Source organism: Carcharodon carcharias, assembly GCF_017639515.1.
Source record: "Carcharodon carcharias isolate sCarCar2 chromosome 37 unlocalized genomic scaffold, sCarCar2.pri SUPER_37_unloc_2, whole genome shotgun sequence".
Taxonomy (NCBI): domain Eukaryota; kingdom Metazoa; phylum Chordata; class Chondrichthyes; order Lamniformes; family Lamnidae; genus Carcharodon; species Carcharodon carcharias.
The window spans coordinates 340,559-615,769 of NW_024470767.1; the positions used below are offsets into that span (position 1 = coordinate 340,559).

Consider the following 275,211-nt stretch of genomic DNA (forward strand, 5'->3'; position numbering starts at 1 on the left):
ACACACAGTGTACAACACACACTCACACACTGTACATCACACACACACACACAGTGTACTTCACACACACACAGTGTACATCACACACACGCACACAGTGTACATCACACACACAGAGTACATCACACACACACACAGTGTACATCACACACACACAGTGTACATCACACACACACACACACAGTGTACGTCACACACACACAGTGTACATCACACACACACACAGACAGTGTACATCACACACACACACAGTGTACATCACACACACACACACACACATTGTACATCACACACACACACAGTGTACATCAAACACACACACACACACAGTGTACATCACACATATACACAGTTTACATCACACACACACAGTGTACATCACACACACACACACACACAGTGTACATCACACACACACACACAGTGTACATCACACACACACTGTACATCACACACACACACAGTGTACATCACACACACACAGTGTACATGACACACACACACACAGTGTACATCACACACACACACACACAGTACATCACACACACACACACACATTGTACATCGCACACACACACACAATGTACATCACACACACACAGTGTACATCACACACACACACAGTGTACATCACACACACACAGTGTACATCACACACACACAGTGTACATCACACACACACACACACACTTTGTACATCACACACACACAGTGTACATCACACACACACACACAGTGTACATCACACACACACACAGTGTACATCACTCTCACACACAGTGTACATCACACACACACACACACACAGTGTACATCACACACACAGTGTACATCACACACACACACACCATGTACATCACACACAAACACAGTGTACATCACACACACACACGGTGTACATCACACACACACACACCATGTACATCACACTCACACAAAGTGTACTCACACACACACGGTGTACATCACACATACACACAGTGTACATCACACACACGCACACAGTGTACATCACACACACAGTGTACATCACACACACACACAGTGTACATCACACACACACACACACAGTGTACGTCACACACACACAGTGTACATCACACACAAACACAGACAGTGTACCTCACACACACACACAGTGTACATCACACACACACACAGTGTACATCACACACACACACAGTGTACAACACACACTCACACACTGTACATCACACACACACACACAGTGTACTTCACACACACACAGTGTACATCACACACACGCACACAGTGTACATCACACACACAGAGTACATCACACACACACACAGTGTACATCACACACACACAGTGTACATCACACACACACACACACAGTGTACGTCACACACACACAGTGTACATCACACACACACACAGACAGTGTACATCACACACACACACACAGTGTACATCACACACACACACACACACATTGTACATCACACACACACACAGTGTACATCAAACACACACACACACACAGTGTACATCACACATATACACAGTTTACATCACACACACACAGTGTACATCACACACACACACACACACAGTGTACATCACACACACACACACAGTGTACATCACACACACACTGTACATCACACACACACACAGTGTACATCACACACACACAGGTGTACATGACACAACCACACAGTGTACATCACACACACACACACACAGTACATCACACACACACACACACATTGTACATCGCACACACACACACAATGTACATCACACACACACAGTGTACATCACACACACACACAGTGTACATCACACACACACAGTGTACATCACACACACACAGTGTACATCACACACACACACACACACACTTTGTACATCACACACACACAGTGTACATCACACACACACAGTGTACATCACACACACACACAGTGTACATCACTCTCACACACAGTGTACATCACACACACACACACACACAGTGTACATCACACACACAGTGTACATCACACACACACACACCATGTACATCACACACAAACACAGTGTACATCACACACACACACGGTGTACATCACAGACACACACACCATGTACATCACACTCACACAAAGTGTACTCACACACACACGGTGTACATCACACATACACACAGTGTACATCACACACACGCACACAGTGTACATCACACACACAGTGTACATCACACACACACACAGTGTACATCACACACACACACACACACAGTGTACGTCACACACACACAGTGTACATCACACACAAACACAGACAGTGTACATCACACACACACACAGTGTACATCACACACACACACACACACACAGTGTACATCACACACACACACACACAGTGTACATCACACACACACACAGTGTACATCAAACACACACACACACACAGTGTACATCACACATATACACAGTTTACATCGCACACACACAGTGTACATCACACACACACACACACACAGTGTACATCACACACACACACACACAGTGTACATCACACACACACAGTGTACATCACACACACAAACACACACAGTGTACATCACACACACAGACAGTGTACATCACACACACACACAAAGTGTACATCACACACACACACAGACAGTGTACATCACACACACACACACAGTGTACATCACACACACACACACAGTGTACATCACACAAACACAGTGTACATCACACACACACACACAGTGTACATCACACACACACACAGTGTACATCACACACTCACACTGTACATCACACACACACACACAGACAGTGTACATCACACACACACACACAGTGTACATCACACACACACACACACAGTGTACATCACACACACACACTACATCACACACACACAGTGTACATCACACACACACACACAATGTGTACATCACACACACACAGTTTATATCACACACATACACACAGTGTACATCACACACACACACAGTGTACATCACACACACAGACAGTGTACATCACACACACACACTGTACATCACACACACACACAGTGTACATCACACACACACAGTGTACTTCACAAACACACACAGTGTACATCACACACACACAGTGTACATCACACACACACACACACACAGTGTACATCACACACACACACAGTGTACATCACACACACACACACACACAGTGTACGTCACACACACACAGTGTACATCACACACACACACACACACAGTGTACATCACACACACACACAGTGTACATCACACACACACACACACACAGTGTACATCACACACACACACACACACAGTGTACATCACACACACACAGTGTACATCACACACACACACACAGTGTACATCACACACACACACAGTGTACATCACACACACACACACACACACACACAGTGTACATCACACACACACACAGACAATGTACATCACACACACAAACACAGTGTACATCACACACACACACACACAGTGTACATCACACACACACACACACAGTGTACATCACACACACACAGTGTACATCAAACACACACACACACACACAGTGTACATCACACATATACACAGTTTACATTTCACACACACAGTGTACATCACACACACAGTGTACATCACACACACACACACACAGTGTACATCACACACACACACAGTGTACATCACACACACACACACACACAGTGTACATCACACACACAGTGTACATCACACGCACACACAGAGTGTACATCACACACACACACACACAGACAGTGTACATAACACACACACACACACAGTGTACATCACACACACACAGTGTACATCACACACACACACACAGTGTACATCACACACACACAGTGTACATCACACACACACACACAGTGTACATCACACACACACAGTGTACATCACACACACACACAGTGTACATCACACACACACACAGTGTACATCACACACACACACACACAGTGTACATCACACACACACACACAGTGTACATCACACACACACACACACAGTGTACATCACACACACACACACACACACACACAGTACATCACACACACACAGTGTACATCACACACACACACACAGTGTACATCACACACACACAGTTTATATCACACACATACACACAGTGTACATCACACACACAAACACAGTTTACATCACACACCCACACACACTGTACATCACACACACACACAGTGTACATCACACACACACAGTGTAATTCACACACACACACACAGTGTACATCACACACACAGAGTGTACATCACACACACGCACAGTGTACTTCACACACACACACACAGTGTACATCACACACCCACACACACACAGTGTACATCACACACTCAGTACATCACACACACACACACAGTGTACATCACACACACACAGTGTACATCACACACACACACATAGTGTGTACATCTCACACACACACAATGTACATCACACACGCAGACACAGTGTACATCACACACACACACAGTGTACATCACACACACACAGTGTACATCACACACACACAGTGTACATCACACACACACACACACAGTGTACCTCACACACACACACAGTGTACATCACACACACACAAAGTGTACATCACACACACACACACACAGTGTACATCACACACTCACACTGTACATCACACACACACACACAGTGTACATCACACACACAGAGTGTACAACACACACTCACACACTGTACATCACACACACACACACAGTGTACTTCACACACACACAGTGTACATCACACACACGCACACAGTGTACATCACACACACACACAGTGTACATCACACACACACAGTGTACATCACACACACACACACACACAGTGTACGTCACACACACACAGTGTACATCACACACACACACAGACAGTGTACATCACACACACACACACAGTGTACATCACACACACCACACACATTGTACATCACACACACACACAGTGTACATCAAACACACACACACACAGTGTACATCACACATATACACAGTTTACATCACACACACACAGTGTACATCACACACACACACACAGTGTACATCACACACACACACACAGTGTACATCACACACACACACAGTGTACATCACACACACACACACACAGTGTACATCACACACACAGACAGTGTACATCACACGCACACACAGAGTGTACATCACACACACACACAGACAGTGTACATCACACACACACACACACAGTGTACATCACACACACACACACACACAGTGTACATCACACACACAAAGTGTACATCACACACACACACAGTGTACATCACACACACAGTGTACATCACACACACACAGTGTACATCACACACACACACACACACAGTGTACATCACACACACACACACAGTGTACATCACACACACACAGTTTATATCACACACACACACACAGTGTACATCACACACACACACACACAGTGTACATCACACACACCCACACACAATGTACATCACACACACAGACAGTGTACATCACACACACACCACACTGTACATCACACACACACAGTGTACATCACACACACACAGTGTACTTCACACACACACAGTGTACATCACACATACACAGTGTACATCACACACGCACACACACACACACAGTGTACATCACACACACACACACACAGTGTACATCACACACACACAGTGTACATCACACACCCACACACACACATTGTACATCACACACATACACAGTGTACATCACACAATCAGTACATCACACACACACACACAGTGTACATCACACACACACACACACAGTGTACATCACACACACACACACAGTGTGTAAATCACACACACCAACACAATGTACATCAAACACACAGACACAGTGTACATCACACACACACACAGTGTACATCACACACACACAGTGTACATCACACACACACACAGTGTACATCACACACACACACACAGTGTACATCACACACACACACAGTGTAAATCACACACACACACAGTGTACATCACACACACACACACAGTGTACATCACACACACACACACACACTGTACATCACACACACACACACACAGTGTACATCACACACACACAGTGTACAACACACACTCACACGCTGTACATCACACACACAGACAGTGTACATCAAACACACACGCAGTGTACTTCACACACACAGTGTACATCACACACACACACACACACACACACAGTGTACATCACACACTCAAGCACACACACACACACAGTGTACATCGCACACACTCACACACAGTGTACATCACACACACAGTGTACATCACACACACACACACACAGTGTACATCACACACACACAGTGTACATCACACGCACACACACAGTTTGTACATCACACACACACACACAGAGTACATCACACACACACACAGTGTACATCACACACACACACAGTGTACATCACACACCCACACAGTGTACATCACACACACACACACAGTGTACATCACACACACACACACTGTACATCACACACACACACAGTGTACATCACACACACAAACAGTGTACATCACACACACACACAGTGTACATCACACAAACACACACAGTGTACATCACGCACACACACAGTGTACATCACACACAAACACCATGTACATCACACACAAACAGTGTACATCACACACACACCATGTATATCACACACAAACACAGTGTACATCACACACACAACACAGTGTACATCACACACACACACACCATGTACATCACACACACAGTGTACATCACACTCACACACGGTGTGCATCACACACACACACACGGTGTACATCCCACACACACACAGTGTACATCACACACACACACACACACACAGTGTACATCACACACACACACAGTGTACATCACACACACACAGTGTACATCACACACACACACACCATGGACATCACACACACACACAGTGTACATCACACACACACAGTGTACATCACACACACACACAGTGTACATCACACACACAAACACACAGTGTACATCACACAAACACACACACAGTGTACATCACACACACACAGTGTACATCACACACACACAGTGTACATCACACACACACAGTGTACATCACACACACACACACACACACACACACACAGTGTACGTCACACACACACAGTGTACATCACACACACACACAGACAGTGTACATCACACACACACTCACAGTGTAAATCACACACACACACACACACACACACACACAAAGTGTACATCACACATACACACACAGTGTACATCACACACACACACACAGTGTACATCACACACACACACATTGTACATCACACACACACACACACAGTGTACATCACACACACAGACAGTGTACATCACACGCACACACAGAGTGTACATCACACACACACACAGACAGTGTACATCACACACACACACAGTGTACATCACACACACACACAGTGTACATCACACACACAGTGTACATCACACACACACACAGTGTACATCACACACACACACACACAGTGTACATCACAAACACACACACACACTGTACATCACACACACAGTGTACTTCACACACACACACACAGTGTACATGACACACACACAGTTTATATCACACACACACTCAGTGTACATCACACACACACACACAGTGTACATCACCCACACACACACACAATGTACATCACACACACAGAGAGTGTACATCACACACACACCACACTGTACATCACACACACACACAGTGTACATCACACACACACAGTGTACTTCACACACACACACAGTGTACATCACACATACACAGTGTACATCACACACACACACACACACACACAGTGTACATCACACACACACACACACACACAGTGTACATCACACACACACACAATGTACATCACACACCCACACACACACATTGTACATCACACACACACACAGTGTACATCACACACACACACAGTGTACATCACACACACACACACAGTGTACATCACGCACACACACAGTGTACATCACACACAAACACCATGTACATCACACACAAACAGTGTACATCACACACACACCATGTATATCACACACACACACAGTGTACATCACACACACAACACAGTGTACATCACACACACACACACCATGTACATCACACACACAGTGTACATCACACTCACACACGGTGTACATCACATACACACACACGGTGTACATCCCACACACACACAGTGTACATCACACACACACACACACACAGTGTACATCACACACACACACAGTGTACATCACACACAGACAGTGTACATCACACACACACACACCATCGACATCACACACACACTCAGTGTACATCACACACACACAGTGTACATCACACACACACACGGTGTACATCACACACACACACAGTGTACATCACACACACAAACACACAGTGTACATCACACGAACACACACACAGTGTACATCACACACACACAGTGTACATCACACACACACAGTGTACATCACACACACACAGTGTACATCACACACACACACACACACACACACAGTGTACGTCACACACACACAGTGTACATCACACACACACACAGACAGTGTACATCACACACACACTCACAGTGTAAATCACACACACACACACACACACACACACACAGTGTACATCACACATACGCACACAGTGTACATCACACACACACACACACAGTGTACATCACACACACACACATTGTACATCACACACACACACACACAGTGTACATCACACACACAGACAGTGTACATCACACGCACACACAGAGTGTACATCACACACACACACAGACATTGTACATCACACACACACACACAGTGTACATCACACACACACACACACAGTGTACATCACACACACAAAGTGTACATCACACACACACACACAGTGTACATCACACACACACACAGTGTACATCACACACACAGTGTACATCACACACACACACAGTGTACATCACACACACACACACACACAGTGTACATCACAAACACACACACACACTGTACATCACACACACAGTGTACTTCACCCACACACACACAGTGTACATGACACACACACAGTTTATATCACACACACACACTCAGTGTACATCACACACACACACACAGTGTACATCACCCACACACACACACAATGTACATCACACACACAGAGAGTGTACATCACACACACACCACACTGTACATCACACACACACACAGTGTACATCACACACACACAGTGTACTTCACACACACACACAGTGTACATCACACATACACAGTGTACATCACACACACACACACACACACACACAGTGTACATCACACACACACACACACAGTGTACATCACACACACACACAATGTACATCACACACCCACACACACACATTGTACATCACACACACACACAGTGTACATCACACACTCAGTACATCACACACACACACACAGTGTACATCACACACACACACACAGTGTGTACATCACACACACACACACAGTGTGTACATCACACACACACACAATGTACATCACACACACAGACACAGTGTACATCACACACACACACAGTGTACATCACACACACACAGTGTACATCACACACACACACAGTGTACATCACACACACACACACAGTGTACATCACACACATACAGTGTACAGCACACACACACACAATGTACATCACACACACACACACACAGTGTACATCACACACACAGTGTACATCACACACACACACAGAGAGTGTACATCACACACACAGACAGTGTTCATCACACACACACACACAGTGTACGTCACACACACACACAGTTTACATCACACACACACACAGTGTACATCACACACACACACACACAGTGTACATCACACACACAGTGTACATTGCACACTCACACAGTGTACATCACACACACACACACTGTGTACATCACACACACACACACACACACACACTGTACATCACACACACTCAGTGTACATCACACACACACACACAGTGTACATCACACACACACAGTGTACATCACACACACACACACACAGTGTACATCACACACACACACACAGTGTACATCACACACACACACACAGTGTACTTCACACACACACACACACAGTGTACATCACACACCCACACACACACAGTGTACATCACACACTCAGTACATCACACACACACACACAGTGTACATCACACACACACAGTGTACATCACACACACACACACAGTGTGTACATCACACACACACAATGTACATCACACACACAGACACAGTGTACATCAAACACACACACAGTGTACATCGCACACACACAGTGTACATCACACACACACACTGTGTACATCACACACACACAGACACAGTGTACATCACACACACACACACACACAGTGTACCTCACACACACACACAGTGTACATCACACACACACACAGTGTACATCACACACACACACACAGTGTACAACACGCACTCACACACTGTACATCACACACACACACACAGTGTACTTTACACACACACAGTGTACATCACACACACGCACACAGTGTACATCACACACACAGTGTACATCACACACACACACAGTGTACATCACACACACACACACACAGTGTACGTCACACACACACAGTGTTCATCACACACACACACAGACAGTGTACATCACACACACACACACAGTGTACATCACACACACACACACACATTGTACATCACACACACACACAGTGTACATCAAACACGCACACAGACACAGTGTACATCACACATATACACAGTTTACATCACACCTACACACTCTACATCACACACACACACACACAGTGTACATCACACACACACACAGTGTACATCACACACACAAACACAGTGTACATCACACACACAGACAGTGTACATCACACGCACACACAGAGTGTACATCACACACACACACAGACAGTGTACATCACACACACACACACAGTGTACATCACACACACACACACACAGTGTACATCACACACACAAAGTGTACATCACACAAACACACACAGTGTACATCACACACACACACAGTGTACATCACACACAGTGTACATCACACACACACACAGTGTACATCACACACACACACACACACACAGTGTACATCACAAACACACACACACACTGTACATCACACACACACAGTGTACTTCACACACACACACAGTGTACATCACACACACACAGTTTATATCACACACACACACACAGTGTACATCACACACACACACACAGTGTACATCACACACACACACACACACAATGTACATCACACACACAGAGAGTGTACATCACACACACACCACACTGTACATCACACACACACACAGTGTACATCACACACACACAGTGTACTTCACACACACACAGTGTACATCACACATACACAGTGTACATCACACACACACACACACACAGTGTACATCACACACACACACACACAGTGTACATCACACACACACACACGGTGTACATCACACACACACACACAGTGTGTACATCACACACACACACAATGTACATCACACACACAGACACAGTGTACATCACACACACACACAGTGTACATCGCACACACACAGTGTACATCACACACACAGTGTACATCACACACACACACACACACACAGTGTACCTCACACACACACACAGTGTACATCACACACACACACAGTGTACATCACACACACACACACAGTGTACATCACACACTCACACTGTACATCACACACACACACACAGTGTACATCACACACCCACAGTGTACAACACGCACACACACACTGTACATCACACACACACACACACACAGTGTACTTCACACACACACAGTGTACATCACACACACAGTTTACATCACACACACACACAGTGTACATCACACACACACACACACACAGTGTACGTCACACACACACAGTGTACATCAGACACACACACAGACAGTGTACATCACACACACACACACAGTGTACATCACACACACACACACATTGTACATCACACACACACACAGTGTACATCAAACACACACACACACACAGTGTTCATCACACATATACACAGTTTACATCACACACACACAGTGTACATCACACACACACACACACACACAGTGTACATCACACACACACACACAGTGTACATCACACACACACACAGTGTACATCACACACACAGACAGTGTACATCACACGCACATACAGAGTGTACATCACACACACACACAGACAGTGTACATCACACACACACACACAGTGTTCATCACACACACACACACACAGTGTACATCACACACACAAAGTGTACATCACACACACACACACAGTGTACATCACACACACACACAGTGTACATCACACACACAGTGTACATCACACACACACACACACAGTGTACATCACACACACACACACACAGTGTACATCACAAACACACACACACACTGTACATCACACACACACAGTGTACTTCACACACACACACACACAGTGTAATCACACACACACAGTTTATATCACACACACACACACAGTGTACATCACACACACTCACACAGTGTACATCACACACACACACACACAATGTACATCACACACACAGACAGTGTACATCACACACACACCACACTGTACATCACACACACACACAGTGTACATCACACACACACAGTGTACTTCACACACACACAGTGTACATCACACATACACAGTGTACATCACACACACACACACACACACAGTGTACATCACACACACACACACAGTGTACATCACACACACACACAGTGTACATCACACACACACACAGTGTACATCACACACCCACACACACACATTGTACATCACACACACACACAGTGTACATCACACACTCAGTACATCACACACACACACACAGTGTACATCACACACACACACACAGTGTGTACATCACACACACACACACACAGTGTGTACATCACACACACACACACACAGTGTGTACATCACACACACACACACAGTGTGTACATCACACACACACACAATGTACATCACACACACACACAGTGTACATCACACACACACAGTGTACATCACACACACACAGTGTACATCACACACACACACACAGTGTACATCACACACACACAGTGTACATCACACACACACACAGTGTACATCACACACACACACACACTGTACATCACACACACACACACACTGTACATCACACACACACACACACAGTGTACATCACACACACACAGTGTACAACACACACTCACACGCTGTACATCACACACACAGACAGTGTACATCAAACACACACGCAGTGTACTTCACACACAAAGTGTACATCACACACACACACACACACACACACACAGTGTACATCACACACTCAAGCACATACACACACAGTGTACATCGCACACACACACACACAGTGTACATCACACACACAGTGTACATCACACCCACACACACACACAGTGTACATCACACACACACAGTGTACATCACACACACACACACAGTGTGTACATCACACACACACACACAGAGTACATCACACACACACACAGTGTACATCACACACCCACACAGTGTACATCACACACACACACACTGTACATCACTCACACACACAGTGTACATCACACACACACCATGTATATCACACAGACACACAGTGTACATCACACACACAACACAGTGCACATCACACACACACACACCATGTACATCACACACACAGTGTACATCACACTCACACACGGTGTACATCACACACACACACGGTGTACTTCCCACACACACACCATGTACATCACACACACACAGTGTACATCACACACACACACAGTGTACATCACACACACACACAGTGTACATCACACACACACAGTGTACATCACACACACACACACCATGGACATCACACACACACACAGTGTACATCACACACACACAGTGTACATCACACACACACACGGTGTACATCACACACACATACAGTGTACATCACACACACAAACACACAGTGTACATCACACAAACACACACACAGTGTACATCACACACACACAGTGTACATCACACACACACACACACACACACACACACACACACAGTGTACGTCACACACACACAGTGTACATCACACCCACACACAGACAGTGTACATCACACACACACTCACAGTGTAAATCACACACACACACACACACACAGTGTACATCACACATACACACACAGTGTACATCACACACACACACACACACACAGTGTACATCACACACACACACAGTGTACATCACACACACACAGTGTACATCACACACACACACAGTGTCCATCACACACACACACACACAGTGTACATGACACACACACACAGTGTACATCACACACACACACAGTGTACATCACACACACAGACAGTGTACATCACGCGCACACACAGTGTACATCACACACACACACAGAGAGTGTACATCACACACACAGACAGTGTACATCACACACACACACAGAGTGTACGTCACACACAAACACAGTTTACATCACACACACACACAGTGTACATCACACACACACACACACACACACACACAGTGTACATCACACACACAGTGTACATTGCACACTCACACAGTGTACATCACACACACACACACAGTGTACATCACACACACACAGTGTACATCACACATACACACACACAGTGTACATCACACACACACACACACACAGTGTACATCACACACACACACACAGTGTACATCACACACACACACACAGTTTACATCACACACACACAGTGTACATCACACATACGCACACACAGTGTACATCACACACACACACACACACAGTGTACATCACACACACACACACAGTGTACATCACACACACACACACAGTTTACATCACACACACACACACACACACTGTACATCACACACACACACAGTGTACATCACACACACACAGTGTACTTCACACACACACACACAGTGTACATCACACACACACAGTTTACATCACACACACACAAACACACACACACTGTACATCACACACACACACAGTGTACATCACACACACACAGTGTACTTCACACACACACACACACAGTGTACATCACACACACACAGTGTACATCACACACACACAAACACACACACACACAGTGTACATCACACACACACAGTGTACATCACACACACACACACACACACACACAGTGTACTTTACACACACGCACAGACATTGTACATCACACACACAGTGTACATCACACACAAACACAGTGTACATCACACACACATACAGTGTACATCACACACACACAGTGTACATCACACACACACACACACAGTGTACATCACACGCACACACACTGTGTTCATCACACACACACAGTGTACATCACACACACACACAGACAGTGTACATCACACACACACAGTGTACATCACACACACACACAAACACAGTGTACATCACACACACACACAAACAGTGTATATCACACACACACACATCGTACATCACACCCACACACACAGAGTATACATCTCACACACACACACAGTGTACATCACACAGACACACACACAGTGTACATCACACACACACAGTGTACATCACACACACACAGTGTACATCACACACACACACACGCACACACACCATGTACATCACACACACACACAGTGTACATCACACACACACACCATGTACATCACACACACACACAGTGTACATCACACACACAGTGTACATCACACACACACAGTGTACATCACACACACTCAGTGTACATCACACACACACACACCATGTACATCACACACACACAGAGTGTACATCACACGCACACACAGTGTACATCACACACACACACAGTGTACATCACACACACACACCATGTACATCACACACACACACAGTGTACATCACACACACACACAGTGTACATCACACACACACACACGGTGTACATCACACACACAGTGTACATCACACACACACACAGTGTACATCACACACACACACACAGTGTACTTCACACACACACAGTGTACATCACACACACACACAGACAGTGTACATCACACACACACACAGTATACATCACACACACACACACACACAGTGTACGTCACACACACAAACAGTGTACATCACACACACACACAGACAGTGTACATCACACACACACACAGTGTACATCACACACAGACACACACACAGTGTACATCACACACACACACAGACAGTGTACATCACACACACACACAGTGTACATCGCACACACACAGTGTACATCACACACACAGTGTACATCACACACACACACACACACACAGTGTACCTCACACACACACACAGTGTACATCACACACACACACAGTGTACATCACACACACACACAGTGTACATCACACACTCACACTGTACATCACACACACACACACAGTGTACATCACACACCCACAGTGTACAACACGCACTCACACACTGTACATCACACACACACACACACAGTGTACTTCACACACACACAGTGTACATCACACACACAGTTTACATCACACACACACACAGTGTACATCACACACACACACACACACAGTGTACGTCACACACACACAGTGTACATCACACACACACACAGACAGTGTACATCACACACACACACACAGTGTACATCACACACACACACACATTGTACATCACACACACACACAGTGTACATCAAACACACACACACACACAGTGTACATCACACATATACACAGTTTACATCACACACACACAGTGTACATCACACACACACACACACACAGTGTACATCACACACACACACACAGTGTACATCACACACACACACAGTGTACATCACACACACAGACAGTGTACATCACACGCACACACAGAGTGTACATCACACACACACACAGACAGTGTACATCACACACACACACACAGTGTTCATCACACACACACACACACAGTGTACATCACACACACAAAGTGTACATCACACACACACACACAGTGTACATCACACACACACACAGTGTACATCACACACACAGTGTACATCACACACACACACACACAGTGTACATCACACACACACACACAGTGTACATCACAAACACACACACACACTGTACATCACACACACACAGTGTACTTCACACACACACACACAGTGTAATCACACACACACAGTTTATATCACGCACACACACAGTGTACATCACACACACTCACACAGTGTACATCACACACACACACACACAATGTACATCACACACACAGACAGTGTACATCACACACACACCACACTGTACATCACACACACACACAGTGTACATCACACACACACAGTGTACTTCACACACACACAGTGTACATCACACATACACAGTGTACATCACACACACACACACACACAGTGTACATCACACACATACACACAGTGTACATCACACACACACACAGTGTACATCACACACACACACAGTGTACATCACACACCCACACACACACATTGTACATCACACACACACACAGTGTACATCACACACTCAGTACATCACACACACACACACTGTGTACATCACACACACACACACAGTGTGTACATCACACACACACACACAGTGTGTACATCACACACACACACACAGTGTGTACATCACACACACACACACAGTGTGTACATCACACACACACACAATGTACATCACACACACACACAGTGTACATCACACACACACAGTGTACATCACACACACACAGTGTACATCACACACACACACACAGTGTACATCACACACACACAGTGTACATCACACACACACACACACAGTGTACATCACACACACACACACACTGTACATCACACACACACACACACTGTACATCACACACACACACACACACAGTGTACATCACACACACACAGTGTACAACACACACTCACACGCTGTACATCACACACACAGACAGTGTACATCAAACACACACGCAGTGTACTTCACACACACAGTGTACATCACACACACACACACACACACACAGTGTACATCACACACTCAAGCACACACACACACAGTGTACATCGCACACACACACACACAGTGTACATCACACACACAGTGTACATCACACACACACACACACACAGTGTACATCACACACACACAGTGTACATCACACACACACACACAGTGTGTACATCACACACACACACACAGAGTACATCACACACACACACAGTGTACATCACACACCCACACAGTGTACATCACACACACACACACTGTACATCACTCACACACACAGTGTACATCACACACACACACAGTGTACATCACACACACACACAGTGTACATCACACACACACAGACAGTGTACATCACACACACACACAGTGTACATCACACACAAACACCATGTACATCACACACAAACAGTGTACATCACACACACACCATGTATATCACACAGAAACACAGTGTACATCACACACACAACACAGTGCACATCACACACACACACACCATGTACATCACACACACAGTGTACATCCCACTCACACACGGTGTACATCACACACACACACACGGTGTACTTCCCACACACACACACAGTGTACATCACACATACACACACAGTGTACATCACACACACACACACACACACACAGTGTACATCACACACACACACAGTGTACATCACACACACACAGTGTACATCACACACACACACACAGTGTCCATCACACACACACACACACACAGTGTACATCACACACACACAGTGTACATCACACACACACACACCATGGACATCACACACACACACAGTGTACATCACACACACACAGTGTACATCACACACACACACGGTGTACATCACACACACATACAGTGTACATCACACACACAAACACACAGTGTACATCACACAAACACACACACAGTGTACATCACACACACACAGTGTACATCACACACACACACACACACACACACACAGTGTACGTCACACACACACAGTGTACATCACACACACACACAGACAGTGTACATCACACACACACTCACAGTGTAAATCACACACACACACACACACACACACACAGTGTACATCACACATACACACACAGTGTACATCACACACACACACACACACAGTGTACATCACACACACACACAGTGTACATCACACACACACAGTGTACATCACACACACACACAGTGTCCATCACACACACACACACACACAGTGTACATGACACACACACACAGTGTACATCACACACACACACAGTGTACATCACACACACAGACAGTGTACATCACGCGCACACACAGTGTACATCACACACACACACACAGAGAGTGTACATCACACACACAGACAGTGTACATCACACACACACACAGAGTGTACGTCACACACAAACACAGTTTACATCACACACACACACAGTGTACATCACACACACACACACACACACACAGTGTACATCACACACACAGTGTACATTGCACACTCACACAGTGTACATCACACACACACACACACAGTGTACATCACACACACACACACACACACACTGTACATCACACACACTCAGTGTACATCACACACACACACACAGTGTACATCACACACACACAGTGTACATCACACATACACACACACAGTGTACATCACACACACACACACACACAGTGTACATCACACACACACACACACACAGTGTACATCACACACACACACACAGTGTACATCACACACACACACACAGTTTACATCACACACACACACACACACACACTGTACATCACACACACACACAGTGTACATCACACACACACAGTGTACTTCACACACACACACACAGTGTACATCACACACACACAGTGTACATCACACACACACAAACACACACACACTGTACATCACACACACACACAGTGTACATCACACACACACAGTGTACTTCACACACACACACACACAGTGTACATCACACACACACAGTGTACATCACACACACACAAACACACACACACACAGTGTACATCACACACACACAGTGTACATCACACACACACACACACACACACACACAGTGTACTTTACACACACGCACAGACATTGTACATCACACACACAGTGTACATCACACACAAACACAGTGTACATCACACACACATACGGTGTACATCACACACACACACAGTGTACATCACACACACACACACACAGTGTACATCACACGCACACACACTGTGTTCATCACACACACACAGTGTACATCACACACACACACACACACAGTGTACATCACACACACACACAGACAGTGTACATCACACACACACAGTGTACATCACACACACACACAAACACAGTGTACATCACACACACACACAAACAGTGTATATCACACACACACACATCGTACATCACACCCACACACACAGAGTATACATCTCACACACACACACAGTGTACATCACACAGACACACACACAGTGTACATCACACACACACAGTGTACATCACACACACACAGTGTACATCACACACACACACACACGCACACACACCATGTACATCACACACACACACAGTGTACATCACACACACACACCATGTACATCACACACACACACAGTGTACATCACACACACAGTGTACATCACACACACACAGTGTACATCACACACACTCAGTGTACATCACACACACACACACAGTGTACTTCACACACACACAGTGTACATCACACACACACACAGACAGTGTACATCACACACACACACAGTATACATCACACACACACACACACACACACACACAGTGTACGTCACACACACAAACAGTGTACATCACACACACACACAGACAGTGTACATCACACACACACAGTGTACATCACATACAGACACACACACAGTGTACATCACACACACACAGACAGTGTACATCACACACACACACACAGTGTACATCACACACACACACACACAGTGTTCATCACACACACACAGTGTACTTCACACACACACAGTGTACATCACACACACACACAGACAGTGTACATCACACACACACACAGTATACATCACACACACACACACACACACACACACACAGTGTACGTCACACACACAAACAGTGTACATCACACACACACACAGACAGTGTACATCACACACACACACAGTGTACATCACACACAGACACACACACAGTGTACATCACACACACACACAGACAGTGTACATCACACACACACACAGTGTACATCACACACACACACACACACAGTGTTCATCACACACACACAGTGTACATCACACACACACACACAGTGTACATCACACACACACACAGTGGACATCACACACACACACACACACACAGTGTACATCACACACACACACACAGTGTACATCACACACACACCTTGACAGTGTACATCACACACACACACAGACAGTGTACATCACACACACACAGTGTACATCACACACACACACAGTGTACATCACACACACACACACACAGTGTACATCACACACACACACACGGTGTACATCACACACACACACAGTGTACATCACACACTCAAGCACACACACACACAGTGTACATCGCACACACACACACACAGTGTACATCACACACACAGTGTACATCACACACACACACACACACAGTGTACATCACACACACACAGTGTACATCACACACACACACACAGTGTGTACATCACACACACACACACACACAGAGTACATCACACACACACACAGTGTACATCACACACCCACACAGTGTACATCACAGACACACACACAGTGTACATCACACACACACACACTGTACATCACTCACACACACAGTGTACATCACACACACACACAGTGTACATCACACACACACACAGTGTACATCACACACACACAGACAGTGTACATCACACACAAACACCATGTACATCACACACAAACAGTGTACATCACACACACACCATGTATATCACACACACACACAGTGTACATCACACACACAACACAGTGTACATCACACACACACACACCATGTACATCACACACACAGTGTACATCACACTCACACACGGTGTACATCACACACACACACACGGTGTACATCCCACACACACACAGTGTACATCACACACACACACCATGTACATCACACACACACAGTGTACATCACACACACACACAGTGTACATCACACACACACAGTGTACATCACACACACACACACCATGGACATCACACACACACACAGTGTACATCACACACACACACGGTGTACATCACACACACACACAGTGTACATCACACACACAAACACACAGTGTACATCACACAAACACACACACAGTGTACATCACACACACACAGTGTACATCACACACACACACACACACACACAGCGTACGTCACACACACACAGTGTACATCACACACACACACAGACAGTGTACATCACACACACACTCACAGTGTAAATCACACACACACACACACACACACACACAGTGTACATCACACATACACACACAATGTACATCACACACACACAAAGTGTACAACACACACACACACACAGTGTACATCACTCACACACACACACACACACAGTGTACATCACACACACACACACACACACGCACAGTGTACATCACACACACACATGGTGTACATCACACACACACAGTGTACATCACACAAACACACACACAGTGTACATCACACACACACACAGTGTACATCACACACACACACACAGTGTACATCACACACACACACACACACACAGTGTACATCACACACACAGTGTACATCACACTCACAGTGTACATCACACACACACACACACACACACACAGTGTACATCACACACACACACACACAGTGTACATCACACACTCATAGTGTACATCACACACATACACACTTAGTGTACATCACACACAGTGTACATCACACACCCACAGTGTACACACACACACACAGTGTACATCACACACACACACACACACACACACGGTGTACATCACACACACACATACAATGTAAATCACACACACACACAGTCTAAATCACACACACACAGTGTACATCACACACACACACACAAAGTGTACGTCACACTCACACAGTGTACATCACACACACACAGTTTACATCACACACACACACACACACACAGTGTACATCACACACACACACAGTGTACATCACACAAACACACACAGTGTACATCACACACACACGCACACAGTGTACATCACACACACACACACACACACAGTGTACATCAGACACACACAAACACACACACACACAGTGTACATCACACACACACCCACACACACGGTGTACATCACACACACACACAAACACATGGTGTACATCACACAAACACAGAGTGTACATCACACACACACACACTGTACATCACACACACAGACACACAGTGTACATCACACACACAGTGTACATCAAACACACACAGTGTACATCACACACACACACACACACTGTACATCACACACACACACACACAAACTGTACATCACACACACACACAGTGTACATCACACACACACACACAGTGGACATCACACACACACACACACACACACACACACACACACTTTGCACATCACACACACACACATAAACACACGGTGTACATCACACACACACACACACACAGTGTACATCACACACACACAGTGTATATCACACACACAGAGTACATCACACAAACACAAACAGTGTACATCACACACAGTGTACATCACACACACAGTGTGCATCACACACAGTGCACACACACACACAGTGTAGATCACACACACACACACACAGTGTACATCACACACAATGTACATCACACACACACACAGTTTACATCACACACACACAGTATACATCACACACAGTGTACATCACACACACAGTGTACAGCACACACACACACACACACACACACACACACACAGTGTACATCACACATACAGTGTACATCACACACACACAGTGTACATCACACACACACACAGTGTACATCTCACACACACTCACACACAGTGTACATCACAGACACACAGTGTACGTCACTCCCACACACACAGAGTGTACATCTCACACACACACAGAGTGTACATTACACAGACACACACACAGTGTACATCACACTCACACACACAGTGTACATCACACACACACAGTGCACATCACATACACACACACACCATGTACATCACACACACACACAGTGTACATCACACACACAGTGTACATCACACACACACAGTGTACATCACACACACTCAGTGTACATCACACACGCACACACCATGTACATCACACACACACACAGTGTACATCCCAAACACACACACCATGTACATCACACACACACACAGTGTACATCCCACACACACACGGTGTACATCACACACACACACAGTGTACATCACACACACAGTGTACATCACACACACACAGTGTACATCACACACACTCAGTGTACATCACACACACACACACCATGTACATCACACGCACACACAGTGTACATCACACACACACACAGTGTACATCACACACACACACCATGTACATCACACACACACAGTGTATATCACACACACACACAGTGTACATCACACACACACACAGTGTACATCACACACACTGTGTACATCACACACACACACCATGTACATCACACACACACAGTGTACATCACACACACACACGGTGTACATCACACACACAGTGTACATCACACACACACATACACACAGTGTACATCACACACACACACACAGTGTACTTCACACACACACAGTATACATCACACACACACACAGACAGTGTACATCACACACACACACAGTATACATCACACACACACACACACACACACAGTGTACGTCACACACACAAACAGTGTACATCACACACACACACAGACAGTGTACATCACACACACACACAGTGTACATCACACACAGACACACACACAGTGTACATCACACACACACACAGACAGTGTACATCACACACACACACAGTGTACATCACACACACACACACACAGTGTTCATCACACACACACAGTGTACATCACACACACACACACAGTGTACATCACACACACACACAGACAGTGTACATCACACACACACACAGTATACATCACACACACACACACACACACACACACAGTGTACGTCACACACACAAACAGTGTACATCACACACACACACAGACAGTGTACATCACACACACACACAGTGTACATCACACACACACACACAGTGGACGTCACACACACACACACACACACACACACACACTTTGCACATCACACACACACACATAAACACACGGTGTACATCACACACACACACACACACAGTGTACATCACACACACACAGTGTATATCACACACACAGAGTACATCACACAAACACAAACAGTGTACATCACACACAGTGTACATCACACACACAGTGTGCATCACACACAGTGCACACACACACAGTGTAGATCACACACACACACACACAGTGTACATCACACACAATGTACATCACACACACACACAGTTTACATCACACACACACAGTATACATCACACACAGTGTACATCACACACACAGTGTACAGCACACACACACACACACACACACACACACACAGTGTACATCACACATACAGTGTACATCACACACACACAGTGTACATCACACACACACACAGTGTACATCTCACACACACTCACACACAGTGTACATCACAGACACACAGTGTACGTCACTCCCACACACACAGAGTGTACATCTCACACACACACAGAGTGTACATTACACAGACACACACACAGTGTACATCACACTCACACACACAGTGTACATCACACACACACAGTGCACATCACATACACACACACACCATGTACATCACACACACACACAGTGTACATCACACACACAGTGTACATCACACACACACAGTGTACATCACACACACTCAGTGTACATCACACACGCACACACCATGTACATCACACACACACACAGTGTACATCCCACACACACACGGTGTACATCACACACACACACAGTGTACATCACACACACAGTGTACATCACACACACACAGTGTACATCACACACACTCAGTGTACATCACACACACACACACCATGTACATCACACGCACACACAGTGTACATCACACACACACACAGTGTACATCACACACACACACCATGTACATCACACACACACAGTGTATATCACACACACACACAGTGTACATCACACACACACACAGTGTACATCACACACACTGTGTACATCACACACACACACCATGTACATCACACACACACAGTGTACATCACACACACACACGGTGTACATCACACACACAGTGTACATCACACACACACATACACACAGTGTACATCACACACACACACACAGTGTACTTCACACACACACAGTATACATCACACACACACACAGACAGTGTACATCACACACACACACAGTATACATCACACACACACACACACACACAGTGTACGTCACACACACAAACAGTGTACATCACACACACACACAGACAGTGTACATCACACACACACACAGTGTACATCACACACAGACACACACACAGTGTACATCACACACACACACAGACAGTGTACATCACACACACACACACAGTGTACATCACACACACACACACACAGTGTTCATCACACACACACAGTGTACATCACACACACACACACAGTGTACATCACACACACACACAGACAGTGTACATCACACACACACACAGTATACATCACACACACACACACACACACACACACAGTGTACGTCACACACACAAACAGTGTACATCACACACACACACAGACAGTGTACATCACACACACACACAGTGTACATCACACACAGACACACACACAGTGTACATCACACACACACACAGACAGTGTACATCACACACACACACAGTGTACATCACACACACACACACACACAGTGTTCATCACACACACACAGTGTACATCACACACACACACACAGTGTACATCACACACACACACAGTGGACATCACACACACACACACACACACAGTGTACATCACACACACACACACAGTGTACATCACACACACACCTTGACAGTGTACATCACACACACACACAGACAGTGTACATCACACACACACAGTGTACATCACACACACACACAGTGTACATCACACACACACACACACAGTGTACATCACACACACACACACGGTGTACATCACACACACACACAGTGTACATCACACACTCAAGCACACACACACACAGTGTACATCGCACACACACACACACAGTGTACATCACACACACAGTGTACATCACACACACACACACACACAGTGTACATCACACACACACAGTGTACATCACACACACACACACAGTGTGTACATCACACACACACACACACACAGAGTACATCACACACACACACAGTGTACATCACACACCCACACAGTGTACATCACAGACACACACACAGTGTACATCACACACACACACACTGTACATCACTCACACACACAGTGTACATCACACACACACACAGTGTACATCACACACACACACAGTGTACATCACACACACACAGACAGTGTACATCACACACAAACACCATGTACATCACACACAAACAGTGTACATCACACACACACCATGTATATCACACACACACACAGTGTACATCACACACACAACACAGTGTACATCACACACACACACACCATGTACATCACACACACAGTGTACATCACACTCACACACGGTGTACATCACACACACACACACGGTGTACATCCCACACACACACAGTGTACATCACACACACACACCATGTACATCACACACACACAGTGTACATCACACACACACACAGTGTACATCACACACACACAGTGTACATCACACACACACACACCATGGACATCACACACACACACAGTGTACATCACACACACACACGGTGTACATCACACACACACACAGTGTACATCACACACACAAACACACAGTGTACATCACACAAACACACACACAGTGTACATCACACACACACAGTGTACATCACACACACACACACACACACACACAGCGTACGTCACACACACACAGTGTACATCACACACACACACAGACAGTGTACATCACACACACACTCACAGTGTAAATCACACACACACACACACACACACACACAGTGTACATCACACATACACACACAATGTACATCACACACACACAAAGTGTACATCACACTCACACACACAGTGTACATCACTCACACACACACACACACACAGTGTACATCACACACACACACACACACACGCACAGTGTACATCACACACACACATGGTGTACATCACACACACACAGTGTACATCACACAAACACACACACAGTGTACATCACACACACACACAGTGTACATCACACACACACACACAGTGTACATCACACACACACACACACACACAGTGTACATCACACACACAGTGTACATCACACTCACAGTGTACATCACACACACACACACACACACACACAGTGTACATCACACACACACACACACAGTGTACATCACACACTCATAGTGTACATCACACACATACACACTCAGTGTACATCACACACAGTGTACATCACACACCCACAGTGTACACACACACACACAGTGTACATCACACACACACACACACACACACACGGTGTACATCACACACACACATACAATGTAAATCACACACACACACAGTCTAAATCACACACACACAGTGTACATCACACACACACACACAAAGTGTACGTCACACTCACACAGTGTACATCACACACACACAGTTTACATCACACACACACACACACACACAGTGTACATCACACACACACACAGTGTACATCACACAAACACACACAGTGTACATCACACACACACGCACACAGTGTACATCACACACACACACACACACACACAGTGTACATCAGACACACACAAACACACACACACACAGTGTACATCACACACACACCCACACACACGGTGTACATCACACACACAAACACACAGTGTACATCACACAAACACACACACAGTGTACATCACACACACAGTGTACATCACACACACACACACACACACAGCGTACGTCACACACACACAGTGTACATCACACACACACACAGACAGTGTACATCACACACACACTCTCAGTGTAAATCACACACACACACACACACACACACAGTGTACATCACACATACACACACAGTGTACATCACACACACACACACAGTGTACATCACACACACACACAGTGTACATCACACACACACATTATACATCACACACACACACAGTGTACATCACACACACACACACACACACACACACAGTGTACATCACACACACACACGGTGTACATCACACACACACACACGGTGTACATCCCACACACACACAGTGTACATCACACACACACACCATGTACATCACACACACACAGTGTACATCACACACACACACAGTGTACATCACACACACACAGTGTACATCACACACACACACACCATGGACATCACACACACACACAGTGTACATCACACACACACACGGTGTACATCACACACACACACAGTGTACATCACACACACAAACACACAGTGTACATCACACAAACACACACACAGTGTACATCACACACACAGTGTACATCACACACACACACACACACACAGCGTACGTCACACACACACAGTGTACATCACACACACACACAGACAGTGTACATCACACACACACTCTCAGTGTAAATCACACACACACACACACACACACACAGTGTACATCACACATACACACACAGTGTACATCACACACACACACACAGTGTACATCACACACACACACAGTGTACATCACACACACACATTATACATCACACACACACACAGTGTACATCACACACACACACACACACAGTGTACATCACACACACACACAGTGTACATCACACACACACACAGTGTACATCACACACACAGACAGTGTACATCACACGCACACACAGTGTACATCACACACACACACAGAGAGTGTACATCACACACACACACACAGTGTACATCACACACACACACAGTGTACATCACACACTCAAGCACACACACACACAGTGTACATCGCACACACACACACACAGTGTACATCACACACACAGTGTACATCACACACACACACACACACAGTGTACATCACACACACACAGTGTACATCACACACACACACACAGTGTGTACATCACACACACACACACACACAGAGTACATCACACACACACACAGTGTACATCACACACCCACACAGTGTACATCACAGACACACACACAGTGTACATCACACACACACACACTGTACATCACTCACACACACAGTGTACATCACACACACACACAGTGTACATCACACACACACACAGTGTACATCACACACACACAGACAGTGTACATCACACACAAACACCATGTACATCACACACAAACAGTGTACATCACACACACACCATGTATATCACACACACACACAGTGTACATCACACACACAACACAGTGTACATCACACACACACACACCATGTACATCACACACACAGTGTACATCACACTCACACACGGTGTACATCACACACACACACACGGTGTACATCCCACACACACACAGTGTACATCACACACACACACCATGTACATCACACACACACAGTGTACATCACACACACACACAGTGTACATCACACACACACAGTGTACATCACACACACACACACCATGGACATCACACACACACACAGTGTACATCACACACACACACGGTGTACATCACACACACACACAGTGTACATCACACACACAAACACACAGTGTACATCACACAAACACACACACAGTGTACATCACACACACACAGTGTACATCACACACACACACACACACACACAGCGTACGTCACACACACACAGTGTACATCACACACACACACAGACAGTGTACATCACACACACACTCACAGTGTAAATCACACACACACACACACACACACACACAGTGTACATCACACATACACACACAATGTACATCACACACACACAAAGTGTACATCACACTCACACACACAGTGTACATCACTCACACACACACACACACACAGTGTACATCACACACACACACACACACGCACAGTGTACATCACACACACACATGGTGTACATCACACACACACAGTGTACATCACACAAACACACACACAGTGTACATCACACACACACACAGTGTACATCACACACACACACACAGTGTACATCACACACACACACACACACACAGTGTACATCACACACACAGTGTACATCACACTCACAGTGTACATCACACACACACACACACACACACACAGTGTACATCACACACACACACACACAGTGTACATCACACACTCATAGTGTACATCACACACATACACACTCAGTGTACATCACACACAGTGTACATCACACACCCACAGTGTACACACACACACACAGTGTACATCACACACACACACACACACACACACGGTGTACATCACACACACACATACAATGTAAATCACACACACACACAGTCTAAATCACACACACACAGTGTACATCACACACACACACACAAAGTGTACGTCACACTCACACAGTGTACATCACACACACACAGTTTACATCACACACACACACACACACACAGTGTACATCACACACACACACAGTGTACATCACACAAACACACACAGTGTACATCACACACACACGCACACAGTGTACATCACACACACACACACACACACACAGTGTACATCAGACACACACAAACACACACACACACAGTGTACATCACACACACACCCACACACACGGTGTACATCACACACACACACAAACACATGGTGTACATCACACAAACACAGAGTGTACATCACACACACACACACTGTACATCACACACACAGACACACAGTGTACATCACACACACAGTGTACATCAAACACACACAGTGTACATCACACACACACACACACACTGTACATCACACACACACACACACAAACTGTACATCACACACACACACAGTGTACATCGCACACACACACACAGTGGACATCACACACACACACACACACACACACACACACACACACTTTGCACATCACACACACACACATAAACACACGGTGTACATCACACACACACACACACACAGTGTACATCACACACACACAGTGTATATCACACACACAGAGTACATCACACAAACACAAACAGTGTACATCACACACAGTGTACATCACACACACAGTGTGCATCACACACAGTGCACACACACACACAGTGTAGATCACACACACACACACACAGTGTACATCACACACAATGTACATCACACACACACACAGTTTACATCACACACACACAGTATACATCACACACAGTGTACATCACACACACAGTGTACAGCACACACACACACACACACACACACACACACACACAGTGTACATCACACATACAGTGTACATCACACACACACAGTGTACATCACACACACACACAGTGTACATCTCACACACACTCACACACAGTGTACATCACAGACACACAGTGTACGTCACTCCCACACACACAGAGTGTACATCTCACACACACACAGAGTGTACATTACACAGACACACACACAGTGTACATCACACTCACACACACAGTGTACATCACACACACACAGTGCACATCACATACACACACACACCATGTACATCACACACACACACAGTGTACATCACACACACAGTGTACATCACACACACACAGTGTACATCACACACACTCAGTGTACATCACACACGCACACACCATGTACATCACACACACACACAGTGTACATCCCACACACACACGGTGTACATCACACACACACACAGTGTACATCACACACACAGTGTACATCACACACACACAGTGTACATCACACACACTCAGTGTACATCACACACACACACACCATGTACATCACACGCACACACAGTGTACATCACACACACACACAGTGTACATCACACACACACACCATGTACATCACACACACACAGTGTATATCACACACACACACAGTGTACATCACACACACACACAGTGTACATCACACACACTGTGTACATCACACACAAACACCATGTACATCACACACACACAGTGTACATCACACACACACACGGTGTACATCACACACACAGTGTACATCACACACACACATACACACAGTGTACATCACACACACACACACAGTGTACTTCACACACACACAGTATACATCACACACACACACAGACAGTGTACATCACACACACACACAGTATACATCACACACACACACACACAGTGTACGTCACACACACAAACAGTGTACATCACACACACACACAGACAGTGTACATCACACACACACACAGTGTACATCACACACAGACACACACACAGTGTACATCACACACACACACAGACAGTGTACATCACACACACACACACAGTGTACATCACACACACACACACACAGTGTTCATCACACACACACAGTGTACATCACACACACACACACAGTGTACATCACACACACACAGTGTACATCACACACACACACAGTGGACATCACACACACACACACACACACAGTGTACATCACACACACACACACAGTGTACATCACACACACACCTTGACAGTGTACATCACACACACACACAGACAGTGTACATCAAACACACACACAGTGTACATCACACACACACAGTGTACATCACACACACACACACAGTGTACATCACACACACACACACAGTGTACATCACACACACACACACACACAGTGTACATCACACAGACACACAGTGTACATCACACACTCAAGCACACACACACACAGTGTACATCGCACACACACACACACAGTGTACATCACACACACAGTGTACATGACACACACACACACACACAGTGTACATCACACACACACAGTGTACATCACACACACACACACACAGTGTGTACATCACACACACACACACAGAGTACATCACACACACACACAGTGTACATCACACACCCACACAGTGTACATCACAGACACACACACAGTGTACATCACACACACACACACTGTACATCACTCACACACACAGTGTACATCACACACACACACAGTGTACATCACACACATACACAGTGTACATCACACACACACAGACAATGTACATCACACACAAACACCATGTACATCACACACAAACAGTTTACATCACACACACACCATGTATATCACACACACACACAGTGTACATTACACACACAACACAGTGTACATCACACACACACACACCATGTACATCACACACACAGTGTACATCACACTCACACACGGTGTACATCACACACACACACACGGTGTACATCCCACACACACACAGTGTACATCACACACACACACCATGTACATCACACACACACAGTGTACATCACACACACACACAGTGTACATCACACACACACAGTGTACATCACACACACACACACCATGGACATCACACACACACACAGTGTACATCACACACACACACGGTGTACATCACACACACACACAGTGTACATCACACACACAAACACACAGTGTACATCACACAAACACACACACAGTGTACATCACACACACAGTGTACATCACACACACACACACACACACAGCGTACGTCACACACACACAGTGTACATCACACACACACACAGACAGTGTACATCACACACACACTCTCAGTGTAAATCACACACACACACACACACACACACAGTGTACATCACACATACACACACAGTGTACATCACACACACACACACAGTGTACATCACACACACACACAGTGTACATCACACACACACATTATACATCACACACACACACAGTGTACATCACACACACACACACACACAGTGTACATCACACACACACACAGTGTACATCACACACACACACAGTGTACATCACACACACAGACAGTGTACATCACACGCACACACAGTGTACATCACACACACACACAGAGAGTGTACATCACACACACACACACAGTGTACATCACACACACACACAGAGTGTACGTCACACACACACACAGTTTACATCACACACACACAGTGTACATCACACACACACACACACACACAGTGTACATCACACACACAGTGTACATTGCACACTCACACAGTGTACATCACACACACACACACAGAGTGTACATCACACACACACACACACACACACTGTACATCACACACACTCAGTGTACATCACACACACACACACAGTGTACATCACACACACACAGTGTACATCACACACACACACACACAGTGTACATCACACACACACACACACACACACACAGTGTACATCTCACACACACACACACAGTGTACATCACACACACACACACAGTGTACATCACACACACACACACACACTGTACATCACACACACACACAGTGTATATCACACACACACAGTGTACTTCACACACACACACAGTGTACATCACACACACACAGTGTACATCACACACACACAAACACACACACACTGTACATCACACACACACACAGTGTACATCACACACACACAGTGTACTTCACACACACACACACACAGTGTACATCACACACACAGTGTACATCACACACACACAAACACACACACACACAGTGTACATCACACACACACACAGTGTACATCACACACACACACACACACAGTGTACATTACACACACACACAGACATTGTACATCACACACACAGTGTACATCACACACACACACAGTGTACATCACACACACACACGGTGTACATCACACACACACACAGTGTACATCACACACACACACAGTGTACATCACACACACACACACAGTGTACATCACACGCACACACACTGTGTTCATCACACACACACAGTGTACATCACACACACACACACACACAGTGTAGATCACACACACACACAGACAGTGTACATCACACACACACAGTGTACATCACATACACACAAAAACACAGTGTACATCACACACACACACAAACAGTGTATATCACACACACACACATCGTACATCACACCCACACACACAGAGTATACATCTCACACACACACAGTGTACATCACGCAGACACACACACAGTGTACATCACACACACACAGTGTACATCACACACACACAGTGTACATCACACACACACACACACACACCATGTACATCACACACACACACAGTGTACATCACACACACACACCATGTACATCACACACACACACAGTGTACATCACACACACAGTGTACATCACACACACACAGTGTACATCACACACACTCAGTGTACATCACACACACACACACCATGTACATCACACACACACAGTGTACATCACACGTACACACAGTGTACATCACACACACACACCATGTACATCACACAAACACACAGTGTACATCACACACACACACAGTGTACATCACACACACACACAGTGTACATCACACACACTGTGTACATCACACACACACACCATGTACATCACACACACACAGTGTACATCACACACACACACGGTGTACATCACACACACAGTGTACATCACACACACACACACACACAGTGTACATCACACAGACACACACAGTGTACTTCACACACACACAGTGTACATCACACACACACACAGACAGTGTACATCACACACACACAGTATACATCACACACACACACACACAGTGTACGTCACACACACAAACAGTGTACATCACACACACACACAGACAGTGTACATCACACACACACACAGTGTACATCACACACAGACACACACACAGTGTACATCACACACACACACAGACAGTGTACATCACACACACACACAGTGTACATCACACACACACAGTGTTCATCACACACACACACAGTGTACATCACACACACACACACAGTGTACATCACACACACACACACAGTGTACATCACACACACACAGTGTAAATCACACACACACACAGTGGACATCACACACACACACACACACACAGTGTACATCACACACACACACACAGTGTACATCACACACACACCTTGACAGTGTACATCACACACACACACAGACAGTGTACATCACACACACACAGTGTACATCACACACACACACAGTGTACATCACACACACACACACACAGTGTACATCACACACACACACACAGTGTACATCACACACACACACACACAGTGTACATCACACACACACACAGTGTACATCAAACACACACACAGTGTACATCACACATATACTCAGTTTACATCACACACACACAGTGTACATCACACACACACACACACACAGTGTACATCACACACACACACACAGTGTACATCACACACACACACAGTGTACATCACACACACACACACACAGTGTACATCACACACACAGACAGTGTACATCACACGCACGCACAGAGTGTACATCACACACACACACAGACAGTGTACATCACACACACACACACAGTGTACATCACACACACACACACACAGTGTACATCACACACACAAATTGTACATCACACACACACACACAGTGTACATCACACACACACACAGTGTACATCACACACACAGTGTACATCACACACACACAGTGTACATCACACACACACACACACACAGTGTACATCACACACACACACAGTGTACATCACACACCCACACACAGTGTACATCACGCACACACACAGTGTACATCACACACACATACACAGTGTACATCACACACACAGTGTACATCACACACACAGTGTACATCACACACACACACACACACACAGTGTACATCACACACACACACACACTGTATATCACACACACACAGTACATCACACACACACACACAGTGTACATCACAGTCACACACAGTGTACATCACACACACACACACACACACACACACAGTGTACATCACACACACACACAATGTACATCACACACACGCACACACACAGTGTACATCACAGACACACACAGTGTACATCACACACACACACACAGTGTACATCACACACACACAGTGTACATCACACACACACACAATGTACATCACACACACGCACACACACAGTGTACATCACAGACACACACAGTGTACATCACACACACACAAAGTGTACATCACACTCACACACACAGTGTACATCACTCACACACACACACACAGGGTACATCACACACACACACACACACACGCACAGTGTACATCACACACACACACACACAGTGTACATCACACACACACACACACACAGTGTACATCACACACACACACAGTGTACATCACACACACACACACACACACAGTGTACATCACACACACAGTGTACATCACACACACAGTGTACATCACACACACACACACACAGTGTACATCACACACTCACAGTGTACATCACACACATACACACTCAGTGTACATCACACACAGTGTACATCACACACACACAGTGTACACACACACACACACAGTGTACATCACACACACACACACACACACACACGGTGTACATCACACACACACATACAATGTAAATCACACACACACACAGTCTAAATCACACACACACAGTGTACATCACACACACACACACACAAAGTGTACGTCATACTCACACAGTGTACATCACACACACACAGTTTACATCACACACACACACACACACACACAGTGTACATCACACACACACACAGTGTACATCACACACACACACACAGTGTACATCACACACACACGCACACAGTGTACATCACACACACACACACACAGTGTACATCAGACACACACAAACACACACACACACAGTGTACATCACACACACACCCACACACACGGTGTACATCACACACACACACAAACACATGGTGTACATCACACAAACACAGAGTGTACATCACACACACACACACTGTACATCACACACACAGACACACAGTGTACATCACACACACAGTGTACATCAAACACACACAGTGTACATCACACACACACACACACACTGTACATCACACACACACACACACAAACTGTACATCACACACACACACAGTGTACATCGCACACACACACACAGTGGACATCACACACACACACACACACACACACACACACACACACACACACACACACTTTGCACATCACACACACACACATAAACACACGGTGTACATCACACACACACACACACACAGTGTACATCACACACACACAGTGTATATCACACACACAGAGTACATCACACAAACACAAACAGTGTACATCACACACAGTGTACATCACACACACAGTGTGCATCACACACAGTGCACACACACACACAGTGTAGATCACACACACACACACACAGTGTACATCACACACAATGTACATCACACACACACACAGTTTACATCACACACACACAGTATACATCACACACAGTGTACATCACACACACAGTGTACAGCACACACACACACACACACACACACACACAGTGTACATCACACACACACACACACACACACAGTGTACATCACACATACAGTGTACATCACACACACACAGTGTACATCACACACACACACACACGCAGTGTACATCTCACACACACACACACACACAGTGTACATCACAGACACACAGTGTACGTCACTCCCACACACACAGAGTGTACATCTCACACACACACAGAGTGTACATTACACAGACACACACACAGTGTACATCACACTCACACACACAGTGTACATCACACACACACAGTGCACATCACACACACACACACACCATGTACATCACACACACACACAGTGTACATCACACACACAGTGTACATCACACACACACAGAGTACATCACACACACTCAGTGTACATCACACACGCACACACCATGTACATCACACACACACACAGTGTACATCCCACACACACACGGTGTACATCACACACACACACACACAGTGTACATCACACACACACACCATGTACATCACACACACAGTGTACATCACACACACACAGTGTACATCACACACAGAGTGTACATCACACACACACACGGTGTACATCACACACACACACAGTGCACATCACACACACACACACAGTGTACATCACACACACACACACAGTGTACATCACACACACACAATGTACATCACACACACACACACATACAGTGTACATCACACACACACACACACACACACACAGTGTACATCACACACACACACAGTGTACATCACACACACACAGTGTACATCACACACACACACACAGTGTACATCACACACACACACACAGTGTACATCACACACACACACAGTGTACATCACACACACACACACACAGTGTACATCACACACACACACAGTGTACATCACACACACACACAGTGTACATCACACACACACACACACACAGTGTACATCACACACACACACACACTGTACATCACACACACACAGTGTACATCACACACACACGCAGACAGTGTACATCACACACACACACAGTGTACATCACACACACACACACACACACACACAGTGTACGTCACACACACACACAGTGTACATCACACACACACACAGACAGTGTACATCATACACACACACAGTGTACATCACACACACACACAGTGTACATCACACACACAGACAGACAGTTTACATCACACACACACACAGTGTACATCACACACACACAGTGTACATCACACACACACACACACAGTGTACATCACACACACACAAACAGCGTACATTCACACACACACAGTGTACATCACACACACACACACATACAGTGTACATCACACACACTCAGTGTAGATCACACACACACACACTATGTACATCACACACACACACACAGTGTACATCCCACACACACACACAATGTACATCACACACACACACACACACACAGTGTACATCACACACACACACCATGTACATCACACACACTGTGTACATCACACACACAGTGTACATCACACACTCACACACCATGTACATCACACACACACTCACAGTGTACATCACACACACACACGGTGTACATCACACACACACACAGTGTACATCACACACACACACACAGTGTACATCACACACACACACACAGTGTACATCACACACACACAGTGTACATCACACACACACACAGACAGTGTTCATCACACACACACACAGTGTACATCACGCACACACACAGTGTACATCACGCACACACACACACACACACACAGTGTACGTCACACACACACAGTGTACATCACACACACACACAGTGTACATCACACACACACACAGACAGTGTACATCATACACACACACACAGTATACATCACACACACACACAGTGTACATCACACACACACATAGACAGTTTACATCACACACACACACATTGTACATCACACACACACACACAGTGTACATCACACACATACACACAGTGTACATCACACACACACACACAGCGTACATCACACACACACAGTGTACATCACACACACACTCACACACACACACAGTGTACATCACACACACACACAGTGTACATCACACACTGACAGTGTACATTGCACACACACAGTGTACATCGCACACACACTCAGTGTACATCACACACGCACACACAGTGTACATCACACACACACAGTGTACCTCAAACACACACAGTGTACATCACACACACAAACAGACACTGTACATCACACACACACACACACACAGTGTACATCACCCACACACACATAGTGTACATCACACACACACAGTGTACATCACACACACACAGTGTACATCGCACACACACTCAGTGTACATCACACACGCACACACAGTGTACATCACACACACACACAGTGTACATCACACACACACACACACACACAGTGTACATCACAGACACACAGTGTACGTCACTCCCACACACACAGAGTGTACATCTCACACACACACACACTGTACATCACACACACACACAGTGTACATCACACACACACACACAGTGTACATCACACACACACACACAGTGTACATCACACACACACACACAGTGTACATCACACACACACAGTGTACATCACACACACACACAGACAGTGTACATCACACACACACACAGTGTACATCACACACACACACACAGTGTACATCACACACACACGCACACAGTGTACATCACACACACACACACACAGTGTACATCAGACACACACAAACACACACACACACAGTGTACATCACACACACACCCACACACACGGTGTACATCACACACACACACAAACACATGGTGTACATCACACAAACACAGAGTGTACATCACACACACACACACTGTACATCACACACACAGACACACAGTGTACATCACACACACAGTGTACATCAAACACACACAGTGTACATCACACACACACACACACACTGTACATCACACACACACACACACAAACTGTACATCACACACACACACAGTGTACATCGCACACACACACACAGTGGACATCACACACACACACACACACACACACACACACACACACACACTTTGCACATCACACACACACACATAAACACACGGTGTACATCACACACACACACACACACAGTGTACATCACACACACACAGTGTATATCACACACACAGAGTACATCACACAAACACAAACAGTGTACATCACACACAGTGTACATCACACACACAGTGTGCATCACACACAGTGCACACACACACACAGTGTAGATCACACACACACACACACAGTGTACATCACACACAATGTACATCACACACACACACAGTTTACATCACACACACACAGTATACATCACACACAGAGTACATCACACACACAGTGTACAGCACACACACACACACACACACACACACACAGTGTACATCACACACACACACACACACACACAGTGTACATCACACATACAGTGTACATCACACACACACAGTGTACATCACACACACACACACACGCAGTGTACATCTCACACACACACACACACACAGTGTACATCACAGACACACAGTGTACGTCACTCCCACACACACAGAGTGTACATCTCACACACACACAGAGTGTACATTACACAGACACACACACAGTGTACATCACACTCACACACACAGTGTACATCACACACACACAGTGCACATCACACACACACACACACCATGTACATCACACACACACACAGTGTACATCACACACACAGTGTACATCACACACACACAGTGTACATCACACACACTCAGTGTACATCACACACGCACACACCATGTACATCACACACACACACAGTGTACATCCCACACACACACGGTGTACATCACACACACACACACACAGTGTACATCACACACACACACCATGTACATCACACACACAGTGTACATCACACACACACAGTGTAAAACACACACAGAGTGTACATCACACACACACACGGTGTACATCACACACACACACAGTGCACATCACACACACACACACAGTGTACATCACACACACAGTGTACATCACACACACACAATGTACATCACACACACACACACATACAGTGTACATCACACACACACACACACACACACACAGTGTACATCACACACACACACAGTGTACATCACACACACACAGTGTACATCACACACACACACACAGTGTACATCACACACACACACACAGTGTACATCACACACACACACAGTGTACATCACACACACACACACACAGTGTACATCACACACACACACAGTGTACATCACACACACACACAGTGTACATCACACACACACACACACAGTGTACATCACACACACACACACACTGTACATCACACACACACAGTGTACATCACACACACACGCAGACAGTGTACATCACACACACACACAGTGTACATCACACACACACACACACACACACAGTGTACGTCACACACACACACAGTGTACATCACACACACACACAGACAGTGTACATCATACACACACACAGTGTACATCACACACACACACAGTGTACATCACACACACAGACAGACAGTTTACATCACACACACACACAGTGTACATCACACACACACAGTGTACATCACACACACACACACACAGTGTACATCACACACACACAAACAGCGTACATTCACACACACACAGTGTACATCACACACACACACACATACAGTGTACATCACACACACTCAGTGTAGATCACACACACACACACTATGTACATCACACACACACACACAGTGTACATCCCACACACACACACACTGTACATCACACACACACACACACACACAGTGTACATCACACACACACACCATGTACATCACACACACTGTGTACATCACACACACAGTGTACATCACACACTCACACACCATGTACATCACACACACACTCACAGTGTACATCACACACACACACGGTGTACATCACACACACACACAGTGTACATCACACACACACACACAGTGTACATCACACACACACACACAGTGTACATCACACACACACAGTGTACATCACACACACACACAGACAGTGTTCATCACACACACACACAGTGTACATCACGCACACACACAGTGTACATCACGCACACACACACACACACACACAGTGTACGTCACACACACACAGTGTACATCACACACACACACAGTGTACATCACACACACACACAGACAGTGTACATCATACACACACACAGTATACATCACACACACACACAGTGTACATCACACACACACATAGACAGTTTACATCACACACACACACATTGTACATCACACACACACACACAGTGTACATCACACACATACACACAGTGTACATCACACACACACACACAGCGTACATCACACACACACAGTGTACATCACACACACACAGTGTACATCACACACACACTCACACACACACACAGTGTACATCACACACACACACAGTGTACATCACACACTGACAGTGTACATTGCACACACACAGTGTACATCGCACACACACTCAGTGTACATCACACACGCACACACAGTGTACATCACACACACACAGTGTACCTCAAACACACACAGTGTACATCACACACACAAACAGACACTGTACATCACACACACACACACACACAGTGTACATCACCCACACACACATAGTGTACATCACACACACACAGTGTACATCACACACACACAGTGTACATCGCACACACACTCAGTGTACATCACACACGCACACACAGTGTACATCACACACACACACAGTGTACATCACACACACACACACACACACAGTGTACATCACAGACACACAGTGTACGTCACTCCCACACACACAGAGTGTACATCTCACACACACACACGGTGTACATCACACACACACACAGTGTACATCACACACACACACACAGTGTACATCACACACACACACACAGTGTACATCACACACACACACAGTGTACATCACACACACACACACACACACAGTTAACGTCACACACACACACAGTGTACATCACACACACACACAGACAGTGTACATCATATACACACACAGTGTACATCACACACACACACAGTGTACATCACACACACAGACAGACAGTTTACATCACACACACAAACAGTGTACATCAGACACACACACAGTGTACATCACACACACACACAGTGTACATCACACACACACACACACAGTGTACATGACACACACACAAACAGCGTACATTCACACACACACAGTGTACATCACACACACACACACACACACACAGTGTACATCACACACACTCAGTGTAGATCACACACACACACGCTATGTGCATCACACACACACACAGTGTACATCCCGCACACACACGGTGTACATCACACACACACACAATGTACATCACACACACACACACACACACAGTGTACATCACACACACACACCATGTACATCACACACACAGTGTCCATCACACACACACAGTGTCCATCACACACACAGTGTACATCACACACTCACACACCATGTACATCACACACACACACAGTGTACATCACACACACACACGGTGTACATCACACACACACACAGTGTACATCACACACACACACACAGTGTACATCACACACACACACACAGTGTACATCACACACACACACACAGTGTACTTCACACACACACAGTGTACATCACACACACACACAGACAGTGTACATCACACACACACACAGTGTACATCACACACACACACACACAGTGTACGTCACACACACACAGTGTACATCACACACACACACAGTGTACATCACACACTCACACAGACAGTGTACATCATACACACACACAAAGTATACATCACACACACACACAGTGTACATCACACACACACACAGACAGTTTACATCACACACACACACATTGTACATCACACACACGCACACAGTGTACATCGCACACATACACACAGTGTACATCACACACACACACAGCGTACATCACACACACACAGTGTACATCACACACACACTCACACACACACACAGTGTACATCACACACACACACACAGTGTACATCACACACACACAGTGTTCATTGCACACACACAGTGTACATCGCACACACACTCAGTGTACATCACACACGCATACACAGTGTACATCACACACACACAGTGTACATCAAACACACACAGTGTACATCACACACACACACACACTGTACATCACACACGCACCCACACACAGTGTACATCACAGACACACAGTGTACGTCACTCCCACACACACAGAGTGTACATCTCACACACACACAGAGTGTACATTACACAGACACACACACAGTGTACATCACACTCACACACACAGTGTACATCACACACACACACACAGTGCACATCACACACACACACACACCATGTACATCACACACACACACAGTGTACATCACACACACAGTGTACATCACACACACACAGTGTACATCACACACACTCAGTGTACATCACACACACACACGCTATGTACATCACACACACACACAGTGTACATCCCACACACACACGGTGTACATCACACACACACACAATGTACATCACACACACACACACACACAGTGTACATCACACACACACACCATGTACATCATACACACAGTGTACATCACACACACACAATGTACATCACACACACAGTGTACATCACGCACACACACACCATGTACATCACACACACATAGTGTACATCACACACACACACGGTTTACATCACACACACACACAGTGTACATCACACACACACACACAGTGTACATCACACACACACACACAGTGTACATCACACACACACAGTGTACATCACACACACACACAGACAGTGTACATCACACACACACAGTGTACATCACACACACACACACACACAGTGTACGTCACACACACACACAGTGTACATCACACACACACACAGTGTACATCACACACACACACAGACAGTGTACATCATACACACACACACAGTATACATCACACACACACACAGTGTACATCACACACACACACAGACAGTTTACATCACACACACACACATTGTACATCACACACACACACACAGTGTACATCACACACATACACACAGTGTACATCACACACAGACACACAGCGTACATCACACACACACAGTGTACATCACACACACACACACAGTGTACATCACACACACACACAGTGTACATCACACACACACAGTGTACATTGCACACACACAGTGTACATCGCACACACACTCTGTGTACATCACACACGCACACACAGTGTACATCACACACACACACAGTGTACATCACACACACACACACACAGTGTACATCACACTCACACACACACAGTGTACATCACACACACACACAGACAGTGTACATCACACACACACACAGTGTAAATCACAAACACAGTGTACATCACACACACACACAGTGTACATCACACACACAGTGTACATCACACACACACACACAGTGTACATAACACACACACACAGTGTACATCACACACACACACACAGTGTGTACATCACACACACACACAGTGTACATCACACACACACACAGTGTACATCACACACACGCACGGTGTACATCACACACACACACAGTGTACATCACACACACACAGTGTACATCACACGCACACACACAGTGTACATCACACACACACAGTCTACATCACACCCACACACAGACAGTGTACATCACACAAACACTCAGTGTAAATCACACACACACACAGTGTACATCACACACACACACAGTGTACATCACACACACACAGTGTACATCACACAGACACACACACACACAGTGTACATCACACACACAGTGTACATCACACACACACACACACAGTGTACATAACACACACACAGTGTACATCACACACACACACAGTGTACATCAAACACACACACACAGTGTGTACATCACACACACACACAGTGTACATCACACACACACACAGTGTACATCACACACACACACAGACAGTGTACATCACACACACAGTGTACATCACACACACAGTGTACATCACACACACACAGTGTACATCACACACACACACACAGTGTACTTCACACACACACAGTCTACATCACACACACACACACAGACAGTGTACATCACACACACACAGTGTAAATCACACACACACACAGTGTACATCACACACACACACAGTGTACATCACACACACACACACAGTGTACATCACACACACAGACAGTGTACATCACACACGCAGTGTACATCACACACACACAGTGTAAATCACACACACTCAGTGTACATCACACACACACACACCATGTACATCACACACACACACAGTGTACATCCCACACACACACGGTGTACATCACACACACACACAGTGTACATCACACACACACACACAGTGTACATCTCACACACACACCATGTACATCACACACACAGTGTACATCACACACACAGTGTACATCACACACACACACACCATGTACATCACACACACACACAGTGTACATCACACACACACATGGTGTACATCACACACACACAGTGTACATCACACAAACACACACACAGTGTACATCACACACACACAGTGTACATCACACACACACACAGTGTACATCACACACACACACACACACACAGTGTACATCACACACACAGTGTACATCACACACACAGTGTACATCACACACACAGTGTACATCACACACACACACACACACACACACAGTGTACATCACACACACACACACACAGTGGACATCACACACACACACACACACACACACACACACACACGGTGCACATCACACACACACACACACACACAGTGTACATCACACACACACAGTGTATATCACACACACACAGAGTACATCACACAAACACAAACAGTGTACATCACACACAGTGTACATCACACACACAGTGTGCATCACACACAGTGCACACACACACAGTGTAGATCACACACACACACACAGTGTACATCACACACAATGTACATCACACACACACACAGTTTACATCACACACACACAGTATACATCACACACAGTGTACATCACACACACAGTGTACATCACACACACACACACACACAGTGTACATCACACACACACACACACACACAGTGTACATCACACATACAGTGTACATCACACACACACGCAGTGTACATCACACACACACACACAGTGTACATCACACACACACACAGTGTATATCACACACACACACACAACATGTACATCGCACACACACACAGTGTACATCACACACACACACCATGTACATCACACACACACACACAGTGTACATCACACACACACACACAGTGTACATCACACCAGTGTACATCACCCACACACACACACAGTGTACATCACACAGAGTGTACACCACACACACACACACACCATGTACATCACACACAGAGTGTACAACACACACACACACACACCATGTACATCACACACACACACACATGCACATCACACGCACACCATGTACATCACACACATACACACACACCATGTACATCACACACATACACACACACCAAGTACATCACACACACACCGTGTACATCACACACCCACACACACACCATGTACATCACACACCCACAGACACACCAGGTATATCACACACACAATGTACATCACACACACACACCATTTACATCACACACACACACCACGTACATCACACACACACACACCATGTACATCACACACACACGCCATGTACATCACACACACACACACCATGTACATCACACACACACACCCCGTGTACATCACACAAACCGTGTACATCACACACACACACACACACACACACACCATGTACATCACACACACCATGTTCATCACACACACACACTGTGTACATCACACGCACACACACACCACGTACATTATACACACACACCATGTACATTACACACACACACACCATGTACAACACACATACACACCATGTACATCACACACACATCGTGTACATCACACACACCGTGTACATCACACACACACCGTGTACATCACACACACACCATGTACATCGCACACACACACACTCCATGTACAAACACTTTCACACCGTGTACATCACACACACACACACCATGTACATCACACACACACACCATGTGCATCACACACACACACACACACCATGTACATCACACACACACACACCATGCACATCACACACACACACCATGTACATCTCACACACACACCGTGTCCATCACTCACACACACAGTGTACATCACACACACAGACAGTGTACATCACACACACAGACAGTGTACATCACACTCAGTGTACATCACACACACACACAGTGTACATCACACACACACACACCCACACACACAGTGTACATCACACACAGTGTACATGACACACACACACACAGTGTACATTACATACAGTGTACATCACACACACTGTACATCACACACGCACACAGTGTACATCACACACAGTGTACATCACACACACATACACAGTGTACATCACACACAGTGTACATCACACACACACACACACACACAGTGTAGATCACACACACACAATGTACATTAGACACACACAGAGTGTACATCACACACACACAGTGTAGATCACACACACACATAGAGTGTACATCACACACACACACCACGTACATCACACACACACACACACCATGTACATCACACACACACACCATGTGCATCACACACACACACACACCATGTACATCACACACACACACACCATGCACATCACACACACACACCATGTACATCTCACACACACACCGTGTCCATCACTCACACACACAGTGTACATCACACACACAGACAGTGTACATCACACACACAGACAGTGTACATCACACTCAGTGTACATCACACACACACACAGTGTACATCACACACACACACACCCACACACACAGTGTACATCACACACAGTGTACATGACACACACACACACAGTGTACATTACATACAGTGTACATCACACACACTGTACATCACACACGCACACAGTGTACATCACACACAGTGTACATCACACACACATACACAGTGTACATCACACACAGTGTACATCACACACACACACACACACACAGTGTAGATCACACACACACAATGTACATTAGACACACACAGAGTGTACATCACACACACACAGTGTAGATCACACACACACATAGAGTGTACATCACACACACACACAGTGTACATCACATACACACACACACACACACAGTGTACATCACACACACACACACACACAGTGTACATCACACACACACACACACACACCATGTACATCACACACACACACACCATGCACATCACACACACACACCATGTACATCACACACACACACCATGTACATCACACACACACACCACGTACATCTCACACACACACCATGTCCATCACTCACACACACAGTGTACATCACACACGCAGACAGTGTACATCACACTCAGTGTACATCACACACACACAGTGTACATCACACACACACACAACCACACACACAGTGTACATCACACAGTGTACATGACACATACACACACAGTGTACATTACATACAGTGTACATCACACACACTGTACATCACACTCGCACACAGTGTACATCACACACAGTGTACATCACACACACATACACAGTGTACATCACACACAGTGTACATCACACACACACACACACACACACACACAGTGTAGATCACACACACACAGTGTACATTAGACACACACAGAGTGTACATCACACACACACAGTGTAGATCACACACACACAGAGTGTACATCACACACACACACACACAGTGTACATCACACACACAGTGTACATCACACACACACACACACACAGTGTACATCACACACACACAGTGTACACCACACACACACAGTGTACACTACACACACACACACACACAGAATGTACGTCATGCACAGTGTACATCACACACACACATACACACATACAGTGTACATCACACACAGTTTACATCACACACACAGTGTACATCACACACACACACACTGTACATCACACACAGTGTACACCACACACACACACACACACACACACCATGTACATCACACACAAAGTGTACAGCACACACACACACACACCATGTACATCACACACACACAGCATGTACATCACACACACCATGTACATCACACACATACACACACACAATGTACATCACACACACACCATGTACATCACACACACACACACCATTTACATCACACACACAGACACCATTTACATCACGCACACACACACCATGTACATCACACACATACACACCATGTACATCACACACACACACACACCATGTACATCAAACACACATACCATGTACATCACACACACATGCCATGTACATCACACACACATGCCATGTACATCACACACACACACACACCATGTACATCACACACACACACCATGTACATCACACACACCATGTTCATCACACACACACACCGTGTACATCACACACACCACGTACATTATACACACACACCATGTACATCACACACACACACACCTTGTACATCACACACACACCATGTCCATCACACACACACACACACCATGTACAACACACATACACACCATGTACATCACACACACACCATGTACATCACACACACACCGTGTACATCACACACACACACCATGTACATCGCACGCACACACACACCATGTACAAACACTCTCACACCGTGTACATCACACACACACACACCATGTACATCACACACACACGCCATGTACATCACACACACACACACCATGTACATCACACACACACACCCCGTGTACATCACACAAACCGTGTACATCACACACATACACACACACACACACACCATGTACATCACACACACCATGTTCATCACACACACACACTGTGTACATCACACGCACACACACACCACGTACATTATACACACACACCATGTACATTACACACACACACACCATGTACAACACACATACACACCATGTACATCACACACACATCGTGTACATCACACACACCGTGTACATCACACACACACCGTGTACATCACACACACACCATGTACATCGCACACACACACACTCCATGTACAAACACTTTCACACCGTGTACATCACACACACACACACCATGTACATCACACACACACACCATGTGCATCACACACACACACACACCATGTACATCACACACACACACACCATGCACATCACACACACACACCATGTACATCTCACACACACACCGTGTCCATCACTCACACACACAGTGTACATCACACACACAGACAGTGTACATCACACACACAGACAGTGTACATCACACTCAGTGTACATCACACACACACACAGTGTACATCACACACACACACACCCACACACACAGTGTACATCACACACAGTGTACATGACACACACACACACAGTGTACATTACATACAGTGTACATCACACACACTGTACATCACACACGCACACAGTGTACATCACACACAGTGTACATCACACACACATACACAGTGTACATCACACACAGTGTACATCACACACACACACACACACACAGTGTAGATCACACACACACAGTGTACATTAGACACACACAGAGTGTACATCACACACACACAGTGTAGATCACACACACACATAGAGTGTACATCACACACACACACAGTGTACATCACATACACACACACACACACAGTGTACATCACACACACACACACACAGTGTACATCACACACACACACACACACACCATGTACATCACACACACACACACCATGCACATCACACACACACACCATGTACATCACACACACACACCATGTACATCACACACACACACCACGTACATCTCACACACACACCATGTCCATCACTCACACACACAGTGTACATCACACACGCAGACAGTGTACATCACACTCAGTGTACATCACACACACACAGTGTACATCACACACACACACACACAACCACACACACAGTGTACATCACACAGTGTACATGACACATACACACACAGTGTACATTACATACAGTGTACATCACACACACTGTACATCACACACGCACACAGTGTACATCACACACAGTGTACATCACACACACATACACAGTGTACATCACACACAGTGTACATCACACACACACACACACACACACACACACACACAGTGTAGATCACACACACACAGTGTACATTAGACACACACAGAGTGTACATCACACACACACAGTGTAGATCACACACACACATAGAGTGTACATCACACACACACACACAGTGTACATCACACACACACACAGTGTACATCACACACACAGCGTACATCACACACACACACACACACAGTGTACATCACACACACACAGTGTACACCACACACACACAGTGTACACTACACACACACACACACACAGAATGTACGTCATGCACAGTGTACATCACACACACACATACACACATACAGTGTACATCACACACAGTTTACATCACACACACAGTGTACATCACACACACACACAGTGTACATCACACACACACACACACTGTACATCACACACAGTGTACACCACACACACACACCATGTACATCACACACAAAGTGTACAGCACACACACACACACACCATGTACATCACACACACACAGCATGTACATCACACACACCATGTACATCACACACATACACACACACAATGTACATCACACACACACCATGTACATCACACACACACACACCATTTACATCACACACACAGACACCATTTACATCACGCACACACACACCATGTACATCACACACATACACACCATGTACATCACACACACACACACACCATGTACATCAAACACACATACCATGTACATCACACACACATGCCATGTACATCACACACACATGCCATGTACATCACACACACACACACACCATGTACATCACACACACACACCATGTACATCACACACACCATGTTCATCACACACACACACCGTGTACATCACACGCACCATGTACATTATACACACACACCATGTACATCACACACACACACACCTTGTACATCACACACACACCATGTCCATCACACACACACACACACCATGTACAACACACATACACACCATGTACATCACACACACACCATGTACATCACACACACACCGTGTACATCACACACACACACCATGTACATCGCACGCACACACACACCATGTACAAACACTCTCACACCGTGTACATCACACACACACACACCATGTACATCACACACACACACCATATACATAACACACATACACACCATGTATCTAACACACACACATCATGCGTATAACATACACACACCAGGTATATAACATACACACTGTGTACATCACACACACACACACCATGTACATCACACACACACACACACCATGTACATCACACACACACCATGTACATCACACACACACACACCATGTACATCACACACACACACCATGTACATCACACACACACACACCATGTACATCACACACACACACCATGTACATCACACACACACACACCATGTACATCACACACACACACACCATGTACATCACACACACACACACCATGTACATCACACACACACACACCATGTACATCACACACACACACACACCATGTACATCACACACACACACACCATGTACATCACACACACACACACCATGTACATCACACACACCATGTTCATCACACACACACACATACCATGTACATCACACACACCATGTTCATCACACACACACACACACTGTGTACATCACACGCACACACACACTGTGTACATCACACGCACACACACACCACGTACATTACACACACACACAACTTGTACATCACACACACACCGTATACATCACAAACACAACACAGTGTACATCACACACACACACCGTGTACATCATACACACACCGTGTACGTCACACACACACCATGTACATCGCACACACACACCATGTACAAACACTCTCACACCGTGTACATCACACACACACCATGTACGTCACACACACACACACACCATGTACATCACACACACACACCATGTACATCACACCCACACACCATGTACATCACACACACACACCATGTACCTCACACACACACACACCATGTACATCACACACACACACCACGTACATCACACACACACACCACGTACATCACACAAACACACCATGTACATCACGCACACACACACCATGTACATCACACACACACACCATGTACATCACACACACACACCGTGTGCATCATGCACACACACACCATGTACATCACACACACACTATGTACATCACACACACACTATGTACATCACACACACACACCATGTAGCTCACACACACACACCATGCACCTCACACACACATATACCATGTACATCACACACACACACCATGTACGTCACACACACACACCACGTACATCACACGCACACCATGTACATCACACACATACACACACACCATGTACATCACACACATACACACACACCATGTACATCACACACACACCGTGTACATCACACACCCACACACACACCATGTACATCACACACCCACAGACACACCATATATATCACACATACAATGTACATCACACACACACACCATTTACATCACACACACACGCCATGTACATCACACACACACACCATGTACATCACACACACACACCCCGTGTACATCACACACACAGTGTACATCACACACATACAGTGTACATCACACACACACAGTGTACATCACACACACTCACACCCACACACAGTGTACATCACACACACACGCATTGTACATCACACACACACACACTGTACATCACACACACACACACAGTGTACATCACACACACACACACAGTGTACATCACACACACACACACAATCACCATGTACATCACACACACACACACACAGAGTGTACATTACACACACACACAGTGTACATCACACACACACACACAGTATACATCACACACACACACACAGTGTACATCACACACACACACACACACAGTGTACATCACACAGACACACACACACAGTGTACATCACACACACACACACACAGTGTACATCACACACACACACACACAGTGTACATCACACACACACAAACACACAGTGTACATCACACAGACACACACACACAGTGTACATCACACACACACAGTGTACATCACACACACACACACAGTGTACATCACACACACACACACACAGTGTACATCACACACACACAGTGTACATCACACACACACACACAGTGTACATCACACACACACACACACACACACAGTGCACATCACACATACACACACAGTGTACATCACACACACACAGTGTACATCACACACACACACACACAGTGTACATCACACACACACACAGTGTACATCACATACACACAGTGTACATCACACACACACACACAGTGTACAGCACAAACACACACACACAGTGTACATCACACACACACACAGTGTACATCACACACACACACACAGTGTACATCACACACACACAGTGTACATCGCACACACACAGTGTACATCGCACACACACACAGTGTACATCACACACGCACACACACAGTGTACATCACACACACACACACAGTGTACATCACACACACACACAGTGTACATCACACACATACAGTGTACATCACACACACACACAGTGTACATCACACACACAGTGTACATCACACACACACACACACACACACAGTGTACATCACACACACACACACACAGTGTACATCACACACACAGTGTACATCACACACACACACACAGTGTACATCACACACACACAGTGTACATCACACACACACACACACTCACACAGTGTACATCACACACACACAGTCTACATCACACACACACAGTGTACATCACGCACACACAGTGTACATCACGCACACACACACAGTGTACATCACACACACACACTCACAGTGTACATCACACACAGTGTACATCACACACACACAGTATACATCACACACACACACAGTGTACATCACACACACACACACACACACACACACACACACACACACACACACAGTGTACATCACACACACACACACAGTGTACATCACACACACACACAGTGTACATCACACACACACACACAGTGTACATCACACACACACACACAGTGTACATCACACACACACAGTGTACATCACACACACACACAGTGTACATCACACACACACACAGTGTACATCACACACATTCACACACAGTGTACATCACACACACACACACAGTTTACATCACACACACACACACAGTGTACATCACACACACACAGTGTACATCACACACACACACACACCCACAGTGTACATCACACACACACACACACACACACCCACAGTGTACATCACACATGCACTGTGTACATCACACACACACAGTGTACATCACACACACACAGTGTACATCACACACACACAGTGTACATCACGCACACACACCATGTACATCACACGCATACACCGTGTACATCACACACATACACCGTGTACATCACACACACACACCATGTACATCACACACACACACCATGTACATCACACACACACACACCATGTACATTACACACACACACCATGTGCATCACACACGCTCACCATGTACACCACACACACACCATGTACATCACACACACACACCATGTACATCACACACACACACCATGTACATAACACCCATACACACCATGTATCTAACACATACACATCTTGTATATAAGATACACACACCAGGTATATAACATACACACTGTGTACATCACACACAGACACCATGTACGTCACGCACACACACCATGTACATCACACACACACACCATGTACATCACACACACACACCATGTACATCACACACACACAGTGTACATCATACACAGTGTACATCACACACAGTGTACATCACAAACACACACTGTACATCACACACACCATGTACATCACACACACACCGTGTACATCACACACACCATGTACATCACACACACACCGTGTACATCACACACACACCATGTACATCGCACACACGCACACTCCATGTACAAACACTTTCACACCGTGTACATCACACACACACACACACCATGTACATCACACACGCACACCATGTGCATCACACACACACACACACCATGTACATCACACACACACACACCATGCACATCACACACACACACCATGTACATCTCACACACACACCATGTCCATCACTCACACACACAGTGTACATCACACACGCAGACAGTGTACATCACACTCAGTGTACATCACACACACACAGTGTACATCACACACACACACACAACCACACACACAGTGTACATCACACAGTGTACATGACACATACACACACAGTGTACATTACATACAGTGTACATCACACACACTGTACATCACACACGCACACATTGTACATCACACACAGTGTACATCACACACACATACACAGTGTACATCACACACACACACACACACACACACACACACACACAGTGTAGATCACACACACACAGTGTACATTAGACACACACAGAGTGTACATCACACACACACAGTGTAGATCACACACACACATAGAGTGTACATCACACACACACAGTGTACATCACACACACAGTGTACATCACACACACACACACACAGTGTACATCACACACACAGTGTACACCACACACACACAGTGTACACTACACACACACACACACACAGAATGTACGTCATGCACAGTGTACATCACACACACATATACACACATACAGTGTACATCACACACAGTTTACATCACACACACAGTGTACATCACACACACACACACAGTGTACATCACACACACACACACACACTGTACATCACACACAGTGTACACCACACACACACACACACACACCATGTACATCACACACAAAGTGTACAGCACACACACACACACACCATGTACATCACACACACACAGCATGTACATCACACACACCATGTACATCACACACATACACACACACAATGTACATCACACACACACACCATGTACATCACACACACACACACCATTTACATCACACACACAGACACCATTTACATCACACACACACACACCATGTACATCACACACATACACACCATGTACATCACACACACACACACCATGTACATCACACACACATACAATGTACATCACACACACATGCCATGTACATCACACTCACACACACACCATGTACATCACACACACACACCATGTACATCACACACACCATGTTCATCACACACACACACCGTGTACATCACACGCACCACGTACATTATACACACACACCATGTACATTACACACACACACACCTTGTACATCACACACACACCATGTCCATCACACACACACACACACCATGTACAACGCACATACACACCATGTACATCACACACACACCATGTACATCACACACACACCGTGTACATCACACACACACCATGTACATCGCACGCACACACACACCATGTACAAACACTCTCACACCGTGTACATCACACACACACACACCATGTACATCACACACACACACCATATACATAACACACATACACACCATGTATCTAACACACACACATCATGCGTATAACATACACACACCAGGTATATAACATACACACTGTGTACATCACACACACACACACCATGTACATCACACACACACACACACCATGTACATCACACACACACCATGTACATCACACACACACACACACCATGTACATCACACGCACACACACACCATGTACATCACACACACACACCATGTACATCACACACACACCATGTACATCACACACACACACACCATGTACATCACACACACACACACCATGTACATTACACACACACACCATGTGCATCACACACGCTCACCATGTACACCACACACACACCATGTACGTCACACACACACACCATGTACATCACACGCACACCATGTACATCACACACATACACACACACCATGTACATCACACACATACACAGACACCATGTACATCACACACACACCGTGTACATCACACACCCACACACACACCATGTACATCACACACCCACAGACACACCATGTATATCACACATACAATGTACATCACACACACACACCATTTACATCACACACACACGCCATGTACATCACACACACACACCATGTACATCACACACACACACCCCGTGTACATCACACACACACAGTGTACATCACACACACACACACAGTGTACATCACACACACACACACAATCACCATGTACATCACACACACACACACACACACACAGAGTGTACATTACACACACACAGTGTACATCACACACACACACACCATGTACATTACACACACACACCATGTGCATCACACACGCTCACCATGTACACCACACACACACCATGTACGTCACACACACACACCATGTACATCACACGCACACCATGTACATCACACACATACACACACACCATGTACATCACACACATACACAGACACCATGTACATCACACACACACCGTGTACATCACACACCCACACACACACCATGTACATCACACACCCACAGACACACCATGTATATCACACATACAATGTACATCACACACACACACCATTTACATCACACACACACGCCATGTACATCACACACACACACCATGTACATCACACACACACACCCCGTGTACATCACACACACACAGTGTACATCACACACACACACACAGTGTACATCACACACACACACACAATCACCATGTACATCACACACACACACACACACACAGAGTGTACATTACACACACACAGTGTACATCACACACACACACACAGTGTACATCACACACACACACACACACAGTGTACATCACACACACACACACACACAGTGTACATCACACACACACACACACACAGTGTACATCACACAGACACACACACACAGTGTACATCACACACACACAGTGTACATCACACACACACACACACAGTGTACATCACACACACACAGTGTACATCACACACACACACACAGTGTACATCACACACACACATACACACACACACACCGTGCACATCACACATACACACACAGTGTACATCACACACACACAGTGTACATCACACACACACACACACAGTGTACATCACACACACACAGTGTACATCACATACACAGTGTACATCACACACACACACAGTGTACAGCACAAACACACACACACACAGTGTACATCACACACACACACACAGTGTACATCACACACACACACACCGTGTACATCACACACACACAGTGTACATCGCACACACACAGTGTACATCGCACACACACACAGTGTACATCACACACGCACACACACAGTGTACATCACACACACACAGTGTACATCACACACACACAGTGTACATCACACACATACAGTGTACATCACACACACACAGTGTACATCACACACACACAGTGTACATCACACACACACACACACACACACAGTGTACATCACACACACACAGTGTACATCACACACACACACACAGTGTACATCACACACACACAGTGTACATCACACACACACACACACTCACACAGTGTACATCACACACACACAGTGTACATCACACACACACAGTGTACATCACGCACACACAGTGTACATCACGCACACACAGTGTACATCACGCACACACACACAGTGTACATCACACACACACAGTATACATCACACACACACAGTGTACATCACACACACACACACACACACACACACACACAGTGTACATCACACACACACACACAGTGTACATCACACACACACAGTGTACATCACACACACACACACAGTGTACATCACACACACACACAGTGTACATCACACTCACACACAGTGTACATCACACACATTCACACACAGTGTACATCACACACACACACACAGTTTACATCACACACACACACACAGTGTACATCACACACACACAGTGTACATCACACACACACACACCCACAGTGTACATCACACACACACACACACACACCCACAGTGTACATCACACATGCACTGTGTACATCACACACACACAGTGTACATCACACACACACAGTGTACATCACACACACACACCATGTACATCACACACATACACCGTGTACATCACACACATACACCGTGTACATCACACACACACACCATGTACATCACACACACACACACCATGTACATTACACACACACACCATGTGCATCACACACGCTCACCATGTACACCACACACACACCATGTACATCACACACACACACCATGTACATCACACACACACACCATGTACATAACACCCATACACACCATGTATCTAACACATACATATCATGTATATAAGATACACACACCAGGTATATAACATACACACTGTGTACATCACACACAGACACCATGTACGTCACGCACACACACCATGTACATCACACACACACACCATGTACATCACACACACACACCATGTACATCACACACACACAGTGTACATCATACACAGTGTACATCACACACAGTGTACATCACAAACACACACTGTACATCACACACACCATGTACATCACACACACACACAGTGTACATCACACACAGTGTACATCACACACACACACAGTGTACATCACACACAGTGTACATCACAAACACACACAGTGTACATCACACACACACAGTGTACATTGCACACACACAGTGTACATCGCACACACACACAGTGTACATCACACACACACACACACAGTGTACATCACACACACACACAGTGTACATCACACACACACACAGTGTACATCACACACATACAGTGTACATCACACACACACACAGTGTACATCACACACACACAGTGTACATCACACACACATACACACACAGTGTACATCACACACACACAGTGTACATCACACACACACAGTGTACATCACACACACACACACACTCACACAGTGTACATCAAACACACACAGTGTACATCACACACACACAGTGTACATCACGCACACACAGTGTACATCACGCACACACACACACAGTGTACATCACACACACACAGTGTACATCACACACAGTGTACATCACACACACACAGTATACATCACACACACACAGTGTACATCACACACACACACACACACACAGTGTACATCACACACACACACAGTGTACATCACACACACACACACACAGTGTACATCACACACATACAGTGTACATCACACACACACACAGTGTACATCACACACACACACAGTGTACATCACACACATTCACACACAGTGTACATCACACACACACACACAGTTTACATCACACACACACACACAGTGTACATCACACACACACAGTGTACATCACACACACACACACCCACAGTGTACATCACACACACACACACACACACCCACAGTGTACATCACACATGCACTGTGTACATCACACACACACAGTGTACATCACACACACACAGTGTACATCACACACACACACCATGTACATCACACGCATACACCATGTACATCACACACATACACCGTGTACATCACACACATACACCGTGTACATCACACACACACACCATGTACATCACACACACACACCATGTACATTACACACACACACCATGTGCATCACACACGCTCACCATGTACACCACACACACACCATGTACATCACACACACACACCATGTACATCACACACACACACCATGTACATAACACCCATACACACCATGTATCTAACACATACACATCATGTATATAAGATACACACACCAGGTATATAACATACACACTGTGTACATCACACACAGACACCATGTACGTCACGCACACACACCATGTACATCACACACACACACCATGTACATCACACACACACAGTGTACATCACACACAGTGTACATCACAAACACACACTGTACATCACACACACCATGTACATCACACACACACACAGTGTACATCACACACAGTGTACATCACACACACACACAGTGTACATCACACACAAACACAGTGTACATCACACACAGTGTACATCACACACACACACAGTGTACATCACACACAGTGTACATGACACACACACACAGTGTACATCACACACAGTGTACATCACACATGCATACACAGTGTACATCACACACACAGTGTACATCACACACACAGTGTACATCAGACACAGTGTACATGACACACACACACAGTGTACATCACACACACACACACACAGTGTACATCACACACACACAGTGTACATCACACACATTGTACATCACACACACTGTACATCACACACACACAGTGTACATCACACACACACACTGTACATCACACACACACACACACACAGTGTACATCACACACACACACAGTGTACATCATACACACACACATACAGAGTGTGTTCATCACACACACAGTGTACATCACACACAGTGTACATCACACACACACAGTGTACATCACACACAGTGTACATCACACACGCACAGTGTACATCAGACACACACAGATGTACATCACACACACACACACACACAAAATGTACATCATAAACACATCGCACACTGTACATCACACACTGTACATCACACACAGTGTACATCACACACACACAGTGTACAACACACACAGTGTACATCACACACAGTGTACATCTCACACACACACAGTGTAGATCACACACAGTGTGCATGACACACAGTGTACATGACACACTCACACAGTGTACATCACACACAGTGTACATCACATACACATACACACACACACACACACAAACAGTGTATATCACACACAGTGTACATCACACACGCATACACAGTGTACATCACACACAGTGTACATCACACACACACACACACACAGTGTACATCACACACACAGTGTACATCACACACAGTGTATATGACACACACACACAGTGTACATCACCAACAGTGTACATGACACACACACACAGTGTACATCACCAACAGTGTACATCACACACGCACACACAGTGTACATCACACACATTGTACATCACACACACACACACACAGTGTACATCATACACACACACACACACACAGAGTGTGTTCATCACACACACACAGTATACATCACACGCACACACACAGTGTACATCACACACAGTGTACATCACACACCCACACACAGTGTACATCACACACACACAGTGTACATCACACACAGTGTACATCACACACACACAGTGTACATCAGACATACACAGATGTACATCACACACACACACAAAATGTACATAATAACACATCGCACACTGTACATCACACACTGTACATCACACACAATGTGCATCACACACAGTGTACATCACACACAGTGTACATCTCACACACACACAGTGTAGATCACACACAGAGTACATCACACGCACACACACACACACACAGTGTACATCACACAGTGTACATCACACACAGTGTACATCACACACACACAGTGTACATCACACACAGTGTACATCACACACATATGCACAGTGTACATCACACACAGTGTACATCACACACACACAGAGTGTACATCACACACAGTGTACATGACACACACACACAGTGTACATCACACACAATGTACATTACACACAGTGTACATCACACACAGAGTACATCACACGCACACACACACACAGTGTACATCACACACAGTGTGCATGACACACACACACAGTGTACATCACACACAGTTTACATCACATACACATGCACACACACACACACACACAGTGTACATCACACACAGTGTACATCACACACATATACACATTGTACATCACACACAGTGTACATCACACACACACATGCACTGTGTACATCACCCACACACAGAGTGTACATCACACACAGTGTACATGACACACACGCACAGTGTACATCACACGCAGTGTACATCACATACACACACACAGTGTACATCACACACACACACACAGTGTACATCACATACACACACTCAGTGTACATCACACACACAGTGTACATCACACAGTGTACATCACACACACACACACACAGTGCACATCACCCACACACAATGTACATCACCCACACACACACAGTGCACATCACACAGTGTACATCACACACACACACACACACACAGTGTACACCACACACACACACAGTGTACATCTCCCACACACACACACACACACACACATACACAGTGTACATCACACACAGTTTACATCACACACACACACAGTGTACATCACACACACACACACACACAGTGTACATCACACAAGTGTACATCACCCCCACACACACACAGTGTACATCACACACAGCGTACACCACACACAGTGTACACCACACACACACAATGTACATCACACACAGAGTGTACAGCACACACACACACACACACACACACACACCATGTACATCACACACACACATACCATGTACATCACACACACACACCATGTACATCACACACATACACACACACCATGTACATCACACACACTATGTACATCACACACACACCATGTACATCATGCACACACACACAATGTACATCATGCACACACACACCATGTACATCATGCACATGCAAACCATGTACCTAACACACACACATCATGTACATAACATACACACACCAGGTATATAACATACACACTGTGTACATCACACACACACACCATGTACATCACACACACACACACTGTGTCCATCACTCTCACACACACACACAATGTACATCACACACAGTGTACATCACACACACACAGTGTACATCACACACAGTGTACATCACACACACACACACACACACAGTGTACATCACACACAGTGTACATGACACACACACACAGTGTACATCACACACACACACACACAGTGTACATCACACACAGTGTACATCACACACAGTGTACATCACACACGCACACAGTGTACAACACACACAGTGTACATCACACACACACACACACAGTGTACATCACACACACACACACAGTGTACATCACACACATTGTACATCACACACATTGTACATCACACACACACACAGTGTACATCATACACACACACATACAGAGTGTGTTCATCACACACACAGTGTACATCACATACAGTGTACATCACACACACAAACACAGTTTACATCACACACACACAGTGTACATCACACACAGTGTACATCACACACGCACAGTGTACATCAGACACACACAGATGTACATCACACACACACACACACACACAAAATGTACATCATAAACACATCGCACACTGTACATCACACACTGTACATTACACACAGTGTACATCACACACACACAGTGTACAACACACACAGTGTACATCACACACAGTGTACATCTCACACACACACAGTGTAGATCACACACAGTGTGCATGACACACAGTGTACATCACACACACACACAGTGTACATCACACACAGTGTACATCACATACACATACACACACACACACACACACACAAACAGTGTATATCACACACAGTGTACATCACACACGCATACACAGTGTACATCACACACAGTGTACATCACACACACACACACACACACACACACAGTGTACATCACACACACAGTGTACATCACACACAGTGTACATGACACACACACACAGTGTACATCACCAACAGTGTACATGACACACACACACAGTGTACATCACCAACAGTGTACATCACACACGCACACACAGTGTACATCACACACATTGTACATCACACACACACACACACACACAGTGTACATCATACACACACACACACACACAGAGTGTGTTCATCACACACACACAGTGTACATCACACGCACACACACAGTGTACATCACACACAGTTTACATCACACACCCACACACAGTGTACATCACACACACACAGTGTACATCACACACAGTGTACATCACACACACACAGTGTACATCAGACACACACAGATGTACATCACACACACACAAAATGTACATAATAACACATCGCACACTGTACATCACACACTGTACATCACACACATTGTACATCACACACACACAGTGTACAACACACACAGTGTACATCACACACAGTGTACATCTCACACACACACAGTGTAGATCACACACAGAGTACATCACACGCACACACACACACACAGTGTACTTCACACACTGTGTGCATGACACACACACACACAGTGTACATCACACACACACACAGTGTACATCACACACAGTGTACATCACACACATATGCACAGTGTACATCACACACAGTGTACATCACACACACACAGAGTGTACATCACACACAGTGTACATGACACACACACACACAGTGTACATCACACACAGTGTACATCACACACACACACACACACAGTGTACATTACACACAGTGTACATCACACACAGAGTACATCACACGCACACACACACACAGTGTACATCACACACAGTGTGCATGACACACAGTGTACATGACACACACACACAGTGTACATCACACACAGTGTACATCACATACACATACACACACACACACACACAGTGTACATCACACACAGTGTACATCACACACATATACACAGTGTACATCACACACAGTGTACATCACACACACACATGCACTGTGTACATCACCCACACACAGAGTGTACATCACACACAGTGTACATGACACACACACACAGTGTATGTCACACACAGTGTACATCACACACACACAGTGTACATCACACGCAGTGTACATCACATACACACACACAGTGTACATCACACACACACACACACAGTGTACATCACACACACACACTCAGTGTACATCACACACACAGTGTACATCACACAGTGTACATCACACACACACACAGTGTACATCACCCACACACAGTGTACATCACCCACACACAGTGCACATCACACAGTGTACATCACACACACACACACACACACACACACACACACAGTGTACACCACACACACACACAGTGTACATCACCCACACACACACACACACACACACATACACAGTGTACATCACACACAGTTTACATCACACACACACAGTGTACATCACACACAGTGTACATCACACACACACACACACACACACAGTGTACATCACACAAGTGTACATCACCCCCACACACACACAGTGTACATCACACACAGTGTACGTCAAACACAGTGTACACCACACACACACACACCATGTACATCACACACAGAGTGTACAGCACACACACACACACACACACACACCATGTACATCACACACACATACCATGTACATCACACACATACACACACACCATGTACATCACACACACCATGTACATCACACACACACCATGTACATCACGCACACACCATGTACATCATGCACACACAGACAATGTACATCATGCACACACACACACCATGTACATCATGCACATGCACACCATGTACCTAACACACACACATCATGTACATAACATAAACACACCAGGTATATAACATACACACTGTGTACATCACACACACACACCATGTACATCACACACACACACACTGTGTCCATCACTCACACACACACACAGTGTACATCACACACAGTGTACATCACACACACACAGTGTACATCACACACACACAGTGTACATCACACACAGTGTACATCACACACACACAGTGTACATCACACACAGTGTACATCTCACACACACACACACACACACACACACAGTGTACATCACACACAGTGTACGTGACACACACACACAGTGTACATCACACACACACACACACAGTGTACATCACACACAGTGTACATCACACACGCACACAGTGTACAACACACACAGTGTACATCACACACATACACAGTGTACATCACACACAGTGTACATCACACACACACACACACACACACACAGTGTACATCACACACACACACACACAGTGTACATCACACACACACAGTGTACATCACACACACACAGTGTAGATCACACACACACATAGAGTGTACAACACACACGCACACACAGTGTTCATTTCATACACACACACACACACACACACACACACACACTGTACATCACACACACAGTGTACATCACACACACACGCAGTGTACATCACACACACAGTGTACATCAGACACACACAGATGTACATCACACACACACAGTGTACATCACACACACACACACAGAATGTACATCATAAACACATACACAGTGTACATCACACACACAGTGTACACTACACACACACACACACACACACACACAGAATGTACGTCACACACAGTATACATCACACACACATATACACACACACAGTGTACATCACAAACAGTTTACATCACACACACACACACACACACACACACACACACACAGTGTACATCACACACACACACACACAGTGTACATCACACAAGTGTACATCACCCACACATACACACAGTGTACATCACACAGAGTGTACACCACACACACACACCATGTACATCACACACAGAGTGTACAGCACACACACACACACACCATGTACATCACACACACACATGTACATCACACGCACACCATGTACATCACACGCACACCATGTACATCACACACATACACACACACCATGTACATCACACACATACACACACACCAAGTACATCACACACACACCGTGTACATCACACACCCACACACACACCATGTACATCACACACCCACAGACACACCATGTATATCACACACACAATGTACATCACACACACACACCATTTACATCACACACACACACCACGTACATCACACACACACACACCATGTACATCACACACACACACACCATGTACATCACACACACACGCCATGTACATCACACACACACACACCATGTACATCACACACACACACCCCGTGTACATCACACAAACCTTGTACATCACACACACACACACACACACCATGTACATCACACACACCATGTTCATCACACACACACACTGTGTACATCACACGCACACACACACCACGTACATTATACACACACACCATGTACATTACACACACACACACCATGTACAACACACATACACACCATGTACATCACACACACACCGTGTACATCACACACACCATGTACAACACACACACACCGTGTACATCACACACACACCATGTACATCGCACACATACACACTCCATGTACAAACACTTTCACACCGTGTACATCACACACACACACACACCATGTACATCACACACGCACACCATGTGCATCACACACACACACACACCATGTACATCACACACACACACACCATGCACATCACACACACACACCATGTACATCTCACACACACACCATGTCCATCACTCACACACACAGTGTACATCACACACACAGACAGTGTACATCACACTCAGTGTACATCACACACACACACAGTGTACATCACACACACACACACCCACACACACAGTGTACATCACACACAGTGTACATGACACACACACACACAGTGTACATTACATACAGTGTACATCACACACACTGTACATCACACACGCACACAGTGTACATCACACACAGTGTACATCACACAGAGTGTACACCACACACACACACACACACCATGTACATCACACACAGAGTGTACAGCACACACACACACACACCATGTACATCACACACACACACATGTACATCACACACACACATGTACATCACACGCACACCATGTACATCACACACATACACACACACCATGTACATCACACACATACACACACACCAAGTACATCACACACACACCGTGTACATCACACACCCACACACACACCATGTACATCACACACCCACAGACACACCATGTATATCACACACACAATGTACATCACACACACACACCATTTACATCACACACACACACCACGTACATCACACACACACACACCATGTACATCACACACACACGCCATGTACATCACACACACACACACCATGTACATCACACGCACACACCCCGTGTACATCACACAAACCTTGTACTTCACACACACACACACACACACCATGTACATCACACACACCATGTTCATCACACACACACACCGTGTACATCACACGCACACACACACCACGTACATTATACACACACACACCATGTACAACACACATACACACCATGTACATCACACACACATCGTGTACATCACACACACCGTGTACATCACACAAACACCGTGTACATCACACACACACCATGTACATCACACACACACACACTCCATGTACAAACACTTTCACACCGTGTACATCACACACACACACACCATGTTCATCACACACACACACCATGTGCATCACACACACACACACACACCATGTACATCACACACACACACACCATGCACATCACACACACACACCATGTACATCTCACACACACACCGTGTCCATCACTCACACACACAGTGTACATCACACACACAGACAGTGTACATCACACTCAGTGTACATCACACACACACAGTGTACATCACACACACACACACCCACACACACAGTGTACATCACACACAGTGCACATGACACACACAGTGTACATTACATACAGTGTACATCACACACACTGTACATCACACACGCACACAGTGTACATCACACACAGTGTACATCACACACACATACACAGTGTACATCACACACAGTGTACATCACACACACACACACACACACACACACACACAGAGTGTACATCACACACACACAGTGTAGATCACACACACACAGAGTGTACATCACACACACACAGAGTGTACATCACACACACACACACAGTGTACATCACATACACACACACACACACAGTGTACATCACACACACAGTGTACATCACACACACACACACACCATGTACATCACACACACACACACCATGCACATCACACACACACACCATGTACATCACACACACACACCACGTACATCTCACACACACACCGTGTCCATCACTCACACACACAGTGTACATCACACACGCAGACAGTGTACATCACACTCAGTGTACATCACACACACACACAGTGTACATCACACACAGTGTACATGACACATACACACACAGTGTACATTACATACAGTGTACATCACACACACTGTACATCACACACACGCACACAGTGTACATCACACACAGTGTACATCACACACACATACACAGTGTACATCACACACAGTGTACATCACACACACACACACACAGTGTAGATCACACACACACAGTGTACATTAGACACACACAGAGTGTAGATCACACACACACATAGAGTGTACATCACACACACACACAGTGTACATCACACACACAGTGTACATCACACACACACACACACACACACACACACACAGTGTACATCACACACACACGGTGTACACCACACACACACAGTGTACACTACACACACACACACACAGAATGTACGTCATGCACAGTGTACATCACACACACACATACACACATACAGTGTACATCACACACAGTTTACATCACACACACACACACAGTGTACATCACACACACACACACAGTGTACATCACACACACACACACACACAGTGTACATCACACAAGTGTACATCACCCACACACACACACTGTACATCACACACAGTGTACACCACACACACACACACACACACACCATGTACATCACACACAAAGTGTACAGCACACACACACACCATGTACATCACACACACACAGCATGTACATCACACACACCATGTACATCACACACATACACACACACAATGTACATCACACACACACACCATGTACATCACACACACGCACACCATTTACATCATACACACAGACACCATTTACATCACACACACACACACACACCATGTACATCACACACATACACACCATGTACATCACACACACACACACCATGTACATCACACACACACACCATGTACATCACACACACACACCATGTACATCACACACACATGCCATGTACATCACACACACACACACCATGTACATCACACACACACACCATGTACATCACACACACCATGTTCATCACACACACCATGTTCATCACACACACACACTGTGTACATCACACGCACCACGTACATTATACACACACACCATGTACATTACACACACACACACCTTGTACATCACACACACACCATGTCCATCACACACACACACACACCATGTACAACACACATACACACCATGTACATCACACACACACCATGTACATCGCACACACACACACCATGTACATCGCACACACACACACACCATGTACAAACACTCTCACACAGTGTACATCACACACACACACACAATGTACATCACACACACACACCATGTACATCACACACACGCACACCATTTACATCATACACACAGACACCATTTACATCACACACACACACACACAATGTTCATCACACACATACACACCATGTACATCACACACACACACACCATGTACATCACACACACACACCATGTACATCACACACACATGCCATGTACATCACACACACACACACCATGTACATCACACACACACACCATGTACATCACACACACCATGTTCATCACACACACACACTGTGTACATCACACGCACCACGTACATTATACACACACACCATGTACATTACACACACACACACCTTGTACATCACACACACACCATGTCCATCACACACACACACACCATGTACAACACACATACACACCATGTACATCACACACACACCATGTACATCACACACACACACACCATGTACATCGCACACACACACACACCATGTACAAACACTCTCACACAGTGTACATCACACACACACACACCGTGTACATCACACACACACACACCATGTACATCACACACACACACCATATACATAACACACATACACACCATATACATAACACACATACACACCATGTATCTAACACACACACATCATGCGTATAACATACACACACCAGGTATATAACATACACACTGTGTACATCACACACACACACCATGTACATCACACACACACACCATGTACATCACACGCACACCATGTACATCACACGCACACCATGTACATCACACACATACACACACACCATGTACATCACACACATACACAGACACCATGTACATCACACACACACTGTGTACATCACACACCCACACACACACCATGTACATCACACACCCACAGACACACCATGTATATCACACACACAATGTACATCACACACACACACCATTTACATCACACACACACACACCATGTACATCACACACACACACCATGTACATCACACACACACACACACACACACCATGTACATCACACACACACACCCCGTGTACATCACACAAACCTTGTACAGCACACACACACACACACACCATGTTCATCACACACACACACTGTGTACATCACACGCACACACACACCACGTACATTATACACACACACCATGTACATTACACACACACACACACCATGTACAACACACATACACACCATGTACATCACACACACACCGTGTACATCACACACACCGTGTACATCACACACACCGTGTACATCACACACACACCGTGTACATCACGCACACACCATGTACATCGCACACACACACACTCCATGTACAAACACTTTCACATCGTGTACATCACACACACACACCATGTGCATCACACACACACACACACCATGTACATCACACACACACACACCATGCACATCACACACACACACACCATGCACATCACACACACACACACAGTGTAGATCACACACACACAGTGTACATTAGACACACACAGAGTGTACATCACACACACACAGTGTAGATCACACACACACATAGAGTGTACATCACACACACACAGTGTACATCACACACACACACACACCATGTACATCACACACACACACACACACAGTGTACATCACACACAGTGTACATGACACACACACACAATGTACATCACACACATACACACACACAGTGTACATCACACACAGTGTACATCACACACGCACACACAGTGTACAACACACACAGTGTATATCACACACACATACACAGTGTACATCACACACACACACAGTGTACATCACACACACACACACAGTGTACAACACACACAGTGTACATCACACACAAATACACAGTGTACATCACAGTGTACATCACACACGCACACACAGTGTACAACACACACAGTGTACATCAGACACACACAGAGTGTACATCACACACACACAGTGTACATCACACACACACATAGAGTGTACAACACACACACACAGTGTACATCACATACACACACACACACACTGTACATCACACACACAGTGTACATCACACACACACGCAGTGTACATCACACACACACAGTGTACATCAGACACACACAGATGTACATCACACACACACAGTGTACATCAGACACACACACAGAATGTACATCATAAACACATACACAGTGTACATCACACACACACAGTGTACACCACACACACACAGTGTACACTACACACACACACACACACACAGAATGTACGTCACACACAGTGTACATCACACACACATACACACACACAGTGTACATCACACACAGTTTACATCACACACACACACACAGTGTACATCACACACACACACACACACACACACACACACACAGTGTACATCACACAAGTGTACATCACCCACACACACACACAGTGTATATCACACACAGTGTACACCACACACACACACACACACACACACACACCATGTACATCACACACACACCATGTACATCACACACATACACACATACCATGTACATCACACACACACCGTGTACATCACACACCCACATACACACCATGTACATCACACACCCACAGACACACCATGTATATCACACACACATTGTACATCACACACACACACCATGTACATTACACACACACCATGTGCATCACACACACACACACCATGTACATCACACACACACACCGTGTACATCACACACACACACCATGTACATCACACACATACTATGTACATCACACACACACCATGTACATTTCACACGCACACCTTGTGCATGACACACACATGTACATAACACACACACCATGTACATAACACACACACATACCATGTACATAACACACACACACCATGTACATAACACACATGCACACCATGTATCTAACACACACACATCATGTATATAACATACACACACCAGGTATATAACACACACTGTGTACATCACACACACACACAGTGTACATCACACACACACACACAGTGTACATCACACACACACACACACAGTGTACATCACACACAGTGTACATCACACACGCACACACAGTGTACAACACACACAGTGTATATCACACACACATACACAGTGTACATCACACACACACACAGTGTACATCACACACACACACACAGTGTACAACACACACAGTGTACATCACACACAAATACACAGTGTACATCACAGTGTACATCACACACGCACACACAGTGTACAACACACACAGTGTACATCAGACACACACAGAGTGTACATCACACACACACAGTGTACATCACACACACACATAGAGTGTACAACACACACACACAGTGTACATCACATACACACACACACACACTGTACATCACACACACAGTGTACATCACACACACACGCAGTGTACATCACACACACACAGTGTACATCAGACACACACAGATGTACATCACACACACACAGTGTACATCAGACACACACACAGAATGTACATCATAAACACATACACAGTGTACATCACACACACACAGTGTACACCACACACACACAGTGTACACTACACACACACACACACACACACAGAATGTACGTCACACACAGTGTACATCACACACACATACACACACACAGTGTACATCACACACAGTTTACATCACACACACACACACAGTGTACATCACACACACACACACACACACACACACACACACAGTGTACATCACACAAGTGTACATCACCCACACACACACACAGTGTATATCACACACAGTGTACACCACACACACACACACACACACACACACACACACACACACACACACCATGTACATCACACACACACCATGTACATCACACACATACACACATACCATGTACATCACACACACACCGTGTACATCACACACCCACATACACACCATGTACATCACACACCCACAGACACACCATGTATATCACACACACATTGTACATCACACACACACACCATGTACATTACACACACACCATGTGCATCACACACACACACACCATGTACATCACACACACACACCGTGTACATCACACACACACACCATGTACATCACACACATACTATGTACATCACACACACACCATGTACATTTCACACGCACACCTTGTGCATGACACACACATGTACATAACACACACACCATGTACATAACACACACACATACCATGTACATAACACACACACACCATGTACATAACACACATGCACACCATGTATCTAACACACACACATCATGTATATAACATACACACACCAGGTATATAACACACACTGTGTACATCACACACACACACAGTGTACATCACACACACACACACAGTGTACATCACACACACACACACACAGTGTACATCACACAAGTGTACATCACCCACACACACACACTGTACATCACACACAGTGTACACCACACACACACACACACACACACCATGTACATCACACACAAAGTGTACAGCACACACACACACCATGTACATCACACACACACAGCATGTACATCACACACACCATGTACATCACACACATACACACACACAATGTACATCACACACACACACCATGTACATCACACACACGCACACCATTTACATCATACACACAGACACCATTTACATCACACACACACACACACACCATGTACATCACACACAGACACACCATGTACATCACACACACACACACCATGTACATCACACACACACACCATGTACATCACACACACATGCCATGTACATCACACACACACACACCATGTACATCACACACACACACCATGTACATCACACACACCATGTTCATCACACACACACACTGTGTACATCACACGCACCACGTACATTATACACACACACCATGTACATTACACACACACACACCTTGTACATCACACACACACCATGTCCATCACACACACACACACACCATGTACAACACACATACACACCATGTACATCACACACACACCATGTACATCACACACACACACACCATGTACATCGCACACACACACACACCATGTACAAACACTCTCACACAGTGTACATCACACACACACACACAATGTACATCACACACACACACCATGTACATCACACACACGCACACCATTTACATCATACACACAGACACCATTTACATCACACACACACACACACACAATGTACATCACACACATACACACCATGTACATCACACACACACACACCATGTACATCACACACACACACCATGTACATCACACACACATGCCATGTACATCACACACACACACACCATGTACATCACACACACACACCATGTACATCACACACACCATGTTCATCACACACACACACTGTGTACATCACACGCACCACGTACATTATACACACACACCATGTACATTACACACACACACACCTTGTACATCACACACACACCATGTCCATCACACACACACACACACCATGTACAACACACATACACACCATGTACATCACACACACACCATGTACATCACACACACACACACCATGTACATCGCACACACACACACACCATGTACAAACACTCTCACACAGTGTACATCACACACACACACACCGTGTACATCACACACACACACACCATGTACATCACACACACACACCATATACATAACACACATACACACCATGTATCTAACACACACACATCATGCGTATAACATACACACACCAGGTATATAACATACACACTGTGTACATCACACACACACACCATGTACATCACACACACACACCATGTACATCACACGCACACCATGTACATCACACGCACACCATGTACATCACACACATACACACACACCATGTACATCACACACATACACAGACACCATGTACATCACACACACACTGTGTACATCACACACCCACACACACACCATGTACATCACACACCCACAGACACACCATGTATATCACACACACAATGTACATCACACACACACACCATTTACATCACACACACACACACCATGTACATCACACACACACGCCATGTACATCACACACACACACACACACACACCATGTACATCACACACACACACCCCGTGTACATCACACAAACCTTGTACATCACACACACACACACACACCATGTTCATCACACACACACACTGTGTACATCACACGCACACACACACCACGTACATTATACACACACACCATGTACATTACACACACACACACACCATGTACAACACACATACACACCATGTACATCACACACACACCGTGTACATCACACACACACCGTGTACATCACACACACCGTGTACATCACACACACACCGTGTACATCACGCACACACCATGTACATCGCACACACACACACTCCATGTACAAACACTTTCACATCGTGTACATCACACACACACACCATGTGCATCACACACACACACACACCATGTACATCACACACACACACACACCATGCACATCACACACACACACACCATGCACATCACACACACACACCATGTACATCACACACACACACCATGTACATCTCACACACACACCGTGTCCATCACTCACACACACAGTGTACATCACACACACATACACAGTGTACATCACACACAGTGTACATGACACACACACACACAGTGTACATCACACACAGTGTACATGACACACACACACACAGTGTACATCACACACACTGTACATCACACACGCACACAGTGTACATCACACACAGTGTACATCACACACACATACACAGTGTACATCACACACAGTGTACATCACACACACACACACACACACACACACAGTGTAGATCACACACACACAGTGTACATTAGACACACACAGAGTGTACATCACACACACACAGTGTAGATCACACACACACATAGAGTGTACATCACACACACACAGTGTACATCACACACACACACACACCATGTACATCACACACACACACACACAGTGTACATCACACACAGTGTACATGACACGCACACACAATGTACATCACACACATACACACACACAGTGTACATCACACACAGTGTACATCACACACGCACACACAGTGTACAACACACACAGTGTATATCACACACACATACACAGTGTACATCACACACACACACAGTGTACATCACACACACACACACAGTGTACAACACACACAGTGTACATCACACACAAATACACAGTGTACATCACAGTGTACATCACACACGCACACACAGTGTACAACACACACAGTGTACATCAGACACACACAGAGTGTACATCACACACACACAGTGTACATCACACACACACATAGAGTGTACAACACACACACACAGTGTACATCACATACACACACACACACACTGTACATCACACACACAGTGTACATCACACACACACGCAGTGTACATCACACACACAGTGTACATCAGACACACACAGATGTACATCACACACACACAGTGTACATCAGACACACACACAGAATGTACATCATAAACACATACACAGTGTACATCACACACACACAGTGTACACCACACACACACAGTGTACACTACACACACACACACACACACAGAATGTACGTCACACACAGTGTACATCACACACACATACACACACACAGTGTACATCACACACAGTTTACATCACACACACACACAGTGTACATCACACACACACACACACACACACACAGTGTACATCACACAAGTGTACATCACCCACACACACACACAGTGTATATCACACACAGTGTACACCACACACACACACACACACACACACCATGTACATCACACACACACCATGTACATCACACACATACACACATACCATGTACATCACACACACACCGTGTACATCACACACCCACATACACACCATGTACATCACACACCCACAGACACACCATGTATATCACACACACATTGTACATCACACACACACACCATGTACATTACACACACACCATGTGCATCACACACACACACACCATGTACATCACACACACACACCGTGTACATCACACACACACACCATGTACATCACACACATACTATGTACATCACACACACACCATGTACATTTCACACGCACACCTTGTGCATGACACACACATGTACATAACACACACACCATGTACATAACACACACACACACCATGTACATCTCACACACACACCGTGTCCATCACTCACACACACAGTGTACATCACACACACATACACAGTGTACATCACACACAGTGTACATGACACACACACACACAGTGTACATCACACACAGTGTACATGACACACACACACACAGTGTACATCACACACACTGTACATCACACACGCACACAGTGTACATCACACACAGTGTACATCACACACACATACACAGTGTACATCACACACAGTGTACATCACACACACACACACACACACACACACAGTGTAGATCACACACACACAGTGTACATTAGACACACACAGAGTGTACATCACACACACACAGTGTAGATCACACACACACATAGAGTGTACATCACACACACACAGTGTACATCACACACACACACACACCATGTACATCACACACACACACACACAGTGTACATCACACACAGTGTACATGACACACACACACAATGTACATCACACACATACACACACACAGTGTACATCACACACAGTGTACATCACACACGCACACACAGTGTACAACACACACAGTGTATATCACACACACATACACAGTGTACATCACACACACACACAGTGTACATCACACACACACACAGTGTACAACACACACAGTGTACATCACACACAAATACACAGTGTACATCACAGTGTACATCACACACGCACACACAGTGTACAACACACACAGTGTACATCAGACACACACAGAGTGTACATCACACACACACAGTGTACATCACACACACACATAGAGTGTACAACACACACACACAGTGTACATCACATACACACACACACACACTGTACATCACACACACAGTGTACATCACACACACACGCAGTGTACATCACACACACACAGTGTACATCAGACACACACAGATGTACATCACACACACACAGTGTACATCAGACACACACACAGAATGTACATCATAAACACATACACAGTGTACATCACACACACACACACCATGTACATCACACACATACTATGTACATCACACACACACCATGTACATTTCACACGCACACCTTGTGCATGACACACACATGTACATAACACAAACACCATGTACATAACACACACACATACCATGTACATAACACACACACACCATGTACATAACACACATGCACACCATGTATCTAACACACACACATCATGTATATAACATACACACACCAGGTATATAACACACACTGTGTACATCACACACACACACCATGTACATCACACACATACACACACAGTGTACATCACACACATACACACACAGTGTACATCACACACAGTGTACATCACACACAGTGTACATCACACACACACACACACACACAGTGTACATCACACACAGTGTACATCACATACAGTGTACATCACACACACACACACACACACACAGTGTACATCACACACACACACACACACACACAGTGTACATCACACAAGTGTACATCACCCACACACACACACAGTGTATATCACACACAGTGTACACCACACACACACACACACACACCATGTACATCACACACACACCATGTACATCACACACATACACACATACCATGTACATCACACACACACCGTGTACATCACACACCCACATACACACCATGTACATCACACACCCACAGACACACCATGTATATCACACACACATTGTACATCACACACACACACCATGTACATCACACACACACAGTGTACACCACACACACACAGTGTACACTACACACACACACACACACACAGAATGTACGTCACACACAGTGTACATCACACACACATACACACACACAGTGTACATCACACACAGTTTACATCACACACACACACACAGTGTACATCACACACACACACACACACACACACACACACACACAGTGTACATCACACAAGTGTACATCACCCACACACACACACAGTGTATATCACACACAGTGTACACCACACACACACACACACACACACACACACCATGTACATCACACACACACCATGTACATCACACACATACACACATACCATGTACATCACACACACACCGTGTACATCACACACCCACATACACACCATGTACATCACACACCCACAGACACACCATGTATATCACACACACATTGTACATCACACACACACACCATGTACATTACACACACACCATGTGCATCACACACACACACACCATGTACATCACACACACACACCGTGTACATCACACACACACACACCATGTACATCACACACATACTATGTACATCACACACACACCATGTACATTTCACACGCACACCTTGTGCATGACACACACATGTACATAACACAAACACCATGTACATAACACACACACATACCATGTACATAACACACACACACCATGTACATAACACACATGCACACCATGTATCTAACACACACACATCATGTATATAACATACACACACCAGGTATATAACACACACTGTGTACATCACACACACACACCATGTACATCACACACATACACACACAGTGTACATCACACACATACACACACAGTGTACATCACACACAGTGTACATCACACACAGTGTACATCACACACACACACACACACACACAGTGTACATCACACACAGTGTACATCACATACAGTGTACATCACACACACACACACACACACAGTGTACATCACACACAGTGTACATGACACACACACACAATGTACATCACACACATACACACACACAGTGTACATCACACACAGTGTACATCACACACGCACACACAGTGTACAACACACACAGTGTATATCACACACACATACACAGTGTACATCACACACAGTGTACATCACACACACACACAGTGTACATCACACACACACACACACACAGTGTACAACACACACAGTGTACATCACACACAAATACAGTGTACATCACACAGTGTACATCACACACGCACACACAGTGTACAACACAGTGTACATCAGACACACACAGAGTGTACATCACACACACAGTGTACATCACACACACACACAGTGTACATCACATACACACACACACACACACTGTACATCACACACACAGTGTACATCACACACACACGCAGTGTACATCACACACACACAGTGTACATCAGACACACACAGATGTACATCACACACACACAGTGTACATCAGACACACACACAGAATGTACATCATAAACACATACACAGTGTACATCACACACACACAGTGTACACCACACACACACAGTGTACACTACACACACACACACACAGAATGTACGTCACACACAGTGTACATCACACACACACATACACACACACAGTGTACATCACACACAGTTTACATCACACACACACACACAGTGTACATCACACACACACACTGTACATCACACACACACAGTGTACATCTCACACACACACAGTGTACATCACACACACACACAGTGTACATCACACACACACACACACACACACAGTGTACGTCACACACAGTGTACATGACACACACACACAATGTACATCACACACATACACACACACAGTGTACATCACACACAGTGTACATCACACACGCACACACAGTGTACAACACACACAGTGTATATCACACACACATACACAGTGTACATCACACACACACACAGTGTACATCACACACACACACACAGTGTACAACACACACAGTGTACATCACACACAAATACACAGTGTACATCACAGTGTACATCACACACGCACACACAGTGTACAACACACACAGTGTACATCAGACACACACAGAGTGTACATCACACACACACAGTGTACATCACACACACACATAGAGTGTACAACACACACACACAGTGTACATCACATACACACACACACACACTGTACATCACACACACAGTGTACATCACACACACACGCAGTGTACATCACACACACACAGTGTACATCAGACACACACAGATGTACATCACACACACACAGTGTACATCAGACACACACACAGAATGTACATCATAAACACATACACAGTGTACATCACACACACACAGTGTACACCACACACATACAGTGTACACTACACACACACACACACACACAGAATGTACGTCACACACAGTGTACATCACACACACATACACACACACAGTGTACATCACACACAGTTTACATCACACACACACACACAGTGTACATCACACACACACACACACACACACACAGTGTACATCACACAAGTGTACATCACCCACACACACACACAGTGTATATCACACACAGTGTACACCACACACACACACACACACACACACACACACCATGTACATCACACACACACCATGTACATCACACACATACACACATACCATGTACATCACACACACACCGTGTACATCACACACCCACATACACACCATGTACATCACACACCCACAGACACACCATGTATATCACACACACATTGTACATCACACACACACACCATGTACATTACACACACACCATGTGCATCACACACACACACACCATGTACATCACACACACACACCGTGTACATCACACACACACACACCATGTACATCACACACATACTATGTACATCACACACACACCATGTACATTTCACACGCACACCTTGTGCATGACACACACATGTACATAACACACACACCATGTACATAACACACACACATACCATGTACATAACACACACACACCATGTACATAACACACATGCACACCATGTATCTAACACACACACATCATGTATATAACATACACACACCAGGTATATAACACACACTGTGTACATCACACACACACACCATGTACATCACACACATACACACACAGTGTACATCACACACATACACACACAGTGTACATCACACACAGTGTACATCACACACAGTGTACATCACACACACACACACACACACAGTGTACATCACACACAGTGTACATCACATACAGTGTACATCACACACACACACACACACACACAGTGTACATCACACACAGTGTACATGACACACACACACAATGTACATCACACACATACACACACACAGTGTACATCACACACAGTGTACATCACACACGCACACACAGTGTACAACACACACAGTGTATATCACACACACATACACAGTGTACATCACACACAGTGTACATCACACACACACACAGTGTACATCACACACACACACACACACACAGTGTACAACACACACAGTGTACATCACACACAAATACACAGTGTACATCACACAGTGTACATCACACACGCACACACAGTGTACAACACAGTGTACATCAGACACACACAGAGTGTACATCACACACACACAGTGTACATCACACACACACACAGTGTACATCACATACACACACACACACACACTGTACATCACACACACAGTGTACATCACACACACACGCAGTGTACATCACACACACACAGTGTACATCAGACACACACAGATGTACATCACACACACACAGTGTACATCAGACACACACACAGAATGTACATCATAAACACATACACAGTGTACATCACACACACACAGTGTACACCACACACACACAGTGTACACTACACACACACACAGTGTACACTACACACACACACACACACACAGAATGTACGTCACACACAGTGTACATCACACACACACATACACACACACAGTGTACATCACACACAGTTTACATCACACACACACACACAGTGTACATCACACACACACACACACACACACAGTGTACATCACACAAGTGTACATCACCCACACACACACACAGTGTATATCACACACAGTGTACACCACACACACACACACACACACCATGTACATCACACACACACCATGTACATCACACACATACACACATACCATGTACATCACACACACACCGTGTACATCACACACCCACATACACACCATGTACATCACACACCCACAGACACACCATGTATATCACACACACATTGTACATCACACACACACACCATGTACATCACACACACACAGTGTACACCACACACACACAGTGTACACTACACACACACACACACACACAGAATGTACGTCACACACAGTGTACATCACACACACATACACACACACAGTGTACATCACACACAGTTTACATCACACACACACACACAGTGTACATCACACACACACACACACACACACACACACACAGTGTACATCACACAAGTGTACATCACCCACACACACACACAGTGTATATCACACACAGTGTACACCACACACACACACACACACACACACACACCATGTACATCACACACACACCATGTACATCACACACATACACACATACCATGTACATCACACACACACCGTGTACATCACACACCCACATACACACCATGTACATCACACACCCACAGACACACCATGTATATCACACACACATTGTACATCACACACACACACCATGTACATTACACACACACCATGTGCATCACACACACACACACCATGTACATCACACACACACACCGTGTACATCACACACACACACACCATGTACATCACACACATACTATGTACATCACACACACACCATGTACATTTCACACGCACACCTTGTGCATGACACACACATGTACATAACACAAACACCATGTACATAACACACACACATACCATGTACATAACACACACACACCATGTACATAACACACATGCACACCATGTATCTAACACACACACATCATGTATATAACATACACACACCAGGTATATAACACACACTGTGTACATCACACACACACACCATGTACATCACACACATACACACACAGTGTACATCACACACATACACACACAGTGTACATCACACACAGTGTACATCACACACAGTGTACATCACACACACACACACACACACAGTGTACATCACACACAGTGTACATCACATACAGTGTACATCACACACACACACACACACACACAGTGTACATCACACACAGTGTACATGACACACACACACAATGTACATCACACACATACACACACACAGTGTACATCACACACAGTGTACATCACACACGCACACACAGTGTACAACACACACAGTGTATATCACACACACATACACAGTGTACATCACACACAGTGTACATCACACACACACACAGTGTACATCACACACACACACACACACACAGTGTACAACACACACAGTGTACATCACACACAAATACACAGTGTACATCACACAGTGTACATCACACACGCACACACAGTGTACAACACAGTGTACATCAGACACACACAGAGTGTACATCACACACACACAGTGTACATCACACACACACACAGTGTACATCACATACACACACACACACACACTGTACATCACACACACAGTGTACATCACACACACACGCAGTGTACATCACACACACACAGTGTACATCAGACACACACAGATGTACATCACACACACACAGTGTACATCAGACACACACACAGAATGTACATCATAAACACATACACAGTGTACATCACACACACACAGTGTACACCACACACATACAGTGTACACTACACACACACACACACACACACAGAATGTACGTCACACACAGTGTACATCACACACACATACACACACACAGTGTACATCACACACAGTTTACATCACACACACACACACAGTGTACATCACACACACACACACACACACACACAGTGTACATCACACAAGTGTACATCACCCACACACACACACAGTGTATATCACACACAGTGTACACCACACACACACACACACACACACACACCATGTACATCACACACACACCATGTACATCACACACATACACACATACCATGTACATCACACACACACCGTGTACATCACACACCCACATACACACCATGTACATCACACACCCACAGACACACCATGTATATCACACACACATTGTACATCACACACACACACCATGTACATTACACACACACCATGTGCATCACACACACACACACCATGTACATCACACACACACACCGTGTACATCACACACACACACACCATGTACATCACACACATACTATGTACATCACACACACACCATGTACATTTCACACGCACACCTTGTGCATGACACACACATGTACATAACACACACACCATGTACATAACACACACACATACCATGTACATAACACACACACACCATGTACATAACACACATGCACACCATGTATCTAACACACACACATCATGTATATAACATACACACACCAGGTATATAACACACACTGTGTACATCACACACACACACCATGTACATCACACACATACACACACAGTGTACATCACACACATACACACACAGTGTACATCACACACAGTGTACATCACACACAGTGTACATCACACACACACACACACACACAGTGTACATCACACACAGTGTACATCACATACAGTGTACATCACACACACACACACACACACACACACAGTGTACATCACACACAGTGTACATGACACACACACACAATGTACATCACACACATACACACACACAGTGTACATCACACACAGTGTACATCACACACGCACACACAGTGTACAACACACACAGTGTATATCACACACACATACACAGTGTACATCACACACAGTGTACATCACACACACACACAGTGTACATCACACACACACACACACACAGTGTACAACACACACAGTGTACATCACACACAAATACACAGTGTACATCACACAGTGTACATCACACACGCACACACAGTGTACAACACAGTGTACATCAGACACACACAGAGTGTACATCACACACACACAGTGTACATCACACACACACAGTGTACATCACATACACACACACACACACACTGTACATCACACACACAGTGTACATCACACACACACGCAGTGTACATCACACACACACAGTGTACATCAGACACACACAGATGTACATCACACACACACAGTGTACATCAGACACACACACAGAATGTACATCATAAACACATACACAGTGTACATCACACACACACAGTGTACACCACACACACACAGTGTACACTACACACACACACAGTGTACACTACACACACACACACACACACAGAATGTACGTCACACACAGTGTACATCACACACACACATACACACACACAGTGTACATCACACACAGTTTACATCACACACACACACACAGTGTACATCACACACACACACACACACACACAGTGTACATCACACAAGTGTACATCACCCACACACACACACAGTGTATATCACACACAGTGTACACCACACACACACACACACACACCATGTACATCACACACACACCATGTACATCACACACATACACACATACCATGTACATCACACACACACCGTGTACATCACACACCCACATACACACCATGTACATCACACACCCACAGACACACCATGTATATCACACACACATTGTACATCACACACACACACCATGTACATCACACACACACGCCATGTACATCACACACACACACACACCATGTACATCACACACACACCATGTACATCACACACATACACACAATGTACATCACACATACACACCATGTACATCACACACACACGCCATGTACATCACACACACACACACACACACACACCATGTACATCACACACACACACCCCATGTACATCACAGACAAACCTTGTACATCACACACACACACACACATCATGTACATCACACACACCATGTTCATCACACACACACACTGTGTACATCACACGTACACACACACCATGTACATTATACACACACTCCATGTACATTACACACACACACACCTTGTACATCACACACACACACCATGTACAACACACATACACACCATGTACAACACACATACACACCATGTACAACACACATACACACCATGTACATCACACACACACCGTGTACATCACACACACACACCATGTACATCACACACACACACCATGTACATCGCACACACACACACCATGTACAAACACTCTCACACTGTGTACATCACACACACACACACACACGTACATCACACACACACACACCATGTACATCACACACACACACCATGTGCATCACACACACACACACACCATGTACATCACTCGCACACACACACCATGTACATCACTCACACACACACCGTGTACATCACACACACACACATTGTACATCACACTCAGTGTACATCACACACACACACAGTGTACATCACACACACACACACACAGTGTACATCACACACAGTGTACATGACACACACACACAGTGTACATCACACAGTGTACATCACACATGCACACACAGTGTACATCACACACACACAGTATACAACACACACAGTGTACATCACACACACATACACAGTGTACATCACACACAGTGTACATCACACACACACACACACACAGTGTACATCACACACACACAGTGTAGATCACACACACACACACACACAGTGTACAAAGGACACACAGAGTGTACATCATACACACACAGCGTAGATCACACACACACATAGAGTGTACATCACACACACAGTGTACATCACATACACACACACACACACACACACACACACACAGTACATCACACACACAGTGTACATCACACACACACAGTGTACATCAGACACACACAGATGTACATCACACACACACAGTGTACATCATACACACACATACAGTGTACATCACACACAGTTTACACCACACACACACATACAGTGTACATCACACACACACACACACACACACACACACACACACACACACACACACACAGTGTACATCACACAAGTGTACATCACCCACACACACACAGTGTACATCACACACAGTGTACACCACACACACACACACACCATGTACATCACACACAAAGTGTACAGCACACACACACACACACCATGTACATCACACACACCATGTACATCACACACATACACACACACCATGTACATCACACACCCACAGACACACCATGTATATCACACACACAATGTACATCACACACACACACCATGTACATCACACACACACACCATTTACATCACATACACACAGACCATGTACATCACACACATACACACCATATACATCACACACACACGCCATGTACATCACACACACACGCCATGTACATCACACACACACGCCATGTACATCACACACACACACCATGTATATCACACACACACACCCCGTGTACATCACAGACAAACCTTGTACATCACACACACACACACCATGTACATCACACACATCATGTTCATCACACACACACACTGTGTACATCACACGCACACACACACCACGTACATTATTCACACACACCATGTACATTACACACACACACACACACCATGTACAACACACATGCACACCATGTACACCACACACACACACCGTGTACATCACACACACACCGTGTACATCACACACACACCATGTACAAACACTCTCACACCGTGTACATCACACACACACACACCATGTACAAACACTCTCACACCGTGTACATCACACACACACACCACGTACATCACACACACACACCATGTACATCACACACACACGCCATGTACATCATGCACACACACACATACCATGTACATCACACTCACACACACCATGTACATCACTCACACACACCATGTACATCACACACACACACCATGTACATCTCACACACACACCATGTACATCACGCACACACACCGTGTACATCACGCACACACACACCACGTACATCACGCACACACACTATGTACATCACACACACACTATATACATCACACACACACACTATGTACATCACACACACACACCATGTACATCACACACACACACACCATGTACATCACACACACACCATGTACATCATGCACACACACACCATGTACATCACACACACACTATGTACCTCACACACACACACACACAATGTACATCACACACACACACCATGTACATCAGGCACACACACACCATGTACATCACACACACACACCATGTACATCAGGCACACACACACCATGTACATCACACACACACTATGTACATCACACACACACGCACACCGTGTGCATCACACACACATGTACATAACACACACACACCATGTACACAGCACACACACACCATGTACATAACACACATACACACCATGTATCTAACACACACACATCATGTATATAACACACACACTGTGTACATCACACACACAGTGTACATGTCACACACGCTGTGTATGTTACACACGCACATCTCACACACAGACTGCATACATCAAATATACACACACCCATGTACATTACACGAAGACTAGGACCATGTACATTATACATACTGTGTACAATACACAGACACACACACTGTTCATTTTTTAAAAAATCATTCACGGGATGTGGGCTTCACTGACTGGGCCAGCATTTATTGCCCATCCTTAATTGCCCCTTGAGAAGGTGGTGGTGAGCTGTCTTCTTGAACTGCTGCAGTCCATGTGGTGTAGGTACACCCACAGTGCTGTTAGGGAGGGAGTTCCAGGATTTTGTTCCCATCTATCTGCTGCCCTTGTCCTTCTAGATGGTAGTGGTCGTGGGTTTGGAAGGTGCTGTCGAAGGAGCCTTGGTGAATTCCTGCAGTGCATCTTGTAGATGGGACACACACTGCTGCTACTGTGTGTCGGTGGTGGAGGGAGTGAATGTTTGTGGATGGGGTGCCAATCAAGCGGGGCTGCTTTGTCCTGGATGGTGTTGAGCTTCTTGAGTGTTGTGGGGGCTGCACTTATCCAGGAAAGTGGGGAGTATTCCATCCCACTCCTGACTTGTGCCTTGTAGATGGTGGACAGACTTTGGGGAGTCAGGAGGTGAGTTACTCACCACAGGATTCCCAGCCTCTGACCTGCTCTTGTAGCCACAGTATTTATATGGCTGGGTCCAGTTCAGTTTCTGGTAAATGGTAACTCCCCAGGATGTTGATAGTGGGGGATTCAGTGATGGTAATGCCATTGAATGTCTAGGGGCAATGGTCGGATTCTCTCTTGTTGGAGATGGTCATTGCCTGGCACTTGTGCGGTGTGAATGTTACTTGCCACTTGTCAGCCCAAGCCTGGATATTGTCCAGGTCTTGCTGCATTTGGACATGGACTGCTTCAGTATCTGAGGAGTTGCGAATGGTGCTGAACATTGTGCAATCATCAGCGAACATCCCCACTTCTGACCTTATGATGGAGGGAAGGTCATTGATGAAGCAGCTGACGGTGGTTGGGCCAAGGACACTACCCTGAGGAACTCCTGCAGTGATGTCCTGGAGCTGAGATGACTGACCTCCTACAACCACAACCATCTTCCTTTGTGCTGGGTATGACTCCAACCAGTGGAGAGTTTTCCCCCTGATTCCCATTGACTCCAGTTTTGCTGGGACTCCTTGATGCCACACTCGGTCAAATGCTGCCTCGATGTCAAAGGCAGTCACTCTCACCTCACCTCAGGAGTTCAGCTCTTCTGTCCATGTTTGAGCCAAGGCTGGAATGAGGTCAGGAGCTGAGTGGCCCTGGCGGAACCCAAACTATACCAAATATGAGCATACCCATGTACATTACACACAATGACACCCCATGTACATCTCTCACACACACTAGGATCATGTACACTACACACACGTGTACATCACACACACTGGGACCATATACATTAGACAAACACTTGGACCATGCACATTACACAAATTGTATATTATACACACACACACACCATGTATATTTCACACAGTCTATATTTCTACACACTCCAGGACTGTGTATATTACACACTTACTGAGACCATATACATTACACACACGCAGTGGGTCTGTGTACATTACACACACACACACACTGGGACCGTGTACATTACACACATGCTGAGACCGTGTATATTACACACACACACTGGGACTGTGTACATTACACACACACACACACACATTGGGACTGTGTACATTACACACACACACACATTGGGACTGTGTACAATATACACAGACTGGGACTGTGTACATTACACACACACACACACTGGGACCTTGGACATTACACACACGCTAGGACCATGGATATCACACACACAATGCGTACATCACACACAAACTGGGACTGTGTACATTACCCACACACTAGGACTGCATACATTAACCATACACTAGGACTGTGTACATTACACACAACGAACATATGTTACACACATATTGTAACCGTATACATTACACACAAACCATGCACATTACACATACTGGGACTGTGTACATTGCACACACACCATGTACTTTACAAGCACGCACATGGGACCACATACAAAACACACACCATGTATATCACATACTGGGGCCATATACATTACACACACCATGTACATCACATACTGGGGCCATATACATTACACACACCATGTACATCACATACCGGGGCCATATACATTACACATACTATCTATATAGCACACACACACACACACACACAGGTACTCTGTACATTACAAACACTGGGGCCATGCATATTACACACACACACTGGGGCTATGCAAATTATACACACAGTGTGTACAATACACACAGAAATGCCATGTACTTTACACACAGACCAGGACATCTACATTACACACACAGCTGAACTAACCAGGACTGTGTAAATTATACAAACATGATGACTGTGTAAATTACACATAAACACACATCAGCACTGTGTTAATTGCACACACACACACCGTGTACATAATGCATCCTTTATATGTGTGTAAAGTTCTTAAAGTGCTGCACAACCAATAAATATTGGCCCCAGGACACCGGGGAGAACTCCCCCCTGCTCTTCTTCTAATAGTGGCCGTGGGATCTTTAACACCCACCCGAGAGGGCAGACAGGGCCTTGGTTTAATGTCTCATACTGAAAGACGACACCTCTGACAGTGCAACGCTCCCTCAGTACTGACCCTCTGACAGTGCGGCACTCCCTCAGCACTGACCCTCCGACAGTGCGGCGCTCCCTCAGCACTGACCCTCCGACAGTGCGGCACTCCCTCAGCACTGACCCTCCGACAGTGCGGCGCTCCCTCAGCACTGACCCTCCGACAGTGCGGCGCTCCCTCAGTACTGACCCTCCGACAGTGCGGCACTCCCTCAGTACCGACCCTCCGACAGTGCGGCACTCCCTCAGCACTGACCCTCCGACAGTGCGGCGCTCCCTCAGCACTGACCCTCTGACAGTGCAGCACTCCCTCAGTACTGACCCTCTGACAGTGCAGCACACCCTCAGTACTGACCCTCCGACAGTGCAGCTCTCCCTCCGTACTGACCCTCTGACAGTGCGGCGCTCCCTCAGCACTGACCCTCCGACAGTGCGGCACTCCCTCAGTACTGACCCTCCGACAGTGTGTCTCTCCCTCAGCACTGACCTTCCGACAGTGCGGCGCTCCCTCAGTACTGACCCTCCGACAGTGCGGCGCTCCCTCAGCACTGACCCTCCGACAGTGCAGCGCTCCCTCAGTACTGACTCTCTGACAGTGCGGCGCTCCCTCAGTACTGACCCTCCGACAGTGCGGCACTCCCTCAGCACTGACCCTCCGACAGTGCGGCACTCCCTCAGTACTGACCCTCCGACAGTGTGTCTCTCCCTCAGCACTGACCCTCCGACAGTGCGGCACTCCCTCAGTACTGACCCTCTAACAGTGCGGCGCTCCCTCAGCACTGACCCTCCGACAGTGCGGCGCTCCCTCAGCACTGACCCTCCGACAGTGCGGCGCTCCCTCAGTACTGACCCTCCGACAGTGCGGCTCTCCCTCAGCACTGACCCTCCAACAGTGCGGTGCTCCCTCAGTACTGACCCTCTGACAGTGCGGCACTCCCTCAGCACTGACCCTCCGACAGTGCGGTGCTCCCTCAGTACTGACCCTCTGACAGTGCGGCGCTCCCTCAGCACCGACCATCCGACAGTGCAGCACTCCCTCAGCACCGACCATCCGACAGTGCAGCATGCTTCAGTATTATGTCGGGGTGTTATTGGATTTTGTGTACGTGTAAACCCACATTCTGACTTCAAGGGGAGATAGTTAGAACCGAAGCGTGGCTGAAAGCCAAACAAAGGAACAGGAGCTAACCATTCAGCCCCTCGTTTCTGTAAATGTCTTAAGATAGCTGAGGTAATTGTAAACCTGGGGCGATCTGACTGGGAGTTTTAACAGACCTCAATCCCTTGTGTTTCAAGCTGTCAGTTAAATTAATAAAGCTGCAACATCTTCATCCTGTGCTGGACAGTACTCCTTCCCAGAATCGTACTTACTCCCACAAGTTTCACGCCTGCCCTTAATTATCTTGAATGCTCCTGCAATCCAATGGGAATCAGAATTACAGAGGAATTTTGCCAGAAATTCCGTTTATGGAGAACTCTGGCTGAAATTATTTAAGACGATCCAGACAGTGAGCATGGTCCAGATATCTGACTTTTTAACGAGTCACAGTTCATTCCTATTCCCTCATGAATTTAACAACTTTTCCAGGCGGGACCAATAGAGATGATAAACCAGAATCCTGGATAAATTTCCTGTTCCTATCATTTCAGGGACATGAGGAAAATGACAACCCACCAAACCCTGTACAACTTGAGCAGAACAGAGGTTAGTTAAGGCCCAGTACCAGGTGATCTCTATTGACTGGGGGTCTATATGTCACGAGCCTTGTACCCCAGTGAGAGTCAGTGTGCGTGGGACCCGTACCCCAGTGAGAGTCAGTGTGTGTGGGACCCGTACCCCAGTGAGAGTCAGTGTGTGTGAGATCCGTACCCCAGTGAGAGTCAGTGTGTGTGAGATCCGTACCCCAGTGAGAGTCAGTGTGCGTGGGACCCGTACCCCAGTGAGAGTCAGTGTGTGAGGGACCCGTATCCCAGTGAGAGTCAGTGTGTGTGGGACCCGTACCCCAGTGAGAGTCAGTGTGTGTGGAACCCGTATCCCAGTGAGAGTCAGTGTGTGAGGGACCCGTACCCCAGTGAGAGTCAGTGTGTGTGGGACCCGTACCCCAGTGAGAGTCAGTGTGTGTGGGACCTGTACCCCAGTGAGAGTCAGTGTGTGTGGGACACGTACCCCAGTGAGAGTCAGTGTGTGTGGGACACGTACCCCAGTGAGAGTCAGTGTGTGTGGGACCCGTACCCCAGTGAGAGTCAGTGTGTGTGGGACCCGTACCCCAGTGAGAGTCAGTGTGTGTGGGACCCGTACCCCAGTGAGAGTTGGGGAGGGGAAGTGAATTTTTTAAGATTGAAATTCGTCCCTGGTTGAATCCAATTTGAAACCCACAGCAGCTAATTGCACTTGTGAGATTTCCAGAGCTTCAGGATGATGATGCAATCTCTGTCTGTCTGGAAAGCTGATCAAATTCTAATCAGGATCATCCTAACCCACCCTTCATGAATTAGACAGCAGGAAATGTCTGGGCTCTATCTGAGGGAAGATATGGAGACACAGAAATAGGGGGAGAGAGAGAGGCAGAGAGAGGGAGAAAAAGAGAGAGGCAGTGACGGGGAGAGAGGGAACCAGACATGGTTAAGAGCATAACAACTGGGTAGTATCTCACATCCCAGAGTAAGGTCTGAGCTGTTTGTGAAATGATCCCAAGTTGACATCATGGGACTGAAATACATTCTTTCAGGAACAATTAGGGATTCAGTGATTAAATTGTTCACTGTTTGCATTCTCCTGTCCCCTTCTCGCTGCCGAGTTCTTGCTGATGTGGGGGTTGTCCAGGCTCTGCTCGTTTCCAATCCTCGTGTCTCCATGTTCACACATGCAGGAGTCAGCAGAGTGATCGGGAGCAGAGGCCCAGACTGAGCAAAGCCCACTCTCACCCACATTGAACCTGAGCCTTTCCTGCTGTGTGTGTGTATGGGGAGGGGAGGAGTGGTGGGAGAGCTTTATACCAGATCAGGCAGGGATGGTATGATTCCATCAGCCGTACAGATAATATGAAGACAGCGCCACTCGAAACTCTCCCTGTTCAGGTACCAAATCCTAAAAGGGCAATGGACTTCCATGTGTTGGTCCATGGTTAGGTTTGGTGAGGTACTGCACTGGTTTGGCCATTCACACAACTTAACCAACAGTTAGTCTGAGGATTAGGTTCTATTAAAGAATGAATTCCCCTTTCTACAGCACCTTTGTCACTGTTGTAAAGTAGGAAACAGGGCAGTCAAAGTGCACACAGCAAGATCCCACTCACAGCAAATCAGTCTCTGCAATAGTACTTTGACAAAGCAACTCCTGACTCGGCGAGGTTGGGGTGAGGGAGAGAGAGAGAGAGACAGAGAAGGGAGGAGAGAGACAGAGAGAGACAGAGAAGGGTGGGGACAGAGAGAGAGAGAGAGAGAGAGAGAGGCACAGAGAGGGAGGGGGGGAGAAAGAGAGGGGGAAGAGAGAGAGAGAGGGGGGAGAGAGAGAGAGAGAGAGACAGAGAAGGGAGGAGAGAGAGGCACAGAGAGGGAGGGGGGGAGAGAGAGAGGCGGGGGGAGAGAGTGGGAGAGAGAGACAGAGAAGGGAGGAGAGAGAGGCACAGAGAGGGAAGGGGGGAGAGAGAGAGGGGAGAGAGAGAGAGAGAGGGGGGAGAGTGGGAGAGAGAGAGAGACAGACAGAGAAGGGAGGAGAGAGAGAAAGAGAGGCACAGAGAGGGAGAGGGGGGAGAGAGAGTGGGGGAGAGAGAGAGACGGGGGGAGAGTGGGGGTAGAGAGAGGGGGGGAGAGAGAGAGGGGGGGAGAGTGGGAGAGAGAGAGAGAGGGGAGAGAGAGAGAGAGGGGAGAGAGAGAGAGAGAGAGAGGGGGGAGAGTGGGAGAGAGAGGGGGGGGAGAGAGAGAGAGAGGGGGAGAGTGGGAGAGAGAGAGAGAGAGTGGGGGAGAGAGAGGGGGGGAGAGAGAGAGAGATGGGGGGGAGAGTGGGAGAGAGAGAGAGGGGGGGAGAGAGAGAGGGGGGGAGAGAGAGAGTTGGGGGAGAGTGGGAGAGAGAGAGAGCGACGTTTCTCCTCTGAGCCTTGACTGATATTTTACAGTTGTGGCACATGTTTCTACCAATTGCTCTTCTGGTTCATTTCCAAACTCTGTTGATCCTTTGCAGCTCCTGATCTGACATGGTCCAAACAGAAAAGCTGGACTTGGCTCTCCTCTCTCCACAGATACTGATCGAGCTGTATGTGCCTGCAGCTTTCGAGGAACTTGCTTACAGCATGGCCGTGTCTGGTCGGCCGGCTGTTCAGTGCTCAGTTACCCCAAGTCACAGCCCCCTAGTCAGCGAGGGTGGGGGGGAATAATCAGGCAGGGTTCCTGCTCCCAGATAGCAAACTGATGGAGGGAAGTGAGAAAGACAGATAGTGAGGGGAGGGTGAGAGAGAGAGGAGGGTGGGGAGGGAGGGCGAGAGAGAGGGAGGGGGGACAGCAAGGGGGGGGTCGACTGTGCAGGTGCAACAAATCCTTTGGTTCCTGGAACACGGAATGAAAAGGTCAGAGTCACCTGGAACCCATCTGTATACCAGGGGATGGGGGTGGGGATGGGCGTGTTGAAGTGCTGAATCCCTACAGGGGGCAGTTTATTGAAGAGAGAAAGGACACCCCGTTGTTAAAAAATCAGAACTTTAATACAACGATAGGAGGTGGAGAGAGGGTGAGAGTGACGGCTGTGAATTGGCTCAGGTTAGAATTTGAACTCCTTGTACTTCTTGGTACTGCGGCTGCTGTCTGCTGGCTGTGCTTTCCTCTTCTTTTGCTGTGAATCAAACGAGAACACGTTACAACAACTTGCATTTATATAGCACCTTCGACAGTAAAATAACTCAAGACTTCACAGGAGTGTAACCAAGCACAGACTAGGCACCAAGACCGACACAGGGAGATATTAGTGACAGGTAACTGGAAACTCGGTCAAAGAGGTCAGTTTTAAGCAGCGTCTGAGAGGAGAGAGAGAGAGAGAGAGAGGGAGGGGCAGCGAGGTTTAGGGAGGGAATTGCAAAGCTTAGGGCCCCAGGCAGCTGAAGACACAGTTGCCAATGGTGCAGCGATGAACAGAGTCTGCTATTTGTGTAGCTTTTCGTGAGCAGGTTGATGAGAGAGAAAGCTCCAATAGTGTTCATCACCCTCAGCTTACAGACTATGGCAACATTTGCAGGGATCAGCTGCAATCTCAGCACTAAGTTCCAGTAAGCCTGCTGATGAAAGAACAGGTACTATGAATAAACATGCTGAAAGCAGCCTCTTACTCAGGCAGGTTTATACTGGACCAGTGCCAGCTCTCAGGTATAATCAGGATTCGCGAGGTGACCTTGGTCTGTCCCACTTCAAATCCAGACCAATGAAGCCTCGATTAACAAGGGGGTGGGCAGGAATGTGGGGTTGAGGTTACACTCAGAGCAGCCATGATCTTATTGAATGGAGGAGCAGGATCGAGGGGCCGAATGGCCTACTTCTGCTCTGAGTTCGGACGCTCGTTATGATAACCCCACTGATTTGGGCTGAGGCCTAAATCAATAAACAAGATACTGAAGTGTCCTTCCCTGCAAGGAGTGGGGTGGACAGGAAACAGCCACAACCAGCACCCCCCCGCCCACATCCCCCCACCGCCCCCCCCCCGCCAAAACCTTCCAAAGCAGCAGACAGCAACAGGATTTACCCCCGTGCTGCAGCTGCAGGGGGCAGTGCTGGGGGAAGATCTGGCGGGGCCAGTGTCTGGGGGGAGAGTTCCATCACAGCGTACAGTTGAGGAGATGCTCTTACCTTCTGTTTGGCCGCGTGCTCTGCGACCATGTCACTGAAGTCCTCCTTCTCGACCTGGGCCTGCTGCTCCCGGACTCGCTCCTCATATTTCTGGGTCATGGCCATGGGGTCAAGCTCCAGCTCCTCGGGTGCTAGTGCCACCTCGATGCCCTGGGTCTCAGGGGCTGGCCCTTTGCGACTCATCACCTATCGGACACAGCAACACAACACAGTTAGGTAGCCAGAGGAAGTGCCAGCGGCAGACGGTCTAAAGGATAGAAAGCAATGGCATCCCCTGCAACTGGACAGAGGGGATGGGTGTCCCACTGCACTAACTAGGACCCCACTGGTGGAATCAGGCTCATGTGCAGCATAGGCTAGATAGGCTGAATGGCCTGGTGCGGTGATGTGTTTGCTGGGACAGGCTGGGGGGGGGTGGTGGTAGCTGAAGTCTCTGCCTCCCAGCGTCTCCCAAATCCAATGCTTTCCCCCCCCGGTTTCCAAAAGGTCCCGTCTGGGAAAAGGAACAATCTGATCACCAGGGGAGGCACTGACTGTCTGCGAAGAATCTGCTGATCTGCTCCTCTCATCAGCGCAGAGATGGTGGGGAAATTCTTGTGGTTCACTCTGTCACTGAGGGATGGATGACTCAGGGTGTTTATCCAGGCTGGAATGCTAAGTGCTACACTATTACACTCCGTGTTACACTGTTTTATCCACTAACACTCTCAACAAGGGAACAATACAGATTTTTTAATAAAACAGCAATCAGCACACACAGCGGAGACATTTACCCAGCGCTAAAAATAGCACTTGGAAAGTTGTAACTAAGATAGAGCTGAGAGCCACAAAGACACAGTCACTCCACGCACACAGAGCCCTGAACTGGTTCACAATACACACACATCCCACAATTATATCCTTGCAGGAGCCTCCCTCCACACTCCCAAACCCCAAAACCCCCCCCCCATCCAGCTTGCTCACCAACTCTCTCAATTAACCCATGAGAAAGCTTCACTCAAAGACAACCTGAATCTCTCCAGCTCCTGTCACCGCTCTGGGACATCCCAAAGCGTTTCAGAGAGAGACAATCACTGTTGTAATGTAGGAAACTCAGCAGCCAATTTACACACAGCAAGATCCCACAAACAGCAACGTGATAATGACCCAGATCCATCTGTTGGTTGGGATATCTATTAGGCCCAGTGATTGGATTGTGGAGCTGAAGTCTCTGGAGTGAGATCTCGACCCACAATGTCCTGACTCCAAGGTGACAGCTGCTACTTCAGATAGCTGTATTTTTGTTCTGGGCATCAATTGCCTGCAAGTCTCCTGAAAGTGTGTCAACTCCAGAAATATCCAACACCGCCAGCTCAGCCAATATGATCCAGAGCAGGAACTGCAGCTGATTTCTGTTCCGTCCCTAACTCAGGCAGTGGTGTGTGGGGGTATGTGTGTGTGTGGGTGGGTGGGTATGTGTGAGTGAGTGAGTGAGTGAGTGAGTGAGTGTGAGTGTGTGTGTGTGTGTGAGAGTGTCGGTGTGTGGGTGGGTGGGTGAGTGTGTGTGTGAGTGAGTGTGTGTGTGTGTCGGTGAGTGTGTGTGTGTCGGTGAGTGTGTGTGTGTCGGTGAGTGTGTGTGTGTCGGTGAGTGTGTGTGTGTCGGTGAGTGTGTGTGTGTGTCGGTGAGTGTGTGTGTGAGTGAGTGAGTGAGAGAGTGAATATGTGTGTGTGTGTGTGTGTCGGTGTGTGTGTGTGTGGGGGGGTGTCGGTAGGTGTGTGTGTGAGAGTGTGTGTATGTGTGAGAGTCGGTGGGGGGGGGTGTGTGTGTGTGTGTGTGTGTGTGTGTGTCGGTGGGGGTGTGTGTGAGTGTCGGTGGTTGTGTGTGTGTGTGTGGGTGTGAGAGTGTGTGTCGGTGGGGGTGTGTGTGTGAGTGTGTGTGTGTGTGAGAGAGTGTGTGAGAGTGTCAGTGGGTATGTGTGTGTGAGTGTGTGGATGTGTGTGTATGTGTGTGTGTGTGTGTGAGTGTGTGTGAGTGTTGGTGGGTTGTGTGTGTGTGAGAATGAGTGTGTGTGAGCGTCAGTGTGTGTGTGTGTGGGTGTGTGTGTGTGGGTGTGTGTGTGTGCGCGCGAAAGAGTCGGTGTGTGTGTGTGTGTGTGTGTGTGTGAGAGAGAGAGTGTGTGTGTGTGTGTGCGCAAGAGTGTGTCTGTGGGTGTGTGTGTGTGTGTGTCGGTGGGGGTATGAGAGTGAGTGAGTGAGTGTGTGTGTGTGTGTGTGTGTGTGTGTGTGTGTCTGTCTGAGTGTGTGTATGTGTCTGCGTGCGCATGCACATGTCTGGGTGCACACATGCACGTGTGTGGCTAGGAAAATAGGAATTAGGAGCAGGAATAGGCCATTCAGCCCTTCCAGCCTGCTCTGCCATTCAATAAGATCATGGCTGATCTGGTTGTGGTCTGAACTCCACTTTGCCATCTGCCTCCCCATAACTCTCAACTCCCCTGCTTATCAAAACTCTGCATATATTCAAGACAGAGTTAGACATGAGCCAGCCTCCACTGCTCTCTGGGGAAGAGAATTCCATAGACTAATAATCCTCAGAGAAAAAAAAATTCTTCTCATCTCCATCTTAAATGAAGACCTCCTATCCTTAAACGGTGTGCCCTGGTTCTAGTCTCTTCCACAAGAGGAAACATCCTCCAGGTATCCACCCTGCCAAATATCCTCAGGATCTGATATGTTTCAATAAGATGGTCTCTCATTCTTCTAAACTCCAATGGGTACAGGCCCAGCCTGCACAACCTTTCATAAGATTATCCCTTCATTCCAGGAATCAATCAAGTGAACCTTCTCTGAACTGCTTCCAAAGATATCCTTCTTCAAACGAGAAGACTAAAACTGTACACAGATGTGGTCTCACCAGCACCCTGTACAGCTGCAGTAAAACATCCCTACTTTTAAATCCCATTCCCCTTGGAATGAACAGCAACATCCCATTTTCCTTCCTAATCTCTTGCTGTACCTGCAGATTAACTTTTCCTGATTCATGCACCAGGACACCCAGATCCCTCTGTACCTCAGAGTTCTGCAATCTCTCTCTCCATTTAAATAATCTGCTGCTTTTCAATTCTTCCTGTCAAAGTGGAGTGGTTCACATTTTCCCACATTATACTCCAATTTTTTGCCCACTCACTTAACCTATCGATGTCCCTTTGCAGACTCTACTTCTTGACAACTTACATTCCTACATATCTTGGTGTCATCAGCAAATTTAGCTACCATACATTCACTTCCTTCATCCAAATCGTTGATGTGGATGGTAAATGGTTGAGACTCCAGCACTGATCCCTGTGGCACTCCACTAGTTCCCAGCGTGTTGACCTGAAAATGACCCATTAATCCCGACTCTGCTTCTGTGAGCCAACCAATCCTCTATCCAAGGATCCTCGTCTCTTTTGCCCTGTTCGTCTTCATCGCTTTCCATTTCTCTCCTGGTGTTTGACAAGGTGTTTACTAAAACCCGCTTTCACAGCCATATCTCCTTTCTCAGTGACTGTCTCCGTCTCCGACTTATCCCATGTGGATTTCAACTGAAGTTCCATCCCTCATGTTCTGAACCCACCCAGGATTACAGGTATCTCTGGGACATACAACCCTCCTCGGACTGCTGTTCTCACCGCATCCTGAGATGCACACTCAGTGCCATGCGCCGCCATATGAACACACTCGACCTCTCCCTCCAGCAGCACCGGCTCACCCTATTTCTAAGCTGCCCGTGCCCCCAATTTCATTTTATTCTTCGTCTCATCCGATGCCTCAACAAGAAACTTTGTCTCTTTCTTTCAGGTGCAAAGGAACACAAGCTCCAACAACTCATTGATACCAACACCCATCCAGCACTCTCCACCCCTTTCCATCCCTCTGACCCCATCCCATCTTCTAATCCCAACCCCGGCCATATATTCACCATACCCCCTGACCTTCCCCTCTTCGATGCTGAACGTTCAGCGCTCAGCAAAGGACTCAGTTTCATACCCTTATGCCCTCACCTCAATGAATTTCGGGCTCGGCACGATGCTGAACTCTTCTTCCGCCGCCTTTGTCTCCGTGCTCACTTCTTTGGGCAGGAGTCCTCTCCCTGTTCAACGGATCCTTTTACCCACCTCCAATATTCTCCCTCCACCTGAACCCCTCCCACTGGCTTCTCACCTTCTCTTGATCTTTTCATTGAGAACTGTCGGTGTGACATTGACCGCCTCAATTTCTCTGCTCCTCTCACCCATTCTAACCTGTCTCTCTCTGAACTTGCTGCACTCTGTTCTCTCAGGTTCAACCCTGACTTTGTTATCAAACCCGCTGACAAGGGTGGTGCTGTTGTTGTCTGGCGCACTGACCTCTACCTCACGGAGGCTGAGCGTCAACTCGCAGACGCTTCCTCCTACCTCTCCCTGGACCATGACCCCACCACTGAACATCAAGCCATTGTTTCCAGGACTGTCACTGACCTCATCTCCTCTGGGGATCTTCCTCCCACAGCTCGCAACCTGATAGTCTCCCAACCTCGGACGGCCCACTTCTACCTCCTACCCAAAATCCACAAACAGGAATGTCCCAGTAGACCGATCGTGTCAGCTTGCTCCTGCCCCACGGAACTAATTTCTTCCTATCTTGACTCCGTTCTCTCTCCCCTTGTCCAGTTTCTTCCCACCTATACCTGCAATTCCTCTGATGCCCTACATCATGTCAACAATTTCCAGTTCCCTGGCCCTAACCGCTTCCTCTTCACCATGGACGTCCAATCCCTCTACACCTCCATCCCCCACTGGGATGGTCTGAGGGCTCTCAGCTTCTTCCTTGAACAGAGGCCCAAACAATCCCCATCCACCACTACTCTCCTCCGTCTGGCTGAACTTGTTCTCTCACTGAACAATTTCTCCTTTAACTTGTCTCACTTCCTCCAAATAAAAGGTGTGGCTATGGGTACCCGCATGGGTCCCAGTTATGCCTGTCTCTTTATGGGGTATGTGGAACATTCCTTGTTCCAGTCCTACTCTGGCCCCCTCCCACAACTCTTTCTCCGGTACATCGATGATTACTTCGGTGCTGCTTCATGCTCTCGTCTGGACCTGGAAAAATTTATTAAGTTTGCTTCCAATCTCCACCCCTCCATCATTTTCACATGGTCCATCTCTGACACTTCCCTTCCCTTCCTTGACCTCTCTGTCTCAATTTCTGGTGATAGACTGTCCACCAATATCCATTACAAGCCGACCGACTCCCACAGCTACCTCGACTACAGCTCCTCACACCCCGCTTCCTGTAAGGACTCCATTCCATTCTCTCAGTTCCTTCACCTCCGTCGCATCTGTTCCGATGATGCTACCTTCAAAAACAGTGCCTCTGACATGTCCTCCTTCTTCCTTAACCAAGGTTTCCCACCCACTGTGGTTGACTGGGCCCTCAACTGTGTCCGGCCCATCTCCCGCGCATCTGCCCTCACACCTTCCTCTTCCTCCCAGAACCATGATAGGGTCCCCCTTGTCCTCACTTATCACCCCACCAGCCTCTGCATTCAAAGGATCATCCTCCGCCATTTCTGCCAACTCCAGCATGATGCCACCACCAAACACATCTTCCCTTCGCCCCACCCTGACAGCATTCTGTAAGGACCGTTCTCTCCGGGACACCCTGGTCCACTCCTCCATCACCCCCAACACCTCATCCTCTTCGCACGGCACCTTCCCATGCAACCGCAGAAGGTGCAACACGTGCCCCTTTACCTACTCCCTGCCCACCGTCCAAGGGCCCAAACACTCCTTTCAAGTGAAGCAGCATTTCACTTGCACTTCCCTTAATTTAGTCTACTGCATTCACTGCTCCCAACGCTGTTTCCTCTACATTGGAGAGACCAAACGCAGACTGGGCGACCGCTTTGCAGAACACCTTCGGTCTGTCCGCAAGAATGACCCAGACCTCCCTGTCGCTTGCCATTTCAACACTCCACCCTGCTCTCATGCCCACATGTCTGTCCTTGGCTTGCTGCATTGTCCCAGTGAAGCTCAACGCAAACTGGAGGAACAATACCTCATCTTCCAACCAGGCACTTTACAGCCTTCCGGACTGAATATAGAGTTCAACAACTTTAGGTCATGAACTCTCTCCTCCATCCCCACCCCCTTTTTTAAAATCCCCTTTTCTCATTTTTATCCACTTATTTTTATTCATTTATCCATAGTTTTATCCCCCCTTCTGTTCCATTTTTTATCCTTTGTCCCCCACCACTGCCTCCTCCAATCCCCCACAGGGCCGTCTGTTACTTGGTCCATGTTGTTCTTTCACACAATCCTACCCTTGTTCTGCTATTATCACATTCTGCTTTCTTACTGTTATGCCACTATCAGCACCTTTCTTAGCACCAACCACTGCCATTAACACTCCCTTTGTCCCTTAGATCTGACATCTTTGTCAATCTCTCCTTTGCCTCCATCTATCGCTGACCTTCTATCCAACTCCAGCTGCCCCAGCCTCCCTCAAACAGTATAAGTTTCATCACAGCTCTGAAGAAGGGTCACATGGACTCAAAATGTTAACTCTGTCTCTCTCTCTCTCCACAGATGCTGTCAGACCTGCTGAGTTTTTCCAGCATTTTCTGTTTTTGTTTCAGATGTTCAGCATCTGCAGGATTTTGCTCTTCATCCTCTATCCATGCTAACATGAAATCTTATCCTGTAAATGTCTTCTGGAAATCCAAGTACACCACATCTACAGGTTCCCCTTTATCCACCTTGCTTGTTACTTCCTCAAAGCTGATTTTCTAACTATCCTGCTGCAACGTCCTTGATGAAGGATTCTAGTACTTTCCCTATGACAGATATTAGGCTCACTAGCCTATAGTTTCCTGCACTCTGTATTACATTCACTATCTTCCAATCCACCGGAATCCTTCCAGAATCCAAGAAATTTTGGAAGATTGTAACCAATGCATCCACTATCACTGCAGCCACTTCTCTGAAGACCTGAGAATGCAGGCCATCTGGTCCAGGGATTTTCCAGCCCATCTTTTGTGTGTGTGTGTGGATGCGTCCGCATGCACGTGTACAGCGGGGCTCAGTACCACACTGTGTGTGTGTGTGTGTGTGTGTGTGTGTGTGTGGATGCGTCCGCATGCACGTGTACAGTGGGGCTCAGTACCACACTGTGTGTGTGTGTGGATGCGTCTGCATGCACGTGTACAGTGGGGCTCAGTACTACACTGGGCAGGACCAGCTAATTCAGCAGAGGCTGGGGGTGGAACGTGGACCTCTCCTTACTACGCACTGGGTCGAGATGCAGTGATTTTGTGTCAGTCGCGTGGGAGTGGCTTCATTCAAACAGCTCAGCCGAGCTCCACGCAACACTCAATGGGGGGGGGGGGCCTGTCCCGCCGGTTGCTGTTAGTTACTACGTCCACAGTGCGATAAGCAAGGACTCACCGCTGACATGTCGTAGATGTGTGTCGAGCCCATCATGGCTCCCCCTATTGTTGCTGTCCTCTTCTCTGGCACTGGAATGTACAGCTGGGGTGTGTCGCCACTGTGTGGGGAAAGAAGCAGAACGTCCAATCAGAATGGCACTGTGCTCGAGAGATCCCACCCACTGCTGCCTAGACCCCGCCCCCCTGTCAGCCAGGTCCCTACCCCCTCCACCCCCCATGCTCCCCCAGCTCAGCCGCGCGCCCCCAATGCCCACATCAAGCAGTTTGGTGGCCCCGACTCACCATGATGTAGCCACAGGATAAGCGATTCCCTGCCCCATGCTCTATAATCACAGCAATCTCCCAGTGCTGGAAAGAGCTCACAGTTAAACTGCATATCCTCAAATTCTCAGCTCCTCCTTCAGGATCACCCTCCTTTTCACTTTCACTCATCCTGCTTGTAGTCACTTTAGCAAGGAGGAAAGTGTGTCACTAAAATGGGTGAGAGCCAGACTCTGAATCAGAGAAAGGGGGAAGATCGAAACACTCCCTGTCTGAAGGTGCTGCCTGTGATCAGGGTACAGTTTCACACTCCCTGTCTGAAGGTGCTGACTGTGATTAGGGTACAGTTTCACACTCCCTGTCTGAAGGTGCTGACTGTGATCAGAGTACAGTTTTATACTCCCTGTCTGAAGTTGCTGACTGTGATTAGGGTAGTTTTACACTCCCTGTCTGAAGGTGCTGACTGTGATTAGGGTACAGTTTTACACTCCCTGTCTGAAGGTGCTGGCTGTGATCAGAGTACAGTTTTACACTCCCTGTCTGAAGGCGCTGACTGTGATTAGGGTACAGTTTTACACTCCCTGTCTGAAGGTGCTGGCTGTGATCAGGGTACAGTTTTATACTCCCTGTCTGAAAATGTTGGCTGTGATTAGGGTACAGTTTTACACTCCCTGTCTGAAGGTGCTGACTGTGATCAGGGTACAGTTTCACACTCCCTGTCTGAAGGTGCTGATTGTGATCAGGGTACAGTTTCACACTCGCTGTCTGAAGGTGCTGACTGTGATTAGGGTACAGTGTCACACTCCCTGTCTGAAGGTGCTGGCTGTGATCAGGATACAGTTTCACACTCCCTGTCTGAAGGTGCTGTGATCAGGGTACAGTTTCACACTCCCTGTCTGAAGGTGCTGACTGTGTTTAGGGTACAGTTTTACACTCCCTGTCTGAAGGTGCTGACTGTGATTAGGGTACAGTTTCACACTCGCTGTCTGAAGGTGCTGACTGTGATTAGGGTACAGTTTTACACTCCCTGTCTGAAGGTGCTGACTGTGATTAGGGTACAGTTTCACACTCGCTGTCTGAAGGTGCTGACTGTGATTAGGGTACAGTTTCACACTCCCTGTCTGAAGGTGCTGACTGTGATTAGGGTACAGTTTCACACTCGCTGTCTGAAGGTGCTGTCTGTGATCAGGGTACCACTTTCACAGGAACATTGCAGTTATTCTCTCGCCCTGGTGAACATGTCAGTGTATTGAACAAGTTGCTAATCCAGGCTCTGCCCTCCACCTCTCCCAGTCTCCAGCATAGATTCTTAATCAATTCTCCACTGCTTTCCGAACGCCAGGAGTTTGAGGCCAGTTTGAGGCCATACTCCACCGACAACACCCTCCCCATACCCCCAAACCTGGCCTCACCCTTTCCCTCACACAGCTCTTACCCATCCATGGCTTCTTCAATCTTCTTCTTCCTCAGTTCAATGAGTTCTGGGGTCTCCATTCCCGCAGGGACAGAGGAGAAGCCCCCTGGTGTAATCAACCCACTGCAGAGAGAGAGAGACAGACAGAGAAAGGTCAGAGACAGAGACAGAGATCATTTATAGATAGACTAACCTCCTGCTTACCAAGCAGGGGAGATGGGAGAGTCGCCGGGAGAACGCTGGGATAGTCGAGTCTGGAGATGATGAAGGCATGGGTGAGGGCTTCAGCAGCCGATGAGCTGAGACGGGGGTGAATCCGGGCGATGTTACGGGGGTGGAAATGGGCGAATAGGAGGTCGGAAGCTCATCCCCGGGTTCGAATGTGACACTGAGGCTGTGAACAGACTGGTTTAATCTCAGACTGTTCCCGGGGGGGAGAGAGGGATGGAGCTGGTCCCTAGGGAATGGAGATTGGAGCAGGGACTGAAAACAATGGCTTCAGTCTTCCCCATATTGAATCGGAGGACATTTCTGACCATCCAGGACTGGACGTCGGATAAGCAGCCGGACGATTCAGAGAGAGCGGAGGGGTGGAGGGAGCTGGTGGTGAGGGGCCGCTGGGCGAGGGAGCTGGTGGTGAGGGACCGCTGGGCGAGGGAGGGAGGGAGGTGAGGGGGTGGGGGGGGGAGGGAGGTGAGGGGGTGGGTGGGGTGGGGGGGGAGGGAGGTGAGGGGGTGGGTGGGGTGGGGGGGAGGTGAGGGGGTGGGTGGGGTGGGGGGGAGGGAGGTGAGGGGGTGGGTGGGGGAGGTGAGGGGGTGGGTGGGGGAGGTGAGGGGGTGGGTGGGGGAGGTGAGGGGGTGGGTGGGGGAGGTGAGGGGGTGGGTGGGATGGGGGGGGGAGGGAGGTGAGGGGGTGGGTGAGGGAGTTTACCGACAGGTTAACCAGCTGGAAATCCGCATATTGCCACGTCAGCCAAGAATTTGGGTTGTGCCAATCACAAGCTCTGCTACTTTAATCTCTCAGTGTAACATTGGCAGGGGAGGGAAGGGCTGCAATGCTCACCCTTTGTCCATTCTCACCATGAAAAGCCACAGAGTTCTAGATACACAAGGTCATTACACACTGGCCAGTTTGTCACTTCAGGAGGAGCTGCAATTACACCCCCACCCCCCCTCCCCCCCGATCCTCAACGTTCACATCCTCAAACCAAACTACAGCATTTCATTGTCCTTCCAAGAACTTGGTACTGTCTTGGAAGAAGCATCTTGAGCTGACATCATCTGGATGCAGTACTGGTGGGGACAGGTCTGTCACTGTATAACACTGGCGTACAGTACTGGTGGGGACGGGTCTGTCACTGTATAACACTGGCGTACAATACTGGTGGGGACTGGTCTGTCACTGTATAACACTGGCATACAGTACTGGTGGGGACGGGTCTGTCACTGTATAACACTGGCGTACAGTACTGGTGGGGACGGGTCTGTCACTGTATAACACTGGCGTACAATACTGGTGGGGACTGGTCTGTCACTGTATAACACTGGCATACAGTACTGGTGGGGACGGGTCTGTCACTGTATAACACTGGCGTACAGTACTGGTGGGGACAGGTCTGTCACTGTATAACACTGGGGTACAGTACTGGTGGGGACAGGTCTGTCACTGTATAACACTGGCGTACAATACTGGTGGGGACTGGTCTGTCACTGTATAACACTGGGGTACAGTACTGGTGGAGACTGGTCTGTCGCTGTATAACACTGGGGTACAGTACAGGTGGGGACGGGTCTGTCACTGTATAACACTGGGGTACAGTACTGGTGGGGACGGGTCTGTCACTGTATAACACTGGGGTACAGTACTGGTGGAGACTGGTCTGTCGCTGTATAACACTGGAGTACAGTACTGGTGGGGACAGGTCTGTCACTATAACACTGGGGTACAGTACTGGTGGGGACAGGTCTGTCACTGTATAACACTGGGGTACAGTACTGGTGGGGATGGGCAGTGCACACTCGGTAACTGACTCCGTGCCTCTGGAGGGTGTTGCCGAGGGGCAGAGGCAGATGGATTTTTACTAGGCAAGGCAATCGAAGGTTATCGGGGTGAGATGGGAATGTGGAAATCGAAACACAAGATGATCAGCCATGATCTTATTGAACGGCGGAGCAGGCTCGAGGGGCTGAATGGTCTGCTCCCGCTCCTATTTCTTATGACAAGTGGTGAGGGGAGGGGCATGCGAGGCTAAGGATCAACCCTTGGTGGACACCAGAGGTGATGGTGTGGGGGCAGGAAGACAGGCCATTGCTGGCGATTCACTGGCGATCAGATGTGTATAGATGGAACCAGGTGAGAGCAGTCCCACCCAGCTGGACGGCAGTGGAGCGGTGTTAGAGGCGGACGGTGTGGTCAACCATGTCAGGGGCTGCAGACAGGTCGAGGAGCATGAGGGGCAGTCACATAATGACAGCCCCACATCATGAAGACATGGACCACCCAGCCAGCCAGCCAGCCAGCCAGCGACCACTCCATGGTCAGAGCCCCTCCCTCCCAATCGCTCCCAAGTCACTACCTGTCAGCAGGTGTGATGAAGCCAGTGTCGTCTGGTTTATCTTCATCGCTCTCATCTTCCTCCTCCTCTTCCTCTGAGGACTCTTCATCAGAAGGCTCCAGCTCACCCCAGGGGGTCCGATCCAGCTCCTCCTCCTCAGTCTTTGCCTGTGAAGGAAGATCAGAAACCTCAACACAGGAACAGGAGGCGGCCATTCAGCCCATCTAGCCTGCTACACAGGAATAGGCCATTCAGCCCATCTAGCCTGCTACACAGGAACAGGAGGAGGCCATTCAGCCCATCTAGCCTGCTACACAGGAACAGGAGGAGGCCATTCAGCCCATCTAGCCTGCTACACAGGAACAGGAAGAGGCCATTCAGCCCCTTGAGCCTATTCTGCCATTGAATGAGATCACAGCTGATCTGTACCTTAACTCCATCTACCCACCTCGGTTCCATAACCTTTAATCCCCTTATCCAACAAAAATCTATCAATCTCAGTGCCGACATTTCCAACTGACCCCCAACCTTGGCAGCTGTTTGGGGGAGAGAGTTCCAGATTTCCACTCTCCTTTGTATGAGGAAGTGCTTCCTGACATCACCCTGAACGGCCTGGCTCCCATTTTAAGGTTCTGCCCCCTTGTTCTGGACCCCACCCACCCCCGCCTCCACCATAGGAAATAGTTTCTCTCTATCAACCCCATTGAATCCTCTAATCATCCCCTCGATTAGATCCCCCCTTAACCTTCTATACTCAAGGTGATACAAGCCTAGTCTGTGAAACATAATTTCACCTTCTGAGCCTCAACGAATAAAATCTTATTTTATTTAATGTTAAATTTGTGACATTAACTTAAGAGTTCACAAAGCGGAGAAAATGATGTGCTTTCTTAAAACCAAATCCCAAAATTCACAAAGGTAGCGTCGGGGCTACTGCTAAACTCTCTCATCTCATCTAAACAAGATCTCATCTCTCTCTGTGCACAAACTGGAGGGCAGGGATCAGTCTGGGCCAGGATCAGTCGCCCCTGTATTCATGGTGCGTACAGCATGTTCTGGAGGTGATCGAGGGAAGCCCTGTCAGCGTGAATCCACCGAGACTTACCTGAAATTCCAGGGAATTGGTTCCAAAGACATCGCCATACAGGGGTTTCCCAGTTTCATCGACAGGCGGCTTTCCCCATCCACCTGCGTGATAGCCAAAGGAGCAGCTCTGCGAAGGGGACAACGCACGAGACTTACACAGCGAGAACATTTCCACAAAATTAAAACAATAGGTTAACGGACCTGACTCATCGCAACGCAGGCAGACATGCAACGGAACATCTCCCCCCACCCCACCTCCCCCTCCCACCCCCCTGACAATTCTCTTCAACCTGTGTCCCACTGGTTACCGACCCACCTCCCCCCAAGGAAACACCTTCTCCTTACTTACTGTGTGGAAACCCCTCGACTGGTTCAGGGCATTGACAAGCACACCATGACAAATCGCAATAGAACAGATTAGCCTGCGCCCACCACCCCCCCCCCAACCCACGTTTCAGTCTCAGCGCATCAAGCCTCTGTCAACGACCGTCGTACGACGGACTTACCTCCGGGATCGGCGAGTTTAAGCCAGGAATTTTGAGATTGGGATAGGATGGTGGAGGGCCGTACCTCTGCATGGCAATCAGCCAGGGGGGAGGGACCTTGTGTGCGTTCTGTGGAAGAGACAAAATAACTGGAGTTAGCAGCGGGGCTGTTACAAAGAAGCTACCTCGGAAACAGAGAGAAACTCCCATGCGGAACAACTTGGATTTGACTTGAGATTTTAACGTCCGAAAACGCTTCACATGGAGCATAAGCCGGACGACGTTCACACCGAGACTCGTGAGGAGATATTAGGACAGACGAGGAAGGCTTTTAGGGGCGTCGTCAAGGGGGAGAGGTGGGGGAGAGCGTTAAGGCAGGAATTCCAGAGATAAGGGTTCAAGCAGCTGAAGGCCAGAATTAGAGGAGGGTAGAGATGTCAGGGTGAAGGGAGGGCTGCTGGGCGGGCAGGGGTGGGGGGGTGGGGGGGGGAGGTGAGGGGGTGGGCGGGTGGGGGGGGGAGGTGAGTGGGTGGGTGGGGTGGGGGGGAGGTGAGGGGGCGGGTGGGGTGGGGGGGAGGTGAGGGGGTGTGTGGGGTGGGGGGGGGAGGGAGGTGAGGGGGTGGGTGGGGAGGTGAGGGGGTGGGTGGGGTGGGGGGGGAGGGAGGTGAGGGGGTGGGTGGGGTTGGGGGGGGAGGTGAGGGGGCGGGTGGGGGGGGAGGGAGGTGAGGGGGTGGGTGGGGTGGGGGGGGGGGAGGTGAGGGGGTGGGTGGGGAGGTGAGGGGGAGGGTGGGGTGGGGGGGGGGTGAAGGGGCGGGTGGGGTGGGGGGGGAGGTGAGGGCGTGGGGGGGGAGGTGAGGGGTGGGTGGGGTGGGGGGAGGTGAGGGGGTGGGTGGGGGAGGTGAGGGGGTGGGTGGGGGGGGGTGGGGGAGGTGAGGGGGTGGGTGGGGGGGGGTGGGGGAGGTGAGGGGGTGGGTGGGGTTGGGGGGGAGGTGAGGAGGCGGGTGGGGGGGGGAGGTGAGGGGGCGGGTGGGGGGGGTGGGGGAGGTGAGGAGGCGGGTGGGGGGGGAGGGAGGTGAGGGGGCGGGTGGGGGGGGAGGGAGGTGAGGGGGTGGGTGGGGGGAGGGAGGTGAGGGGGTGGGTGGGATGGGGGGGGAGGGAGGTGAGGGGGCGGGTGGGATGGGGGGGGAGGGAGGTGAGGGGGTGGGTGGGGGGAGGGAGGTGAGGGGGTGGGTGGGATGGGGGGGAGGGAGGTGAGGGGGTGGGTGGGGGGAGGGAGGTGAGGGGGTGGGTGGGATGGGGGGGAGGGAGGTGAGGGGGGGTGGGTGAGGGGAGGTGAGGGGTGGGTGGGGGGGGGGGGGGGAGGGGGTGGGTGGGGGGGGGGGGGTGGGGGGGGGGGGGGGGGGGGTGAGGGGAGGGTGGGGTGTGGGGAGGTGGGGGGTGGTGGGGGGGGGAGGTGAGGGGGGGGTGGGGGGGGGAGGTGAGGGGGCGGGTGGGTGTGGGGGAGTGAGGGGGGTGGGTGGGGGGGGGAGGGAGGTGAGGGGGCGGGTGGGGGGGGGGGAGGTGAGGGGGCGGGGTGGGGGGGGGAGGTGAGGGGGGGCGGGTGGGGTGTGGGGGAGGTGAGGGGGTGGGTGGGGGGGGGAGGTGAGGGGGGGGTGGGGGGGGGAGGTGAGGGGGCGGGTGGGGGGGGTGAGGGGGCGGGTGGGGGGGGTGGGGGAGGTGAGGGGGGGGGGTGGGGGGGGGGGGGGGGAGGTGAGGGGGCGGGTGGGGGGGGGTGGGGGGTGGTGGGGGGCGGGTGGGGTTGGGGGGGAGGTGAGGGGGCGGGTTGGGGGGGGGAGGTGAGGGGGCGGGGTGGGGTTGGGGGGGAGGTGAGGGGGCGGGTGGGGGGGTGGGGGAGGTGAGGGGGGGGGTGGGGGGGGGGTGGGGGAGGTGAGGGGGTGGGTGGGGTGGGGGGGAGGTGAGGGGGTGGGTGGGGAGGTGAGGGGGTGGGTGGGGTGGGGGGGAGGTGAGGGGGTGGGTGGGGGGGGGTGGGGGAGGTGAGGGGGTGGGTGGGGGGGGTTGGGGGAGGAGGGGGGCGGGTGGGGGGGGGTGGGGGAGGTGAGGGGGCGGGTGGGGGGGGTGGGGGGAGGTGAGGGGGGTGGGTGGGGTGGGGGGGAGGTGAGGGGGTGGGTGGGGGAGGTGAGGGGGTGGGTGGGGGGGGTGGGGGAGGTGAGGGGGTGGGTGGGGGGGTTGGGGGAGGTGAGGGGGCGGGTGGGGGGGGGGTGGGGGGAGGTGAGGGGGTGGGTGGGGTGGGGGGGAGGTGAGGGGGTGGGTGGGGTGGGGGGGAGGTGAGGGGGTGGGTGGGGTGGGGGGGAGGTGAGGGGGTGGGTGGGGGGGGGGGGGAGGTGAGGGGGTGGGTGGGGTGGGGGGGAGGTGAGGGGGTGGGTGGGGGGGGGTGGGGGAGGTGAGGGGGCGGGTGGGGGGGGTGGGGGAGGTGAGGGGGCGGGTGGGGTTGGGGGGGAGGTGAGGGGGCGGGTTGGGGGGGGGAGGTGAGGGGGCGGGTGGGGTTGGGGGGGAGGTGAGGGGGTGGGTGGGGTGGGGGGGAGGTGAGGGGGTGGGTGGGGGAGGTGAGGGGGTGGGTGGGGGGGGGTGGGGGAGGTGAGGGGGCGGGTGGGGGGGGTGGGGGAGGTGAGGGGGCGGGTGGGGTTGGGGGGGAGGTGAGGGGGCGGGTTGGGGGGGGGAGGTGAGGGGGCGGGTGGGGTTGGGGGGGAGGTGAGGGGGCGGGTTGGGGGGGGGAGGTGAGGGGGCGGGTGGGGTTGGGGGGGAGGTGAGGGGGCGGGTTGGGGGGGGGAGGTGAGGGGGCGGGTTGGGGGGGGAGGTGAGGGGGTGGGTGGGGTGGGGGGGGAGGGAGGTGAGGGGGTGGGTGGGGTGGGGGGGGGAGGGAGGTGAGGGGGTGGGTGGGGTGGGGGGGGAGGGAGGTGAGGGGGTGGGTGGGGTGGGGGGGAGGTGAGGGGGTGGGTGGGGTGGGGGGGAGGGAGGTGAGGGGGTGGGTGGGGGAGGTGAGGGGGTGGGTGGGGGAGGTGAGGGGGTGGGTGGGGGAGGTGAGGGGGTGGGTGGGATGGGGGGGGAGGGAGGTGAGGGGGTGGGTGAGGGAGTTTACCGACAGGTTAACCAGCTGGAAATCCGCATATTGCCACGTCAGCCAAGAATTTGGGTTGTGCCAATCACAAGCTCTGCTACTTTAATCTCTCAGTGTAACATTGGCAGGGGAGGGAAGGGCTGCAATGCTCACCCTTTGTCCATTCTCACCATGAAAAGCCACAGAGTTCTAGATACACAAGGTCATTACACACTGGCCAGTTTGTCACTTCAGGAGGAGCTGCAATTACACCCCCACCCCCCCCTCCCCCCCGATCCTCAACGTTCACATCCTCAAACCAAACTACAGCATTTCATTGTCCTTCCAAGAACTTGGTACTGTCTTGGAAGAAGCATCTTGAGCTGACATCATCTGGATGCAGTACTGGTGGGGACAGGTCTGTCACTGTATAACACTGGCGTACAGTACTGGTGGGGACGGGTCTGTCACTGTATAACACTGGCGTACAATACTGGTGGGGACTGGTCTGTCACTGTATAACACTGGCATACAGTACTGGTGGGGACGGGTCTGTCACTGTATAACACTGGCGTACAGTACTGGTGGGGACGGGTCTGTCACTGTATAACACTGGCGTACAATACTGGTGGGGACTGGTCTGTCACTGTATAACACTGGCATACAGTACTGGTGGGGACGGGTCTGTCACTGTATAACACTGGCGTACAGTACTGGTGGGGACAGGTCTGTCACTGTATAACACTGGGGTACAGTACTGGTGGGGACGGGTCTGTCACTGTATAACACTGGCGTACAATACTGGTGGGGACTGGTCTGTCACTGTATAACACTGGGGTACAGTACTGGTGGAGACTGGTCTGTCGCTGTATAACACTGGGGTACAGTACAGGTGGGGACGGGTCTGTCACTGTATAACACTGGGGTACAGTACTGGTGGGGACGGGTCTGTCACTGTATAACACTGGGGTACAGTACTGGTGGAGACTGGTCTGTCGCTGTATAACACTGGAGTACAGTACTGGTGGGGACAGGTCTGTCACTATAACACTGGGGTACAGTACTGGTGGGGACAGGTCTGTCACTGTATAACACTGGGGTACAGTACTGGTGGGGATGGGTCTGTCACTGTATAACACTGGGGTACAGTACGGGTGGGGACAGGTCTGTCACTGTATAACACTGGGGTACAGTACTGGTGAGGGCAGGTCTGTCACTGTATTACAGTGCTGCAGTTCTGATACGCTATTTGCGAGACGAACATTCTCATTCCCATGTGCTAAGAAACTATTGCTTTGACCTTCCTGAGGCAGATTCGAGGTATTCCAAGGGGAACTGGATTTCTATCTGAAAGAGAGAATGTGCAAGGTTACAGGGATAAGGCAGGGGAGTGGGACTAGGTGGAATGCTCCCTGAGAGCCAGTACAGACTCAATGGGTTGAATGGCCTCCTCCTGCACTGTAAAGATACTGTGATTTAGCGTGAAAGTGGGAAGAAAACACTTACAGCTCCCACAGGCATTCCGAGGGCCAGTCTCAGCTCGTCCGACAAATCTCCAGGCTTCTTCTCCTTTAGCCGAGTCTCAAACTCTTTCCCCTGTCAAATCCAACCAAGAAAGCACATTCTCCATGAGTCAGGGAATCAATCCACTCCAAAACACACCAGCCTACACTCAGAGCAACACTTTTATAAATGGCATCATCAGTACAGGAAAATACCCCCAAGGTGCTTGACTGAGCCACTTAAAGAGTTATCAGGCTCGGGGGGAGCCAATGGAGTAGTGGTATTGTCACCGGACTAGTAATCCAGAGACCCAGGGGAATGCTCTGGGGACCCGGGTCCGAATCCCACCACAGCAGACGGTGGGATTCAACTGAATAAAAATCTGGAATGAGAAGTCTAACACTTATCATGGAGCCATTGTCAATTGTTGTAAAAACCCATCTGCTTCACTAATGAACCCACAGCAATGCGGTTGACTCCTAAACAGGCCACTCAGTTTTTTATCAAACCGCTACAAAAAAAGAAACGAAACCAGACAGAGCAACAGTCATCCTCACGGAATCATCCCTGGGTATGTCCTGTCCCGCCGGTAGGACAGGCCCAGCAGAGGCACAGTGGGGTACAGTCAGGAAGGAGTTACCCTGGGAGTCCTCATGAAGTCTCACGGCATCAGGTCAAACACGGACAAAGAAACCTCCTGCTGATTATCACCTTAACGCCCTCCCTCAGCTGACGGACACCACTTGGAGGTATGTACTCTGGGTGGGGGACGTCAATGTCCATCATCAAGAGTGGTTCGGTAGCACCACTACTGACCGAGCTGGCTGAGTCCTAAAGGACATAGCTGCTGGAACAATGAGGCAAAAACCTCACCAACCTACCTGTCACAGATGCAACAGTATCGGTAGGAGTGATCACCACCACTGTCATTGTGCAGACAAAGTCTCGCCTTCACATTGAGGATACCCTCCATCGTGTTGTGTGGCACTACCACCGTGCTAAATGGGATAGATTTCAAACAGATCCAGCAACTCAAGGCTGGGCATCCATGAGGTGCTGTGGGCCATCAGCAGCAGCAGAATTGTACTCGAACACAATCTGTAACCTCATGGCCCAGCATATCCCCCACTCTACCATTACCATCAAGACAGGGGATCAACCCTGGTTCAATGAAGAGTGCAGGAGGGCATGTCAGGAGCAGCACCAGGCATACCTAAAAATGAGGCGTCAACCTGGTGAAGCTATAACACAGGACTACTTGTGTGTCAAACAGTATAAGCAGTAAGTGATAGACAGGGCTAAATGATTCCACAGCCAACAGATCAGATCTAAGCTCTGCCGTCCTGCCACATCCAGGTTGGGAGGGAGGGGAGTGAGGGGAGGGTGGGTGGGAGGGAGAGAGAGAGGAGGGAGTGGGAGGGGAGGAGAGAGAGGAGGATGGAGAGAAAGAGTGGATAGAGAGTGGGGATCGAAAGAGAGGATGGAGAAAGAGGATGGAGAGGGATAACAGAGATAGGGAGGGTTGTAGGGGCTGGAGGAGGTTACAGAGATAGGGAAGGGTGTAGGGGCTGGAGGAGGTTACAGAGATAGGGAGGGTTGTAGGGGCTGGAGGAGGTTACAGAGATAGGGAGGGGTGTCTGGGCTGGAGGAGGTTACAGAGATAGGGAGGGGTGTAGGGGCTGGAGGAGGTTACAGAGATAGGGAGGGTTGTAGGGGCTGGAGGAGGTTACAGAGATAGGGAGGGTTGTAGGTGCTGGTGGAGGTTACAGAGATAGGGAGGGTTGTAGGGGCTGGAGGAGGTTACAGAGATAGGGAGGGTTGTAGGGGCTGGAGGAGGTTACAGAGAAAAGGAGGGTTGTAGGGGCTGGAGGAGGTTACAGAGATAGGGAGGGTTGCAGGGGCTGGAGGAGGTTGCAGAGATAGGGAGGGGTGTAGGGGCTGGAGGAGGTTACAGAGATAGGGAGGGTTGTAGGGGCTGGAGGAGGTTACAGAGATAGGGAGGGGTGTAGGGGCTGGAGGAGGTTACAGAGATAGGGAGGGTTGTAGGGGCTGGAGTAGGTTACAGAGATAGGAAGGATTGTAGGGGCTGGAGGAGGTTGCAGAGATAGGGAGGGTTGTAGGAGGTTATATAGATAGGGGTGAGGAATGATTTGAAGCAGGATAGGAATTTTAAAATCGAGGGATTGGCAGACCAGGAGCCAGTGTAGGTCGATAGGTGCAGGAGGTGCTGGGAGGATGGGACGAGGTGTGAGTTCGGACATGAGGTGCGTAACACAGCTGGAGGTTTCAGGCTGAACTCTTCCGGGACAGCCTGCAAGTTTCTATAACCCAGGACGGCTGCGAACACCTGGTTCCAACTGCTTTCTGCAAACACCTGCCAATTACTTAGAAATCAGGCTGTGGCCACTCAGCCCATCATTCCTGTGCTGGCTCATTGAAAGATCTATTCATTTGGTCCCATTACCACCAACACCACCCTCCCTCTTTCCCCCCCCGCCGAGTCCTGCAAATTTCTCCTTTTCTCCAATCCCCCCTTTTGAAAGTTCCTCTTGAATCTGCTTCCACCGCCCTTTCAGGCAGTGCCTTCCAGATCACAAGTCACTGGCTCTTTTGCCAATTCCCTTCACTCTGTGTCCCTCTGACCCTCGTGCCAGTGGAAACTGTTGCTCCTTATTTACTCTCTCGACAACGTTCAGGACTTTAATATCGTTTTCAACCCAAACGCAAAAATGATGGTGGAATGCCCGGGGAGTAAGCGGTGTGTGTCCCTAACAGCCACAAGTGGTGCTCTGTTAGTAGCAAGGGCCCTGCAATAAACTGATTAGTAAGGAGCAATTAGAAGGTCATAATGCAATTAGAGAGATATACATTCATCAGGTATCTACCTTGTATCACTTTTACAACAGTTACCTGCACTTGCCAAGATTAGATAACAGGCTGTGAACAAGGCAATGTGCTGATCATGTACAGTGTGTCACTTCAGAGGAAATACTTCCTTATCAACTGAGATTGAGAACAGGAAGCAGGACAAATAACTGACATATCTGCTGTAAAGCAGCTGCCAATTTATACACAACAAAATTCCACAAACAGCAATCTGATCATGACCTGGATCATCTGTTTTCAGTGATGTTGGCTCAGGGATAAATGTTAGCCCCAGGACCAGAGACTTGGGGGAGGGGCGAGGATCAATGCGCTCCCTCAGCACTTACCCTCTGACAGTGCGGCGCTCCCTCAGCACTGACCCTCTGACAGTGCGGCACTCCCTCAGCACTGACCCTCCGACAGTGCGGCGCTCCCTCAGCACTGACCCTCCGACAGTGCGGCACTCCCTCAGCACTGACCCTCCGACAGTGCAGCGCTCCCTCAGCACTGACCCTCGGACAGTGCGGCGCTCCCTCAGCACTGACCCTCCGACAGTGTGGCGCTCCCTCAGCACTGACCCTTTGACAGTGCGGCGCTCCCTAAGCACTGACCCTCCCACAGTGCGGCGCTCCCTCAGCGCTGACCCTCCGACAGTGCGGTGCTCTCTCAGCGCTGACCGTCCGACAGTGCGGCGCTCCCTCAGCACTGACCCTCTGACAGTGCGGCGCTCCCTCAGCACTGATCCTCTGACAGTGCGGCGCTCCCTCGGCACTGACCCTCCGACAGTGCGGCACTCCCTCGGTACTGACCCTCCGACAGTGCGGTGCTCCCTCAGTACTGACCCTCCGACAGTGCGGCACTCCCTCAGCGCTGACCCTCCGACAGTGCGGCGCTCCCTCAGCGCTGGAATCCTGAGGCGCCAGTTACATCCCAGGTTCACCCCCACCCAAACATCCAAAATGAATGCCCCTGTAGAGGCAATGGGACTGCAGCACTTGTAACAGAAAGCAGCTTTACCTCATAGTACAGGTCTCCGTGAATGGTCAGTTTGGGCTTGGTTTGCCACTTGAAGAACGCATCGTGCAGCTTCTGATAGTCAATATCAATTTTACCCATTTTCGGGCGAACTTTCTCCCTCATTTTGGTCTTCATGGTTTTCTGCTCTTCCTGTGGATGGATGACACACACACACACACACGCACACATTTAGAATGCAGTGTTTCTCCCCCAGACTGCTGGGGCTCATTCATGCAGCTGCTAACCCCATTAACCAGCCGCTCCCTGCTTTTACTGCCTGCCTACCCAGCTTGCAGACACTGGGGATCAGCCCAGGCCTGGGCTGTCCCTGTGTCCGACTGGAGTCTGGCGCTGGGGCCCACTACCCTTCTGATTCAGAGGGTGGGGCAGCTGCTCACTCAGCCACTCAGTGTAGGTCATTTTGGCCTGAGGAAGGTTTTGTGGCGCAGTGCATTAGCACTCCTGCCTCTGAGCCAGAAGACCTGGGTTCGAGTCCTGCTCCAGGACTCGATGGTCAATGAAATGGCAATCATCACACAGCCAGTCAGGGTGAGAATTAACCTGCAAATCCTTCTAACACGCCAATGGCAGGTGGAAAGAGTGGGATGGACAGAAATTAGAGTCTCGAACATCACTCTCCGCAGCTCCAGACTACCACGTGCATGGAAAAAGTGCACATTAGCACAGCAACTCGGGCTCCCTGAGTGAACTGTAACACAAACACACATAACTGTGCATGTGTGAGACTGATAGGAGCGGCAGTACATTCTGGGATTCGGTTTGTATTTCAAGTGGGGGTTGTGGGAGCTGGAGAGTGGGCTCTGCAAAGCAAGAATACCCTGGTCTGTACGGCTGTGTCGCTGACTTGGGGGGGGGTGGTCGTCGAGCCATGGTTTGAGCACCATAAGCCGACTTTAAGCTGATCAGTTGGTGATGTAGTCCCAGAGTCGGGAAGGATTGACAGAGGACAGCAGGGACCTCTGGTGGCTGAGACACTGGGACTGCAAGTTCAGCAAACCTGGAGGTTTCAGAGAGTAACTCACCTCAACACTCATCAGAAACCAAGGCCTTCTATCAAATCAGGAGGTGACACTGCTGTCCTCTCTCTCTCTCAGAGCGCCCCACACCTTCCCACAGAGAGTGCAACTCTACTCAACAAGCCCCCACCCCCAGCCAGTCGTCCTGCTGATATAGTAATCTCACTGCTGCTCGCTCTGGCGTGCTCCCCATAAACACCGGGACTACTCAGGCATGAGATGCATCACCAGTAACCTCAGCCTTCCGCTGCTGTCGTTTCTATAAGGAATCTAAGAGGCTAGACCTTGTACAATTCATGCACAATTCTCTCCAGGATTCACAAACACGCCCCACCGCAGCTACCCCCACCCCTCATTACCCCAGCCCGCCCCTTTGCAATTGGCTCTCGCTCGCGTTTACCTTCTCCTGCAGAGCTTCCCGCATCTCCTGGATTCCGGTGCGTCGGATAAACTCGGGCAGCTCGAAGGGCGGCTTCTCAATGCCCCGCTTGCCCTGGAGGTACTTGCGCTTGAAGCACCAGTGTCGGGGCACAGGTACCGAGTTGCGGGTGGCCTTCAGGTGAACCAACAGCTTCGGGTCGTGCGCTGTGACGTCGTGCATCTCCACCACATCTGGACGGGCCACCAGCTGCGGGGTCAAAGGTCAGGTTAAGGGTCAGCGCAAGCAAGAGGAGAACATTTACCCCGATTCCCCACCCAGTCTGAGACGCACCCGCCTGTCAATCAGCAGCCAGAAGAGAGAGGGGTAAAGACACTGACCCCTCCAGTTACAATGGTGGGTCCCACCTGAGACTGTTGTGTATTCAGTGTTAGGTACAGGAGGAGGCCATTCAGCCCTTCGAGCCTGTTACACAGGAACAGGAGGAGGCCATTCAGCCCCTCGAGCCTGTTGCACAGGAACAGGAGGAGGCCATTCAGCCCCTGAGCCTGTTACACAGGAACAGGAGGAGGCCATTCAGCCCCTCGAGCCTGTTGCACAGGAACAGGAGGAGTCCATTCAGCCCCTCGAGCCTGTTGCACAGGAACAGGAGGAGGCCATTCAGCCCCTCGAGCCTGTTACACAGGAACAGGAGGAGGCCATTCAGCCCCTCGAGCCTGTTACACAGGAACAGGAGGAAGCCATTCAGCCCCTTGAGCCTGTTACACAGGAACAGGAGGAGGCTATTCTGCCTCCTGGAGCCTGTTACACAGGAACAGGAGGAGGCCATTCAGCCCTTCAAGCCTGTTACACAGGAACAGGAGGAGGCCATTCAGCCCCTCGAGCCTGTTCCACCATTCAATTAGATCATAGCTGATCTGTATCTTAACTCCATCTACCCACCTTGGTTCTGTAACCCTTAATCCCCTCACCCAACAAAAATCTATCCAGCCCAGTTTTGACATTTTTAATTGACCTCCAATCTTGGCAGCTTTTTATGGGAGAGAGTTCCGGATTTCCGGATTTCCACTCCTCTTTGTGTGAGGAAGTGCTTCCTGACATCACCCCTGAACAGCCTGGTTCGAATTTTCAGGTTCTGCCCCCACCCCCTCCCACGACAAGAGGCAATAGTTTCTCTCTAATGACACTATTGAATCCTTTAATCATCTCAATTAGATCACCCTCCATTAGATCCCCCCCTTTATCTTTCTACAGTCGAGGGAATACAAGCTCTAGTCTGCGTGACCCACCCTCGTAATTTAACCCTTTCAGCCCCGGGACCATGCTGGTGAATCTGCGCTGAGCCCCCCCTCCAGGGGCAATATCTCCTCCTTGAGCGGGGCAGGGCCCAGGACTGATCAGTGGCTCTGGATGGGGGTCTGAGCAGAGCTTCATATAAACTGTAACCTAACGTCCAGCCCGTTGTATTCCAGCCACTGAGATAAAGGGCAGCAGTCCATTTGGCTTGTGATTACTTTTTGTATCTGTCCACTCACTTCTAGTAACGTCTATACATGCGACACCCAAATCCCTGTTCTTCTGCTTTTAGTTACTTGAAGAACCTTTTGCTTCAGTTTTGTTTGCACTTCAGTCCCACTCTCCTGATCTATGGACACCCGGTGCGGAGGGGGGAGTGGGAGGGAGGAGGACCTCCTCGTGAACCAACCAAGTTGGCCAATAACAAGTCCAGGCAGCGGGCGATTGAGGGGATCGTCCCACCTGACGGTGTACCCCTCTTCCGCGGCTACGTTTGTGGCCGGGGGTCCCTGCAAAAGGGAGTTGCGGTGTCTGCTGGCACTGTCGAGACCTTCCGCACTCGGTGGGCACCGTGGGGACTGGGCTGCTTTATGAACCCCTTTTGATCGCATTTTGATTGAATGTTGGTAAGTTTCCGTTGAATTTTGTCTTGTGTTTGTGCAATTTCCTTTTTCTTGTGTTTGTGCAATTTCCCTTTAAGGGGCTGACTTTTAATTTGTTCCCGATTATGTCAATTTAGTTTATCTGGTCTGACTGGAAAGAGTCACAGCTGCCAGTTCCGACCCATTCAAATATCTTGGATCCAAAGTGGAATAGAATGATCTCTCAGAAACCCACACTGGTTTCCATCTGCATCCCTCTGTGTCTTCTTGCTTCCAGCTGCAGTTTTAACCATTCCTATTTCCTCTTCCTGCTCGACTCTGTATCAAGCTCTTGCTGCCACAGCAGGAGGCAGTGAGAGAGATCACATAAGCTGGTGGCTGTTCACAGTGTGCCAGTGTCACAGAGGCTGGAGGGGTCAGCCAGCCTGTGTATCGGGGAGGGGCTAATCAAGGAGCAGACCCTCGTGCTGTCTGCAACACTGCAGACACCAAACCCACTGCTGGGCGCCAAAGGCCACCTCAGAGCCTCCAGTGATATCCAAGGGCCCTGTATGTCTCCCTCTCAAACAAACACAACCAACACAGTCTCACAGAGCCTCCAGCAATGCCCAGGGTCCTTCATACACACCCTACCCACAACTCTCAGTCTGTAGTAACTCCCAAGGCTCACTGTCTCTACCCTCACAGTCTCTACATACACACTGTCTCACAGAGTCTCCAGTAATATCCCAGGACTGAGTGTCTCCACATTTCACACTCTCTCTCTCTACACACCGAGACAGTCTGGGACAGAGTATTCAGTAATATCCCAGGGCTGAGTGTCTCTATGTTTCACACTCTCTCTCTTTACACACCGAGACAATCTGGGACAGAGTATTCAGTAATATCCTAGGGCTGAGTGTCTCTATGTTTCACACTCTCTCTCTCTACACACCGAGACAGTCTGGGACAGAGTATTCAGTAATATCCCAGGGCTGAGTGTCTCTACGTTTCACTCTCTCTCTCTACACACCGAGACAGTCTGGGACAGAGTATTCAGTAATATCCCAGGGCTGAGTGTCTCTACGTTTCACAATCTCTCTCTCTACACACCGAGACAGTCTGGGACAGAGTATTCAGTAATATCTCAGGGCTGAGTGTCTCTACGTTTCACACTCTCTCTCTCTACACACTGAGACAGTCTGGATAAAGAGTATACAGTTCACCTGCTTCAGTTCAGCAACACTCAGACGATTCAGTCTCCGTAATTTCTTCTTTGATAACTTCGGGAGATCATCCCGTTTTTCCTAATGTGACAGAAGAACATCGTTACAAACGGCTTCAATAACATATCTCAGTCCTCCAGCCTGATTCAGCCTGCTCACAATGTGAACATGCAGACACTGGGTGAGAGATTCACGTGCAATCCCAAACGCGGAGCTTCAGCACCATTCCCCACACAGACTGCACCAAGACCTGGTGGGACTCAGGTCTACACCAACTGAGACCTGTTAACTCACTCAGGCTTGAGAGAAAGCCTGGGTCCGTTCCACTCGGTGACGGGCTCAATCAGGAGGGAATACACATGCTCACACAAGGAAGCAAATGGATTCAGTTTAACATCTTACTGAAAGACAACACCTCCGACAGTGCGGCACTCCCTCAGTACTGACCCTCCGACAGTGCGGCGCTCCCTCAGTACTGACCCTCCGACAGTGCGGCGCTCCCTCAGTACTGACCCTCCGACAGTGCGGCGCTCCCTCAGTACTGACCCTCCGACAGTGCAGCGCTCCCTCAGTACTGACCCTCCGACAGTGCGGCGCTCCCTCAGTACTGACCCTCCGACAGTGCGGCGCTCCCTCAGTACCGACCCTCCGACAGTGCGGCACTCCCTCAGCACTGACCCTCCGACAGTGCGGCGCTCCCTCAGCACTGACCCTCCGACAGTGCAGCACTCCCTCGGCACTGACCCTCCGACAGTGCAGCACTCCCTCGGCACTGACCCTCCGGCAGTGCAGCACTCCCTCGGCACTGACCCTCCGACAGTTCGGCGCTCCCTCAGCAATGACCCTCCAACAGTGCAGCACCTCCTTGGCACTGACCCTCCGACAGTTCGGCGGTCCCTCAGCACTGACCCTCCGACAGTGCGGCGCTCCCCCAGTACTGACCCTCCGACAGTGCGGCGCTCCCTCAGCACTGACCCTCCGACAGTGCGGCGCTCCCTCAGCACTGACCCTCCGACAGTTCGGCACTCCCTCAGTACTGACCCTCCGACAGTTCGGCGCTCCCTCAGCACTGACCCTCCAACAGTGCAGCACCTCCTTGGCACTGACCCTCCGACAGTTCGGCGCTCCCTCAGTACTGATCCTCCGACAGTGCGGCGCTCCCTCAGCACTGACCCTCCGACAGTGCAGCGCTCCCTCAGTACTGACCCTCCGACAATGCGGCGCTCCCTCAGTACTGACCCTCCGACAGTGCGGCGCTCCCTCAGCACTGACCTTCCGACAGTGCGGCACTCCCTCAGTACTGACCCTCCCACAGCGTGGAGCTCTATCATCACTCCACAGGGTGGACCAGCCACCAGCTGATGAACGATTTATCAAGTGAATTCTGAGGGACAGCCAAGCCAAACTCACCACATCCTCGTCACTGTCCAGGTCCTCATCTTCGTCACTGCTCCCCTTTTGTTCTGCCTCAAAGCCCTTTTTCTTCAGCAGCACCGTCGATTCCAGTTTGTCCGTCTTGTCAGGCTCCTTGTCTTTGTCTTTCTTCACATCGTCTGTCAGCTGGAAAAAAATGTCACATGCACAACCATCAGTCACCATAAGACACACTAACTCCTGTTGACCCTGTCCCCCTCAGTGCAGGGACAGCATGGGGAGAGATACTGAGTAAAGCTCCCTACATTTAAGTGTCTATCTTTCATGTTATGAGTGACAGTTGCACACATTTTCCAGCATCATCATGATCAGGTGTCCAGGTAAACAGCAGCGTCGGGCTGGTATCAGTTACCTCAGGACAGGCCAGAGATACAGCCTGCACCCTTCCTGCTGTTGTGTGAGCGTCTGTCTGTCCACGCGCTGTGCTTTCACTCAGTGAACCCTGGAGAACATGGCGCTCAGACACACAGAGCCGGCCCTTACCCTGAAAGACTCGAAAATCCTCTTGAAGTAGATGAAATTTGTGTCAAAGATTTCGGGCTCTGCTGTCACGTACTCGACCTCCACCTCCGACTCGGTGTCTGTCACCCCCAACTTCTCCGCTTTCTCCTGAACTCCGTTCTCCTCGCTCCGATTGGACTTCTTCTTCTTTTTTCTGTTTCGGCGTTTACGATTTTTCTGAAAAGGTAAAAAAACGTTGGTAATCTCACTGTCCGCAAAGAACGTCAGTAATCTCACTGTCCACAAAGAACGTCGGTAATCTCACTGTCCACCAAGAACGTCGGTAATCACACTGACACAAAGAACGTCGGTAATCTCACTGTCCACAAAGAACGTCGGTAATCTCACTGTCCACAAAGAACGTCGGTAATCTCACTGTCCACAAAGAACGTCGGTAATCTCACTGTCCACAAAGAACATCGGTAATCTCACTGTCCACCAAAAACGTCGGTAATCTCACTGTCCACCAAAAACGTCGGTAATCTCACTGTCCACCAAAAACGTCGGTAATCTCACTGTCCACAAAGAACGTCGGTAATCTCACTGTCCACAAAGAACGTCGGTAATCTCACTGTCCACAAAGAACGTCGGTAATCTCACTGTCCACAAAGAACGTCGGTAATCTCACTGTCCACAAAGAACGTCGGTAATCTCACTGTCCACAAAGAACGTCGGTAATCTCACTGTCCACAAAGAACGTCGGTAATCTCACTGTCCACAAAGAACGTCGGTAATCTCACTGTCCTCAAAGAACGTCGGTAATCTCACTGTCCACAAAGAACGTCGGTAATCTCACTGTCCACAAAGAACGTCGGTAATCTCACTGTCCACCAAGAACGTCGGTAATCTCACTGTCCACCAAGAACGTCGGTAATCTCACTGTCCACAAAGAACGTCGGTAATCTCACTGTCCACCAAGAACGTCGGTAATCTCACTGTCCACCAAGAACGTCGGTAATCTCACTGTCCACAAAGAACGTCGGTAATCTCACTGTCCACAAAGAACGTCGGTAATCTCACTGTCCGTCAAAAACGTCGGTTATCTCACTGTCCACAAAATCGAGGTGAATGTTTCAACTGAGTCGAAAGGCTTGAATTTCTAACGCACCCTTCCACCACCTCAGGACGTCCCAAAGCATCTCACAGGCAATGAAGGACTTTTTTCGGAACTATGCTCACTGTTGTGATGTAGGAAACTCAGCAGCCCGTTTACACACAGCGAGATCCCACAAACAGCAATGTGATAATGACCCAGATCATCTGTTTTTAGTGATGTTGGTTGAGGGATAAATATTGGCCCCAGGACACCAGGGAGAACTCCCCCCTGCTCTTCTTCCAATAGTGGCCGTGGGATCTTTTACACCCACCCGAGAGGGCAGACGGGGCTTCGGTTTAATGTCTCATCCTGAAAGATGGCACCTCCGACAGTGCAGCGCTCCCTCAGCACTGACCCTCTGACAGTGCGGCGCTTCCCTCAGCATTGATCCTCCGACAGTGCGACGCTCCCTCAGCATTGACCCCCCGACAGTGAGGTGCTCCCTCAGCATTGACCCTCCGACAGTGTGGCGCTCCCTCAGCACTGACCCTCCGACAGTGTGACGCTCCCTCAGCACTGACCCTCCGAGGGGAGCTGGCGGTGAGCCAGCACTGACAGTCAGAGTTGGCCTAAATTAGGGCTCCCAGTTTCGAGTGATATTTACACCTAGAACCTTCTGATGTTGTGTAGACACAAGAGGGAGCTGCCCGCTGAGCCAGGGCTGAGGGTCGAGGATGGAGAGAAACAATTTCTGCTGGCGTGTGGGCTGACCACACAATCACACTGCAAATACTGACAGTGGGAGAGAGGGAGAGGTTTCATCCACCGTCACAAACCTCTTTCTTCGATAGCGAGGACACAAGTTCCTCCTCTTCAGTATCAGCTGGGGTTAGAGTGGCTCCTGTTGCTGCATCGATCTCGTCTGTGGAAATACAAGCAGAATTCAGCAACAAGAAGCCAGAGTTGATCTCACCTCCACTCATTCACTGCCTCAGGTGCTTGCTCACTACAGAGGTTCAGTGTAACCTTGCCATTTCAACTCAGTGCCTCACAGGTTCCCGATAACAGCACGGGGTTAGATACAGAGTAAAGCTCCCTCTACACTGTCCCCATCAATCACTCCCAGGACAGGTACAGCACGGGGTTAGATACAGAGTAAAGCTCCCTCTACACCGTCCCCATCAAACACTCCCAGGACAGGTACAGCACGGGGTTAGATACACAGTAAAGCTCCCTCTACACTGTCCCCATCAAACACTCCCAGGGCAGGTACAGCACGGGGTTAGATACAGAGTAAATCTCCCTCTACACTGTCCCCATCAATCACTCCCAGGACAGGTACAGCACGGGGTTAGATACAGAGTAAAGCTCCCTCTACACTGACCCATCAAACACTCCCAGGACAGGTACTGCTTTCGGTTGGATACACAGTAAAGCTCCCTCTTCACTGTCCCCATCAAACACTCCCAGCACAGGTACAGCACGGAGTTAGATACAGAGTAAAGCCCCCTCTACACCGTCCCCATCAAACACTCCCAGGACAGGTACAGCACGGGGTTAGATACACAGTAAAGCTCCCTCTACACTGTCCCTATCAAACACTTCCAGGACAGGTACAGCACGGGGTTAGATACAGAGTAAAGCTCCCTCTACACTGTCCCCATCAAACACTCCCAGGACAGGTACAGCACGGGGTTAGATACAGAGTAAAGCTCCCTCTACACTGTCCCCATCAAACACTCCCAGGACAGGTACAGCACGGGGTTAGATACAGAGTAAAACTCCCTCTACACTGTCCCCATCAAACACTCCCAGGACAGGTACAGCACGGGGTTAGATACAGAGTAAAGCCCCCACTACACCGTCCCCATCAAACACTCCCAGGACAGGTACAGCACGGGGTTAGATACAGTGTAAAGCTCCCTCTATACTGTCCCCATCAAACACTCCCAGGACAGGTACAGCACGGGGTTAGATACAGAGTAAAGCTCCCTCTACACCGTCCCCATCAAACACTCCCAGGACAGGTACAGCACGGGGTTAGATACAGAGTAAAACTCCCTTTACACTGTCCCCATCAAACAGTCCCAGGACAGGTACAGCACGGGGTTAGATACAGAGTAAAACCCAAGTTCCCTGTACACTTTTCCTTCTGATCCACATACCTGAAGCCTCTGCTGATGCTGTGAGTTCCACCTGGCGTTGCTCTTTGAGCTGAAGGATCTTCTCCAGGACTTGGGGGATTCTTGGACCAGGGCCCGCGTCATCACTCTGCATGATAAGAATCTGTTTATTACGCTGTGTCTGATCACTGCAACACCCACCCAGGTCTGTCTTACTGCAAGCGTTCCCTCAGGGGCTGGATATATGACGTAAACCCACATCACTCACTCACCGTTCACTCACTGGCCACAGACCTGATGGAGGGTCACTCAGCAATGCTGCACGTGTCTATGATGCGTGCGTGCACACACACACAGGGCTGACGTAGGCATGTTCCCACTTCTGGGGGGGGCCAGCAACATTAGACAGTCACTAATAATTCCAATCGGGAATTCAGGAGAATCGTCTTCACCCAGACAGTGGGGAAAGCGTGGAACCCGCTCCCACGGGGAGAGGTTGAGTTGTATAGTATAGAGACATTTAAGGGTGAAAGCTGGATGAACACACAAGAGATTGGAACAGAAGGATATGGTGATAGGGGGAGGTGAAGGCGAGGTGTGTGGACACATGAAGATGCGAATTAGGAATGGCCCATCTTGAGCCTGCTCCGCCACTGAATACGATCATGGCTGATCTGATTGTAACCTCTACCCCACATTCCCGCCTCCCCCCGATAACCCTTCACCCCCTTGTTATTGAACAATCTCTCCAGTTCTGTCTTAAAAATATTCAAAGACTCTGCTTCCACTGCCTTCTGAGCAACAAGAGTTTCAAAGACTCATGAGTCCCAGAGAAAAAATTGCTCATCTCTGCCTTAAATGAGCGACCCCTTATTTTTAAAACGTGGCCCCTAGTTCTAGATCCCCCCACAAGAGGAAACATCTTTAGTGGGGGGAGTAGGCAGGCACTTTTGCAGCCGTAGACGTGACTTCAGGAAGATATGTTGCCTCCCGGGTGCCAGGGTCAAGGATGTCACGGAACGGCTGCTGGGCCTTCTGAAGGGGGAGGGTGAACAGCCAGTGGTCGTGGTCCATGTTGGGACCAATGACATAGGAAGAAAGAGAAATGAGGTCCTGCAGGCAGACTTTAGGGAGTTAGGTAGGAAATTGAAAAGCAGGACTTCAAAGGCTGTAATCTCTGGATTACTCCCAGCACCGCACAGTAGTGAGTATAGGAACAGAGGGATAGAGCAGATGAATGCTCGGCTGGAGAGATGGTGCAGGAGGGAGGGCTTTAGATTCCTGGGGCATTGGTCCCGTTTCTGGGGGAGGTGGGACCTGTACAAGTTGGACGGGTTACATCTGAACAGGAACGGGACCAACACCCTCGCGGAGAAGGTTGCTAATGCTGTTGGGGTGGATTTAAACTAAATTGGCAGGGGGATGGGATCCTGAAAAGCAGTTCAGAGGGGAGAGAAGCTGGGATTGAATTAGAAGTTAAAACGCTAGTGAGAGAGTCTGGAAGGCAGGGGAAACATAGGCGAGATAAAAAAGTAGAGAGCTTAGTGAGGCTAAATGGAATATATTTTAATACAAGGAGCCTGCGGAATAAGACAGACAAGCTGAGGGCACAGATAGGCACAGGGAGTGTATAGCTATAACTGAGACTTGGCTAAACGAAGGGCAGGATTGGCAGCTCAACATTCCTGGTTACGGGGTATTCAGGCAAGGGAGAGAGGGGGATAGAAGAGGAGGGGGGTGGTCACAATATTGATCAAGGAATCAATTCTAGCAGTGAGGAGGGGTGGTATCCTAGAAGGATCATCAGATGAGGCCATATGGGTAGAGGTAAAAAAACACAAAAGGGGCAAACACACTGTACTATAGGCCCACAAACAGTCAGGGAGTGTTAGAGGGTCAAATATGTATTCAAATTTCAGAGAAGTGTAAGAATAATAAGGCAGTAATAGGAGGAGATTTTAAATACACAAATATTAATTGGGATAGTTTTAGGGTAAGGTAGGGAGGGAGCAAAATTCTTCTGTTGGATCCAGAAGAACTTTTTTAGCCAATACATAGAAAGCCCAACAAGGGAGGGGGTAGTTCTGGGCCTAATATTCAGAAATGTGCTCAGGCAGGCAGAAGGTGTATCAGTCGGGGAGCATTTTGGGGATAGTGACCATAACTCAGATTTAGGATAGTTATAGAAAAGGATAAGGTTGGGGCGGGAATAAAAGTTCTAAACTGGGGAAAGGCTAATTTTACGAAGATGAAATACGATTTGGCCCAAGTGGACTGGGAGCAGCTACTTGCAGATAAAACTGTCAGAGCAGTGGGAGGTATTCAAGGAGGTAATAGCTAGAGTACAGGAAAAATATGTTCCTGTAAAGAACACAAGAGCATAAAAACTAGGAGGTGTAGGCAATTCAGCAATTCAGCCCCTCGAGCCTGCTCCACCATTCAATATGATCATGGCTGATCTCATTTCGGCCTCAACTCCAATTTCCCGCCCTCTCCCCATAACCTTTCAACCTGTTACTAATTAAAAATCTGTCAATCTCCTCCTTAAATTTATTCAGTGTCCTGACATCCACTGCACTCTGAGGTATTGAAATCCACAGATTCATGACCCTTTGAGAAAAGTAATTCCCTTTATCCCTGATTTAAATCTACCATCCCTTAGCCTAAAATGATGGCCTCTCACTCTAGAATGCCCCACAAGGGGAAACATCCACTTTGTCTATCCCCTTTAGCATCTTATATACCTCAATTAGATCTCCTCTCATCCTTCTGAACTCTAGCGGGTATAGGCCTAAACTGCTCAATCTCTCCTCATAAGATAAGCCCCACATCTTTGGAATCCATCTAGTGAACCTCCTCTGAACCACCTCCAGTGCACCTACAACCATCCTCAAGTAAGGGGACCAAAACTGTGCACAGTACTCCAGGTGCAGTCTCACCAATGCCTTAAACAGTTGCAACAACACTTCCCTATTTTTATACTCTATTCCTTTAGCAATAAATGCCAAAATTCCATTTGCCTTCCTTATTACCTGCTGTACCTGCATACTAGCTTTCAGCGATTCATGCACCAGGACACCCAGATCCCTCTGCACTGAAGCACTCTGAAGTTTCTCTCCATTTAAATAATGAATTACCTTTTCATTCTTCTGACCAAAATGGATAACCTCACATTTATCCACGTTAACCTCCATCTGCCAAATTTTTGGCCCATTCACCCAACCTGTCCATATCTGTGGGTAAATTTCTTATTTCTTCATTGCAACTTACTTTTACATCTGCAAATTTAGCTATAGTACCTTCTATCCCTGAATCCAAGTCATTAATATAGATTGTAAATAGTTGGGGCCCAAGGACTAAACCCTGTGGCACCCCACTAGTTACAGCTTGCCATCTAGAAAAAGGCCCATTTATCCCAACTCTCTACTTTCTGACAAAGGGGGGGACCAAGTCCAAAGAACTCTGGATGTCAAGGGACATAAAGGTTAGGATTAAGAAAAAAAAAGCTTATGGCAGATACCGAGGGCTCAATACAGCAGAGTCCCTGGAGGTGTATAAAAATTGTAGGGGGGAACTTAATCAGGAAATTAGGAAAGCTAAGAGAGTGCATGAGAAAGCATTGATGGGTAGAATAAAGGAAAACCCAAAGGGGTTTTTTAAATTTGGAGCAAGAAAATAACTAGGGAAAGAGTAGGGCCAATTAGGAACCATGGAGGTAACGTGTGTGGACCCCGAAGACATGGGTACAGTCCTCAATGAATACCTTGCATCGGTCTTCATAATGGAAAGAGACGACGTAGGTATAGACAACAAGGTGGAGGACTGTGAAATATTAGAGGAAATTAACATAGAGAGGAGGTACTAGTGGGTTTAGCAGCCTTAAAAGTGGATAAATCCACAGGCCCGGATGAGATGTAACCCAGGCTGTTGAGGGAGGCAAGGGAAGAGATATCAGAGGCCCTGGCAGTATTTTTCAAATCATCTCTGGCCACAGGTAAGATGCCAGAGGACTGGAGAACTGCTAATGTTGTCCCATTATTAAAAAAGGGAGGAATAGACTAGGAAATCACAGTCTAACCTCAGTGGTGGGGAAGTTACTAGGAAGAATTCTGAGGGACAGAATATATCTGCATTTGGAGAGATACGGATTGATCAGGAATAGTCAGCATGGATTTGTGAAGGGAAGATCATGTTTGACAAATTTGATTGAATTTTTTGAGAAGGTAACCAGGAGTGTTGATGCGGGTAATGCGTTTGATGTAGTTCACAGGAACTTTAGCAAGGCTTTTGATAAGGTCCCTCATGGCAGACTGGTCAAGAAAGTAAGAGCCCATGGGATCCAAGGCAAAGTGGCACATTGGATCCAAAATTGGCTGAGAGGCAGGAAGCAGAGGGTGATGGTAGAGGGATGTTTCTGTGACTGGAAATCTGTTTCCAGTGGGGTTCCACAGGGCTCAGTGCTGGGGTCCTTGCTGTTTGTGGTGGACATAAATGATTTGGATTTAAATGTAGGGGGTATGATTTAGAAGTTCATGGGTGACACAAAAATTGGTAGAGTGGTAAATAGTGAGGAGGATAGCTGTAAACTGCAGGAGGATCTCAATGGACTGGTCAGGTGGGCAGAGCAGTGGCAAATGGAATTCAACCCGGAAAAGTGTGAGGTAATGCACTTGGGGAGGGCTAACAAGGCAAGGGATTACACTATGAATGGTAGGACCCTGGAAAGTACTGAAGATCAGAAGGACCTTGGTGTGCATGTCCACAGATCCCTGAATGTAGCGAGACAGGTAGATAAGGTGGTTAAGAAGGCATATGGGATACTTGCCTTTATTAACCGAGGTATAGAATACAAGAGCAGGGAGGTGATGCTGGAACTGTATAAAACGCTGGTTAGGCCACAACTGGAGTATTGTGTGCAGCTCCGGACAGCACATTGTAGGAAGGATGTGATTGTACTGGAGAGGGTGCAGAGGAGATTTACCAGGATGCTGCCTGGGCTGGAGAGTCTGAGCTATGAGGAAAGATTGGATAGGCTGGGGTTGTTTTCCTTGGAGCAGTGAAGGTTGAGAGGGGAACTGATAGAGGTGTATAAGATTCTGAGGGACATAGATAGGGTGGACAGGAAGCCACTTTTTCCATTAGTAGAGGGGTCAATAACTAGGGGGCAGAGATTTAAGGTAGCAGGTAGAAGATAAGAGGGGAGTTGAGGAGAAAGTCTTTCACCCAGAGGGTGGTGGGAGTCAGGAACTCTCTGCCTGAAAGGGTGGTTGAGTCAGAAACTCTCGTAACATTTAAGAAGTATTTAGATATTCACTTGCGTTGTCATAGCCTCCGGGGCTATGGGCCAAGGGCTGGAAAATGGGATTAGTGTCGTCAGATCTTTATTGACCGGCGAGGACATGATGGGCTGAATGGCCTCCTTCTGTGATGTAAACATCTCTGAGTCTATTTTCTCCACATCCACCCTGTCGAGACCCCTCAGGATTTTAAAGGGTTCAATCAAGTCGCCTCTTACTCTCCTAAACTCCAGTGGGTACAATCCTAACCTGTCCAAGCTTTCCTCATGAGACAGCCCACCCATTCCTGGTATGAGTCTGGTAAACCTTCTCTGAACTGCTTCTAACGCATTTACATCCTTCCTTTAATAAGGAGACCAGTACTGTACACAATACTCCAGATGTTCTCTCACCAGTGCCCTGTACAACTGAAGTATAACCTCCCTACTTCTGTAATTAATTCCCCTCACAATAAACAATAACATTCTATGAGCTTTCCTAATTCCCTGCTGTACCTGTATACTAGCTGTTTGTGATTCATGCACTAGGACACCCAGATCCCTCTGCATCTCAGTGCTCCTCAATCTCTCACCATTTAGATAATAAGCTTCTTTTTTTATTCTTCCTGCCAAAATGGACAATTTCACATTTGCCCAATTTTACTCCATTTGCCAGATTTTTGCCCACTTATGCCCTCTTCACAATTTACTTTCCTACCTATCTTTGTGTCATTAGCAAATTTAGCAACCATTCCTTCGGTCCCTTCATCCAAGTCAATGATATAAATTGTAAACAGTTGAGGCCCCAGCACCGATCCCTGTGGCACATCCTACCAACCAGAAAAAGACCCATTTATGCCTACTCACTGTTTCCTGTTAGCCAGCCAATCCTCTATCCTTGCTCATGTGGAGCAGAAACACTGGAATAGACAAGACAGGATGTGGCAAATGACCCGTTTGTGCGCAGTGTGTAATCCGGTTACCTCTCTGTTCTCTTCACCAGGTGGTGGGGGAGGTCCTCGAAGGCGTGGTCCCAAGCTGGGCGCAGTTAATGGAGCAGGAGCCACTGAGACGACAGGTCGCACAGCCGAGAGGGGTATAGGCACAGGGGAACCTGTAACTGTTGTGGAGTTGAAGGCACCAGAGAGAAAAATCATGAATTTAAAGAGGAAATACACTCTAAACAACACCCAGTATTTACATAAAACATTTATATAATCAAGCATCCTTAGCACCTCTGATTATCAAATCCCGAGTGTCATAAGAAGTATCAGGGACAGGTTGGGGGAGGGAAAGAGAGAGAGAGTGTGGGGGGAGGGAAAGAGAGAGAGTGGGGGGAGGGAAAGAGAGAGAGTGGGGGGAGGGAAAGAGAGAGAGTGGGGGGAGGGAAAGAGAGAGAGTGGGGGGAGGGAAAGAGAGAGAGTGGGGGGAGGGAAGGAGAGATGGGGGAGAGAGAGGGAGAGAGAGAGAGATAAGGGGAGAGAGAGAGATGGGGGAGAGAGAGAGAGAGAGATGGGGGAGAGAGAGATAGGGAGGAGAGAGCGAGAGGGGGGAGAGAGCGAGAGGGGGGAGAGAGCGAGAGGGGGGAGAGAGCGAGAGGGGGGAGAGAGCGAGAGGGGGGAGAGAGCGAGAGGGGGGAGAGAGCGAGAGGGGGGAGAGAGCGAGAGGGGGGAGAGAGCGAGAGGGGGGAGAGAGCGAGAGGGGGGAGAGAGCGAGAGGGGGGAGAGAGCGAGAGGGGGGAGAGAGCGAGAGGGGGGAGAGAGCGAGAGGGGGGAGAGAGCGAGAGGGGGGAGAGAGCGAGAGGGGGGAGAGAGCGAGAGGGGGGAGAGAGCGAGAGGGGGGAGAGAGCGAGAGGGGGGAGAGAGCGAGAGGGGGGAGAGAGCGAGAGGGGGGAGAGAGCGAGAGGGGGGGAGAGAGCGAGAGGGGGGAGAGAGCGAGAGGGGGGAGAGAGCGAGAGGGGGGAGAGAGCGAGAGGGGGGAGAGAGCGAGAGGGGGGAGAGCGAGAGGGGGGAGAGCGAGAGGGGGGAGAGCGAGAGGGGGGGAGAGAGAGAGGGGGGGAGAGAGAGAGGGGGGGAGAGAGAGAGGAGGGAGAGCGAGAGGGGGGGAGAGAGGAGGGAGAGCGAGAGGGGGAGAGCGAGAGGGGGGAGAGCGAGAGGGGGGAGAGCGAGAGGGGGGGAGAGAGAGAGGGGGGGAGAGAGAGAGGGGGAGAGCGAGAGGGGGGAGAGAGAGAGGGGGGAGAGAGAGAGGGGGGAGAGAGAGAGGGGGGAGAGAGCGAGATGGGGGAGAGAGCGAGAGGGGGGAGAGAGAGAGGTGGGAGAGAGAGAGGGGGAGAGCGAGAGGGGGGAGAGAGAGAGGGGGGGAGAGAGAGAGGGGGGGAGAGAGAGAGGGGGGGAGAGCGAGAGGGGGGGAGAGAGAGAGGGGGGGAGAGAGCGAGGGGGGAGAGAGAGAGGGGGGAGAGAGGGGGGGAGAGCGAGAGGGGGGCAGAGAGAGAGGGGGGGAGAGAGAGAGGGGGGAGAGAGAGAGGGGGAGAGCGAGAGGGGGGAGAGAGAGAGGGGGGAGAGAGCGAGATGGGGGAAGAGAGCGAGAGGGGGGAGAGAGAGAGGTGGGAGAGAGAGGGGGGGAGAGCGAGAGGGGGGAGAGAGAGAGGGGGGGAGAGAGAGAGGGGGGAGAGCGAGAGGGGGGGAGAGAGAGAGGGGGGAGAGAGCGAGGGGGGAGAGAGAGAGGGGGGAGAGAGAGAGGGGGGAGAGAGGGGGGGAGAGCGAGAGGGGGGGAGAGAGAGAGGGGGGAGAGAGAGAGGGGGAGAGCGAGAGGGGGGAGAGAGAGAGGGGGGAGAGAGCGAGAGGGGGGAGAGAGCGAGGGGGAGAGCGAGAGGGGGGAGAGAGCGAGGGAGAGAGCGAGAGGGGGGAGAGAGCGAGAGGGGGGAGAGAGCGAGAGGGGGGAGAGAGCGAGAGGGGGGAGAGAGCGAGAGGGGGGAGAGAGCGAGAGGGGGGAGAGCGAGAGGGGGGAGAGCGAGAGGGGGGAGAGCGAGAGGGGGGAGAGCGAGAGGGGGGAGAGAGAGAGGGGGGAGAGAGAGAGGGGGAGAGAGAGAGGGGGAGAGAGAGGGGGGGAGAGAGAGGGGGCGAGAGAGAGGGGGGAGAGAGATAGCGAGGGGACGAGAGCGAGATGGGGGAGTGGGAGAGAGAAGGGGGAGTGGGAGAGAGAAGGGGGAGAGAGGGGGCGAGAGAGAGGGGGGGGGAGGGAGAGACCGTGGGGGGAGGGAGAGAGAGAGATAGATAGAGGGGTGGGGAAGGGGTGTGGAGAGGTTTAGGGAGGGAATTCCAGAGCTTACGGCCCAGGCAGCCAATGGTGGAGCGATGGGAATCGGGGGATGGTCAAGAGGCCGGAATTGGAGGAGCGCAGAGATCTCGGAGGGTTCCAGGGCTAACAGTGCAGTGCTCCATCAGCACTGACCCTCCGACAGTGTGGCGCTCCCTCAGCACTGACCCTCCGACAGTGCGGCACTCCCTCAGCACTGACCCTCCGACAGTGCGGCGCTCCCTCAGCACTGACCCTCCGACAGTGCAGCGCTCCCTCAGCACTGACTCTCCGACAGTGCAGCACTCCCTCAGCACTGACCCTCCGACAGTGCGGCACTCCCTCAGCACTGACTCTCCGACAGTGCGGCGCTCCCTCAGCACTGACCCTCCGACAGTGCGGCGCTCCCTCAGCACTGACCCTCCGACAGTGTGGCGCTCCCTCAGCACTGACCCTCCGACAGTGCAGCACTCCCTCAGCACTGACCCTCCGACAGTGCGGCGCTCCCTCAGCACTGACCCTCCGACAGTGCGGCGCTCCCTCAGCACTGACCCTCCGACAGTGCAGCACTCCCTCAGCACTGACCCTCTGACAGTGCAGCACTCCCTCAGCACTGACATGGGGTGCGTTGGCCTACAGTCCGGTGTTTGAGTCTCTGCACAGTGGGGTTTAAACTCATAACCTTCTGACTGGGAGGCGTCTCCATAGCCACTGGCCCTTTACACCATGATCCATTTACCATTCGTGATCTGTTGTGGCCTGTGAGATGCCCGGGCAGAATCAAAACCTTTTTTTTTTATATATAATTCTCTCCCTGAGGTGAGCAGCCAAACACTGGACCTGGTCCTGGATCCTACCAGTGCAGCTCCCCACCCTCACACACCCAACAGGCAGCAGCAGAACCCTCGAGAATCAGTCACAAGCGGTGTAAAACGAACATTACCTCGTGGGCCTAATGTTGGCCGTGGCCCAATCTCCATGGGTCTCGGTCCAGGGGGCCCCTGCTGCATCTGAACCATTTCCTGCTGCTGTCGTTCATGTTCCAGTAAGGCTGCAGCCTGTGAATGCAGAGGAGAGAGAGAGAGAGAGAGAGGGGGAAAGAAGACGGCTTATAGTGAGCAGCAGGATAAAGGTCTAGAGATCATCTATTTGTAGGCGTGTGTGTAGACACTGTACATCCGACCTTCGACACCTCACCATCTGCACCCACCCCATCCCCCACACACAACTCGCCCCTCCACCAACCTTCCAGGTGACCCTACACTCACTCCCACACACTTCCACTCTCACAGGCAGCCCTACACAAGGCCCCTCCCCGAGCCGCTGAGAAAGACAGCCCTACACACACGTGTCCCCGCTCCCTCAATTTCACAGCAGTCCCTCACAGACACGCAGTCTGGCCCCCTCAACGTTGAAGGACCCACAAGGGGGTCAACTTCAATGCCTGACAGAACATTACCCGTTTCTGCTGTTCGAGCAACTCCTGATCTTTGATCTGTTCATCAAACATCCGCTCACCACCCTGGAGGAGAAGAAACAGGTCACAAATTCAAACAAGGCACCTCATGTTCCTGCGAAACGTGCTCAAACGGGGCAGCTCTCAGTGTTAAACACCTGCCATTTCACACCTACTCTGCAAGGTGAGACTGACCTCGACAACTCTAACCGCGAGTGACATTTCAAGCCAGGAGCTTAGTCACCGAGTGTCAGCAAATTCTCACACATGGGAGGGGAAAAGAGTCAGCTTGTCCTGTTCCTCCGATCCCCGAGAGATTTCCCTCTCCCCAACAGGATCGCGATCCCAGACAGATTTCCCTCTCTCCCACAGGATCGCGATCCCAGACAGATTTCTCCCCCTCTCTCCCACAGGATCGCGATCCCAGACAGATTTCCCTCTCTCCTACAGGATCCTGATCCCAGACAGATTTCACTCTCCCCTACAGGATCGCGATCCCAGACAGATTTCCCTCTCTCCTACAGGATCTCGATCCCACACAGATTTCTCCCTCTCCTACAGGATCCTGAACCCTGAGAGTTCCCCCTCTCCCACAGGATCATGATCCCAGAAATATTTCCCATCTCCTACAGGATCACGATCCAAGACAGATTTCCCTCTCTCCCACAGGATCATGATCCCAGACAGATTTCCCTCTCTCCCACAGGATCATGATCCCAGACAGATTTCCCTCTCTCCCACAGGATGACGATCCCAGACCAGTTTCCCTATGTCCTACAGGATCCTGATCCCAGACAGATTTCCATCTCTCCTTCAGATGTGATCTCAGACAGATTTCTCCCTCTTCTACAGGATCGAGATCCCAGACAAGTTTCCCTCTCTCCTACAGGATCACAATCGCAAAGATTTCCACCTTTCCCACAGGATCACGATCCCAGACAGATTTCTCCCCCTCTCTCCCACAGGATCACGATCCCAGACAGATTTCTACCCCTCTCTCTCAAAGGATCACGATCCCAGACAGATTTCTCCCCCTCTCTCTCACAGGATCCCGAACCCAGACAAATTTGCCTCTCTCCCACAGGATCACGATCCCAGACAGATTTCCCTCTCTCCCAAAGGATCTCGATCCCAGACAGACTTCCCTCTCTCCCACAGGATCACGATCCCAGACAAATTACCCTCTCTCCCACAGGATCCTGATCCCAGACAGATTTCCCTCTCTCCTACAGGATCCTGATCCCAGACAGATTTCCCTCTCTCCTACAGGATCCTGATCCCAGACAGATTTCCCTCTCTCCTACAGGATCCTGATCCCAGACAGATTTCCCTCTCTCCTACAGGATCCTGATCCCAGACAGATTTCCCTCTCTCCCACAGGATCATGATCCCAGACAGATTTCCCTCTCTCCCACAGGATGACGATCCCAGACCAGTTTCCCTATGTCCTACAGGATCCTGATCCCAGACAGATTTCCATCTCTCCTTCAGATGTGATCTCAGACAGATTTCTCCCTCTTCTACAGGATCGAGATCCCAGACAAGTTTCCCTCTCTCCTACAGGATCACAATCGCAAAGATTTCCACCTTTCCCACAGGATCACGATCCCAGACAGATTTCTCCCCCTCTCTCCCACAGGATCACGATCCCAGACAGATTTCTACCCCTCTCTCTCAAAGGATCACGATCCCAGACAGATTTCTCCCCCTCTCTCTCACAGGATCCCGAACCCAGACAAATTTGCCTCTCTCCCACAGGATCACGATCCCAGACAGATTTCCCTCTCTCCCAAAGGATCTCGATCCCAGACAGACTTCCCTCTCTCCCACAGGATCACGATCCCAGACAAATTACCCTCTCTCCCACAGGATCCTGATCCCAGACAGATTTCCCTCTCTCCTACAGGATCCTGATCCCAGACAGATTTCCCTCTCTCCTACAGGATCCTGATCCCAGACAGATTTCCCTCTCTCCTACAGGATCCTGATCCCAGACAGATTTCCCTCTCTCCTACAGGATCCTGATCCCAGACAGATTTCCCTCTCTCCTACAGGATCCTGATCTCAGACAGATTTCCCTCTCTCCTACAGGATCACGATCACAGACAGATTACCCTCTCTCCCAAAGGATCTCGATCCCAGACAGACTTCCCTCTCTCCCACAGGATCACGATCCCAGACAAATTACCCTCTCTCCCACAGGATCCTGATCCCAGACAGATTTCCCTCTCTCCTACAGGATCTCGATCCCAGACAGATTTCCCTCTCTCCCACAGGATCACGATCCCAGACAGATTTCCCTCTCTTCCACAGGATCACGATCCCAGACAGATTTCCCTCTCTTCCACAGGATCGCGATGCCAGACAGATTTCCCTCTCTCCCACAGGATCACGATCCCAGACAGATTTCCCTCTCTCCTACAGAATCACGATCCCAGACAGATTTCCCTCTCTCCTACAGAATCACGATCCCAGACAGATTTCCCTCTCTCCTACAGAATCACGATCCCAGACAGATTTCCCTCTCTCCTACAGAATCACGATCCCAGACAGATTTCCCTCTCTCCTACAGGATCGCGATCCCAGACAGATTTCCCTCTCTCCAACAGGATCCTGATCCCAGACAGATTTCCCTCTCTCCTACAGGATCATGATCCCAGACAGATTTCCCTCTCTCCTACAGGGTCACGATCCCAGACAGATTTCCCTCTCCCCTACAGGATCATTATCCCAGAGAATTGTCCCTCCCTACTACAGGATCCTGATCCCAGACAGATTTCCCTCTCCCCTACAGGATAGCGATCCCAGACAGATTTCCCTCTCTCCTACAGGATCACGATCCCAGACAGATTTCCCTCTCTCCCACAGAATCCTGATCCCAGACAGATTTCCCTCTCTCCTACAGGATCCCGATCATAGACAGATTTCCTTCTCTCCTACAGGATCATGATCCCAGACAGATTTCCCTCTTCCCTCCAGGATCATGATCCCAGACAGATTTCCCTCTCTCCTACAGGATCATGATCCCAGACAGATTTCCCTCTCTCCTATAGGATCGTGATCCCAGACAGATTTCACACTCTCCTACAGGAACCCGATCATAGACAGATTTCCTTCTCTCCCACAGGATCATGATCCCAGACAGATTTCCCTCTCTCCTATAGGATCGTGATCCCAGACAGATTTCCCTCTCTCCTATAGGATCGCGATCCCAGACAGATTTCCCTCTCTCCTACAGGATCACGATCCCAGACAGATTTCCCTCTATCCTACAGGATCATGATCCCAGACAGATTTCACTCTCTCCTATAGGATCGCGATCCCAAACAGATTTCACTCTCCTACAGGAATCCGATCACAGACAGATTTCCCTCTCTCCCACAGGATCGTGATCCCAGAAAAATTTCCCTCTCTCCCAAAGGATCCCCATCCCGGAGAGAGTTACCCCTCTCCCAAAGGATCTCGATCCCAGACATATTTCCCTCTCTCCCACAGGATCGCGATCTTAGACATATTTCCCCTTCTACCACTGGATCATGTACCCAGACAGATTTCCCTCTCTCCTACAAGATCACGATCCCAGACAGATTTCCCTCTCTCCTACAGGATCCTGATCCCAGACAGATTTCCCTCTCTCCTACATGAGCTTGATCCCAGACAGATTTCCCTCTCTCCTACAGGATCGCGATCCCAGACAGATTTCCCTCTCTCCTACAAGATCCTGATCCCAGACAGATTTCCCTCTCTCCCACAGGATCCTGATCCCAGACAGATTTCCCTCTCTCCTACAGGATCATTATCCCAGACAGATTTCCCTCTCTCCTACAGGGTCACGATCCCAGACAGATTTCCCTCTCTCCTACAGGATCATTATCCCAGAGAGATGTCCCTCCCTACTACAGGATCCTGATCCCAGACAGATTTCCCTCTCCCCTACAGGATCATTATCCCAGAGAGATGTCCCTCCCTACTACAGGATCCTGATCCCAGACAGATTTCCCTCTCTCCCACAGGATAGCGATCCCAGAAAGATTTCCCTCTCTCCTACAGGATAGCGATCCCAGGCAGATTTCCCTCTCTCCCACAGGATCACGATCCCAGACAGATTTCCCTCTCTCCCACGGGATCGCGATCCCAGACAGATTTCCCTCTCTCCTACAGGATCCCGATCATAGACAGATTTCCTTCTCTCCCACAGGATCATGACCCCAGACAGATTTCCCTCTCCCCTACAGGATCATAATCCCAGACAGATTTCCCTCTCTCCTACAGGATCATGATCCCAGACAGATTTCCCTCTCTCCTATAGGATCGTGATCCCAGACAGATTTCACTCTCTCCTACAGGATCCCGATCATAGACAGATTTCCTTCTCTCCCACAGGATCATGATCCCAGACAGATTTCCCTCTCTCCTATAGGATCGTGATCCCAGACAGATTTCCCTCTATCCTACAGGATCATGATCCCAGACAGATTTCACTCTCTCCTATAGGATCGCGATCCCAGACAGATTTCACTCTCCTACAGGAATCCGATCACAGACAGATTTCCCTCTCTCCCACAGGATCGTGATCCCAGAAAAATTTCCCTCTCTCCCAAAGGATCCCCATCCCGGAGAGAGTTACCCCTCTCCCAAAGGATCTCGATCCCAGACATATTTCCCTCTCTCCCACAGGATCGCGATCTTAGACATATTTCCCCTTCTACCACTGGATCATGTACCCAGACAGAGTTCCCTCCCTCCTACAGGATCACGATCCCAGACAGATTTCCCTCTCTCCTACAGGATCTAGATCCCAGGCAGTATTCCCTGTCTCCTACAGGATCCCAGTCGCAGACAGATTTCTCTCTCTCCTACGGGATCATGATCCCAGACAGATTTCCCTCTCTCCTACAGGATCCTGATCCCAGACAGATTTCCCTCTCTCCTACAGGATCACGATCCCAGACAGATTTCCCTCTCTCCTACAGGAATCCGATCCCAGACAGATTTCCCTCTCTCCACCAGGGTCGCGATCACAGACAGATTTCCCTCTCTCCTACAGGATCATCATCCCAGACAGATTTCCCTCTCTCCTACAGGATCGTCATCCCAGACAGATTTCCCTCTCTCCCACAGGATCGTGATCCCAGACATATTTCCCTCTCTCCCAGAGAATCGTGATCCCAGACAGATTTCCCTCTCTACCAAAGGATCCCCACCCCGGAGAGAGTAACCCCTCTCCCAAAGGATCTCGAACCCAGACATATTTCCCTCTCTCCCACAGGATCGCGATCTGAGACAGATTTCCCCTTCAACACTGGATCATTATCCCAGAGAGATTTCCCTCTCTCCCACAGGATGACGATCCCAGACCAGTTTCCTTTTGTCCTACAGGATCCTGATCTCAGACAGATTTCCCTCTCTCCTACAGGATCACGATCCCAGACAGATTTCCCTCTCTCCCAAAGGATCTCGATCCCAGACAGACTTCCCTCTCTCCCACAGGATCACGATCCCAGACAAATTACCCTCTCTCCCACAGGATCCTGATCCCAGACAGATTTCCCTCTCTCCTACAGGATCCTGATCCCAGACAGATTTCCCTATCTCCTACAGGATCTCGATCCCAGACAGATTTCCCTCTCTCCCACAGGATCACGATCCCAGACAGATTTCCCTCTCTCCTACAGGATCACGACCCAGGTCAGATTTCCCTCTCTCCTACAGGATCACGATCCCAGACAGATTTCCCTCTCTCCTACAGGAATACGATCCCAGACAGATTTCCCTCTCTCCCACAGGATCGCGATCCCAGACAGATTTCCCTCTCACCTACAGGATCGCGATGCCAGACAGATTTCCCTCTCTCCTGCAGGATCGCGATCCCAGACAGATTTCCCTCTCTCCCACAATATCGCGATGCCAGACAGATTTCCCTCTCTCCTGCAGGATCGCGATCCCAGACAGATTTCCCTCTCTCCCACAGGAATCCGATCCCAGACAGATTTCCCTCTCTCCCACAGGATCGCGATCCCAGACAGATTTCCCTCTCACCTACAGGATCGCGATGCCAGACAGATTTCCCTCTCTCCCACAGGATCGCGATCACAGACAGATTTCCCTCTCTCCTACAGGATCGCGATCCCAGACACATTTCCCTCTCTCCTACAGGATCACGATCCCAGACAGATTTCCCTCTCTCCTACAGGATCACGATACCAGACAGATTTCCCTCTCTCCTACAGAATCACGATCCCAGACAGATTTCCCTCTCTCCTACAGGGTCGCGATCACAGACAGATTTCCCTCTCTCCTACAGAATCGTGATCCCAGACAGATTTCCCTCTCTCCCACAGGATCGTGATCCCAGACATATTTCCCTCTCTCCCAGAGAATCGTGATCCCAGACAGATTACCCTCGGTCCCAAAGGATCCCCACCCCAGAGAGAGTTACCCCTCTCCCAAAAGATCTCGATCCCATACAGATTTCCCTCTCTCCTACAGGATCCTGATCCCAGACAGATTTCCCTCTCTCCTACAGGATCACGATCCCAGACAGATTTCCCTCTCTCCCACAGGATCCTGATCCCAGACAGATTTCCCTCTCTCCCACAGGATCCTGATCACAGACAGATTTCCCTCTCTCCTACAGGATCATGATCCCAGACAGATTTCCCTCTCTCCTACAGGGTCACGATCCCAGACAGATTTCCCTCTCCCCTACAGGATCATTATCCCAGAGAGATGTCCCTCCCTACTACAGGATCCTGATCCCAGACAGATTTCCCTCTCCCCTACAGGATAGCGATCCCAGACAGATTTCCCTCTCTTCCATGGGATCGCGATCCCAGACAGATTTCCCTCTCTCCTACAGGATCCCGATCAAAGACAGATTTCCTTCTCTCCTACAGGATCATGATCCCAGACAGATTTCCCTCTCCCCTACAGGATCATGATCCCAGACAGATTTCCCTCTCTCCTACAGGATCATGATCCCAGACAGATTTCCCTCTCTCCTATAGGATCGTGATCCCAGACAGATTTCTCACTCTCCTACAGGAACCCGATCATAGACAGATTTCCTTCTCTCCCACAGGATCATGATCCCAGACAGATTTCCCTCTCTCCTATAGGATCGTGATCCCAGACAGATTTCCCTCTCTCCTATAGGATCGCGATCCCAGACAGATTTCACTCTCCTACAGGATCACGATCCCAGACAGATTTCCCTCTATCCTACAGGATCATGATCCCAGACAGATTTCACTCTCTCCTATAGGATCGCGATCCCAGACAGATTTCACTCTCCTTCAGGAATCCGATCACAGACAGATTTCCCTCTCTCCCACAGGATCGTGATCCCAGAAAAATTTCCCTCTCTCCCAAAGGATCCCCATCCCGGAGAGAGTTACCCCTCTCCCAAAGGATCTCGATCCCAGACATATTTCCCTCTCTCCCACAGGATCGCGATCTTAGACATATTTCCCCTTCTACCACTGGATCACGATCCCAGACAGATTTCCCTCTCTCCTACAGGATCCTGATCCCAGACAGATTTCCCTCTCTCCTACATGAGCTTGATCCCAGACAGATTTCCCTGTCTCCTACAGGATCGCGATCCCAGACAGATTTCCCTCTCTCCTACAGGATCATTATCCCAGAGAGATGTCCCTCCCTACTACAGGATCCTGATCCCAGACAGATTTCCCTCTCCCCTACAGGATCATTATCCCAGAGAGATGTCCCTCCCTGCTACAGGATCCTGATCCCAGACAGATTTCCCTCTCTCCCACAGGATAGCGATCCCAGAAAGATTTCCCTCTCTCCTACAGGATAGCGATCCCAGACAGATTTCCCTCTCTCCCACAGGATCACGATCCCAGACAGATTTCCCTCTCTCCCACGGGATCGCGATCCCAGACAGATTTCCCTCTCTCCTACAGGATCCCGATCATAGACAGATTTCCTTCTCTCCCACAGGATCATGACCCCAGACAGATTTCCCTCTCCCCTACAGGATCATGATCCCAGACAGATTTCCCTCTCTCCTACAGGATCATGATCCCAGACAGATTTCCCTCTCTCCTATAGGATCGTGATCCCAGACAGATTTCACTCTCTCCTACAGGATCCCGATCATAGACAGATTTCCTTCTCTCCCACAGGATCATGATCCCGGACAGATTTCCCTCTCTCCTATAGGATCGTGATCCCAGACAGATTTCCCTCTCTCCTATAGGATCGTGATCCCAGACAGATTTCCCTCTCTCCTATAGGATCGCGATCCCAGACAGATTTCCCTCTCTCATACAGGATCACGATCCCAGACAGATTTCCCTCTATCCTACAGGATCATGATCCCAGACAGATTTCACTCTCTCCTATAGGATCGCGATCCCAGACAGATTTCACTCTCCTACAGGAATCCGATCACAGACAGATTTCCCTCTCTCCCACAGGATCGTGATCCCAGAAAAATTTCCCTCTCTCCCAAAGGATCCCCATCCCGGAGAGAGTTACCCCTCTCCCAAAGGATCTCGATCCCAGACATATTTCCCTCTCTCCCACAGGATCGCGATCTTAGACATATTTCCCCTTCTACCACTGGATCATGTACCCAGACAGATTTCCCTCCCTCCACAGGATCACGATCCCAGACAAATTTCCTTCTCTCCTACATGAGCTTGATCCCAGACAGATTTCCCTCTCTCCCAAAGGATCTCGATCCCAGACAGACTTCCCTCTCTCCCACAGGATCACGATCCCAGACAAATTACCCTCTCTCCCACAGGATCCTGATCCCAGACAGATTTCCCTCTCTCCTACAGGATCCTGATCCCAGACAGATTTCCCTATCTCCTACAGGATCTCTATCCCAGACAGATTTCCCTCTCTCCCACAGGATCACGATCCCAGACAGATTTCCCTCTCTCCTACAGGATCCCGACCCATGTCAGATTTCCCTCTCTCCTACAGGATCACGATCCCAGACAGATTTCCCTCTCTCCTACAGGAATACGATCCCAGACAGATTTCCCTCTCTCCCACAGGATCGCGATCCCAGACAGATTTCCCTCTCACCTACAGGATCGCGATGCCAGACAGATTTCCCTCTCTCCTGCAGGATCGCGATCCCAGACAGATTTCCCTCTCTCCCACAATATCGCGATGCCAGACAGATTTCCCTCTCTCCTGCAGGATCGCGATCCCAGACAGATTTCCCTCTCTCCCACAGGAATCCGATCCCAGACAGATTTCCCTCTCTCCCACAGGATCGCGATCCCAGACAGATTTCCCTCTCACCTACAGGATCGCGATGCCAGACAGATTTCCCTCTCTCCCACAGGATCGCGATCACAGACAGATTTCCCTCTCTCCTACAAGATCGCGATCCCAAACACATTTCCCCCTCTCCTACAGGATCACGATCCCAGACAGATTTCCCTCTCTCCTACAGGATTACGATACCAGACAGATTTCCCTCTCTCCTACAGAATCACGATCCCAGACAGATTTCCCTCTCTCCTACAGGGTCGCGATCACAGACAGATTTCCCTCTCTCCTACAGAATCGTGATCCCAGACAGAATTCCCTCTCTCCCACAGGATCGTGATCCCAGACATATTTCCCTCTCTCCCAGAGAATCGTGATCCCAGACAGATTACCCTCGGTCCCAAAGGATCCCCACCCCAGAGAGAGTTACCCCTCTCCCAAAAGATCTCGATCCCATACAGATTTCCCTCTCTCCTACAGGATCCTGATCCCAGACAGATTTCACTCTCTCCTACAGGATCGCGATCCCAGACAGATTTCCCTCTACCCTACAGGATCACGATCCCAGACAGATTTCCCTCACTCCAACAGGATCAAGATCCCAGACAGATTTCCCTCTCTCCCACAGGATCGTGATCCCAGACAGATTACCCTCACTCCAACAGGATCACAATCCCAGACAGATTTCCCTCTCCCCTACAGGGTCGCGATCACAGACAGATTTCCCTCTCTCCTACAGGATCGCGATCCCAGACAGATTTCACTCTCTCCTACAGGATCCCGATCACAGACAGATTTCCCTCTCTCCTACAGGATCCCGATCCCAGACAGATTTCCCTCTCTCCTACAGGATCGTGATCCCAGAAAAATTTCCCTCTCTCCCAAAGGATCCCCATCCCGGAGAGAGTTACCCCTCTCCCAAAGGATCTCGATCCCAGACATATTTCCCTCTCTCCCACAGGATCGCGATCTTAGACATATTTCCCCTTCTACCACTGGATCATGTACCCAGACAGATTTCCCTCTCTCCTACAAGATCACGATCCCAGACAGATTTCCCTCTCTCCTACAGGATCCTGATCCCAGACAGATTTCCCTCTCTCCTACATGAGCTTGATCCCAGACAGATTTCCCTCTCTCCTACAGGATCGCGATCCCAGACAGATTTCCCTCTCTCCTACAGGATCCTGATCCCAGACAGATTTCCCTCTCTCCCACAGGATCCTGATCCCAGACAGATTTCCCTCTCTCCTACAGGATCATTATCCCAGACAGATTTCCCTCCCTACTACAGGATCCTGATCCCAGACAGATTTCCCTCTCCCCTACAGGATCATTATCCCAGAGAGATGTCCCTCCCTACTACAGGATCCTGATCCCAGACAGATTTCCCTCTCTCCCACAGGATAGCGATCCCAGAAAGATTTCCCTCTCTCCTACAGGATAGCGATCCCAGACAGATTTCCCTCTCTCCCACAGGATCACGATCCCAGACAGATTTCCCTCTCTCCCACGGGATCGCGATCCCAGACAGATTTCCCTCTCTCCTACAGGATCCCGATCATAGACAGATTTCCTTCTCTCCCACAGGATCATGACCCCAGACAGATTTCCCTCTCCCCTACAGGATCATAATCCCAGACAGATTTCCCTCTCTCCTACAGGATCATGATCCCAGACAGATTTCCCTCTCTCCTATAGGATCGTGATCCCAGACAGATTTCACTCTCTCCTACAGGATCCCGATCATAGACAGATTTCCTTCTCTCCCACAGGATCATGATCCCAGACAGATTTCCCTCTCTCCTATAGGATCGTGATCCCAGACAGATTTCCCTCTATCCTACAGGATCATGATCCCAGACAGATTTCACTCTCTCCTATAGGATCGCGATCCCAGACAGATTTCACTCTCCTACAGGAATCCGATCACAGACAGATTTCCCTCTCTCCCACAGGATCGTGATCCCAGAAAAATTTCCCTCTCTCCCAAAGGATCCCCATCCCGGAGAGAGTTACCCCTCTCCCAAAGGATCTCGATCCCAGACATATTTCCCTCTCTCCCACAGGATCGCGATCTTAGACATATTTCCCCTTCTACCACTGGATCATGTACCCAGACAGATTTCCCTCCCTCCTACAGGATCACGATCCCAGACAGATTTCCCTCTCTCCTACAGGATCTAGATCCCAGGCAGTATTCCCTGTCTCCTACAGGATCCCAGTCGCAGACAGATTTCTCTCTCTCCTACGGGATCATGATCCCAGACAGATTTCCCTCTCTCCTACAGGATCCTGATCCCAGACAGATTTCCCTCTCTCCTACAGGATGACGATCCCAGACAGATTTCCCTCTCTCCTACAGGAATCCGATCCCAGACAGATTTCCCTCTCTCCACCAGGGTCGCGATCACAGACAGATTTCCCTCTCTCCTACAGGATCATCATCCCAGACAGATTTCCCTCTCTCCTACAGGATCGTCATCCCAGACAGATTTCCCTCTCTCCCACAGGATCGTGATCCCAGACATATTTCCCTCTCTCCCAGAGAATCGTGATCCCAGACAGATTTCCCTCTCTACCAAAGGATCCCCACCCCGGAGAGAGTAACCCCTCTCCCAAAGGATCTCGAACCCAGACATATTTCCCTCTCTCCCACAGGATCGCGATCTGAGACAGATTTCCCCTTCAACACTGGATCATTATCCCAGAGAGATTTCCCTCTCTCCCACAGGATGACGATCCCAGACCAGTTTCCCTATGTCCTACAGGATCCTGATCTCAGACAGATTTCCCTCTCTCCTACAGGATCACGATCCCAGACAGATTTCCCTCTCTCCCAAAGGATCTCGATCCCAGACAGACTTCCCTCTCTCCCACAGGATCACGATCCCAGACAAATTACCCTCTCTCCCACAGGATCCTGATCCCAGACAGATTTCCCTCTCTCCTACAGGATCCTGATCCCAGACAGATTTCCCTATCTCCTACAGGATCTCGATCCCAGACAGATTTCCCTCTCTCCCACAGGATCACGATCCCAGACAGATTTCCCTCTCTCCTACAGGATCCCGACCCATGTCAGATTTCCCTCTCTCCTACAGGATCACGATCCCAGACAGATTTCCCTCTCTCCTACAGGAATACGATCCCAGACAGATTTCCCTCTCTCCCACAGGATCGCGATCCCAGACAGATTTCCCTCTCACCTACAGGATCGCGATGCCAGACAGATTTCCCTCTCTCCTGCAGGATCGCGATCCCAGACAGATTTCCCTCTCTCCCACAATATCGCGATGCCAGACAGATTTCCCTCTCTCCTGCAGGATCGCGATCCCAGACAGATTTCCCTCTCTCCCACAGGAATCCGATCCCAGACAGATTTCCCTCTCTCCCACAGGATCGCGATCCCAGACAGATTTCCCTCTCACCTACAGGATCGCGATGCCAGACAGATTTCCCTCTCTCCCACAGGATCGCGATCACAGACAGATTTCCCTCTCTCCTACAGGATCGCGATCCCAGACACATTTCCCCCTCTCCTACAGGATCACGATCCCAGACAGATTTCCCTCTCTCCTACAGGATCACGATACCAGACAGATTTCCCTCTCTCCTACAGAATCACGATCCCAGACAGATTTCCCTCTCTCCTACAGGGTCGCGATCACAGACAGATTTCCCTCTCTCCTACAGAATCGTGATCCCAGACAGATTTCCCTCTCTCCCACAGGATCGTGATCCCAGACATATTTCCCTCTCTCCCAGAGAATCGTGATCCCAGACAGATTACCCTCGGTCCCAAAGGATCCCCACCCCAGAGAGAGTTACCCCTCTCCCAAAAGATCTCGATCCCATACAGATTTCCCTCTCTCCTACAGGATCCTGATCCCAGACAGATTTCCCTCTCTCCTACAGGATCATGATCCCAGACAGATTTCCCTCTCTCCTTCAGGGTCACGATCCCAGACAGATTTCCCTCTCCCCTACAGGATCATTATCCCAGAGAATTGTCCCTCCCTACTACAGGATCCTGATCCCAGACAGATTTCCTTCTCCCCTACAGGATAGCGATCCCAGACAGATTTCCCTCTCTCCTACAGGATCACGATCCCAGACAGATTTCCCTCTCTCCTACAGGATCCTGATCCCAGACAGATTTCCCTCTCTCCCACAGGATCCTGATCCCAGACAGATTTCCCTCTCTCCTACAAGATCACGATCCCAGACAGATTTCCCTCTCTCCTACAGGATCCTGATCCCAGACAGATTTCCCTCTCTCCTACATGAGCTTGATCCCAGACAGATTTCCCTCTCTCCTACAGGATCGCGATCCCAGACAGATTTCCCTCTCTCCTACAGGATCCTGATCCCAGACAGATTTCCCTCTCTCCCACAGGATCCTGATCCCAGACAGATTTCCCTCTCTCCTACAGGATCATTATCCCAGACAGATTTCCCTCCCTACTACAGGATCCTGATCCCAGACAGATTTCCCTCTCCCCTACAGGATCATTATCCCAGAGAGATGTCCCTCCCTACTACAGGATCCTGATCCCAGACAGATTTCCCTCTCTCCCACAGGATAGCGATCCCAGAAAGATTTCCCTCTCTCCTACAGGATAGCGATCCCAGACAGATTTCCCTCTCTCCCACAGGATCACGATCCCAGACAGATTTCCCTCTCTCCCACGGGATCGCGATCCCAGACAGATTTCCCTCTCTCCTACAGGATCCCGATCATAGACAGATTTCCTTCTCTCCCACAGGATCATGACCCCAGACAGATTTCCCTCTCCCCTACAGGATCATAATCCCAGACAGATTTCCCTCTCTCCTACAGGATCATGATCCCAGACAGATTTCCCTCTCTCCTATAGGATCGTGATCCCAGACAGATTTCACTCTCTCCTACAGGATCCCGATCATAGACAGATTTCCTTCTCTCCCACAGGATCATGATCCCAGACAGATTTCCCTCTCTCCTATAGGATCGTGATCCCAGACAGATTTCCCTCTATCCTACAGGATCATGATCCCAGACAGATTTCACTCTCTCCTATAGGATCGCGATCCCAGACAGATTTCACTCTCCTACAGGAATCCGATCACAGACAGATTTCCCTCTCTCCCACAGGATCGTGATCCCAGAAAAATTTCCCTCTCTCCCAAAGGATCCCCATCCCGGAGAGAGTTACCCCTCTCCCAAAGGATCTCGATCCCAGACATATTTCCCTCTCTCCCACAGGATCGCGATCTTAGACATATTTCCCCTTCTACCACTGGATCATGTACCCAGACAGATTTCCCTCCCTCCTACAGGATCACGATCCCAGACAGATTTCCCTCTCTCCTACAGGATCTAGATCCCAGGCAGTATTCCCTGTCTCCTACAGGATCCCAGTCGCAGACAGATTTCTCTCTCTCCTACGGGATCATGATCCCAGACAGATTTCCCTCTCTCCTACAGGATCCTGATCCCAGACAGATTTCCCTCTCTCCTACAGGATGACGATCCCAGACAGATTTCCCTCTCTCCTACAGGAATCCGATCCCAGACAGATTTCCCTCTCTCCACCAGGGTCGCGATCACAGACAGATTTCCCTCTCTCCTACAGGATCATCATCCCAGACAGATTTCCCTCTCTCCTACAGGATCGTCATCCCAGACAGATTTCCCTCTCTCCCACAGGATCGTGATCCCAGACATATTTCCCTCTCTCCCAGAGAATCGTGATCCCAGACAGATTTCCCTCTCTACCAAAGGATCCCCACCCCGGAGAGAGTAACCCCTCTCCCAAAGGATCTCGAACCCAGACATATTTCCCTCTCTCCCACAGGATCGCGATCTGAGACAGATTTCCCCTTCAACACTGGATCATTATCCCAGAGAGATTTCCCTCTCTCCCACAGGATGACGATCCCAGACCAGTTTCCCTATGTCCTACAGGATCCTGATCTCAGACAGATTTCCCTCTCTCCTACAGGATCACGATCCCAGACAGATTTCCCTCTCTCCCAAAGGATCTCGATCCCAGACAGACTTCCCTCTCTCCCACAGGATCACGATCCCAGACAAATTACCCTCTCTCCCACAGGATCCTGATCCCAGACAGATTTCCCTCTCTCCTACAGGATCCTGATCCCAGACAGATTTCCCTATCTCCTACAGGATCTCGATCCCAGACAGATTTCCCTCTCTCCCACAGGATCACGATCCCAGACAGATTTCCCTCTCTCCTACAGGATCCCGACCCATGTCAGATTTCCCTCTCTCCTACAGGATCACGATCCCAGACAGATTTCCCTCTCTCCTACAGGAATACGATCCCAGACAGATTTCCCTCTCTCCCACAGGATCGCGATCCCAGACAGATTTCCCTCTCACCTACAGGATCGCGATGCCAGACAGATTTCCCTCTCTCCTGCAGGATCGCGATCCCAGACAGATTTCCCTCTCTCCCACAATATCGCGATGCCAGACAGATTTCCCTCTCTCCTGCAGGATCGCGATCCCAGACAGATTTCCCTCTCTCCCACAGGAATCCGATCCCAGACAGATTTCCCTCTCTCCCACAGGATCGCGATCCCAGACAGATTTCCCTCTCACCTACAGGATCGCGATGCCAGACAGATTTCCCTCTCTCCCACAGGATCGCGATCACAGACAGATTTCCCTCTCTCCTACAGGATCGCGATCCCAGACACATTTCCCCCTCTCCTACAGGATCACGATCCCAGACAGATTTCCCTCTCTCCTACAGGATCACGATACCAGACAGATTTCCCTCTCTCCTACAGAATCACGATCCCAGACAGATTTCCCTCTCTCCTACAGGGTCGCGATCACAGACAGATTTCCCTCTCTCCTACAGAATCGTGATCCCAGACAGATTTCCCTCTCTCCCACAGGATCGTGATCCCAGACATATTTCCCTCTCTCCCAGAGAATCGTGATCCCAGACAGATTACCCTCGGTCCCAAAGGATCCCCACCCCAGAGAGAGTTACCCCTCTCCCAAAAGATCTCGATCCCATACAGATTTCCCTCTCTCCTACAGGATCCTGATCCCAGACAGATTTCCCTCTCTCCTACAGGATCATGATCCCAGACAGATTTCCCTCTCTCCTTCAGGGTCACGATCCCAGACAGATTTCCCTCTCCCCTACAGGATCATTATCCCAGAGAATTGTCCCTCCCTACTACAGGATCCTGATCCCAGACAGATTTCCTTCTCCCCTACAGGATAGCGATCCCAGACAGATTTCCCTCTCTCCTACAGGATCACGATCCCAGACAGATTTCCCTCTCTCCTACAGGATCCTGATCCCAGACAGATTTCCCTCTCTCCCACAGGATCCTGATCCCAGACAGATTTCCCTCTCTCCTACAAGATCACGATCCCAGACAGATTTCCCTCTCTCCTACAGGATCCTGATCCCAGACAGATTTCCCTCTCTCCTACATGAGCTTGATCCCAGACAGATTTCCCTCTCTCCTACAGGATCGCGATCCCAGACAGATTTCCCTCTCTCCTACAGGATCCTGATCCCAGACAGATTTCCCTCTCTCCCACAGGATCCTGATCCCAGACAGATTTCCCTCTCTCCTACAGGATCATTATCCCAGACAGATTTCCCTCCCTACTACAGGATCCTGATCCCAGACAGATTTCCCTCTCCCCTACAGGATCATTATCCCAGAGAGATGTCCCTCCCTACTACAGGATCCTGATCCCAGACAGATTTCCCTCTCTCCCACAGGATAGCGATCCCAGAAAGATTTCCCTCTCTCCTACAGGATAGCGATCCCAGACAGATTTCCCTCTCTCCCACAGGATCACGATCCCAGACAGATTTCCCTCTCTCCCACGGGATCGCGATCCCAGACAGATTTCCCTCTCTCCTACAGGATCCCGATCATAGACAGATTTCCTTCTCTCCCACAGGATCATGACCCCAGACAGATTTCCCTCTCCCCTACAGGATCATAATCCCAGACAGATTTCCCTCTCTCCTACAGGATCATGATCCCAGACAGATTTCCCTCTCTCCTATAGGATCGTGATCCCAGACAGATTTCACTCTCTCCTACAGGATCCCGATCATAGACAGATTTCCTTCTCTCCCACAGGATCATGATCCCAGACAGATTTCCCTCTCTCCTATAGGATCGTGATCCCAGACAGATTTCCCTCTATCCTACAGGATCATGATCCCAGACAGATTTCACTCTCTCCTATAGGATCGCGATCCCAGACAGATTTCACTCTCCTACAGGAATCCGATCACAGACAGATTTCCCTCTCTCCCACAGGATCGTGATCCCAGAAAAATTTCCCTCTCTCCCAAAGGATCCCCATCCCGGAGAGAGTTACCCCTCTCCCAAAGGATCTCGATCCCAGACATATTTCCCTCTCTCCCACAGGATCGCGATCTTAGACATATTTCCCCTTCTACCACTGGATCATGTACCCAGACAGATTTCCCTCCCTCCTACAGGATCACGATCCCAGACAGATTTCCCTCTCTCCTACAGGATCTAGATCCCAGGCAGTATTCCCTGTCTCCTACAGGATCCCAGTCGCAGACAGATTTCTCTCTCTCCTACGGGATCATGATCCCAGACAGATTTCCCTCTCTCCTACAGGATCCTGATCCCAGACAGATTTCCCTCTCTCCTACAGGATGACGATCCCAGACAGATTTCCCTCTCTCCTACAGGAATCCGATCCCAGACAGATTTCCCTCTCTCCACCAGGGTCGCGATCACAGACAGATTTCCCTCTCTCCTACAGGATCATCATCCCAGACAGATTTCCCTCTCTCCTACAGGATCGTCATCCCAGACAGATTTCCCTCTCTCCCACAGGATCGTGATCCCAGACATATTTCCCTCTCTCCCAGAGAATCGTGATCCCAGACAGATTTCCCTCTCTACCAAAGGATCCCCACCCCGGAGAGAGTAACCCCTCTCCCAAAGGATCTCGAACCCAGACATATTTCCCTCTCTCCCACAGGATCGCGATCTGAGACAGATTTCCCCTTCAACACTGGATCATTATCCCAGAGAGATTTCCCTCTCTCCCACAGGATGACGATCCCAGACCAGTTTCCCTATGTCCTACAGGATCCTGATCTCAGACAGATTTCCCTCTCTCCTACAGGATCACGATCCCAGACAGATTTCCCTCTCTCCCAAAGGATCTCGATCCCAGACAGACTTCCCTCTCTCCCACAGGATCACGATCCCAGACAAATTACCCTCTCTCCCACAGGATCCTGATCCCAGACAGATTTCCCTCTCTCCTACAGGATCCTGATCCCAGACAGATTTCCCTATCTCCTACAGGATCTCGATCCCAGACAGATTTCCCTCTCTCCCACAGGATCACGATCCCAGACAGATTTCCCTCTCTCCTACAGGATCCCGACCCATGTCAGATTTCCCTCTCTCCTACAGGATCACGATCCCAGACAGATTTCCCTCTCTCCTACAGGAATACGATCCCAGACAGATTTCCCTCTCTCCCACAGGATCGCGATCCCAGACAGATTTCCCTCTCACCTACAGGATCGCGATGCAAGACAGATTTCCCTCTCTCCTGCAGGATCGCGATCCCAGACAGATTTCCCTCTCTCCCACAATATCGCGATGCCAGACAGATTTCCCTCTCTCCTGCAGGATCGCGATCCCAGACAGATTTCCCTCTCTCCCACAGGAATCCGATCCCAGACAGATTTCCCTCTCTCCCACAGGATCGCGATCCCAGACAGATTTCCCTCTCACCTACAGGATCGCGATGCCAGACAGATTTCCCTCTCTCCCACAGGATCGCGATCACAGACAGATTTCCCTCTCTCCTACAGGATCGCGATCCCAGACACATTTCCCCCTCTCCTACAGGATCACGATCCCAGACAGATTTCCCTCTCTCCTACAGGATCACGATACCAGACAGATTTCCCTCTCTCCTACAGAATCACGATCCCAGACAGATTTCCCTCTCTCCTACAGGGTCGCGATCACAGACAGATTTCCCTCTCTCCTACAGAATCGTGATCCCAGACAGATTTCCCTCTCTCCCACAGGATCGTGATCCCAGACATATTTCCCTCTCTCCCAGAGAATCGTGATCCCAGACAGATTACCCTCGGTCCCAAAGGATCCCCACCCCAGAGAGAGTTACCCCTCTCCCAAAAGATCTCGATCCCATACAGATTTCCCTCTCTCCTACAGGATCCTGATCCCAGACAGATTTCCCTCTCTCCTACAGGATCATGATCCCAGACAGATTTCCCTCTCTCCTTCAGGGTCACGATCCCAGACAGATTTCCCTCTCCCCTACAGGATCATTATCCCAGAGAATTGTCCCTCCCTACTACAGGATCCTGATCCCAGACAGATTTCCTTCTCCCCTACAGGATAGCGATCCCAGACAGATTTCCCTCTCTCCTACAGGATCACGATCCCAGACAGATTTCCCTCTCTCCCACAGGATCCTGATCCCAGACAGATTTCCCTCTCTCCCACAGGATCCTGATCACAGACAGATTTCCCTCTCTCCTACAGGATCATGATCCCAGACAGATTTCCCTCTCTCCTACAGGGTCACGATCCCAGACAGATTTCCCTCTCCCCTACAGGATCATTATCCCAGAGAGATGTCCCTCCCTACTACAGGATCCTGATCCCAGATTTCCCTCTCCCCTACAGGATAGCGATCCCAGACAGATTTCCCTCTCTTCCATGGGATCGCGATCCCAGACAGATTTCCCTCTCTCCTACAGGATCCCGATCATAGACAGATTTCCTTCTCTCCTACAGGATCATGATCCCAGACAGATTTCCCTCTCCCCTACAGGATCATGATCCCAGACAGATTTCCCTCTCTCCTACAGGATCATGATCCCAGACAGATTTCCCTCTCTCCTATAGGATCGTGATCCCAGACAGATTTCACACTCTCCTACAGGAACCCGATCATAGACAGATTTCCTTCTCTCCCACAGGATCATGATCCCAGACAGATTTCCCTCTCTCCTATAGGATCGTGATCCCAGACAGATTTCCCTCTCTCCTATAGGATCGCGATCCCAGACAGATTTCCCTCTCCTACAGGATCACGATCCCAGACAGATTTCCCTCTATCCTACAGGATCATGATCCCAGACAGATTTCACTCTCTCCTATAGGATCGCGATCCCAGACAGATTTCACTCTCCTTCAGGAATCCGATCACAGACAGATTTCCCTCTCTCCCACAGGATCGTGATCCCAGAAAAATTTCCCTCTCTCCCAAAGGATCCCCATCCCGGAGAGAGTTACCCCTCTCCCAAAGGATCTCGATCCCAGACATATTTCCCTCTCTCCCACAGGATCGCAATCTTAGACATATTTCCCCTTCTACCACTGGATCACGATCCCAGACAGATTTCCCTCTCCCCTGCAGGATCGCGATCCCAGACAGATTTCCCTCTCTCCCACAATATCGCGATGCCAGACAGATTTCCCTCTCTCCTACAGGATCACGATCCCAGACAGATTTCCCTCTCTCCCAAAGGATCTCGATCCCAGACAGACTTCCCTCTCTCCCACAGGATCACGATCCCAGACAAATTACCCTCTCTCCCACAGGATCCTGATCCCAGACAGATTTCCCTCTCTCCTACAGGATCCTGATCCCAGACAGATTTCCCTATCTCCTACAGGATCTCGATCCCAGACAGATTTCCCTCTCTCCCACAGGATCACAATCCCAGACAGATTTCCCTCTCTCCTACAGGATCACGACCCAGGTCAGATTTCCCTCTCTCCTACAGGATCACGATCCCAGACAGATTTCCCTCTCTCCTACAGGAATACGATCCCAGACAGATTTCCCTCTCTCCCACAGGATCGCGATCCCAGACAAATTTCCCTCTCACCTACAGGATCGCGATGCCAGACAGATTTCCCTCTCTCCTGCAGGATCGCGATCCCAGACAGATTTCCCTCTCTCCCACAATATCGCGATGCCAGACAGATTTCCCTCTCTCCTGCAGGATCGCGATCCCAGACAGATTTCCCTCTCTCCCACAGGAATCCGATCCCAGACAGATTTCCCTCTCTCCCACAGGATCGCGATCCCAGACAGATTTCCCTCTCACCTACAGGATCGTGATGCCAGACAGATTTCCCTCTCTCCCACAGGATCGCGATCCCAGACAGATTTCCCTCTCTCCTACAGGATCCTGATCCCAGAGAAATTTCCCTCTCTCCTACAGGATCCTGATCCCAGACAGATTTCCCTCTCTCCTACATGAGCTTGATCCCAGACAGATTTCCCTCTCTCCTACAGGGTCACGATCCCAGACAGATTTCCCTCTCCCCTACAGGATCATTATCCCAGAGAGATGTCCCTCCCTACTACAGGATCCAGATCCCAGACAGATTTCCCTCTCTCCCACAGGATAGCGATCCCAGACAGATTTCCCTCTCTCCCACAGGATAGCGATCCCAGACAGATTTCCCTCTCTCCCACAGGATCACGATCCCAGACAGATTTCCCTCTCTCCCACGGGATCGCGATCCCAGACAGATTTCCCTCTCTCCTACAGGATCCCGATCATAGACAGATTTCCTTCTCTCCCACAGGATGATGATCCCAGACAGATTTCCCTCTCCCCTACAGGATCATGATGCCAGACAGATTTCCCTCCCTCCAACAGGATCCTGATCCCCGAGAGATGTCCCTCCCTACTACAGGATCCTGATCCCAGACAGATTTCCCTCTCTCCCACAGGATAGCGATCCCAGACAGATTCCCTCTCTCCCACAGGATCACGATCCCAGACAGATTTCCCTCTCTCCCACGGGATCGCGATAACAAACAGATTTCCCTCTCTCCTACAGGATCCCGATCATAGACAGATTTCCTTCTCTCCCACAGCATCGCGATCCCAGACAGATTTCCCTCTCTCCCACAGGATCGCGATCCCAGACAGATTTCCTTCTCTCCCACAGGATCATGATCCCAGACAGATTTCCCTCTCTCCTATAGGATCGTGATCCCAGACAGATTTCACTCTCCTACAGGATCACGATCCCAGACAGATTTCCCTCTATCCTACAGGATCATGATCCCAGACAGATTTCACTCTCTCCTATAGGATCGCGATCCCAGACAGATTTCACTCTCCTACAGGAATCCGATCACAGACAGATTTCCCTCTCTCCCACAGGATCGTGATCCCAGAAAAATTTCCCTCTCTCCCAAAGGATCCCCATCCCGGAGAGAGTTACCCCTCTCCCAAAGGATCTCGATCCCAGACATATTTCCCTCTCTCCCACAGGATCGCGATCTTAGACATATTTCCCCTTCTACCACTGGATCATGTACCCAGACAGATTTCCCTCCCTCCACAGGATCACGATCCCAGACAAATTTCCTTCTCTCCTACATGAGCTTGATCCCAGACAGATTTCCCTCTCTCCAACAGGATCACGATCCCAGACAGATTTCCCTCTCTCCCACAGGATACCGAACCCAGACAAATTTTCCTCTCTCCTACAGGATCTAGATCCCTGGCAGTATTCCGTGTCTCCTACAGGATCCCAGTCGCAGACAGATTTCTCTCTCTCCTACGGGATCATGATCCCAGACAGATTTCCCTCTATCCTACAGGATCGCGCTCAAAGACAGATTTCCCTCTCTCCTGCAGGATCACGATCCCAGACAGATTTCTCCCCCTCTCTCCCACAGGATCATGATCCCAGACAGATTTCTACCCCTCTCTCTCACAGGATCACGATCCCAGACAGATTTCTCTCCCTCTCTCCCACAGGATCGTGATCCCAAACAGATTTCTCTCCCCTACAGGATCGTGATCCCAGACACATTTCCCTCTCTCCCACAGGATCGTGATCACAGACAGATTTCCCTCTCTCCCACAGGATCGCGATCCCAGACAGATTTCCCTCTCCTACAGGATCGCGATCCCAGACAGATTTCCCTCTCACCTACAGGATCACGATCCCAGACAGATTTCCCTCTCTCCCACAGGATCGCGATCCCAGACAGATTTCCCTCTCTCCCACAGGATCGCGATCACAGACAGATTTCCCTCTCTCCTACAGGATCACGATCCCAGACAGATTTCCCTCTCTCCTACAGGATCGCGATCCCAGACAGATTTCCCTCTCTCCCACAGGATCGTGATCCCAGACATATTTCCCTCTCTCCCAGAGAATCGTGATCCCAGACAGATTTCACTCTCTCCTACAGGATCACGATCCCAGACAGATTTCCCTCTCTCCCACAGGATCACGATCCCAGACAGATTTCACTCTCTCCTACAGGATCACGATACCAGACAGATATCCCTCTTTCCTACAGAATCACGATCCCAGACAGATTTCCCTCTCTCCTACAGGATCGCGATCCCAGACAGATTTCCCTCTATCCTACAGGAATCCGATCACAGTCAGATTTCCCTCTCTCCTACAGGAATCCGATCCCAGACAAATTTCCCTCTCTCCTTCAGGATCACGATCCCAGACAGGTTTCCCTCTCTCCTACAGGATCACGATCCCAGACAGGTTTCCCTCTCTCCTACAGGATCACGATCCCAGACAGATTTCCCTCTCTCCCACAGGATCACAATCCCAGACAGATTTCCCGCTCTCCCAAAGGATCGCGATCCCAGACAGATTTCAGTCTCTCCTACAGGATCACGATACCAGACAGATATCCCTCTCTCCTACAGAATCACGATCACAGACAGATTTCCCTCTCTCCTACAGGATCACGATCCCAGACAGATTTCCCTCTCACCCACAGGATCACGATCCCAGACAGATTTCTCCCCCTCTCTCCCACAGGATCACGATCCCAGACAGATTTCTCCCCCTCTCTCTCACAGGATCCCGAACCCAGACAAATTTCCCTCTCTCCTACAGGATCTAGATCCCTGGCAGTATTCCCTGTCTCCTACAGGATCCCAGTCGCAGACCGATTTCTCTCTCTCCTACGGAATCATGATCCCAGACAGATTTCCCTCTCTCCTTCAGGATCCTGATCCAGGACAGATTTCACTCTCTCCCACAGGATCGTGATCCCAGACAGATTTCCCTCTCTCCTGCAGGATCACGATCCCAGACAGATTTCTCCCCCTCTCTCCCACAGGATCATGATCCCAGACAGATTTCTACCCCTCTCTCTCACAGGATCACGATCCCAGACAGATTTCTCTCCCTCTCTCCCACAGGATCGTGATCCCAAACAGATTTCTCTCCCCTACAGGATCGTGATCCCAGACACATTTCCCTCTCTCCCACAGGATCGTGATCCCAGACAGATTTCCCTCTCTCCCACAGGATCGCGATCCCAGACAGATTTCCCTCTCCTACAGGATCGCGATCCCAGACAGATTTCCCTCTCCTACAGGATCGCGATCCCAGACAGATTTCCCTCTCACCTACAGGATCACGATCCCAGACAGATTTCCCTCTCTCCCACAGGATCGCGATCCCAGACAGATTTCCCTCTCTCCCACAGGATCGCGATCACAGACAGATTTCCCTCTCTCCTACAGGATCACGATCCCAGACAGATTTCCCTCTCTCCTACAGGATCACGATCCCAGACAGGTTTCCCTCTCTCCTACAGGATCACGATCCCAGACAGATTTCCCTCTCTCCTACAGGATCGCGATCCCAGACAGATTTCCCTCTCTCCCACAGGATCGTGATCCCAGACAGATTTCCCTCTCCCCTACAGGATCGCGATCCCAGACAGATTTCCCTCTATCCTACAGGAATCCGATCACAGACAGATTTCCCTCTCTCCTACAGGAATCCGATCCCAGACAAATTTCCCTCTCTCCTTCAGGATCACGATCCCAGACAGGTTTCCCTCTCTCCTACAGGATCACGATCCCAGACAGGTTTCCCTCTCTCCTACAGGATCACGATCCCAGACAGATTTCCCTCTCTCCCACAGGATCACAATCCCAGACAGATTTCCCGCTCTCCCAAAGGATCGCGATCCCAGACAGATTTCAGTCTCTCCTACAGGATCACGATACCAGACAGATATCCCTCTCTCCTACAGAATCACGATCACAGACAGATTTCCCTCTCTCCTACAGGATCACGATCCCAGACAGATTTCCCTCTCACCTACAGGATCACGATCCCAGACAGATTTCTCCCCCTCTCTCCCACAGGATCACGATCCCAGACAGATTTCTCCCCCTCTCTCTCACAGGATCCCGAACCCAGACAAATTTCCCTCTCTCCTACAGGATCTAGATCCCTGGCAGTATTCCCTGTCTCCTACAGGATCCCAGTCGCAGACCGATTTCTCTCTCTCCTACGGAATCATGATCCCAGACAGATTTCCCTCTCTCCTTCAGGATCCTGATCCAGGACAGATTTCACTCTCTCCCACAGGATCGTGATCCCAGACAGATTTCACTCTCTCCAACAGGATCATGATCCCAGACAGAACTCCCTCTCTCCAAAAGGATCACGATCCCAGACAGATTTCCCTCTCTCCTACAGGATCCTGATCCAAGACAGATTTCCCTCTCTCCTACAGGATCGCGATCCCAGACAGATTTCCCTCTCTCCTACAGGATCATGATCCCAGACAGATTTCCCTCTCTACCAAAGGATCCTGATCCCAGACAGATTTCCCTCTGCCCTACAGGATCATTATCACAGAGAGATGTCCCTCCCTACTACAGGATCCTGATCCCAGACAGATTTCCCTCTCTCCCACAGGATAGCGATCCCAGACAGATTTCCCTCTCTCCCACAGGATAGCGATCCCAGACAGATTGCCTTCTCTCCCACAGGATCACGATCCCAGACAGATTTCCCTCTCTCCCACGGGATCGCGATCCCAGACAGATTTCCCTCTCTCCTACAGGATCCCGATCATAAACAGATTTCCTTCTCTCCTACAGGATCATGATCCCAGACAGATTTCCCTCTCCCCTACAGGATCATGATCCCAGACAGATTTCCCTCTCTCCTACAGGATCGTGATCCCAGACAGATTTCACTCTCTCCTACAGGATCCCGATCATAGACAGATTTCCTTCTCTCCCACAGGATCATGATCCCAGACAGATTTCCCTCTCTCCTATAGGATCGCGATCCCAGACAGATTTCCCTCTCTCCTACAGGATCACGATCCCAGACAGATTTCCCTCTATCCTACAGGATCATGATCCCAGACAGATTTCACTCTCTCCTATAGGATCGCGATCCCAGACAGATTTCACTCTCCTACAGGAATCCGATCACAGACAGATTTCCCTCTCTCCCACAGGATCGTGATCCCAGAAAAATTTCCCTCTCTCCCAAAGGATCCCCATCCCGGAGAGAGTTACCCCTCTCCCAAAGGATCTCGGTCCCAGACATATTTCCCTCTCTCCCACAGGATCGCGATCTTAGACATATTTCCCCTTCTACCACTGGATCATGTACCCAGACAGATTTCACTCCCTCCTACAGGATCACGATCCCAGACAGATTTCCCTCTCTCCTACAGGTTCACGATACCAGACAGATTTCCCTCTCTCCTACAGAATCACGATCCCAGACAGATTTCCCTCTCTCCGACAGGATCACGATCCCAGACAGATTTCCCTCTCTCCTACAGGATCGCGATCCCAGACAGAATTCCCTCTCTCCCACAGGATTGTGATCCCAGAAAAATTTCCCTCTCTCCCAAAGGATCTCCATCCCGGAGAGAGTTACCCCTCTCGAAAGGATCTCGATCCCAGACATATTTCCCGCTCTCCCACAGGATCGCGATCTCAGACAGATTTCCCCTTCTACCACTGGATCATGATCCCAGACAGATTTCCCTCTCTCCCACAGGATGACGATCCCAGACCGGTTTCCCTATGTCCTACAGGATCCTGATCCCAGACAGATTTCCATCTCTCCTTCACATGTGACCTCAGACAGATTTCTCCCTCTTCTACAGGATCGCGATCCCAGACAAGTTTCCCTCTCCCCTACAGGATCACAATCACAGAGATTTCCACCTTTCCCACAGGATCACGATCCCAGACAGATTTCTCCCCCTCTCTCCCACAGGATCACGATCCCAGACAGATTTCTCCCCCTCTCTCTCAAAGGATCACGATCCCAGACAGATTTCTCCTCCTCTCTCCCACAGGATCGTGATCCCAGACAGATTTCCCTCTCCTACAGGATCGTGATCCCAGACAGATTTCCCTCTCTCCTAAATGATCCCGATCCCAGACAGATTTCCCTCTCCCCTACAGGATCATGATCCCAGACAGATTTCCCTCTCTCCTACAGGATCGCAATCCCAGACAGATTTCCCTCTCTCCTGCAGGATCCCGATCATAGACAGATTTCCTTCTCTCCCACAGGATCGTGATCCCAGACAAATTTCCCTCTGTCCTACAGGATCATGATCCCAGACAGATTTCCCTCTCCCCTATAGGATCGTGATCCCAGACAGATATCCCTCTCTCCGACAGGAATCCGATCCAAGACAGATTTCCCTCCCACCCACAGGATCGTGATCCCAGGAAAATTTCCCTCTCTACCAAAGGATCCCCATCCCGGAGAGAGTTACCCCTCTCCCAAAGGATCTCGATCCCAGACAGATATCCCTCTCTCCTACAGAATCACGATCCCAGACAGATTTCCCTCTCTCCTACAGGATCTCGATCCCAGACAGATTTCCCTCTCTCCTACAGGATCACGATCCCAGACAGATTACCCTCTCTCCTACAGGATCGCGATCCCAGACAAATTTCCCTCTCTCCTACAGGATCACGATACCAGACAGATTTCCCTCTTCCTTACAGGATCGCGATCCCAGACAGATTTCCCTCTCTCCTACAGAATCACGATCCCAGACAAATTTCCCTCTCTCCCACAGGATCACGATCCCAGACAGATTTCCCTCTCTCCCACAGGATGACGATCCCAGACCGGTTTCCCTATGTCCTACAGGATCCTGATCCCAGACAGATTTCCATCTCTCCTTCACATGTGACCTCAGACAGATTTCTCCCTCTTCTACAGGATCGCGATCCCAGACAAGTTTCCCTCTCCCCTACAGGATCACAATCACAGAGATTTCCACCTTTCCCACAGGATCACGATCCCAGACAGATTTCTCCCCCTCTCTCCCACAGGATCACGATCCCAGACAGATTTCTCCCCCTCTCTCTCAAAGGATCACGATCCCAGACAGATTTCTCCTCCTCTCTCCCACAGGATCGTGATCCCAGACAGATTTCCCTCTCCTACAGGATCGTGATCCCAGACAGATTTCCCTCTCTCCTAAATGATCCCGATCCCAGACAGATTTCCCTCTCCCCTACAGGATCATGATCCCAGACAGATTTCCCTCTCTCCTACAGGATCGCAATCCCAGACAGATTTCCCTCTCTCCTGCAGGATCCCGATCATAGACAGATTTCCTTCTCTCCCACAGGATCCCAGACAAATTTCCCTCTGTCCTACAGGATCATGATCCCAGACAGATTTCCCTCTCCCCTATAGGATCGTGATCCCAGACAGATATCCCTCTCTCCGACAGGAATCCGATCCAAGACAGATTTCCCTCCCACCCACAGGATCGTGATCCCAGGAAAATTTCCCTCTCTACCAAAGGATCCCCATCCCGGAGAGAGTTACCCCTCTCCCAAAGGATCTCGATCCCAGACAGATATCCCTCTCTCCTACAGAATCACGATCCCAGACAGATTTCCCTCTCTCCTACAGGATCACGATCCCAGACAGATTTCCCTCTCTCCTACAGGATCACGATCCCAGACAGATTACCCTCTCTCCTACAGGATCGCGATCCCAGACAAATTTCCCTCTCTCCTACAGGATCACGATACCAGACAGATTTCCCTCTCCCTTACAGGATCGCGATCCCAGACAGATTTCCCTCTCTCCTACAGAATCACGATCCCAGACAAATTTCCCTCTCTCCCACAGGATCACGATCCCAGACAGATTTCCCTCTCTCCCACAGGATCGCGATCCCAGACAGATTTCCCTCTCTCCTGCAGGATCACGATCACAGACAGATTTCTCCCCCTCTCTCTCACAGGATCCCGAACCCAGACAAATTTCCCTCTCTCCTACAGGATCTAGATCCCTGGCAGTATTCCCTGTCTCCTACAGGATCCCAGTCGCAGACCGATTTCTCTCTCTCCTACGGAATCATGATCCCAGACAGATTTCCCTCTCTCCTTCAGGATCCTGATCCAGGACAGATTTCACTCTCTCCCACAGGATCGTGATCCCAGACAGATTTCACTCTCTCCAACAGGATCATGATCCCAGACAGAACTCCCTATCTCCAAAAGGATCACGATCCCAGACAGATTTCCCTCTCTCCCACAGGATCGCGATCCCAGACAGATTTCCCTCTCTCCTACAGGATCCTGATCCCAGAGAAATTTCCCTCTCTCCTACAGGATCCTGATCCCAGACAGATTTCCCTCTCTCCTACATGAGCTTGATCCCAGACAGATTTCCCTCTCTCCTACAGGGTCACGATCCCAGACAGATTTCCCTCTCCCCTACAGGATCATTATCCCAGAGAGATGTCCCTCCCTACTACAGGATCCTGATCCCAGACAGATTTCCCTCTCTCCCACAGGATAGCGATCCCAGACAGATTTCCCTCTCTCCCACAGGATAGCGATCCCAGACAGATTTCCCTCTCTCCCACAGGATCACGATCCCAGACAGATTTCCCTCTCTCCCACGGGATCGCGATCCCAGACAGATTTCCCTCTCTCCTACAGGATCCCGATCATAGACAGATTTCCTTCTCTCCCACAGGATGATGATCCCAGACAGATTTCCCTCTCCCCTACAGGATTATGATGCCAGACAGATTTCCCTCACTCCAACAGGATCCTGATCCCCGAGAGATGTCCCTCCCTACTACAGGATCCTGATCCCAGACAGATTTCCCTCTCTCCCACAGGATAGCGATCCCAGAAAGATTCCCTCTCTCCCACAGGATCACGATCCCAGACAGATTTCCCTCTCTCCCACGGGATCGCGATAACAAACAGATTTCCCTCTCTCCTACAGGATCCCGATCATAGACAGATTTCCTTCTCTCCCACAGCATCGCGATCCCAGACAGATTTCCCTCTCTCCCACAGGATCGCGATCCCAGACAGATTTCCTTCTCTCCCACAGGATCATGATCCCAGACAGATTTCCCTCTCTCCTATAGGATCGTGATCCCAGACAGATTTCACTCTCCTACAGGATCACGATCCCAGACAGATTTCCCTCTATCCTACAGGATCATGATCCCAGACAGATTTCACTCTCTCCTATAGGATCGCGATCCCAGACAGATTTCACTCTCCTACAGGAATCCGATCACAGACAGATTTCCCTCTCTCCCACAGGATCGTGATCCCAGAAAAATTTCCCTCTCTCCCAAAGGATCCCCATCCCGGAGAGAGTTACCCCTCTCCCAAAGGATCTCGATCCCAGACATATTTCCCTTTCTCCCACAGGATCGCGATCTTAGACATATTTCCCCTTCTACCACTGGATCATGTACCCAGACAGATTTCCCTCCCTCCTACAGGATCACGATCCCAGACAAATTTCCTTCTCTCCTACATGAGCTTGATCCCAGACAGATTTCCCTCTCTCCAACAGGATCACGATCCCAGACAGATTTCCCTCTCTCCCACAGGATACCGAACCCAGACAAATTTTCCTCTCTCCTACAGGATCTAGATCCCTGGCAGTATTCCGTGTCTCCTACAGGATCCCAGTCGCAGACAGATTTCTCTCTCTCCTACGGGATCATGATCCCAGACAGATTTCCCTCTATCCTACAGGATCGCGCTCAAAGACAGATTTCCCTCTCTCCTGCAGGATCACGATCCCAGACAGATTTCTCCCCCTCTCTCCCACAGGATCATGATCCCAGACAGATTTCTACCCCTCTCTCTCACAGGATCACGATCCCAGACAGATTTCTCTCCCTCTCTCCCACAGGATCGTGATCCCAAACAGATTTCTCTCCCCTACAGGATCGTGATCCCAGACACATTTCCCTCTCTCCCACAGGATCGTGATCACAGACAGATTTCCCTCTCTCCCACAGGATCGCGATCCCAGACAGATTTCCCTCTCCTACAGGATCGCGATCCCAGACAGATTTCCCTCTCACCTACAGGATCACGATCCCAGACAGATTTCCCTCTCTCCCACAGGATCGCAATCCCAGACAGATTTCCCTCTCTCCCACAGGATCGCGATCACAGACAGATTTCCCTCTCTCCTACAGGATCACGATCCCAGACAGATTTCCCTCTCTCCTACAGGATCACGATCCCAGACAGATTTCCCTCTCTCCTACAGGAATCCGATCCCAGACAGATTTCCCTCTCTCCACCAGGGTCGCGATCACAGACAGATTTCCCTCTCTCCAACAGGATCATCATCCCAGACAGATTTCCCTCTCTCCTACAGGATCGCGATCCCAGACAGATTTCCCTCTCTCCCACAGGATCGTGATCCCAGACATATTTCCCTCTCTCCCAGAGAATCGTGATCCCAGACAGATTTCACTCTCTCCTACAGGATCACGATCCCAGACAGATTTCCCTCTCTCCCACAGGATCACGATCCCAGACAGATTTCACTCTCTCCTACAGGATCACGATACCAGACAGATATCCCTCTTTCCTACAGAATCACGATCCCAGACAGATTTCCCTCTCTCCTACAGGATCGCGATCCCAGACAGATTTCCCTCTATCCTACAGGAATCCGATCACAGTCAGATTTCCCTCTCTCCTACAGGAATCCGATCCCAGACAAATTTCCCTCTCTCCTTCAGGATCACGATCCCAGACAGGTTTCCCTCTCTCCTACAGGATCACGATCCCAGACAGGTTTCCCTCTCTCCTACAGGATCACGATCCCAGACAGATTTCCCTCTCTCCCACAGGATCACAATCCCAGACAGATTTCCCGCTCTCCCAAAGGATCGCGATCCCAGACAGATTTCAGTCTCTCCTACAGGATCACGATACCAGACAGATATCCCTCTCTCCTACAGAATCACGATCACAGACAGATTTCCCTCTCTCCTACAGGATCACGATCCCAGACAGATTTCCCTCTCACCCACAGGATCACGATCCCAGACAGATTTCTCCCCCTCTCTCCCACAGGATCACGATCCCAGACAGATTTCTCCCCCTCTCTCTCACAGGATCCCGAACCCAGACAAATTTCCCTCTCTCCTACAGGATCTAGATCCCTGGCAGTATTCCCTGTCTCCTACAGGATCCCAGTCGCAGACCGATTTCTCTCTCTCCTACGGAATCATGATCCCAGACAGATTTCCCTCTCTCCTTCAGGATCCTGATCCAGGACAGATTTCACTCTCTCCCACAGGATCATGATCCCAGACAGATTTCCCTCTCTCCTGCAGGATCACGATCCCAGACAGATTTCTCCCCCTCTCTCCCACAGGATCATGATCCCAGACAGATTTCTACCCCTCTCTCTCACAGGATCACGATCCCAGACAGATTTCTCTCCCTCTCTCCCACAGGATCGTGATCCCAAACAGATTTCTCTCCCCTACAGGATCGTGATCCCAGACACATTTCCCTCTCTCCCACAGGATCGTGATCCCAGACAGATTTCCCTCTCTCCCACAGGATTGCGATCCCAGACAGATTTCCCTCTCCTACAGGATCGCGATCCCAGACAGATTTCCCTCTCCTACAGGATCGCGATCCCAGACAGATTTCCCTCTCACCTACAGGATCACGATCCCAGACAGATTTCCCTCTCTCCCACAGGATCGCGATCCCAGACAGATTTCCCTCTCTCCCACAGGATCGCGATCACAGACAGATTTCCCTCTCTCCTACAGGATCACGATCCCAGACAGATTTCCCTCTCTCCTACAGGATCACGATCCCAGACAGGTTTCCCTCTCTCCTACAGGATCACGATCCCAGACAGATTTCCCTCTCTCCTACAGGATCGCGATCCCAGACAGATTTCCCTCTCTCCCACAGGATCGTGATCCCAGACAGATTTCCCTCTCCCCTACAGGATCGCGATCCCAGACAGATTTCCCTCTATCCTACAGGAATCCGATCACAGACCGATTTCCCTCTCTCCTACAGGAATCCGATCCCAGACAAATTTCCCTCTCTCCTTCAGGATCACGATCCCAGACAGGTTTCCCTCTCTCCTACAGGATCACGATCCCAGACAGGTTTCCCTCTCTCCTACAGGATCACGATCCCAGACAGATTTCCCTCTCTCCCACAGGATCACAATCCCAGACAGATTTCCCGCTCTCCCAAAGGATCGCGATCCCAGACAGATTTCAGTCTCTCCTACAGGATCACGATACCAGACAGATATCCCTCTCTCCTACAGAATCACGATCACAGACAGATTTCCCTCTCTCCTACAGGATCACGATCCCAGACAGATTTCCCTCTCACCCACAGGATCACGATCCCAGACAGATTTCTCCCCCTCTCTCCCACAGGATCACGATCCCAGACAGATTTCTCCCCCTCTCTCTCACAGGATCCCGAACCCAGACAAATTTCCCTCTCTCCTACAGGATCTAGATCCCTGGCAGTATTCCCTGTCTCCTACAGGATCCCAGTCGCAGACCGATTTCTCTCTCTCCTACGGAATCATGATCCCAGACAGATTTCCCTCTCTCCTTCAGGATCCTGATCCAGGACAGATTTCACTCTCTCCCACAGGATCGTGATCCCAGACAGATTTCACTCTCTCCAACAGGATCATGATCCCAGACAGAACTCCCTCTCTCCAAAAGGATCACGATCCCAGACAGATTTCCCTCTCTCCTACAGGATCCTGATCCAAGACAGATTTCCCTCTCTCCTACAGGATCGCGATCCCAGACAGATTTCCCTCTCTCCTACAGGATCATGATCCCAGACAGATTTCCCTCTCTACCAAAGGATCCTGATCCCAGACAGATTTCCCTCTGCCCTACAGGATCATTATCCCAGAGAGATGTCCCTCCCTACTACAGGATCCTGATCCCAGACAGATTTCCCTCTCTCCCACAGGATAGCGATCCCAGACAGATTTCCCTCTCTCCCACAGGATAGCGATCCCAGACAGATTGCCTTCTCTCCCACAGGATCACGATCCCAGACAGATTTCCCTCTCTCCCACGGGATCGCGATCCCAGACAGATTTCCCTCTCTCCTACAGGATCCCGATCATAAACAGATTTCCTTCTCTCCTACAGGATCATGATCCCAGACAGATTTCCCTCTCCCCTACAGGATCATGATCCCAGACAGATTTCCCTCTCTCCTACAGGATCGTGATCCCAGACAGATTTCACTCTCTCCTATAGGATCGTGATCCCAGACAGATTTCACTCTCTCCTACAGGATCCCGATCATAGACAGATTTCCTTCTCTCCCACAGGATCATGATCCCAGACAGATTTCCCTCTCTCCTATAGGATCGCGATCCCAGACAGATTTCCCTCTCTCCTACAGGATCACGATCCCAGACAGATTTCCCTCTATCCTACAGGATCATGATCCCAGACAGATTTCACTCTCTCCTATAGGATCGCGATCCCAGACAGATTTCACTCTCCTACAGGAATCCGATCACAGACAGATTTCCCTCTCTCCCACAGGATCGTGATCCCAGAAAAATTTCCCTCTCTCCCAAAGGATCCCCATCCCGGAGAGAGTTACCCCTCTCCCAAAGGATCTCGATCCCAGACATATTTCCCTCTCTCCCACAGGATCGCGATCTTAGACATATTTCCCCTTCTACCACTGGATCATGTACCCAGACAGATTTCCCTCCCTCCTACAGGATCACGATCCCAGACAGATTTCCCTCTCTCCTACAGGTTCACGATACCAGACAGATTTCCCTCTCTCCTACAGAATCACGATCCCAGACAGATTTCCCTCTCTCCTACAGGGTCGCGATCACAGACAGATTTCCCTCTCTCCTACAGGATCGTGATCCCAGACAGATTTCCCTCTCTCCCACAGGATCGTGATCCCAGACATATTTCCCTCTCTCCCAGAGAATCGTGATCCCAGACAGATTACCCTCTCTCCCAAAGGATCCCCACCCCAGAGAGTTACCCCTCTCACAAAAGATCTCGATCCCAGACAGATTTCCCTCTCTCCTACAGGATCCTGATCCCAGACAGATTTCACTCTCTCCTACAGGATCGCGATCCCAGACAGATTTCCCTCTCCCCTACAGGATCACGATCCCAGACAGATTTCCCTCACTCCAACAGGATCAAGATCCCAGACAGATTTCCCTCTCTCCCACAGGATCGTGATCCCAGACAGATTTCCCTCACTCCAACAGGATCACAATCCCAGACAGATTTCCCTCCCTCCCACAGGATCGCGATCCCAGACAGATTTCCCTCTCTCCTACAGGATCACGATCCCAGACAGATATCCCTCTCTCCTACAGGATCGCGATCCCAGACAGATTTCCCTCTCTCCTACAGGATCTCGATCCCAGACAGATTTCCCGCTCCCCTACAGGATCACGATCCCAGACAGATTTCCCTCTCTCCTACAGGATCGCGATCCCAGACAGATTTCCCTCTCTCCAACAGGATTGCGATCCCAGACAGATTTCCCTCTCTCCTACAGGATCGCGATCCCAGACAGATTTCCCTCTCTCCTACAGGATCGCGATCCCAGACAGATTTCCCTCTCTCCCACAGGATCGCGATCCCAGACAGATTTCCCTCTCCCCTAGAGGATCTCGATCCCAGACAGATTTCCCTCTCTCCTACAGGATCACGATCCCAGACAGATTTCCCTCACTCCAACAGGAATCCGATCACAGACAGATTTCCCTCTCCCCTACAGGATCACGATCCCAGACAGATTTCCCACTCTCCTACAAAATCACGATCCCAGACAGATTTCCCTCTCTCCTACAGGATCACGATCCCAGACAGATTTCCCTCTCTCCTACAGGATCCCGATCACAGACAGATTTCCCTCTCTCCTACAGGATCCCGATCACAGACAGATTTCCCTCTCTCCTACAGGATCCCGATCACAGACAGATTGCCCTCTCTCCTACAGGATCACGTCCCAGACAGATTTCCCTCTCTCCTACAGAATCACGATCCCAGACAGATTTCCCTCTCTCCTACAGAATCACGATCCCAGACAGATTTCCCTCTCTCCTACAGAATCGCGATCCCAGAAAGATTTCCCTCTCTCCTACAGGATCGCGATCCCAGACAGATTTCCCTCTCTCCCAAAGGATCCCCATCCCGGAGAGAGTTACCGCTCTCCCAAAGGATCTCGATCCCAGACATATTTCCCGCTCTCCCACAGAATCGCGATCCCAGACAAATTTCCCTCTCTCCTACAGGAGCGCGATCCCAGACAGATTTCCCTCCCTCCCACAGGATCGCGATCCCAGACAGATTTCCCTCTCTCCTACAGGATCACGATCCCAGACAGATATCCCTCTCTCCTACAGGATCGCGATCCCAGACAGATTTCCCTCTCTCCTACAGGATCTCGATCCCAGACAGATTTCCCGCTCCCCTACAGGATCACGATCCCAGACAGATTTCCCTCTCTCCTACAGGATCGCGATCCCAGACAGATTTCCCTCTCTCCAACAGGATTGCGATCCCAGACAGATTTCCCTCTCTCCTACAGGATCGCGATCCCAGACAGATTTCCCTCTCTCCTACAGGATCGCGATCCCAGACAGATTTCCCTCTCTCCCACAGGATCGCGATCCCAGACAGATTTCCCTCTCCCCTAGAGGATCTCGATCCCAGACAGATTTCCCTCTCTCCTACAGGATCACGATCCCAGACAGATTTCCCTCACTCCAACAGGAATCCGATCACAGACAGATTTCCCTCTCCCCTACAGGATCACGATCCCAGACAGATTTCCCACTCTCCTACAAAATCACGATCCCAGACAGATTTCCCTCTCTCCTACAGGATCACGATCCCAGACAGATTTCCCTCTCTCCAACAGGATCACGATCACAGACAGATTTCCCTCTCTCCCAAAGGATCCCCATCCCGGAGAGAGTTACCGCTCTCCCAAAGGATCTCGATCCCAGACATATTTCCCGCTCTCCCACAGAATCGCGATCCCAGACAAATTTCCCTCTCTCCTACAGGAGCGCGATCCCAGACAGATTTCCCTCCCTCCCACAGGATCGCGATCCCAGACAGATTTCCCTCTCTCCTACAGGATCACGATCCCAGACAGATATCCCTCTCTCCTACAGGATCGCGATCCCAGACAGATTTCCCTCTCTCCTACAGGATCTCGATCCCAGACAGATTTCCCGCTCCCCTACAGGATCACGATCCCAGACAGATTTCCCTCTCTCCTACAGGATCGCGATCCCAGACAGATTTCCCTCTCTCCAACAGGATTGCGATCCCAGACAGATTTCCCTCTCTCCTACAGGATCGCGATCCCAGACAGATTTCCCTCTCTCCTACAGGATCGCGATCCCAGACAGATTTCCCTCTCTCCCACAGGATCGCGATCCCAGACAGATTTCCCTCTCCCCTAGAGGATCTCGATCCCAGACAGATTTCCCTCTCTCCTACAGGATCACGATCCCAGACAGATTTCCCTCACTCCAACAGGAATCCGATCACAGACAGATTTCCCTCTCCCCTACAGGATCACGATCCCAGACAGATTTCCCACTCTCCTACAAAATCACGATCCCAGACAGATTTCCCTCTCTCCTACAGGATCACGATCCCAGACAGATTTCCCTCTCTCCAACAGGATCACGATCACAGACAGATTTCCCTCTCTCCCAAAGGATCCCCATCCCGGAGAGAGTTACCGCTCTCCCAAAGGATCTCGATCCCAGACATATTTCCCGCTCTCCCACAGAATCGCGATCCCAGACAAATTTCCCTCTCTCCTACAGGAGCGCGATCCCAGACAGATTTCCCTCCCTCCCACAGAATCGCGATCCCAGACAGATTTCCCTCTCTCCTACAGGATCACGATCCCAGACAGATATCCCTCTCTCCTACAGGATCGCGATCCCAGACAGATTTCCCTCTCTCCTACAGGATCTCGATCCCAGACAGATTTCCCGCTCCCCTACAGGATCACGATCCCAGACAGATTTCCCTCTCTCCTACAGGATCGCGATCCCAGACAGATTTCCCTCTCTCCAACAGGATTGCGATCCCAGACAGATTTCCCTCTCTCCTACAGGATCGCGATCCCAGACAGATTTCCCTCTCTCCTACAGGATCGCGATCCCAGACAGATTTCCCTCTCTCCCACAGGATCGCGATCCCAGACAGATTTCCCTCTCCCCTAGAGGATCTCGATCCCAGACAGATTTCCCTCTCTCCTACAGGATCACGATCCCAGACAGATTTCCCTCACTCCAACAGGAATCCGATCACAGACAGATTTCCCTCTCCCCTACAGGATCACGATCCCAGACAGATTTCCCACTCTCCTACAAAATCACGATCCCAGACAGATTTCCCTCTCTCCTACAGGATCACGATCCCAGACAGATTTCCCTCTCTCCAACAGGATCACGATCACAGACAGATTTCCCTCTCTCCCAAAGGATCCCCATCCCGGAGAGAGTTACCGCTCTCCCAAAGGATCTCGATCCCAGACATATTTCCTGCTCTCCCACAGAATCGCGATCCCAGACAAATTTCCCTCTCTCCTACAGGAGCGCGATCCCAGACAGATTTCCCTCCCTCCCACAGGATCGCGATCCCAGACAGATTTCCCTCTCTCCTACAGGATCACGATCCCAGACAGATATCCCTCTCTCCTACAGGATCGCGATCCCAGACAGATTTCCCTCTCTCCTACAGGATCTCGATCCCAGACAGATTTCCCGCTCCCCTACAGGATCACGATCCCAGACAGATTTCCCTCTCTCCTACAGGATCGCGATCCCAGACAGATTTCCCTCTCTCCAACAGGATAGCGATCCCAGACAGATTTCCCTCTCTCCTACAGGATCGCGATCCCAGACAGATTTCCCTCTCTCCTACAGGATCGCGATCCCAGACAGATTTCCCTCTCTCCCACAGGATCGCGATCCCAGACAGATTTCCCTCTCCCCTAGAGGATCTCGATCCCAGACAGATTTCCCTCTCTCCTACAGGATCACGATCCCAGACAGATTTCCCTCACTCCAACAGGAATCCGATCACAGACAGATTTCCCTCTCTCCTACAGGTTCACGATACCAGACAGATTTCCCTCTCTCCTACAGAATCACGATCCCAGACAGATTTCCCTCTCTCCTACAGGGTCGCGATCACAGACAGATTTCCCTCTCTCCTACAGGATCGTGATCCCAGACAGATTTCCCTCTCTCCCACAGGATCGTGATCCCAGACATATTTCCCTCTCTCCCAGAGAATCGTGATCCCAGACAGATTTCCCTCTCTACCAAAGGATCCCCACCCCGGACAGAGTTACCCCTCTCCTAAAGGATCTCGATCCCAGACATATTTCCCTCTCTCCCACAGGACCGCGATCTGAGACAGATTTCCCCTTCAACACTGGATCATTATCCCCGAGTGATTTCCCTCTCTCCCACAGGATGACAATCCCAGACCAGTTTCCCTATGTCCTACAGGATCGCGATCCCAGACAGATTTCCCTCTCTCCTACAGGATTGAGATCCCAGACAGATTTCCCTCTCTCCTACAGGATCACGATCCCAGACAGATTTCCCTCTCTCCTACAGGATCACGATCCCAGACAGATTTCCCTCACTCCTACAGGATCACTATCCCAGACGGATTTCCTCTCATCTACAGGAATACGATCCCAAACAGATTTCCCTCTCTCCTACAGGATCTCGATCCCAGACAGATTTCCCTCTCTCATACAGGATCCCGATCCCAGACAGATTTCCCTCTCTCCTACAGGATCACGATCCCAGACAGATTTCCCTCTCTCCTACAGGAATCCGATCCCAGACAGATTTCCCTCTCTCCCACAGGATCGTGATCCCAGACAGATTTCCCTCTCCCCTACAGTATCGCGATCCCAGACAGATTTCCCTCTCCCCTACAGGATCGTGATCCCAGACAGATTTCACTCTCCCCTCCAGGATCGCGATCCCAGACAGATTTCCCTTTCTCCCACAGGATCGCGATCGCAGACAGATTTCCCTCTCTCCCACAGGATCGTGATCCCAGACATATTTCCCTCTCTCCCAGAAAATCGTGATCCCAGACAGATTACCCTCTCTCCCAAAGGATCCCCATCCCGGAGAGTTACCACTCTCCCAAAAGGTCTCGATCCCAGACATATTTCCCTCTCTCCCACAGGACCGCGATCTGAGACAGATGTCCCCTTCAACACTGGATCATTATCCCCACTGATTTCCCTCTCTCCCACAGGATAATGATCCCAGACCAGTTTCCCTATGTCCTACAGGATCCTGATCCCAGACAGATTTCCAACTCTCCTTCAGATGTGATCTCAGACAGATTTCTCCCTCTCCTACAGGATCGTGATCCCAGACATATTTCCCTCTCTCCCAGAGAATCGTGATCCCAGACAGATTTCCCTCTCTACCAAAGGATCCCCACCCCGGACAGAGTTACCCCTCTCCCAAAGGATCTCGATCCCAGACATATTTCCCTCTCTCCCACAGGACCGCGATCTGAGACAGATGTCCCCTTCAACACTGGATCATTATCCCCGAGTGATTTCCCTCTCTCCCACAGGATGACAATCCCAGACCAGTTTCCCTATGTCCTACAGGATCGCGATCCCAGACAGATTTCCCTCTCTCCTACAGGATCACGATCCCAGACAGATTTCCCTCTCTCCTACAGGATCACGATCCCAGACAGATTTCCCTCTCTCCTACAGGATCACGATCCCAGACAGATTTCCCTCACTCCTACAGGATCACTATCCCAGACGGATTTCCTCTCATCTACAGGAATACGATCCCAGACAGATTTCCCTCTCCCCTACAGTATCGCGATCCCAGACAGATTTCCCTCTCCCCTACAGGATCGTGATCCCAGACAGATTTCACTCTCCCCTCCAGGATCGCGATCCCAGACAGATTTCCCTTTCTCCCACAGGATCGCGATCGCAGACAGATTTCCCTCTCTCCCACAGGATCGTGATCCCAGACATATTTCCCTCTCTCCCAGAAAATCGTGATCCCAGACAGATTACCCTCTCTCCCAAAGGATCCCCATCCCGGAGAGTTACCACTCTCCCAAAAGGTCTCGATCCCAGACATATTTCCCTCTCTCCCACAGGATTGCGATCTGAGACAGATTTCCACTTCAACACTGGATCATGATCCCACACAGATTTCCCTCTCTCCCACAGGATAATGATCCCAGACCAGTTTCCCTATGTCCTACAGGATCCTGATCCCAGACAGATTTCCAACTCTCCTTCAGATGTGATCTCAGACAGATTTCTCCCTCTCCTACAGGATCGTGATCCCAGACATATTTCCCTCTCTCCCAGAGAATCGTGATCCCAGACAGATTTCCCTCTCTACCAAAGGATCCCCACCCCGGACAGAGTTACCCCTCTCCCAAAGGATCTCGATCCCAGACATATTTCCCTCTCTCCCACAGGACCGCGATCTGAGACAGATGTCCCCTTCAACACTGGATCATTATCCCCGAGTGATTTCCCTCTCTCCCACAGGATGACAATCCCAGACCAGTTTCCCTATGTCCTACAGGATCGTGATCCCAGACAGATTTCCCTCTCTCCTACAGGATTGAGATCCCAGACAGATTTCCCTCTCTCCTACAGGATCACGATCCCAGACAGATTTCCCTCTCTCCTACAGGATCACGATCCCAGACAGATTTCCCTCACTCCTACAGGATCACTATCCCAGACGGATTTCCTCTCATCTACAGGAATACGATCCCAAACAGATTTCCCTCTCTCCTACAGGATCTCGATCCCAGACAGATTTCCCTCTCTCATACAGGATCCCGATCCCAGACAGATTTCCCTCTCTCCTACAGGATCGCGATCTCAGACAGATTTCCCTCTCTCCTACAGGATCGCGATCCCAGACAGATTTCCCTCTCTACTACAGGATCATGATCCCAGACAGATTTCCCTCACTCCTACAGGATCCTGATCCCCGAGAGATGTCCCTCTCTACTACAGGATCGCGATCCCAGACAGATTTCCCTCTCTCCTACAGGATTGCGATCCCAGACAGATTTCCCTCTCTCCCACAGGATCCTGATCCCAGACAAATTTCCCTCTCTCCTACAGGATCCTGATCCCAGACAGATTTCCCACTCTCCTACAGGATCCTGATCCCAGACAGATTTCCCTCTCTCCTACAGGATCGTGATCCCAGACATATTTCCCTCTCTCCTACAGGATTGCGATCCCAGACAGATTTCCCTCTCTTATACAGGATCATGATCCCAGACAGATTTCCCTCTCTTATACAGGATCATGATCCCAGACAGATTTCCCTGTCTCCTACAGGAACGTGATCCCAGACATATTTCCCTGTCTCCTACAGGAACGTGATCCGAGACAGATTTCCCTCTCTCCAACAGGAATCCGATCCCAGACAGATTTCCCTGTCTCCTACAGGAACGTGATCCCAGACATATTTCCCTCTCTCCCAGAGAATCGTGATCCCAGAAAAATTGCCCTCTCTCCCAAAGGATCCCCATCCCGGAGAGAGTTACCCCTCTCCCAAAGGATCTCGATCCCAGACAGATTTCCCTCTCTCCCACAGGATCACGATCCCAAACAGATTACCCTCTCTCCTACAGGATCCTGATCCCAGGCAGATTTCCCTCTCTCCTGCAGGATCCTGATCACAGACAGATTTCCCTCTCTACTACAGGATCACGATCCCAGACAGAATTCCCTCTCTCCTACAGGATCTCGATCCCAGACAGATTTCCCTCTCTCCCACAGGATCGCGATTCCAGACATATTTCCCTCTCTCCCAGAGAATCGTGATCCCAAACAGATTTCCCTCTCTCCCAAAGGATCCCCATCCCGGAGAGAGTTACCCCTCTCCCAAAGGATCTCGATCCCAGACAGATTTCCCTCTCTCCTACAGGATCACGATCCCAGACAGATTTCCCTCTCTCCTACAGGATCGTGATCCCAGACAGATTTCCCTCTCTCCTACAGGATCACGATCCCAGACAGATTTCCCTCTCTCCTACAGGAATCCGATCCCAGACAGATTTCCCTCTCTCCTACAGCGTCGCGATCACAGACAGATTTCCCTCTCTCCTACAGGAGCGCAGTCCCAGACAGATTTCCCTCTCTCCTACAGGAGCGCAATCACAGACAGATTTCCCTCTCTCCTACAGGATCACGATCCCAGACAGATTTCCCTCTCTCCTACAGGAATCCGATACCAGACAGATTTCCCTCTCTCCCACAGGATCGTGATCCCAGACATATTTCCCTCTCTCCCAGAGAATCGTGATCCCAGACAGATTTCCCCCTCTACCAAAGGATCCCCACCCCGGAGAGAGTTACCCCTCTCCCAAAGGATCTCGATCCCAGACAGATTTCCCTCTCTCCTACAGGATCGCGATCCCAGACAGATTTCCCTCTCCCCTACAGGATCACGATCCCAGACAGATTTCCCTCTCTCCTACAGGATCGCGATCCCAGACAGATTTCTCTGTCTCCTACAGGATCACGATCCCAGGCAAATTTTCCCTCTCCAACAGGATCGCGATCCCTGACAGGTTCCCCTCTCTCCCACAGGGTCATGATCTCAGACAGATTTCCCTTTCTCCTACAGGATCCCAGTCGCAGACAGATTTCCCTCTCTCCTACAGGATCACGATCCCAGACAGATTTCCCTCTCTCCTACAGGATCACGATCCCAGACAGATTTCCCTCTCTCCTACAGGATCACGATCCCAGACAGATTTCCCTCTCTCCTACAGGATCACAATCCCAGACAGATTTCCCTCTCCCCTACAGGATCACAATCCCAGACAGATTTCCCTCTCTCCTACAGGATCGTCATCCCAGACAGATTTCCCTCTCTCCCACAGGATCGTGATCCCAGACATATTTCCCTCCCTCCCAGAGAATCGTGATCCCAGACAGATTTCCCTCTCTACCAAAGGATCCCCACCCCGGAGAGAGTTACCCCTCTCCCAAGGGATCTCGATCCCAGAAATATTTCCCTCTCTCCCACAGGATCGCGATCTGAGAAGATTTCCTCTTCAACACTGGATCATTATCCCAGAGAGATTTCGCTCTCTCCTACAGGATCACGATCCCAGACAGATTTCCCTCTCTCCAACAGGATCGCGATCCCAGACAGATTTCGCTCTCTCCTACAGGATCACGATCCCAGACAGATTTCCCTCTCTCCAACAGGATCGCGATCCCAGACAGATTTCACTCTCTCCTACAGAATCACGATCCCAGACAGATTTCCTCTCTCCTACAGGATCACGATCCCAGAGAGATTTCCCTCTCTCCTACAGGATCACGATCCCAGACAGATTTCCCTCTCTCCTACAGGATCACGATCCCAGACAGATTTCCCTCTATCCTACAGGAATGCGATCCCAGACAGATTTCCCTGTCTCTTACAGGATCACGATCCCAGACAAATTTTCCCTCTCCAACAGGATCGCGATCCCTGACAGGTTCCCCTCTGTCCCACAGGGTCATGATCTCAGACAGATTTCCCTGTCTCCTACAGGATCCCAGTCGCAGACAGATTTCCCTCTCTCCTACAGAATCACGATCCCAGACAGATTTCCCTCTCTCCTACAGGATCCCAGTCGCAGACAGATTTCCCTCTCTCCTACAGAATCACGATCACAGACAGATTTCCCTCTCACCTACAGGATCGCGATCCCAGACAGATTTCCCTCTCTCCTACAGGATCACGATCCCAGACAGATTTCCCTCTCTTCTACAGGATCACGATCCCAGAAAGATTTCCCTCTCTCCCACAGGATCACGATCCCAGACAGATTTCCCTCTCTCCCACAGGATTGCAATCCCAAACAGATTTCCCTCTCTCCTACAGGATCACGATCCCAAACAGATTTCCCTCTCTCCTACAGGATCACGATCCCAAACAGATTTCCCTCTCTCCTACAGGATCATGATCCCAGACAGATTTCCCTCTCTCCCAAAGGATCATGATCCCAGACAGACTTCCCTCTCTCCCACAGGATCACGATCCCAAACAGATTTCCCTCTCTCCTACAGGATCCTGATCCCAGGCAGATTTCCCTCTCTCCTACAGGATCACGATCCCAGACAGATTTCCCTCTCTCCTATAGGATCTCGATCCCAGACAGATTTCCCTCTCTCCCACAGGATCGCGATCCCAGACAGATTTCCCTCTCTCCCACAGGATCGTGATCCCAGACATATTTCCGTCTCTCCCAGAAAATCGTGATCCCAGACAGATTTCCCTCTCTCCCAAAGGATCCCCATCCCGGAGAGAGTTATCCCTCTCCCAAAGGATCTCGATCCCTGACAGATTTCCCTCTCTCCTACAGGATCACGATCCCAGACAGATTTCCCTCTCTCCTACAGGATCGTGATCCCAGACAGATTTCCCTCTCTCCCACAGGATCACGATCCCAGACAGATTTCCCTCTCTCCTACAGGATCACGATCCCAGACAGATTTCCCTCTCTCCTACAGGATCACGATCCCAGACAGATTTCCCTCTCTCCTACAGGAATCCGATCCCAGACAGATTTCCCTCTCTCCCACAGGATCGTGATCCCAGACATATTTCCGTCTCTCCCAGAGAATCGTGATCCCAGAAAAATTGCCCTCTCTCCCAAAGGATCCCCATCCCGGAGAGAGTTGCCCCTCTCCCAAAGGATCACGATCCCAGACAGACTTCCCTCTCTCCCAAAGGATCACGATCCAGACAGATTTCCCTCTCTCCCACAGGATCACGATCCCAAACAGATTACCCTCTCTCCTACAGGATCACGATCCCAGACAGATTTCCCTCTCTCCTACAGGATCCTGATCACAGACAGATTTCCCTCTCTCCTACAGGATCCTGTTCCCAGGCAGATTTCCCTCTCTCCTACAGGATCTCGATGCCAGACAGATTTCCCTCTCTCCTACAGGATCATGATCCCAGACAGATTTCCCTCCCTACTACAGGATCGCGATCCTAGACAGATTTCCCTCTCTCCCACAGGATAGTGATCCCAGACATATTTCCCTCTCTCCCAGAGAATCGTGATCCCAGAAAAATTTCCCTCTATCCCAAAGGATCCCCATCCCGGAGAGAGTTAACCCTCTACAAAAGGATCTCGATCCCAGACAGATTTCCCTCTCTCCTACAGGATCACGATCCCAGACAGATTTCCCTCTCTCCTACAGGATCCTGATCCCAGACAGATTTCCCTCTCTCCTACAGGATCGTGATCCCAGACAGATTTCCCTCTCTCCTACAGGATCGTGATCCCAGACAGATTTCCCTCTCTCCTACACAATCATGTTCCCAGACAGATTTCCCTCTCTCCTACAGGATCGTGATCCCAGACAGATTTCCCTCTCCTACAGGATCACGATCACAGACAGATGTCCCTCTCTCCTACAGGATCGCGATCCCAGACAGATTTCCCTCTCCTACAGGATCACGATCCCAGACAGATTTCCCTCTCTCCTACAGAATCACGATCCCAGACAGATTTCCCTCTCTCCTACAGGATCCCAGTCGCAGACAGATTTCCCTCTCTCCTACAGGAATCCGATCACAGACAGATTTCCCTCTCTCCTACAGGATCGCGATCCCAGACAGATTTCCCTCTCTCCTACAGGATCACGATCCCAGACAGATTTCCCTCTCTCCTACAGGATCACGATCCCAGACAGATTTCCCTCTCTCCCACAGGATCGTGATCCCAGACATATTTCCCTGTCTCCTACAGGAACGTGATCCGAGACAGATTTCCCTCTCTCCAACAGGAATCCGATCCCAGACAGATTTCCCTGTCTCCTACAGGAACGTGATCCCAGACATATTTCCCTCTCTCCCAGAGAATCGTGATCCCAGAAAAATTGCCCTCTCTCCCAAAGGATCCCCATCCCGGAGAGAGTTACCCCTCTCCCAAAGGATCTCGATCCCAGACAGATTTCCCTCTCTCCCACAGGATCACGATCCCAAACAGATTACCCTCTCTCCTACAGGATCCTGATCCCAGGCAGATTTCCCTCTCTCCTGCAGGATCCTGATCACAGACAGATTTCCCTCTCTACTACAGGATCACGATCCCAGACAGAATTCCCTCTCTCCTACAGGATCTCGATCCCAGACAGATTTCCCTCTCTCCCACAGGATCGCGATTCCAGACATATTTCCCTCTCTCCCAGAGAATCGTGATCCCAAACAGATTTCCCTCTCTCCCAAAGGATCCCCATCCCGGAGAGAGTTACCCCTCTCCCAAAGGATCTCGATCCCAGACAGATTTCCCTCTCTCCTACAGGATCCCGATCCCAGACAGATTTCCCTCTCTCCTACAGGATCTCGATCCCAGACAGATTTCCCTCTCTCCTACAGGATCACGATCCCAGACAGATTTCCCTCTCTCCTACAGGAATCCGATCCCAGACAGATTTCCCTCTCTCCTACAGCGTCGCGATCACAGACAGATTTCCCTCTCTCCTACAGGAGCGCAGTCCCAGACAGATTTCCCTCTCTCCTACAGGAGCGCAATCACAGACAGATTTCCCTCTCTCCTACAGGATCACGATCCCAGACAGATTTCCCTCTCTCCTACAGGAATCCGATACCAGACAGATTTCCCTCTCTCCCACAGGATCGTGATCCCAGACATATTTCCCTCTCTCCCAGAGAATCGTGATCCCAGACAGATTTCCCTCTCTACCAAAGGATCCCCACCCCGGAGAGAGTTACCCCTCTCCCAAAGGATCTCGATCCCAGACAGATTTCCCTCTCTCCTACAGGATCGCGATCCCAGACAGATTTCCCTCTCCCCTACAGGATCACGATCCCAGACAGATTTCCCTCTCTCCTACAGGATCGCGATCCCAGACAGATTTCTCTGTCTCCTACAGGATCACGATCCCAGGCAAATTTTCCCTCTCCAACAGGATCGCGATCCCTGACAGGTTCCCCTCTCTCCCACAGGGTCATGATCTCAGACAGATTTCCCTCTCTCCTACAGGATCCCAGTCGCAGACAGATTTCCCTCTCTCCTACAGGATCACGATCCCAGACAGATTTCCCTCTCTCCTACAGGATCACGATCCCAGACAGATTTCCCTCTCTCCTACAGGATCACGATCCCAGACAGATTTCCCTCTCTCCTACAGGATCACAATCCCAGACAGATTTCCCTCTCCCCTACAGGATCACAATCCCAGACAGATTTCCCTCTCTCCTACAGGATCGTCATCCCAGACAGATTTCCCTCTCTCCCACAGGATCGTGATCCCAGACATATTTCCCTCCCTCCCAGAGAATCGTGATCCCAGACAGATTTCCCTCTCTACCAAAGGATCCCCACCCCGGAGAGAGTTACCCCTCTCCCAAGGGATCTCGATCCCAGAAATATTTCCCTCTCTCCCACAGGATCGCGATCTGAGAAGATTTCCTCTTCAACACTGGATCATTATCCCAGAGAGATTTCGCTCTCTCCTACAGGATCACGATCCCAGACAGATTTCCCTCTCTCCAACAGGATCGCGATCCCAGACAGATTTCGCTCTCTCCTACAGGATCACGATCCCAGACAGATTTCCCTCTCTCCAACAGGATCGCGATCCCAGACAGATTTCACTCTCTCCTACAGAATCACGATCCCAGACAGATTTCCTCTCTCCTACAGGATCACGATCCCAGAGAGATTTCCCTCTCTCCTACAGGATCACGATCCCAGACAGATTTCCCTCTCTCCTACAGGATCACGATCCCAGACAGATTTCCCTCTATCCTACAGGAATGCGATCCCAGACAGATTTCCCTGTCTCCTACAGGATCACGATCCCAGACAAATTTTCCCTCTCCAACAGGATCGCGATCCCTGACAGGTTCCCCTCTGTCCCACAGGGTCATGATCTCAGACAGATTTCCCTGTCTCCTACAGGATCCCAGTCGCAGACAGATTTCCCTCTCTCCTACAGAATCACGATCCCAGACAGATTTCCCTCTCTCCTACAGGATCCCAGTCGCAGACAGATTTCCCTCTCTCCTACAGAATCACGATCACAGACAGATTTCCCTCTCACCTACAGGATCGCGATCCCAGACAGATTTCCCTCTCTCCTACAGGATCACGATCCCAGACAGATTTCCCTCTCTTCTACAGGATCACGATCCCAGAAAGATTTCCCTCTCTCCCACAGGATCACGATCCCAGACAGATTTCCCTCTCTCCCACAGGATTGCAATCCCAAACAGATTTCCCTCTCTCCTACAGGATCACGATCCCAAACAGATTTCCCTCTCTCCTACAGGATCACGATCCCAAACAGATTTCCCTCTCTCCTACAGGATCATGATCCCAGACAGATTTCCCTCTCTCCCAAAGGATCATGATCCCAGACAGACTTCCCTCTCTCCCACAGGATCACGATCCCAAACAGATTTCCCTCTCTCCTACAGGATCCTGATCCCAGGCAGATTTCCCTCTCTCCTACAGGATCACGATCCCAGACAGATTTCCCTCTCTCCTATAGGATCTCGATCCCAGACAGATTTCCCTCTCTCCCACAGGATCGCGATCCCAGACAGATTTCCCTCTCTCCCACAGGATCGTGATCCCAGACATATTTCCGTCTCTCCCAGAAAATCGTGATCCCAGACAGATTTCCCTCTCTCCCAAAGGATCCCCATCCCGGAGAGAGTTATCCCTCTCCCAAAGGATCTCGATCCCTGACAGATTTCCCTCTCTCCTACAGGATCACGATCCCAGACAGATTTCCCTCTCTCCTACAGGATCGCGATCCCAGACAGATTTCCCTCTCTCCCACAGGATCACGATCCCAGACAGATTTCCCTCTCTCCTACAGGATCACGATCCCAGACAGATTTCCCTCTCTCCTACAGGATCACGATCCCAGACAGATTTCCCTCTCTCCTACAGGAATCCGATCCCAGACAGATTTCCCTCTCTCCCACAGGATCGTGATCCCAGACATATTTCCGTCTCTCCCAGAGAATCGTGATCCCAGAAAAATTGCCCTCTCTCCCAAAGGATCCCCATCCCGGAGAGAGTTGCCCCTCTCCCAAAGGATCACGATCCCAGACAGACTTCCCTCTCTCCCAAAGGATCACGATCCAGACAGATTTCCCTCTCTCCCACAGGATCACGATCCCAAACAGATTACCCTCTCTCCTACAGGATCACGATCCCAGACAGATTTCCCTCTCTCCTACAGGATCCTGATCACAGACAGATTTCCCTCTCTCCTACAGGATCCTGTTCCCAGGCAGATTTCCCTCTCTCCTACAGGATCTCGATGCCAGACAGATTTCCCTCTCTCCTACAGGATCATGATCCCAGACAGATTTCCCTCCCTACTACAGGATCGCGATCCTAGACAGATTTCCCTCTCTCCCACAGGATAGTGATCCCAGACATATTTCCCTCTCTCCCAGAGAATCGTGATCCCAGAAAAATTTCCCTCTATCCCAAAGGATCCCCATCCCGGAGAGAGTTAACCCTCTACAAAAGGATCTCGATCCCAGACAGATTTCCCTCTCTCCTACAGGATCACGATCCCAGACAGATTTCCCTCTCTCCTACAGGATCCTGATCCCAGACAGATTTCCCTCTCTCCTACAGGATCGTGATCCCAGACAGATTTCCCTCTCTCCTACAGGATCGTGATCCCAGACAGATTTCCCTCTCTCCTACACAATCATGTTCCCAGACAGATTTCCCTCTCTCCTACAGGATCGTGATCCCAGACAGATTTCCCTCTCCTACAGGATCACGATCACAGACAGATGTCCCTCTCTCCTACAGGATCGCGATCCCAGACAGATTTCCCTCTCCTACAGGATCACGATCCCAGACAGATTTCCCTCTCTCCTACAGAATCACGATCCCAGACAGATTTCCCTCTCTCCTACAGGATCCCAGTCGCAGACAGATTTCCCTCTCTCCTACAGGAATCCGATCACAGACAGATTTCCCTCTCTCCTACAGGATCGCGATCCCAGACAGATTTCCCTCTCTCCTACAGGATCACGATCCCAGACAGATTTCCCTCTCTCCTACAGGATCACGATCCCAGACAGATTTCCCTCTCTCCCACAGGATCGTGATCCCAGACATATTTCCCTCCCTCCTACAGGATCACGATCCCAGACAGATTTCCCTCTCTCCTACAGGATCACGATCCCAGACAGATTTCTCTCTCTCCTACAGAATCACGATCCCAGACAGATTTCCCTCTCTCCTACAGAATCCCGATCCCAGACAGATTCCCTCCTCACCCACAGGACAACCAGAGCCTATCCTTCATTGTCATTGGGTTAATAACCCTCACAGTGAGTCCATTATCATATTCACCGCAGCAGCTCATCGCCACTTTCTCAATGCCAACTAGGGATGAGCAATAAAACCGCAGCCTTGCCAGGAATGCCCACATCGTAAATGTTCTAGAGTGGAAGCACAGATGGGGCAGCTCGCGGGAGGAAGAGACCGAGAGAAAGAGTGAGGGGGTGAGAACATAAGAACCTGGAAAGGATGTGAGAAAAAGGTGGGAAAAACAGACTTCTGGTGGACAGGGCTGACCCAGATCCAATGGACGGAACAGCCTCCTTCTTTGCTACACTTGCTATGACTTTGATGGTGGTGTACTGACAGTGCCCAGTGACAGTGACGTGTCCAGAAGGTGGGTTTATTTCCAATCTCTAAGGACTAACCGATCAGAGAGATCCGTAACACACAGGGTCCCATTGTTAAACTCCGTTCCCCACCAGCAACCCACCCCCCCCCGACCCACCCAACCCACTCGGGTTGTGAGTCTCTTACCTGCTTTGCCCGTTCCTCCTGTTGGATCAGGATGGCTGCCTGCTGCTGTGCCAGTTTGAGCCTCTCCTCCTCAGACAGGGTGGAAGGGTCCACCGAGGGCATGTGGAGACGGGGGCCCATTCCGGGCGGGACAACCCCCATGGGGAAGCCCATCTGCATACCGGGAGGAGGGGGCATGCGGGGCACCCCCATTGTCCGAGGGGGCAACTGCATGCCAGGAACCTGCCGAAGGGGAAAAGGAAACGGCATAAGTGTCAAAGTAGCGGGGTGTCTGTGTGCAGGAGGCAGAAGGCGAGCGGGGACAGTGCAGTGAATTTTCTAAGAACAAACAGTGGGTCCTGGGAGCAAAACATTGATGTTTCTCTCTCTCGATTCATGCAGGCTCCTCCCTGGTGTCACAGACACAGACTCCCTTACTTGAATTGGACAGCACAGAACTTCCATTAATCAGCTTCATGGGGATAGAAATCGGTGTTGGGGGGGGCGGAGAGAGTTAGGACGCTTGGGGAGAGAAAGAGGGCTGCTTCAGTTCAATAAACATTCCAATCTCTAACCCAGAGCTTCCCAATGTGACCCATTCTAACACTAGATCAGTAAAGTGACTCCCTGCAAAAGGCAGCAGCAACCTTCAGTAAATAATTAATAAAAACTTGTAAATATGAAAATCTGCATTCTAATCAGGGAAGCCACTTTAACTTTGTAAAAACATTCTTAATTCAGGTATTTATGCAGGTTTCAGTCAAGCACTCTGTATTCCCCAACAGAAAACTCAGTGAAGACTCCCTCCTCCCACTCCCTGGCCCAGGGCGGTAGTGTGTGTCCCACTTCACTCCGCCCGCAATAAAGATGGCAGTGCATGTGTCCCGCTTCACTCCGCCCGCAATAAAGATGGCAGTGTGTGTGTCCCGCTTCACTCCGCCCCCAATAAAGATGGCAGTGCGTGTGTCCCGCTTCACTCCGCCCCCAATAAAGATGGCAGTGTGTGTCCCACTTCACTCCGCCCCCAATAAAGATGGCAGTGGGTGTCCCACTTCACTCCACCCCCAATAAAGATGGCAGTGTGTCTCACTTCACTCTGACCATTATAAAGATGGCAGTGTGTGTGTCCCGCTTCACTCCGCCCCCAATAAAGATGGCAGTGTGTGTCCCACTTCACTCTGCCCCCAATAAAGATGGCAGTGTGTGTGTCCTGCTTCACTCTGCCTCGTATGAAGGTGGCAATGCGTGTGTCCCACTTCACTCCGCCCCCAATAAAGATGGCAGTGCGTGTCCAGTTTCACCCCGCCCCCAATAAAGATGGCAGTGTGTGTCCTGCTTCAATCCGGCCCCAATAAAGATGGCAGTGTGTATGTCCTACTTCACTCCGCCCCCCAATAAAGATGGCAGTGCGTGTGTACTGCTTCATTCCGCCCCTATAAAGATGGCAATGCGTGTGTAACTTCACTCCACCCCCTATAAAGATGGCAGTGTGTGTCTTGCTTCACTCCGCCCCCTATAAAGATGGCAGTGTGTCCAGCTTCACTCCACCCCTATAAAGATGGCAGTGTGTGTCCCGCTTCATTCTGCCCCCAAGAAAGATGGCAGTGTGTGTCCCGCTTCACTCCGCCCCCTATAAAGATGGCAGTGTGTGTCCCGCTTCATTCTGCCCCCAAGAAAGATGGCAGTGTGTGTCCCGCTTCACTCCGCCCCCTATAATGATGGCAGTGTGTGTGTCCTGCTTCACTCCGCCCCCTATAAAGATGGCAGTGCGTGTCCCACTTCACTCCGCCTCTGATAAAGATGGCAGTGCGTGTGTCCTGCTTCACTCCACTCCCTATAAAGATGGCAGTGCATGTCCCACTTCACTCCGCCACCTATAAAGATGGCAGTGTATGTCTCACTTCACTCCGCCCCTATAAAGATGGCTGGGCGTGTCACACTTCACTCAGCCCTCTATAAAGATGGCAGTGCATGTCCCGCCTCACCCCGCCCCTGTAAAGATGGCAGCGTGTGTCCCACTTCACTCCGCCCCCTATAAAGATGGCACTGAGTGCATCTCACTTCATTCCGCCCCCAGAAAGATGGCAGTGAGTGCGTCTCACTTCATTCCGCCCCCTATAAAGATGGCAGAGCTTGTCCCACTTCACTCCGCCCCCTAAAAAGATGGCAGTGCTTGTGTCCCATTTCACTCCGACCCCAATAAAGATGGCAGTGCGCGTCTCACCTCACTCCGCCCCCAATAAAGATGGCAATGCGTGTACTGCCTCACTCCGCCCCCTGTAAAGATGGCAGTGCATGTGTCCTGCTTTACACTGACCCCTATAAAAATGGCAGTGTGTGCGTCCTGCTTTACCCTGACCTCTATAAAGATGGCAGTGTGTGTGTCCTGCTTCACTCCACCCCCTATAAAGCGGGCAGTGTGTGTGTCCTGCTTCACTCCGCCCCTATAAAGATGGCAGTGTGTGTCTTGCTTCACTCCACCCCCTATAAAGATGACAGTGTGTGTCCTGCTTCACTCTGACCCCTATAAAGCGGGCAGTGTGCGTGTCCTGCTTCACTCTGCCCCCTATAAAGATGGCAGTGTGTGTGTCTTGCTTCACTCCACCCCCTATAAAGATGGCAGTGTGTGTGTCCTGCTTCAATCCGGCCCCTATAAAGATGGCAGTGTGTGTCCTGCTTCAATCCGCCCCCTATAAAGATGGCAGTGCGTGCCCCGCTTCACTCCACCCCTTATAAAGATGGCAGTGCGTGTCTCACTTCACTCCGTCCCCTATAAAGATGGCAGTGCGTGTCTCACTTCACTCCGCCCCCTATAAAGATGGCAGTGCATGTCTCACTTCACTCTGCCCCCAATAAAGATGGCAGTGCGTGTCCCGCTTCACTCCGACCCTATAAAGCGGGCAGTGTGTGTGTCCTGCTTCACTCCGCCCCCTATAAAGATGGCAGTGTGCGTGTCCTGCTTCACTCCGCCCCCTATAATGATGGCAGTGTGTGTCTCTTCACTCCGCCCCCTATAAAGCGGGCAGTGTGTGTGTCCTGCTTCACTCCGCCCCCTATAAAGATGGCAGTGTGTGTGTCCTGCTTCACTCCGCCCCCTATAAAGATGGCAGCGCGTGTCCCGCTTCACCCTGACCCCTACAATGATGGCAGTGTGTGTGTCCTGCTTCACTCTAACCCCTATAAAGATGGCAGTGCGGGTCCTGCTTCACTCTGACCCCTATAAAGATGGCAGTGCGTGTGTCCTGCTTCACTCCGCCCCCTATAAAAATGGCAGTGTGTTTGTCCTGCTTCACTCCACCCCTATAAAGATGGCAGTGCGTGTCCAGTTTCACCCTTCCCGCCTATAAAGATGGCAGTGCGTGTCTCACTTCACTCTGACCCCATAAAGATGGCAGTGCGTGTCCCACTTCACTCCGCCCCCTATAAAGATGGCAGTGCGTGTCCAGATTCACTCCGCCCCCTATGAAGATGGCAATGCATGTCCCACTTCACTCCGCCCCACTATAAAGATGGCAGTGCGTGTGTCCCACTTCACTCTGCCCCCTATAAAGATGGCAGTGAGTCTCACTTCACTCCGCCCCCTATAACGATGGCACAGTGTGTCTCACTTCACTCCACCCCCTATAAAGATGGCAGTGCGTGTCTCGCTTCACTCCGCCCCACTATAAAGATTGCAGTGCGTGTGTCCCACTTCACTCTGCCCCCTATAAAGATGGCAGTGAGTCTCACTTCACTCCGCCCCCTATAATGATGGCACTGTGCGTCCCACTTCACTCTGCCCCCTATAAAGATGGCAGTGATTGTCTTGCTTCACTCCACCCCCTATAAAGATGGCAGTGCGTGTCTCACTTCACTCCACCCCCTATGAAGATGGTAGTGCATGTCCCACTTCACTCCGCCCCCTATAAAGATGGCAGTGTGTGTCCCACTTCACTCCGTCCCCTATGAAGATGGCTGTGCATATCCAGTTTCACTCTGCCCCTATAAAGATGGCAGCGTGCGTCCAGTTTCACTCCTCCCGCCTATAAAGATGGCAGTGTGTGTGTCCTGCTTCACTCCGCCTGCCTATAAAGATGACAGTGCGTGTCCCACTTTACTCCGCCCCCTATAAAGATGGCAGTGTGCGTCCAGTTTCACTCCTCCCGCCTATAAAGATGGAAGTGTGTCCTGCTTCACTCCGCCTGCCTATAAAGATGGCAGTGCGTGTCCCACTTTACTCCGCCCCCTATAAAGATGGCAGTGCGTGTCCCACTTCACTCCACCCCCTATAAAGATGGCAGTGCGTGTCCCACTTCACTCCGCCCCCTATAAAGATGGTAGTGCGTGTCCAGTTTCACTCTTCCCGCCTATAAAGATGGCAGTGCATGTCCCACTTCACTCCGCCCCATATAAAGATGGCAGTGCATGTCGCACTTCACTCCGCCCCCTATAAAGATGGCAGTGTGTGTCCCACTTCACTCCGCCCCGATAAAGATGGCAGTGTGTGTCCTGCTTCATTCCGCCCCCTATAAAGATGGCAGTGCGGGTCCCACTTCACTCCGCCCCATATAAAGATGGCAGTGCATGTCCCTCTTCACTCCGCCACCTATAAAGATGGCAGTGCGTATCCCACTTCACTCCGCCCACTATACAGATGGCAGTGCGTGTCCAGTTTGACTCCGCCCCAATAAAGATGGCAGTGTGCGTCCAGTTTCACTCCTCCCGCCTATAAAGATGGCAGTGTGTGTGTCCTGGTTCACTCCGCCCCCTATAAAGATGGCAGTGCGTGTCCAGATTCACTCCGCCCCTATAAAGATGGCAGTGCGTGCCCAGATTCACTCCACCCCCTATAAAGATGGCAGTGCATGGCCCACTTCACTCTGCCCCCTATAAAGATGGCAGTGCTTGTGATTCACTTCACTCCGCCCCCTATAAAGATGGCAGTGCGTGTCCAGATTCACTCCGCCCCTATAAAGATGGCAGTGCGTGTCCAGTTTCACTCCTCCCGCCTATAAAGATGGCAGTGTGTGTGTGTCCTGCTTCACTCCGCCCCCTATAAAGATGGCAGTGCGTGTCCCGTTTCAGTCCGCCCCCTATAAAGATGGCAGAGCGTGTCTCACTTCACTCCACCCCCTTTAAAGATGGCAGTGCGTGTCCAGATTCACTCCACCCCCTATAAAGATGGCAGTGCGTGTCCCACTTCACTCCACCCCCTATAATGATGGCAGTGCTTGTGTCCCTCTTCACTCCGCCCCCTATAAAGATGGCAGTGCGTGTCCCACTTCACTCCGCCCCCTATAAAGATGACAGTGCGTGTCCCACTTCACTCCACCCCCTATAATGATGGCAGTGCTTGTGTCCCTCTTCACTCCGCCCCCTATAAAGATGGCAGTGCGTGTCTCACTTCACTCCGCCCCCTATAAAGATGGCAGTGCATGTCTCACTTCACTCCGCCCCCTATAAAGATGGCAGTGCGTGTCCCTCTTCACTCCGCCCCCTATGAAGATGGCAGTGCATGTCCCACTTCACTCCGCCCCCTATGAAGATGGCAGTGCGTGTCTCCCGCTTCACTCTGCCCCCTATAAAGATGGCAGTGAGTCTCACTTCACTCCGCCCCCTATAATGATGGCAGTGTGTGTCTCACTTCACTCCGCACCCTACAAAGATGGCAGTGCATGTGTCCTGCTTCACTCCGCACCCTACAAAGATGGCAGTGCGCGTGTCCTGCTTCACTCCGCACCGTACAAAGATGGCAGTGCGTGTGCCCCGCCTCACTACGCCGTCTATAAAGATGGCAGTGCGTGGTCCCGCTTCACTCCGCCCCCTACAAAGATGGCAGTGCGTGGTCCTGCTTCACTCCGCCCCCTATAAAGATGGCAGCCATGTAAATGTCCTGCTCACATCGCCCCCTATAAAGATGGTGGCCAATAGGCTGAGCCCATCACCAGATGCTCCGTAGATGCTGCTCTCTCAATGCACAGGTGGGGTGTAGCCTATTTGGGGGGTACACAAGATGCCCATGAAGCCTGCCCGCTCAGCTGTTGGGTACAATCACAGAGAGAATGAGAGCGAGAAGCAGGGGAAGAGCCGGGGCCAGATCCCACCTGGACCTCAGTCCTGGAGAAGCGGACAGCTTGAAGCTCCCATCCGTTGTTTCTGCAAAACCCATGGTTTGGGAAGCGCTGCTCTAACACCCACCCACCATGTTCAGCTTACCTGCCCCGGCAGCGGTGGCATTGGGTGGCCCTTATCCATGTCATCACCCCGCAGGGGTCGGGTCAAGGCAACTCCATTCTGTAAAGACAAGAGGCAGGGAGCAGGTGGTGAGGCACAGGTCACTGAGAGCTGCCATTAGACATCTCGCCAAGTCAAGGCTCAATAATTCAACCCAGCTAACCAGAGCTGGTCACGGGGCAAAAGGCCAGCCTCAGAGCACCCCAGCAAGGAAATATGTACAGGAACACCATTTAGCATGAATGCTTAAAGCATAACTTGTGTGTCAAAGCTCAAAAAAGGCAGAGGGTTTCATTAACTGTCTTGAGGGAATGCTTAGGAAGACAAGCCATTAATAAAACTCCTGCTCAAAATGTTCAGAGAACAATGAGATCCGGAAGTCTTGTTTGAGAGATTAATAATTAACGATGTTTATATAATTGATGAGGGCCTGGGAAGGATACCCCTGACAGAGTGGAGGCTGAGAGGATGTTTGTCCCTCGTGGGGGAATCTAGAACAAGGGGGGCTCGCTTTCAAAATGAGGGGTCTCCTATTGAAGATGGAGATGAGGAGGAATTTCTTCTCTCAGAGGGTGGTCAGTCTGTGGTATTGAAGATGGGGGTGGGTGTGGTCTGATAGCAAACTGGAGTTGAGACAATCAGATCAGCCTTGATCTTACTGAATGGCAGAGCAGTCTCGAGGGGCTGAATGGCCTACCCCTGCTCCTAATCCCTTTGTGTTCTTAAATTTCAAGGGTGAGTTGGGGAGCTCAAAGGACAGAGAAACAGAAAGGCTGGACCCTGTTTGATACAGAGTGAACACTTCACTGGATTCGATTTACTCCACCAGCACCTGCCTCGTGCTGTGTGACAATGTCATAGGAACACACAATAGTGACAGGAGGAGGAGATAACCATTCATCTCACAGTGAACCTCCGGGTGAAGGAGGCTGACCAATTGCTGATTCTCTCAGGTCTGGAACACCAACCTGCCCACATCCCACCCCCTCCCAAAAGACGGAGCATCAACTGGAGCTTTCACGTGGTGAGAGAACATGCAGCACAGAATCAGGCCATTCGGTCCATCTGCTGGACTGGTTCTGCTCCACTCAAACCTCCTCCCACCCCCTCTCCACCTTCCCCCATCACCATATCCTTCTACTCCTTTCTCCCTCATGTGTTTATCCAGCTTCCCCCTAAAATGTATCGATACTATTCACCTCGACCACTCCCTGTGGGAGCGAGTCCCACATTCTCCCCACTCTCTGGGTGAAGACGTTTCTCCTGAGTTCCCAGTCGGATTTATTAATGACTGTCTTATATCGATGGGCCCCTAGTTCTGGTCTCCCTCTACAAGTGGGGGTATCTCCCTAACTTTATTGAACCTGTTTGTTCACTTGGGGTTGCTGATACAGAGGAAACAGTGGGACTCTCCAGCTCTGGGTCACAAGAGACAGGAACAGGAGAAGGCCATTTGGCCTATCCAGTCTGCCCTGCCATTCAATACAATTATGGCTGATCTTGGACTTCAACTCCATTTTCCTGCCCACTCTCCATACCCCTTCATTCCCTTAGCACCCAAAAGTCTATCCCTATCAGTCTTGACAGCATTTAACAATGGAGCATCCACACTCTCTGGGCTAGAGAATTCCAAAGACCCCCAACCCTCCAAGTGAAGAAATTTCTCCTCATCTCAGTCCAAAACGATCGGCCCCCTTATCGTGTGTTTTAGATTCCCCGAGCAAGGGGAAACACCCTCTCCGTGTCGATCCTGTCAAGCCCCATCAGAGCTAACAGCAAGCTGGTGTCAATGTCAGCGAGGAGGTTACTGGCTCCTGGAAGGCATGGCTCCACTCACCTGCAAGCTGTAGTTCTGCAGCCGTTCAATAAGCTCTTCTCGTACACCTTTAAGAACAGAAGACACAGATAATACAGGACCTGGTGGTCACAGTGCACAAAGAGACCACAACAGATAATACTTCATTTTAAATCACTGCAATATCCTTCCACACCCTTCTCTCCCAAGTAATTATCTTGCTTTCCCTAGAAGCATCAGTACTTCACTCAGTTACAGTGCTACAATCTCTAGTGTTTACACAGAGTAAGGAATCTTTCTGCTGTGCCATCAGTTTGTGGGAGGCCATATAACCCTCGAACCATGTTGGACTACCCCCACCCCCATGGCCACAGTTAGGGAAGGAGTGCTCGTTCCTGTCAGTCTATTAATCAGCTCCAGAATCCTTGCAATAATTTTCACTTTCCCCCAACTGAATGCCTACAGTGCGATGGGAGGGTCTCACAGGGACGTTCCTGCAGGATTTCAGCTATCCTTCTAATACTGATGGCTCAGCAAGTGGGATAGCCGACTGCTCAGGTTTCATCACTTGACACGGGCTGGGGAATTTACAGAGCAGAATGCAGAATTGAAATAGAACAGGGAAGGCGAGGGGTTTAAAAACAAGAACATCTTGGCTCCAATGTTCAAATGGAACCAGCTGGAGGCAGCAGCAACTTCAGAACTTCAAAGAGGTTGTGTTAATAGTCCAGGCAGTGATCTCAATCAGAGAGCACCCAAAGCCCGAACACATCCTCTCCAGGTGATCGCTGATCTGCGATCTACTTCCAGGTGGGCAACGAGGGATTTTCAAATCTTATCCAAGGCAGGAAACGTGGGAATCAGACACAATCCAATTAACTGTCAGGACAGGCTCGAGAGGGGCTGAATGGCCTCCTCCTCTTCCTAATGTCACTATAACTGAATTATGCAAGGGTCACAGGCAGTACCCACAACTACACAGAATTCATTTATTTTGCGCCTCATCACATTATTAGCACAGGTCAAATCCACTTCACTATACAACCAATCCTTTTCTGGAATGTTAAACTTGACTACTTTTTATATTCATTCACAGGATGTGGGCATCACTGGCTGGGCCAGCATTTATTGCCCATTCCTAATTGCCCCTTGAGAAGGTGGTGGTGAGCTGCCTTCTTGAGCCACTGCAATCCATGCGGTGTAGGTACACCCACAGTGCTGTTAGGGAGGGAGTTCCAGGATTTTAACCCAGCGACAGTGAAGGAACGGTGATATACTTCCAAGTCAGGATGGTGAGTGACTTGGAGGGGAACTTGCAAGTGGTGGTGTTCCCATCTATCTGCTGCCCTTGTCCTTCTAGATGGTAGCGGTCGTGGGTTTGGAAGGTGCTGTCTAAGGAGTCTTGGTGAATTCCTGCAGTGCATCTTGTAGATGGTACACACACTGCTGCTACTGTGCGTTGGTGGTGGAGGGAGTGAATGTTTGTGGATGGGATGCCAGTCAAGTGGGGCTGTTTTGTCCTGGGCAGTGTTGAGCTTCTTGAGTGTTGTGGGAGCTGCACTCATCCAGGCAAGTGGGCAGTATTCCATCACATTCCTGACTTGTGCCTTGTAGATGGTGGACAGGCTTTGGGGAGTCAGGAGGTGAGTTACCAGCTGCAGGATTCCCAGCCTACTAATGACCCAAAGATATCGGTTCTAATCCCACAACAGCAGCTTAAATTCAGTTAATAAATCTGGAATTGAAAACTAGTCTCAATGATGGTGACCATGAAACTGTCATCAATTGTTGTAAAATCCCATCTGGTTCACTAAAGTCCTTTAGGGAAGGAAATCTGCCATCCTTACCCGGTCTGGCCTACATGTGACTCCAGACCCACAGCAACGTGGGTGACTCCGGCCCTCTGAAATGGCCAAGCAAACCACTCAGTTGTATACAAGGCACCGGCTCACCATCACCTTTCCAAGGGGTATTGCAAAAGGAAATCATGTTTGACTAATTTATTAGGGGTCTTTGAGGAGGTAATAAACAACGTGGATGAAGGGGAACCCGTGGTGGTGGATTGCCAGCGGCTACTTGCCAAGGTACCACGTCAAAGGTTACTACACAAAATAAGAGCTCATGATGTAGGGGGTAACACCTTAGCTAACCAATCCTCTGTCCATGTTAACAGAGTCGGCATAAATAGGGTCGGCAACACAAGAAACAGGAGAAGACCATTCGGCCCATCGAACCTGCTCCACCATTCAATACGATCACGGCTGATCTTGGGCTTCAACTCCACTTTCCTGCCTGCTCCACATATCCCAGTATTCCCTTAAAGACACCAAACATCTGTCTATCCCGGCCTTAAATATACGCAACGATGGAGCATCCACAATCCTCTGGGATAGAGAATTCCAAAGATTCACAACTCTGAGTGAAGAGATTTCCCCACATCTGTCCAAAATGATCGGCCCCTTATCCTGAGACTGGGCTCCCGTGTTTTAGATTCTCCGACCAGCGGGAACAATCTCCCAGCACCCGCCCTGTCACATCCCCTTCAGAATCCTGTAGGTTTCAGTCAGATCCCCTCTCATTCTCCGAAACTCCAGAGAAAAGAAACCCGATTTACTCAGCCTCTCATCATAGGACAGCCCCTCACCCCAGGGACCAATCCAGTGAACCTTCACTGTATCGCCTCCAGTGTAAGTATATCCTTCCTTAAATGTGGAGACCAAAACTGCACACACAATATTCCAGATGTGAACTCACCAAAACCCTGTACAACGGAGCAAGAATTCCTTATTCCCATACTTCAATCCCCTTGCAATAAAGGCCAATGTGCCATTGACCTTTTTAATCACTTGCTGCACCTGCAGGCTAACTTTCTGCATTCCCTGTACAAGCACACCCAAGTCTCTTTCAACATCAACACTCACAAGTTTCTCGTCTTTTAACAAATGTTCTGTTTTTCTATTCTTATGACCAAAGTGAATAACCTCACACTTCCTTACATTATACTCCATTTGCCATCTTGTTGCCCAGTCACTCAAACTCTCTATAACCCTTTGCAGCCTCTCTGTGTCCTCCCCACAGCTTACCTTTCCCCCTAGCTTTGTATCATCAGCAAACTTGGATACCCTACTCTCTGTCTCTTCATCTAAGCCATTAATATGGATTGTAAATAACTGATCCTTGTGGCACTCCACTGCCTGCTGACTTGAAAAAGCCCCATTTATGCTCGTTCTCTGCTTTCTATCCATTAGCCAATCCTCTATCCATGCTAAAATATTACCCACCATCTCCAAGAGTCCTTATCTTGCCCATTAACCTTTTGTGTGGCATCTTATCGAAAGCCTTTTGGAAATCCAGGTATACAACATCTACTGGTTCCCCTTTATCCAGCCTATAAGTTACATCCTCAAAAAACTCCAATAAATGTGTTAAATAGGACTGCTCCTTAGTAAAACCATACTGATTTCGTCTAATCATACTATGTTTTACTAAGTGCATTGTTAAGGCTTCCTTAAAAGTGGCAAGTTGTCATGAGTTGAGTGTCACAGGGATCGGTGCTGGGGCCTCATCTATTTACAATTTATATCAATGACTTGGATGAAGGGACCAAATGTAAGGTTGTGAAACTTACTGATGACACCAAGATCGATAGGAAAGTAAGTTGTGAAGAGGACATAAAGAGGCTGCAAAGGGACATCGATGGGTTAAGTGAACAGGCAAAAATTTGGCAGGTGGAGTACGATGTGAGAAAATGTGAATCTATCCACTTTGGCAGGTAGAATAGAAAAACAGCAAATTATTTAAATGGAGAGAAATTGCAGAACTATGAGGTACAGAGGGATCTGGGTGTCCTGATACATGAATCAGGGAAAGTTAGTATGCAGAGATTAGGAAGGCAAATGGGATGTTGTTGTTTATTCCAAGGGGAATGGAATATAAAGACCATAAGACATAGGAGCAGAAATTAGGCCATTCGGCCCATCGAGTCTGCTCCGCCATTCAATCATGGCTGATAAGTTTCTCAACCCCATTCTCCCGCCTTCTCCCCGTAACCTTTGATCCCCTTACCAATCAAGAACCTATCTATCTCGGTCTTAAATACACTCAATGACCTGGCCTCTACAGCCTTCTGTGGCAATGAATTCCATAGATTCACCACTCTCTGGCTAAAGAAGTTTCTCCTCATCTCTGTTCTAAAAGGTCTTCCCTTTACTCTGAGGCTGTGCCCTCGGGTCCTAGTCTCTCCTACTAATGGAAACATCTTCCCCACGTTCACTCTATCCAGGGATTTCAGTATTCTGTAAGTTTCAATCAGATCCCCCCTCATCCTTCTAAACTCCATCGAGTATAGACCCAGAGTCCTCAAACGTTCCTCATATGTTAAGCCCTACATTCCTGGGATCGTTCTTGTGAACCTCCTCTGGACACTCTCCAGGGCCAGCACATCCTTCCTGAGATACGGGGCCCAAAATTGCTCACAATATTCTAAATGTGCTCTGACCAGAGCCTTATAAAGCCTCAGCAGCACATCCCTGCTTTTATATTCTAGTCCTCTCGAAATAAATGCCAACATTGCATTTGCCTTCCTAACTACTGACTCAACCTGCAAGTTAACCTTAAGAGAATCACGGACTAGGACTCCCAAGACCCTTTGCACTCCAGATTTCTGAATTCTCTCCCCATTTAGAAAATAGTCTATGCCTCTATTCTTCCTACCAAAGTGTTTGACCTCACACTTCCCCATGTTGTATTCCATCTGCCACTTCTTTGCCCATTCTCCTAACCTGTCCAAATCCTTCTGCAGCCTCCCTGCCTCCTCAATACTACCTGTCCTTCCACCTATCTTTGTATCATCTGCAAACTTAACCAGGATGCCCTCAGTTCCTTCATCTAGATCATTAATATATAAAGTGAAAAGTTGTGGTCCCAACACTGACCCCTGCGGAACTCCACTAGTCACCGGCCGCCATCCTGAGAAGGATCCCCTTATCCCCACTCTCTGCCTGCTGCCAGACAGCCAATCTTCTATCCATGCTAGTCCCTTGCCTCTAACACCATGGGCTCTTATCTTTCTGAGCAACCTCCTGTGCGGCACCTTGTCAAAGACCTTCTGGAAGTCCAAAGTAGGGATGTTTTGCTACTGTTGTACAGGATATAAATGTGTTAGAAACAGTTCAGGGAAGGTTCGCTCGACTGATTCCTGGGATGGGGGTTATCTCTTGCGGAAAGGTTGGACAGGCTGGACCTGTACCATTGGAGTTTAGAAGAATGAGAGGTGACCTTATTGACACATATCAGATCCTGAGTGGCAGTTTGACAGGTTGGAGGCTGAGAGGACATTTCCCCTTGTGGGAGAGACTAGAAACAGGGGACAGTTTAAAAATAAGGGATCTCCCATTGAAGACAGAGATGAGGAGAATTGTTTTTCTCAGGGGGGTCATGACTCTTTGGAGCTCTCTTCCCCAGAGAGTGGTGGAGGCAGGGTCAGTGAATATTTTTAAGGTAAGGGTAGTTAGATTCTTGACTACCAAGGGGGCCAAAGGTTATCGGGGGGTAGGTGGAATGTGGAGTCGAGGCCACAATCCGATCAGGCATGGTCTAACTGAATGGTGGAGCAGGCTCGAGGGGCCGAATGGCAATTTCCTAATTCTTGTGCTCATGCGTATGCTGACCTTGCCAGGGCTGCTCACATTCTCATGAATCAATGTTTAAAAAAAGAACCATTGCATACAGTAACTAAGCAATGTTTATGTAATTTGAGTTGAGACACACTGGGCAGGGCTGCCCTATTCGTCCAGTGTCGCTGCTGGATCTCTTATTGTTTTAGATGTTAAATGTGTGAGCATCGCTGGCTGGGCCCAGCACTTATTGCCCATCCCTAATTACCCCTTGAGAAGGGGGAGGTGAGCTGCCTTCTTGAGCCGCTGCAGTCCATGTGGTGTAGGTACACCCACAGTGCTGTTAGGGAGGGAGTTCCAGGATTTTGACCCAGCGACAGTGAAGGACCGGCCGATATATTTCCAAGTCAGGATGGTGAGGAGGGGAACATCCAGGTGGTGGTGTTCCCAAGCGTCTGGCACCCTGGTCCTTCTAGATGGTAGCGGTCGTTGTTTTGGAAGGTGCTGTCGAAGGAGCCTCGGTGAATTGCTGAAAAGGCAGGCAGGAGGGAAGAGCACTGCCGAACAGCAGGCGGACATGTCATCCAAAAGACAGGCACCTCTAACAACCCAGCAGCACCCCCTTAGTGCTGCATTGAGGCGTTGGCCCGCATCGAATCCAAAAAAGGGACTGAAGTTGGACCGGTCACCTTCCGATCTGGCCCTTCTCGTGCTTGGGGGGGGAGGGGGGTGGAATGAAGACATGCCCGGTTGGAACTAGGATAAATTCCCTGCTATAAAAACAAAAAAACTGCGGATGCTGGAAATCCAAAACAAAAACAGAATTACCTGGAAAAACTCAGCAGGTCTGGCAGCATCGGCGGAGAAGAAAAGAGTTGACGTTTCGAGTCCTCATGACCCTTCGACAGAACTGTCGAAGGGTCATGAGGACTCGAAACGTCAACTCTTTTCTTCTCCGCCGATGCTGCCAGACCTGCTGAGTTTTTCCAGGTAATTCTGTTTTTGTTTTAAATTCCCTGCTACGTGTCAGGAGAACCCAGAAAGAAAAGCGCTGGTTTTAAAAGCAAAATAGTGCAGAGGCTGGAAATGCAAAATAAATTAAACAAACACGGAAAGTGGCTGAAAGCCTCAGCAGGTTTGGCAGAGAGAGAAACACGAGTTAATGTTTCAAATTCAACATGACTCTTCTTCAGGGCTGAAGGGTCGAACGAAAAGTCCCGCGGACTCGAAACGTTAACGCTGCTTCTCGCTCCACAGATGCTGCCAGACCTGCTGAGTTCTTCCAGTGTTTTCTGTTTTTTAATCAATGATTTTAACTGCTCTAAACACTGGAGCTAAACAATGTTCATAAGATTAAAACAAGGTTCATTTTGAACCAAAATCTGCTTCTTAACTCAATGGAAAATAGGTTTAACATTTTAAAACATATCTAAGAGTTTATATTACACAAAATAATCATATTGTGTTGAATTATAATTTATTAATGGTCAAATTGCTTATTTTAATTCAGGAATTTAACGAAATTTCGATTTTTATTCATTGTTTATAATGAAATTAAAATCCAAATCCAATGGTTTAATGATAAATTAATGTTACTCATTAATTTAGTTGAAATTTTATTTCATTAATTGTTTTCCAAAATCCAGCCCGGGGGCGGGGGCCCCTGCGGGGTTTATTAGGGCCCTGTGTTCCTGGTCTTCCCAGCCGGCTTCCTGGAGCCGCATCCCGGGGTTAAGCTGGACTGGAGCCCGAGGCTTCGGGCGCTGCTAGGCCCGAACCCAGAGATCCGGGGAGTGAGGGGCCCGAGGGTTGGGGGGCGGACGGGAGGGAGGTTGGTCGGCGGGACCCTACCTTGGGCGGAGAAGCCGATCTCGTTGAGTTTGGCCTGTAGCTCCTGGACGCTCCAGCTGCCGAGCTCCGGCGCATCCACCCCGGGTGGCGCGTCCGCCATGTCGGTCTCCAGAAGCAGTACCGGCGGCAGCAAATGTCGCTGCCTCCTCAACCAAACCTGGTGGCCTTCACCGACTCCCCGCCTACCTCTCATCCGATTGGCTCCTACTGAAAGCTGACACCACAGTGCGACTGCGCTTTCTCTTCCCATTGGTTGAATGGCCATCAATCATGGCGTGACCACCTCCCCCACAATACCAGCAAGTGTGGTTGTCACGCCTCCATTGTCAATCACCGGGCACTGGCAAGGCGCCTGCGCACTCGCTTGTTGTGGGGGCGGGGGCTGGCGGGATTTGTAGTTTCACACCACACCTACAACCCCCACAATGCAATGCGCGACTTCCCGCCCCTTCCGGCCTGAGGGTCAAATGATAAAATGGTCCCTGGAATTAAATTCTAAATCCAACTCCAGATTTTCAACCTCCAGTAAGAGGGTTGGAGGGAAAATAAACTGTTTCTATTGTCTTCTATGATTATCTTTTTCATATCCTCACTCAACCTTTCACCTAAAATGGCGGCGCCCATGCAGGTGCTCAGAGGCTGAGGGAGTTTGTCTAAAACTTCAGGGTTTGTTTTAACTGTGAGTTTCTGCAGCTGGGGTTAGAGTCACTGAATATCGAGTCTCCACATCTCCCTCCACCTGCTCAGCACTGACCCTCCGACAGTGCGGTGCTCCCTCAGTACTGACCCTCCGACAGTGCGGCGCTCCCTCAGCGCTGACCCTCCGACAGTGCGGCGCTCCCTCAGCGCTGACCCTCCGACAGTGCGGCACTCCCTCAGTATTGACCCTCCAACAGTGCGGCGCTCTCTCAGCGCTGACCCTCCGACAGTGCAGCGCTCCCTCAGTACTGACCCTCCGACAGTGCGGCTCTCCCTCAGCACTGACCCTCCGACAGTGCGACACTCCCTCAGCACTGACCCTCTGACAGTGCAGCACTCCCTCAGTACTGACCCTCCGACGGCGCGGCACTCCCTCGGCGCTGGCCCTCTGACGGCGCGGCGCTCCCTCGGCGCTGGCCCTCCGACGGCGCGGCACTCCCTCGGCGCTGACCCTCCGACGGCGCGGCGCTCCCTCGGCGCTGGCCCTCCGACAGTGCGGCGCTCCCTCAGCACTGACCCTCCGACGGTGCGGCGCTCCCTCGGTGCTGAGCCTCCCCAAGCACTGTGCTGTTGGTGCCACAGCCTGTTATCCCGGTTGTCATCTTTATCACTAAGACTAATTCTCTTTTCTTTTCACTCTGCAGACACAAAATGTCCAAACTCTCCAGAGCCACTAGAGTTGTGAAGAAGGTGGACCCCGGAACCGTGATCAGGGCCATTGTGCGTTCTGGTCAGGCAGCCCCAGGACCCCCACTTGGCCCAACGCTCGGTCAGGTAAAGTGAGGCAGTGCCCAACTGAAGAAATAAATCTCCCATTTTACCAGCTCCTTTCACCATCTGAGCATGTCCCAAAGTGTTTCACAGTGAAGGTGCTTTATGTCTGAAGTGTTATGTAGCAGCCAATTTACGCACAGCAAGATCCCACAAGCAGCAACGTGATAATGACCCAGATCATCTGTTTTTAGTGATGTTGGTTGAGGGATAAATATCAGCCCCAGGAAACCGGGGAGAACTCCCCCCTGCTCTTCTTCCAATAGTGGCTGTAGGATCTTTTACACCCACCCAAGAGGGTTAAACTTGGTTTAACCTGCACCTCTAACAGTGCAGCCCTCCCTCAGTTTATAGAATGGGACTTGAACCCGCAATCCCCTGTCTCAGAGGAGAGCGTGTAACCCACTGAGCCGCAGATGGCACCTCCTGTTTAGGAGAAATAGTCTGGCTGCTTCCCTACTGCATTGTGACCCCACATGTCCTCCGCCCTCACTGTCTGTCCTTTCCTCTCCACAGCGGGGGATTCCTATTGGTCAGTTCTGTAAGGAGTTCAACGAGAGGACAAAAGATATGAAGGAAGGGATACCACTGCCCATCAAGATCTTTGTCAACGTAAGTTTGGAATGAACGAACAATTGGCTGGAAGCAGCACTTGGATCAGTGGAGAGTTAATGTGGCGTTTGTCTTTCTTTGATGTAGTTTGAGGGAGTAATGTTGTTGACAGCCCTTGTGACTGGCCTAGAACCCTGATCTCACCAGCTGTGGCACTGTCACCCACACAGGAAAGGAGCAGACTCCGGGTCTCACCAGCTGTGGCACTGTCACCCACACAGGAAAGGAGCAGACTTCGGGTCTCACCAGCTGTGGCACTGTGACCCACACAAGAAAGGAGCAGACTCCGGGTCTCACCAGCTGTGGCACTGTCACCCACACAGGAAAGGAGCAGACTCCAGCCTCAGCTTCCGATGTGGCAACACTCAGCCTCGTGCCCCTGGGGGGGAGGGGAAGGCAGAAATCTGGCAACACCACAGCTCCTGCTCACCATCTACCCACCCAATCCCCTGCCAGGGTGGTGCTGGATGGATGTGGCTCGGCATGAAGCCATCATGGCCAAATAGCCCGCAATTATTTGCAAATGTAAAATCAGCCACTTGTTTAACCCACAGTGAGGGGCGGTCTCCTCGAGGAGAGGGGAGGGACAATGTCCTCGGGGCAGGGAGGGGAGGTGTCCTCGAGGAGAAGGGAGGGACAATGTCCTCGGGTCAGGGAGGGGAGGTGTCCTCAAGGAGAGGGGAGGGACAATGTCCTCGGGGCAGGGGAAGGGGAGTAATTCTCGGAGCTGCTCTGACCTCTGCCTGAGACGGTGCCTGGTCTGGGGGCTGTCCTTGATGTGGAGTTTGGAATCTCTGTCCACTCTAACACTGCCTCTGTTCCAGCCCGACCGGACCTATGAGCTGAAAATCAACATGCCCACGGTGTCATACTTCCTGAAGGCTGCAGCCGGCATTGAGAAGGGGGCTGGAAGGACGGGTGAGTGAACACTAGAGAGGGAAACATGGAGGGAATTGGACTTGGGTGGGGACAGGAGTAGTGCAGGAATAGAGGCAACTTGTAAACCCTGCCGAACCCCTCGATTAGATTCCAGTCTGTAACTCACTCCCGGGTATCTGTTATTCTATATATAAACTAACCGGAACCCCTCGATTAGATTCCAGTCTGTAACTCACTCCCGGGTATGTGTTATTCTATATATAAACCCCACTTAAACCCTCGATTAGATTCCAGTCTGTAACTCACTGCTGGGTATCTGTTACTCTATATATAAACACCCCATCCCTCGATTAGATTCCAGTCTGTAACTCACTCCCGGGTATCTGTTATTCTATATATAAACCACCCTGAACCCCTCGATTAGATTCCAGTCTGTAACTCACTCCCGGGTATCTGTTATTCTATATATAAACACCTGAGCCCCTCGATTAAATTCCGGTCCTTAACTCACTCCCGGGTATCTGTTATTCTATATATAAACCCCCGAGCCCATCGATTAGATTCCAGTCTGTAACTCACTCCCGGGTATCTGTTATTCTATATATAAACCACCCTGAACCCCTCGATTAGATTCCAGTCTGTGACTCATCCCGAATATCTGATATTCTAAATATAAACCCCCCAAACCCCTCGATTAGATTCCAGTCTGTAACTCACTCCCGGGTAGCTATTATTCTATATATAAAACACCCCAAACCGCTCGATTAGATTCCAGTCTGTGACTCACTCCCGGGTATCTCTTATTCTGTATAAAAACCCCCCAAACCCCTCGATTAGATTCCAGTCTGTAACTCACTCCCGGGTATCTGTTATTCTATATATAAACCCCCCAACCCCTCGATTAGATTCCAGTCTGTAACTCACTCCTGCTTATCTGTTATTTTATGTATAAACCCCCCGAACCCCTCCATTAGATTCCAGTCTGTAACTCACTCCCAGGTATCTGTTATTCTATATATAAATCACCCCGAACCCCTCGATTAGATTCCAGTCTGTAACTCACTCCCGGGTATCTGTTATTCTATATATAAACCACCCCGAACCCCTCGATTAGATTCCAGTCTGTAACTCACTCCCGGGTACCTGTTATTCTATATATAAACCACCCAAACCCCTCGATTAGATTCCATTCTGTAACACATACCCGGGTATCTGTTATTCTATATATAAACCCCCCAACCCCTCGATTAGATTCCAGTCTGTAACTCACTCCCGGGTATCTGCTATTTTATATATAAACCCCACCCCGAACCCCTCGATTAGATTCCAGTCTGTAACTCACTCCCGGGTAGCTGTTATTCTATATATAAACCCCCAAACCCCTCGATTAGATTCCAGTCTGTAATTCACTCCCTGGTGTCTGTTATTATATATATAATCCCCCAAACCCCTCGATTAGATTCCAGTCCTTAACTCACTCCCGGGTATCTGTTATTTTATATATAAACCCCGAACCCATCGATTAGAATCCAGTCTGTAACTCATTCCCGGGTATCTGCTATTTTATATATAAACCCCACCCCAAACCCCTCGATTAGATTCCAGTCTGTAATTCACTCCCGGGTATCTGTTATTCTATATATAAACCACCCGACACCCTCGATTAGATTCCAGTCTGTAACTCACTCCCGAGTATCTGTTATTCTATATATAAAACCCCGAACCCCTCGATTAGATTCCAGTCCTTAACTCACTCCCGGGTGTCTGTTGTTCTATATATAAACCACTCCAACCCCTCGATTAGATTCCCGTCTGTAACTCACTCCCGTGTATGTTATTTTATGTATAAACCACCCCGAGCCCCTCGATTAGATTCCAGTCTGTAACTCACTCCCGGGTATTTGTTATTTTATATATAAACCCCACCCCGAACCCCTCGATTAGATTCCAGTCTGTAACTCACTCCCGGGTATCTGATATTCTAAATATAAACCCCCGAACCCCTCGATTAGATTCCAGTCTGTAATTCACTCCCGGGTATCTGTTATTCTATATATAAACCACCCGACACCCTCGATTAGATTCCAGTCTGTAACTCACTCCCGGGTATGTTATTTTATTTATAAGCCACGCCGAGCCCCTCAATTAGATTCCAGTCTGTAATTCACTCCCGGGTATCTGTTATTCTATTTATAAACACCCGAGCCCCTCGATTAGATTGCAGTCCTTAACTCACTTCCGGGTATCTGTTGTTCTATATATAAACCACTCCAACCCCTCGATTAGATTCCCGTCTGTAACTCACTCCCGTGTATGTTATTTTATGTATAAACCACCCCGAACCCCTCGATTAGATTCCAGTCTGTAACACACTCCTGGGTACCTGTTATTCTATATATAAACCACCCTGAACCCCTCGATTTGATTCCAGTCTGTAACTCACTCCCTGGTATCTCTTATTCTGTATAAGAACTCCCCAAACCCCTCGATTAGATTCCAGTCTGTAACTCACTCCCGGGTAGCTATTATTCTATATATAAACCCCCCAACCCCTCGATTAGATTCCAGTCTGTAATACACTCCAGGGTATCTGTTATTCTATATGTAAACCACCCGAACCCCTCGATTAGATTCCAGTCTGTAACTCACTCCCGGGTATCTGTTATTCTATTTATAAACACCCGAGTCCCTCGATTAGATTCCAGTCCTTAACTCACTCCCGGGTATCTGCTATTTTATATATAAACCCCACCCCGAACCCCTCGATTAGATTCCAGTCTGTAACTCACTCCCGGGTAGCTGTTATTCTATATATAAACCCCCCAACCCCTCGATTAGATTCCAGTCTGTAACTCACTCCTGCTTATCTGTTATTTTATGTATAAACCCCCCGAACCCCTCCATTAGATTCCAGTCTGTAACTCACTCCCGGGTATCTGTTATTCTATATATAAATCACCCCGACCCCCTCGATTAGATTCCAGTCTGTAACTCACTCCCGGGTATCTGTTATTCTATATATAAACCACCCCGAACCCCTCGATTAGATTCCAGTCTGTAACACATACCCGGGTATCTGTTATTCTATATATAAACCCCCCAACCCCTCGATTAGATTCCAGTCTGTAACTCACTCCCGGGTATCTGCTATTTTATATATAAACCCCACCCCGAACCCCTCGATTAGATTCCAGTCTGTAACTCACTCCCGGGTAGCTGTTATTCTATATATAAACCCCCAAACCCCTCGATTAGATTCCAGTCTGTAATTCACTCCCTGGTGTCTATTATTATATATATAATCCCCCAAACCCCTCGATTAGATTCCAGTCCTTAACTCACTCCCGGGTATCTGTTATTTTATATATAAACCCCGAACCCCTCGATTAGATTCCAGTCCTTAACTCACTCCCGGGTGTCTGTTGTTCTATATATAAACCACTCCAACCCCTCGATTAGATTCCCGTCTGTAACTCACTCCCGTGTATGTTATTTTATGTATAAACCACCCCGAACCCCTCGATTAGATTCCAGTCTGTAACTCACTCCCGGGTATCTGTTATTTTATATATAAACTGCCCCAAGCCCCTCGATTAGATTCCAGTCTGTAACTCACTCCCGGGTATCTGTTATTCTATGTGTTAACCACCCGAACCCCTCGATTAGATTCCAGTCTGTAACTCACTCCCAGGTATCTGTTATTCTATATATAAACTGCCCCAAGCCTCTCGATTAGATTCCAGTCTGTAACTCACTCCCAGATATGTTATTTTATGCATAAACCACCCCGAGCCCCTCGATCAGATTCCAGTCTCTAACTCACTCCTAGGTATCTGTTATTCTATATATAAACCACCCGAACCCCTCGATTAGATTCCAGTCTGTAACTCACTCCCGGGTATCTGTTATTCTATATATAAACCCCCGAACCCCTCGATTTGATTCCAGTCTGTAACTCACTCCCTGGTATCTCTTATTCTGTATAAGAACTCCCCAAACCCCTCGATTAGATTCCAGTCTGTAACTCACTCCCGGGTATCTGTTATTCTATATATAAACCCCCAAACCGCTCGATTTGATTCCAGTCTGTAACTCACTCCCTGGTATCTCTTATTCTGTATAAGAACTCCCCAAACCACTCGATTAGATTCCAGTCTGTAACTCACTCCCGGGTATCTGTTATTCTCTATATAAACCCCCCAACCCCTCGATTAGATTCCAGTCTGTAATTCACTCCTGGGTATCCGTTATTCTATATATAAACCACAAAAACCCCTCGATTAGATTCCAGTCTGTAACTCACTCCAGGGTATCTGTTATTCTATATATAAACCACAAAAACCCCTCGATTAGATTCCAGTCTGTAACTCACTCCCGTGTATGTTATTTTATGTATAAACCACCCCGAACCCCTCGATTAGATTCCAGTCTTTAACTCACTCCCGGGTTTCTGTTATTCTATATATAAACCCCCCAACCCCTCGATTAGATTCCAGTCTGTAATTCACTCCTGGGTATCCGTTATTCTATACATAAACCACCTGAACCCCTCAATTAGATTCCTGTCTGTAACTCACTCCTGGGTATGTTATTTTATGTATAAACCACCCCGAGCCCCTCGATTAGATTCCAGTCTCTATCTCACTCCTGGGTATCTGTTATTTTATGTATAAACCGCCCGAACCCCTCGATTAGATTCCAGTCCTTAACTCACTCCCGGGTATCTGTTATTCTATTTATAAACACCCGAGCCCCTCGATTAGATTCCAGTCTGTAACTCACTCCCGTGTATCTGTTATTCAATATATAAACCCCTGAGCCGCTCGATTAGATTCCAGTCTGTAACACACACCCGGGTATCTGTTATTCTATATATAAACCACAACGAACCCCTCGATTAGATTCCAGTCTGTAACTCATTCCCGGGTATCTGCTATTTTATATATAAACCCCACCCCGAACCCCTCGATTAGATTCCAGTCTGTAACTCACTCCCGGGTATCTGATATTCTAAAGATAAACCCCCGAACCCCTCGATTAGATTCCAGTCTGTAACTCACTCCCTGGTATCTCTTATTCTGTATAAAAACACCCCAAACCCCTCGATTAGATTCCAGTCTGTAACTCACTCCCGTGTATCTGTTATTCAATATATAAACCCCTGAGCCGCTCGATTATATTCCAGTCTGTAACACACACCCGGGTATCTGTTATTCTATATATAAACCACAACGAACCCCTCGATTAGATTCCAGTCTGTAACTCATTCCCGGGTATCTGCTATTTTATATATAAACCCCACCCCAAACCCCTCGATTAGATTCCAGTCTGTAACTCACTCCCGGGTATCTGTTATTCTGTATAAAAACCCCCCAAACCCCTCGATTAGATTCCAGTCTGTAACTCACTCCCGGGTATCTGATATTCTAAATAGAAACCCCCGAACCCCTCGATTAGATTCCAGTCTGTAACTCACTCCCTGGTATCTCTTATTCTGTGTAAAAACACCCCAAACCCCTCGATTAGATTCCAGTCTGTAACTCACTCCCAGGTAGCTGTTATTCTATATATAAACCCCCAAACCCCTCGATTAGATTCCAGTCTGTAACTCACTCCCGTGTATCTGTTATTCTATATATAAGCCCCCGAGCCCCTCGATTAGATTCCAGTCTGTAACACACACCCGGGTATCTGTTATTCTATATATAAACCAAAATGAACCCCTCGATTAGATTCCAGTCTGTAACTCATTCCCGGATATCTGCTATTTTATTTATAAACCCCACCCCGAACCCCTCGATTAGATTCCAGTCTGTAACTCACTCCCGGGTATCTGATATTCTAAATATAAACCCCCGAACCCCTCGATTAGATTCCAGTCTGTAATTCACTCCCGGGTATCTGTTATTCTATATATAAACCACCCGACACCCTCGATTAGATTCCAGTCTGTAACTCACTCCCGGGTATGTTATTTTATTTATAAGCCACGCCGAGCCCCTCAATTAGATTCCAGTCTGTAATTCACTCCCGGGTATCTGTTATTCTATTTATAAACACCCGAGCCCCTCGATTAGATTGCAGTCCTTAACTCACTTCCGGGTATCTGTTGTTCTATATATAAACCACTCCAACCCCTCGATTAGATTCCCGTCTGTAACTCACTCCCGTGTATGTTATTTTATGTATAAACCACCCCGAACCCCTCGATTAGATTCCAGTCTGTAACACACTCCTGGGTACCTGTTATTCTATATATAAACCACCCTGAACCCCTCGATTAGATTCCAGTCTGTATCTCACTCCCGGGTATCTGTTATTCTATATATAAACCCCTGAACCCCTCGATTTGATTCCAGTCTGTAACTCACTCCCTGGTATCTCTTATTCTGTATAAGAACTCCCCAAACCCCTCGATTAGATTCCAGTCTGTAACTCACTCCCGGGTAGCTATTATTCTATATATAAACCCCCCAACCCCTCGATTAGATTCCAGTCTGTAATACACTCCCGGGTATCTGTTATTCTATATGTAAACCACCCGAACCCCTCGATTAGATTCCAGTCTGTAACTCACTCACGGGTATCTGTTATTCTATTTACAAACACCCGAGTCCCTCGATTAGATTCCAGTCCTTAACTCACTCCCGGATATCTGTTATTCTATATATAAACCACCCCGAACCGCTCGATTAGATTCCAGTCTGTGACTCACTCCCGGGTATCTCTTATTCTGTATAAAAACCCCCCAAACACCTCGATTAGATTCCAGTCTGTAACTCACTCCCGGGTATCTGTTATTCTATATATAAACCCCCAACCCCTCGATTAGATTCCAGTCTGTAACTCACTCCTGCTTATCTGTTATTTTATGTATAAACCCCCCGAACCCCTCCATTAGATTCCAGTCTGTAACTCACTCCCGGGTATCTGTTATTCTATATATAAATCACCCCGAACCGCTCGATTAGATTCCAGTCTGTAACTCACTCCCGGGTATCTGTTATTCTATATATAAACCACCCCGAACCCCTCGATTAGATTCCAGTCTGTAACTCACTCCCGGGTATCTGCTATTTTATATATAAACCCCACCCCGAACCCCTCGATTAGATTCCAGTCTGTAACTCACTCCCGGGTGGCTGTTATTCTATATATAAACCCCCAAACCCCTCGATTAGATTCCAGTCTGTAATTCACTCCCTGGTGTCTATTATTATATATATAATCCCCCAAACCCCTCGATTAGATTCCAGTCCTTAACTCACTCCCGGGTATCTGTTATTTTATATATAAACCCCGAACCCATCGATTAGATTCCAGTCTGTAACTCATTCCCGGGTATCTGCTATTTTATATATAAACCCCACCCCAAACCCCTCGATTAGATTCCAGTCTGTAATTCACTCCCGGGTATCTGTTATTCTATATATAAACCACCCGACACCCTCGATTAGATTCCTGTCTGTAACTCACTCCCGGGTATGTTATTTTATGTATAAACCACGCCAAGCCCCTCGGTTAGATTCCAGTCTGTAACTCACTCCCGAGTATCTGTTATTCTATATATAAAACCCCGAACCCCTCGATGAGATTCCAGTCTGTAATTCACTCCTGGGTATCTGTTATTCTATTTATAAACCACCCAAACCCCTCGATTAGATTCCAGTCTGTAACTCACTCCCGGGTATGTTATTTTATGTATAAACCACCCCGAGCCCCTCGATTAGATTCCAGTCTCTAACTCACTCCTAGATATCTGTTATTCTATATATAAACCACCCGAACCCCTCGATTAGATTCCAGTCTGTAACTCACTCCCGGGTATCTGTTATTCTATATATAAACCCCTGAACCCCTCGATTTGATTCCAGTCTGTAACTCACTCCCTGGTATCTCTTATTCTGTATAAGAACTCCCCAAACCCCTCGATTAGATTCCAGTCTGTAACTCACTCCCGGGTATCTGTTATTCTATATATAAACCCCCCAACCCCTCGATTAGATTCCAGTCTGTAATTCACTCCCGGGTATCTGTTATTCTATAGATAAAGCACCCGACACCCTCGATTAGATTCCAGTCTGTAACTCACTCCCGGGTATGTTATTTTATTTATAAGCCACGCCGAGCCCCTCAATTAGATTCCAGTCTGTAATTCACTCCCGGGTATCTGTTATTCTATTTATAAACACCCGAGCCCCTCGATTAGATTGCAGTCCTTAACTCACTTCCGGGTATCTGTTGTTCTATATATAAACCACTCCAACCCCTCGATTAGATTCCCGTCTGTAACTCACTCCCGTGTATGTTATTTTATGTATAAACCACCCCGAACCCCTCGATTAGATTCCAGTCTGTAACACACTCCTGGGTGTCTGTTATTCTATATATAAACCACCCTGAACCCCTCGATTAGATTCCAGTCTGTAACTCACTCCCGGGTATCTGTTATTCTATATATAAACCCCTGAACCCCTCGATTTGATTCCAGTCTGTAACTCACTCCCTGGTATCTCTTATTCTGTATAAGAACTCCCCAAACCCCTCGATTAGATTCCAGTCTGTAACTCACTCCCGGGTATCTGTTATTCTATATATAAACCCCCCAACCCCTCGATTAGATTCCAGTCTGTAATTCACTCCTGGGTATCCGTTATTCTATATATAAACCACCTGAACCCCTCGATTAGATTCCTGTCTGTAACTCACTCCTGGGTATGTTATTTTATGTATAAACCACCCCGAGCCCCTCGATTAGATTCCAGTCTCTATCTCACTCCTGGGTATCTGTTATTTTATGTATAAACCGCCCGAACCCCTCAATTAGATTCCAGTCCTTAACTCACTCCCGGGTATCTGTTATTCTATTTATAAACACCCGAGCCCCTCGATTAGATTCCAGTCTGTAACTCATTCCCGTGTATCTGTTATTCAATATATAAACGCCTGAGCCGCTCGATTAGATTCCAGTCTGTAACACACACCCGGGTATCTGTTATTCTATATATAAACCACAACGAACCCCTCGATTAGATTCCAGTCTGTAACTCACTCCCGGGTATCTGTTATTCTATATATAAACCCCTGAACCCCTCGATTTGATTCCAGTCTGTAACTCACTCCCTGGTATCTCTTATTCTGTATAAGAACTCCCCAAACCCCTCGATTAGATTCCAGTCTGTATTTCACTCCTGGGTATCCGTTATTCTATATATAAACCACCTGAACCCCTCGATTAGATTCCTGTCTGTAACTCACTCCTGGGTATATTATTTTATGTATAAACCACCCCGAGCCCCTCGATTAGATTCCAGTCTCTATCTCACTCCTGGGTATCTGTTATTTTATGTATAAACCGCCCGAACCCCTCGATTAGATTTCCAGTCTGTAATTCACTCCCGGGTATCTGTTATTGTATATATAAACCACCCGACACCCTCGATTAGATTCCAGTCTGTAACTCACTCCCGGGTATGTTATTTTATGTATAAACCACGCCAAGCCCCTCGGTTAGATTCCAGTCTGTAACTCACTCCCGAGTATCTGTTATTCTATATATAAAACCCCGAACCCCTCGATGAGATTCCAGTCTGTAATTCACTCCTGGGTATCTGTTATTCTATTTATAAACCACCCAAACCCCTCGATTAGATTCCAGTCTGTAATTCACTCCCGGGTATGTTATTTTATGTATAAACCACCCCGAGCCCCTCGATTAGATTCCAGTCTCTAACTCACTCCTAGGTATCTGTTATTCTATATATAAACCACCCGAACCCCTCGATTAGATTCCAGTCTGTAACTCACTCCCGGGTATCTGTTATTCTATATATAAACCCCTGAACCCCTCGATTTGATTCCAGTCTGTAACTCACTCCCTGGTATCTCTTATTCTGTATAAGAACTCCCCAAACCCCTCGATTAGATTCCAGTCTGTAACTCACTCCCGGGTATCTGTTATTCTATATATAAACCCCCCAACCCCTCGATTAGATTCCAGTCTGTAATTCACTCCTGGGTATCCGTTATTCTATATATAAACCACCTGAACCCCTCGATTAGATTCCTGTCTGTAACTCACTCCTGGGTATGTTATTTTATGTATAAACCACCCCGAGCCCCTCGAATAGATTCCAGTCTCTATCTCACTCCTGGGTATCTGTTATTTTATGTATAAACCGCCCGAACCCCTCGTTTAGATTCCAGTCCTTAACTCACTCCCGGGTATCTGTTATTCTATTTATAAACACCCGAGCCCCTCGATTAGATTCCAGTCTGTAACTCACTCCCGTGTATCTGTTATTCAATATATAAACCCCTGTGCCGCTCGATTAGATTCCAGTCTGTAACAAACACCCGGGTATCTGTTATTCTATATATAAACCACAACGAACCCCTCGATTAGATTCCAGTCTATAACTCATTCCCGGGTATCTGCTATTTTATATATAAACCCCACCCCGAACCCCTCGATTAGATTCCAGTCTGTAACTCACTCCCGGGTATCTGATATTCTAAAGATAAACCCCCGAACCCCTCGATTAGATTCCAGTCTGTGACTCACTCCCTGGTATCTCTTATTCTGTATAAAAACACCCCAAACCCCTCGATTAGATTCCAGTCTGTAACTCACTCCCGTGTATCTGTTATTCAATATATAAACCCCTGAGCCGCTCGATTATATTCCAGTCTATAACACACACCCGGGTATCTGTTATTCTATATATAAACCGCAACGAACCCCTCGATTAGATTCCAGTCTGTAACTCATTCCCGGGTATCTGCTATTTTATATATAAACCCCACCCCAAACCCCTCGATTAGATTCCAGTCTGTAACTCACTCCCGGGTATCTGATATTCTAAATATAAACCCCCGAACCCCTCGATTAGATTCCAGTCTGTAACTCACTCCCTGGTATCTCTTATTCTGTATAAAAACCCCCAAACCCCTCGATTAGATTCCAGTCTGTAATTCACTCCCGGTTATCTGTTATTCTATATATAAACCACCCGACACCCTCGATTAGATTCCAGTCTGTAACTCACTCCCGGGTATGTTATTTTATGTATAAACCACGCCAAGCCCCTCGATTAGATTCCAGTCTGTAACTCACTCCCGAGTATCTGTTATTCTATATATAAACCCCCCAACCCCTCGATTAGATTCTAGTCTGTAATTCACTCCTGGGTATCCGTTATTCTATATATAAACCACCCGAACCCCTCGATTAGATTCCTGTCTGTAACTCACTCCTGGGTATGTTATTTTATGAAAAACCACCCCGAGCCCCTCGATTAGATTCCAGTCTCTATCTCACTCCTGGGTATCTGTTATTTTATGTATAAATCCCCCGAACCCCTCGATTAGATTCCAGTCCTTAACTCACTCCTGGGTATCTGTTATTCTATATATAAACCCCCCAAACCCCTCGATTAGAATCCAGTCTGTAATTCACCTTCGGGTATGTTATTTTATGTATAAACCACCCCGAGCCCCTCGATTAGATTCCAGTCTCTAACTCACTCCTACGTATCTGTTATTCTATATATAAACCACCCGAACCCCTCGATTAGATTCCAGTCTGTAACTCACTCCCGGGTATGTTATTTTATGTATAAACCATCCCGAACCCCTCGATTAGATTCCAGTCTGTGACTCACTCCCGGGTATCTGTTATTCTATATATAAACCCCCGAAACACTCGATTTGATTCCAGTCTGTAACTCACTCCCTGGTTTCTCTTATTCTGTATAAGAACTCCCCAAACCCCTCGATTAGATTCCAGTCTGTAACTCACTCCCGGGTATCTTTTATTCTCTATATAAACCCCCCAACCCCTCGATTAGATACCAGTCTGTAATTCACTCCTGGGTATCCGTTATTCTATATATAAACCACCCAAACCCCTCGATTAGATTCCAGTCTGTAACTCACTCCCGGGTATCTGTTATTCTATATATAAACCACACCGAAACCCTCGATTTGATTCCAGTCTGTAACTCACTCCCGGGTAGCTGTTATTCTATATATAAACCCCCAAACCCCTCGATTAGATTCCAGTCTGTAATTCACTCCCGGGTATCTGTTATTCTATATATAAACCACCCGACACCCTCGATTAGATTCCAGTCTGTAACTCACTCCCGGGTATGTTATTTTATGTATAAACCACGCCAAGCCCCTCGGTTAGATTCCAGTCTGTAACTCACTCCCGAGTATCTGTTATTCTATATATAAAACCCCGAACCCCTCGATGAGATTCCAGTCTGTAATTCACTCCTGGGTATCTGTTATTCTATTTATAAACCACCCAAACCCCTCGATTAGATTCCAGTCTGTAACTCACTCCCGGGTATGTTATTTTATGTATAAACCACCCCGAGCCCCTCGATTAGATTCCAGTCTCTAACTCACTCCTAGATATCTGTTATTCTATATATCAACCACCCGAACCCCTCGATTAGATTCCAGTCTGTAACTCACTCCCGGGTATCTGTTATTCTATATATAAACCCCTGAACCCCTCGATTTGATTCCAGTCTGTAACTCACTCCCTGGTATCTCTTATTCTGTATAAGAACTCCCCAAACCCCTCGATTAGATTCCAGTCTGTAACTCACTCCCGGGTATCTGTTATTCTATATATAAACCCCCCAACCCCTCGATTAGATTCCAGTCTGTAATTCACTCCCGGGTATCTGTTATTCTATAGATAAAGCACCCGACACCCTCGATTAGATTCCAGTCTGTAACTCACTCCCGGGTATGTTATTTTATTTATAAGCCACGCCGAGCCCCTCAATTAGATTCCAGTCTGTAATTCACTCCCGGGTATCTGTTATTCTATTTATAAACACCCGAGCCCCTCGATTAGATTGCAGTCCTTAACTCACTTCCGGGTATCTGTTGTTCTATATATAAACCACTCCAACCCCTCGATTAGATTCCCGTCTGTAACTCACTCCCGTGTATGTTATTTTATGTATAAACCACCCCGAACCCCTCGATTAGATTCCAGTCTGTAACACACTCCTGGGTGTCTGTTATTCTATATATAAACCACCCTGAACCCCTCGATTAGATTCCAGTCTGTAACTCACTCCCGGGTATCTGTTATTCTATATATAAACCCCTGAACCCCTCGATTTGATTCCAGTCTGTAACTCACTCCCTGGTATCTCTTATTCTGTATAAGAACTCCCCAAACCCCTCGATTAGATTCCAGTCTGTAACTCACTCCCGGGTATCTGTTATTCTATATATAAACCCCCCAACCCCTCGATTAGATTCCAGTCTGTAATTCACTCCTGGGTATCCGTTATTCTATATATAAACCACCTGAACCCCTCGATTAGATTCCTGTCTGTAACTCACTCCTGGGTATGTTATTTTATGTATAAACCACCCCGAGCCCCTCGATTAGATTCCAGTCTCTATCTCACTCCTGGGTATCTGTTATTTTATGTATAAACCGCCCGAACCCCTCAATTAGATTCCAGTCCTTAACTCACTCCCGGGTATCTGTTATTCTATTTATAAACACCCGAGCCCCTCGATTAGATTCCAGTCTGTAACTCATTCCCGTGTATCTGTTATTCAATATATAAACCCCTGAGCCGCTCGATTAGATTCCAGTCTGTAACACACACCCGGGTATCTGTTATTCTATATATAAACCACAACGAACCCCTCGATTAGATTCCAGTCTGTAACTCACTCCCGGGTATCTGTTATTCTATATATAAACCCCTGAACCCCTCGATTTGATTCCAGTCTGTAACTCACTCCCTGGTATCTCTTATTCTGTATAAGAACTCCCCAAACCCCTCGATTAGATTCCAGTCTGTATTTCACTCCTGGGTATCCGTTATTCTATATATAAACCACCTGAACCCCTCGATTAGATTCCTGTCTGTAACTCACTCCTGGGTATATTATTTTATGTATAAACCACCCCGAGCCCCTCGATTAGATTCCAGTCTCTATCTCACTCCTGGGTATCTGTTATTTTATGTATAAACCGCCCGAACCCCTCGATTAGATTCCAGTCTGTAATTCACTCCCGGGTATCTGTTATTCTATATATAAACCACCCGACACCCTCGATTAGATTCCAGTCTGTAACTCACTCCCGGGTATGTTATTTTATGTATAAACCACGCCAAGCCCCTCGGTTAGATTCCAGTCTGTAACTCACTCCCGAGTATCTGTTATTCTATATATAAAACCCCGAACCCCTCGATGAGATTCCAGTCTGTAATTCACTCCTGGGTATCTGTTATTCTATTTATAAACCACCCAAACCCCTCGATTAGATTCCAGTCTGTAACTCACTCCCGGGTATCTGTTATTCTATATATAAACCCCTGAACCCCTCGATTTGATTCCAGTCTGTAACTCACTCCCTGGTATCTCTTATTCTGTATAAGAACTCCCCAAACCCCTCGATTAGATTCCAGTCTGTATTTCACTCCTGGGTATCCGTTATTCTATATATAAACCACCTGAACCCCTCGATTAGATTCCTGTCTGTAACTCACTCCTGGGTATATTATTTTATGTATAAACCACCCCGAGCCCCTCGATTAGATTCCAGTCTCTATCTCACTCCTGGGTATCTGTTATTTTATGTATAAACCGCCCGAACCCCTCGATTAGATTCCAGTCTGTAATTCACTCCCGGGTATCTGTTATTCTATATATAAACCACCCGACACCCTCGATTAGATTCCAGTCTGTAACTCACTCCCGGGTATGTTATTTTATGTATAAACCACGCCAAGCCCCTCGGTTAGATTCCAGTCTGTAACTCACTCCCGAGTATCTGTTATTCTATATATAAAACCCCGAACCCCTCGATGAGATTCCAGTCTGTAATTCACTCCTGGGTATCTGTTATTCTATTTATAAACCACCCAAACCCCTCGATTAGATTCCAGTCTGTAACTCACTCCCGGGTATGTTATTTTATGTATAAACCACCCCGAGCCCCTCGATTAGATTCCAGTCTCTAACTCGCTCCTAGATATCTGTTATTCTATATATAAACCACCCGAACCCCTCGATTAGATTCCAGTCTGTAACTCACTCCCGGGTATCTGTTATTCTATATATAAACCCCTGAACCCCTCGATTTGATTCCAGTCTGTAACTCACTCCCTGGTATCTCTTATTCTGTATAAGAACTCCCCAAACCCCTCGATTAGATTCCAGTCTGTAACTCACTCCCGGGTATCTGTTATTCTATATATAAACCCCCCAACCCCCCGATTAGATTCCAGTCTGTAATTCACTCCCGGGTATCTGTTATTCTATAGATAAAGCACCCGACACCCTCGATTAGATTCCAGTCTGTAACTCACTCCCGGGTATCTGTTATTTTATTTATAAGCCACGCCGAGCCCCTCAATTAGATTCCAGTCTGTAATTCACTCCCGGGTATCTGTTATTCTATTTATAAACACCCGAACCCCTCGATTAGATTCCAGTCCTTAACTCACTTCCGGGTATCTGTTGTTCTATATATAAACCACTCCAACCCCTCGATTAGATTCCCGTCTGTAACTCACTCCCGTGTATGTTATTTTATGTATAAACCACCCCGAACCCCTCGATTAGATTCCAGTCTGTAACACACTCCTGGGTGTCTGTTATTCTATATATAAACCACCCTGAACCCCTCGATTAGATTCCAGTCTGTAACTCACTCCCGGGTATCTGTTATTCTATATATAAACCCCTGAACCCCTCGATTTGATTCCAGTCTGTAACTCACTCCCTGGTATCTCTTATTCTGTATAAGAACTCCCCAAACCCCTCGATTAGATTCCAGTCTGTAACTCACTCCCGGGTATCTGTTATTCTATATATAAACCCCCCAACCCCTCGATTAGATTCCAGTCTGTAATTCACTCCTGGGTATCCGTTATTCTATATATAAACCACCTGAACCCCTCGATTAGATTCCTGTCTGTAACTCACTCCTGGGTATGTTATTTTATGTATAAACCACCCCGAGCCCCTCGATTAGATTCCAGTCTCTATCTCACTCCTGGGTATCTGTTATTTTATGTATAAACCGCCCGAACCCCTCGATTAGATTCCAGTCCTTAACTCACTCCCGGGTATCTGTTATTCTATTTATAAACACCCGAGCCCCTCGATTAGCTTCCAGTCTGTAACTCATTCCCGTGTATCTGTTATTCAATATATAAACCCCTGAGCCGCTCGATTAGATTCCAGTCTGTAACACACACCCGGGTATCTGTTATTCTATATATAAACCACCCTGAACCCCTCGATTAGATTCCAGTCTGTAACTCACTCCCGGGTATCTGTTATTCTATATATAAACCCCTGAACCCCTCGATTTGATTCCAGTCTGTAACTCACTCCCTGGTATCTCTTATTCTGTATAAGAACTCCCCAAACCCCTCGATTAGATTCCAGTCTGTATTTCACTCCTGGGTATCCGTTATTCTATATATAAACCACCTGAACCCCTCGATTAGATTCCAGTCTGTAACTCACTCCTGGGTATATTATTTTATGTATAAACCACCCCGAGCCCCTCGATTAGATTCCAGTCTCTATCTCACTCCTGGGTATCTGTTATTTTATGTATAAACCGCCCGAACCCCTCGATTAGATTCCAGTCTGTAATTCACTCCCGGGTATCTGTTATTCTATATATAAACCACCCGACACCCTCGATTAGATTCCAGTCTGTAACTCACTCCCGGGTATGTTATTTTATGTATAAACCACGCCAAGCCCCTCGGTTAGATTCCAGTCTGTAACTCACTCCCGAGTATCTGTTATTCTATATATAAAACCCCGAACCCCTCGATGAGATTCCAGTCTGTAATTCACTCCTGGGTATCTGTTATTCTATTTATAAACCACCCAAACCCCTCGATTAGATTCCAGTCTGTAATTCACTCCCGGGTATGTTATTTTATGTATAAACCACCCCGAGCCCCTCGATTAGATTCCAGTCTCTAACTCACTCCTAGGTATCTGTTATTCTATATATAAACCACCCGAACCCCTCGATTAGATTCCAGTCTGTAACTCACTCCCGGGTATCTGTTATTCTATATATAAACCCCTGAACCCCTCGATTTGATTCCAGTCTGTAACTCACTCCCTGGTATCTCTTATTCTGTATAAGAACTCCCCAAACCCCTCGATTAGATTCCAGTCTGTAACTCACTCCCGGGTATCTGTTATTCTATATATAAACCCCCCAACCCCTCGATTAGATTCCAGTCTGTAATTCACTCCTGGGTATCCGTTATTCTATATATAAACCACCTGAACCCCTCGATTAGATTCCTGTCTGTAACTCACTCCTGGGTATGTTATTTTATGTATAAACCACCCCGAGCCCCTCGAATAGATTCCAGTCTCTATCTCACTCCTGGGTATCTGTTATTTTATGTATAAACCGCCCGAACCCCTCGTTTAGATTCCAGTCCTTAACTCACTCCCGGGTATCTGTTATTCTATTTATAAACACCCGAGCCCCTCGATTAGATTCCAGTCTGTAACTCACTCCCGTGTATCTGTTATTCAATATATAAACCCCTGAGCCGCTCGATTAGATTCCAGTCTGTAACAAACACCCGGGTATCTGTTATTCTATATATAAACCACAACGAACCCCTCGATTAGATTCCAGTCTATAACTCATTCCCGGGTATCTGCTATTTTATATATAAACCCCACCCCGAACCCCTCGATTAGATTCCAGTCTGTAACTCACTCCCGGGTATCTGATATTCTAAAGGTAAACCCCCGAACCCCTCGATTAGATTCCAGTCTGTGACTCACTCCCTGGTATCTCTTATTCTGTATAAAAACACCCCAAACCCCTCGATTAGATTCCAGTCTGTAACTCACTCCCGTGTATCTGTTATTCAATATATAAACCCCTGAGCCGCTCGATTATATTCCAGTCTATAACACACACCCGGGTATCTGTTATTCTATATATAAACCGCAACGAACCCCTCGATTAGATTCCAGTCTGTAACTCATTCCCGGGTATCTGCTATTTTATATATAAACCCCACCCCAAACCCCTCGATTAGATTCCAGTCTGTAACTCACTCCCGGGTATCTGATATTCTAAATATAAACCCCCGAACCCCTCAATTAGATTCCAGTCTGTAACTCACTCCCTGGTATCTCTTATTCTGTATAAAAACCCCCAAACCCCTCGATTAGATTCCAGTCTGTAATTCACTCCCGGTTATCTGTTATTCTATATATAAACCACCCGACACCCTCGATTAGATTCCAGTCTGTAACTCACTCCCGGGTATGTTATTTTATGTATAAACCACGCCAAGCCCCTCGATTAGATTCCAGTCTGTAACTCACTCCCGAGTATCTGTTATTCTATATATAAACCCCCCAACCCCTCGATTAGATTCTAGTCTGTAATTCACTCCTGGGTATCCGTTATTCTATATATAAACCACCCGAACCCCTCGATTAGATTCCTGTCTGTAACTCACTCCTGGGTATGTTATTTTATGTATAAACCACCCCGAGCCCCTCGATTAGATTCCAGTCTCTATCTCACTCCTGGGTATCTGTTATTTTATGTATAAATCCCCCGAACCCCTCGATTAGATTCCAGTCCTTAACTCACTCCTGGGTATCTGTTATTCTATATATAAACCCCCCAAACCCCTCGATTAGAATCCAGTCTGTAATTCACTCCCGGGTATGTTATTTTATGTATAAACCACCCCGAGCCCCTCGATTAGATTCCAGTCTCTAACTCACTCCTAGGTATCTGTTATTCTATATATAAACCACCCGAACCCCTCGATTAGATTCCAGTCTGTAACTCACTCCCGGGTATGTTATTTTATGTATAAACCATCCCGAACCCCTCGATTAGATTCCAGTCTGTGACTCACTCCCGGGTATCTGTTATTCTATATATAAACCCCCGAAACACTCGATTTGATTCCAGTCTGTAACTCACTCCCTGGTTTCTCTTATTCTGTATAAGAACTCCCCAAACCCCTCGATTAGATTCCAGTCTGTAACTCACTCCCGGGTATCTGTTATTCTCTATATAAACCCCCCAACCCCTCGATTAGATACCAGTCTGTAATTCACTCCTGGGTATCCGTTATTCTATATATAAACCACCCAAACCCCTCGATTAGATTCCAGTCTGTAACTCACTCCCGGGTATCTGTTATTCTATATATAAACCACACCGAAACCCTCGATTTGATTCCAGTCTGTAACTCACTCCCGGGTAGCTGTTATTCTATATATAAACCCCCAAACCCCTCGATTAGATTCCAGTCTGTAATTCACTCCCGGGTATCTGTTATTCTATATATAAACCACCCGACACCCTCGATTAGATTCCAGTCTGTAACTCACTCCCGGGTATGTTATTTTATGTATAAAATACGCCAAGCCCCTCGATTAGATTCCAGTCTGTAACTCACTCCCGAGAATGTTATTCTATATATAAAACCCCAAACCCCTCGATTAGATTCCAGTCTGTAATTCACTCCTTGGTATCTGTTATTCTATTTATAAACACCCGAGCCCCTCGATTAGATTCCAGTCCTTAACTCACTCCCGGGTATCTGTTGTTCTGTATATAAACCACTCCAACCCCTCGATTAGATTCCAGTCTGTAATTCACTCCCGGGTATGTTATTTTATGTATAAACCACGCCAAGCCCCTCGATTAGATTCCAGTCTATAACTCACTCCCGAGTATCTGTTATTCTATATATAAAACCCCGAACCCCTCGATTAGATTCCAGTCTGTAATTCACTCCTGGGTATCTGTTATTCTATTTATAAATCACCCAAACCCCTCGATTAGATTCCAGTCTGTAACTCACTCCCGGGTATCTGTTATTCTATATATAAACCCCTGAACCCCTCGATTTGATTCCAGTCTGTAACACACTCCCTGGTATCTCTTATTCTGTATAAGAACTCCCCAAACCCCTCGATTAGATTCCAGTCTGTAACTCACTCCCGGGTATCTGTTATTCTATATATAAACCTCCCAACCCCTCGATTAGATTCCAGTCTGTAATTCACTCCTGGGTATCCGTTATTCTATATATAAACCACCCGAACCCCTCGATTAGATTCCAATCCTTAACTCACTCCTGGGTATCTGTTATTCTATATATAAACCCCTGAGCTACTCGATTAGATTCCAGTCTGTAACTCACTCCCGGGTATATGTTATTCTATATATAAACCACCCGAACCCCTCGATTAGATTCCAGTCTGTAACTCGCTCCCGGGTATCTGTTATTCTATATATAAACCACCCGAACCCCTCGATTAGATTCCAGTCCATAACTCACTCCCGGGTATCTGTTATGGTATATATAAACCCCCTGAACCCCTCAATTAGATTCCAGTCTGTAACTCGCTCCCGGGTATCTGTTATGGTTTATATAAACCCCCTGAACCCCTCGAATAGATTCCAGTCTGTAACTCACTCCCAGGTATCCGTTATTCTGCATATAAACCACCCCGAACCCCTCGATTAGATTCCAGTCTGTAACTCACTCCCGGGTACCCCTGGTTACGATGACTGCCGGACTGGTGAGTGAGCTGATTATTCTGACCGGTTTGCCTTCTCCCCAGGTCACGAGGTCGCTGGCATGGTGACGGTGAAACATATCTATGAAATTGCCAAGGTGAAGTCACAGGACGAGAGCTTTCTCCTGCAGGACATGTCGCTGGAGAACGTGTGTAAGGGTTTGATCGGTTGTGCCAAGTCCCTCGGGATCAAAGTGGTTCGAGAGTAAGTCCTTGAGCTGGGTGTGCCCCCTGGTTGGTTAATGTACAAAACCCGTACAGATTATGGAGGGTGTTTGGTGGGGAGTGAGGGGGTAAACCAGCTTGTCGGGGGTGGGGGGTGGGGGGTGATTCCTGCTCCCCACTCCCCGTCCAGTAGCCCCAGTGCTAACCGAGCGGGTGCGTCAGGACCTGGTGTTCCCTGGTGATGCAGCCCATGGTTGAGCAGCTCCTGCCAATCACCAGCTGCCCTGTTGGGGGGTGTGGGGGTGGGGCACTCTCACATATCGAGAGTGGACCCCCGGTGAGGGGGGGCAGTGTGTTGGGGAGAGTCCTGGGGAGATTCACGCCTGTCGCTCAGTGAAGATTTGCAGCTTGCAGTGGGGCTGTGGGGAGTTTGTGCATCTTTCTAATTGTATTAACCATCTCTTTCTCTCTCCCGCCCCCCACCCCCCCCCCCGGACTCTCCGCAGCCTCTCTTCCGAGGACTATGCCAGGTTTCGTGAGGAGAGGGAGGAGCAGCTGAGGGCAGAGGCTGCCTCCCTCGATGCAGCAGCCAGCAAGAAGAAATAATCCATCGGGTGAAACTCATCCTCACCCGATCCACAACCAGAAACCAACCCCGCACCCCACTCTCCCCCTCCCCTCCCCTCCCCTTTCAGTCCCCCTGCCCTCCCTCCTGCCCTCCCTCTCTCCTCTCCCTCACTCCCTCGGGTTGACACTCTGTGGTTGATGACGAAGGGTGAGACTATTATCCCGAGAGCCCCTCTCACAGCCGAGCAGCTTCCAGACTCCAGCTTCTTTCGGTTTCCAGACGGCCGGGGAGACGCAGGCCGTGGGACTGGGGTCCAGGCGCTGGGAGTGTAAGGGGAGGGGGTCCGGGGGGCTGGGTGTGTTGGGGGGAGGGGGTCCGGGGGGCTGGGTGTGTTGGGGGGAGGGGGTCCGGGGGGGCTGGGTGTGTTGGACGGAGGGGGTCCGGGGGGGCTGGGTGTGTTGGACGGAGGGGGTCCGGGGGGGCTGGGTGTGTTGGACGGAGGGGGTCCGGGGGGGCTGGGTGTGTTGGGGGGAGGGGGTCCGGGGGGGCTGGGTGTGTTGGGGTGAGGGGGTCCGGGGGGGCTGTGTGTGTTGGGGGGAGGGGGTCCGGGGGGCTGGGTGTGTTGGGGTGAGGGGGTCCGGGGGGGCTGTGTGTGTTGGGGGGAGGGGGTCCGGGGGGGCTGGCTGTGTTGGGGTGAGGGGGTCCGGGGGGGCTGGGTGTGTTGGGGGGAGGGGGTCCGGGGGGCTGGGTGTGTTGGACGGAGGGGGTCCGGGGGGGCTGGGTGTGTTGGACGGAGGGGGTCCGGGGGGGCTGGGTGTGTTGGGGGGAGGGGGTCCGGGGGGGCTGGGTGTGTTGGACGGAGGGGGTCCGGGGGGGCTGGGTGTGTTGAGGGGGGGTCTCTGTTATCTCCATTCTGTGCCCCCCTGGGTCTGTGCTTGCTTGTCTGCCCCGTGTTTTCTCTCCGATGTTGTCAATCCGGCAAACATTAAACAAATTGAAACCTGCAGTTGCTTCCGCTTCGAATCTGGCTCCTGGGTTTCGAGTGGTCGATGTGGCCTCAGCTTCCGTCCCCGTCTGTTCAGTCCCTTCAGCAGTGAACCGGCTGAGCCCCCAGCGCTTCCCTGTGTCGCCAGCAGAGGTCAGCCCCTGCTCACAGAATCAGACCGGCTCCTCAACGCTTCCGAACTCACCCTGTGACTATCGGAGACCCCGGCACAAGCCGTCGGGGGCGGGGGAGCCTCTGGGACTCAGGACCACCTCCAGGGGCGTGAGATTGTCTAATTCAGCACAGGCTGGGGTCTGGAGCCCAGACATTTCCTGCTCTGGAACAGCGGCAGGGGTTTGTGGGTGGGTGTGGGGCGGACCGGGTTTGGTGGGTTGGTTGGGGGGGGGAGGGGGGGGCCGCTGGGGGGTGGGGCCGCGGGGGGGGTGGGGGGTGGGGGGGTGGTTGTCTTGGTGACAGGGGTTAGGGTCAAACTAATTTGCCGAGTTGCAATGGGGGTGAGTAATTTCAGTGCCTCCTGGTGGGATATGTATCTATATGCAGCAGGGTCAGGCAAAGCTGTGATGCCCTCCCAGTTGAATATCCCACCTGGGGCTCACTGTAAAAGACAGAGGCCTCCTGGGGCTGGCGCACTGTGGTGGGAGTGTTTGGTTGGTGCCCCTGGAACTTGTTGCCCCCCCCCCCCCCCTTCAAGAGTTTGTACCTTCACAAAGCAGGGGAGCCCAACCAGGAGTGGCATCGCAAGGCTGCCTAAGGAGCTTTCAAAGAGAGTCTGAGCTGGTGCTCCCAAGAGTTCAGGATGTGGTCAGTGGGAGAGACGAGTTTTGCAGTAAAATTGCAGTCTGTCTTGACAAGACACTGGAATGGATCCAAGCTCTACTAGAAATACTGGCAGAGAGAGAGAGAGAGACATCAATAAACTAATTGTTTCACACCCAGAGGTTAGGGATCCTTCCTGCCTCTCCCAGTTCTTGCATTCTTTACCCCCTCTCACCCAGTTCTACAACAGCTCAGCGAGCTGAGCGTTCACCAGATTTCTTAACCAACTCTGACCAGGTTCCATGTTGGTAAGATATTTGACTGCAGGCTGCGTCATGCCCAGCTCAGTCTGGCCTTCACAGAATCACAAAGCAGAAGAGGCCCTTCGGCCAATCGAGTCTGCACCGACACGTGAGAAACACCTGACCTACCTCCCTAATCCCATTTACCAGCACTTGGCCCATAGCCTCGAATGTTATGATGTGCCAAGTGCTCATCCAGGTACTTTTTAAAGGATGTGAGGCAACCCGCCTCCACCACCCTCCCAGTCAGCGCATTCCAGACCCTCACCACCCTCTGGGTAAAAAGGTTTTTTCTCACATCCCCCTAAATCTCTTGCCCCTCACCTTGAACTTATGCCCCCTCGTGACTGACCCTTCAACTAAGGGGAACAGCTGCTCCCAATCCACCCTGTCCATGCCCCTCATAATCTTGTACACCTCGATCAGGTCACCCCTCAGTCTTCTCTGCTCCAACGAAAACAACCCAAGTCTATCCAACCTCTCTTCATAACTTAAATATTTCATCCCAGGCAACATCCTGGTGAATCTCCTCTGCACCCCCTCCAGTGCAATCACATCCTTCCTATAATGTGGTGACCAGAACAGCACACAGTACTCCAGCTGTGGCCTCACCAAGGTCCTATACAACTCCAACATGACCTCCCTACTTTTGTAATCTATGCCTCGATTGATAAAGGCAAGTGTCCCATTTGCCTTTTTCACCTTCCCACTAACATGCCCCTCCTCCTTCAGAGATCTATGGACACATGCGCCAAGGTCCCTTTGTTCCACAGAACTTCCTAGTGTCATGCCGTTCATTGAATACTTCCTTGTCAAATTATTCCTTCCAAAGTGTATCACCTAACACTTTTCAGGGTTAAATTCCATCTGCCACTTATCTGCCCATTTGACCATCCCATCTATATCTTCCTGTAGCCCAATACACTCAGCCTCACTGTTAACCACCCGACCAATCTTTGTGTCATCCGCAAACTTACCAATCCTACCCCCCACATAGTTATCTCTGTTGTTTATATAAATGACGAATAATAGGGGACCCAGCACAGATCCCTGTGGTACGCCACTGGACACTGGCTTCCAGTCACTAAAGCAGCCTCCTGTCATCACCCTCTGTCTCCTACAACTAAGCCAATTTTGAATCCACCTTATCAAATTACCCTGTATCCCATGTGCCTTTACCTTCTTTATAAGTCTCCCATGTGGGACCTTGTCAAAGGCTTTGCTGAAATCCATTAAACTACATCAACTGCACTACCCTCATCTACACACCTGGTCACCTCTTCAAAAAATTCAATCACATTTGTTAGGCATGACCTCCCTCTGGCAAAGCCATGCTGACTATCCCTGATCAAACCTTGCCTCTCCAAGTGGAGATAGATACTCTCCTTCAGAACTTTCTCCAAAAGTTTCCCTACCACTGACGTGAGACTCACTGGCCTGTAGTTCCCTGGCTTATCTCTACAACCCTTCTTAAATAGCGGAACCACATTAGCTGTTCTCCAGTCCTCTGGAACCTCCCCCGTGGCCAGAGAGGAATTAAAATTTGGGTCAGAGCCCCTGTGATCTCCTCCCTTGCCTCCCTCAGTCTGGGACACAAATCATCCAGAACTGGAGATTTGTCCACTTTTAAGCCTGCCAACACCTCCAATACCTTGTCACTCCCTATATCAATTTGCTCAAGAACCTCACAGTCTCTCTCCCCCAAGTTCAATACCTTCATCCTCATTCTCTTGTGTGAAGACAGATATGAAGTATTCATTCAACACACTAGCGATGTCCTCTGGCTCCATCCATAGATTGGCCCCTTGGTCCCTTAGGGGCCCTACTCTTTCCCTGGTTATCCTCTTCCCATTGATATAGAATATCTTGGGATTTTCCCTACTTTTACCATCCAGAGCTTTCTCATATCCCCTCTTTGCTCTCCTAATTGCTTTCTTAAGCTCCACCCTGCACTGTCTGTACTCCACTAATGCCTCCACTGATTTGCTTCCCATGTACCTGCTAAAAGCCTCTCTTTTCTTCCTCATCATATCCTGAATATCTCTGGTCATCCATGGTTCTCTGGGCTTGTTACTCCTCCCTATCACCCTAGAGGGAACATGTTGAGCCTGTACCCTCCCCATTTCCTTTTTGAACACCCCCCACTGTTCCTCTGTAGATTTCCCCACAAGTAACTGTTCCCAGTCTACCTTGGCCAGATCCTGCCTTATTTTACTAAAATCCACTCTCCCCCAATCCAAAACATTTTTTTGCAACTTGTCTATATCTTTGTCCACAACAAACTTAAATTGTACCATGTTGTGGTCACTATCACCAAAATGCTCCCCCACCACCACCTCAGCCACCTGTCTGACTTCATTCCCCAGAATTAGGTCCAGCAATGCACCATCCCTTGTTGGACCCTCTACATATTGACCTAAAAAGTTCTCCTGTACACATTTCAAGAAATCCCCTCCATCCAAGCCCTTAACACTATGTCTATCCCAATTAATGTTGGGAAAGTTGAAATCACCTAATATAATTACCCTATTGTTATTGTTTTTACACACCTCCGCAAATTGAGCACATATTTGCTCCTCAATTTCCCACTGACTATCTGGGGGTCTATAATAAGCACCTAGCAATGTGGCTGCCCCTTTTTTTATTCCTAAGCTCCACCCACAAAGCTTCATTTGATGCCCCCTCCAAGATATCATCTCTCCTTACTGCAGTAACTGACTCCTTAACTAATAATTCAATGCCTCCTCCTCTTTTACCCCCCCTCCCCTGTCTCGCCTGAAGATTCTATATCCTGGAATGTTGAACTGCCAATCCTGCCCCTCCCTCAACCACATCTCAGTGATGGCTACTATATCACAATTCCACGTGTCAATCCTCACCCTTAACTCATCCATTTTACCTGTAATACTCCTGGCATTAAAGTAGAGGCCATCCAGCCTTGCCTTACTCCCTTGAAACTTAATGCAGCTGTACTCACTCTGACTTGGTTGTTTTACTGTATTATGATATGTCCCTATTCTGCTAACACTCTGTGTCCCCTCCCCTGCCGAATTAGTTTACACTCCTCCCAACAGCACTAACAAACCCGCCTGCAAGGATGTTAGTCTCTCTGGTTCAGATGTAGACTGTCCCACTTGTACAGGTCCCACCCTCCCCAGAAACAGTCCCAATGATCCAGGAATCTAAAACCCTCCCTCCTGCACCAGCTCTTAAGCCACATATTCATCTGCGCTATTCTCCTATTTCTGAGCTCGCTAGCACGTGGCACTGGGAGTAATCCAGAGATTACAACCCAAGAGGTCTTGCTTTTCAGTCTACTGCCTAACTCCCTGGATTCTTGATGCAAAACCTCATCCCTCTTTCTAGCCATGTCATTGGTACCAACATGTACCATGACCTCTGCCTTATCACCCTCCCCCTTCAGGATGCTCTGCAGCCGTTCAGTGACATCCCGGACCCTGGCACCAGGGAGGCAACACACCATCCTGGAGTCACATTGATGGCCACAGTAGCGCCTATCTGTTCTCCTGACTATAGAATCCCCTATTACTATTGCTCTTCCTCTCTTTCCCCCCTCCTGTACAGACAGGCTGCTTGTGGTGGCAGATGCTTGGCTCTGTCCGCACTCCCTGGAGGAACCAGCGCCCTGATCAGCCTCCAAAATGGAATACTGATTTGCGAGTGGGACCCCAGGGGACTCCTGAACTACCTGCCTGTTTCTCTTGGACTGCCTGTTGGTCACCCATTCCCTCTCTTCCTCAAGTCCCTTCAGCTGCAGTGTGACCCCCTCTCTAAACATGCTACCCACGATGCTCTCAGACTCGCGGATGCTCCAGTGTCCCCAGCCGCTGTTCCAGCTCTGAAACCCCAGCTTCCAGGAGCTGCAGCTGGACACACTTCCTGCTGGTCCCCGGCACTGGAAATGTCCCCGGCTTCCCACATGGAGCCTAAGGTTCACACCACGGCTTTGAGCTCTTCACGTGATATTCACACACTTTTTCCAGTCAGGGCTGAGGAAGGTGAACCCTGGCTGATTAACCCCACTTCACACCCCCTCCCCCAGTCTGTCCCCATCCAACCGAGAGATACTGACTTCAAATGTTAACACCCACCAGACAGATCAACAAATTCAGCGAAGGCTGAGGGTAGAATCTGGGCGCTCACTGTGCGTGTGGATGTGTATGCGAGTGTGGATGGAGGTGCACACATGTGGACGTGTGGGTGCGTGTGTGCATGTCTGGGTGTGGATGTGCGCCTGCGCAGTGGGGTGAACCTGGGTGGGTGTTGTGCGTAAAGGTGCACGTCTGTGTGGATGTCCATGGGTATGGATGTGTCAGTCATATCAGTGAGTACACACAACTCCAAGCCAGAATACTGTGGGCTTTTGAGAGTCACTCGAGACCAGAGCTCCAGAATCCAAGCTAACAATTGCCGTGCTACTGATGAGGGAGCGTCGCGCTGTCGGAGGGTCAGTACTGAGGGAGCGCCACACTGTCGGAGGGTCAGTGCTGAGGGAGTGCCGCACTGTCGGAGGGTCAGTGCTGAGGGAGCGCCGCACTGCCGGAGGGTCAGTGCTGAGGGAGCGCCGCAATGTCGGAGGGTCAGTACTGAGGGAGCACCGCGCTGTCGGAGGGTCAGTGCTGAGGGAGCGCCGCACTGTCGGAAGGTCAGTGCTGAGGGATCGCCGCACTGTCAGAGGGTCAGTGCTGAGGGAGCGCCGCACATTCAGAGGGTCAGTGCTGAGGGAGAGCCGCACTGTCAGAGGGTCAGTACTGAGGGAGCGCCACACTGTCGGAGGGTCAGTGCTGAGGGAGCGCCGCGCTGTCGGAGGGTCAGTGCTGAGGGAGAGCCGCGCTGTCCGAGGGTCAGTGCTGAGGGAGAGCCGCGCTGTCGGAGGGTCAGTGCTAAGGGAGTGCCGCACTGTCAGAGGGTCAGTACTGAGGGAGAGCCGCACTGTCGGAGGGTCAGTACTGAGGGAGAGCCGCACTGTCGGAGGGTCAGTACTGAGGGAGCGCCACACTGTCAGAGAGTCAGTACTGAGGGACAGCCGGACTGTCGGAGGGTCAGTACTGAGGGAGAGCCGCACTGTCAGAGGGTCAGTACTGAGGGAGAGCCGCACTGTCGGAGGGTCAGTACTGAGGGAGGGCCGCGCTGTCGGAGGGTCAGTGCTGAGGGAGCGCCGCACTGTCAGAGGGTCAGTACTGAGGGAGCGCCGCACTGTCAGAGGGTCGGTGCTGAGGGAGAGCCGCACTGTCAGAGGGTCAGTACTGAGGGAGAGCCGCAATGTCAGAGGGTCAGTACTGAGGGAGAGCCGCACTGTCAGAGGGTCAGTACTGAGGGAGAGCCGCGCTGTCGGAGGGTCAGTGCTGAGGGAGCGCCGCGCTGTCGGAGGGTCAGTGCTGAGGGAGAGCCGCACTGTCGGAGGGTCAGTGCTGAGGGAGCGCCGCACTGTCGGAGGGTCAATGCTGAGGGAGCGCCGCACTGTCGGAGGGTCAGTGCTGAGGGAGCGCCGCAATGTCGGAGGGTCAGTACTGAGGGAGCGCCGCACTGTCGGAAGGTCAGTGCTGAGGGATCGCCATACTGTCAGAGGGTCAGTACTGAGGGAGCGCCGCACTGTCAGAGGGTCAGTGCTGAGGGAGAGCCGCACTGTCAGAGGGTCAGTACTGAGGGAGAGCCGCACTGTCGGAGGGTCAGTACTGAGGGAGAGCCGCGCTGTCGGAGGGTCAGTACTGAGGGAGAGCCGCGCTGTCGGAGGGTCAATGCTGAGGGAGCGCCGCACTGTCAGAGGGTCAGTGCTGAGGGAGAGCCGCACTGTCAGAGTGTCAGTACTGAGGGAGAGCCGCACTGTCGGAGGGTCAGTACTGAGGGAGAGCCGCACTGTCAGAGGGTCAGTACTGAGGGAGAGCCGCACTGTCGGAGGGTCAGTACTGAGGGAGAGCCGCACTGTCGGAGGGTCAGTACTGAGGGAGAGCCGCGCTGTCTGAGGGTCAGTGCTGAGGGAGCGCCGCGCTGTCCGAGGGTCAGTGCTGAGGGAGAGCCGTGCTGCCGGAGGGTCAGTGCTGAGGGAGAGCCGTGCTGTCGGAGGGTCAGTGCTGAGGGAGCGCCACACTGTCGGAGGGTCAGTACTGAGGGAGAGCCGCACTGTCGGAGGGTCAGTACTGAGGGAGAGACGCGCTGTCGGAGGGTCAGTGCTGAGGGAGCGCCACGCTGTCGGAGGGTCAGTGCTGAGGGAGAGCCGCGCTGTCCGAGGGTCAGTGCTGAGGGAGAGCCGCGCTGTCGGAGGGTCAGTGCTGAGGGAGCGCCGCACTGTCAGAGGGTCAGTGCTGAAGGAGAGCCGCACTGTCAGAGGGTCAGTACTGAGGGAGAGCCGCACTGTCAGAGGGTCAGTACTGAGGGAGAGCCGCACTGTCGGAGGGTCAGTACTGAGGGAGAGCCGCACTGTCGGAGGGTCAGTACTGTGGGAGCGCCGCACTGTCAGAGGGTCAGTACTGAGGGACAGCCGCACTGTCAGAGGGTCAGTACTGAGGGAGAGCCGCACTGTCGGAGGGTCAGTACTGAGGGAGAGCCGCGCTGTCGGAGGGTCAGTGCTGAGGGAGCGCCACACTGTCAGAGGGTCAGTACTGAGGGAGCGCCGCACTGTCAGAGGGTCAGTGCTGAGAGAGAGCCGCACTGTCAGAGGGTCAGTACTGAGGGAGAGCCGCACTGTCGGAGGGTCAGTACTGAGGGAGAGCCGCACTGTCGGAGGGTCAGTGCTGAGGGAGAGCCGCACTGTCAGAGGGTCAGTGCTGAGGGAGAGCCGCGCTGTCGGAGGGTCAGTGCTGAGGGAGAGCCGCACTGTCGGAGGGTCAGTGCTGAGGGAGCGCCGCACTGTCGGAGGGTCAGTGCTGAGGGAGCGCCGCACTGTCGGAGGGTCAGTGCTGAGGGAGCGCCGCAATGTCGGAGGTTCAGTACTGAGGGAGCGCCACACTGTCGGAAGGTCTGTGCTGAGGGATCGCCACACTGTCAGAGGGTCAGTACTGAGGGAGCGCCGCACTGTCAGAGGGTCAGTGCTGAGGGAGAGCCGCACTGTCAGAGGGTCAGTACTGAGGGAGAGCCGCACTGTCGGAGGGTCAGCACTGAGGGAGAGCCGCGCTGTCGGAGGGTCAGTACTGAGGGAGAGCCGCGCTGGCGGAGGGTCAATGCTGAGGGAGCGCCGCACTGTCAGAGGGTCAGTGCTGAGGGAGAGCCGCGCTGTCGGAGGGTCAGTGCTGAGGGAGCGCCACACTGTCGGAGGGTCAGTGCTGAGGGAGCGCCACACTGTCGGAGGGGCCATCTTTCAGGATGAGACATTAAACCGAGGCCCCATCTGCCCTCTCGGGTGGGTGTAAAAGATCCCATGGTCACTATTGGAAGAAGAGCAGGGGGGAGTTCTCCCCGGTGTCCTGGGGCCAATATTTATCCCTCACCCAACATCACTAAAAACAGATGATCTGGGTCATTCTCACATTGCTGTTTGTGGGATCTTGCTGTGCAACAAGTGGCTGCCTCTGCATTTCAGACATTACAACAGTGACCCCTCTTCCTCCAGGCACCACAGTCTAAAGGGATGTTGGTGACAATGGACCTCCATTGGACTGGTCCACAGGATCATACTTGGCACAGTACAGTAGTGGTTGGCTGTTGCCTCCTGCAGTATTGCTGATCTGCTCTCACCTCGTGCCCTCAGGGGGGGATTTACAGGCTGATAATCAATCTGTTTGGACACATTCTGAACACACCCTCCATGGCCATCAGGTCCTGATGTGGGATTTGAACCTGGAGTTTCTGGGGTAGAGGCAGGGGCATTAACCCCTGCACCATTCATTGATGGGATGATCAGGCCAGCATTTAATTACCCATCCCTAACTACCCTTGTTCAGAGGGCAATTAAGAGTCAACCACTTTGCCGTGGGTCTGGAGTCACATGTCAGCCGGACAGGGTACAGACGGCAGACATCCTCCTCTTTCAGAGAGCCAGATGGGCTTTTACTGACAGGCGTCAGTTGTTTCATGGTCATCATCAGAATTTTAATTCCAGATTCTTATTAAATTCAAAATTCCACCATCTGCTGTGGTGGGTTTCGAACCCCGGTCCCCACGGTATCACCCTGGGGTCTCTGGTATACTAGCCCAGCAACAATACCAATCTGCTATCACCTCCTACTGGAAAAGCCTTTCGTTGACTGTGAAATGCTTTGGAGGGTGGGCTGGTTACTGGGGAGGTGAAAGGCATCGGAGCAATGGAAAAGTTTCTTTAGTGAGTAAAACATTCACTGGAATATAGATTTGAAATGCACTCTTTAATATAAATATCTTCACATAGCATTAAGTTCCACAAGACTTTGAGAATGTACACACAAAAACACTGTTTCACAATGTACGTATCCTGAGATTATCAAAAATGCTTGCATTTGTTAATAAATATACATTAATATATATGTACAAACATATATAATCTTTCTGTGAGGAAATACGAGAATTTAAACAGGATTCAATCCTTATACTTATACCGTAGAGAGTTCTACGATAGCCATGATGACACATGAATAATACATTCAAAATGTGTCATTTATACAGTAATCATATCGAAAAAAGTTATATCCATCTCTTTCTTACGATTTGGTTAGTCACTACAAGTGATACAGTTACATCTGTAAGTATGTCTTACAATATCCTTCTCCATACCAACACAAGTCTACTCAGAGTTTGATCATTACACTGACTGCTTGCACCTTTAGCATGATTACAATGCCATAATGTTACAGAAAGGAAGGTTTTCTTTTTAAAATACAATAAACACCCCCTCCCCGAACCCCATGCAGTGCGTTGTAAGGAGAGAATTAAGAGCTTTAAACAGTGTCCTTTAGTTTCAAAGATATATCTTTGATAGTAGCTGCTTCACAAAATATGACAATATGCCATACTCGATGAAGTAAGTCACAGACTTATTTCAAAACGAGGTGTTACCTCCACTTCCATCTGTAAAAGAGAAAAAGAGACAGAGAGAAAGCAACCAGTTAGTCAGATCCAAATTCTGTCCCATTGTTCATAACATTACTCCCTCTCCTGGTAGGAGGGTGTAATTACAATGTGACATGTTTACATAGCTATTTTCCATTATATTTAAATCGCCTATTCTCCGAAAACTTATAAGGGAGAAATGCATTGCAGGATTAAGATTTTTAAGATATCACAGTCAGAAATTAAGCCGAGCATCCAATTAAAATTCAGCAATTTTTTTTCCCTGCCACATTGAATGAAAAAAATTAAAACTTTTTTTGAACTTTAAAAGTTAGAGAAAAAAATTACAAGTGAGCCCGGGGGTGGGGGGTAGGGGAGGGGTCACAATCTGAACTCCTTGAAGTGACAGTAAGGAAGGTGTTCACTTCGATAGGGTCTGGTTTCCTCATTTTTCAGTTAAGATGGTGACCATTCCCACTCCAAACAGATCAATTCCCTTCGCACGAGGCATTGGCCTTTCAGACTGGAGTTATACCGCACATGGTGTCAACACTGACCCGCCTCCAGAAATGGAAGGGGAGTGAGACAGGCCTTTTTTTGAAATTGAAAATTTCGAGGCCGAGGTTGACAAATTTCCGTTGGGTGAGGGGATTAAGGGTTAAGGAACCAAGGCGGGCAGATGGAGTCAAGATACAGATTATCCAAAATTGAACTGAGGGGCTGAATGGCCTCCTCCCAGTCCTATATAAGTTGGGCTGAATGGCCTCTTCCTGCTCTGGGTTTGATCTGATTATTAATGGGCTCATGTTCACGAGAGGGAGAAGGGGCTTGACCTACCTTGATGGAAGTATTCATGGCCATGACTCTGGAGTTGATACAACTCATCGATGAACCCATCACAGGGGGACCTTGAGACAATCGTCTCAAATACAGTTTCGTACGAAGTCAACTCTTCAAGGAAGGATTGTTCTTCTGGAGACAAGTCAGTCGCGGGGCACGCGTCTGGGTTGCAGGCTGATCCCGCGCGGTTGGATTCCACGTCAGCGGGACATCCGGAATTTCCACCCAACTGGTGGCAGCTGGGACCTGGGGGGCTTCTCTCCATCGTGGGAGCGCCCAGGTCCCTCAAAATGTTCTCGATGACATCTTCGTCCTCGTCATCTTCCTCGCCGAAGCTAATCATGGAGAAGTCTACGCTCCTCCACTGCTTGAGGGCTTGGAAGTCCAGGATTGGGGCCTCGGCGGGGAGGGAGGAACTACGGCTCTCACCGATGTCTTTGGCGTTGTTGTCCTGCGAGGGGGCAGGCTCTGTTCCCAAGCAGGACTCCCGGCTGTCGGCCAAGTGGCAGCCAATGCGCTTGGCCAGAGCGTCGATCTGGGTCTGTTCCATGCCCTCCAGGTAGCCGAAGTAGCAGCTGGCGGGCAACTTGATGGGCGAGGCCTCTGGGGTCAGGATGCCCTCGGGAGTACTGGGCACGTGGATGTAGAGGGGGGTGGGCACCTGGGGCAGGCCCATCACGGTGCAGCCCCCATTGCCGGGGCTGTCTGGCGAAGGGGGCAGCCTCTCATACAGCGAGGCACAGGGCTCCAGGGGATAGTAGATCTCGGTGGTGGTGGTCTGGCCGAATGGCTCCTGGCCCCCGAAGGTGAAGGTGGGCCCCAGCAGCTGGGGGGTGCAGGGCGGAGTAGGCGAGTTGGCTCCAAACATGCAGTCACTGTACAACAACTCTGGGAGCTTGGTGGCACGCCCCACCCCTGTCACACCCCCCTGCTCCTTCTCCTGTGGTGGAGCAGGGAGGAGCCCCCTCTGGCTGTCCTCTTCCCTCCCGGTCGGCGCAGGCACCTCGGCAAAGTCGAGGCCACATATCCCACTGAAATCGAAGGACTGGGCCGAAACTCCGCTGGTCGGGGTTCCAGCCACGGGCGTGAAGACTGTGTCGGGGCTGGACAGGTAGCTGGGAGACTGCACTGGCTCCTGGTGAGATGGTGGAGCTGGGAGAGCATACGGAAACAGCAGAGTGTCCTCCTGCTCCTCAGTCAGCTGTTGTCGGAGGCACCAGGCTTCAGATTCACTGTAAAACAACAAGATAATCCAACATGAGAACACACGCCAATGCTTCAACACACACATTACACACGTCACACACGTCACACACATCACACACGTTACACGTGTTACACACGTTACACATGTTACACACGTCACACACGTCACACACATTAAACAACACACACATTACACACGTCACACACATCACACACGTTACACGTGTTACACACGTTACACATGTTACACACGTCACACATGTCACACACGTTACACAACACACACGTTACACACGTTACGCACTTATACACGTTATGCACATTACACACATTACACATGTCACACACGTCACACACGTTACACACGTCACACGTTACGCACGTTATGCACATTACACATGTCACACACGTCGCACACGTCACACACGTTACACACGTCACACACGTCACACACGTTACACGTCACACACGTTACACACGTTACACAAGGCTGTGATGTGAAACCCTTTCCAAACACGGGTTAGACCCCAGCAGGAGGATCCTGTCCAATTCTGGGCCCCACACTTTAGGAAGGATGTCAAGGTCTCGGAGAGGGTGGGGAGGAGATTTTCTAGAATGTTCCCAGGGATGAGGGGACCTCAGTTCATGTGGAGAGACTGGGAGAAGCTGGGATTGTTCTCCTTAGAGCAGAGAAGGTTAAGGGGGAGATTGAATCGAGGTGTTCAAAATCAGGAGGGGTTTGGATAGAGTGAATGAGGCAGGAGGGTCGGTAACCAGAGGGGACACAGATTGAAGAGAATCGGTAATAGAGCCAGAGGGGGAGATGAGGAGAATGTTTTTTTTTGCACAGCGAGTTGTTGTGATCTGGGAGGCGCTGCCTGAAAGGGCGGTGGAAGCAGATTCAATAGGAACTTTCAAAAGGGGGGAATTGGAGAAATACTCGAAAAGGAGAAATTTGCAGGGTGATGAAGAAAAGAGCAGCAGGGAGAGTGGGGCTAATTGAATAGGACTTTCAAAGGGCCAGCACAGGCTCGATGGGCTGAATGGCCTCCTGACCTTCCTTTGGTTTGTTGCAAGCCCGGATTGGTGGTGCAGTGAAGGTTAGTGGTAGATGCTCTGTGTAAGAGTTTGAATCCTTACCTCACTGTATAATTGTAGCAGAGTACTGGCACCTCAGCACATTCCACCTGAAGCACCATATAGACCCAGATCCACTGGGTATTCTTGGACTGGAGACGGACAATCATCTCCACTCTGGCTTCACTTCCTCCACTCACTGAAAAGCACAAGGAGCAGAGAGAACCCATTAAAACACACGTCCTGGGAATGACAGAGAATAAATGAACAAGAGACACACAGAGAGGACATGGGAAAACCCTTTCTCTCTCTCTCTCTCTCACTCTCTCTCAATACTTACAAAAACGGTAATGCTGGGCAGAGGCGTGTGTCAGATCTTGAGGATGCAGCAAGTTGTACCAGGATTTTCCAATGAGTTCAGTTTTCTGATAACCCAAGTAGTAGCCAACGCTGTCAGGGAAAGGACATGATCAATTATTAGCAACAGGCCAGAAACATGCAGCCAAAAACTGAAAAGAACAGAGCTCATGAAGAGTGTTTCTATCTTAACCCTGTACATAGGCCCAAGGACCAGTCTGACTCTGTGTTCTACTGTGGCATGTGTGTGTCTGTGAGTGTGTGTGTCTGTGAGTGTGTGTGTCTGTGAGTGTGTGTGTGTCTGTGAGTGTGAGAGAGAGAGTGTGTGTATATACAGGACAGGTGAGTGTGTGCATACAGGACAGGTGAGTGTGTGTGTACAGGACAGGTGAGTGTGTGTATATATATACAGGACCGGTGAGTGTATGTGTACGGGACAGGTGAGTGTGTGTGTATGGGACAGGTGAGTGTGTGTGTGTGTATGGGACAGGTGAGTATGTGTATATATACAGGACCAGTGAGTGTGCATGTACAGGACAGGTGAGTGTGTGTGTGTGTATGGGACAGCTGAGTGTGAGTGTACGGGACAGGTAAGTGTGTGTGTACAGGACAGGTGACTGTGTGTGTACAAGACTGGTGAATGTGTGTGTACAGAACAGGTGAATGTGTGTGTACAGGACAGGTGACTGTGTGTGTACAGGACAGGTGAGTGTGTGTGTACAGGACAGGTAAGTGTGTGTGTACAGGACAGGAGAGTCTGTGTAAATTTACAGGACAGATGAGTTTGTGCATACGGGACAGGTGAGTGTGTGTGTACAGGACCAGTGTGTGTGTGTATGGGACATGTGAGTGTGTGTATACAGGACAGGTGAGTATGTGTGTACAGGACAGGTGAGTGTGTGTGTACGGGACAGGTGAGTGTGTGTGTATGGGACAGGTGAGTGTGTGTGTACGGGACATGTGAGTGTGTGTGTATGGGACAGGTGAGTGTGTGTGTACGGGACAGGTGAGTGTGTGTGTACAGGACAGGTGAGTGTGTGTGCATGGGACAGGTGAGTGTGTGTGTACAGGACAGGTGAGTGTTTGTGTATGGGACAGGTGAGTGTGTGTGTACAGGACAGGTGAGTGTGTGTGTACGGGACAGGTGAGTGTGTGTGTATGGGACAGGTGAGTGTGTGTGTACAGGACAGGTGAGTGTGTGTGTACAGGACAGATGAGTGTGTGTGTACAGGACAGGTGAGTGTGTCTGTATGGGACAGATGAGTGTGTGTGTACAGGACAGATGAGTATGTGTGTACAGGACAGGTGAGTGTGTGTGTACAGGACAGGTGAGTGTGTGTGTACAGGACAGGTGAGTGTGTGTGTACAGGACAGATGAGTGTGTGTGTACAGGACAGGTGAGTGTGTGTGTATGGGACAGATGAGTGTGTGTGTACAGGACAGATGAGTGTGTGTGTATGGGACAGGTGAGTATGTGTGTACGGGACAGATGAGTGTGTGTGTACGGGACAGATGAGTGTGTGTGTATGGGACAGATGAGTGTGTGTGTGCAGGACAGGTGAGTGTGTGTGTATGAGACATGTGAGTGTGTGTGTACAGGACAGATGAGTGTGTGTGTATGGGACAGGTGAGTATGTGTGTATGGGACAGATGAGTGTGTGTGTACAGGACAGGTGAGTGTGTGTGTACAGGACAGGCGAGTGTACTTTTCCTCTTACCTGTCAGAGAGCTGGGTGAACATCATGTCCTTGGAGTGCTGACTCTCGAAGAAGCCCAGAAACAGGTGATTGTCAAAGAGTCGGGGCCTGGTGTCTAGCGGGGCACAGAAAGCGATGAAGACCGGTTTGGAGGACCAGTAAGCTCCGGAGGGGGGCTGGTGGTATCGGCCCCTGATCAGCACCAACTTGTTGCCCGCACTCTGCCTCCGGACTGACCTCGAGGTGTTAAAACGGCATCGGAAGAGGCGCTCTGGAAGGTGGCAAAGGAGGAGAGGATGAAGGAAGCTGCTGGAGCAAAAGGGTGTGAAAATATCGGCTGGATACACTCACTGAGGAGGGGAAGGGAGCAGTCACTCACCACTTTCTGACGGAGAGGTAAACATCAAGTTACTGCTCAACACCAGATGGTCCAACGAGTCAGTAATATCGTAAATGCTGTCTCCCTGAGCGACCAGGTCCACCTGTAACACAAGAAGAGGAGCCTTTAAAATACAGCAGCAATTTAAAACTGACTGCAGTCTGGCTCCTTTCACACTGTCAACCCCTATCATTGGATTCAAGCTCCTTCTCTACAGTCAGAGGCAGCGTCCCAGCGCCCGGGGTCCCGGCAAACTCACCAGCGAGTGGCCCAGATGCTCCGACACGTTCTCCGACACGTAGATAAGTTTCCCCTCGCTGCTCAAGGCGATCAGGAAGCCGGGGAGGGAGTGCAGGAAGTCAGTCAGCTCAGTGGGCGAAATCAGAGGGAGCGCCCCTTCCAAGGTGCCTTCTGGAGACAGAGAGGGAGAGAGGGAGTGAGACCCTTGTTCGAGAGAGGAGAGGAGGGGAGAGGGGAGGAGAGGAGGGGGGGGGGACGGGCGAGGTGGGCTATAAATTCAGGACAAGCACCTGACTGAGAGGGACCAGAGACCCCCCCCCCCCACCTCCAGGCCATTCACAACCCACCAGCAGGAGCATTTAATATTTCCAGATCCACACTTGTAAAAGTGGATCAAGGGATCGGACTTTTATTAAGAGTCAGTACGGACACGATGGGCTGAACGGCCTCTTTTTGTGACTCCTGGTGACATTTGGTCACTTAAGTGGCAGTTAGTGGGGGGGGGGGGTGGTGGAAGGGGGTTTTGTGGGGCGGGAAGCTCCCTGATATTTACCTGGACCGAAGAAGACGGATTTCCTGGTGTAGATACACGCCAGCGACATGATGTGCAGGTAAGAGAGTCTGGATTTGTCAGTGTCCGAGATCGGCAGCAGTTCCTTCAGGTTCCTGATCTCAGTGTTAATCTGATCCCTTCTGGCTTTCGAGGCGCCCTTGGTGGATCTGTACATGTTGTTGTGCCTCCGTGTCTGTCCCCTCTCCCTCTGGCCGGACCTGAGCTCTTGACGCTCACTCTGCCGCTCTCTCAGTTTCAGGGAGCCCCTGTCTCTTGCACCAGACCTGGATGCTGCTGTTGCTTCGATCTGGTGCTGGAGGCTCAGGCGAAGCCGCCTTTTATAGGCTGCCGGCTGCTGGGGGCAGGGCTAACGCGGCGGGGACTGGTTCACATCAGGAGCGAGAGGCAGGAGGGAGAGGGAGAGGGAGGGGGAAAGGATCTCTGTCTCCGTGACTAAAATCAAGCGTCACTTCTACAGGGAGATGACGCCAGAACTCAGAACTCCCAATTAGGAGAAAAACCGAAACTCGACTGATGGGGGAGGGATAGAGAGAGAGGGGGAGGTAGAGAAAGAGGGGGAGGTAGAGAAAGAGGGGGAGGTAGAGAGAGAGAGAGAGACGAATAGAGAGGGAGAAGGACAGAGATAGAGATAGAGACGGAAAGAAACAGAGAAGGATGGAGAGGGGGGAGGGAGACAGAGACGCGTAGAGAGAGGATAGAGAGAGAGGGGAGGGAGAGAGACGGATAGAGAGAGAGAAGGATAGGGAGAGACGGGAGGGAGAGAGAGACGGATAGAGAGAGGATAGAGAGGGGGGAGGGAGAGAGATACATGGATAGAGAGAGGGATAGAGAGAGGGAGATGGAGAGAGAGGAATAGAGAGAGAGGGATAGAGAAAGAGGGATCGGGAGAGACCGATAGAGAGGAGGGAGAGAGATGGATAGAGAAAGAGGGGTTAGAGAGAAAGGGATAGCGAGAGGGGGTAGAGAGAGACATAGAAAAATAGAAACAAGGATGTACAGAGAAAATGATACAGAGAGAGACGGGTACAGATGGAGATGAGGAGAATAATATTGAAGGGATGTACAGACACTGGATCACTCAGAGAATAGAATAGATAGAGGCACAGAGTAGGGAAAGAGAGAGGGGGAGAGACAATAGAGGGGAGACAGAGTGTGGGGGAGAGAGAGAGACGGAACTGGGAAGACAGAGATAGAGGGGGATCTTACACAGAGTAGGGAGAAGGAGAGAGGAGGACTAGAGAGGAAGAGGGAGAGATGGGGGCAGACAGAGAGAGAGAGGCTCATACGGAAAGAGACATTGAGGAGAGATGGGCCATGCTGTATATGGTCACTGAGAGGGGAATTCAGGGTGTAGAGGCAGCTCTGAAGATCGGGTGAGAAGCTGAAAGGAATTGAGTTGTATTTCCAGGCGGCGGCTGCGCCGTTCAGCACCAGAGACCGTGGACAGCGCCGGTCCCAACCAGGATCAGAACGAGTGACGGCGAGAGGAGGGGGGGACAGGGAGGGAGAGAGAGGAGGGGGACAGGGAGGGAGAGAGAGGAGGGGGACAGGGAGGGAGAGAGAGGAGGGGGGGACAGGGAGGGAGAGAGAGGAGGGGGGCAGGGAGGGAGAGAGAGGAGGGACAGGGAGGGAGAGAGAGGGGGGACAGGGAGGGAGAGAGAGGAGGGGGGACAGGGAGGGAGAGAGAGGAGGGGGGACAGGGAGGGAGAGAGAGGAGGGGGGACAGGGAGGGAGAGAGAGGAGGGGGGACAGGGAGGGAGAGAGAGGAGGGGGGCAGGGAGGGAGAAAGAGGAAGGGGGACAGGGAGGGAGAGAGGAGGGGGCAGGGAGGGAGAAAGAGGAGGGGGACAAGGAGGGAGGGAAGAGAGAAACAGGGAGAGAGGGAGAGACAGAGAGGGAGGGAGGGAAGAGAGAGAAACTGAGAGGGAGATGGAGAGACAGAGAAGGATAGACAGAGAGGGAGAGACAGAGAGGGAGAGGGACAGGGAGAGACAGAGAGGGAGAGGGACCGGGAGAGACAGAGAGGGAGAGGGACAGGGAGAGACAGAGAGGGAGAGGGACCGGGAGAGACAGAGAGGGAGGGAGACAGGGAGAGACAGAGAGAGAGTGAGACACCGAGGGAGGGAAGAAGGATAGACAGAGAGGGAGAGGGAGGGGGACAGGGAGAGACAGAGAGGGAGAGGGAGAGTGACAGGGTGAGACAGAGAGGGAGAGGGAGAGGGACAGGGAGAGACAGAGAGGGAGAGGCACAGGGAGAGACAGAGAGGGACAGGGAGAGACAGAGAGGGAGAGGCACAGGGAGAGACAGAGAGGGACAGGGAGAGACAGAGAGGGAGAGGGGGAGGGACAGGGAGAGACAGAGAGGGAGAGGGATAGGGACAGGGAGAGACAGAGAGGGAGAGGGATAGGGACAGGGAGAGACAGAGAGGGAGAGGGACAGGGAGAGACAGAGAGGGAGAGGGACCGGGAGAGACAGAGAGGGAGGGAGACAGGGAGAGACAGAGAGGGAGAGGGACCGGGAGAGACAGAGAGGGAGGGAGACAGGGAGAGACAGAGAGAGAGTGAGACACGGAGGGAGGGAAGAAGGATAGACAGAGAGGGAGAGGGAGGGGGACAGGGAGAGACAGAGAGGGAGAGGGAGAGTGACAGGGTGAGACAGAGAGGGAGAGGGAGAGGGACAGGGAGAGACAGAGAGGGAGAGGCACAGGGAGAGACAGAGAGGGACAGGGAGAGACAGAGAGGGACAGGGAGAGGGACAGGGAGAGACAGAGAGGAGGAGGGACAGGGAGAAACAGAGAGGGAGAGGGAGAGGGACAGGGAGAGAGGGAGAGGGAGAGGGACAGGGAGAGACAGAGAGGGAGAGGGGGAGGGACAGGGAGAGACAGAGAGGGAGAGGGATAGGGACAGGGAGAGACAGAGAGGGAGAGGGAGAGGGACAGGGAGAGACAGAGAGGGAGAGGGACAGGGAGAAACAGAGAGAGAGAGGGAGAGGGACAGGGAGAGACAGAGAGGGAGAGGGACAGGGAGAGACAGAGAGGGAGAGGGAGAGGGACAGGGAGAAACAGAGAGAGAGAGGGATAGGGACAGGGAGAGACAGAGAGGGAGAGGGAGAGGGACAGGGAGAGACAGAGAGGGAGAGGGACAGGGAGAAACAGAGAGAGAGAGGGGGCGGGAAGAGGGAGAAACAGAGAGTTATTTTAAACAGCAGCAGGAATGATTAGAAAATGGAATAAGTGTCTCTCATTAAATAAGCCCCACTCTGAGAGGTTCACATCTCCAGATTTCCCCTTTTGAACCCATCCCTAAACCAGGAGCAAAGGGCACAACATAAAGCCTATAGACTCCACATAATCCATGCTGTGTTAAATTTCTTCCCTCTGGGACCAGTACAAGTTACTACTATCTACCTTTTCAAATGAAGATTTTATCCATATGTCAATTACAATATGATTCACTTAATCTCAGGACCTCCTGAATATGAAATAGGTCCGCTAGTACAGCGTAACAGACAGAGAAAGGGAGAGAGGGGGAGAGAGGGAGAGAGAGGCAGAGAAAGATCGGGATAGAGAGTAAGCGAGAGGGGGAGACAGAGGCAGAGAAAGATCAGGATAGAGAGTAAGGGAGAAAAAACAGACATATAGGTAAAGAGAGACAAGTCGAGAGTGACAGAGGGAGAGAAAGAGAAACACAAACAGGCTGATACAGATAGGCAGAGATAGAGTGAAATAGATAGGGAGAGACATACAGAGGGACTGACGGAGATAGGGAGAGACAGAGAGAGGGACAGACAGAGGTAGGGGAAGACAGAGAGAGCGTCAGACAGGGTTAGGGAGAGACAGAGAGAGGGACAGACAGAGATAGGGAGAGACAGACAGACAGAGATAGGGAGAGACAGAGAGCAGGACAGGCAGAGATTGGGAGAGACAGGCAGTTAGAGATAGGGAGAGACAGAGGGGAAGAGACAGAGAGAGGGACACAGACAGAGATAGGGAGAGACAGAGAGAGGGACAGACAGAGATAGGGAGACACAGACAGAAATAGGGAGAGACAGAGAGAGGGGCAGACAGAGATGGAGAGAGATAGAGAGAAGGACAGACAGAGATAAGGACAGACAGACAAACAGACAGACAGAGATGGGGAGAGACAGAGAGAGGGACAGACAGAGATAGGGAGAGCCAGACAGAGGTAGGGAGAGACAGAGGGAAGGACAGACAGAGATAGGGAGAGACAGAGATAGGGAGAAACGGAGGAACAGACAGAGATAAGGAAAAACAGATAGAGGGACAGAGAGATAGGGGTGACAGAGAGACAGAAACAGACAGAGATAGGAACAGACAGACAGATAGACTCAGGGAGAGACAGAGAGAGGGACAAGCAGAGATGGGGAGAGACAGAGAGAAGGACAGACAGAGATAGCGACAGACAAACAGACAGACAGAGAAGGGGAGAAACAGAGAGAGGGACAGACAGATAGGGAGAGACAAAAGAGGGACAGACAGAGACAGGGACAGACAGACAGACAGAAATAGGGAGAGACAAAGCGATGGACAGACAGAGATAGGGAGAGACAGACAGATAGACTCAGGGAGAGAAAGAGAGAGGGACATGCAGAGATGGGAAGAGACAGAGAGAAGGACAGAACGAGATAGGGACAGACAGACAGATAGAGATAGGGAGAGACAGAGAGCAGGACAGGCAGAGATTGGGAGAGTCAGGCAGATAGAGATAAGGAGAGACAGAGGGGGAGAGACAGAGAGAGGGAGACAGACAGAGATAGGGAGGGACAGAGAGAGGGAGTGAGACAGAGAAAGGGAGAGACAGACAGACAGGCAGGGATAGGGTGAGGCTGAGAGAGGGGCAGACAGAGATAGGGAGAGACAGACAGACAGGCAGACAGAGATAGGAAGAGGCAGAGAGAGGGACAGACAGGGTTAGGGAGAGACAGACAGCTAGACTCAGGGAGAGACAGAGAGAGGGACATGCAGAGATGGGGAGGGATAGAGAGAGGGACAGAAAGACATAGGGACAGACAGACAGACAGACAGACAGAGATAGGGAGAGGCAGAGAGACAGACAGATAGAGTTAGGGAGAGACAGACAGACAAAGGTAGGGAGAGACAGAGAGAGGGACAGACAGAGTTAGGGAGAGACAGAGAGATAGACAGATAGAGATAGGGAGAGACAGAGAGACAGACAGACAATGGTAGGAAGAGACAAAGATAGGGACAGACAGAGATAGGGGGAGACAGGCAGATAAAGGTAGGGAGAGGCAGAAATGTACAGAGATAGGGAGAGACAGAGAGAGGGACAGAGAGGGAGAGGCAGAGAGAGGGATTGACGAAGATAGGGTGAGACAGACAGAGATAGGGAGAGACAGACAGAGATAGGGAGAGGCAGATAGAAGGATAGACAGAGATAGGGAGGGACAGACAGAGATAGGGAGAGACAGGGAGAGGGACAGACAGAGATAGGGAGAGACAGAGAGACAGACAGATAGAGATAGGGAAAGGCAGAGCTAGTGACAGACAGTGATAGGGAGATACATTAAGAGGGACAGAGAGAGGGACAGACAGAGATAGGGACAGACAGACAGAGATAGGGAGAGACTGAGAGAGGGACAGATGGAGACAGGGAGAGAAGACAAACAGAGATAGAGAGAGGCAGACAGATAGACTCAGGGAGAGACAGAGAGAGGGACAAGCAGAGATGGGGAGAGATAGAGAGAGGGACAGAAAGAGATCAGGACAGACAGACAGACAGAGATAGGGAGAGACAGAGAGAGGGACAGACAGAGTTAGGGAGAGACAGACAGACAGAGGTAAGGAGAGGCAGAGACAGGGACAGACAGAGTTAGGGAGAGACAGAGAGAGAGCCAAAGGTAGGGAGAGACAGAGAGAGGGACAGACAGAGTTAGGGAGAGACAGACAGAGATAGGGAGAGATTGAGAGAGGGACAGACAGAGTTAGGGAGAGACAGACAATGGTAGGAAGAGACAAAGATAGGGACAGACAGAGATAGGGGGAGACAGGCAGATAAAGGTAGGGAGAGGCAGAGAGGCAGAAACATAGAGATAGGGAGAGACAGAGAGAGGGAGAGGCAGAGAGAGGGATTGACAGAGATAGGGTGAGACAGATAGACAGACAGAGATCGGGTGAGGCAGAGAGAGGGATGGACGGAGATAGGGGGAGACAGACAGAGTTAGGGAAAGACAGACAGACAGAGATAGGGAGAGACAGGAAGAGGGACAGTCAGAGATTGGGAGAGACAGACAAACAGACAGACAGAGAGAGGGAGAGACAGAGAGAGGGACCAAGAGAGATGGGGGAGACAGACAGATAGAGATAAGGAGAGACAGAGAGAGGGACAGACAGAGATGGGGATAATTGGAGAGACAGACAAAGATTGGGAGAGACAGAGAGAGGTACAGACAGAGATCAAAAGAGACAGAGAGACAGACAGAGATAGGGAAAGACAGACAGAGGGACAGACAGAGTTAGGGATGGACAGAGAGACAAACAGACAGAGATAGGCAGGGACAGGAAGAGGGACAGATAGAGATAGGGAGACACAGACAAACAGAAACATAGAGGGATAGGGAGCGACAGAGAGAGGGACGGAGAGAGGGACAGAGAGAGGGAGAGACAGAGAGTGGGACACACAGAGGTAGGGACAGACAGAGAGAAAGACAGACAGAGATAGGGAGGGACAGAGAGAGGGACTGATAGTGATAGGGAGAGACAAAGAGACTGACAGACAGGGATAGGGAGAGACAGGGAGAGGGACAGACAGAGTTAGGGAGAGACAGTCAAACAGAAACATCGAGGAATAGGGAGAGACAGAGAGAGGGACAGAGAGACAGAGAGTCAGAGAGTGGGACAGACAGAGGTAGGGACAGATAGAGAGAAAGACAGAGTTTTGGAGAGGCAGAGAGAGGGACAGACAGAAGTACAGAGAGACAGAGAGACAGACAAAGAACAGGAGAGACAGACAGGGATAGGGAGGGACAGAGAGGGGGACTGATGGTGATAGGGAGAGAAAAAGAGACAGACAGACAGAGATAGGGGGAGGCAGATAGAAGGATAGACAGGGATAGGGAGAGACAGAGTGATTGACAGAGATAGGGAGGGACAAGGAGAGGGACAGATAGAGATAAGGAGAGACAGGAAGAGGGTCAATCAGAGATTGGGAGAGACAGACAAACAGACAGACAGAGATAGGGAGAGACAGGAAGAGGGACAGATAGAGATAGGGAGACACAGACAAACAGAAACATAGTGGGATAGAGAGAGACAGAGAGAGGGATGGAGAGAGGGACAGAGAGAGGGAGACACAGAGAGTGGGAGAGACAGAGGTAGGGACAGACAGAGAGAAAGACAGACAGAGATAGGGAGGGATGGAGAGAGAGACTGATGGTGATAGGGAGAGACAAAGAGACTGACAGACAGGAATAGGGAGAGACAGAGAGAGGGACAAACAGAGTTAGGGAGAGACAGAGACAGACAGAGTTTCAGAGAGGCAGAGAGAGGGACAGACGGAGGTACGGAGAGACAGAGAGACAGAAAAATATTAGGAGAGACAGACAGAGATAGGGAGAGACAGACAGATAGAAAGACAGACAGAGATAAGGAGAGCCGGAGGGGCAGACGAAGTTAGGGAGAGACAGAGAGGGGGACAGACAGAGATAGGGAGAGACAAACAGACAGAAAGACAGACAAAGGGAGAGCCAGAGAGAGGGGCAGACAAAGTTGGGGAGAGACAGAGAGGGGGACAGACAGAGATAGGGAGAGATAGAGAGGGACAGATAGAGATAGGGAGAGACAGACAGACAGACAGACAGAGATAGGGAGAGGCAGAGAGAGGGACAGTCAGAGAAAGGGAGAGACAGAGACAGACAGACAGGGATAGTGAGAGACAGATGGAGGGACAGAGATAGGGAGAGACAGAGAGGGACAGACAGAGATAGGGAGAGACAGACAGACAGACAGGGATAGGTAGAGGTTGAGAAGGGACAGACGGAGATAGGGAGAGACAGAGACAGACAGGTATAGGAAGAGACAGAGAAACAGACAGACAGAGATAGGGAGAGACAGAGAGGGACAGACAGAGATAGGGAGCAACAGATGGACAGACAGGGATAGGTAGAGGTTGAGAAGGGACAGACGGAGATAGGGAGAGACAGAGACAGACAGACAGGTATAGGAAGAGACAGAGAGACACACAGAGACAGGGAGTGACAGAGAGAGGGACAGACAGAGAGAGGGAGACACAGAGAGTCAGAAACATACAAACATAAGGAGAGACAGGAAAAGGGACAGAGAGAGGGAGAGACAGAGAGAGGGACAGACTCAGGTAGGGAGAGACAGACAGAGATAGGGAGAGACAGAGTGAGGGGCAATCAGAGATAAGGAGAGGCTGAGAGACAGGCTGGCTGGATAAGACTTGGGAAATATTTGTAGCATTTCATGATAGCTGGGAGTGACTGTGGAGAAATGAGCAGACAGGAACAGAACGCAGCCAACAGTTTGCCTGCTCATCACTGAGGACAGGTACAGACTCAGGTGTCAAACAGCAGCCCTCTGGAAAGCTACCTTGTAAGTGTAAAGGTTACAGAGCCCTCAGTGAGTCCTACCATCTCCCAGGGAGTTCTGGCAGCAGCCAGTGCTCACCTTTTCCAGTAACCTGGTTTCATCTGTGGAGCAAGACCCCAACACCACTACAAGGCCCTCTCCTGCAGGCCCACGGTCTGAGAGCAGGGAAATCCCTGGGCTCGATTCCTAGCTGAAACAGAATTAGCAAACCCCACTGGAAGGGGCTATAGCTTGCTTTTCATTTAGGCTAAGCTGACATTTATTGCCCCTCTCTAATTTCGCCTGCAGAAGGTGGTGGTGAGCTGCCTTCTTGAACCGCTGCAGTCCATGTGGTGTAGGTACACCCACAGTGCTGTTAGGGAGGGAGTTCCAGGATTTTGACCCAGCAGCAGTGAAGGAACGGCCGATATATTTCCAAGTGGGTGACTTGGAGGGGAACTTCCAGGTGGTGGTGTTCCCCATGTGTCTGCTACCCTTGTCCTTCTAGATGGTAGAGGTCGTGGGTTTGGAAGGTGCTGTCTAAGGAGCCTTGGTGAGTTGCTGCAGTGCATCTTGTAGATGGTACACACACTGCTGCTACTGTGCGTCGGTGGTGGAGGGAGTGAATGTTTGTGGATGTGGTGCCAATCAAGCGGGCTGCTTTGTCCTGGATTGTGTTGAGCTTCTTGAGTGTTGTGGGAGCTGCACTCATCCAGGCAAGTGGGGAGTATTCCATCACACTCCTGACTTGTGCCTTGTTGATGGTGGACAGGCTTTGGGGAATCAGGAGGTGAGTTACTTACCACAGGATTCCCAGCCTCTGACTGCTCTTGTAGCCACAGTATTTATATGGCTAGTCCAGTTCAGTTTCTGGCCAATGTAAACCCCCAGGATGTTGATAGTGGGGGATTCAGTGATGGTAATGCCATCACTGGTTGTATTCTGTCTTGTTGTGATGGTGATGGCTGTCTTGTTGGAGATGGTCATTGCCTGACACTTGTGTGGTGTGAATGTTACTTGCCACTTGTCAGCCCAAGCCTGGATATTGTCCAGGTCTTGATGCATTTGGCCATGGACTGCTTCAGTATCTGAGGAGTCGTGAATGGTGCTGAACATTGTGCAATCATCAGCGAACATCCCCACTTCTGACCTTATGATGGAAGGAAGGTCATTGATGAAGCAGCTGAAGGTGGTTGGGCCGAGGACACTAACCTGAGGAACTCCTGCAGTGATGTCCTGGAGCTGAGAAGACTGACCTCCAACATTCTCAACCATCTTCCTCTGTGCTGGGTGTGACTCCAACCAGCGGAGAGTCCCATTGACTCCAGTTTTGCTGGGACTCCTTGATGCCACACTCAGTCAAATGCTGCCTTGATGTCAAGGGCAGTCACTCTCACCTTACATCTTGAGTTCAGCCATTTCTAGACATCACGTGGAGTGAATCGAATTGGCTGAAGACTGGCATCTGTGATGCTGGGGACCTCTGGAGGAGGCCGAGATGGATCATCCACTCAGCACTTCTGGCTGAAGATTGTAGCAAATGCTTCAGCCTTATCTTTTGCACTGATGTGCTGGGCTCTTCCATCATTGAGGATGGGGATATTTGTGGAGCCTCCTCCTCCAGTGAGTTGTTTAATTGTCCACCACCATTCACAACTGGATGTGGCAGGACTGCAGAGCTTAGATCTGATCTGTTGGTTGTGGGATCACTTAGCTCTGTCCATCACTTGCTGCTTATGCTGGTCGGCACACAAGTAATCCTGTGTTATAGCTTCACCAGGTTGACACCTCATTTTTAGGTATGCCTGGTGCTGCTCCTGACATGCCTTCCTGCACTCTTCATTGAACCAGGGCTGATCCCCTGGCTTGATGGTAATGGTAGAGTGGGGGATATGCTGGGCCATGAGGTTACAGACAGAGTGTGAGTACAATTCTGCTGCTGCTGATGGCCCACAGCACCTCTTGGGTGCCCAATTTTGAGTTGCTAGATCTATTCAAAGTCTATCCCATTTAGCACGGTGGTAGTTCAGACGACACGATAGAAGGGAGCCTTGAAGGCGAAGATGTGACTTCACCTCCACAAGGGCTGTGTTCCGATGACTTGTACCAATACAATCATTGTCAAATGGAACAGGTATATTGGTGAGGTGAGGTACAGAACCCCTGAAATAAGACAAACAGGGTTTCAAAAAGGCCACCAGCTACTGGCTGTCTCCATTTGGGAGTAAGAACTTGTTCCAGAATGTTGTACTGGGCTGTGAGGCATCACATGTCTCAACAGATGGTGGAAACGTATGAGGGATTCTGGTGGTGGGGAGGTACTGGAACCCGTACCCCAGTGAGAGTCAGTGTGTGTGGGACCCGTACCCCAGTGAGAGTCAGTGTGTATGTCACCCGTATCCCAGTGAGAGTCTGTGTGTGTGGGACCCGTGCCCCAGTGAGAGTCAGTGTGTGTGGGACCCGTACCCCAGTGAGAGTCAGTGTGTGTGGGACCCGTACCCCAGTGAGAGTCAGTGTGTGTGGGACCCGTACCCCAGTGAGAGTCAGTGTGTGTGGGACCCCTACCCCAGTGAGAGTCAGTGTGTGTGGGACCCATACCCCAGTGAGAATCAGTGTGTGTGGGACCCGTGCCCCAGTGAGAGTCATCGTGTGTGGGACCCGTACCCCAGTGAGAGTCAGTGTGTGTGGGACCCGTACCCCAGTGAGAGTCAGTGTGTGTGGGACCCGTACCTCAGTGAGAGTCAGTGTGTGTGGAAAATGTGACATCTCCTCTCCTGAAGGTGCTGACTCTCACTGGGGTACAAGGTCCCCCTCCTCTCCTGAAGGTGCTGACACTCATTGGGGTACAGGTCCCCCTCCTCTCCTGAAGGTGCTGACTCTCACTGGGGTACAGGTCCCCCTCCTCTCCTGAAGGTGCTGACTCTCACTGGGGTACAGGTCCCCCTCCTCTCCTGAAGGTGCTGACTCTCACTGGGGTACATGGTCCCCCTCCTCTCCTGAAGGTGCTGACTCTCACTGGGGTACAGGTCCCCCTCCTCTCCTGAAGGTGCTGACTCTCACTGGGGTACAGGTCCCCCTCCTCTCCTGAAGGTGCTGACTCTCACTGGGGTACAGGTCCCCCTCCTCTCCTGAAGGTGCTGACTCTCACTGGGGTACAGGTCCCCCTCCTCTCCTGAAGGTGCTGACTCTCACTGGGGTACAGGTCCCCCTCCTCTCCTGAAGGTGCTGACTCTCACTGGGGTACAGGTCCCCCTCCTCTCCTGAAGGTGCTGACTCTCACTGGGGTACAGTTCCCCTCCTCTCCTGAAGGTGCTGACTCTCACTGGGTTAAGGGTCCCCTCCTCTCCTGAAGGTGCTGACTCTCACTGGGGTACAGGTCCTCCTCCTCTCCTGAAGGTGCTGACTCTCACTGGGGTACAGGTCCCCCTCCTCTCCTGAAGGTGCTGACTCTCACTGGGGTACAGGTCCCCTCCTCTCCTGAAGGTGCTGACTCTCAATGGGTTAAGGGTCCCCTCCTCTCCTGAAGGTGCTGACTCTCACTGGGGTACAGGTCCCCCTCCTCTCCTGAAGGTGCTGACTCTCACTGGGGTACAGGACCCCCTCCTCTCCTGAAGGTGCTGACTCTCACTGGCGTACAGGGTCCCCCTCCTCTCCTGAAGGTGCTGACTCTCACTGGGTTAAGGGTCCCCTCCTCTCCTGAAGGTGCTGACTCTCACTGGGTTAAGGGTCCCCTCCTCTCCTGAAGGTGCTGACTCTCACTGGGGTACAGGTCCCCCTCCTCTCCTGAAGGTGCTGACTCTCACTGGGGTACAGGTCCCCCTCCTCTCCTGAAGGTGCTGACTCTCACTGGCGTACATGGTCCCCCTCCTCTCCTGAAGGTGCTGACTCTCACTGGGTTAAGGGTCCCCTCCTCTCCTGAAGGTGCTGACTCTCACTGGGTTAAGGGTACCCTCCTCTCCTGAAGGTGCTGACTCTCACTGGGGTACAGGTCCCCCTCCTCTCCTGAAGGTGCTGACTCTCACTGGGTTAAGGGTCCCCTCCTCTCCTGAAGGTGCTGACTCTCACTGGGGTACAGGTCCCCCTCCTCTCCTGAAGGTGCTGACTCTCACTGGGGTACAGGTCCCCCTCCTCTCCTGAAGGTGCTGAGGGGTCAGTTACCAGGGGGCACAGATTGAAGGTGATTGGTAGAAGGATTAGAGGGCACATGAGGGGAAACCTTTTTCACCCAGATGGTTATAGGCGTTTGGAATTCACTGCGCGGATTGTGGTTGAGGCTGAAAGAGTCGGCATTTCAAAGGTACCTGGATCTGCATCTGAAGCACTGGAACCTGCAAAGCTACGGACCAGGGGCTGGGAGGTTTTGGGGTGGCGCAGCCATGATGTGCTGAAAGGCCTCTTTCTGGTCGATGGTTTTGAGATCCCGATGTTGCTGGAGCGGGAACCAGTGTCATTTTTAATATTTTTATTCATTCACAGGATGTGGGGGTCACTGGCTGGGCCAGAATTTGCCATGTTCACTGGGCAGAGTCACACGTAGGGTGGGTCACACGTAGGCCAGACCGGGTAAGGAAGGGCAGATTTCCTTCCCTAATGGGGGCATTAGTGAACCAGATGGGTTTTTACAACAATCGGCAATGGTTTCATAGTCATCGTCAGACTTTTAATTCCAGATGTTTACTGAATTCAAGTTCCACCACTTGATTTGTACCTGGGTCCCTGGAGCATCGTCCCTGGGTCTCTGGATTATTGGGATCGTTTCAATGGTGGGGTGATGGGTGAAGGATACTGGGTGCAGGTTCGGACACGGGGGCAGCAGAGTTTTGGCTGAGCTGAAGTTGAATGTGGGAGAGTCGCCGGGAGAGTGTTGGGTCCAGTGGTTTCCTAATTACAGTTCGTCAGAGAGATGAAAGACAAATTATAATCGAGCTGCTTCTTGGACCCGCACGTTTAAGGAACCATAGTCCGTCTAAACGATTCTATTTTTAAGTTGTGAAAGATTCTAACGCTGCGTCACACATGCAACAAGCTTAAAATAAATCCTTTCTTTATATTCCTTGGACCATTGTTCCTCCCGCTAACTCTAAATGAAATCGATCCAAAACAGACTCAGTGTTTTCATTGTTCTGACACTCAATGAGATTGAAGTGGTCCTTACTGCCCCCTAGTGTCAATGTCCATTCAGTGCCACCTTCTTGTATTAATATATCGGGATATCGATAACAACATCAATGTATAGCACTGAAACAGGCCATTCAACCCACCTGCTGGTGTTTCTAATCCACACGAACCTCCTCCCACCCCCCCTCTCCATCTCCCCCCATCACCATATCCTTCTATTCTTTTCTCCCTCATGTGTTTATCCAGCTTCCCCCTTAAATGTATCGATACTATTCACCTCGACCACTCCCTGTGGGAGCGAGTTCCACATTCTCCCCACTCTCTGGGTGAAGGAGTTTCTCCTGAATTCCCCATCGGATTTATTAGTGACTGTCTTATATCGATGGCCCCTAGTTCTGGTATTCCTACAAGTGGAAACATCTTCTCTACATCGACCCTATTGAAACTCCCTCCATCATTTTAAAGAGCTCGATCAGGTCACCCCTCAGCCTTCTCCCGGTCTGTTCACTCATTCCTGATAGTGATAACGTTCCAACCCTCCCTAGATACAGGTGTGGTGTCAGAGGACATGAAGATTACAGATATTACATGCCTGGTCATCAAAACACAGAAGGTTAAACTTGTCAATTACAGAGCAGCCAGTTTAATGTTCATTGTGGGAGTGTTCTTGAGAAAAAGAAGCTGGGAGAAAATTAACAACTTCTTAAACAACTAGGTAGAGAACGTTTCAATATCAAACAATGTCACCAAGGTGCTTTACTGGAGTGTAACCAGCAGAATTTCACCCCAAGACGCATAAGGAGATATTAGGGACCAAAAGTTCAGACAAAGAGGTTGGTTTTAAGGAGCGTTTGAAAGGGGCAGAGATAGAGAGAGAGAAGTGGTGAAGTTTAGGGAGGGAATCCCAGAGCTTAGGGTCCCAGGCAGCTGAAGGCACGGCCACCTATGGTGGAGCGATGGGAATCGGGGGATGGTCAAGAGGCCGGAATTGGAGGAGCGCAGAGATCTCGGAGGGTTGTAGGGGCTGGAGGAGGTTACAGAGATAGGGAGGTTTGTAGGGACTGGAGGAGGTTACAGAGATAGGGAGGGGTGTAGGGACTGGAGGAGGTTACAGAGATAGGGAGGGTTGTAGGGGCTTGAGAAGGTTACAGAGATAGGGAGGGTTTTAGGGACTGGAGGAGGTTACAGAGATAGGGAGGGTTGTAGGGGCTAGAGGAGGTTACAGAGATGGGGAGGGTTGTAGGGGCTTGAGAAGGTTACAGAGATAGGGAGGGTTTTAGGGACTGGAGGAGGTTACAGAGATAGGGAGGGTTGTAGGGGCTGTAGGAGGTTACAGATATAGGGAGGGTTGTAGGGGCTGGAGGAGGTTACAGGGATAGGGAGGGTTGTAGGGGCTGTATGAGGTTACAGAGATAGGGAGGGTTGTAGGGGCTGGAGGAGGTTACAGAGATAGGGAGGGTTGTAGGGGCTGGAGGATGTTACAGAGATAGGGAGGGTTGTAAGGGCTGGAGGAGGTTACAGAGATAGGGAGGGTTGTAAGGGCTGGAGGACAGTTGCTGTGCAGAGAGAAGTAGTTGCTATTAGCCAAGTAGAGATTGTGGTGTGAAGACAGTGGCTTTGGTCTTTCCAATATTTATTTGGAGGGAATTTCACATAATCCAGCACAGAAATACCTGGACAGCAATGAAAGAGCTGCAGGGCCATTGGTGCTGTCTAGTTTCAGGATTGATTGACGATAACAATTGTGTACCATACTTCACCAAGCAGCAGGGAACACACTGCTGAGAGAAAGCTGCAACTCAGAACAGAGAAATAAAGGAACCACACCTTCCGGAGTCTGGAATGGCAAGTCCGGAGCATCAGAGTGTGGGATCAGAGTGTCCAGAGTCTGGGATCCAACAGTCCAGAGTGTGCGATTGGAGTGTCCAGAGTCTTGGATCAGAGCGACAGCATCTGGGATCGGAGGGTCTAGAGTCTGGGATCGGAGGGTCAGAGTCTGGGATCCAAGAGTCCAGAGTCTGGGATCAGAGGGTCCAGAGTCTGGGATCAGAGGGTCAGAGTCTGGGATCCAAGGGTCCAGAGTCTGGGATCTAAGAGTCCAGAGTCTGGGATTTGAGGGTCCAGAGTCTGGGATCAGAGGGTCAGAATCTGGGCTCAGAGGGTGAGAGACTGGGATTGGTGGGTCCAGAGTCTGAGATCGGAGTGTCCAGAGTCTGGGATCGGAGTGTCCAGTGTCTGGGATTTGAGGGTTCAGAGTCTGGGATCAGAGGGTCCAGAGTCTTGGATCGGAGGGTTCAGAATCTGGGATCAGAGGGTCAGAATCTGGGATCAGAGGGTCAGAGTCTGGGATCAGAGGGTCCAGAGTCTGGGATCGGAGGGTCAGAGTCTGGGATCAGAGGGTCAGGGTCTGGGATTGGAGGGTTCAGAATCTGGGATCAGAGGGTCAGGGTCTGGAATCGGAGGGTTCAGAATCTGAGATCAAAGGGTCAGAGTCTGGAATCGGAGTGTCCAGTGTCTGGGATTTGAGGGTTCATAGTCTGGGATCAGAGGGTTCAGTGTCTGGGATTGGAGGGTCCAGAGTCTGGGATCGGAGGGTCCAGAGTCTGGAATCGGAGGGTCCAGAGTCTGGGATTGGAGGGTTCATAGTCTGGAATCAGAGGGTTCAGAGTCTGGGATCCATGGATCCAAGACTGGGATTGGAAGATCCAGAGTCTGGGATCGGTAGGTCCAGGTTCTGGGATCAGAGAGTCCCGTGTCTGGAAATGGAGGGTCCGGAGTCTGGGATTGGAGGGTCCAGAGTCTGGGATCAGAGGGTTCAGAGTCTGGGATCAGTGGATCCAAGACTGAGATTGGAAGATCCAGAGTCTGGTATCAGTAGGTCCAGGTTCTGGGATCGGAGAGTCCTGTGTCTGGGATTGGAGGGCCCAGAGTCTGGAAATGGAAGGTCTAGCGTCTGAGATCGGAGGGTCTAGAGTCTGGGATCAGAGGGTCAGAGTCTGGGATCCAAGGGTCCAGAGACTGGGATCAGAGGGTCCAGAGTCTGGAATCGGAGGGTCAGGGTCTGGGATCCAAGAGTCCAGAGTCTGGGATCAGAGGGTCCAGAGTCTGGGATCAGAGGGTCAGAATCTGGGCTCAGAGGGTGAGAGACTGGGATTGGTGGGTCCAGAGTCTGAGATCGGAGTGTCCAGAGTCTGGGATCGGAGTGTCCAGTGTCTGGGATTTGAGGGTTCAGAGTCTGGGATCAGAGGGTCCAGAGTCTTGGATCGGAAGGTTCAGAATCTGGGATCAGAGGGACAGAGTCTGGGATTGGAAGATCCAGAGTCTGGTATCAGTAGGTCCAGGTTCTGGGATCAGAGAGTCCTGTGTCTGGGATTGGAGGGCCCAGAGTCTGGAAATGGAAGGTCCAGCGTCTGAGATCGGAGGGTCCAGAGTCTGGGATTGGAAGGTCCAGAGTCTGGGATCAGAGGGTCCAGAGTCTGGGATCAGAGGGTCCAGAGTCTGGGATCGGAGGGTCCAGAGTCTGGGATCGAAGGGTCAAAGTCTGGGATCAGAGGGTCAGAATCTGGGATCAGAGGGTCAGGGTCTGGGATCAGAGGTCAGGGTCTGGGATCAGAGGCTCCAGAGTCTGGGATCGGAGGGTCAGGGTCTGGGATCAGAGGGTCAGAGTCTGGGATTAGAGGGTCAGAGTCTGGGATCAGACAGTCTAGAGGCTGGGATCGAAGAGCAGTGTCTGGGATTGGAGGGTGGAGTTGCGATCGGGGGTGGGGGGTGTCCATGTCTGGGATCGGATGGTCCGTGTCTGGGATCGGATGGTCCGTGTCTGGGATTGGATGTTTGGAATGCCACAGCCAAACCTCCACAGGCAGCAGCTGGATATTTTCTATTTTTTAATTCATTCAAGGGATGTGGGTGTCGCTGGCTGGGCCCAGCATTTATTGCCCATCCCTAATTGCCCTTGAGAAGGGGGTGGTGAGCTGTCTTCTTGAACTGTTGCAGTCCATGTGGTGTAGGTACACCCACAGTGCTGTTAGGGAGGGAGTTCCAGGATTTTGACCCAGCGACAGTGAAGGAACGGCCGATATATTTTCAAGTCAGGATGGTGAGTGGCTTGGAGGGGAACTTCCAGGTGGTGGTGTTCCCCATGTGTCTGCTGCCCTTGTCCCTCTAGATGGTAGTGGTCGTGGGTTTGGAAGGTACTGTCGAAGGAGCCTTGGTGAGTTCCTGCAGTGCATCTTGTAGATGGTACACACACTGCTGCTACTGTGTGTCGGTGGGGGAGGGAGTGAATGTTTGTGGATGTGGTGCCAAACAAGCGGGGCTGCTTTGTTCTGGACAGTGTCCAGCTTCTTGAGTGTTGTGGGAGCTGCACTCATCCAGGCAAGTGGGGAGTATTCCATCCCACTCCTGACTTTGTGCCTTGTAGATGGTGGACAGGCTTTGGGGAGTCAGGAGGTGAGTTACTCACCACAGGATTCCCAACCTCTGACCTGCTCTTGTAGCCACAGTATTTATATGGCTGGTCCAGTTCAGTTGCTGGTCAATGGTAACCCCCAGGATGTTGATACTGGGGGATTCAGTGATGCTAATACTATTGAATGTCAAGGGGCAATGGTTGGATTCTCTCTTGTTGGGGAGGGTCATTGCCTGACACTTGTGTGGCGTGAATGTTACTTGACACTTGTCCGTCTTGCTGCATTTGGACATGGACTGCTTCAGTACCTGAGCAGTCGTGAATGGTGCTGAACATTGTGCAATCATCAGCGAACATCCCCACTTCTGACCTTATGATGGAAGGAAGGTCATTGATGAAGCAGCTGAAGATGGTTGGGCCGAGGACACTAACCTGAGGAACTCCTGCAGTGATGTCCTGGAGCTGAGATGACTGACCTTCAACAACTACAACCAT

The 275,211-nt window shown here is 49.2% G+C and overlaps 3 protein-coding genes across 5 annotated transcripts; 1 reads left to right on the forward strand and 2 right to left on the reverse strand.

Moving 5' to 3' along the window:
- Window positions 1–104,588: 104,588 nt before the first annotated feature.
- On the reverse strand, window positions 104,589–215,059 carry sf3b2 (splicing factor 3b, subunit 2). Of its 2 annotated transcripts, XM_041182040.1 has the most exons (22): window positions 214,899–215,059; window positions 207,475–207,521; window positions 205,620–205,697; window positions 199,446–199,667; window positions 147,110–147,172; window positions 146,594–146,708; window positions 143,340–143,476; window positions 137,124–137,229; window positions 135,795–135,880; window positions 133,905–134,099; window positions 133,398–133,547; window positions 131,988–132,068; window positions 128,906–129,133; window positions 127,469–127,618; window positions 123,590–123,679; window positions 119,011–119,118; window positions 118,524–118,631; window positions 117,440–117,585; window positions 114,886–114,987; window positions 113,188–113,287; window positions 105,743–105,928; window positions 104,589–104,738 (listed from the first exon to the last, which is right to left on the reverse strand). In XM_041182040.1, exons 1-22 carry the CDS (start codon window positions 214,996–214,998, stop codon window positions 104,667–104,669), a joined length of 2,670 nt encoding a protein of 889 aa, XP_041037974.1. In that variant the 5' UTR covers window positions 214,999–215,059; the 3' UTR covers window positions 104,589–104,666. The 2 variants fall into 2 exon arrangements, with proteins under 2 accessions (XP_041037974.1, XP_041037976.1); XM_041182042.1 differs by lacking the exon at window positions 147,110–147,172.
- A 362-nt stretch (window positions 215,060–215,421) lies between these two features.
- On the forward strand, window positions 215,422–239,552 carry mrpl11 (mitochondrial ribosomal protein L11). Of its 2 annotated transcripts, none has more exons than XM_041182043.1 (6): window positions 215,422–215,577; window positions 216,242–216,371; window positions 216,885–216,980; window positions 217,805–217,898; window positions 238,521–238,680; window positions 239,147–239,552. In XM_041182043.1, the coding sequence occupies exons 2-6, from the start codon at window positions 216,249–216,251 to the stop codon at window positions 239,244–239,246; spliced, it is 573 nt and encodes a 190-aa protein (XP_041037977.1). In that variant the 5' UTR covers window positions 215,422–215,577; window positions 216,242–216,248; the 3' UTR covers window positions 239,247–239,552. The 2 variants fall into 2 exon arrangements, with proteins under 2 accessions (XP_041037977.1, XP_041037978.1); XM_041182044.1 differs by having other exon boundaries at window positions 215,494–215,564.
- Window positions 239,553–250,240: 10,688 nt separating this feature from the next.
- Window positions 250,241–256,775, reverse strand: LOC121274688 (neuronal PAS domain-containing protein 4-like). Its single transcript, XM_041181991.1, has 8 exons — window positions 256,601–256,775; window positions 256,067–256,215; window positions 255,808–255,910; window positions 255,450–255,699; window positions 253,715–253,824; window positions 253,438–253,573; window positions 251,089–252,323; window positions 250,241–250,269 (listed from the first exon to the last, which is right to left on the reverse strand). Exons 1-8 carry the CDS (start codon window positions 256,773–256,775, stop codon window positions 250,241–250,243), a joined length of 2,187 nt encoding a protein of 728 aa, XP_041037925.1.
- Between the last annotated feature and the right edge of the window lie 18,436 nt (window positions 256,776–275,211).

Coding starts and splice junctions, on each gene's coding strand:
- sf3b2 (XM_041182040.1), bottom strand. CDS start 214,998: ATGGCGGACGCGCCACCCGGGGTGGATGCGCCGGAGCTCGGCAGCTGG. Junction 199,668..205,619: donor TGCCACCGCTGCCGGGGCAG/GTAAGCTGAACA, acceptor CCCCTTCGGCAG/GTTCCTGGCATGCAGTTGCC. Junction 146,709..147,109: donor TGCTCGAACAGCAGAAACGG/GTAATGTTCTGT, acceptor CTGCATTCACAG/GCTGCAGCCTTACTGGAACA.
- mrpl11 (XM_041182043.1), top strand. CDS start 216,249: ATGTCCAAACTCTCCAGAGCCACTAGAGTTGTGAAGAAGGTGGACCCC. Junction 216,372..216,884: donor TTGGCCCAACGCTCGGTCAG/GTAAAGTGAGGC, acceptor TCCTCTCCACAG/CGGGGGATTCCTATTGGTCA. Junction 217,899..238,520: donor GAAGGGGGCTGGAAGGACGG/GTGAGTGAACAC, acceptor CCTTCTCCCCAG/GTCACGAGGTCGCTGGCATG.
- LOC121274688 (XM_041181991.1), bottom strand. CDS start 256,775: ATGTACAGATCCACCAAGGGCGCCTCGAAAGCCAGAAGGGATCAGATT. Junction 253,574..253,714: donor TGCCCAGCATTACCGTTTTT/GTAAGTATTGAG, acceptor TGTGCTTTTCAG/TGAGTGGAGGAAGTGAAGCC. Junction 252,324..253,437: donor TGCTACAATTATACAGTGAG/GTAAGGATTCAA, acceptor GTTGTTTTACAG/TGAATCTGAAGCCTGGTGCC.